The sequence below is a fragment of the Bos mutus genome, chromosome 6 (genome assembly GCF_027580195.1).
Source record: "Bos mutus isolate GX-2022 chromosome 6, NWIPB_WYAK_1.1, whole genome shotgun sequence".
Lineage (NCBI taxonomy): Eukaryota > Metazoa > Chordata > Mammalia > Artiodactyla > Bovidae > Bos > Bos mutus.
In genome coordinates this window covers 104,268,157-104,507,073 of record NC_091622.1, presented here as the reverse complement: position 1 = coordinate 104,507,073, position 238,917 = coordinate 104,268,157, and the positions used below count along the sequence as shown (strand labels likewise).

At 47.1% G+C, this 238,917-nt stretch overlaps 2 protein-coding genes across 3 annotated transcripts; one reads left to right on the top strand and one right to left on the bottom strand.

The window, feature by feature from the left end:
• The first annotated feature begins 52,628 nt into the window (after positions 1–52,628).
• Positions 52,629–101,182, top strand: NSG1 (neuronal vesicle trafficking associated 1). 2 transcript variants are annotated; one of them, XM_070372686.1, is made up of 6 exons: positions 52,629–52,717; positions 53,674–53,829; positions 58,326–58,442; positions 76,547–76,657; positions 84,295–84,531; positions 100,739–101,182. In XM_070372686.1, exons 2-5 carry the CDS (start codon positions 53,701–53,703, stop codon positions 84,493–84,495), a joined length of 558 nt encoding a protein of 185 aa, XP_070228787.1. In that variant the 5' UTR covers positions 52,629–52,717; positions 53,674–53,700; the 3' UTR covers positions 84,496–84,531; positions 100,739–101,182. The 2 variants fall into 2 exon arrangements, with proteins under 2 accessions (XP_070228787.1, XP_070228786.1); XM_070372685.1 differs by lacking the exon at positions 52,629–52,717 and adding an exon at positions 53,011–53,273.
• On the bottom strand, positions 85,414–205,061 carry STX18 (syntaxin 18). Its single transcript, XM_005893201.3, has 11 exons — positions 204,795–205,061; positions 132,265–132,332; positions 124,343–124,458; positions 122,440–122,517; positions 122,214–122,280; positions 107,901–108,016; positions 98,657–98,745; positions 92,149–92,207; positions 90,349–90,418; positions 87,692–87,772; positions 85,414–87,019 (listed from the first exon to the last, which is right to left on the bottom strand). Exons 1-11 carry the CDS (start codon positions 204,960–204,962, stop codon positions 86,924–86,926), a joined length of 1,008 nt encoding a protein of 335 aa, XP_005893263.1. The 5' UTR covers positions 204,963–205,061; the 3' UTR covers positions 85,414–86,923.
• Positions 205,062–238,917: the final 33,856 nt, after the last annotated feature.

Below are 238,917 nucleotides of genomic sequence, written 5' to 3'. Positions count from 1 at the left end.
ATACTGGAGTGGGTTGCCAGTGCCTTCTCCCACTTTTCTGTAGTGCGAGGTGAGTAGCTTTTGGTAGTCTTACAGGGCTCAAATGATCTCATCCACTTGAAAACACCTGCCCAGGGCCTGGCTGTCGACAGCTTCTGAATGCATCCTTCTCAGCCGCCCGGCAGAGCCGAGCTGGCCCCCGCAGGGTGAGTTGCCTTGTAGTGCTGTCTAGGGAGCTTCCGAGTGAGAGCAAGTGCGTGAAACTGTAGTTACGCATGTGGACAAGTCACTGGCCTCTAGAGCTGCTCGCACAAAGGACTAGGGCTTGTAAGGACACCTCCAAATACTGTCGTCATCAGCGCTGGCTTGGAAATACAGCCATTGAGAGAGAAACATAGGTTAGGTGAGGATTTCCATGGAAACACTTCAAGGAAGTCAGCCTTGAAGTCAGATGCAGGTTCAGTTCCTGGCGCTCCCCAGCCTGAAGGGCACCGCCGTCCCGCAAGGCTGGAGCGGCACGCATCATCCCCGCCCTGCGGATGGGAGAGCCTGAGGTTTGGGAGGTTGGCGACCTGCCCAAGGACGTGTAGCTGGTAAGACTGAGGCCTCAGGTCTCCTTGCGGGGGGCGTGCCTGGCTGTGAACTTGAAACTTGACCTCTGGTGCAAACGAGCAAGCACACACAGTCATGTCCAACTCTGCAACCCCATGGACTGCAGCCCACCAGGCTCCTCTGTCCATGGGGATTCTCCAGGCAAGAATACTGGAGTGGGCTGCCATGCCCTCCTCCAGGGGATCTTCCCAACCCAGGGATCGAACCCCCATCTCCTGCATCTCCTGTATGGCAGGCGGATTCTTTACCACTGAGCCATGGGGGAAGCCCTAGTCGCATATGGGTGGTCATCTCCCTGGGCCTCCTCGCTTGTTCCCATTCTCATCCCCACCACCTCTTTCTAGCTCCTCCCTAGTATGCCAGCCCCAGCAGCCCTTCATGCCCACCAGAACCTCCAGCCCGTTGGTGAGCTCATCTTCTCACAGCGCCTCACCCCTCGTGTTCCTGTCCACCTCCTTCCCAGGCTGTACCCCGTGCGCTGACGTGTTCTGGTCCGCCCTCCAGCTTCTCTGTCCAGCTTCCCTGCTGAGCCCTGCCCTCTGCTCCTGCACACAGGGCGCGGAGCCTGGCTGGCGGGGAGCAGCCGCCCTCTGGTTTCTAACACAGCTCGCTCCTGGTGAGGTCAGGGTCCGTCTGGCCACCTTCCTCGGTGATCAAGGCCCTGTGCTCTCCTGGATGACTTTTCCTCTGTCTTCATGGTGCTCTCCAGCCTCTGCCCCTCCCTGCCCCATCCTCAAGGCCCAAAGAATAAGATTTGCCTAGGCCAAAGTAGGGCTTCCCTGGGGGCTCAGCAGGTAAAGAATCCACCTGCAGTGCAGGAGACCCGGGTTCAGTCCCTGGGTCAGGAAGATCCCCTGCCGAAGGGAATGGCAACCCACTCCAGTATTCTTGCCTGGAGAATCCCATGGACTGAGGAACCTGGTGAGCTACAGTTCATGGGGTCTCAGAGTTGGAGGCGACTGAGGCCAAGGTAACCATCCTTGAATAAATCTGCATGACTGGGACAATAGTTTGACCTAAATAAAAGTTTAGGGAAAAAATGAAAACCAAATCTTTAAAATTCATATTTCCTGCCTCTTTCTTTCTCCCCTTACTACTCTGCCCCAAAGTCTTAACCTAAATAAGGAAGAACTCAGGAGTGGTGAAATGTGCGGAAGCCTGCTAGTGTGTCCTCAAGTGGGGGATTATGTTGCGGTGCGCCAGGCCTTGACTTTGTGATACACACATAACATGGCCATCCACGGCGCGAATGAGTGCCTGTGTGTGTGTGTGTGTGTGTGTATGTGTGTACATGTGCACGTGCACATCACTGGCCCCAGAGTCAGGAGGCCTGGACTGTGTTCTCAGCTCCATCACCGGCGTGTGACAAATGCCCTCCCTTCTCTCGATTTCAGTATCCTGACGACAGGATGAGGTCTCCACGGTTCTGTTGCTCTGTGAGCACTCTAGATGGCTCATGACTAGGCTCCTGTAGATCCTTCCAGGGCCAAGAACAGCCTTTCATTACAAAGTTGGAGTGCAGAGGCCAAGAGATTGGGCAGGTCTTCAGAAGTACCCCAGCATCTTAGAGCTGGATGGGACCTTAGGAATCATATCCTGTTTCCATATGGGTCTCCGCGTTCTGTGAGGTCAACAGGAAGTCTTGTTAACAATGCAGATCTTTATCATTTTGCTGCTATCAAAATCAAATTGACCACATCTGATTCTTGGTCAGGGCCAAGGCCTAGGAACTGCATTTTATCAAGTTTCCCAGGTGATTCTCAGGCAGGTGTTGTCAGGACAGTAGTTGAAGACGCTCTGCTATAGTCTGCATCCCTCATCGGATAGATGCCCTGAGCTGGGAGAGGATGTGCCCAGGAATAACAGCAGCTTCGTGTTCGTCCTGTGCCAGGGACAATGGAAACGCTTTACCAGCATCAACTCTTTTAAACTCCATGACACCCTCAAGGAGATCCTGCGATCCTCCCCATCTACAGATGAGGAAAGGGACCCCCTTGGGAGGTCAAGGAACTTGCCCAGTTCCACCCAGCCAGGAGGTTGGGTCCCAAGGTTCCGGGTGAGTTACTGACCCCAAAACTAGGATCAGACCCAGCCCAGAATGCAGGGCTCATCTGCCAGGAGGTTGATGGGTTTCCAGAGACCAACCTGCTCCTGAAACAAAACTCACCTCTGCAGGGGCCCATCCCACCCTCTTCTCTTTAATTTCTTCTTTTTTCTAAGTGAATGAAACAGAAACATCAGAAAATACAAGAAGTGAAAAGGAAAAATATTTCCATCACCCAGAGGTGACAATGATGTTGATAATGATGACAAATGTGACTCTAGTCCTGACCACAACTGATACCTGCTGGACACCCCAGCCTTTGCTCTGCACTTCACATGCATTTTCTCATTAAGCCCCTTCAACACCCGAGGAAGCTGAGCACTGTTTACACCTGGATTTGTTTCCTCTGCAGTCAGATACAACAGAACTTAGACACATTGACATTTTAAAGATCTGTTTGTACCATACACTCTTCTTTTTGCCTTGTCACAAAACAAATTGTCATAAGCATCAGTTCAGTTCAGTCATTCAGTTGTGTCCGACTCTTCACAACCCCGTGGACTGCAGCACGCCTGGCTTCCCTGTCCCATCACCAACTCCCGGAGCTTGCTCAAACTCATGTCCATCAAGTTGGTGATGCCATCCAACCATCTCATCCTCCGTCGTCCCCTTCTCCTGCCTTCAGTCTTTCCCAGCACCACGATCTTTTCCAATGAGTCATAAGCATCATTCCTTGTCAAAAAATGTGTTGACCCCAGCACTCTGAGTCCCCATCTCATATCACACCCACTGCGGTTTGAGGCTGTTTGTGACCTGGGCAGAAGGCAGGTGCTCCACATAAAAAGCTCACTCTTCCATGCAGTTACAAGGAAATCTACAGGCCACCCAGGCTGTTTCATGTCAGGTTTGCTTCTGACCACCAGGTGGCGGTATAGCCCCTCAGAATAAGCTGAGACTGCAGCTGGGGGAACCTCAAACGCTAAGGCTGCCCCCAGAGACTGCCAGGGCCACTTGCACCCACCTGAGTCCCTCCGCCTGCCTCCCAACCCACACCACGTGGGAGCCTGTTGGTGACCTAACATTCTCCTTCCCCAGTTTGGAGGGATGTGTCCTAGAAAGGGGAGTCATTTGCTCATTTATTTTTCAACCTTGCAGAGTGCTAACAATGTCCCCTGACTCCAGGGTTCAAGCTTTAAGAGGAGACGTTACGGTTCACTGGGTTCTCAGTCTCCTCTGTACAAATGGGCTCTAAAAATAGCTGAGACTCACAGGTGACCTGTGAAAACCCGATCCTGTGTAAAGGAAGCCAGACACAGAAGATCATATGTCTTGCATGGTTCCATTTATATGAAATCCCCAGAATAGGCGAATTCATAGAGAAAGAAAGCAGGTGAGCAGTTGCCAGGGCCTGGGGGAGGGTGGGATGGGAAGTGACTGCCAATGAGTCTGGGGTTCCCACCGGGGATGATGAAAAGATTCTAGAACTAGATAGTGGTCGTTAAGGGCTGAATTGTGTCTCCCTCCCCCCAAAATAAGACCGTAAGTCTGGGACCTGATCCCACAGAACCATGTCCTTAGAAGAAGGGACCCCAGAGGTCATCAGGAGGTGGGGACCAGGCTCCCCTGGCTCCTAAGGGGTGGCCTCAGTGAGCTCACCTGCAGGATCCCTGGACACGTGAATCGGACGCTGACACTGCCTGCCCTCCTCCTTCTGCCTTCAGGACAAAAGAATCCTGTGTCCTGAGCCCCAGAGCCGGCCTCACCATCTCCTGAGAACCCTCTAAGCCGCCTGGGCCTGGCCCATGATGTGCTGACAGAGAAAGGAATTGTGAAAATCCCGTCTCTCTCACAAAACCCTGGCTTTTGAATCTATTGTCTGGCTGCAGAATTCATTCTGCATGCCAGAGTCAAAACACGACCTGGAGCTTTTTCTCTTCACTTCCTCTGTGACATTCCTAACCCCACCCCCATCCCCATCCCCACTCAAGGCAGATGTATGTTTTTGATCATCAGGGAGGAAGTTCTCAAAGGCAAAAGAGAAACAAAATGAATAATTTTCCGAATAATATCTTTTAAACATACATGATGCAAAAGTATAAACATGATTCAGTCTGGGGCCAACAGCAATGCAAAATAATTGTTGTCTATAGACAGACCCTCTCCTGTCCGGCAGAGGTCCAGCTGGCTTCTCCCCTGATGTAAAAAGCCAGTCTTGCCTCCATTTCATTTCAATATTCCTGACCTGAAAATATGTCTGTTCTTTGGATTCTCTGTTGAACCAGCTAGGACATCTGCCCAGCTCCCTCCCTGATTAACGTGTTAAATAAAATCTTCAACACGTATTCATTCTCACCTCTCTGTGAGAGGCGTGATTTTTTTCCTTTTTTTTTTGAAAATTATTTCTGACAGACTTCAGAAAGAAAAGGTTGGTCCAGACATAGACAAAATTTTCTCTTGTTTATTTTGTGCCTGAATTTGGTATATTTCCAAGCCTAGAGTGTATTAGTTTGCCAGAGCTGCCAAAACACGGTACTGCAGACTGGGCACTCAAACAACAGAAATTGATTTTCTCCCAGTTCTAGAGGCTGGGAGGCTGAGATCAAGGGCTTGGTGGGGTTGGTCCCTTCTGAGGCCTCTCCCCTTGGCTTGTAGATGGCCATCTTCTCCCTGGGTCCTCACAAGGTCACTCTTCTGTGCTTATCTTTTCCTGATCGCCTCTTCCCATAAGGACACCAGTCCTGTTGGATCAAGGCCCACCCATATGACCTCATTTTACCTTAATCTCCTGTTTAAAAGCCCTGCCTCCAAATACAGTCACATTCTGAAGTCCTAGAGGTTAGAACTTCAACATGGATTTGGAGGAGAGGGGATCGTAATTCAGCCCATAACATAGAGCAAGAAACAGGACAGGTTGGAGTTCATGGCATGGAGGGGTGGCCGGGAATCGTGCTGGGTGACGCAGCAGAGGGAGCTGTGCCCTTGCTCCCAGGGGCTGCAGACAGAAGAGTGCTGAGGTACCCACTCCATTCGTCTGCCTGTGATTCCCAGAGACCACAGCAGCAAGGCCAGTGCCAGACCGGTGCTACTTCCAAAGGAGGTGGGTCGTTTCACTTTTGGTCCCTGAGATTCTCCAGTTCCTGGGTGATTTTATCAGGGTCCTTGGCTGTAGACTGCCTGACCCTTCAACTGTAGGAAAAAGAGAAATGGGACTATGGGCTTTGAGGACTGACGCTGCTTCCTGCCCGCTGACCTGCTGGAGCTGGTTTGGCTTCAGGGTTTCAAGCAGTCTTGGCCACGAGATCTTTAATCCATCACATGGCAGGTGGATGCCCAACCCACAGAGTGGAAGAAACCGAAACACTTTGATTCATGCAGGGTGGAGCCAGAACCCTGTATGCTCAGCGCCTCATCCTTCTATGCCCCACCAGCCTTGACCCTGAGGGGGCTCCCTGAGATCCCCAGGGACTCCAAGAAGCACACTGTGCAAACTCCTGCCCTTGGGGACACTGCTGGGCGTGTCACCACATTTCCTGCCACCTGAGCTCTGCAAATCAACACAGTGTAGTTCCATTATCTCATTAGTTATTAAGACTTGCCTTGCTTCAAGAAGACTATAGAAATACAAATAAATTTCTAAAATATCCAAGGAGACTGAGACAAAGGGAAAATAGAGGCAGGGGATATGTGTATATATGTTACATACATAGAAGTGTATACCATATAGCATAGAATGTATAACATGTAGTGAATAATGTATATATGTAATATAACAGATAATGTATAATGTTAATAGGTGCTATGAACTGAATGTTCATGAAAGTGAAAAGTGAAAGTCACTCAGTTGTGTCCAAGTCTTAACAACCCCAAGGACTATACAGTCCATGGAATTCTCCAGGCCAGGATACTAGAGTGGGTAGCCTTTCCTTTCTCCAGGGGATCTTCCCAACCCAGGGATCAAACCCAGGTCTCCTGCCTTGCAGGCAGATTCTTTACCAGCTGAGCCACAAAGTCCCCCTTCCCAGTTCATATAATGAAGCCCTGACGCCTAATGTGGTTGTATCTGGGGATAGGGCCTCTAATGAGTTGATTAAGGCTGAATAAGGTCACAGGGGAGGGGCCCTCATCCAATGGGATTAGCGGCCTCATGAGAGAAGAGACACCAGAGAGCTCTCATCCATGAAAGGCCATGTGAGGACACATCAAGAAGACAGCCACATCCACCAAAATTCTTACGCTGAAGTCCTGACCCCAGGACGTCATATGTGACCCTCTTTGGAAATACGGTCATTCAGACATAATCAGTCGATTTAAATCAGATCATACTGGTGTCAGGTGGGCCCTAATCCAATGTGACTTGTATCCTTATAAAAGGAGAAATTTGGAAACAGACACACAGGAAGAGTGCTATGTGAAGATTACAGTTCTTTTCTTTTTTTTTTTTAGTATTTATTTATCCATTTGGCTGTGCCACATCTTACTTGCAGCATGTGGGATCTTTAGTTGCAACACTCATAATCTTCACTGTGGCGGGTGGGATCTAGTCCCTGGACTAGGGAGCGAACCCAGGCCCTCTGCATTGGGAGTACAGAGTCTTAGCCACTGGACCACCGAGGAAATCCTGAAGATTACAGTTCTGCTGCCACGGCTGAGAAGCTAGGAGAGAGGTCTGGATTCTTCCTTAGCACCTTCAGAGGGGCCAGAGTCCTGCCAATACCTTGCTTTTGACTGTGGTCTCCAGAACTGGGGGGCAATAATGTCTGTTGTTTAAGCCCCTTGGTGGTAGTTCTTAGTTATGGCGACCCTTGCAAACTCTCAATACACACACAGCGCTGCGCTGCCAGTTTATACACATGAGCTTCACCTTCAGCCATGAGATTCCTGGCGGCCAAATGAAAGAGGGAATCCGCTACTGGAATCTCAGCATTTCTTATGGGCTAAGAACTGCTGGGGCCAGGACACTCAGCACAGTGCCTGGAAGCCAGGCAGTGCTCAAAAATATATGTTACCTGGCATTTTTATTTTTTCTTATTTTTAATTTATTAGCCACCAATTTCCTTGAAATCATCACGTTGGGAAGCAATAGACTAGAATCTAAGTTTCTCTCCAGCTCTGTGGTTTTAAGGTTTTATAGTCCTCTTGCAGTGGTTGGTGTTGGTTTTCACGGCAGACGAAGAGCTGGTGTAGGAATCCACAGGCTGTGGGCTCAGGCCAAACCACAGGGCCAGGCCAGCCAGGTAGCAGCAGGAAGGAGCCCCGTCCCCAGGCATGTGCCCAGGCCAGGCCAGAGCGTGCCTCTGCTTGCTCGCTCCCCCCGCTCCTCGCACTTGCATTGGTCTGCACGTCCCAGCATTGTCTCACTAAGCTCATGCCGATTTCAGGGTCTTCTCAACACCATGCTCCAGGCAAACCGGGCCAGCCAGACCAAAGAGGGAGGCTGAAACAATCCCAAGCCCTGGAGGAGTGAATGTTCCAGAATTCCATCATCTGTGTCATGGGCATCCAGACCCTGCTTCTTTAGCCTTCATGCTTTCATTCACGGTCTGGTGGGTCTTAGAGCTGGTCTCCGAGTGTCCATCTTGCACTAGTTCATGCCCTCCTCAGAGTGGACATGTGAAGGCACCTCACAGTCCCTGACACCGTCCCCCACTCGCTGTGTACCCACGGGCCCCAGGCCTCTGCAGGGTGAGGCCTTTCACAGTGAAACCCAGTGTGGTGTTCCCTTCTCTCCTCCAGCCACCCTGCATGATCCCAAGGTGCTTGGAGCATAGTAAGTGCTCAAAAACATTAATACTTAATGATTTCGTCAATAGAAAACAAATCTGACCTTACACCCATTAGAATCGCTACTACCGAAAAAAAAAAAAAGACAAACGTTGGTAAAGAAGTGAAGAAATTGAAACCTTTATTCGACGCAGGTAGGACAACTATTAGGGAAAAGAGCATGGAGACCCCTCTAAACTTTTTCAATTCATTAAAAAAATTCTAATTAAAAAAAAATTTTAAATCGACCTCGTCAACCCACTTGTGGGTATATATCCAAGAGAATTCAAAGTAGAAAAGATATTTGCACATTCATGCTCACAGCAATGTTACTCACAAGAGCTAAGAAGTATAAAATGACCCAAGAGTCCAACAACAGAAGAACGAATCAATAAAGTGCGGTCTAGATCTACCTAGGCCGTGGAATACTATTCAGCCCTAAAAAGGAAGAGGGTCCTGGTATGTTACAACACGGATGGACACTGAGGACCTTATGCTAAATGAAATAAGCCAGAACAAAAGGACAAACACATCAGGTTTCCACTAGTACGGGAACTTGGAGGAGGCAAGTTCCTAGAGACAGAAAGTAGAATGGTGTTATCAGGGGCTGGGGGAGGGGACGAGGGGGAGTCGTTTAGTGGGGACAGAGTTGCAGTTTTGCAAGATGAAAACGTTCCAGCGATCATGGTGGTTGAGGTTGCACAGCGACATGAATGTACTTCACACAACCGAAGCGTATACGTCAAAGTGGTTAAGATGGTGAATTTTACGTTATGTGTTTTTACTACAATTTTTAAAAAGAGAAGCACATATTAAAAAAAAAATCTGGTCTTAGGTAAAAGGAGACTTTTTCAGATAGGATCTTGGCAACAGCAGGAGGGACAATCACACAAGCCAGGCAAGTCGCCCAAGTCGCCAAAGGCCAGGCTGGGTCCTCTCCAGAGAGGTGCCAACACGCCTGGGAAGAGCCGGGTGGGTGGGCTGGGGTGGAGTGATGGGCAGTAGATCAGAGGATGTCTTTCCTGCCACCAGCCAAGGGTCCTTCGGAGGACATTGGCAGGCGTCATTGTACACTGGCCACAGGCCAAGGGCAGCCAGACTTCAGGAGCCCAGGGGGGAAGGGAGAAGCTTCACAGAGGTTTGGTCAAGTCAGATGAATGGACATGTCCGGGGGGTCAGTGGGAACAAACTGTTCAGCTATTTTTTTTTTTTTGCCTCACTATCTGGCATGGAGATGATCAGGGATGGAACCCATGCTCCCTGCACTGGAATCATGGGGTCCTAACCACTAGACCACCAGGGAATTCCTCAGGTAATCTCTCATGAGCAAAGGATGAGAATTTGGAAGGTCTGGCCTTGTCACTGGTGAAATGGGGGTGTGGAGAGGACCTGTGAGTCGTACCTGAGTCGCCTGGGACGACGCCAGGCGCTTTGCAGTGAGCTGCTTCTGCAGAACACAAAAGAGGGAAAGTTTCTGGGTGTTCTCTGTTTTCCGGGAGCAGGTACAATTCAACATCAATTTGCATGGGATGGAACTGGTCAGCGCTGGGGAGGACCTGCTTTTCTGGCATAGAGCAAACCCTCAGTAGACACTAAAGTGAACGAATGAGTGAGTGAGTGAATGAATGAGTTGGTAGAAGGGAGCAAGTACCGTGGGCTGCTGGGGTCTGAGGAGGCTCCCCAGAGAAGGGGAGATCTGAAGCGAGTGTGATAGATGCACAGGGAATTGGTCACCTTGAAAGTGCTAGTTGCTCAGGCATGTCTGACTCTTTGTGACCCCGTGGACTATAGCCCACCAGGCTCCTCTGTCCATGGGATTCTCCAGGCAAGGATACTGGAGTGGGTTGCCATGCCCTCCTCCAGCAGATCTGCCCAACTCACGGATCGAACCCGGGTCCCCTGCACTGCAGGCGGATTCTTTACCCTCTGAGCCACAAGGGCAGCCCTGGTCACCTTGAGAGTCACAGCAACAAAGCAGTTTCAAGGGACAGGAAGGCAAGACCATGGTTCATTATATATTATACGTGAGGCCCTAGGCAGTTTGGTCAGGAAAACAGAAACCTCCCTGGTTATTTCAAGCAGAACAGACAAGGAATTGACTGCTTACAGAGCCAGAGGACCAAGCTTCTAGGTCAGAAACCAAGAGCCCTTCCAGAAACAGACACATTTGCCTGAGGTCCAGCTGTCTGCCCAGAGTGTTTATTGCCATTGGTACAGGTAGACCCTCCTTGAGTACAAGACTCATATGATACAGATTAAGAGGACCAGTCCCCTCGCTGCTGTTGTTCACTAGACCGGATTTCCTGGGCTCAGCTTGCTTATAATAGAAGCCCAGGCCGGAAAGGAAGATTCCTCTGGATTCCTCACTCTGGTAAGGGGGTGCTGACCTACAGAGCCCTTCCAGGAGAGAGGAAGACAGTGAAACCAGTTTATTGAACAAGAGGCCCCATGAAGGGCAACAGAAGCGAGAATTTGCTCTCTCGTGTCTGCCTCTTTCAGCCTGGTCCCCGGAAGTGATCCAGGCAGATCCCACGCTCCCCCCTCCCCCACCCCATCACTCTCTGAGGATGCTCCGTGTACCATTACCCGGCCGTTAAAGAGCCAGTCCCACCGGCTCTCAAGGCTACAATCTGACATCTAATTTATAAATTCCATTGCCTCAGTTCTCAGGTGTGGAGCCGTGCCCCCAACTTGCCCACTGTTCCTCTCCCCTGTTGCAGGTCTCTGCACCCCAGAAGGTATGTGTGGCTCCCCCAGAACGTGTGTTGGGCGTGCTGGAGAGAAGACAGGACAGTGTCCCTTAGCTGGTAGAGCTGGAGTTCACTCTCAGCTGTGAAAAACCCTGGGCTGTGGCAGATACCAGGCCTGCAGTGGTTCTGTGCCCACATGTGCGGCTTCTTAAAAACATGCCTATTCCCGCTGCCTGTAACTGGAACCCATAGCTGCTGGCAACACCCGATGCCTTCTGTGTGCGAGGCCCGGGGGTCAGCTCAGCCATGCCCTGGAGGCCTCCAGGTTCTCACCCCTGGACCCTGGAAACGCCACCTTACACCGCAGAAGGGACTTTGCAGGTGTGATTAAGGAACTTGAGATGGGAGCTTAGCCTAGATTTTCTGGATGGGCCCTAAATGTCATCAGGAGGGTCTTTATAAGAAGGAGACAGGGAGGTTTGACACAAAAGAAGGAGGCGATGTGATGACAGAAACAGAGATTTGAAGCTGCCAGACACCCCAGACCCAGCGTGGTGACCGGGACTCAGGTCTCTGGGAGATTACCTTTTAGTGGGAGGAGACAAGCAGGCAAACAATTGTCGAGATATTTTTCAGAGAAGGGTCAGTGCTTCGAGGGTCATAGACCAGGGTGACACGTTACCCACGCTGGAGGGGCCGATGTGGGGAGGGAGCCACTTGAATGAGATGTCAACGTTCCCAGGTCCTGAGCCCCTGCAGGTGGTAGGTCCTCAAGTTCACCTTAGCTACATTCAAATGTGAAACGCAGGCAGGGGACAAAGTGCAGGCTCGCCCCAGGGGCCTGGAGCACTCGTGCAAGGATCCTGAGTGGCTTCCCGCCTTTCCCAGTGTGCTGCCGTTCCCTGTCCATCCATTCTTCACTCAGTCACTCAGTAAACAATGTGCTTCCCTTGTGGCTCAGCTGGGAAAGAATCTGCCTGCAGTGCGGGAGACTTGGGTTCGATCCCTGGGTTGGTAAGATCCCCTGGGGAAGGGAAAGGCTACCCACTCCAGTATTCTGGCCTGGAGAATTCCATGGACTGTATAGTCCATGGGGTCCCAAAGAGTCAGACATGACTGAGCAACTTTCACTCACTAAACAGTTATCTCTTGAACACTCCTCACCCGCTCTGACTGTATCCTAGGCATTTGGTTCTCTGTCCCCTCATTCCAGCTCTGTAGCCTCACCCTAGGCCACCTCTCCCACCAGCCACGGGACTGACAGTGTCAGCAAAATGCCCAGCTGTACACCTCCGCCCCCACACACACCCACCCCCCACAGGAGAGCCCCACACTCTCAGGGAAGCTTAGTCCCCAGGTGCTTTCCAGGTCCCGCCCCCCCGGCCTGTCTCCCCAGGTCCCGCCCCCGGCCTCTGTCTCTCCAGGTCCAGGTTGAGAATCTAGGAACCTGCAGTCATAACCCACTGCACGCGCGTGTACTCAGTCGCTTCAGTCACGTCCAACTCTCTGTGACCCTATGGACTGTAGCCCGCCAGGCTCCTCTGTCCATGGGATCCTCCAGGCAAGAATACTAGAGTGGGTTGCCATGCCCTCCTCCAGGGGATAAAACCCCAAACCTGCATCTATTACATCTGCCTTGGCAGGTGGTTCTTTACCACCAGCGCCACCTGGGAAGCCTGTTGCCAGAGTGCAAATAGGGGAAACGCTGTGTTTCAATCGAGCCTCTCACAATTTGCCTTGCAGCGGGGCTGGGAGGTGGTGGTTAAATGAGATTCTGGTTCAGCAGCAGCTGGGGGAGGGTGGGAGCCTGCCTTTCTAACTGGCCCCCTGCTGATGCCCACACGGCTGGATCTCAGACCAGTGTTGAGGAGCTAAGGGTTACCAGACTATAGCACTTCACCCTAGAGCCCTTCCAACGTGTGAATAACAGCTGCTTTTCTATAGACCCTTCCTGGGAATCTGGGAATGTGCAAAGGGCTTTGCATCAACCCTTCCTTTGATCTAGTAAAAGCCCCCTTTTACAAACATAGGAAACAGGCATAGGAGGTTAGAGACTTGCCAAGTCATGAAGCTGAGTAACGCAAAGCTGGAGCCTGAACCCAGGAGATCTGATGCCAATACTGAGGTGGCCAAGGAGAGATAACATTTCTGGGCAACTGTGTGCATCAGGCCTATGCTGTTTGCTTTATCCCCACCTCTAATCCTTACAGAGTCATGTGTAGTAGACTTGAGAATGTCTTCAACTTACCAAAGAGGAAACCGAGGCCCGGGGCAGCTCGTAACCAGCCCAGCGTCAGTCAGTGCCAAGTGGCAGGGCTGGGACTGAGCCCAGCCCCTGATGTCCATGCTGGGACCACTCAGGCCGCCCACCCCGGGTAACCTCTGAGCCGAGCACAGAGCTGGTGCTGCTCAGTGACCTGGCCCACGGCCTGCCTGTCACCCCGCCAGCTGTCCCTGCCCAGCCATAAACCCTTTGCTCCTTTCCTGTGGCTGCTGGGACAAATTCCCACCACTGGCTGGCTTGAAACCACAGCACTGTATTCTCTTACGGTCCTGGAGGCCAGAAGTCTGAGGTCAAGGTGTCCCAGGGGCCCTTCCAGCCTCTGGTGGCTCCTTGGCTGAGGTGCCATCACTCTAGTCCCTGCCTCTATCGTCACATGACTTCTGTGTCCGAATCTATGTCCCTTCTCCTCTTAGAAGGGATTGGGTCAGGGCCCACCCCACTCAGCATCATCTCCTCCTAACTAATGACGTTGTGCAGATCCCATTACCAAATAATAGGTTCTGAGGATCCGGGTGACACCGACCAGGGTTCCTGGCCTTCCCCAATCAATAAAAATTGACTAGAGGTCAGACAAGAAGTTCAGGCAAGGCTTTCCTGGGGCCCCTGCTGCCGTAGAGAGCAGCGAGCACAAGTAACACATTCCCTGGCTTGCTGGTTCCAACGCGCGGTGGGTGGAGCTGGTTCCTTATTTGGCGTGAAGGTAGGGGTGGGTCCAGGGGTTGGCCCGAAGGGGTGGCTTAGGTGGTTTGCCTTTGTGGTGCTGTGTGCAGAGAAGGGGATGCACAATACTGTAACCCTGAGTTGGGGGTGGGGGGAGCCTAATCCAATACCTTGCTCACTACTTAGCTTTTTCTCCTGACCCCTTGCTTTTGCTCCTGGCTCTTCAGAAGTGACAGTGGGGTTTTTTTGGCTTTTTGGTATCTTTCGTCCAGAATCTGCCCAACTTCTCACGCACACAGATATTTTTAGTCCCATACAGTTTCTTTGTATTTTGTTGCTCGAGGAGAGGTGTGGCCAGGTGCAGCATTGCAGCGCTGCGGCAAAGGTCCCCACCTGTCTCACGGGTAGATGGGAATCCAGGGGAATGTTACTCAACCCAGCACAAGCCCACCATCTGCCCTCAGCCCCAGGCTGCAGCACAGAACACGGAGACCAGAGAGGCTGGGGGAGCCACTGGCGGTCCCTGCAGCGCCCAGAGCGCCGTCACGTGCGGGGCCAGCTGTGCCTTTCCCATCCTGACAAAACAGGGGCTTTTGCTCTGGTTTGGTTTGTTGTCCTTTCTAGAATGTTGCCTCCAGGTCTTTTTCCCCTGCCTGTGGTTGGGAGCTGCCAGGCTGTTGCTGTGTAAGAGGTCAGAAGCAAAGGATGTGGACAAGCGACTCGGGGCGGGGGTTGGTGGGGGGCATGGGAGGTGGGGGCAGGGCAGGAATGTCACCCACAGGAGGAAGTGTCACTAGTTAACAAGCCTGGAAATGCATTCATCCCCTCTGGTGGTCAAACAAATGCAAACAGACACGGGATACCATTTCTTGTCCTTGAAGTTGGGGAAAGTTTCTTGGGTTTGTTTTTCAATGATAATTGTCAGTGCTGGCAATGATGTGTTCGAAGCGGTCACTTTCAAGCAAGGCTTTTAGCCCCTTTTGGAAAGTCACGTGATCATGCTCCCCAGAACTGCCAAAAGAGTCATGCCATTCTGTGCAGTGATTCCACCTCTAATCATCTCTCCTAAGGAAATAATCAGAGATGTGGTCAAGTTTTTTGTACCAAGATGTTATTACAATGTTTTTAAAAAATCATGGTTGAAAAAAATAAATTGGAAATAGCTTAAATGTCTAACCATAGGGGACTGACTGAGTAAACAACAGCGTATCAGCTTGATAGAACAGTGTTTACAGAGTTTGTACTAACTTGGAAGAATGCGATGCTAAGTGAAACAGGATACACAATTGTATATCCACAGGACCACAAATGTGTACAAAATTGTGCAGAAAGAAAGGGTTTGATGTGCTTGTGATAATGAACGTCTTCAGGGAGTATACGAAGAGTGGGGGAAGAAAAGCGAGTTAGCAAGGGGACTGTCTCTGGTACAGAGATGGGCCCTGGGGGAGAGGAGGGAGGTCACAGCCCAGAAATTATCCCCCACGACAAGCAGCATATGAATGGACATGAGATTTTGAAGCATTCTGGGCAGGTGCCAGCCTACCCCAGCCCCACCTCCCCACTAGTCTCCTGCTCGCCCCACATCCCTCCATCCTGCACCCCAAAGGCAGAGTGAGTTTCCAAAACACAAATCCAGTCAGCTCATTCCCATGCCATAAACCCTTCAACAGCTCCCCACTGACCAAAGAATAAATCCAGGCCCAAGTTGGAAGGCCAGGTGCTTACCAGTCAGCTCACCTGTCTTCCCAGCCTCACCTTTCTCCCCACCAGCCATAAGCCATGCTCTTTCATCCCTCTGTGAGTTTGCTCGTAGTCTTCCCTCTGCTCCCAATCCACTTTTCTTTCATTTCCTCCTAGTAAACTCCTACACATCCTTCAAAACCCTAATCAGTTGCCACCTCCTCTCTGACCCTTTCTCTGGCTGTCCCCAAGTGAGCTGGAATTTCCCTCCTCTGCTCCCACAATCTCTGAAGCTCCCACCCCCATCCCAGTTCTCACTTGCTTTTACACTCTAAAGATTCATTTGGCATCCAGTCTCCTCCTCCAGGCTGTGAATTCCTTAAGGGAAAGGGCGACACTTCTTCATCTAGAATCTCCAGAGCCCAACCGTGGAGCCAGACCACAATAAAGACCCATTGATTGTTTGTTGAGAAGTGATTACATGTCATGGCTGACCAAGAAAAAAAAGTTCCAGATGAATTTACTCACTGAAACGACTGTCCGAAATAGGAATTAGGATCCTCATTTAATACCCAGGGAAACTAAGCCTTACAGTGCTTAGGGAATTCAGCCAAGACAGCAAGAGGCAGAGCTATCTGAATCCAAGTATCTTGTGTTCTTTCTACGACACCTGTATCAGTTTTCCTGGGGCTGCTGTAACAAAGCACCACAAACCAGCTGACTGAAAACAATGGAAATTTGTTCTCCCATAGTTTCAGAGATCGGAGGTCCAAAGTCAAAGTGTCAGCACGGCCAAGCTCCCTCCGAAGGCTTGGGTGTTCCTGGGTTTGTGGCTACATCACTCTAGTCTCTGCCTCCATCAGCATGGCCTTGTCTCTGTCTCTCCTCTGGGTGTCTCTTAAAATGACACCATCATTGGATTTAGGGCCAACCCAGGTAATTCCATCTGCAAAGGCCCTTTTCCCAAAGAAGGCCACATTCCCAGGTTCTAAGGATTAGTGGGGACATGGAAATCTTGGGGAAGAGTCAGCTTTCACTAATTCAATTCAGTTCAATTCAGTTGCTCAGTCGTGTCCGACTCTTTGCGACCCCATGAACTGCAGTGCGCCAGGCCTCCCTGTCCATTACCAACTCCCGGAGTCCACCCAAACCCATGTCTATTGAGTTGGTGATGCCATCCAGCCATTTCATCCTCTGTCGTCCCCTTCTCCTCCGGCCCTCAATCTTTCCCAGCATCAGGGTCTTTTCCAATGAGTCAGCTTTTTGTATCAGGTGGCCAAAGTATTGGAGTTTCAGCTTCAACATCAGTCCTTCCAATAAACACCCAAGACTGATATCCTTTAGGATGGACTGGTTGGATTTCCTTTCAGTCCAAGGGACTCTCGAGAATCATCTGCAACTCCACAGTACAAAAGCATCCATTCTTCGACGTTCAGCTTTCTTCACAGTCCAACTTCCACATCCATACATGACCACTGGAAAAACCATAGCCTTGACTAGACGGACCTTTGTTGACAAAGTGATATCTCTGCTTTTTAATGTGCTCTTTAGGTTGATCATAACTTTCCTTCCAAGGAGTAAGTGTCTTTTAATTTCATTGCTGTGATCACCATCTGTAGTGATTTTGGAGCCCAGAAAAATAAAGTCAGCCACTGTTTCCACTGTTTCCCCATCTATTTCCCATGAAGTGATGGGACCAGATGTCATGATATGAGTTTTCTGAATGTTGAACTTTAAGCCACTTTTTCACTCTCCTCTTTCACTTTCATCAAGAGGCTCTTTAGTTCTTGTTCACTTTCTGCCATAAGGGTGGTGTCATCTGCATACCTGAGGTTATTGATATTTCTCCCGGCAATCTTGATTCCAGCTTGTGCTACCCCCAGCGTTTCTCATCATGTTTTCTGCATATAAGTTAAATAAGCAGGGTGACAATATACAGCCTTGACGTACTCCTTTTCCTGTTTGGAACCAGTCTGTTGTTCCATGTCCAGTTCTAACTGTTACTTCCTGACCTGCATACAGGTTTCTCAAGAGGCAGGTCAGGTGGTCTGGTATTCCCATCTCTTTCAGAATTTTCCACAGTTTATTGTGATTACATACACCTATAATGAGTATATTTATGACCGGTTTTAATTAGTTTCATTTCTACACAGAGGGTTTCATCGTAATCCAGTCGGTGCTGGCTGGCAGCTACCATGGACCAGGGTTGGTGAAATCCCACAGATGAAGGATGTGGCCCTCATAAAGGGTCCCCACTTAACAAGGGAGCTGTAATGGGGGAGGGTACAGCTAACTCTCTCTGTAGGCCTGGGGTTGGAGTGGGGGTGCCAGAAAAAGAAACTCTTAGGCCCAGTTGAGTGATTATTTAGGAACAGCCAAGGGACCAGCTTGTCAAGAGCAAAGCATCGTAAGGAACCTGGGATGATCAGCCACGGGGTGGGAGTTGGGGTTGGGGTGTCCGGTCAGCCTGCAGTGGAGGAGGCTGGGAGAGGTGCCAAGCAACCCGGCTGGAGATCTGGGCCAGCCTTGGTCATGGAGGGCCCTGGGGGCTGGAGGAGCTGGACTCTGTGAACTGGATGCAGCCTCCCCAAGGCCTCAGAGGTCGTGGTCAGCTCCTTCCATCCCTGCCCTCCAAGGGCTGCCTGGGCCCGGTTCTCTGTGGGGCTCAGCTTTTTCTCTTGACCTAACTGATGCCCTCAGCTGTGCTGTCCGGTGATATCCTTGGGGCCTCCCCAGAAAAATGACACTGAGTGCCCCGGGCTCACTCTTTACAATGAAGAGAAATGAGTGCTCAGCCCTCAGCATCTTATTACCAGGATTAAAGGAGGGGATGTCGCTAAAGCCTGTCCTCAGTGGCCTTGGTTCACACTTGAGCTATTGTGAAGGTCTTCTCTGTTCTTCCCCCTCCAGCCCTCCCTCCCCAGCTTTGTGAATCAGAAAAAACAGTCTGTAGAGACCAAGGGCAAACACATAAATATCCCTCCTTCCCTGCCTTTGGGCGAATCCCAAAATGTTCCCTGCGTCTAAATTGAGTCCTTTCCACAAGAGCCACGTTTGGTCAGGGTCTCCCTCCCACCCCACCCCCCCAGAACTCCTGGGGTCTGTTTGTTGCTGGAAGCCCAGCTCCCACACTCTATACCTTTGGACCTTGTCCCTCCCCCCATCCCCTCCCATCCCAGACCTGCAGGGATCTTTCTAACCTGGACAGGTGTGCTCTGCAGGGCCTCGAGCTCTGACCCTGCCCCTTCCCTTCTGTGGGGCCCCTTGCTCATCTGTGAAATAGGGATAAGAGTCACTTTTACTCCACTGTTTTTTTTTCATTGAGGTAGGGCTTCCCAGGTGGCTCAGTGATAAAGAACCTTCCGGCCAATGCAGGAGATGGGAGTTCGATCCCTGGATGGGGAAGATCCCTTTACTTCACTGTTTTTTTTTAAACTAAGGTGGGGCTTCCCTGGTGGCTCAGTGGTAAAGAACCTGCCTGCCAATGTGGGTTCGCTCCCTGAAGAGGGAAGATCCCCTGGAGAAGGAAATGGTCAACCCACTCCAGTATTCTTGCCAGGAAAATCCTACGGACAGAGGAGCCTGGCAGACTACAGTCCATGGGATCACAAAAGAGTTGGACACGACTCAGCACCTGAGCAGTAACAACAACAAAGTACATTTAATGTGGAATTGACCATTTTAACCACTTTAAAGGTGTGAGGGACATTCACACTGTTGTATAACCATCACCACCATCCATCCCTAGAACTTTGTCATCTTCCTAAACTGAAAGTCCCCATTAAACACTTAATCCTCCCGCCCCTCCCCGAGCCTCTGGGCCCACCTCTCTGCTTTCTGTCTCTATGAACCTGTCTCTGCTGGATGCCTCATATAAGTGGAATCAGGCAGGATTTGTCCCTTGTGATGGGCTTGTTTTATTTCACATACATCTTTGAGGGTCATCCGTGTTGTAGCCTGTGTCCAATTTTCTTTTTTAAGGCTGAACACCAATCCATTGGTTTGTTTGTCCATTCATTTGTCAATGTGAGCACGAATGTTTGAGTCAGTATCTGTTGAGACTCATATCTGTTTGAGTCTTCACTTTCAATTCTTTGGAATATACATTGAGAAGTAGAGTTGAAAATATATCCAGAGGTGGGATCGCTGGGTTATGTGCTGACTCCATGTAAATTGTCGCGGGACCACCAGAGAATGTTCCCAGCCATTTTTACCTTCACTGCACAGGGCTTTGTGTGCAAATTGAAAGGGAGAGCAACCCTTGGCAAGAACCAGAGGTTGAGAAACATTGACTGTGATCCCTGCAACCTGCCCTGCCTGTTACCTTCCAGATGGTAACAGACAGGGTGGAGCCTTTGGCTCAGGGTGGAGCTGAACTCCTTTACCTGCATCTAAGACCCCCATGGACTGGCCTTCAGCTTCCCCAGCACCACTTTCTCTCAGTTCAGTTCAGTTCAGTTCAGTCGCTCAGTCGTGTCCGACTCTTTGCGACCCCATGAATCGCAGCACGCCAGGCCTCCTGTCCATCACCAACTCCCGGAGTTCACTGAGACTCACGTCCATCGAGTCAGTGATGCCATCCAGCCATCTCATCCTCTGTCATCCCCTTCTCCTCCTGCCCCCAATCCCTCCCAGCATCAGAGTGTTTTCCAATGAGTCAACTCTTCGCATGAGGTGGCCAAAGTACTGGAGTTTCAGCTTTAGCATCAATCCTTCCAAAGAACACCCAGGACTGATCTCACCACTTTCTCTGGCCCTTCCCAAAGCCTGGCTCTAGCAAGTGGGACTGGCTGACCAGTTGGGGTGACCCTGACTGGGGCTCCTTCAAGGAGCCCTGGGTCTTAGTTTGTATCAGTTCCTCTGCCTGACCCTCCTGCTTTGCCAGTAGCCAATATTCAATTTGTCAATATTCAAGTATGAATGTTCATGTTCAATATGAATTTGAATGAAATTCATTTGAAATTGAAAATGAATTTGAAATTCGTTGAAAATGATTTTGAAATGGCATATTCAAGTCAATTCATAATCAATATTCAACTATGGATATTCAATAATATATCAGTTATTCAATTGAAATATTCAATTTGATTTGTCAATACTCGATTATGTGTCACCTCCTACAGGGAGACTTCCTGGTTGTTCAGACACTGTTATGTTCTTCCTGTGGTCTTCTGGTGAATTCCTGAAGGTCCAAGAGAGGCAGGAAGGATGAAGAAGGTCTCAGCCCCTGGCACTGGAGACCCTGGGTATCGTGCTCATCTCTTGACGCTGCCAAAAGCTGTGTGGGCACAGGGCTGCATCTGGTCCTTCTGTCTTGAAGCCCTTGGTGGGGCTGACTCATGGTGAGTCCAGTGAATGAATGAACGGATGAATGACTGAATGAACATGTGCAGCCGGGCACTCGCTCCAGGCAGAGGTCCCATTCCCATGTATGGAAGTTGGTCAGGAAGGCAGCCTGTTGGGGAGGCTTGGCGTGAGGAGTCAGCATTCTGACCTCAGGAAGGTGACCCACCCTCTCTGAAGCACACCACACCTACCGAGATCTTGTGGGTATCAGAGGTCATGCATGTGATCTCCTGCCCGGGTGGTGCCCTGAGGATAGGCCTGGGATCTTGTGCCCTGGAGATCTCATAGGGGCAGCCCATCCTAGGGGCCACTGCCGGTCTCCTTCCAGCACAGACACCTCCACACAGAGCATGCCTCCCTTACCTAGAGAACATCACCCACAGGGGACAAACTACAAACCCAGAGATCACAAAAAAAGGAATAAAAAATGATGTGGATCTGAGCCCCCAAACGAATGCCACAGTCTGTGGGCACTGCTGGGGGAATACAGCTCCCTAGTTCCTCATAAGAACCTTTATTCTGTAGACCCGGGTATCATGATCTGGTCCAGCCTTCAACAGATGGGGAGTAGTGAGAGCTACCATTTTCTGGAATTTTCATTTTCCCCAAAGCAGGATTCCAAGTTCTTTCACGTTCATTGCCCATTTAAGCCTTCTCACAACCTCAGGAAGTACACAATTTTATTAGCATCTCTATTTGACACACAGAGAGGTCGATGAACTTGCTCAAGGTCACAGAGCTGAGAAGAGCAGAGCTAGGATTTGAACCCAGGCAGGCTGGCTTTAGAACTTACACTTTGACAACCGTGTTCTGGTGAAATAGATGCTAAGGAAGCAGATTTGAGAGCAGCAGGATGTGACAGCTGCGGCTGGGGGACAGAAAAGGTATAAAAAGAAAACGCAAGAACTCAGAAGGTTGGCAGTATGGGGGGTCTTTGGTGGAAGGGCCTAGAAACATGAAATCAGGCAGGGCTACAGCTTCTTCCTCCCCCATCCCCACCCCCGTCCCCCTCTCCTTGCTGCTCAGAAGGCTCCCCTCGCACTGACAAGGTGGCTTCCAGTCCTGCTCCCCCAGGCCCTTTCCAGCAGCCCCAGACACTGTCTCTTGCTGTCCCCACAGCCTGAGATGAATGCTGCCCAGGGAGCCGGGCTCCCTGCAGCTGTAGGTCAAGGGGTGGGTGCAAGTGGGAGGCAGCTACTGGCATCTTGGTATCATCATCAAGCGGGGCTCAGTGGGCCTCAGTGACCTGTGTTAGAGAGGCCAGGGGAGCTGCAGCTAGTAAGACGGTGGGTCTGGGTGCTTGTTTCTGGGTCCATTCCGGCTACCTGGACTCCTCGGCATGAATATCTCAATAAGGAGGATTGCCACCTGCCCCAGGGATGCAACCTGGAGGCTTTGCCAAGCAGAGTCCGTCCTGCTGGGATGCTCTGACACGGACCAAGGGTTCTTCGGCCACATTGGGTCGCTGTGAAATTTCAGTCTTCTAAGCACGTGCCAAGAGACTTACCAGCCTTACCAGGGCAACAAGGGTAGTAAACCAGGTTCTTCCTGTGTGTCCCGCAGCCGCCCTGAAGTAGACACATGCAGGGAAACTGGGGTTCAGTCTGTGTTTGCCTGTGGGGTTTGGTCGCTCCCTGGGCATTGGGCCCAGAGATTCTATGGGACACCCTGTTCCCCTGTACTCCTCGGGGTCTGGCAGAAGCCTCCCCATCCCACAGGGGGGTTCCCAGCTCCAGACCGTAGATGTGGAAGCTCCCTGGGACCTGCCCTGTGCCCCTTCTGGTCTCAGTGCCCCCAAGACCCTAAGGTGCTGGGGTCAGCACCACCCCACTGGGAGGGGGCACCGGGAAAGGCCGTCATTCCACCTCCCTTGGCTCCTGCCATGCTGTGCCCCGCCCCAGAAGCCCTCCGGCCCCCCACTCAGGGGCCTGGTTAACCCGTGCATCTGCAGGACCCACAGTGCACATCCTCCTCTCTGAAGCATCCCCTGACTCAGCAGTTCACGTGCCCTCAGATAACACACCAGTGAAACAGACACTTGGGTCCTAGAACACAGCGGGCATCTCTGCACCCCACCAGCCAGAAACACTGCCTGGAATACACAGGCACTCAGTGAGTGCCAGACGAGTGGGGGGTGAAGACACAGGGTGGGCAAATAGTGGGCTTAGGATCCCCCCTTATCTAGAGTTTGAACCCCAGCTCCGCCACTTGCCAGCCAAGTGGATGTAGATTCGCGGCTTTACCTCTGTGAGCCTCTGTTTTCCCATCTGGAAAATGGGTGCAGTGACCCTTCCTTTAGGGTTGGTGGAAGGAGGAATAGAGTAACAGGCATAAAGTGTGCAGCACAGAGCAGAGCTGAGTAAGCGCTGGCCCCCATTCCGTGCAAAGAATTGGGGCATTTTGTAATGTCACCTTTCTATACCTCTAAGAAAAAAGTGTCACAAAATGAGGAGGCTGCTTAGCGAAAGTTCAGAGCAGGGACTCTGACGCCAGGCTGCCTGGGTCCCTGGGTGGCCACTTATAATCTTAGGCAGATAACTTCTGTGTGCCTACCTCAGTTTGTTTGCAGTAAAAATGGGTCGATAATGGTCCCTCCTCACAGGAGGGTCAGAGGGTCAAATGAACTCATCTTAAATTAGGGGTGGCATGAGCTAAGTTTTGTAGAGCACACGGGACAGCAGATGGTTGAAGGAAGTGCCTCGGAGTGTCAGAGAACCAAGCTTCCTTCCTGGGCATTTGTTGTCTGGGGTTTGGACCTCGCTCTGTGTTTCCCTCTGCAAAGGGAGAAAGACCTCAGTTACTCTTAACGGAGGACCATTGTTTCACAGATAAGAGTTTGGACGCTGATTTTCCGTGAAGGCGTCCTTTATGGTCTGTGAGGCCGTCACACCGTGGGTACCACACAACGGGGAGGACGGATCTGCAGCACTTGAAGCTAGGTCAGCCAGGCCTGCCCATCACGCAGGATTCATGCGATCCTTCTCCAGGAGTGTGGATGTTGAGCAGCTTCGACATAAACTCCTAAACACGGGCTGTAGCCCAGCCCACATGCCCTGAGCAATCTGAATCTTCTAGCTCTGTACAGCTCTCACCTTCTCCATGACAGTTTTCTCAGACTTCTGTCCACTTACCTTCCATCCCCCCAACAAAGAAAAGAATCCAAAAGATACAGGTTCGAAAACCACTTTCCCTGCTCACTGCTGTGTGACCTTGACCAAGTTACTTACCCTCTCTGAGCAACTCTCATCTTCCTTAAAGTGGGGATAATGCATCATGCTTTCCATGGAGGAGAACCGAGGGGATTCAGTGAGGTCAGGAAGGAAATGGAACTCAGGTCCTTTCTCTGCTTCATCACCAGGAACCGCTGTTTTCTGAGCTGGCCGCCTCTGCCTCAGATTGTGGTTAATTTCATGGGAGCTGAGCACCTCCACTCACAAGTGAGGTCCCCGAGCCAGGATTCAGTGCCATCCTCCTTGCATCCCCCACACCCAGCCATGCCCGGGAAATACTTGCCTTAAGGATGTGCCACCAAGTGACCCATAAACACCTATCAACATGGATCCTCCCACGAGTGGTGTTTAGACATCTTTGTTAAGAAGCAGTGACTCTTTCTCTCTCAGCTTGTTTTATACTGAAAATATGAGAGGAGTCAGAAAATCCTCCTGGGACCCCGTGGCGGAGCTGGGGGAGAAACACGGAGAAGAGCAGGGCCAAGCTAACGGTGATGTGGCTCTGGGTCTAGGACCACAGCTGTGCAGTATGTGGGGCTGGGTGGGTGTTCCATGAGCACAGTTGGAGCCCGGCAGGGAGGTGGTGACAAAGCGGGTTCTAAGCCAGCACCAGTGTGATGGCTGGGAGCATGGACACGGCATTCCACACCCGAGGACACTGCTTGTGAGCAGGTTGTGGGCTGAATGTTGCTGCTGCTGCTACTGCTGCTGCTAAGTCACTTCAGTCGTGTCGAACTCTGTGCGACCCCATAGACGGCAGCCCACCAGGCTCCCCGGTCCCTGGGATTCTCCAGGCAAGAACACTGGAGTGGGTTGCCATTTCCTTCTCCAATGCATGAAAGTGAAAAGTGAAAGTGAAGTCGCTCAGTCGTATCCGACCCTCAGCGACCCCATGGACTGCAGCCTACCAGGCTCCTCCGTCCATGGGATTTTCCAAGCAAGAGTACTGGAGTGGGGTGCCATTGGGCTGAATGTTAGTCTCCATCAAATGTGTCCACATCCAAGTCCCTGGACCCTCTGTTGTTGTTGCTGTTTATTTGCTCAGTCGTGTCTGACTCTTTGCAGCCCCATAGACTGTAGCCTACCAGGCTCCTCTGTCCCTGGGGTTTTCCTGGCCAGAATACTGGAGTCGGTTGCCATGCCCTCCTCCAGGGGATCTTCCCGACCCAGGGATCGAACCCCTGTCTCCTGCACTGGCAGGTGGATTCTGTACCTCTGAGCCACCTGGGAAGCCCTCCAAATGCTCCCTTATCTGGCAAAGGTCTTTACAGATGTGATTAATCAAGGACCTCCAGAGGGGATAATCCCGTATTAATGAGGTGGGCCCTGAATCTGACAAGTGTCCTTATAGGAGGGAGATTTGAGACAGGAGAAAAAGCGGTGTGAGGGTGAGCCAGAGACTGGAGCAATGGGGCCACGAGCCAAAGAAGCAAGGGCTGCCTTTGCCCCCAGAAACTGGGAGAGAGAGAACATGCCACACCCCCTACCCTGAATTCAGACTTCTGGCCTCTGGAACTGTGAAAGAATAATAAATTCTGCGGAGTACAACTGCTGTATGTGTTCCCGCAGCTTCCAGAAACTAACACGTGAGCTTTGTGACTTTGCGGGAATTCCTTAATCTTTTAAATTTCAGCATCTTCGCTTGTAGATAGCACCTAAGTTATACAATTTGTAAAGGATGAACTGAAGTATTGGGCTTCCCTGGTGGCTCAGATGATAAAGAATCTGCTTGCCCTGTGGGAAACCCAGGTTCCATCTCTGGGTTGGGAGGATCCCCTGGAGAAGGAAATTGCAACCCATTCCAGTATTCGTGCCTAGAGAATTCCATGGACAGAGGAGCCTAGTGGGTTAGGGGGCTACAGTCCATGGGGTCGCAAAGAGTTAGACATGACATTCGGTCCCATCACTTCATGGGAAATAGATAGGGAAACAGTGGAAACAGTGTCAGACTTTATTTTTTTGGGCTCCAAAATCACTGCAGATGGTGACTGCAGCCATGAAATTCAAAGATGCTTACTTCTTGGAAGGAAAGTTATGCCCAACCTAGATAGCATATTGAAAAGCAGAGACATTACTTTGCCAACAAAGGTCCATCTAGTCGAGGCTCTGGTTTTTCCTGTGGTCGTGTATGGATGTGAGAGTTGGACTGTGAAGAAGGCTGAGTGCTGAAGAATTGATGCTTTTGAACTGTGGTGTTGGAGAAGACTCTTGAGAGTCCCTTGGACTGCAAGGAGATCCAACCAGTCCATTCTGAAGGAGATCAGCCCTGGGATTTCTTTGGAGGGAATGATGCTAAAGCTGAAACTCCAGTACTTTGGCCACCTCATGTGAAGAGTTGACTCATTGGAAAAGACTATGATGCTGGGAGGGACTGGGGGCAGGAGGAGAAGGGGACGACAGAGGATGAGATGGCTGGATGGCATCACTGACTCGATGGACGTGAGTCTGAGTGAACTCCTGGAGTTGGTGATGGACAGGGAGGCCTGGCGTGCTGCGATTCATGGGATCGCAAAGAGTCAGACACGACTGAGCGACTGAACTGAACTGAACTGAGCCACTAACAGTGATACTGACTGAACTGAAGTATTCAGGTTGAACCACGTTAAATTGCCATTTTTGCAAGTCAGAAATAATTGGATGTTGGCAGTTTTATTTGAGTCAACCCAGTAATCTATGCAAAGCACTTAGAATAGCATGTGGCCCACAGAGAGTGTGCACAACTACGGAAACACACTCCCAGGGCCAGGAGAGATGACTCCTCAACTGGGGCTGATAGCTTTCGGTGAAGGGGCATTCACACTGGGCTCTGAGGGATGCATAGGAGCTGATGTGGCAGAAAATGGGGATGCTGAGGGTGGGGGAACACTTCAAAAGGTGGCCCAAGAGGGAAAGGGGGCTTTGGTAGGTACTGGTAGGAGACAGAGGAGCTCCCCTAGGGGGAGGGGTACAGGGATGATGTAAGCACCTACTGAATACAGAACCCTCTGTGCCTGCCCAGCCACCAAAGTGGACTCTCCTCCATCCTATCACAGCATAACTTTCTTAAAATACCTGAGTGAGCCACACCCCTACTCACAGTCTTCACCGAGGTATGTGATCCTGGGGAAGAAAACTTAAATCTCTTTGGCCTGCATAGGAGTTTCCTGTGGTTGCTGTAATAGATAACCCCAGACTGGGAGGCTTAAAATAACAGATATTAATTTTCCTACAGTTCTGGCGCTCAGAAGTCCAAAATCACTTTCATCAGGCCGAAATCAAGGTCAATAGGGCCATATCCCATCTAGAAGTTTCCTCGTCTTTTCCAGCTTCCGTGGCTGGTTTTCATCGAATGTCTTGGCTGGCAGCCCCTTCCTCCATCTTCAAGGCCAGCAGCTTAACATCTTACTTCTTTGTCACATGGCCTTCTTTCATGTCAAACCTCCTTCAGTGGCTCAGTCAGTAAAGAATCTGCCTGCAACGCGGAAGACCTGGATTTGATCCCTGGGTGTGGAAGATCCCCTGGAGAAGGGAATGGCAACCCACTCCAGTATTCCATGGACAGAGGAGCCTGGTGAGCTATACAGTCCATGGGGTCCCGAAGAGTCCGATATTAGAGTTGTTCGGTTAGTCTGAACTCCGAACGCTAACATTCCCTCTTCAAGGACACTTGTGATTCCATGTAGAGTCTGCCTGTATAACTGAGGATAATCTCCCCATCCCAAGATCGTTGATGTGATCAAATTTGCAAAGTTCCTTTGCCACACAAAGTTACAAGCAGAGGTTCTGGGAACTAAGACCCACATGCCCATGGGGACTGTTATTCAGCCAGCCTGACTGGCATTAAAAGTCCCTCCTTTTGTTTGGTCTCTGCTCCTCGTCTTACCGCCTGCTCCACCAAGCCCTGCTCAGACACACCAGGACCTGCTTCCGCTGGAGCACTCTCCCTGCCCCTCCACAGGGTTCCTCCGTCTGGAGTTCTCCATAGTAACACCCTGTGGTGCTTCCCTCACTGCCCACCTCCCGGTGCCCCCGGAGGAGTGCCTCTGCATCCCTCTCTGGCAGCATCTGTATCCCAGGCCAGTTCTGGACCAACTCAATGGACATGAGTTGGAACAAACTCTGGGGGATAGTGAAGGATGGGGAAGCCATCACTTCACAGACCTGGAGTGCGGCAGTTCATGGGGCTGCAAAGAGTCAGACCTGACTGAGCAACAGCATGGGAGGGAACAGCAAAACAAGCACATGTCCTGGGAGGACCTGCATGTGATCTCACAGAAAGGAAGGGACAGGTCAGGTGAGAACAGTTGAGGGGGCTGAGAATGCCCGGAACACAGACACGTCAGGGATTCTTTGCGAGCCTGTGAACTGTAGCCTCGAGGCTCCTCTGTCCTTGGAATTCTCCAGGCAAGGATACTGGAGTGGGTTGCCATTTCCTTCTCCAGGGGACCTTCCCTACCCAGGGAATCGAACCCAGGTCTCCTACATTGTGGGCAGATTCTTTACTGTCTGAGCCACAAGGGAAGCCCTGATTGGGCTTTTACTATTAATACAGCTCAGCCATGCGACAGCCCTCACAGCGTCTCCATGAAGGAGAAACTCTCATCAGATCTATTCCGTAGATGAGGAAGGTGAGGCACAGAGAGCTTCAGTAACTTCCACAAGGTCACACAGCTGGATCCTTGATCTTGGACTCCAGCTCCCAGAACTGTGAGAAAACACATTTCTGTTGTTTCAGCCTCCCAGTCTGCAGTGTTCTGGCTATGGCAGCCCAAGCTGACAAAGACGCTCTGTGATTCCATTCATATGACCTTCTGGAAAAAGCAAAGCTGTAAGGACAGAGAACAAACTGGAAGTCACCAGGGGCAGAGGTGGGAGGATTTCACTACAAAGGGATCAACACAGGGAATTTTGGGGGGTGGGGATGATGGAACTATTCTCTGTGCTGTGAGAGTGATGATGATCACATAGCTCTTAGAACTCTACTCCCTTATGAAACAAACTTTTCTGTGTATAAATTTTAATTTTTAAAAAATTTATGGCATGCTGGATCTTAATTCCCTGACCAGGGGTTGAACCTGTGCTCCCTGCAGCGGATGCATGGAGTCTTAACCAACGGACCACAAGTGAAATTCTTGTGTATAAGTTTTAAAAGAAACAAAAGGTATGCTTTGCTTCACAGACAGAAGGCTGAGCACCGAAGAACTGATGCTTTTGAACTGTGGTGCTGGAGAAGACTCTTGAGAGTCCCTTGGACTGCAAGGAGACCAAACCAGTCAATCTGAACGGAAATCAACCCTGGATATTCACTGGAAGGACTGATGCTGAAGCTGAAGCTCTAATACTTTGTCTACCTGATTCGAAGAGCTGACTCATTGGAAAAGACCCTGATGCTGGGAAAGATTGAGGGCATGGAGGAGAAGGGAGTGACAGAGGATGAGACGGTTGGATGGCATCATCGACTCAATAGACATGAATTTGAGCAAACTCCAGGACATAGTGAAGGACAGGGAAGCCTGGTGTGCTGTAGTCCTTGGGGTCTCGAAGAGTCGGACATGGCTACTGAACAACAACAACAATACCACAGAAAAAAAGAACCCTTTGGCTGCTGTTTGGAGAATGGACTAGAGGGGCACGAATTGGAGGAGGTTGGACATCAGACAGAAGTAGTGATGGTGAGGCTGGGGGGTAGCCAGGGAGGAGGGGAGATGCGGTCAGACTGGGGCTGTGTTTGGAGGTAGAAGTGACAAGAACTGCTGATGGACTGGATGGGGACTGGTCAGGAATGGAGCAGAATCAGTGATGATTTCTAGGTATTGGCTGTGAGTCTGCCTTGGTGGAGAGGATTGGGGATCGGGCTCCAATGGCAGCCCCAGGGTCATTAGATTGGGTTGGTTCTGGTAGACGCTTCTTTAGTAGCAAACTCTGGATTCCAGCTGGAAGCTATGGCCTATGGCTCAGAGTTAGCCATGAGTGAAATGATGCTTCATAAGCAATAAATATCCCTGAGCATGTTAAGCATTTCCAAGAGGCTGGCAGGTGTCTCCCTCTGAATCGATCTGGATAGGCCTCATGGCATCCCTTGCTTTCCCTACCTCCCAATGAGTTATTGTGCCTGTCTTCTTGATCATTTGGAAACACACAGATTGGTCGTTCATGCTTCCCCACTGACTCAGGGTGCATCTGGGTAAGTCCTCTTTTTTAAACCTCATAGCTTGAAAGGAGACTAGACTCCAAACCCTCCTTCCCAGCCCCAAAGTTGTGGTTGAAGTTCAGGGTTTGTCCCCTCACTGGTCCGGCCAGCCCCCCAACCCTGGATCCAGCCATCATCAACCAGGAACCCCTTGGTTTGAAAAAATTGTTCCTACAGTCACTGGGGGCTGGCAGAGGCCTGCAGAGCACCCCTGAGGGCCTCGGTATCCTCTTCTGCAAAGTGGAGACACTCACAGTCATCCCCACATGTGTGTGTTAGTTGCTCAGTCGTGTCCAACTCTTGCGGCCCCATGGACTATAGCCTGCCAGGCTCCTCTGTCCATGAGATTCTCCAGGCAAGAACACGGGTGTGGGTTGCTAGTCCCTTCTCCAGAGGATCTTCCTGATCCAGGGATCGAACCTGGGTCTCCTGCACTGCAGGCAGATTCTTTACTGTCTGAGCCACCAGGGAAGCCCTTCATCACCTCATGGGAGGTAGTAAAAATCAGGAGAATCCAAATGAGACACCAAGGACAGGGCCTGACCCATGATCTGGGTTCAAAATAGGCTAAGACATTCTACTGCTGTGCTCAGACGCTCAGTTGTGTCCGATTCTTTGCGACCCCGTGGACTGTAGCCCACCAGGCTCCTCTGTCCCTGGGATTTCCCAGGCAAGAATACAGGAGTGGGTTGCCATTTTCTCCTCCAGGGGATCTTCCCAACCTAGGGGATTGAAGCCGCATCATCTGCATTCGCAGGTGGATTGGAGAATCCCGTGGACAGAGGAGCCTGGTGGGCTATGGTCCATAGGGTCGCAAAGGGTCAGACACAACTGAAGCGACTTAGCACGCATGAACAAGCACCATCTGGGAAGCCCAAGACATGCAATTACCGTCCAGAAAAAATCATGCTCCTTCCAGTGGACACTGCTTTTGAGTTTGCAAAGAGCTGAGTAGATAGCATTTCATTCCCTCTGGGTGGTAAGCCTGTGAAGGCAGATCAGATTGCAGTGAGGCCTCTGATTCGGGGAGCAGGGAGTAGAGCTCTCAGCCCCATGGTGGGGTGCAGGCGGATGACCAGGGCTCCCACTTGGAGGCCTGAGATCTTTCCACACTTCTCTGTGGGAGAGACTGGCCAGCCCCTTGGAGACGGAAAGCGGGTCTCTGTGACAGCACTCGGAAAGCAGCGCCTGCACGGACTCACCTCTTTGTTCTTTTTTTTTTTTTTTCATTTTATTTGTATTATTTATTTATCTTTGGCTGCGCTGGGTCTTCTTGGCTGCTTGAACTTTTCTCTAGTTGCAGCGAGCGGGGGCTGCTCTCTAGCTGTGGTGTGCGGGCTTCTCATTGCGGTCACTTCTCCTGTTGTGGAGTGCAGGCTCTAGGGCGTGTGGGCTTCAGTAGTTGTGCACATGGGCTCAGCACTTGTGGTTTCTGGGCTCCAAAGCACAAGCGCAGTCACTGTGGCGCACGGGCTCAGTTGCTCCGTGGCATGTGGAAGCTTCCCAGATCAGGGATTGAACCTGTGTCCTGCATTGGCAGATGGAGTCTTTACTACTGAGCCACGAGGGAAGCGCTCATCTCTGTGTTCTGATACCACGTGCTGCGCTGGGCTCCTAAGCGGTGAGGTTGTTGTTGTTCTTAATTTTTTTTTATTCTTTTAAAAAAATTAATTTATTTTAATTGGAGGCTAATTACAATATTGTAGTTGTTTTTGCCATACATTGACAATCCGCCACGGGTGTACATGTGTTCCCCATCCTGAACCCCCTTCCCGTCTCCCTCCCCATCCCATCCCTCAGGGTCATCCCAATGCACCAGCCCTGAGCACCCTGTCTCATGCATCGAACCTGGACTGGCGATCTATTTCACGTATGATAATATGCATGATTCAATGTTAGTATCTGTTCTTAATTTTTATTGAAATAAAGTTGATTTACCATGTTGTGTTAGTTTCAGGGTACAACAAAGTGATTCACTTACACACACACACACACACACACACACACATGTATATTCTTTTCCATTATAGGTTATTACAAGATACTGAGTATATTGTTCCCTGTGCTATACAGTAGATTCTTGTTATCTATTTTATATATAGTATTTGTCTATGTTAATCCCAAACTCTTCATTTACCTCTTCCTGCCTCTTTCCCTTTTGGTAACCATAAGTTTGTTTTCAATGTCTGTGAGTCTGTTCTGTTTTAGAAATAATGTCATTTATATCTTTTTTTTACATTCCACATATAAGTAATATCATATGATATTTGCCTTTGTCTGACTTAACTTATTATGATAATCTCTAGGTTCACCCATGCTGCTGCAAATGGCATTATTTCATTCTTTATATGGCTGAGTAATATTCCATTGTGTGTATACACACACACACACACACACACACACCCATGTGTGTATATATATATGGGCTTCCCTGGTAGCTCAAACAGTAAAGAATCCACCTATAATGCAGGAGACCTGGGTTTGATCCCTGGGTTGGGAAGATCCCCTGGAGAAGGGCATGGCAACCCACTCCAGTATTCTTGCCTGGAGAATCTCATGGACAGAGGAGCCTGGCGGGCTACAGTCCATGGGGTCACAAAGAGTCAGACACGGCTGAGTGACTAAGCACACACATGTATATACATACCACATCTCTTTCTCCCTTCATCTGTCAATGGAGATTTAAATTGCTTCCATGTCTTGGCTACTATAAATACTGCTGCTACGAACACTGGGGTGCAGGTATCTTTTTGAATTAGAGTTTTCTCTGGATATATGCCCAGGAGTGGAATCACCATGGCGGATTTGTTAAGTGAATGAACAAATGAATGAGGGCTCTGTATGGCGATTGAGGCAGGGGTGTGGACCATGAATACTGAGGGGCCAGCTTCATAACACTTGCTCTAAGCCTGGTGAATGCTGAGCCAGCCTTCACAGCAATTCATCACCATTAGTCTCATCTTACAGATGAGAAAGCTAACACTCAGAGAGCTTAAGCAACCTGCCAACCATCACTAGGCCAGTGAGTGGTCCAGCCAGAATTGAATTTAGGCTTGACCGATGCCTGTTACCCTTCCCAAACACCTTCACCCAGGAGTAGGTGATGGGAGAGCATAGACTTTCAAATCAAGGTCCTATTTTTTATGTGAATGCAGTTATCCAACTCTTAGAAACTAAAAGCTTATACTATTTCTACCAAAATTGCAACCACCTCTACTTTTGCAAAGCCTAGGATACTGGTTTCCCAGGGTTGCCCTCAGGAAGGACCATGGACAGAAGAGTGTCTTCTCGTGGTCTAGACGGGCTCCAGGTCTGCATTATAGGACTGGCTTTGCCGATGAAATGTGACTAGAGTGATGTGTGTCCCTCCCGAGGAGGCACTTTAAGGGTCGCCATGTGGTCTGGGCAGCTCTCTTTTCCCTCTGCTCCAAGATCAGCAAGTCCCTGAGAGGGGTTGCTGCTGTTTTGTGGTCTGGGATAAAGAAGATGAAGGACAGGACCACAGAGGCCCACAGTGGACACGGACAGGAGTGTCCCTGCTGATGCTGCTAGGATCTCAGGGTCCCTTGTTACAGCAGCATGACTTGACCTCAGCTGACTCCATACACTACAGACATCATTTTATGAATTTTAGGGTGTTCAGTGTAGTTCTTCACAGAGATGGAGGGAACCCCTCGGTCCTCAGATCCCTGAGATTAAATTCTACTCACTGCAGTGTCCGGGTTTCCCTGGTGGCTCTACCTGTCAATGCAGGAGACCCAGCTTCGATCCCTGGGTAGGGAAGATCCCCTGGAGAAGGGCATGGCAACCCACTCCAGTATTCTTTCCTGGAGAATCACTTGGACAGAGAACCCTGGTGGGCTATAGTTCGTAGGGTTGCAAACAATCGGACACGACTAAGCAACTAACACTTTCACTTTTCACTTCACTGCAGTGTTCATCTATTTGTCTTCGACAACATAGCATGGCAACTGAATCTCTGAAACACCAAGTGGTGCCCAGGCCTCAGCATTCATCAGGATGCCACTTGCCCCGTGGCCCGACGGCAATCAGAGGCTGGCCACTGCAGGCTGCGCTTTGGAAAGAGACCCAAATTCCCACCTTTGTCCTTCCTACCAACCTGATGACCATGAGGCAGTTGCCAAATGGATTGGTGGGTGAATGTGTTAGTCTGCTTGGGCTGCTATCATAAATTTTCATAAACTGGGTGGCTTAAATAATAAAAGTTTATTTCTCACAGTTCTGGAGGCCAGATGTTCCAGATCAAGTTCCAGCAAGATCAGTTTCTGGTGAGGGCTCTTGTCCTGCCTTGCAGGTGGCCACCTCCTCACTCTGTCCTCATGCGGTAGAGAGAAAGAGAGCTCTCTAGGGTCCTTTACTCTTCTGACAAGGTTACCAGCCCTATAGGATAAGCCCTACCCTTATGACCTCAGTTAAGATTTATCACTTCCTCAAAGGGTCACATTGGGGGTCAGAGCTTCAACATTTGGGAGAGAGAGACATAGCATTCAGTCCATAATAGTGTGGTAGGCTGAGTAAAATCCTCCCATGACCTAGTTTCTGGAATCTGTGAATGTCACCTTAAATGGAAAAAGAGATTTTGCAGGTGTGATAAAGTTAAGAGTCTTGAGGTGGGCAGTAGCCCTGAATTATCAAGACGGTCTCATGTAATCATGCTGGTCCAAGCTGGAGGAGATGGGAAGAAGAGAGGACAAAGTGATGATGGAAGCAGAAACTTCAAGAGATGCTCTGAAGGAGGAGGGAGGGGCCATGAACACAGGAGGCCATGAGAAGGTGAAAGAGGCAAGGAAACATTCTCCTCCAGAGCCTCCCGAAAGAACCAACTCCGCCAACCCAGTGAGGCTGATTTCAGACTTCCGATTTCCAAAACCCTAAGAGAGGAAGTTTGTATTGTTTTAAGCCAATAAGTCCTTCATTGGAAGGACTGATGTTGAAGCTGAAACTCCAATACTTTGGCCACCTGATGCAAAGAGCTGACTCATTTGAAATGACCCTGATGCTGGGAAAGACTGAGGGCAGGAGGAGAAGGGGACAACAGAGGATGAGATGGCTGGATGGCATCACCGACTCAATGGACATGGGTTTGGGTGGACTCTGGGAGTTGGTGATGGACAGGGAGGCCTGGCATGTTGCAGTCCATGGAGTCGCAAAGAGTCGGATACAACTGAGCGACTGAACTGAACTGAAGCCAATGAGTGTATGATACCTTGTTACAGCAACCACAGAAAACGAATACAGCTGCTTTGGGTTTGACTGTGACAGAAAATGCCTCCTAAGAGTGGCTCAAAGAGGAGAGCTGGGTACAAAGCCTGGGGACAAGTAGGTCAGGGCTGGGGGCAGGGCTCCGCCTTGAGGCCCTTCGAGCGGGTCCCAGCTCCTTCTAGCTCCCTGCTACACCAACCTGGCCAGGGCCCTTATCTTCATGGTCCATGGCGACATCCACAAAGCAGGCAGCGGGAGGGAGGAAGGGGCAAAGGCGACAGAGGCAAGGAGTGCGCACCAGCTGCCCCGAGGGAAGGTTACTAGGAGCTTCCACAGAGCACTTCCTCCCGTTTTCCTTCCTGCCAGGACTTACCTATGGGCCACACCTCACCACAAGGGAGGTGAGACAATTGTTTTTGCTCTGAGCAGACACGTGCCTGGAGGGAACAGAAGAAGGGGAGAATGGGTGTGGGAAAGGTCCGCATCTGGCACGCTGAACCTGCCTGTGAGTCAGGAAGGCGTTCACCTGAAGGAACAGAAGCCCTGCCCTAATAAGGCTTCAGCAAATTAAGCTTTCCCTTTCCTGAACAACAAGGAGCATTTGGTTGCTCATGCAGTGTAACCACTGCAAAGATGACCATACTGTGAGGGTTGGTTTCCATACTGAGACTTGGAGCCTCATGGACAGAAAATGGCTGCTGTGGCCCCAAACATCATTTTCATATTTAAGGCAGGAAGAAGGATGAAGAGTACTGCAGTCTGTGTCCCTCTTCAGCAGGAAAACAAAAGCTTTCTTATAGACACTCCCAGAAGACTTTGTATAACAATCATTGGGCAGCACTGGGTTTCATGGCCTCTCTAGCTCCAAAGGGGTGTGGAAAACCAGGCAGTTAGCTTTCCAGCATATTAGACAATAGATCTGGCATGCTGAACTTGCATGCCAGTTGTTATTCCATGCAATTGTTATACCAATTGTTATTATCATTATTGTGCACAGACCTGTATATGCCCAGAGATGTTCACTACAGTGTCACTTATCACTGAAAAATCGTAAACCTCTCACATGCTCAACTGTATTGTTTGGGTCCCAATCGATGAGTTGATCATTCAGTGTCTGGCCCCAGCACCTGTGTTACTTCATCTGGAAAACAGAAGAAAATATAACTTACCTGTTAGGATTATGGAGAAGACCAAGGATAGGCACGGAGCTTGTCTGGCGCTTAGCTGGTGCTCTGTTGGTCAGTTGCTAAGTCACGTCCGACTCTTTCCTACCCCATGACCTGCTGTATGCTAGGCTTCCCTGTCCTCCACTATCTCCTTGAGTTTGCTCAAACTCATGTCCATTGACTCAGTGATGCTATCTAATCATCTCATCTTCTGCTACCTTCTTCTCCTCCTCCTCTCAATCTTTCCTAGCATCAGGGTCTTTTCCAAAGAGCTGTTGCTTAGTCAATGGTAGTGTATCCTAACCTCTAGCCCTTCCACCATCTGCCCCAATGGTGAGTGCAGCCATGAAATTAAAGATGCTTGCTCCTTGGAGGAAAAGCTATGACAAACCTAGACAGCTTATTAAAAACCAGAGATATCACTTTGCTGACAAAGGTCCATCCAGTCAAAGCTATAGTTTTTCCAGGAGTCATGTACGGATGTGAGAGTTGGATCATAAATAAGACTGAGCGCTGAAGAATTAATGCTTTTGAATTGTGCTGCTGGAGATGACTCTTAAGAGTCCTTTGGACCGCAAGGAGAACAAACCAGTCAATTCTAAAGGAAACTAACCCTGAATATACATTAGACAGTCTGATGCTGAAGTTATAGCCCAATACTTTGGCCACCTGATGCAAAGAGCCGACTCATTGGAAAAGACCCTGATGCTGGGAAAGACTGAGGGCAGAAGGCGAAGGGGACGACAGAGGATGAGATGGGTTGGATGGCATCACTGACTCAATGGACGTGAGTTTGAGCAAACTCCGGGAGGTAGTGAAGGACAGGGAAGCCTGGCATGCTGCAGTCCACGGGGTCACAAAGAATCGGACACGGCTGAGTGACTGAACAAAACAACTCCCCAAATGGAGAAATAATCAGTTACAATGTTTTAAGGCATCTTGTTAGAAACGTTTCTGGTGGGTTTAGCTTGTTGATCTCAGGAGAGTGAAACACCGCCCTCCGACTCTCTGAACTCGGGAGGGAGAGGTGCCAGTGTGGCATGGGGCTGCGGGGGTGGATGGCACCCGCTTGGGAGTAAGCTGTGCCTTCCTGTGAGGATGACTTTCACTCTCCTCTCTATCAAGAGGAATAGGGCTGACCTCCCAGGCTGTTGTGAGGTTTCACAGGACAAACTACCCCTGGCTTCGGTGTCTACAATCTAGCAAACCCCAAACAAGTGCTAGTCCCCTGCTCCTGACGTGAAGCATTGGAGGAAGCCTGTCGTCCCCAGGCCCCGGGGTGTCCTGACATTAGCAGTGGGAATGCTGCGCACGCTAGGGGCTTCTAATCGAGTTTAAGTCTCCCTGGCCTGGCCCATCCAGGGCTCCTGGCTAAAAGGCAACCTAATTATTAACGAAAGCCCCAGAGATGAAAGCTCAGACATAATCCACCCCTGAATGGATTCAGAAGGAGCAGATAATGTGACAATAAAATTAATCTAGTAGAAAAACACAATTAGCTGTATCGTTTATAAATCTCCTCTCCTTCCTCATGGGGTGAAGTGGGGAACAGCGTAGCCTGAGTGTCCCAGTGTCCCGTTTCACTTGGATGGAGGCATCTTTGGCTGGGAAAATATTTTCAATTCACATTCACAGCGCCTTGTTAGAGGTTTGAAAACAGTCTTCAGAAGCCAGGATGACCCAGAGGACAAAGTCAACATGATGGTCTGTCATCACCCGCATCCCTTCTCTTGCCTGTTTCAAGTCATTTCAACACAACTGAAGCTCCGTTTATGGAGAATATACCCACAAGGGGCCCATGCCAGGCATGAGGGCGTTAAATGGATGAGCCCCAGCTTCTGTCTCCTCAGGGTTCACGGGAGACACAGACCCACCCCCAGCTCCCCACCCCCAGCTCCCCACCCCCACCACCCAGCGAGTGACGTTGGGCAGGTACTTCATGTTAGCAAGACTCCGTTTCCGTACAGGTAACATGCAGCAAATGAGGGTGCCTCCTTCCTCCCGCGGCCTGCCGAGGATCAGGTGGACATCTGCAGAGCCCTTGCCCAGGACTGGCCCACGGCAGCCTCAGCGACCGGAAGCCGGGATGACTCCCACGGTGGGGAGTGTCATTTATTGAGCACGTGCTGTGTGCCAGGCACTGGTAGCTGCAGAGACCTAAGGACACGGTCCTGGACATTCACGAGGCCCCCTCATGGTTCAGAGAAGGGAACTGGGGCTCGGAAAGGGAAAATGACCTTAGATCTACAAAGTGAGCAAATCCAGGTTTGAGTCTGGCCCATCAGGCTTGGAAGCCTAAGCTATTTTCTGAAATATTGCTCTTTGTGGGGGCAGGTTGTGAGCTGAAGTCTGTCCCCCACATTTCATATGTTGGAGCCCAAACCCCCAGCACCTCAAAATGTGGCTGGACTGGGAGACAATGCCTTGAAGGAGGTGATTAAGGTAGAATGAGGTCACTAAGGTGGGCCCTGATCCAATGTGACTGGTGTCCTTTTAAGAAGGGGAGATTTCTTTTTTTGTCTCCCCTCCTGATTTTTCCAGATCTGTGGGGTAGAGGTAGAGGTAATGAGGTAAGTTAATGTTGGTCCAGTTAAAGGCTTTAGGATGCTCAAGTGCTTATGTCATAGCCTTATGCGCTAACCCCTGCCGGCCTCCTTTTAATTAGTCACTAAGTTAGTCACCAGTGGGGCTTAATCAATGTCCTAAGTTTCTGAGATGGGAAACCAACAAGTGAAGGTCAAGTTCAAGGTAGTCCTCATTCATTAAATCAATATTGAGTCACTGTTGACAGGACTTCACTTCAATAAGTAGTTTACTTTAATAAGATGTTTGTATTTATAGAAAATATCTGGGATGATAAAAAGCATATGAGACAATACGCTTTTAAAAAGAAAGGGGGGGGAGATTAGGACACAGACACACACAGAGGGAAGACCATGTGAGGACGGAGGGAGGACTACTGAGGGTGGAGGGAGGACCACTGAGGATGGAGGGAAGACCATGTGAGGACGGAGGGAGGACCACTGAGAGTGGAGGGAGGATCACTGAGGGTGGAGGGAGGACCACTGAGGGCGGAGGGAGGATCACTGAGGACGGAGGGAGAACCACTAAGGGCGGAGGGAGGATCACTGAGGGCGGAGGGAGAACTACTGAGGGCAGAGGGAGGACCACTGAGGGTGGAGGGAGGGTCACTGAGGGTGGAGGGAGGACCACTAAGGGCAGAGGGAGGATCACTGAGGATGGAGGGAAGACCATGTAAGGACAGAGGGAAGACCATTGAGGACAGAGGGAGGATCGCAGAGGGAGGACTACTGAGGGTGGAGGATCACTGAGGATGGAGGGAGGATCATTGAGGGCGGAGGGAGGACCACTAAGGGCGGAGGGAGGACCCTGTGAGGACACGGGGAGAAGGTGGGCACCCACAGCCAAGGAGAGTGGCCTCAGGAGAGACCATCCATGCCCACAACTCATCCCTGGCTGCAACCTCCAGGACCGAGAACACAGCATCTGTTGTTTAAGCCCAGGCTGTGGTGCGTTGTCAGGTGGCTGAGACGAAGGAGGGAGTGAGCGTCAACCTGGGGAGTGGGGTCAGGTGGTAGCGGAGCTGCCCTGGCTGGGTGGCCTCGGAGCTCACCAGGAGGAGCCGGCAAAGGCAGTGCTGCTTCTGGCCCCCAGGCCCAGCCTCTGGCAGTCCGTCTGTCTGGCCCTAGGCACAGGCTGACTTCCTCAGGAGATTTTCTTCTCTCAAACCAGTTCCATCTCGCCCTGGGAAAGGACCCAACCAGGAGACAGAAGGGCTCCCTCACAGGCCCTCAAGTTCCTTTCATGGGTGTGCAAGATACACAAAACACACTCACATGCACACAGGCATGCATGTGTGTGCATATCCAGGTATACGTACAAACACACATACGCATACGCACACATGAACACATGCACACACATACATACGCATAGATGGACTCGTGCGCAAATAATACACACCTGCTCACACAGCCACAGTGTCACAAACCAGCTGACAGTGTGGTAGAGCGGGTGACTCCTTGGGTTTGAGTCTTGGCCCTGCCTCAGTCTGACATCTGCAAAGGGGCTCTAACCACAGTAGCTGCAGTACTTCACTGCGAGTGCGGTACTTAACGAAGTCGGTGTACAGGTCAAGGTAATTAAGTCTTAATACAGTGCCTGTTGTGTAAAAGCTTTAAAAGTGTTAGCAATTAATAGCATTGTACTCGGAATCATTCTTTTCCCAACCCAACTGCTGATTCACCAACCATTTTGTGACCTGAGCATTCCCTCCGTATTTTGAAATGTAATTCACACACCATAAAGTTTGCCATTTTTCTCCTTTTCTTTTCTTCCTTTTTTTTTTTTTTTGCTGCATGTTATGCAGGATCCTAGTTCCGCAGCCAGGGATCAAACCTGCATCCCCTGCAGTAGAAGCATGGAATTCCAGCCACTGGACTGCCAGGGAAGTCCCAAGTTAGGCAGTTAAAGTGTACAAGTCACAGGTTTTCAGAATGTCCACAAAGTAGTGCAGCTACTCAGCTGGTAAAGAATCCGCCTGCAGTGAAGGAGACCCCGGTTCAATTCCTGGGTCAGGAAGATCCCCCGGAGAAGGGATAGGCTACTCACTCCAGTATTCTTGGGCTTCCCTGGTGGCTCAGTCTGTAAAGAATCTGCCCGCAGTGCGGGAGACCTGGGTTCGATCCCTGGGTTGGGAAGATCCCCTGGAGGAGGGCATGGCAACCCACTCCAGTATTCTTGCCTGGAGAATCCCCAGGGACAGAGAGCCTGGTGGGCTGCATCCATGGGGTCACAAAGAGTTGGACATGGCTGAGCGACTAAGCACGGTACACAGCACAGAACAGTGCAGCTCTCACCACTGTCTAATTTCAGAATATTCTCATCACTGTAGAAAGAAATTCCATTCTGTTAATGGTCACCTTCTATGCTCTCTCCCCATTCCCCATCCCCAGGCAACCACTAATCTTTCTATGTGAACACTGTCTACCAATGGGATGATACTAATGGGATGATACCAATTGGTAAGATACCAATGGGATCATACAATATGTGGGGTTTTGTGGCCAATTTCCTTCATTCCACATCATAAGATTTTCATCCATGCTGTAGCCTGCATCAGTACATCATTCCTTTTTGAGGTTGAGTAATATTCCAATCTATGGAGAGACTATATTTTGTTCGTCAGTTGATGGATGTCTGGGTGGCTTCCACTTTTGAGCTTTATGATTTGTGTTAGAATGAACTTGGGTGTACTCATTTTTGTGTGAGCATGTGTTGGGAGCATTCCTAGGCATGGAATTGCCAGACCGTCTGTTCATTCTACGTTTAAATTCTGTATCGTGCTGTTTCCATGGTGGCTGCACCATTCTACATTCCCATTGGCAGTGTAGGAGGGTTTCAATTTCTTCTCAACCTTGTCAACACTTGTTACTGTCTTTTGTAGTAGTAGTAGCTGTTATAGCCAGCCCCCCCACCATCTCTGCGTCTCTCTCCATGACCTCGCCCCTATCTCACCTTCACCTTCGCCGCGTGGCCCAATGTGCTACCGAGGGCTTCTAATAGTAGGGCTGACTGCCAGGACTGTAGTTTTTCGCAGGTGCCCCTGATGAACCTCTGTGTTTGCCTAAGTACCTGCAAAGTCTTCCAAGCTGCCCAGGTCACCTAGCAAATATGTTGGAAAGTGCTCTTTCCCTTTTCTGTTCTTCAGTGTCCCCACGTGTAAAATGAGGTCTTAGCATCTCAAACTCTAGCACCTCCAAGAGCCAAGTAGGCAATGTAGCAGAGGTGTAAGGAGGATGGGGGCATGGTATGGGGGATGGACGTTATTCGTACCCAGCTGATTTCTGTCACCTAGGAATGCCTCTGTTCTTAGATCCCTCAATTTTCCAAAAGAAGGCAGGAAACCTGGATGTTTTGCAAAATTTCCTGGTTTTCCAATATTTCCAATGAAAGCATTTTTTTAAAAGGGCACACAAGCAAAACACATCTGTGTATCTAGCCTAGCCCAGCCTGCAGAATTCCAGTTTACAAAGCTGGAAGCAATGATTCTGGAACCTGTGTGTACCTGGGAGTCACCTGGAGGGCTTGTTAAGCCAGAGTTTCTGAGCCAGCACGTCTGGGGGGTGGGGGAACCCGAATATTTGCATGTGTAACCAGTTCCCAGGTGAGACCCATGCTGTTGGGCCCAGGACCCCACCTTGAGAATCACAGCTCTGGACTAACGCTAAGTTCCATCCCAGGTCTGAAAGGCAGGTTCAGGATTCTACACCCCACAGTGCAGGGTCTCCCCTCGAGGGGAGGAAGCGCCACGTCGTGGATCGGACTATGGACAGGAGTTAGCAAGCTCCTGCGATGACCACCCAGCAAAGACAGCAGCACAGAGCAGGCACCTCCATTCTGTCAAGCTTTTGTTGTTCAGTCGATCAGTCGTGTCCGACTCTTTGCGACCCCATGAACTGCAGCACGCCAGGCTTCCCTGTCCACCACCAACTCCCACTGTGGAAATTCGTCCCCATGAAATGCTTTCAAAACTCTAAATCAGGGGTCCCCAACTTCCAGGCCAAGGACCAGTACCTCCTGTCAGATCAGCAGTGGTGTTATATTAGAAATGAAATGTATAATAAATAGAAAACTCTTGAATCATCTCAAAACCATCCCCCTGCCCTGGTCCATGGAGAAAGTGTCTTCCACAAAACCAATTCCTGGTGCCAAAAAGGTTGGGGACTATTGTTCTAAAGGGCTTTTTAAAAAATGCATATGGTACTAGTGGTAAAGAAAGTGAAAAGTGAAAATGAAGTTGCTCAGTCATGTCCAACTCTTTGCGACCCCACGGACTATAGCCCTCCATGCTCCTCCGTCTATGGGATTCTCCAGGCAAGAATACTGGAGTGGGTTGCCATTTCCTTCTCCAGGGGATTTTCCTGACCCAGGGATCGAACCCAGTCTCCTGCATTGCAGGCAGACACTTTAACCTCTGAGCCACCAACCTGCTCGCAAATGCAGGAGACGTAAGAGACTAGGGTTCGATCCCTAGATCGGGAAGATTCCCTGGAGAAGGAAATGGCAACCCACTCCAGTATTCTTGCCTGGAGAATCCCATGAACAGAGGAGCCTGGCAAGATATAGTCTATAGAATCCACAGAGTCGGACACCACTGAGCACACACTCCCACAGTCCTGTTTCTCTCTTTTTAAAAATTTATTCTAATAAATTTGGCATTTTAGATATTTTGCTCACAGCAAGTTGGATAGAGGTAATGGGGTGAGTGGTAAGGAGGGTTACCAGCAGCCCCCCCGACGGGACAGAGGCCACAGAGATGTCAATAATTAGCCCTACACAAGCCCAGGAACTTGGAGACACCCAGTGTGGGAAGGTTCCTGACTCTGTACTCCCGGTCCAGTTCGTGCAGAAAGCTGACCCCATTCTTCTAGAAGCAGTACGCTTCTTTTCAGCATCCTCTGTTTTGGAAGACAGGGTAACATACTTTGCACATTAGAGTCACGGTGGTCCAAAATGAGCAAATTTTTAATCTTTGGGAAAACCCGCCCCCATTCCCCAGCTGGACCAGAGAAACAGGGAGCCTGTCCGACATAGAAAGGGTTATAAATTATGGATGTAAAAAAATAAAATCATACCACAGCCAGAAGTCCTAGGTCAGCTCAGAGCCTGTGGATCGGCTCTGTGCTAATTTCACTGGGCTGCAACTACTCAAAGCACAGCCCAGCCTCAGGAAGGGACAGATTCTGGACAGAACAGCTCCGTCAGGTCATAGCTGAGCTGCCTGCAATGCAGCTGAGCCTGGCACTGCGTAATCTCCAGCACACTCCGAGGATGCTGTGAATTTTAGACACTCTCCCAGGGACCCTGGCTCCACGGAGCGTGGAATGCGTTGCACTCAGCCATCTGTGGGCTTTTTAAAAGTTCAATAATTAATTCCAGCATACGGTGGTCTTACTGCTATTAGGATTTGGTCTTTTTGTGGTTCTTTGGTAAAGGGCTTTTCTAATCATTTACCAGCTAAATAATTTAATATGAGTTATTGCTACAGGCTGCAAACCTGGCACTTAGCTAGTGCTGGGTGATATGAAAATGCCTCTGAACGGAGCAGGGGAAGAGCTGAATGGAATTACGAGGCCCTGGTAATTTATTCCCCAGGTCGAGTGCAGTACCTTGCTTGACCTCACCATGCCCTCAGTAATTTTGCTTCTGATTTATCCCCGGGGCATTCTTGTCATGGGGAGAGTGAACCCAGTTGGGGCAGCGGTGTCTCTGAAGCAGGAGGGGAATTACGTTCTAGTCCATTTTATGGAAGGGGAAACTGAGGCCCAGGCAGGTTGGTGGTTTGCCGAAGGCCATGTTGCTAGGATGACTGCTGGCCGATGAGGAAAGGGAGTGATGGCGCGTAACCTCTGGGCCACAGTTCAGGGTTTCAGATTTAGGGGATTTGTTCTCCCCCATTTCAGGTCCTAAGTGGAAACTGAAGGCAGTTAGGGGAGAGCAGAGACAAGAACATCTGGGCAGGGGCTGGGCTTGGAGCAGAGGGCGGGCTGCAGTTCTGTGGTGCTCGGTCGCTCCAGTCCTGTACCATTCTTTGTGACCCCAGGGACTGTAGCCCACCAGGCTCCTGTGTCCATGGGGTTCTCCAGGCAAGAATACTGGAGTGGGTTGCCATTTCCTTCCTCCTGGATGAGGAAATGGTAGTTTTGGTGGAGAGTCTACATCTTCACTAGGTTCTTCTGAGCTTTGTCTTTTTTTTTTTTTTTAAGCTTAGTTTCTCCTTATTTTATTAAATTATTATTATTTTTAAACATTTTACAGCTATACCGCCAGGTATGTGGGATCTTAGTTCCCAGACCAGGGGTGGAACCCACACCCCCTGCAGTGCAAGGGCAGAGCTTTAACCACTGGACCACCAGGGACGTTCCCTGAGCTTGTCTTAGTGACCATATCTCGTCTCAGACCCAGTGGTTTTGTCTGAGAGGTGGAATAATAGAACTGCACACAGTGGTTTGCAGGGATTGATAGCATTCACTGCCCTGTTGGCTCTGGTTGATACAGTCTTTCTGCCTATTGTTACAGTTCCTTTATCTGTAAAACGGGTATACTTCGAGACTCAATAACAATGACTGCCCCCACCACTTTGGTATTGATGCTTTCAAATGGTAGTGCTGGAGAAGACTCTTGTGAGTCTCTTAGACAGCAAGGAGATCTAACTAGTCAATTCAAAAGGAAGTCAACCCTGAATACTCAATGGAAGGACTGATGCTAAAGCTGAAGCTCCAATACTTTGGCCTCATGATGCAAAGAGCTGACTTATTGGAAAAGACCCCGATGACTGGGAAAGACTGAAGGCAGGAGGAGAAGGGGCGACAGAGGATGAGATGGTTGGATGGCATCACTGACTCAATGGACATGAGTTTGAGCAAACTTCTGGAGATGGTGAAGGACAGGGAAGCTTGGAGTGCTGCAGTCCATGGGGTCGCAAAGAATCAGACATGATTGGGCGACTGAACACACAACAACTTTGGAATTTTTGAGTAGTGAGAAAGAAAAGGATAATGGCATACAGTTCTTCACCCAAGAGGAGGTCAGGGCAGGACATGGGGGTCTTTCTGGAGGCTCCAGGAAGGGTCTAGGCAGGAGCAAACACTTTCTCCACTGCCAATTGTATCATGAGTCAAGACAACCAGAGGTAGCAGGTGGCCTGCTAAATGGGATTGTTTGAAGAGGGCTTGTCTGCAAAGGTGTGACCGAGGTCTGGGGCCCAGAAGGTGTGGTCCAGCAGCCTGAGCCGAGGTTGGGGAGCAGGAAGGCAGGGCAGGGGGTGGGGCTCCTCCTGAGTGGCCTTCTTTTAGGGACAGGGACACAGGATCCCATTGGTCAGAGGGCATGAGGATGTCTGCAGGATTAGAGAGAGGATGGGACAGTGGGAACGGGTCTGGAGGAAAAGGGCAGGGGGAGGGGTGCCCAGCACATCCCTGGGGGTGCCCCCCGCGCAGTGGGGGTGCCTGGAAGGTGAAGGAAAGGGATGGGGGAGGGAGTCCGCCTGGTCTGTGAGTTCACTGCCAGGGCTCCCAGGGAGGATGAGCTGCCAAAAGCCCCAGGGACAGGTTCTACTTCTCTGAGAGGCTGGTGACAGTGCATGCAACTCCCCCTGGGCCTCAGCTTCCCTGGATGAAAAATGTAAAGCCAGGGTGTGGAGCTAGAGGACGATTCAACCTCTGAGAAGCCCTTGATCCTAAGTTACATCGTCACTTGATCTGCAGTTCCTCCCCAGTCAGGACTGTGTTCTGAACTTGCTCCCCTCAAAATACCACATTGGATGTTCTTAGAATGCGCTGCTCCCCACCCCTAGCCCCTTATGTGTGGGGGGTAAGCATGGGCGGGGTGGTGGGGACAGGGGTTGCAGAAAGGGGAGGATGGAGCATAGGGTGATGTGGAGGTGCTGCTGCTCCTCCTTCCCCCTCCTTCCCTGCAAAAAAGGAAAATCTTGGGGTGGAGGATGGAGGGCTCAGTGCATATTGTTTTAAGTCCCCTCTGCTAGACAGTGACAGGCCTTGTCCTCAGTATCTTTCTACTCTACTGTCCTTGATTTCAGGGTTGGACAGGTTTGAACATTTGAAAGCAGCCTGGGTTGTGCAAACCATAGGAATTTGGAGCTACAAGCATTTCTTGGAGACAATTCAGTGAGTGAAAGTTGCTCAGTCGTGTATGACTCTTTGCGACCCCGTAGACTATACAGTCCATGGAATTGTCCAGGCCAGAATACTGGAGTGGGTAGCCTTTCCCGTCTCCACGGGATCTTGATCTCAGGGATCAAACCCAGGTCTCCCACATTGCAGGTGGATTCTTTACCAGCCTAGCCACCAGGGAAGCTCAACTGGAGGCTCAACCAGGGAAGGCTACTGGAGTGGGTAGCCTATCCCTTCTCCAGAGGATTTTCCCAACCCAAGAATCAAACTGGGGTCTCCTGCATTGTAAGCGGATTCTTTACCAACTGAGCTATCAGGGAAGCCCCCCCCCCAAAAAAATCAACTTCTGCTGACTTTATGCCCATCAGTCACCCAAAATTGCAATTCTCTGATGGAAAATGCAAACATTTGCAGGACTCAAGTAGGAAGCATTTTAAAAATCGTATTTTCGGGACTTCCTTGGTGGTCCAGTGGTTAACACTCCATGCTTCCACTGCAGGGGGCATGGGTTCCATCCTTGGTTGGGGAATTAAGTTCCCTCATGCCACAAGATGTGGCCAAAAAATTAAAAAAAATTTTTAATTAAAAAAATGCAGAATTAAAACAAAAAACAGAAAACTTCTTTTCTTATATCCCAAATCAGGATGAAAAAAAGAAACCTCTGTGATCACTCCCATCATGTTAGATGAGGACACTGAGGATGGAGAGAATCACTCCCTGGAGCGCTGTGTCTTTCTTGTTCACAGCCCCCCATCCCTGCAGCCCTGCCAAGGTCAAGGACCTCAGAGCCAAAGTGAAGTGGATCTAAGAAACATTTGGGGAAGATCAGGAATTGTTGAATGATTCACTAAGGCTATACAGGCAACAACAACCAAACAACCCCCCAACTTTCCCTGGAGACCTCTAAAACCCCAAATACCATCAGTTCAGTTCAGTTCAGTTGCTCAGTTGTGTCTGACTCTTTTCGACCCCATGAATTGCAGCACGCCAGACCTCCCTGTCCATCACCAACTCCCGGAGTTCATTCAAACTCACGTCCATCGAGTCGGTGATGCCATCCAGCCATCTCAACTTCTGTTGTCCCCTTCTCCTCCTGCCCTCAATCCCTGCCAGCATCAGAGTCTTTTCCAATGAGTCAACTCTTCGCATGAGGAATACCATAGTTCTGTTTAAAATGTAACAGGTAACCTAATGACTTGGAGCCCCTTTAATCCTGTTTATTTAGTTCCTCCAAGTACAGAGAAAGGAACAAAAGTATCGCTCATTCATTTTTTAACCATTCATAGAGTCCCTAGTGTGTGCCAAGGGCTGGGGACTACAAAGGTGAGTGAAACAGTAAAATCATAAAAATGACCGTATTTATGATTTTGTCTATACGTCATATATTTTAAAACAAGGTCTGGCATTTTCCAGAAATGAGCATTGGCAGCAGGGTTAACCCTAGGAAGCGGAATGTCTCAGTGATGCTACAGGCCAGCTTGCTTTCAGCTTGAATTAGACCGTGAATTTTCTCAAGACACACTTGAGCTTGGCTTTACAAACCTGACATTAGGATGTCTGGATCTACTGTGAATGTAAGATGAGTGGGTGCCTATTTCATTTAACATCTGACTCCTGTGCAGTTGCTGTGCGCCAGGCCTTGTTCTAGGCACGGGGGATGGAGAAATGAGAAATTGAGTCCTTTTGCAGGATATGCTCCTATGCTGGGGACCATGCTGGTATGGGAAGCCAGCCCAGTGAGCCCAGGGCTTGCCCCACATTTGCCCAGAGCTCTGTGGCCTGGGACTAGGCATTTATTTCCCTGAGCCGCAAAGAGGCTCATCAGGACCCTGAAAGAGTCTTCTTAGTTATTCTGAGCCCTCATCCTACACCCATGACAAGCCTCGACCACCTCTGCCTGGCTCCAGCACACGCTACCGACAACAGAGACCACCTAATGAGAGGTCAACGCTGTAATAAGAGTCGAAGCAGGCACTGTGGGCTTTACAAATAATGGCTCATTTGACCCTCACGAGACAGTGATGGAGGGACTATTATTATCCTCCCCGTGTATACAGGGGAAACTGAAGCACAGAGAAGTTAAGCACCTTGTTCAAAGTCACACAGCTAGAAATGGAAGAGACAGGACTGGAAATCAGGTTGGGTCAGCCTGCCTCCTGCTGTGGCAGTCTGGGCTCCAACAAAGTGGGACAAAAGAAGTTGCTGAGAGGCTAGAACCTGGGAACAGGGTCTCGAGTGTTGGGGAGCAGCAGCTGGCTGCCCTGCCCCGTGGAAGGTGGGTGGGGTGGCAGTTACTTCAGCCACCTGCAGTGATGGGTCAGTCCCCAGAAGGGAACATAAACCTAGAAACGTCCCTGAAAGAGTCATCTGCAAAAACCAAATCTTTGTCAAATATCCTGTGAGGCACCAGGAATTACAGACTGCTGGTGTGAGGATGAAACTGGGGTCCCAGGGAAGAACACGGTGTATTCCACACAGATTTCATTCTGTGTGGACTGTAAAAATACCTTAAATCCGTTTGCCCTAAAACCACCAACACAGCGTCACTGATCCCCAGTTCTGTGACTGTGGCCGCTTCAACTGACTCTCTAGTCCAGACCCTGCCCCTCCCAGAAAGCATCTGCGACCCTGAGTTCCCCAGTTCCCTGCACCCCTAAAGGCTTGAAGCTTATGGTGGGCTCCAGGGTGCTCTCCCCAAACACGTCCAAATCTAACTCTCGGAACCTGTGGATGTTACCGTATAGGGCAAATGATGTGATTGAGGATTTTGCAAGAACATTAATTTGGATCATCCCAGTGGCCCTGAAATCCAATGACAAGTGCCCTAGCAGGGGACACACACAGGAGAGGAAGGGGCGGGGCGACCATCGAGGCAGAGACTGGAGGGATGTGGCCACAGGTCAAGAAACGGGGGCCACCAGGAGCTGGCAGGGGCAGAAGAGACTCCCCCCACAACTTCTGCAGGGAAAGTGGCTGGCTGACACCTTGATGTCTGACCCTGGCGTCCAGAGCTGTGAGACCAAACATTTCTGCTGTTTTGAGCCCCCCAGTTTGGGGTAATTTGTTACAGCAGCCCTGGGAACGGATGCCTGCACCTCCACCCCTACTTGTGAGGCCTTCCGCCTGCTCTGCCTTCCCTCCCACCCCCCTCCAGGATTTCAAATGTTGCCCACAGTCTCTTGCACCCTCCCCCTGGCATAGGACATGGTCGCTTACTCCCGTGGGCGCTCTGCTTTGTCCAAAGGCTGTTCATTTCATTCCCCTCAGCTGCTGATGGGCGGGCTGTGTGTCTTGTGCGCTGCCCTGCCCATGTGTGTGCCCTTCAGGGGTCTGGTATGGCCTGCTAGTGCTAAGTCGCTTCAGTTGTGTCTGACTCTTTGCAACCCCATGGACTGTAGCCTGCCAGGTTTCTCCATCCATGGAATTTTTTCAGGCAAGCACACTGGAGTGGGTTGCCATGCCCTCCTCCAGGGGGTCCTCCTCACCCAGGGATGGAACCTGCGTCTATTACATCTGCAGCGTTGGCAGGTTCTTTACGACTAGGACCACCTGGGAAGCCCTGGGCACCCAACAAAAAACCCACAGAACCAAACTGCAGAGACCCAATGACCCGCGCAGGGCCAAAATCCTTGACAAAACGAGAAAGCAAGCAAACGCACGGCAACTGTTCCCTGCTGTCTCTGGGACAACCATGAGTTCTTGTCTCTGTCCTTCACAGGTGACAGAGCCTTGAAGGGGCTTTTGTCACACGGGGTGCAGGAGGCCCACCCTGAAGCTCCCTGTGTGGGATTCTGACTGGTGTGTGTGTGTGTATGTGTGTGTGTTGGGGTCTGTAAAATGCTGGTACCTAAGATGGGGCAAAGCTTCCGTTGCTTAAGCCCACAAAGTTTCTCATGATCTGTAAGCTTAATCTGCACCTACACCAGGACCTGAGCAGACTCTGGCCACTCTTGCTCACCCGCTGCAGGAGGTAACAAAGTGTCAGGAAGGAGGCTGCCCCGGTTCCATGGAAGAACCTGGACCACACACAGACGCCTTATCGAAGTACCAGGCCTGCGTTCAAAGGCTCTTTGCCCAAAGGATGCTAAGGTCAGGCCCCCAAGGCCAGTGGCAGGGGCCAGCACCTGGGACCTGCCCCCTCCCCCGCCCCGCCCCAGGGTCTGCCCAGGGGTAGTGTGCGCCAGGAGCCTGGACCCTTTCACTGTGGTCAAAGGCCCACTTGGACCCTGGTGACGACTTGGAGCCATGTAAGAGGTACCTCACTTGCTGGTACCCTCCTGGTGATTCTGGAACCAAGGTGCCCATGGCCAGGTTCCTAGATTGAGCCGGTGGCTCAAGGCTTGGCAGGCAGTGGCTGCTCCTATTCTAGAGGTAGACTGGGGGCCAGGAGGTCTTGCGGGGCTGGTTTGCAGGCAGCTGATGGAAAACGCTGGGCTTCAGGGCACCGGTCAAGCAAAGCAGAAGCAGGCAAAGTGTGTTAAAGTAAGACTTTAGGGAACACCTACTCTGGGTCCTAGCAGGGCCCCAGCAGGACACAGGGGCCTGGGAAGAGCCCTTTTTTCCTTGAGCCCCCTTCCTCGGCTCCGGGTCCTGCTCCCACACCCCGGCAATTTCTCTCTGGGGAAGTCCTAAAGCCAGAGTTGGTTGGACGTCTGTAAAATGGGGGCCCTAATCTGGGCAGCTGCGACAGTGGCCCCGCTGCGGAGAGGGTGGGCCAACGGATCGTGTTAGAAACCCCCTCTTTCTTTCCAGGACGATCCCTTTCTGCGCCCTGGAGGCCTGAGGCTGAGCTGCCTGAAGCGTCCCGAGCTTTCTCTTCGGATCGGGACCAGAGAAACCCTCCGACGCAGCACGCAGCGCGCTCTCTTTGCCCTGAATTTCCTTTCCTCCAGCTAACCTGGGCGTCCCCCCAAATCCGGGCCCCCCTCCCCGGCTCTGGAGAACGCCCCCCAAGCCTGCACCCCAAAAAAAAACTCCCCCCACCCCGCACTCCAGCCTCGATTCCCATCCGTGCCTCCTTCCACCAGGGACACGCCCTCTCCCGCACCCAGCCACGCACGCTAACTGGACGCTCCCGTCTCTGCCGCCCTCTACCGCCTCCTGGAACCCTCCCCGTCGGACCCTTCCCCATTCTTCAGGACTCCCAGATCGACTGCAAGGTGGGGGTGGTGGGGGGAGCACCTTTTCCCCTACTTTTGGGGACTGCTCCATCCTTAGCATCGCCCCCCGCCCCTCTCTGGCTTTCAATTGCCTTGAGCCCGGGCCGCCGCCCCGGGATTGCGCAGCCCGCACCTCTCTTGGCCGCCCGCCCCGCTCCCCATTCCCTGCTTCAGCCCTGTGGGCGCCCTCCCGCCGCTCGGAGCCTCCCATCCGGGGCGCGATCCCACCCCTCCCCTGTTCCCCCGCCCCCAGGTCCTGGCGATCGCGGGGTCCCCCGGGGAGCGCTCCCCGCTGCGCCCGGCCCGCGCTCCTTTGTGCGGCCGGTGCGCGCGCTGCGTCAAGGCTGCCGCCGCCACACGCACGCACTCACCGCGCTCAATTAACCCCCGGGAGCGGCAGGAAGGGAGGCGGCGAGCGGGAGGAGGGAGCCCAATCGCGCGGTGCCCCCGCCCCGGCCCCGCGCGGCGCCGCCTCCGCCATTGCTGCGAGCAGGAGCGGGCGACGCGGAGGCTCGGAGCGCGGCCGGAGCCCAGACCTGCCGGAGCCGGGCGTGGGGTGAGTGCCGGCCGGAGGGACCGCGGGGCGCCCGGGCTGGACACTCCCGCCCGGGAGCCGGGTCCAGGGCCGCGCATCACCCCTCGGTGGGAGGGCCGGGACTGGGGGTCCCTGGGCAGGTCTCCGGCGCAGCCGCGCCAGGACCGGGGACGCGTCTAGACCTCACGGGCAGGGGCGGCGCCCCCTCTCCGGCGGCTGTGCGCCCCTGTACTCGGCGCTTTTGTCCAGCGGGTGGGAGTCCGTAAATACACCGCGCCCGCCCCTCACCCCTAGAGCCGCGACCTCTGCATCCTCACGACCCCTCCCCGGAGACCAGGCGGGGGGCCGGAGAGCTCGCCGACGCCCGGGACAGCGGGTGGGTCCGGCTCGCGGTGACTCCCGCCCGGCCCTCGCTCCGCAGGCTGGCAGCCTCGGGTCTCCCGGAACCATGGTGAAGTTGGGGAACAATTTCGCGGAGAAGGGCACCAAGCAGCCGCTGCTGGAGGATGGCTTCGACACCATCCCCCTGATGACGCCCCTCGATGTCAATCAGCTGCAGTTCCCGCCCCCGGATAAGGTGAGAGGCCCCCCCCACCCCGGCACCCCCAAATCTCGGGTGGCGGCCGAAACAAAAGGATCGCGCCGCGTGTGTGCTGGGGACGGGCTTGGGCGGGGTGGAGGACGCGCCTCGAGGGACCACGTACCCGCGAGGGATTCTGGAGCGGGCGGTCTGCGCCCCCCATCACCCCACCCTCCGCGCCCCGCCTTGGATGACAGCTTCGTGCTGACCCAGGAACTGCGCTGTCCGGGAAAGATCCTTTCTTAATTTTCGTGGGACCCTGATCCGAGAAAGGTCCCTGACCCCTCCTCCGCCAGCCCCGCTCTGCGCCTGCCTGCCACGGGGTACCCGGGGCTCTGCTTTGGGGGTGAGCCCAGGAGCGGCTCGGCTGCCCCTCGCGCCTTCTGGGGTGGTGCAGTTTCCGATTTGCCCCTTTGCGGTGGGGAGACCCCTCTCCCTGGCCAGATGGACCCTCCCTTGGGGGCCTCCTCCTCTCCCCCCGCACAAACACACCGGTGGTAGCTGCGGCAGAATGCGCGCTCCTTCGCCGCCACCTTCCTCTCTTTGTTCCTTTTGTGAAAATCTCCAAATAAGCTGAACACTCGCGCTCCTCAGTGTTCGTGTAACTGGGGAGAGCCGTTCACCATCCTCTCCTGGAAGTGGGATTTTTGCGTGTGTGCTGAATTTAAAGAATCCCCTCTTTTCTTAAATACAGCTTGCAATCGAGTGCTTTCTGTCCCTTAAGATTAGTCTTTTCAAGAGTTAACGCTTAGAAAACGTTTAAAAGCCTAGACAACTGTATCGTGAAACGGAGACCTAAAATTGGGCACTCGCATCCTTTCTGCCCGCCTTGCTGCTCTTTAGAAGTCACCCCAGCCACCAGGAAGCGCTCTCTCTTCCCCGAAGTGTGCAGGCACTTCTTGTTTCATTGAACGCCTGGCAGGGCGGTTCTGACTCAGGACTTGGCCTTTTTTCCAGCCTGTTGGCGATGACGGGTGACGGGGCAGGGGTGGGGATGCGGGGAATATCCCTGCCATGGATCCATCCTCTCTGGAGGATTCCTTTATTCACATGGTGGGCCCTTTGATAGGCTTACTCAGCTCCTCCAGGTGATTCTCATCCTCCCAACTCTGTGTTTGGGTAGGTAGGCAGGGGGGCAGAGGCTGGAGGGAGGCTGAAACAAGTGTTTCATTTCAAGGAAAAGGATCAGCTGATCTCGCCTGTGCGCCTGGGGCATGTGGGACCACTCTGGGGCATTGATGGTCCAAAAGAGGCTTTGAGGGACGGGCAGGGCTGTCTGAGGCCTTGGCTCCCACCTCCCTTTTGCCATGTATGTTTCAGGCTTGCCGGGTTAGCACAGCCTGGCACCACCATCCCCACCTTCCCCTCCTGCCTCAGCCCAGGAGCCATGGCAGCCTGTGCCAGGAACGCTGCATGCCCAGGCAGCACTGCCGTCAGGTCCTTCCCTCCACTCAGCCTCCTCTTGCGTCCTAAGTCTGTTCCATTTTGGAAACGTCTGGCACACGGTTGGCTTATAGCAGGGAGGAGGTTTCAGGGAGGTATGAAGTCTTGACCAACCAATTGGGCCGTCCAGGAGCAGCCTTGTTGTTGAGTCACTCAGTTCTGTCCGACTCTTTGTGACCCCTTGGACCGCAGCATGCCAGGCTTCCCTGTCCTTCACTATCTCCCGGAGTTTGCTCAAACTCATGTCCATCAAGTCAGGGATGGCATCCAACCATCTCATCCTCTGCCACCCTTTTCTCCTCGTGCCCTCAATCTTTCCTAACGTCAGGGTCTTTTCCAATGAGTCGGCTCTTTGCATCAGGTGGCCAAAGTATTGGAGTAACCTAGGCTGCTCTGAAAGGTGATGAATCTCCCATCCCTGTGATGCTCCCAGCTGGGGATTCTAGCAGGAAGTGATGGTTGGGCCAGAAGATTTCTAAGGTCACAGATGAAGAAACCGAGTCTCCGGGAGTTTACAGGACATGCCCAAGGTCACTCAACTGATGGCCACCACCCTCCAGGATGTGAAGCTCCATCAAGACCTCTTGCTCTGCCCTCTTGGAGCCAGACTGTGCTCACATAGGATGTCTCTTAACCCAAGCAGTGGTACCGTGTTGCTCCCAGCCCAGGTTCAGGGAGGTGATGTCACCTGTCCCAGAGGACACGTGTCTGGGGGCAGATAGTGCAGATAGGGTTGTCAATGGGCTGTGTGCTGCGTTCCGAGGTTCTGGAGGTGCGACAGTGCGGGTAGTCACAGAGCTGGCAGCCGCTCTGTGACTACCCGCTACACAGTCTCCGCTGACGTGTGTTGAATGCTTATTACGCGCCAAGCCCTTGTCTGCGTGGTTTACAGCTTTCACTTCCTTTCGTGTTGCTGACGTTAGACAGTAACCACCACTGTTGCCCCATTTTACAGATGTGGAAATGGAGGCACAGAGAGTAAGGAACTTGCCTGAGGTCAGCCTTGTAGTGGCAGAGGCAGACTGAATCTGGGCCGATGGGCTACTGAGTGGGTTCCCACCGGGCTGAGGGTCCCAGGGATTCCCTGCTCCTCGCAGTAACCCAACCAGATGGGCCTTGTTCCCATTTCACAGGCCAGGACACTGAGGTTCCAAGTGGCCAAGGGTGTGCTTAGAGTCACGCAGCTAGTCAGGTACAGTTGGGGTTCGAGGATGGCAGGGTTAAGCCCTAGTGCTGCCCTAGAGACGGTGCCCCTGGACTGGGCACACAGGCTGTCAGGCTGGGCAGAGGAGAGCTGCATGCAACCGGAGGGAGGGAGGAGGGGGCCAAGGGTGTGCTTACAAGTGATGCGGCCCTTGGATCAGTTTTTCAGTGTCACGAGGTATGAGCCAATTTCTCCCTGAGGCTGGGTGCACTGTCACAGCTCAGTGTGGGATCCCTGCAATCTCCTGAGTCCTTGTTCTGCCCTGGGTCCCAGCATCATGCAAGGCGGTATGTCCCACCCAGTGAAGGGCGCTGCCACCTGGGTGAGGAAGCAGGTTGGCAGCGGGGGGCTGGTCCTCTCCAGTCCAACAGCCACTTCCTGGCTCCTGCTTTGGGGTGGGGGTGGGCGTTTGGGGATTAGAGACATGTAGCCCCTGGGTACCTCGCCGCCTCGTCAAGTCGGGACAGAGAAGGAAACAATCTCAGAAACAGGGTATGAGGAGGGCAGTAAATGATGCAGAGAGGCTGAGGGTGGAGGCTGCAAGATTGGGTTAGGGTTCATCTGAAGCTGGTGGTGATGATGGGAACAGATTTACCCTGGAACAAAGGCAGAATAGGTTTCCTGGTTGGAAAAACATCTGCTTCACAGTAGAGAGTGGAAGGGTAACAAGCAAGGAGACCATTTAAGTGGTAAAGAACCTGCTGGCCAATGCAGGAGGGGTAAGAGACATGGGTTCGATCCCTGGATTGGGAAGATCCCCTGGAGTAGGAAGTGGTCAACCCACTCCAGTATTCTTGCCTGGAGAATCCCATGGACAGAGGAGCCTGGCGGGCTACAGTCCATGGGGTCACAAAGAGTCAAACACAGCTGAAGCGACTGAGCACGCAGAGACAGGGAAGAGAGGAGGATGGTGGGGGTGAGACAGACTCCCCAAAAGTGATTTGCTTGAAGGCTGGTTTCCTGTTCCTTCCTAATCCTGGAGGGAAATAGTGCACTTGAATCTTCTTATTTTACCCCTGGCAGCATATAAAAAATAAATGTATCCTTCCTTCCCACTACCCAGACCATGAAGCTCTGGGCAGTGATCAATTCAGTCTCTCAGTCGTGTCTGACTCTTTGCGACCCCGTGGACTGCAGCACGCCAGGCTTCCCTGTCCATCACCAACTCCCGGAGCTTGCTCAAACCCATGCCCATCGAGTCGGTGATACCATCCAACCATCTCATCTTCTGTCGTCCCCTTCCTCTCCTGCCTTCAGTTTTTCCCAGCACCAGGGTCTTTCTCAATGAGTCAGTTCTTCTCATCAGGTGGCCAAAGTATTGGAGTTTCAGCTTCAGCATCAGTCCTTCCAATGAATATTCAGGACTGATTTCCTTTAGGATGGACTGGTTGGATCTCCTTGCAGTCCAAGAGATTCTCAAGAGTCTTCTCCAACACCACAGTGAAGGGAGTTCACTGTGAAGGGAGCACCAGATAAGGCGGCAGGAGCCCCAGGTGCTGGGGGAGCACTGCATCAGGAGTCTGGGGCCCTGCTGACCCCTAATAGGCCTGCTGCCTATTAGCTCCGTGGCCTTGGCTTCGGAGCTTAACTTCTCTGCCTCTCTGTTGTCATACTTCCCTCCTGGTGCTGCTTTCAGGATTACCAATGGGTAATTTCTCTGCTAGTCTTGGCACAGAGGAGAGTTGTAATAAGTGGTGACTGTACTCATTCTTTTTGTGAAATACTTCCTGGCAAAATGGTGACTTTGAACACTAGAGTCCCCCCCTACAACCTGTCCTCTTTGGACAGGTGTGTTGGAATGCATGTGGCCATACTCCTAACTGTTTTCTTCTGTTTGCTGAACAAGGTGGTTGTGAAAACTAAGACTGAATATGAACCTGACCGCAAGAAAGGCAAAGTGCGTCCTCCCAAGATAGCGGAGTTCACAGTCAGCATCACTGAGGGCGTCACCGAGAGGTTCAAGGTGAGTGGCCCTGGAGACAGGTGAGATGCTGCTTTTGCCCCAGGACAGGTCCACTGGGCTCCAGAGATGACCTGTGGAATGATGGGAACAGAATGAGACGCTAATATGGGCTGACCCCAGATATGCAAAATTGACCTTGTGGTTTTTAAAATTTCTTCTTTCTTTTTTTATTTTCAGAAAATGATCAGTATTACCAAGTTTTAATAATAGGGACAACCCACTCCTCTACTTTCTTTTAGACAGAGGTATATATGGCTTCCTGGGTAGCTCAAACAGTAAAGAATCTGCCTGCTATGCGAGAGGCCTGGTTTTGACCTGTGAGTCTGTAAGATCCCCTGGAGAAGGGAGTGGCAACCCACTCCAGTATTCTTGCCTGGAGAATTCCATGGAAAGAGAAGCCTGGCGGTCTACAGTCCATGGGGTCACAAAGAATTGGACATGACTGAGCAGCTAACACTTTATAAACAGTAAAATCTTTACCTTAAGTGCAGAAGAGGGGCAAACAATAACAAAAAGGCAACCATTGCCCTTAGTTGGTGCAAGACCCAGTCTGAGCCATATGAGCATCCCTCTCCAGGGGGTCAGTACTCTCCATGTAACCTGTTTTGCAGATGGGGAAGTTGAGGCACAGGGCGGTCACAGCTGTCCCTTGCAGGGCCAGGAGTCAGAGGTGGTCCACTCTGGAGCCCTTGTGTTCACACTTCACCTATCACCACCCTTGACGGGATGCGGAGGTGTGGGGCCTGGCCGGCTCTGTACACAGGTTGCCGGACGTGCTCACTTTGGGGAAAGAAGCTGCTCCAGACCATTCTTTAGGGAGAGACAGCTACTGAAAGGGTCAGGGTTCCAGCCAAGCCTGGGGACAAAGCCTTCTCCACTGAGTCTGTGTGGCCTCTGAGGGTGGAAGCAGCTGTGATGGTTGAGGAACAAGTTAGGATGTTGATACTCTGGAAACTTTGTTTCTTTGGCAAACATGAAAGATAGTAAAATGGAGGCCCTCACCTAGATTCAAAGGAATGATTTAGGAGACATAAGTCACCCAGGCCCTGAAGGGTGGCCTTGACTGGCCACCCTGGTTGTCACCCACATGGATGCTGGGTGCATAGACACCTGCCCACCCCATGCGCTGCAGTTTCCAAAGCCCCTTTGCATATTGCATCCTGTTCTCTCTCTGTGTCAACCCTGCAAACTGGTTAAGAGATGAAAGTCAACCCCAAAGGAGTGAGTGGCTTTGTGGGTGATTGGGTATGCTAGGACATAATCTGGCTTTAAGTCCTTCTTCCCCTCCCTTGGTGCTGCCTTCCTGGGCTGGAGGAAGACCATCCAGGGGCTTGCCTGAAAACCAAACAGCAGGTCCCATCAGAGTCGCTGTGTCTTTTGTGTCTGTAGGGGTGTTTACTGGTGTCAGCTCATCTAATCCTCCTATCAACCTTCCTGGAGAAGCAAGTGCTATTGTGCAACTCATTTTACAGATGGAGAAGTTGAGGCACAGACAGGCCTGCATCTGTGGTTTCTGCTGGTGTCCAGGAGGGTGTACAGGTGGAGATGCTCTTCTGGCAGTTCCTGGCTTGGTGGCTCATCTGTGTTGCGAGGTTCATGGGGGACCAGGTCAGACTGACCTAAGGTCACCATCTGTCTCCTGCTCTGGCCAGCCGCTTGGCATGTGCCTCTTCTGGGCCCACTTGCTCATCCCGTCCTGTCCACACCTGGGGCTCAGCCCCTGGCTGAGGCAGAGGTGACCTCATTTTCAAGGTCATGATAACCATCACCATCTGGATCTCTGAGCATGGCTGGGTTTGTTATCCCTGCTTTGAACCCTGCCTCTTCTGGCCCTGGCATTTTGTGTCCCTACAAGGCAGTACACTTTGTGGCCCTTGAATGGCCATCCCTTCATCTGTGAGTTGCCTGTAGGCTCTGACCCCACCTCTGGGGTCCTTTGCTTGTGCTTTTTGCTCACCTGATGCAGGTCCCCAGGTCCCTTATTTAAGACGTGGATGACGCACCAGAGCCTCCAGGGCTCTCAGCCACAGCTGGGCCTTTGTGTGGTTACCAGGCTCCGGTTGTCAAGAACCTGGGCCCAGAAGATCAGTGCTATCCCAGGGGGTGGGCTGTGGCAGCAGAGGTCCTGCCTTCTCTGCTCCCACCTGCCAGGGATATCTAAGAGGTGTTGTCCACAGTTGGCACTCAGCGGATTTTTTTGCACTGCAGTGGCCTGTTTGCCAGGTCTATGTGTAAACCAGGCATGTCTGTACACTTTTTTTGTGTGGCCTCCCTGTGATTTGTGGCCTCCCTGTGATTCAGGGCCATCCTGAAGGGAGTATCATAGCCCCTTTTGCAGCTGAGGCCGTTGAGTCCCAGAAGGTCACCGGGGGGGCTGGGGTCCTCCCCACGACTCTCTGCCTCTGAGTCCAATGCCCTTCCATCACCCCTCCTGCCACGCACAGCGCTCCGTGGGCCCTGCTTCCAATTTCTAGGCCCGGTTCCCCTTCTGTCACCTTCCAGTACCAGCTCAGATATCACCTCTGCCGAGAAGCCTCCCAGGATTAACCTCACCCTCCTGGTGGTTCCACTGCCCTTTTTAACAAGGCAATGACAGCCTCTCACAGTAATGGAGTGCTCCCAGGAGCCAGACTCTGGGTCAGGCTCGTTATGTTTATGATCTCATTTTATACTCAGAAACCTCAGGGGACAGGCACTGTTATTATCTGCGTTTTGCAGTTGAGGGGGAATTGAGGTGGAAATCTTGAACTTGAGCAGCCTGCCCTTGGCTACAACACCTGAGGTCCAGGCGGCTTCTCCTGCAGGACACATTGCACAGGATGCTCTGAGCCCAGGGGACCCATTGCTGCTGGACTGACTTGCTTCTAAGAAGCCTTTTCCTTTGTTGATTCAAAACCCTTCCCAGTGCCTGCCGCCCTGTGGCCTCTGTCTGAACACCAGTCACCCTCCTTTCCAGCAGCCTTCGGACATGCGGGTGCCCATGTACCTCGAGTCCTCCCCATGTGAGCCTTGAATTTCAGCTTTTTATGTTGCGGTGCCCTTTCCCTGGCCCATGCTTCTCTTCGGGTGTGAGGCCTATGATCTCGTGCCCCAGTGAGTGGGGTGAGTCTGTCTAGTGGGATGACCCTGCTAATAAATAAGCAAAGGCCCCTTGACCTGAGTTGGTGACCTGGGGGAGGCAGCCGGAGTTTAGTGCCCCTGAGCCACCGTCAGGCAGAGTGAAGGTGCGGGGCTCTGGGTGCAGACAGAGCTTCCCAGCCCCTCTGTGTCAGGCAGGAGAGGAGCTCCCCGATGCCTTCCGTCTGGTGCTGGACACACAGGGTGACAGCTCTGTAAGTCGGGGTGACAGACCAGGCTGCCGGCCCCGAGTGATGGAGACTTGGCGAAATTTCCAGGGACCCTGGCTTGTTGGGTACGTTTGATGGTAGCTCCCGAGGAAGCTCCTCTCTGGGCCAGGTGGGGGTGTGAGTCTTTATAGGTGGTCATGCAGTCAGCAGGTGACACGCCCAGGGTCCCACAGTCAGTGTGAAGCCACCTGGCCAGCTTGACCCGGAGGCCTGTGGTCCCAACTCGCTCAGCTGAATGACCTGTATCCTGCACACTTCCTGCTTTTGTTCCCAAACAGGTTCCCTGCCTGCCTGCCCTGGGGCTCTGGGTGTGGAGTGTAGCCTCCAGGTGTGGCCTGGGGCCACCTCTGTTGGAATCACCTGAGGTTTGATTGTAGCAGTGGGACCTCGGACCCTAGGGTATTGTAACACCCTCTCCAGATGATTCTTTTGGGTTTGTGACCTTTTGTGGGTGGGGCTGCGTTCTAGCAGGCTCAGAAAAGCCGGTGCCTTTTGAAGATGCTGAGGGTTTTAGCCCTTCTAGAATGTTCTCTTGGCTTTTTCCTGCCCACTTATGTTTCTCGCATCTCTGAATGCACGCAGACAGTGAGGCGTGCTTCTCTGGTGGGTGGTGTCAGCTGGCTGAGGGCGGGGGTCTCTCTTTTGGAAAACTGGGGTGCATGTGGGCAGCAGAGAGGAGGACCTGCACGCACCCCCCCCAACCTTGAGGGTCAGTCACAGCTCTCCTGGGACAGAACATCTTCCTCGTCCTGCCGGTGACCGGGCAGCTTCCATGTGGCTCCCCAGCCCAGCCGTCTCTTCATTCTTTCCGGCCCCGTGTGTGAAGGGCCAGAATGAAACCATGCCTTTCAGCTGTTGGAGCAACAAGTAAATAACATGGCCCCCTTTTGTCTGTAACTTGTGTAGTTCAGGAGCGGGAGGCCGCTGCTCTGAGCCTCATCTTTATATACCTTTGGATGGCATCCTCGAGACGAGATGTCTTTTTGGATGTTGCTTTATGATTATCACCCGGGGATTAATCTCTTGGCTACGAGGTTGCTAGGCTGGTTGCTAGGTAACCGCTGGCTGGGGAGAGGGTTTTCTGAGGCTCCTTCATATGGGATTGCTGGATGAGCCACCCAGCGGTGGCCCAAAGTCTAGGCTTCCAAAGAGGTTGGTGTCAACAAGGAAAGCGGTCGCTTAGTTAATTGGAGGTGTGTTTGTGCCGAGAATAAACATGGGCCTAAGATGTTTCTCAAATGAACTAAACCTAAACACTGTTTTAATTGCGTGGTCCTGCTCACCCATGCAGAGCAGCATGTCATGGTGTTGTGTGGGATTCTGGAGAGCGGAGGGGCCATAATGAGGCAGATTAAAGGAAGACTTCTGCTTGCGACTGCTGTGATGGAGGGCTGTTGACACCTCTGACGTCCACGCGTGTTCTCCTCGTGAGTTCAGGGTTCGGGTGAACAGGCTGCAGTCCCAGCCCCTGCTGCCACGTTGCCTTTGGGCCTTGAAGAGATTCCAAGGTCAGCCTCGCCCAGATGGCGCAGGGCTGGGAGAACGTCCTGGGAGGAGAGACTGGGTTTGTTTGCATGGGCCCTGTGTGCTGCACTGGGGGGTCCCTTTGCCTTCTGTCCACAAGTGAATCTGTTGGTAGGGACTTCCCTGGTGGTCCAGCAGTTAAGACTGTGCACTCCCAAATGCAGGGGGCAATGGCGGGGTGTTGTGTGTGAGCAGTTAGATCCCTGGTTTGGGAAATAAGATCCTGCATGCCACACAGTGTGGCCAAAACAAGAGAACCAACCAAATGAATCTGTGGGTGGTTTGTATCTTTTCTCACATCCTTAATGACCTTGAGCTTCCTGTGCCGTCAGTCAGTCTGTTTTTCCACCCTCTCCAATAATCCCCTGGTGTGTTTCAGGATGCATTTGTTAAATATTTATGAACGGTGACACCGTTTCCTTGGCACTCACCAGTGGGGGCGGTCTTCACGAGTTGGCACTAGGGATCCTAGAAATACTTGAACAGCTTCAGCGCCCTGTCACCTTCAGCAGAGCATCAGATGGGATTCCCCTGCCCTGTTTTGCGGTTTCCTGGCCCAGCTGTACAGTGGGGACTTCACCCAGAATCGAATAATTAAGTGGATTGAATCATCTGGGGGGGTGTGTCTGTGTGTTCACTTCATGTGGGTTACCTAAAATATTTAAGTGCTGTAAATGCTTGGAGATGTCAGGATTCATCTTATGTTTCCAAGATCTTTTTTTTTTTTTTTTAAACTGCATTACTCAGCAGAAAAGCACATTTCTCTACCCCCTCTCCCAGCCCCAAGGGTGGGAGGGCAGAGACAGCAGAGCAAGAATGACCCAGCTACCATCGACCCAGTGCTGCCTGCCTGCACTCTTACTGTTTTGAAGGTTGGTCTTCTGTCCTGGTTTTAAAGGTGGGGAATTAAGGTCAGAGAGGAACCCAGCCCAAGGTCAGCCAGCTAACTGGGGGGTAGCAGTAGGATTCAGACCCACGTCCACCTGACACAGAGCCTGCCAAGCTCTGTTTTCCATACTGGCAGCTACGTGGGGTTCATGGGATGACTCTGCCTTGCTACAGACGCCCTACTTCCCACCCCAGTTGAGCAGTGACCCCTGGGAGGGCCCCCAGCAAGAGAGGAGACCCCAACCAGAAAGAGCAGGTGGGAACACAGCATATTCAAATGCCCTTCAAGCCCCTCGTCTGTGAAATAGGGTGAACTGCCAGTTCCCAGCTCATGGTGAACATTTAGAGAACTGGTACAGCGGCCAGGGCCTTGTAAGTTGCATGGCTGTGTAATTAATGGCCCAGAGTGGGATACTTTTGGGAGTGGCAGTGGGCCCTGTGCATTTGGGATGCTGGGGCAGGAACCGTTGCCAGGACTGTCCCGAGCAGGTCTGGCATATGATCCTCCTTATAAATTCCTAATAAAGTTCACCCTGAGGCCCATAGCCTATTTGCTTCCATTCCTGGCTGTTCTTTCCAGAACACACCCCTGGGACCTCTCTGTTCTCTGGGGGTAAGGCTGCTCTAGCTTGGGGTTCCCATCTGTCTCTCTAAGACCCCTGCCATAGTCTGGCCTCCTATCTCTGCCTCACCTTCCTCCCCTTTTATTTGGAGCAAACTGTGTTGGTAGGACTGATGCTGAAGCTGAAACTCCAATACTTTGGCCACCTGATGCAAAGAACTGACTCATTGGAAAAGACCCTGATGCTGGGAAAGATGGAAGGCTGGAGGAGACGGGGACGACAGAGGATGAGATGGTTGGATGGCATCACTGACTTGATGGACATGAGTTTGAGCAAGCTCCAGGAGTTGGTGATGGATAGGGAAGCCTGGCGTGCTGCAGTCCTTGGGGTCGCAAAGGACAGAACTGAGCGACTGAACTGATACATAATATACAATTTACAACTTTAAAGTGTTCAATTTAGTGATATTTATTACATTTCCAGTGTTGTCCAACCATCACCATTGTCTCCTTTCAGAACATTTTCAGTCACCTCCAGAGGAGACCTCATACCCATTGGCAGTTACTCCCCGATTCCCTCTGCCCTTTGCTCTAAGCAATCACTCATCTCTTTTCTGTCTCTGTGGATTTTCCTATTCTGGACACTTCATAGAAATGGAATCATAGAATATGCGGTCCACATTGCATTTATCTCTTCATCTTATCAGTGGGCATTTGTGGTGTTCCCTCCTTTTGGTTAAGTGTGAATAGTGCTGGAATGAACATCCGTGTACAAGTTTCTGTTTGAGCACCTGTTTTGCCTTCTCTTGGGTTTGTACCCGGGAGTGGAATTGCTGGTTCACGTGTTGATTTTTTGTTTAACATACTGAGGAACTGCTGGTTTCCACAGTAGCGGCATCATTTTACATTTCCACTCACGGTGCGCAAGGTTTTCGTTTTATATCCTCACCAACAATCATTATTTACTTTTATTGTAGCCATTCTCATAGGTGTGAGGGGGCATCTCACTGTGGCTTTGGTTTACATTTCCTCATAATGGATAATGATGTTGAATATCTCCTCCTGTGCCTGTTCTCTATTTGTTTATCTTCTTCGGAGCGATGTCTGTTCAAGTCCTTTTCCATTTTTAATTGGGTTGTTTGTCTTTCTATTGTTGAGTTGTAGGAGTTTTTTATATATACTCTGGATACTAGGTCCTTACCAGGCGTATCAATTGCAGATATTTTCGACCATTTTGTGGGTCGTCTCATCGTTTTCTTGCTTGTGTTCTTTAATGCACAAAATTTTAAAATTTCGGTCAAGTACGGATTATTTTTGTTGATTGTACTTTTGGCGTTCTATCTAAGACATCATTGCCAAATCCGGGGTCATAAGATTTGCCTCTTATGTTTTCTTTTAAGAATTTTAAGGCTTTAGCTTTTATATTTGGGTTTTTATTCCATTTTGAATTAGTTTTTGTAAATGGTGTGTGGTCAGGGTCCATCTTGATTCTTTCATGGGCAGATAGCTAGTTGTCCTGACGCCACTTATTGAAGAGACTCTTCTTGCCCCGTTAAATGGTCTTGGCACCCTGAGTGAAGAGGCAGTTGGCCATGAACACAAGCTTATAGTTCTGGACTCCTCCACTCTATATCATTGATCTATACAGCTACTCTTACACCAGCCCCACACTGGTTTTGATTACTGCAGCTTTTAGTACGTTTTGAAATTGGGAAGCCTGAGTCCTCCAACTTATTCTTCATTTTAAAGATTGTTTTGGCTATTCACAAACCCTTGCAATTTCCATTTCTGTGGAAAAACTCGGTTGGGATTTTGATAGGGATTGTATTGCGTGTAGATCAGTCTGGGAAGGATTCCCATCTTAGCACCGTTGTCTTCCCGTCCATGGTGTCATTCCATTTACTTGGGTCTTACTTTAATTTCTTTCAGCAGCGTGTTATATAGTCTGCAGTGGACACATTCTTTCACTTGGTACAATCAGCTGCAGAAGTAGAAGTCACACTTTTGACTCACCAACACGAATCACAGGTGTTCTATGGATCACACTGCAAGTGACATTGAGATTTCGGCAAGTGTTTAGTCTCATCATTCCTTTGAAATCATAGTATTGTAAGAGCTTGTTGTTTGATGTATTAATAAGGAAGCATGTATATATTATATCACAAATCTACATTTTGGCAATATTTTCATATTAGTATTTCAATATCCTTGGTTTTCTTTCCTGTGTATCATGTCTTACGCATTTTTAAGCGTGAGTCTGAGGATTGATAGGCTTCATGTGACTGCCAGGGGCACAAACGTGATGGAAACCCTGCACCAGGCTGTTCCCTGACCCTTGCTGTTCCCACATGCTGTCCCTTAAAGCCACAGCCCACATCAGGGGGTGAGGGCCACCATGGGGGGCATCTGGCAGAGAACCAGGGCGATGAGTGCAACCACGTACAGTAGCTGTAATTTTATCCCATTATCTCCTGCTTTTGAGCTTTTACTGACAGCTGCACAAAAGTGATGTCAATTTAGGGAACATGTAGAATCTGTTCTCACACACATACACACAACACGCACACGTGTAAACTGATGGCAAACATCTGTCCTTCAGGCAGCTGGTGACACCTCCCGGAGCTGTGAGAAATGCTAATTCAGGGTATAATAGAGGGGCAGCCACCTCCCGGAATCCTGCAGTACCCAGGATCCATCTGGGCTCCCTCCTCTTGGTATGACAGGCTGCCCAGGTGATAAGGAACCTACCTGCCAACGCAGGAGACGTAAGAGATGCGAATTTCGATCCCTGGGTTGGGAAGATCCTCTGGAGGAGGGCACAGCCACCCACTCCAGTATTCTTGCCTGGAGAATCCCATGGACAGAGGAGCCTGGTGGGGCTCCAGTCCATAGGGTTGCACAGAGTCGGATGCAGCTGAGCGGCTTAGCATGCATGCACTCTTGGTATGATGCATGGGGTCCTTTATCACGCAGCCTGTGGCTCCTCTCCCGCAGGACACGTGATGCTGTAGCCACACCAGCTGAACTTGCTGTATTTGGGGTCTCCAGGCTTTGGCACAGCCTCGCTTTCCCTATGACAATAACCCTCTTTGCTGAATTCTCCTTGGTCAGCTCCTTGTCCTTCAAGCCTAGACCCCTCTCCTGGACATCTCCCCCCAGGAGTGTGTCTGCTCCTACCTTTCCCCTCCTGGTTCTCACCCTGTGTTGTAACGAGTTAACACCACTCTGCAGAGACCAGGGCTGACCCTGCTGGCCAAGCTCACTCCAAGGTGGCCGCTGTCAGGTCTCCTGGGAACATCTGCCAGCCACTGGGGAAGCTGATGACCAAGGAAGGCAGGGTCATGGGGCACAAGGTGCTTTTCTACCTTAAAAAAAAAAAAGTCTCATGATTGCCTTGGACCAAAGATGAATATAATCCAGGCTGGATTCATTATTGTTTATTCATTATTTTTTATTTTCTGTTTCTTTTAAAAAGCAAAAGTTAAAACCATTTTCTGGGGTCACTAAAAGCATTGTGGGCCCCAGCACTGTGCACCCAATAAAGTCATCGGCCCTGAAAGAAAGGCCCTGTCTCTGAGGAAACGCCCTTCCACGAGCCAAGGGACTCCCTGGCCTCCATCCCTGGCCTTCAGGCCTGCAGCCCACCTCAGAGAGGACACCGTGGGTGCTGCCCATCCTCCTGGGTCCCAGAACCACCTGGGACCTTCCCATGCACCATCATTTCTGTAGTAAAACCCAGGCAGACAGTCCTCCACAGGCTGCATGTATGTTCTGTTTGAGGTGTAGACATCTGGCTTGCTCTGGGTCCCCAAGGGTTGCCCTGTGACTCCTCACTGCGGGGACGGGCCACCTGCACCCACTCACTGATTGTTCATTGAGTTCGGGAGGCTCCTCTGTCTGCCTGGTGCTTAGGTTTCAGCCTTCCCTGCAGGGGCTTGGTCTTTGTAAGTGGATGGGCTTGAAGGGAGGTGAATTTGTTTCCTGGGGCGGCCATGACAAGGACCGGCAGCTGAGAGGCTGGTAGCCACGCATATCTGGAGGCCAGAAGTCCTGAGTCAGCCCTACTGGCTGCGCTTCCTCTGGGGCACAGTCTCCGTGCCTCTGCAGCCCCTGGAGCTGCACTGCTCATTTTCCTTGCCCTTCAGCCCCTTGTCCATCTCCATAGCCTGCAGCACAGCCTCTCCAGTGTCCCATTGCCTTCTCCTCTGTAGCCGAGTCTCTCTCAGTCTCCCTCTCAGAAGTTCACTTGCCTGTGACTCCACTCCTGGACGATCCAGGAGAATCTTCCATCTCGAGATCCTTGACTTGATGCCACCTTCAGAGTCCCTTTGTGCATGTAAAGTGGAAGTGTGAAAATGTTAGTCACCCCCTCGGATGTGCCCCCAGATGAGGGGCCTTCCTTGCCTCTTCTGGGCCTGGGGGGCGGGGACGGGGGGACCGGGGCGACCGGGGCTTGCCAGCAGTCCTTGGCTTGTGGCTGCACCACCTCCATCCTCCGTCTTCACGTGGCCTCCTCCCTGAGCGTGTGCCTCTGTGTCCCAACGGTCCCCTTTTCGTGACCCAGTCATCCTGGATTAGGGCTCGCTCAAATGACCTCAATTAATGTAATCACACCTGCAAGGACCCCTATTCTAAATAAGGTCACATTCACAAGTACCTGGCTTAGGGGGGCACCATTCAGCCTTGACAGGGGCCCAGCACGAGGGGCTGGCAATGTGCTCTCAAGCCTGAGCACTTACCATCCTCTTGGTAAACCTGTCAAAGCGTGGGGCCTTGTTCCCTGCTTCAGAGGGGAGATGCACCAGGGACCTGCTGTCACGCAGGTGGTGGGTGGCAGAGCCGGGCCCAGTTCTGAGCCAGGTGGGGATCTTTCTGGAGAGGCCCATGGTTCTCTTCTCGGTCAGTGGTGACCATGGGGTGGGCACCGTGCCCGAGTAGTGAAATGTGAACTCGAGTTGTGAAATGTGAATCGGAGTAGTGAAATGTGAACCTGTATTGCTGCCTCCACCCTCCCCATAGGGTGCTTCCCAGGTCTGAGCAGGTTCTGGGGCCCAGGAGAGGTTCAGGGTTCACAGAGGTGTTGAGGGGGGTGGAGCGAGATAGCCTATGGGTGTGGGAGGCTTTGCCATGCCCCACGCCTCCTGCTTCCCTTGTAGCTCAGTCAGTAAAGAATCTGCCTGCAATGCAGGAGACACAGGTTCAATCCCTGGGTCGGGAAGATCCCCTGGAGACAGGAATGGCAACCCACTCCAGTATTCTTGCCTGGAGAATCCCATGGACAGAGGAGCCTGGTGGGCTATAGTCCATGGGGTCACAAGAGTTGGACACGACTTAGCGACTGAACCACCACCACAGCTCCTGCTGATTCTCTGGGGATTTATTCCTTTGCCTTCTTCATTGGCTGCTCCGGGGACTGTTGTGTTCTCATTTCTCAGTGCTGTGAGCACCTTGGCCATCGAGCCCAGGTATCCTGGGTGAAAGGTCCAGGCGTCCTCTTTCCTGGGAGGAGAGCCCTTAGGAGGTGCTTCCCCACCGCCCCTCGGAGAAGGGGTTATTTTTACACCTAAACAGATGGGGCGCTGTGAACCAGACTCCATGTGGCTTCCAATCCAAGGGAAAGATTCAGATTGTGTGTCTTTCCAGGACTTAGGATCATCTTATTTTTTTAAAAAAATTGAGATGTAATTGACATGGAGAGAGCATATTTGTTTCAAGTGTGCAACAGACTGATTCAATATTTGTGTGTATTGAGAAATGATCACACTCTAAGTCTAGTTAACATCTGCCACCACACATAGTGACACATTTTTTTTCCTTGTGATGAGAACTTTTAAGAACTCCTGTCTCAGCAACTTTCAGATATGCAACATAGTGTTTTTAACTACAGTCACTGTGCTGTATACCACATCCTCTTGACTTCATTTTGGTTCAGTTCAGTTGCTCAGTCGTGTCCAACTCTTTGTGACCCCATGGACTGCAGCACGCCAGGCTTCCCTGTCCATCACCAACTCCTGTAGCTTTCTCAAACTCATGTCCATCAAGTCGGTGATGCCATCCAACCATCTCATCCTCTGTCATCCCCTTCTCCTCCCATCTTCAATCTTTCCCAGCATCAGGGTCTTTTCCACTGAGTCAGTTCTTCACATCAGGTGGCCAAAGTATTGGAGTTTCAGTTTCAGCATCAGTCCTTCCAATGAATATACAGGACTGATTTCCTTTAGGATTGACTGGTTTAATCTCCTTGCTGTCCAGGGGACTCTCAAGAGTCTTCTCTAACACCAGGGTTCAAAAGCATCAATTCTTTGGTTCTCAGCTTTCTTTATGGTCCAACTCCCACGTTTATACATGACTATTGGAAAAACCATAGCTTTGATTAGACAGACCTTTGTCAGCAAAGTAATGTCTCTTCTTTTTAATATGCTGTCTAGGTTGACTTATTTATCTTTAATTGGCAGTTTGTATCTTTTGACCTCCTTCACCCAGTTCTCCCACCCCAACCCCCTGCCTCTGGCACCACCAGTCTGTTCTCTGTTCTCTGTATCTTTGAGGTCAGTTTTTTTCCTGTTTGTTTTTTAAGATTCCGCACTTAAGTGAGTTCAAAGCACTGTTTGTCTTTCTTGGTTTGACTTATTTCACTTAGCGTAAGGCCCTCAAGGTTTACCCGTGTTGTTGCAGATGGCAAGATTTCCTTCTTTGCATGGCTGAATTATACTCCATTGAATATATACACCACATCTTTATCCATTCACCCATCAATGGACACTTCGGTTGCTTCTGTATCTTGGCCGCTATAAACAATGCAGTAAACGCAGAGGTGCAGATGTCTTTTCAAGCTAGTATCTCCATTTCCCTCAGATAAATACCCAGAAGCAGGATTGCTGGACCATATGGTAGTTCTATTTTTAATTTTTTTGAGGAACCTCCATACTTTTTCCATAATGGCTGCACCAGTTGACATTCCCACTAATAGTGTAGAAGAATTCCCTTTTTCCCATGTCCTTGCCAACCATTATTTCCTGTCTTTTTGAAAATTGCCATTTTAATTGGTATGCGGTGATATCTCATTGTGGTTTTGATTTGCATTTTCCTGACTAGTGATGTTGAGCACTTTTTCATTTACCTGTTGGCTATTTGTATGTCTTCCTTGGAAAAATGCCTATTCAGTTCCTCTACCCATTTTTTTTGGATTGTTTGGCTTTTTGCTCTAGACTCATATGAGTTTTTATATATTTTGTACATTAGCCCCTTATCAGATACATGATTTACAAATATTTTCTCCCTTTCAGTAGGTTGCTTTTGATTTTGTTGATGGTTTCCTTTGCTGCACAGAAGCTTTTTAGTTTGATGTTGTCCCACTTGTTTATTTTTGCCTTTGTTGCTTTTGCTTAGTTGCCAAGACCAATGTCAAGGGACTTATCACCTATGTTTTTTTCCTAAGAAAACTCATGTTCAAGTTTTTAATCCATCTTGGGTTAATGTTTGCATATGGTGTTAGGTAGTGGTTGAATTTTATTCTTTTGCTCAAGGCTGTCCAGTTTCCCAAGCACCATTTATTGAAGAGACTGTCCTTCCCCATTTTATATTCTTGGCTCCATTGTCATAAATTAATTGATCATATTTGTGTGGGTTTATTTCTGGGCTCTCTCTGCTGTTCCATTGGTCTGTTTCTGTGCCAATGCCATACTGTTTTGATTACCACAACTTTGTAATATTGTTTGAAACCAGGGAGCATGATACCTCCAGCTTTGTTGTTCTTTCTCAAGATTGCTTTATTTATTTGGAGGCTTTTGTGGTTCCATACAAATTTGAGGATTGTTTGTTCCATTTCTGTGAAAAATGGAATTAGAATTGTGATAGGGATTGTATTGAATCTGTAGATTTCTTTGGGTAGTGATAGTATGGACATATTAACAATATTAATTCTTCTAATGCATGAGAACAGAATCTTTCCATTTATTTGTATCTTCAGTTTCTTTTATCAATGTCATTTTTAGTGTATAGACCTTTCACCTCCTTTGTTAAATTTATTCTCGGATATTTTATTCTTGGGGATGCAATTATAAGTGGGATTGTTTTCCTAACTCTTCTGATAGTTCATTTACTAGTGTATAGAAATGCAAAAGATTTTTGTATGTTGATTTTTCATTCTGCAACTTTAATTTGTTGATAACTTCTAACAATTATTTGGTGGAGTCTTTAGGGTTTTCCATAGAAAATTTGTCATCTGCAAATAGCAACAGTTTTACTTCTTCCTTTTTTAATTTGATGCCTGTTTTTTTCTTGCCTAATTGCTCTGGCTAGGATTTGTAATACTGCGTTGAATAAAATTAGCAAGAGTGGGCATCCTTTTCTTGTTACTGATCTTGGAGTTTAAGTTATCAGTGTTTCACTATTTGAGTATGCTATTAGCTTGGGCTTATCATATTTGGCCTTTATTATGTATGTTCCCTCTATACCCACTTTATTGAGAATTTTTATCATGAATACATGTTAAATTTTGTCAAATGCTTTTTATGCACCTATTGGGATGGTCATATAATTTTTATCCTTCACTTGGTTAATGTGATATATCACGTCTGCGGATGTTGAACCATCCTTGCAACCATGGGATGAATCCCACTTGATTGTGCTGTATGTAGTTAATATGTAGTTGAATTCAACGGGGGTGATATTTTATGGAGAACATAGTCTAACAACGCTTGTTAACCTGTTGTGTGACATAGACCTCCTTTCGGAATAATTTCAAGTGCCCCAAAAGAGAATATAAAGGGTCACGGAGGACAGTTACTTTAGATACAGCTCTCCCTACGGACAGCCCTGCTGTTCTAGACTGTGGGAAGAGCTGCCCTCACTGCTCTCAGGGGCCGCCAGCAGGTAGCCGGGTCCCAGGCAGGGCAGATTTGGGTGAGCAGTAGCCAGGTGAATGTGAGGAGGGGGGCTCGGGGAAGATCAAGCATCAGGCCTGGGTAGGGGGACTGCGTGTCTGGACTGAGAGCCCAGCTCCGCATCTGCTGGCCGTGGTGACAGCTGCAGCAGCAGTAGCAAATGCATCCTTCCAGAGCACCCACTGTGTCCGGTTCTGTCCTCTCATCACTGCATTGAGTCAGTCCTCCATGGTCCCACCAGCCCTGGGTGTGCGTCCTCTCGCTGCTATTGGCTGGCAGGAGCCTGGGCCCGGAGGAGCTGGGTGACTTACTCAGGGTCTGGCTGCCTCTCCTGGGCACGGTAGGCAGGCAGGGTTGCCGCTCCTGCTGGAAAGCCGTGCACGTGCTCCATTGCTGCCTCTGCTGACACATGTCCCAGGGCCACTGCGCTACCTCTTCCCACTTCCTTCATCACCCAGCTCCATGCTCGTCCGCCTCCGCTGTCCCGCTAGGCTGCCCTCCTGAGCCAGGTGGTCTTGTCCTTGCCTGTGTGTAGCCGCCACCGGGATCCCCGATGGCACCTTTCCTGTGGCTCTTTGGGTCCCGAGGCAGCCGTGGCTCCACCCTGTGTTGGAGATGGGGACTCGTGGCTGGGGCCCGCATGGCCAGTGGCCAGGGTGGCTGTGTGGGGTGAAGGGAGGGAGCAGTGGATCTGGGCCAGGGACCTGGGCACGGCTCCTGGTCACACCTCCTGACCTGACACACAGTGCCTTTGCACGCCGTTTCTGCCCAGGATGCACGCTCGCCCTGCCCAGCGGCTCCCGGGCCTCCAGGGCACGCCTTCGAGGCCCAGAGGCAGCATCATTTTGTCTCCCGATCCCTGGACCCTGCAGCAGGGGACGTCTCATCACCCAACCCAGTCTCCTCAGGGACTGTCATGTGTCCACCTGCAAGACGTTCCTGGGCCCATCCCGCGGTCCGGTGCTGGTTGCTTTGCAGATGGTGGGGCAAAAAGTCAAGTCCTGTGCTTATGGGGACCACCCTCTGGGGAGGGGCAGGCTCTCCCTGAACACTCTTGTCCAGGGTGGAGGTGATGGGGGCCCTGGAGGGTCTGCCGTGCTCAGCTGGTCTCAGCTCAGGGGTGGGGTTGGCGTCTGGGACTCAAGGGCATCTGTGAGACAGCTGATTAGCCAGTGACTGATGCGTCACCAGGGTGACTGGCAGTGTCAGAAGGGCAGCCGCATCCACAGCTCCATGGCGTGTCTGGTGTCCCTGAGGCCCAGTCATAGGTGTACCCCAGGCTGTCTACACTGGGCCCAGAATACAAGTGGCCAGTTTACAAAGAAGGTGATACGTGGATGTGATAAAAAATGAAGATGGTACAGAAATTGTCCAGTGTGGGGAGACTGTGCGACCTTCATCCCCAGAGGCCTCCTAGGTCTGTGTTCTGCACCTCCTTCCAGACACAGTGCCTGTGTGCCCTGGCGTGGGCTCGTGTGTGTGCATCTGTGTGTACGTGTCTGTGTGTGTCTGTGTCTGTCCATGTCTGTGTGCATGTTACTGTGTGTGTGCTGATGTCTGTGTATATGTTACTCTGTGTGTATGTCCGTGTCTATGTGTATGTTACTGTGTATGTCCGTGTCTGTGTGTATGTTGCTGTATGTGTACGTGTCTGTATGTTACTGTGTGTGTGTGTCTATGTGTATGTTACTGTGTATGTCCACGTCTGTGTGTATGTTGCTGTATGTGTACGTGTCTGTGTGTATGTTACTGTGTGTGTGTCTGTGTGTTACTGTGTGTGTTTATGTGTCTGTGTGTTTGTTACTGTGTGTATGTCTGTGTCTGTGTGTATTTGTCTATGTGTATGTTACTGTGTGTGTGTCTGTGTTACTGTGTGTGTGTATGTGTCTGTGTGTACATGTCTATGTGTATGTTACTGTGTGTGTGTCTGTGTGTTACTGTGTGTATGTGTGTGTGTTTGTTACTGTGTGTGTATGTGTTTGTGGGCTTCCCTAGTAAAGAGTCCACGTGCAACGCAGGAGATCCTGGTTTGATTCCTGGGTCAGGAAGATCCCCTGGAGAAGGGATGGGCTACCCACTCCAATTTTCTTGGGCTTCCCTGGTGGCTTAGACAGTAAAGAATCCACCTGCAATGCGGGAGACCTGGGTCTGATCCCTGGGTCAGGAAGATCCCTTGGAGGAGGGCATGGCAACCCACTCCAGTATTCTTGCCTGGAGGATCCCATGGACAGAGGAGCCTGGTGGGCTACAGTCATGGGGTCGCAAAGAGTTGGACACCACTGAGAGACTAAGCACAGCACATGTGTGTGTTTATTACTGTGTGTGTGTATATCTGTGTGTATGTATATCTGTGTGTATGTGTCTGTATGTATGTTTCTGTGTGTTTGTATCTGTGTGTATCTGTTTGTATGTTTCTCTGTGTATCTGTGTATGTGTCTGTATGTATGTTTCTCTGTGTGTATGTATCTGTGTATGTGTCTGTATGTTTCTCTATGTATGTGTGTTACTGTGTATGTGTCTGTATGTTTGTGTGTATCTCTGTGTATGTGTATGCATGTGTCTGTGTGTGTCTGTATGTTTCTCTGTGTATCTCCGTGTGTCTGTATGTTTCTCTGTGTGTATGTATCTGTGTATGTGTCTGTATGTTTCTCTGTGTATGTATGTATGTTGCTGTGTATGTGTCTGTATGTTTCTCTGTGTATCTCTGTGTACGTGTATGTATGTTTCTGTATGTTTCTATGTGTGTATGTATGTTTCTCTGTGTATCTGTGTGTATATGTATGTTTCTATGTGTGTCTCTGTGCATGCATGTTTCCACGTGCATCTGTGTGTGTGTTACGGTGTGCACACACACCACCTCATCAGTTGCCCTAATCCCCCGCCCTCTGCCACCCACAGGTGTCCGTGCTGGTCCTCTTTGCCCTGGCCTTCCTCACCTGTGTCGTCTTCCTGGTCGTCTACAAGGTGTACAAGTATGACCGCGCCTGCCCTGACGGCTTCGTCCTCAAGGTAAGCCCCCAGCCCCTGGGGCCCCCAGTGCTTTTGTACCTTACCCCCCTGCTTGACTCACGGCTCCCAAGGGATGGGCCTAGAGTGGTGGGAGCTCCCGGTGGGGGCCCTGCGGGCAGGGCAGGGGGTGCAGTGGGGATGTGGGGTGAGTCCCCTGCCTGGCAGGCCCAGTGCAGCCCCTGGGGGTGTGGTGAGGAAGTGGAGGTCCCAGGAGAGGGAGACCTGCACTGCCACGCAGGGATCGGGAGCCCAGCCCCGAGAACGCGCGTCCCTGGTCTGCCCGCCGCAAAACACGGCTGGACTCTCTCTGGACGGATGATGCTCGCTTTGCTGAGCCGTGTGACTCCTCTTTCCGCAGAGGCTGCACGGAGAAGCAGATGCGGGGGACTGCAGGACTAAAGGGAGAAGAACAAGGGCGGGGCTGGGGTGAGGGGACACGCAGGAGGTGGTGACGCACACGGGCCAAGGGCTTGCTCCTGAGTCCCCCACAGTCATATCTGGGCCCCGTTTGGTTCTGAACTTCCTGGAGCCAGTATGAGGAGGAAGACCCTGTGGGTTCCAGGACTTGGTGCTGCTGGAATGAGGCAGGACCCGGTACTGAGCAGGAGCTGACCCAGCCTGGTCGCCGCTGTCACTGGGCGCCCGTGCTTTGGCCGATGCTAATGTGAGGGCCGTGGGGCCCTCGTATGGGCTCCTCCTCTCGCAGCTCCAGAGCTCCTAACATTCTGTGCCCATCACGTGGGAGGTCTGTGAGGGCGCCTTGCAGGCCCCTGGGGAAGGACTCCGGGCTGGCGGAAGCCCGCCTGCCCCTTCCACCAGCCCCTGTGCACACTCTGGTGGGGCCCAGGCTGGAGGAGTTGATGGTCTGTTTGGAGGCTCAGAAGATGCTGGGGTTTAAAGGAGGTGGATCCAGAGGGCTGGGAGCCAGCAGGGCAGAGCCAGGTGGGTCGGTGGGGTGATAGGCAGCTCCCAGGTACCTGCTGGCTGGTCCATACATGGCCCACCTGGTGGGGGAGCCAGCCGTGGCTAGACTGGAGTGTCGGCCAGAGACCCCCGGGGGACGGGGGAAGTGATGGGACAGTCATTTGGGTGGCTGTGGAGGCTGTGGGTTGGAAGGGAGTGACAGGGGGCCAGTGAGATGACCCAGGAGGCTAGTAGAGGGGAGCAGGGGAGAGATGGGGGTCTGGACAGGTCGGGGTTCTGAGGATGGAGCAGGAGTGACTCTGGGAGGCAGGGGTGGCAGGGCAGGAGGGGAGGACCCAGGGGTCACGGAGGAGCCAGGGTGACACGGGAACTGTGCCCTGATGGAACCTGGGTGTGCGGAGCATGACTTCCTGGGGACCAGAGCCCTCATCCAGGTGGACTGCTCACGCATACCTGAGGCCACAGCCTGCCTCGGGGCTTCCTTCTGGCTCATTCTCTGTGACCCCGAGTGCAGAGGAGGGCGGGTCCGAGCTGTCTTCTCCATCTTGCATGGCCAGGTTTTGCTAGATTCGCTGGTCCAGGTGGGGTCAGGGAGATGAGGGCCAGTCCTTGGGCTCACCGCACCACTGGATGGGGCAAGCGTGTGCCTGTTTAATAGACTCTGTAGGTTGATGCTGGGCTCAGCCAGCCTTGGGGATTTAGAGCCCCAGGGAGGTTGTTCTGGATCTTCGTCCGCTGGGACTTGGCAGTCTCCCCTGGCATCTGAGGGGCGGTGTCTTTCCTGGAGAAGGGGAGCCTGGAGGGCCGGGGAGCTGCTGACCTGTTTCCGCTGCCCTCAGGCTACGGCCGGAGCAAGGAAGGTGTGAGTGTGTCTCCTTCCTCCCTTTCTGCGTGTTCGCGCATGTGATCAAATGTCGCTACCCGGCAGTTTACAGGGGCTTTTACCTCAGATCTTTGATGCTCCCAGAAACCCTGTGGGGTAGATGTCATTAGACCCCATGATACCAACAGGAAATTGAGCTCAGACACGTCTGTGGTGCCCAAGGTTAGGCCCTGCCCTTCATTCATTACTCAGTGCGTATGAAGGGCCCCCTCCTGTGTGCGTGGTGGGGTGCTGGGCGTGCTGCGGGGCAGACAGGCAGTGCTGGGTGCCTGCCCTTGAGCTCCCGTTCTAGCAGCAAGCCAGCAGACAGATGCCCAGACGATGTGCGTGCTGCCAAGAGTTAGGAAACAAGGAATACAGGGTGACTGAGTGTCTGTGGCCACCTCTTCCAGGAAGACCACAGGGCTTGTCCGGCAGGGATCTAAATGAGAAGGGGGCATTGGTGTGGACCAGCTGTGGGCAGTGCTTGTGCTGGGGGGACAGAGTGGCCTGGGCCCCCGAGGGAAGGGCTGATGGGCACAGGTGCCCAACTTCTGGGATGCGTGGAGGGGCGGGGACCAGCCCCTTGCTGAGGCTGGCCCCAAACTGAGGAGTGTCACAGGAGATCTCAAAGGGCAGACGTGCGCTGGAGAGGACACTAGGTCTCTAGCTTTTTTTTTAAATCATGAAGTCACTGTGCGAGCACTATAGAAAGGTCTTAAACATAATGGGAACCGCCCCAGACCCCCTTGAGGTCTTTACGCTTGGGCGTTCCTTGTACACTTCCTCTTGGGGAGCCTCCATGTGAGCTTTAATAGCTGACCAGGGCTGTTGGGACACTTTTCCTGGACTCCCTCACCCATCTGGTTGTCGTTTGATGTTTAGAGGCTCCGTGACCTCCCTGCGCTCACCCCTGACATGTGGCTCTGCTAGGGTCTTTCTGGCCCAAGAGGGCAAGGTCACAGCTTCCTGAGAGCCCTGGCCCCATCCCACTCCCACGTGGCTCCCACACGCCCCCCGGGGTCTTGCCCGCCACCGGCTCGCCCCTCCCCACCCCTGCAGTGCCTCCAGAGCATCCCTGTCTTGCCACCTTGCTGTGTCGGCAGCAGCAGGACCGTCTTGTTTTCTTTGGCCTGGGCACCTGGAGAAGCGGGAATACCCTGTCCTGTCTGGAGGCCCGTCTCAGCCTGGAACAAAGTCACTCGCTGCCCAGCAGGTGCTGGTGGCTTCAGAAGGTCGTGCCAGACCCTGTGCTGGTGGCGTGGACAGAGTGGAGGTGAGGTGGCAGTGCAGAGGGGCGGAGGGTGGCTGCTGGCTCTCTGGATGGGGGCCAGTTCACCTGCAGGGCTGGCCTGGGAGTGAACAAAAGGTTCAACCCTGCAAAGCGTCCCTGCTCCCCTATGCCCAGGTGTAGCTAGAGGTCAGGACACTGGTGAGAGGTCAGGACATCAGAATCTGCCTGCAATGTAGGAGACCCAGGTTCGATCCTTGGGTTGGGAAGGTCCCCTGGAGGAGGGCATGGCAACCCACTCCAGTATGCTCATCTGGAGAACCCCATGGACAGAGGAGCCTGTACAGTCCATGGAGTTGCAGAGAGTCAGACACGACTGAGCAACTAATACACACAATGAGCACAGCTGTTCTGGTAAACTTTTGTGGCTTCCCTGAAATATCAATAACCTCAGATATGCAGATGACACCACCCTTATGGCAGAAAGTGAAGAGGAACTAAAAAGCCTCTTGTGAAAGTGAAAGAGGAGAGTGAAAAAGTTGGCTTAAAGCTCAACATTCAGAAAACGAAGATCATGGCATCTGGTCCCATCACTTCATGGGAAATAGATGGGGAAACAGTGGAAACAGTGTCAGACTTTATTTTTTTGGGCTCCAAAATCACTGCAGATGGTGACTGCAGCCATGAAATTAAAAGACATTTACTCCTTGGAAGGAAAGTTATGACCAACCTAGATAGCATATTGAAAAGCAGAGATATTACTTTGCCAACAAAGGTCTGTCTAGTCAAGGCTATGGTTTTTCCAGTGGTCATGTACGGATGTGAGAGTTGGACTGTGAAGAAAGCTGAGCGCTGAAGAATTGATGCTTTTGAACTGTGGTGTTGCAGAAGACTCTTGAGAGTCCCTTGGACTGCAAGGAGATCCAACCAGTCCATCCTAAAGGAGATCAGTCCTGGGTGTTCATTGAAAGGACTGATGCTGAAATCGAAACTCCAGTACTTTGGCCACCTCATGCGAAGAGTTGACTCATTGGAAAAGATCCTGATGCTGGGAGGGATTGGGGGCAGGAGGAGAAGGGGATGACAGAGGATGAGATGGCTGGATGGCATCACCGACTCGATGAACATGAGTTTGAGTGAACTCCAGGAGTTGGTGATGGACAGGGAGGCCTGGTGTGCTGTGATTCATGGGGTCGCAAAGAGTCAGACACGACTGAGCAACTGAACTGAACTGATAACTCAGTTGGTCTAGAATCTGCCTGCAATGTAGGAGACCCCAGTTCGATCCCTGGGTTGGGAAGATCCCCTAGAGAAGAGATAGGCTACCCACTCCAGTATTCCTGGGCTTCCCTTGTGGCTCGGCTGGCAAAGAATCTGCCTGCAATGTGGGAGATTTGGGTTCAATCCCTGGGTTGCGAAGATCCCCTGGAGAAGGGAAAGGCTACCCACTCCACTATTCTGGCCTGGAGAATTCCATGGACCATATAGTCTGTGGGGTCGGAGTCAGACACGACTGAGCGATGTTCATTTCACTTTACTCCATCTTCACTAAACCAGCAACAGTGAGTCTCGCATCTCTGAGGCGAGGCAGTAGCTACGGCAGCCGCAGCAGGGAAAACACCCATGGATCCTGCCTCGGCTTCAGAGGGGCCTGGTTGGGGAAGAGGTGGCTGGATCTGCTGTCAGAGTCAACTTACTTACACAGCTCCACCAGACCCCAGAGCTCTCTAGACCTCCTGCTCCTGACTATGTCCCATCCTTCACCCCCGGCCCTCTTCCCAGACCCAGAGTGATGAAGCCACAGCTTGGTGGTCCGGGCTGGACGAGGCGCAGTGCCTTCCCCCTGCCGATTGCCCATGTCCGCCCCTTCTTAGTGTGGGTGGCGGAGCGGAGGCTGTGTGGCAGGCGTGGGGCTGCAGGCCTGGGCTCGGCAGGTCTGTGGATCCCCAGTGCCTGGCCCTGAACTGGCGTGGTGGCTCTGAACCCCATGGGCAGCCCCCACCGTGGGAGAGCCCCCGACCCTCGGGCTGACAACGCCTCTTCACAGATGCAAGGCTGGTGTCCTCAGTAAGAACCGTTCAACGTGGAGAGGGAGCCCTGGGTCACGCTTGTTCAGGCTTCTAAATGGGCTCAAACAGGAGCCTTTGTAAGACCCCCATGTGGTCCCTTTTCCCCCACAAATCACCTGTTGAGCCCTCTGTGACTGCTCCTGACACCGGGCAGTGGTCCTGAACAGTGGGAAGGCCTCTGGGTCCTGAGGGTGGCATGACCGCCTGGTGCCCAAAGAGGGCCTCGTGAAGGCTGTGGCATTCGCTGGGTTCCCGTGGTTCCGGCCGTAGGAGCAGCTCCTCCTGCCAAGCCTGCCCTCCCCACCAAGCCCTGCAGAGCACCGCCATCCCCACCTCTGAGGAAGCCGAGGGCCCAGCGGGGACCAGGCCAGTGGGCTGCAGGGCTTGATGAACGCTGGTGGAACTTGGGGCTGCTGGGGGTGCAGCCCTGCCCTGGTGCCCTGGGGAACTTGCTGCCTTGTTTCTCACTGTTCTGCCTTTGGGCAGAGTGTTGACCGTCGGCAGCTTTGTGGGTGGAGTCCAGAGTTCCCTGAGCAGAGGCCCTGAGCTGGAGCTGGGTTCTCACCCAGGTGGGTCTCGCTGGCCACATCTATGAAATGGAACTAACGGATCCCAGCTCACAGGGAGATACTGTGCCCACAAGGCGCTCGGTGGCTTACTCAGAAGGAACCAGTATGGTGGCTGGGCCGCGGTCTGGTGATGGGCCTTGGGTCTGCAGGATAGACCCCACAAGGAACAGCCCCTTAACAGGGAGGAGCTAACCTGCCTTTAGCTTCTGGAGGCTGAGGAAGCCTGCACTGGGCAGGGACGAGGCTCTCAGAGGAGGTTCCCCTTGTGTGTCCCAGGCTGACGCTCACGTCCACTGGGCAGCAGCTGCCATCGGCCATGCAGGTGACCATCGGAGACCCGTTGTGGTCTCCATGCTGGGCCCACGCAGGGAGGCACAGGAGCGCTTTGAACAGCCGGGGTCTTGCTGGGCCCTAGGGGGTTGGCGGGATCCCGCCAGTGTGCTTGCCCGTGAGGTGGTTGAGGCTGAGACGCTGCTCCAGGGTTATCTGAGCGCTGGATCCTGCGGGCGGGGCTGGGAACCCGGTTTAAAACTCTCCCTGGTGACCGTGATGTGGCCGAGTCTGGAACCCCTGTCACTTCACGCTCCCTTCACCGTGTGACAAGGAGACGGTGGCGGTGCTGTGATGCTTCTGTCGTTTGGAGACACAGATGGTGTGTCCCGCCAGATGGAAGGCTCTTCTCTTGTTAAAGCCGCGGCTGGCAGGCAGTGGGGCTCCGGGAGGTCTTCCTGGAGCCCCTGTTCTGTCTTGGGCAGCGCTGCCAGCCCCTGGGGGTGTTGTCCCTTTCCTGGCAGGGACCAGTCTAGGAGGTCAAAGCCGCTGAGAAGGGGCCGCGGGAGCAGTGGAGGGCAGGCAGCTTCTCTGTTGGCTCCCCTTCCAACCTGCCTGTGCCACACCCCTCACATCCCACTGGCCAGAAGTTAGTCCCGCGGAGGGGCACACCTCTCGCATCCCATTGGCCAGAAAGTCCCGTGGAGGGACTCATCCCATTGTGGACGGACACACCCCTCACGCCCCATTGGCCAGAAATTGGTGCTGGGAGGGCTGGGAAATGTCCTGAGCTGGGCGCTCTGTACCTGCTGAGCTCTGGGAGAGGGGGCTGGTGCCAACCGTGGGCAGCCCGCCACCCTTCCTCGAGGGCGTGTGTGTGTGTGTGTGTGTGTGTGTGTGTGTTGGTGACAGTGGGTGGTGGCTTAGCCCGGCTTCTGGATGGAAGAAAGGCAGCTTTTGGCGGTGGGGGTCGGGGGCGGGCTAGACTCTGGGTGAGCGGACGAGACAGGGATTCATGTCTCCACACCCAGCCTGCCCCGGATTCTGTGGTCGGTAGGGAAGCGCCTCTTCCCTAGTGGACAGCTTCCTCGGGACAGCCTCCCTCTCAAGTGCCCTGGTGGGGTTCGCGTGTCTTCCTGCTGCTCTCTGGTTCTCAGGGTCACACCAGTCCCTCCCAACCCCCTGACCCTTGCCTTCTCCAGGTGTTTGTGTCCTGAGGCTCCTCGCCCTCTGCTGTGCCACGGGCCTCTCTCCAGCCTGTGTCCCGGGTCCTCCTGCCCCCAGGCCCAGCTCACGTGCCCTCAAGTGTGCCTCCCCTAACCCCCCTGCCCCCAACTGGCTCACAGAAGCCTTTCTTCACTGTTGCGTCTGGTGGACATGTCAGAAGTTCCACTGTATTCTAGTAGATTTAAAATGGTCTTCCCTGATAACTCAGGTGGTAAAGACTCCAGCGGCAATGCAGAAGACCCTGGTTCGATTTAAAATAAATCGCGAGTGTAAGGTCTTTAGAGCAACAGGAAGGACCGCTAAGTCCCTTCACTGGCCTTACAGACGCCCCTCCTCTTACGATGCCATCAACGCCAGGCGGTCAGCTCAGCATTGAGTCTCTCCCAAACCCAGGGAGGTACTTGGTGACCACAGGTGTTACCTGGAGACTCACGGGCCCGCCTCCTGCGTCAGTGTGTGTGTCTCAGGGGCCGCTTGTCTTGCAGAACACCCAGTGCATCCCAGAAGGCTTGGAGAGCTACTATGCCGAGCAAGACTCCAATGCCCGGGAGAAATTTTACACCGTCATTAACCACTACAACCTGGCCAAGCAGAGCATCACCCGCTCCGTGTCGCCATGGATGTCTGTTCTGTCGGAAGAGAAGCTCTCGGAGCAGGAGACCGAGGCCGCAGAGAAATCCGCTTAGCGAGATGGGCAAGTTCCTTAATGGTGTCGCTTGAAGGTAACAAGGGGACTTTGAGGGACATTTCATCAAATATAATTACTGATAATTTATAGAGGTTACTCATGTATGGTGCAACCGCTTCTGTTTGCTAATTGCTGCTTTGCAAATACGACTTGCTGCGGGCCATTCACGGGCGTAAAGTCAAGTGCGTATCAGCACTGCTTAGGGAGCTCTGCCACCACTTTCCATGTTAGGGAATCTTAATTTAGTGACTTTCCTGGGATTTATTGGATGCTGTCAAAAAAAAAATTTACACTGGATATGCAAGGGGTTTGAACTTCAGATAAATAATGCATTTTGTGGATTTTTTTTTTCCTTTTAAACCACCTTGCTGTTTCGCAAACCTTACTCCACAGCCACATCTTGAGTGATCCCTGCTGTGCTAAGGGCAAGCTGTACTTCACGTTTCTTCCCACCTCCCAGAAGGGTACTCCGATAGGCCAAGAAGCCCATGCCCCATAGTGAATGGTGGAGGACGGTGGGAAGGAAGCAGAGAGGCCGGGAGGCGGGGGCGGCCATGCCCTCCTCCCCCGCGCTGACTGCCGAGTGCGCAAGCGCTGCAGCGAGGACGTGGCGGCCTCTCTGTACAGAGGGCGCTGGCCGGGCAGAGGAGTCAGTGTGGCCCCTCAGTACCTGTGAACTGGGTCAGAGCACGGGAGGTGGAGACTCTGGGAGGAGGGGACCCTGGGCCACAGGCTACAGATCCCCGTCTCCCTGTAGGTAGTCTTGTCTGTTCTGTGATGGGCGGAGTAGGAATGAAATCCAACCAGCCCTTTTGTCCACGTCTATTACGAACAAGTTTGCACCGACATGCCCGTGTTAGCAGGTTAGTTTTGGAACACTTAGTTGGGTGGGAAAAGTGAACAGTGTAATTGCTGGTATAAGTCAAGACTATGTTGATTTTTATTTTGTGGGACAGATGTAACTCCTTTGATGTAAGAAACAGGCTGGAAAGGCTGGGAGGGGGGGCTGCAAGTCCAATTATGACATTTCCATTCACAATCTTTGTAAGACAATTACGTTTCAGCCTGAATCTTGACATTAAAAGTATATGTTTACAGAATTACCAGTTAGATAAACCAAGTGTGTAAGAGGATTATATAGAAAAAAAGACATTCACAGACATTTTCTTCCGTGTTATTTGAATGTGTTGTTTCTGGTGGACATGTCAGAAGTTTCACTGTTTTTTTTTTTTTTAATCAAAAATAAATGACACATAGTGCAAGCTGTGTTGTAAACAAGCATGGTGGTCATGGCCATCTCCATTACTGTTCCCTGAAATGTGCTTCCAAAACATAAACAGTGTATTTTATTATTAAGGGTGTCTGGAAACAATGACTGTGGCCTTGGAGTGGTGGGTGGGCATGTGGAGTTGTGGACGTTGTGAGGCTGCGGGGACGCAAAAGAGCAATAACTGTGCCAGAAGTCCTCCTGTGTAGAGAGGACCCATCAGCCAATTCCAGCCCACGTCAACGCAGTGCCAAGGCAACCCTGTTTGTGTTTTCTAGTAGGCGTGTATTTTATAGACTGTAAACTCGTTCACGTGTAACTTCCAACATTCTCAGTCTGTGCAAATAAAGAACACAAGGATCCCTGTGGAGGCCCTGGCCTGTCTCGTGGAGAGCCCTTGACCATAGCCTGGGGCCCACGAGTACCAGGGACTTTGCACAGATGTGGTTGCAGATGCCTCACCAATCTGTACCAGTGGGCGTTCCCAACTCCTGGGGCCTGGGTGGGAGGAGAGGCCCAGGCCCTTCTCTGGACGCAGCTTCCGGGGGGGCCCCAGGGGCAGGAAGTTAGGCCTCCCCTGCCCGCCCCCCTCTGCCGCAGTAAAGTGCTGGGAGGAGCCAGGCCCCTGCCCACATTTCTTCCCCGACAGGAGGCAGGTGGCCCGCAGTGACATCCTAACCTTGGACCCACCAATAAGACAGTAAGTGGCCGCGGTTCTATACTAGTTTCACAGGGTGAATGAAGGCGAGCTGGCTTTTCCTCTGCTCAGGAGTCTGTGCATCAGTTGCTCAGGCACACAGGAAACCACAGGGAGCGCAGGTCATCTGCCCTGAGGAGCGGCTGACCGCGTTCTTCCTGCTGGGGTGGGGAATGGCCTTTGCCTCCTCTGAATTGGAGACGTTTGTGGAGCAGGAAGCCCACCAGGCCCCCTCCCTGGGGCAGCCCCCGCCCCCCAGCAGCCCCGTCAGGTGCAGGAATAACCATCCCCCCGCTCCTTCCCTCTGGCCTCAGGATTGCAGCGCAGACCAGTTTCAGTTGTGTGGTTTTCTTTTTCATTACTGAATGCTTAAGCCACAGGTCTGGTGTCCCTTCTGTGAGCACACGTCTCAGCCCCGCTCCCATCAGTGGCTCCGGTGCGGGGCGCCGTCCCCCGGGCCGCCTAGCTGTCGTACCAATCGAGGAAGAGCAGGGAGAAGGAGCACATCACCAGGAAGAAGAGCACCCACACCCGGAAGCCTGCGTTGTTCTTGATGGCCTGGGGGAGGAGGGGAGGGGGTTGGTCCGAAAGGCCCGTTCGTGTCCACCGGCGCTCCCCCTGCAGGGCTGGGACTGTGGGGGCAGCTCCAGCCTGTCCCTACCTTGCACGGATGGCTTAGTTTTTAAGCAAAACCGAAAGGTGGGTTTAAGATCTATTAGAAGACAGACAGGGTGCCTTGCCCTCGCTGGCTAGCCACCATGTGGTGCCTCTGCACGAGTCCCCCAGGAGAAACGGCTCACGTCCGCCCAGGGTTAGACCCACACAGGCAGGCTCAGCATGCGTGTCTGCTACCCTGGCCTGTGTTTCCTGGCAGTGCGATGGAGGTGGTGGCCCAAGAGTGGTCCCACATCAACCCAAACCTGAGGACTGCACCCAGAAAATAAAGTCCACTCGACAGAGGCGACTCTGGTGGTCCCATCGAAGACCAGGGCTCTGGTCCAACAAGCTTCTCCAGTGGCACCCAGCCTGGACTTAGGGAGTGGCCCCTGCACCCCAGAACGCTCCTCTGCAGGGCAATGAGTGGGCCCTGGGCTGGGCAGGATGGAACTGTGGAACCGGTCCATCCAGTGCATGGTCCTGCGACCTGCCCTGTGTGTGCGGCCCTTGACGAGGCGACCACCACCCTGGACTCAGTGCCTCCAAGTCATTCTCGGGGCCTAGAGTACCCACCTCTCTGATGTCTTCATTGCCCTCCTTGATATTCTCAGTTGCTCCAACTACTAACTGGTGAATATTGTCAATCTCGGCTTCCTGTGGAGGACAACAGCAGATAAATATAACTGTCCTCCTTCCCCAAGTGTCTGTCACAGTAGAAACAGCAGCTGCTGCATGCAAAGGGCAGGGGCTTTACACACGTGAACCCACATGTTCTCACAGCACCCAGGAGGTAGGCAACACTCCCATTTTACCAAAGGGAAACTTCAGGCTCAGAGAAGCTTAGTAACTTTCCTGGAGAAACACAGCACCCAAGTGGCAGGACTGGGACTGGACGGGGGCCTTGTGCTCCCTCCACCCCAGCTTGCCACCTTCCCATCCACTCACCGGACAGGAAGGGACAAACGTACGAGCCTGATCACAGAGCGGCTGCCACACACCAGGGCTTTCAAGGTGCACGTGGCTTTAAAACACACACAGTAGCTTCAAAATGGTGCTTTGGTTGCAAAATTTTAGTCAGAATACTTGGAAACCTTACATGTGGGCTCCTGGGCTTACACAGAAGCGTCTGGCTAATAACCCATCCTGCACCCCAACACTGCCCTCTAAGGGGCAGGGCTGGCTGTCCTTCCCCCTTCCTCTAGGGGTGGGTGGGAGGGAATGTAAACAAGCTCGGGTTTTAGGGAAACCAGACTGACATGGAATCGGTACCGCAGAGAGGAAAGTGACCTTCAGCCACCCGCTTCCCAGCAGTGAGAGCCACACAGTGGAAGACCCGAGGGCCAGGGACCGCCTTGTTCTCTAACTGCGTCTTGGAGACGCTCCCAGTGGGGGCAGGTGCTCCCATGAGTGTGTTGTGAGAGCCACCTTGCAACACAGATGAGAAATCCCAGACACACTCAGCTCTTTTCAGGTCTTAGAAATCCTGGGAAGCCAGGTGCAGCTCAGTCTGTGCTCTGCAAGCCCCTCCCAGGTCAAGCCCCGGAGCCCTGGGTGTGACGCAGGCTGGGCCTTGCTCCCACCCCGCGGGGTGCCTGTCCAGAACTCCAGGACAGCTGCTTCCTGTCTGAGAAGCAGCCCCCTAACCAGAAGCAACTGTGAATGGCAGTCAGTGCCCCTCGGTGGCTGGGCTGAGGAGCAGACACAATGGCTGTGGAAGTAAGTGCTGCCAGTGCACTCAGCCACTCAAAACCTGAGTGCTTCTCGCTGCACATAGGCTCTGCCCGCTGGTGAAGCTCTGGCTGTGCCATGAAACAGGGCATCACCCAGGTCGGCTGCAGCCACACCCACAAATAACAACGGTTCCTAGTTCAGTTCCGGATGGAGAGCCCAGGGTGAGCCAGGCACTTCCTATTCTCCACCCAAGAGGGACACGCGTGACCTGGGCCCCAGTCTGAAGAGGGGGAGGGGGCTGGGGAGTACCGCAGGTCATACAGCGAGCAATGGGGAACCAGGTTGGAGCTGGCTGTCTGGCTCTGCTGGGGCTCGGAGAGGGAGACATCTGATTGAGCTGTTTTCTGTGTTAGGTGGCTGAACTGATGCCCATTAGGCTTCTAAATGGAGGCTTAATATATATGGACTAGAATAGTTCCTGCAATGTGCTCATGAAAAGAGCAACTCTTGCAAACCTGAACAGCCTCGTGTGCCCAGTGTGCAATGATCTGACTGGCTGTGTGGTTTAGGGGACATTTTGTGAGTGGAGTCTCTTAAGTCAAGTGGCCCAGTTTAACACAGTGGAGAAAAATGATTTTGTCCTTCAAACCTTCCAGTCTGTGGATGCTGAATACAAAAGGGAAATTTTATCAGGTGTTTTCTAAAAATTTTGTCGGTTAGTGGCTAGAAGAACTTCCAACAGCAGGCAGGTAGAAATGAAATGAAAATCCACTTATGAGAACAGTCACACTTCCTGTGAGGACGGGACACCCGAGGTGGCAGGGACCTGGCATCTGGGAGGGCCGAGCCTGAACCTGCAGCACTGCTGATTGTAAAGCTACTACCCATCAGGCACTGTGCTGGGCACTTTCCGTGGGTTATGTCTGTGCCTTACGACAACCATACAAAGGCTGCTCCATTTTATAGATGGAAAAATACTGTGGCTCAAAGAGGCTCCCCAGCTTTCCCGAGGGCACCCAGAACCGCAACCTAGCTGTCTCCCTTGCCCAGGGGCTCTGCCGCATGGGGCTGGGGCGCGTGGAAAGTTGTCCCACAGTCCATGGAATTCTCTAGGCCAGAATACTGGAGTGGTAGCTATTCCCTTCTCCAGGGGATCTTCCCAACCCAGGGATCCAACCCAGGTCTCCTGCATTGAAGGCGGATTCTTTGCCAGCTGAGCCATCAGAGAAGCCCAAGAATACTGGAGTGGGTAGCCTATCCCTTCTCCAGGGGATCTTCCTGACCCAGGAATCGAACCGTGGTCTCCTATTGCAGGTGGATTCTTTACCACCAGAGCCAGCAGGGAAGCCCAAGAATACCAGAGTGGGTAGCCTACCCCTTCTCCAGCAAATCTTCCCAAGCCAGGAATTGAACCCAGGTCTCCCGCACTGAAGGCCTATTCTTTACCAGCTGAGCCACAAGCAAACAGTTGCAGAGGCCTGATGACCTCAGAAGAAATGTCCCAAGTTCTGAGTAGATGCCCCTGTAAGATAAAACTGAAAACAATTATTTTTTCTTACCTGCTGTAAAACCTTCTCTGTGAAGATCTCTTGGAGTCTGGTGATTTCAACCACTTTCCCTTCTATTTGCCTTCATTAAAAAAAAAAAAAAGAAAAACAGATACACATTAACTGTTAGTACCTGGTGATCTTAACAGCAATGTCACACATTTCTAAAGAAGTCGTCTCTTCTAAGTGAAGGCATGGGAGGGAGGGAACACCATGGTGACTCACAGTGGCCTGCTCAGGACACAGGCTCAGGAGGGCAGAAGCTCATGCTCCTCACTGGTTCCCCTTTAACGCCCTTCAGCTTTCTGGGTGTACTGGATGGTTTGGAAGCCTACCCCTACCACTTCATAAGCTGACCCCTGGGACCCCTGACTCCTGAGTCAGTGCGGGGCCAGGAGCACATGGCTGTACCCAGTAGTTACAAAAGGCAGAGTCTCCTTTAATGCCGAGCCCTGTCCTAGCAACACAGTCATACGTGGTGGGGATTCAGAAGAAAACGCCAGAATATGCTGTCACCCAAAACCCTGTTACCACTCAGCAGGTTAGAGGAAAGGGTACATTCGCCATTCAAACCAACTCTCTGTGGAAAGGAAACCTCCTTTGATTCCGGCTGAAAATATCCCATCTGGGTTCAGCACCAGAGCATGTGGGCCTCTCCTGGTTGCCTGGACAGCACAGGCGACCCTGGGGTGGTCTAGCGGGTGTGCGTCTAGAGGCTGAGCTCCCAGCCCAGGAGGAAGCAATGTTCGGTGGGGAGATGACTCCTCCAGACCAGGTGAGGGAAGCAGAAGAGAGGAGAGTGAGGAGGGGCCAGGGCAGGAAGAGCACCATCTTGAAGAAGGACTGGGAGGCCCGCCTGTGAGGGCAGAGGCTGCAGAAGAACCCAGGGCAGTGGTCAGGGGAAACCCTGCACTCAGCCTCCAGGGCTGCAAGGCTGACATGTCAGGACAAGTCTTCTTTTGGGAAGTGGCCACGATGCAACAAGAGTTTCAGCACGTCCTTTCAGAACACTCCCGGCATTCCCAGGGCAGCAGGCCCGAGCGCTTTCACTGGAGGGCTGGGCGGTGACCCTACTCACGTGGGCCACAGCCATGGGCCTTCTGTGTGGCTGATAGCCTGGTCAGGGAGCAGCCAGACCCCAGTGGAGCCCTCTGCAGGGCTTCCCTCTGCCAGCCGTCCCTGCTGCTGCTACTGCTGCCGCTAAGTCGCTTCAGTCGTGTCCGACTCTATGCGACCCCATAGATGGCAGCCCACCAGGCTCCCCCATCCCTGGGATTCTCCAGGCAAGAACACTGGAGTGGGTTGCCATTTCCTTCTCCAGTGCACAAAAGTGAAAAGTGAAAGTGAAGTCGCTCAGTCGTGTCTGACTCCTAGCGACCCCAAGGACTACAGCCTACCAGGCTCCTCCGTCCATGGGATTTTCCAGGCAAGAGTACTGGAATGGGGTGCCATTGCCTTCTCCGGCCAGCCGTCCCTATTTATACTTAATTAACCCCTTTCATCTTAGGGTAGCTAGGTACAGACAATCCCCTCCTGGCAGCTGTCATGACATGTGCCATCATGACCTTTCAGATGGGGCTGCAGCACCTGGGAGCCTGGGAGCGGCCCACAGAGGGTACCTCGCAGGCCCACAAGTTGAGGGGCAGTGAATTCTCGCAGCTTCCTTACGGGGGGCTGGAGGCAGGGGTAGCTACATTTGGCCCAAGGGCCACATGTGGATGCCTGAGCACCAAACTAAATGAGTAAAGTTTCTACTTTCTGGGAAAGTTGTAAACTAGGCCATTTGCTCACCCGGGAACCCCACAAACATACCTCACTTCGTCAAACAGGCTGTTCATTTCACCAATCAGGCGCTGATTTTCTTGTTCAAACTGTAAGGAAACACACACATTAACTCGAGTCTCAAAGCAACCCACCCAAAGGCAAGTGTCTAGCACAGTGAGTCTGTGCAGAACTCTTTGATCCACCCTCCGAGAATCACGCCGGAGCCCCTCTTTCCAGCACGGAGTGAGTCAGCGTTACTGGAAGACCTTGAGCATTCACGTGAGGATAGCCAGGCTGCAGGAAGAAAATGAAACCCCGCAGTGCAGTGGGGCTGCCTGAGGCTAGACTTCTCAACTCGCTCGTTTGAACCGCAAGCGTACAAGCTGACTTTTATGACTGATGGCGAGCGTGGAGAAGTGTGGGTCATCCCCGTGATGCGTGTACCACGTTGTGTGTGTCTCCAGCCTTCTGTGTGACTGTGAGCTGCCTGGACCCACACACCTGTTCCAGCTGCAGTCACACATGCAAATGTCCTGTGAGGCACCTCTGTGCCGGGCACCGCACAGGGAAGAGAAGGGAGCTCTTGGCCTGCAGAGGCTGGAAATCCAGCTGAGGACCAGGCCACCCTGCCTTAGTACAGCAGCAGGGATGAGGAAGATGAGGGGCAGGGGCTCGGCTCACCTGGGTGCGCTGTGCTCTGCCTCTGCCCCTGCAGGGGAGCAGCCTTGCTATCCTGGCTGGTGCCTTCCCGTGCTGCTCTGCCAGGTTTCCTCAGCACCCTTGCTGGCTTCATGCCTTCCCTGCTGTCTAAGGTCTGCCCTCCCTCCCTTTTGGTCTAGGTGATCTGGTCCATTCCATCCCTGCACCATGAGCATGGGGCCACTCCACACTGAGGCCTCCATTCCACCCCAGACCCACCGGGTCAGAAGACAGAGAGGGGGAGCGGCAGGGGGTTGGAGGAGTGCTGGGGAAGCCCCCCCGAAGGGCCACCCCAACCACAGCAGGCTGCCTTGCCGGCTGCTGAGACGGTACTGAGATGGCCCTCCTAACTGTGCATCAAAAAGGCGATTCAAGGGAATATTTCACTCCTGAGTTTGAAAGAATCAGCTCCGTTAATTGTCAGCAGTCCAGTATTTAAGAAAAAAATATTACTTCAGCATGTGGGTGCTAATTTGACTAATTCTCTCAGGTACTTTACTCAGGTTTTGGATTTTTCCTTTGGGCAAGGGGCATTTTCTTTGAATTCTTCTAATGACAAAATATGGCCCCAACCTTTTAAATCTACAGTCGTTTCATGCTTTTGAACTATTCCTAAACAAAATTAACTAGTGGTTTGAGGTGGTTTATTACTGGAATGTTCCTTGAGAACAAAGCTTGCTTTTTTCCCTCTCCAGCTGAAGGGCATGTGGCTTCCATTCAGGCCTTTGTGTTACTGTTCCTTCTGCAGGGCTCCCAGTTAGCTATGTCGGGAGTGGATCACATTCTGGCTCTGACTTCCTGCCAGATGGGTTCTTGCAGTTACCTGAGAAATTCCCCATCCCTGGAGGAAGTGAGAGAAACAAAGGCCTGAAGGGATCAAGCAGTAAGGTGGGATGAGGGGAGAGGTGTGTCTATGGCCAGCCTTAAGGAGTGCAGGCTCCATGCACGGGGCGGGAGTTACAATGAAACTGCATTAACAAAAAAACAACACAGCAGAACCTGTTTCCCACAGCCCAGTGCCCAGGAGCCTTCTATCTCGATGGCCGGTCGATGGCCGGTCGATGAGGCAGAGGCCAGGCTGCTGCCCGCAGTCCCCTGCACAGGCAGGGTGGTTTCCGAGGTTGTCTGGGCAGCAAACCCGTACACCTCCTCTCTCATCTGCCGAGTGAGGCAGGGAGCCACCAACACCAGGGGAGGTGGGGGATACGGCAGGGGCTCCAATGACCCATGTCCTGTGTCCTCAGGGGGACTCCCTGGCTGACCCTGGGCCAGCCACTGGCCTTCTGTGTGGCTGTCAGTTTCTCTGTGTGAACAGACATGGTGGATGATTCCTATCCTTTCCTGCCTGATCCTGAGGGTAGGGAGGGAAGCCTCCTCCATCTTCTAAGCTGTTTGCCCTTGGGCGGGTAACACCCTCTCAGTGCCTCTGTCTTCATCACTAAACTAGGGGAAACTAGAGTACTAATAGAGTTGGTAACAACTTTACCTCTATGAATGTTAATTCTTGTTATGTCATTCTCCAGGACTCAGATTCTGGATATGCAAAATGAGTCATTAAATGCTTTGGAGGCCCCTCCCTGGGATTCCCTGGTTGCTCAGTCAGTAAAGAATCTGCCTGCAATGTGGAAGACGTGGGTTCAATCCCTGGGTTGGGAAGATTCCTTGGAGGAGGGCACGGCAACCCAGTCCAGTCTTTTTCCCTGAAGAATCCCCATGGACAGAGGAGCCTGGCGGGCTACGATCTACAATCCATGGGGTTGCACAGAGTTGGATATGACTGAGTGACTAAGCACGCAGCACAGCACCCCGGTTTCAAGTTCAAGAGGACCACACGGCTCTGGGTCCCTTCAGTCTCTCGGGCGTGAGGAGTCCATGCACAGCACTCTCAGCGGGGCTCCCTGGCACTACACAGGCACCGTGCAGCTGCAGCCCCACAATCAGCACCAAGGACAGGGGGGCCTCCAGGCCCTGGGAAGACACACCTGCCGGCGTCTTCCTCCATCTCTGTCCCCCTGAAAAAGGGGCTGAGAGGCCTAGATGACGGGGAGGGTGGGCAGGCCCGTCCTGGGGAGAAATGACAACAGCCAGCCGGCCTTTCTGGGCTGTTCCACGCTATACTGCTTAGGTCTCACCCCAGAATACGGTGCTTTCCCTCAGTGCAGACCCCAAGCAACTGCCAACAACAGTGGGAGGTGTCGCGGTTACAAGTCCTACCACATGGGGCGTCTAAACTAATAAAGCTCAAGTGCTCAGACGCCGCTGGACAGAGCAGGTGACATGATTTAACTGCTTTATTCCATTTAGAAGTCGGCCAGACTTTCGAACAGGACCTCCCAAAAGGGTTTATAAATCTGGTTTAAAGGCTGCAGATCCACATTGTGCATACGCTGTTATAGAAATCCTTTTCTAATCCAGAAAAAGAAAATCACTCCTCCCAAGGCCTCTGAGTGTCAAATGAGGAGAAATATCTGTGCTGCAAAGACCTAAGAAGAGTTCACTAGAGCAACACGGTGGACCCACGGGGGGCTTGGCCCAGAGGGCAGCCTGCCTCTCAGCTTGGAGCCCACTCCCCAGACCTGCTCGGGGCTCTTCCAGTTATGTTTTATTTGTGCCAAACACCTTCACACCTGTGGCTCCGTGCCCCTCACCCTGACCTCCACCTGTGCCCCAGTGAACCTTCCCAGGGTCTAGACCCCAGCTTTCACCCGTGTGGCGCTCAAATTCTATCAACAATGCTCATGTTCCCAATGTGTAAGCCAAGCGTGGCCACAGACCACAGGCCCTGCCAGCCACGCACCTGGTGCTTCCAGGGGCCTGCCTCACGGCACAGGGGCCGTGGGACACTTTTCAGGCAAACTGAAGAACTGAAGAACAGGAGTCAGTTTCATGTCTTTAAAACTTACCCCAAAGAAATAGATTACTAAGTGCAGTGGTTTCACTGGAGGCAAGTAAAGTGAAGGTGGGCTCAGAAAGGAGGTGTTTTTCTCTGTGTAACATCAGAAAACAATTTGGTTCCACTCAGCCTGACCACAAACATCTGCTTATATTAACCCAGGGGTATTAATATACCTGTATCACGAGTGATGAATGGAAATGTGCGAAGAATTACATAATGCTCCGCAGCCATTCTGGAACAAGTATCAACAGCTCATGTGGGTGAAATAATGGATTAAATTGCTATTATAGAGCTTAATTCATTATTTTACCCTGAGGAAAAATTCCAAAACAGTGACTATGAATTATGACCACAATTTGCTATTAACGCTTTCCAATTTAAAACCAATAGTGTGGCATTTCTTTTTCTTCATTTTCAGGGTTGAGCCTTTTAAATAAGATTCGGGTCAGTCGGACTGTAAGGTATGGTACTTGGCTATGAGCCCCCGTTAAGAAAGGAGTGAAGTGAACATCAAACAGCCTGTCATAACGGTGCTGAATGGAACAGCCTCCTGCCCCATCCTCTTGCAATAACGCAATAAAAATTAGGGAGGGATGCCCTGCTGGCTCTGATCGCTAGGGTCACCAGTCTCGTGACACCGAGGTAGCTAGCATTATTGGGACTGGTCGCCGGCACGTTTTTGGACGATGCTTCCGTCAAGACAGCACAAGGAAAGGCACGCATGGTGCTCCAGCCATCATTATGGAAAGACAAGCCTCACGATGTGAACGTGTGTTTCTCATACGCATCGATTACATCGCCCTCTGAACATGCAGGGAACGCAGGACCCCATGGGCCCAGCAATAATCTCTCATTGTTGGCGGGGAAACAGCCGCTGAGCAGCTGCTATGTGCCCTGCACTCCGCTGGGCGCTCATATATCCATGACCCCATTCCTGACAACCCTGTCAACCTCCCAAGCTCAGGTTCAGTGAGGCTCAGCTTCTTGCCCCCAAATTACAGAGGCAGTAAGTGACACAGAGGATTCAAAACTTGCTCTGTCTCACAGCTCACGTTGCTGCATCATCTCTCACTGGGGCCGAGCATCTGCTGATCACAGATATCCTTGCTGCCAGCCCTCCTCTGGTCCAGCCCCCGTGCAGCCGACAACTTCTGAGCCCACGTCTGTGGACGTTCACATGCTGCTGCTGCTCACCGCTGCCCGGTGGGGGGGAGAGGCAACAACTGGCAAACAACGGCCTGCCATTCCTCTACCTATTTCCTTTATGAAGTGGGGCAGCGTACTTTAAAAAAATCCTTAAATAGAAGCTACGTTCTGCCTAAACACAAATGTATTCTTTCTTAATGAAGGGACAGTGCTGTACATATTTTTATCTCTAGCAAAGATAGGGTGGTCACGTTACATGATCTGGGGGAACACATGACATCATTTACAGTTATAAACTTATTTTGTATAAACTGAAGAAGAACTATGAGGATTCAGGAAATTTGGCCATCATCTAGCTATAGGGGAGCATGATCAAACTGCCCTTCAGTCTGCTGGCTTCTCCGCCTTGACCTGCTCTGGCCCTGTGTCCCAGGTGGCGTGTGTCTCTCTCCACCCTGGATGTGCTTTCAAACACCTGCTGTCAGGGGTCTCCCACGGTCACGTCTCCAGCTGGAGCCCCAGGCCTGGGATCCCAGCACCCACCAGACACCTCCCAGGACCCACACCTGCCCCTGATGGAGGGCATCACCCCGACTGCCGGCATCCTGCGTCCCCAGGTTAGAAAGCTCCCGGCTCTTTCTCCTCCCTCTCTCTCTCACACCCAGCTGCCCTCCCCGATCACCAAGTCCTGCCCACTTCCCGTTTCTCATCTCTGCCCTCACTGCCCACCCTGGCCATCACCCTCAACCTCTCCCAACTGGACTGGCTAGCAAGGACTGCTGCTTGGAGTCGTGTGCAGGCCTCTGGGTGGCATGCTTGCTGGACTGGGGAGCACTGAGCAAGTATCCCAAATTGGAGGTATATCTGGACCATGACAGAAGCAGGGTATCCTATACTGCTTTAAGGTATCTGAGTTACTTCCTGGGCTCAGAATTATTTTTGTCTATCAAGGACACAGGGAGCTCTGCCTCTTGTTCCACAGCCTCCGAGGGAGTGCCCCAGAGCAAGTCCCAGGAAAATCGAGGCTAATGGTATCATCACTGGAATCAGTGTCACGCTTCTGAGATGATTTAAAGGGGAAACTGCTCATCCGAGAGAATGAATGTTTGTGAAACAGCCCTGAGTACAAAGCATGTATGAGGCTCCAGTGAGCAGCAGCTACCACCCAACGTGGCCCTCCAATCCTGCCGTGAGTGCAGCACACACATCACAGCCCTTCCTCTGCATTCATACGTGCGCGCATGCACACACACACACACACACACACACACACGAGGGCATGCCCGGCTCCCCTCCCCTGCCCCCGGCCCTGCTAGAAATGGACCAGACTGGGGCTTGGACCAGGTCTATCGCTTTTCTTCTGAAATTCAACCAGAGATGATAAGCTGCAGCTGGCAACTAGGGCATGGATGACTAAAAGGTGACACTGGCAGTTAAAGTGGCGCTCGTCATTTGCAGTCATTACTTACGCTTTCTTCACAGTATCATGTACCAGCAATTCAAACAATTAAAAAGCACCATAGCAATGAATATAAAAGAGTCATTTAGAAGACTGTTTTACTGCTGCCAAAAAGACATCTAATATTAGTAATGTTATTCTAAGGCAATTTCTTCCTTAATTATGCTATTGCAAATTTAAAGCATATGAAAAGTATACTAAGAATTAGGAAATCAAGTGGAAAATTGTATCTAAACTATAATTTTTAAAGCTCAGCATAAAAATAAGGGTAACAGCATTTAGGATGACCTTCTATTCAATGAAATATTCTTACTAAAAGTAGTTAAAAACACATGATTAGGAAGAGACTAGCTTACCATTTGTATTTCTTCTGGGGATAATTCATCTTCACCTTTGCCATCTCCCCAGCTTCCCAATTCAGGTTGTGCTTCGACTGGAACCTTTTCTGTTTAAAAAATAAATAGAAAGCAAAATAGTCACTTTAGAACAGGTTGGTTTAGGAGGTAAGCATATTAAAAAAACCCGAGACGAAGCAAAATTGTAGGGCTTTGTCCATCCATATTTGATTATCTCTCGGTTAATATTCAAGTACTGTGGTGTGATCCTTTACAATGTTTGGACCTGTGCTATGTATGTGTGTGTGTGTGTGTGTGTGTGTGTGTGTGTGTCAAAGGGGACCCTCCATACAGTTTTGGTACTGCTGTGATCTCAGCAATGGTCACAAACCAAATGGATGTTTTTCAGGACCACTTTTCAAGTGGACTTTACTTCAAAACACATACTCACACGCTTACATCCTTCCCTCTGCTTTTTAGACTGTCAAATGTACGGGCAATTTCATTAAAATGTTTCCTGTATTTCATTACAATACAGGAAATGACACACCACCCCTCATGCCCTTCCCTCCCAGAAGTAGCCACTCATTGGTGCTGTGATGTGGCCTCGCAGGCTCTCTCTGGCATGTTCACCTACAAACAGATAAGCAATTCCCTGCCTCCCCTGCCCCCACGCCAGCCCAGAAACAATTTATAGTTTTGCGAGTGTGGTATTATTTATTTGCTTTTCACAGGTATATCAACGGTAACATGTTGTTCTAAAACTTGCTTTTTATAACTTCACAGTGCATCCTGGTGATTTTCCTATGTCACTCCACATAGATCTCCCTTGTTCTTCACTTTTTAAGTATTTATTTATTTAGCTGCAGCCTGCGGGATCTTTAGTTGCAGCATGCAAAGTCTTGGTTCTGACACTTGGGGGGTCTAGTTCCCTGACCAGGGATGGAACCTGAGCGCCCTGCACCAGGAACATGGAGTCTTAGCCACTGAACCACCAGGGAAGTTCCTACTTCGTTCTGTTAAATTGCTGCATAATATCCCACTGTAAGGAATTCTCTGTGTAACCAACTCCACTGATAAACCTTGTACTTCTGCTAGTACGTGTGCCAGGACACACTTTGGTGCAGTCTGATGTATTCCAGGATAGCAACCTGGGAACAGACTGCTGACGGGTGGTGTAGGAACATTAACCTAGAGAATGTTTTCGTCATGATCATAAACATGGACCAGACCTCTGAGACAGCAGACCAACAGCACAGCTCCCAGAAGGGGCTGTGCCACCTGGGGCCCTGAGGGCGAGGCCTGTGTGTCTCCTCGGGGGTGGGTGGATGCTGGAGCTTCGCCCTTAGGTGGAGGCTGTAATGGGTCTTCTTCCTACAGGTGACTCTGTCTGCTGTCTCAGCAGTGCTTCTGGGCTTATCAGCGGGTTGCCAAGTACTTAAAAGGCAAATACCGCTTCTTTTCCTCCCCGATGTCAGTTAAATTCCCATGGCTGCTCTCAGTCCCATGAGGGAGGCAGAAGTCCAGAGTTTTTGTCTGGAGACTGATAAGGGAAAAGTACATAATGATGGTGTCAGTTTACAGACAGCAGATTAGGCAGACCTGTGTACAAAGTACAGTTATTATTCTGCATATGTCATCACAAAAAAATAAAATTAAATGTGCATTAATTTTTTTAAACACCATCCTTGTAGAGAAGGGGGACAAAAAGAAGCAAATATAGAAAAATATGGGAAACCTATTGAAAATATGTCCATGACTTTGTGCAAGTTTTTAGAAAATGGCTGTTTTTTTTTTTTTTTGCCAGAACCATCATTGTATTTATAAATGACACATGTACATCCCACCCCCGCCAGAGCCCAGGCTTCTCTGTCCATGGACTTCTCCAGGCAAGAACACTGGAGCGGACTGCCATTCTCTTCTCCAGCCTCTACCTTGTACTTGACCTCATTATGGTATCCATCTTGAGCTTTCACTTCTATGTGTTTAAGGATAAGAACACCAAAATTAGAAACAGAAACATCACTCACATCAGAATCAAGTATAAACCACTCTGAGCTAGAATGGGAAGTCTGTTAACAGAACTCACGCTCTCCTTTGCAGCCACCTGGAGCCATCCTGACCTGCAGCAGTTAAGAATCAACTTGAAGCATGGTGCCCCGAACACCGGTGCTTTGCCCAGACCTCCCTCCTGCCCCGATGCCGAGAGACTCAAGTCCCGATTCCGTGGTCCAGCACTCAAGGCCCTCTGCATTCCAGCCCCCCTGACCTCAAGACCCACTCCTCCTCCCCTTTCTGTGAGTTTTACTGACCCAGAAGTGCTTTCCTCCACTGACTGCATTCCACATCTCCCCTGTGCTCTGTGGCCTCTGAGTGTTTACTCATGCTATTCCCTCTGCCTGGAACATTCTAAGCTTCCCCCCTTTTCAGGTCCAGACTCATTTCTCAGGACCACCACCACCTCCTGAAGTCCACTTTGCCCATTTAAAAATTGGGTTATCGTTTTCTTACTGACTTGTAAAAGTCCTTTCCACGTTCTAGATACAGATCCCTTATTAGGTGTGTGATTTTCAAATATTTTCTCCCATTCCATGGGCTTTTTTCACTTTCCTTCCTTGTTAATTCTTTGCCAAATCTGAGATCAGGAAGATTTAGCCCTGGTTTTTGTTGTTGTTGTTGTTTTTTTAACAAGTTTTAGGGTTTTAGCTCTGTAAAGGCCTTTGGTCTTATTCTGAGTTAGCGTTAATAAATGGTGTGACTCAAGTGTCAATCTTTGTTCTTCTGCATGTAGATATACAATTTTCCCAGCACCAATTGTTAAAGAGACTGTTCTTGCCCACTTGAAGGAAATCAACTGGCCAGAGCCACATGCTGTTATTTCTGGATTCTCAGTTCTGTTCCATTCATCCATGCCCATCCCTGTGCAGGCATCCCTGTCCTGATTACTGCTGCCCTGCTGTCTGTTTTGAAACTGGGAAGTGTGAGTCCTCCTACTTTGTTCCTTTTCATGACAGTTTGGTTTTCTTGAGTTCCTTGCTTTTCCTCATGATTTTAGAATCAACTTGTCAATTTTCACAAAGAAATCAGCTGGGATTCTGATAAGGAATGCACTGAAATTGTGGATCATTTTGGGGTGTACTACCATCTTAACAACATTAATTCTTCTGATTAACTTGAGATGCTTTTCTATTTGCGTGTGAGTCGCTCAGTCATCTTCGACTCTTTGCGACCCCATGGACTGCAATCCTCCAGGCTTCTCTGTCCATGGGACATTCCAAGCAAGAACACTGGAGTAGGTTGCCATTTCCTTCTCCAGGGGATCTTCCCAACCCAGGGATTGAACCCGTGTCTCCTGCGTTGAAGGCAGATTCGTTACCGTCTGAGCCACCAGGGAAGCCCCCTTCTATTTGTTTTGGTTTAGTTCAGTCGCTCATTCTTGTCTGGACTCTTGGCGACCCCATGGACGCCAGATTTCCCTGTCTATCACCCACTCTCAGAGTTTACTCAAACTCATTTCCACTGAGTCGGTGATGCTATCTAACCATCTGATCCTCTGTCGTCCCCTTCTCCTCCCACCTTCAATCTTTCCCAGCATCAGGGTCTTTTCAAATGAGTCAGTTCTTCGCATCAGGTGGCCAAAGTATTGGAGTTTCAGCTTCAGCACCAGTCCCTTCCAATGAACACTCAGGACTGATTTCCTTTAGGGTTGATTGGTTGGATCTCCTTGCAGTCCAAGGGACTCTCAAGAGTCTTTTTGAACACCACACATTTCAAAAGCATCAATTCTTTAGCACTCAGCTTTCTTATAGTCCAACTCTCACATCCATACGTGATTACTGGAAAACCCATAGCTTTGACTAGACAGACCTTTGTTAGCAAAATAATGTCTCTGCTTTTTAATATGCTCTCTAGGTTGGTCGTAGCTTTTCTTCCAAGGAGCAAAAGTCTTTTAATTTTTATGGCTGCAGTCACCATCTGCAGTGATTTTGGAGCCCAAGAAAATAAAGTCTCTCACTGTTTCCACTGTTTCCCCATCTATTTGCCATGAAGTGATGGGATTTGATGCTGCGATCTTAGTTTTCTGAATGTTGAGTTTTAAGCCAACTTTTTCACTCTCTTTCACTTTCATCAAGAGGCTCTTTAGTTCTTCTTCGCTTTCTACTATAAGGGTGGTGTCATCTGCATATCTGAAGTTATTGATATTTCTTCCGGCAATCTTGATTCCAGCTTGTGCTTCACCCAGTCCAGCATTTCACATGATGTACTCTGCATATAAGTTAAATAAGCAGGGTGACAATATACAGCCTTGATGTACTCCTTTTCCTATTTGGAACCAGTCTGTTGTTCCATGTCCAGTTCTAACTGTTGCTTCTTGACCTGCATACAGATTTCTCAGGAGGCAGGTCAGGTGGTCTGGTATGTCCATCTCTTGAAGAATTTTCCACAGTTTGTTGTGATCCACACAGTCAAAGGATTTGGCATAGTCAATAAAGCTGAAGTAGATGTTTTGCTGGAACTCTCTTGCTTTTCTTGATGATCCAATGGATACTGGCCATTTGGTCTCTGGTTCCTCTGCCTTTTCTAAATCCAGCTTGAACATCTGGAAGTTCACAGTTCATGTACTGATGAAGCCTGGCTTGGAGAATTTTGAGCATTACTTTGCTAGCGTGTGAGATGACTGCAATTGTGTGGCAGTTTGAGCATTCTTTGGCATTGCCTTTCTTTGGGAAGTTATTTCTCCACTGATCCCCAGTAGCATATTGGGCACCTACTGACCTGGGGAGTTTCTCTTTCAGTATCCTATCATTTTGCCTTTTCATACTGTTCATGGGGTTCTCAAGGCAAGAATACTGAAGTGGTTTGCCATTCTCTTCTCCAGTGGACCACATTCTGTCAAATCTCTCCACCATGACCCACCCATCTTGGGTTGCCCCACGGGCATGGCTTAGTTTCATTGAGTTAGACAAGGCTGTGGTCCTAGTGTGATTAGATTGACTAATTTTCTGTGAGTATGGTTTCAGTGTGTTTGCCCTCTGATGCCCTCTTGCAACACCTACCGTTTTACTTGGGTTTCCCTTACCTTGGGTGTGGGGCATCCAGTCCCACCACTTCATGGGAAATAGACGGGGAAACAGTGGAAACAGTGTCAGACTTTATTTTTCTGGGCTCCAAAATCACTACAGATGGTGACTGCAGCCATGAAATTAAAAGATGCTTACTCCTTGGAAGGAAAGTTATGACCAACCTAGATAGCATATTCAAAAGCAGAGACATTACTTTGCCAAGAAAGGTTCGTCTAGTCAAGGCTATGGTTTTTCCTGTGGTCATGTATGGATGTGAGAGTTGAACTGTGAAGAAGGCTGAGCGCCGAAGAATTGATGCTTTTGAACTGTGGTATTGGAGAAGACTCTTGAGAGAGTCCCTTGGACTGCAAGGAGATCCAACCAGTCCATTCTGAAGGAGATCAGCCCTGGGATTTCTTGGGAAGGAATGATGCTAAAGCTGAAACTCCAGTACTTTGGCCACCTCATGCGAAGAGTTGACTCATTGGAAAAGACTCTGATGCTGGGAGGGATTGGGGGCAGGAGGAGAAGGGGACGACAGAGGATGAGATGGCTGGATGGCATCACTGACTCGATGGACGTGAGTCTCAGTGAACTCCGGGTGTTGGTGATGGACAGGGAGGCCTGGCGTGCTGTGATTTATGGGGTTGCAAAGAGTCATACACGACTGAGCCACTGATCTTCTTTGGGAATGGAACGAAAACTGACCTTTTCCAGTCCTGTGGCCACTGCTGAGGTTTCCAAATTTGCTGGCATATTGAGTGCAGCACTTTCACAGCATCATCTTTTAGGATTTGAAATAGCTCAACTGGAATTTCATCACCTCCAATAGCTTTGTTTATAGTGATGCTTCCTAAGGCCCACTTGACTTTGCATTCCAGGATGTCTGGCTCTAGGCTGGTGATCACACCATCGTGGTTATCTGGGTCATGAAGATCTTTTTTGTACTGTTCTTCTGTGTACTCTTGCCACCTGTTCTTAATATCTTCTGCTTCTGTTAGATGCATTTGGATCATGTTAAATTTCTTTCAACAATGATTTGTAGCTTTCAAAGTATAAGCCTTACACTTCTGTTTAGTTTATCCTTTTTGATATTATCATAAAGGAATTCCTGCTTTTTACATTTCATTTCTGGATTGTTCATTAAGTATATAGAAATGAAATTTTTGTTTAATGGTTTTGTATCCCAGAACCTTGCTGAAACTCATTTACTACTTGTCTTTATTGGTGGAGCTCTTAAAATTTTCTGTATACAATACCAGGCTGTTTATGAATAGAAAAAATTTCCTTCATAATTGCCTCTGCTATCTTGGCCAGTCTATTAATCGACTTCCAATGTTCAACTGATAAAGAATCCTGCCAAACCTCAGTGTCAAGCAATGGACTGCTTCATAGTTGGCTCCACAAACCAATGTGCCAGACACTGCTTACCCCTTTATCCTAGGCTCCTGAAGTGCTCACAACAAACCACAGCTACGTGATACTGTAAAAAAGTGGTGGCTCAGAGTTCAAGTAACTTGTCCAAGTGGAGGACAGCGGCCAGACTGAAACCAAGGTTCACAGTCCTTCCATGACATCATGCTGCAACCAAATGCTTCCCCTTCCCTTACCTCAGAAGGAGGGATGGCACACCTCCACACACAGGAAATAGATAAAGGTGGGGTGCAGCAATGGTAAAGCTTTCTTTCAGGAAAAACAGACAAAATGAAGCAGAGAAAGCTTGTTATACATGCAGCAACTTGTACATAAAGTGTGCACATTTTTAATGAGCACCAACTCAGATTTTATGACCCTTTGGGACTCTATGTAACCAGGAAAGAGATGACTGTGAAATAAGCATCAGCTAACGACCATGGAGGAAAGGGTGGCTGGGTGGAGCTGTGGGGACAGTGAGGCCAGTGGCAGCAGGGGCCGGGATGCCTGGGGGAAGAGAGAGGCCTTACCCAGTGGTGGTGGGGGGTGGAGGGGGGAGAGTCCCGAGACGCAGGGGTCTGCATTTAGAAAATGGGGGAACTGGTGTTTGGCAGTGCCACTAACTGCTGCAGCTGGGATGCTGACGGCCTCCAGAGAGACACTCTTCACACCACTCGGCTCCTGTATGTGCTGGTGAGAAGCTAAATGGGAGCACGCTCTCTGAATATTTTGTGGGGATGGCTTAGTCAGGAGATAATGGCATGATTATAAAGTATCCAAATAGTGACTTTAAGATAAAAACATAAACTGTGAGGAATGACGCTCTTTCACTCTGACCATTTGTTTTCTACCACCCAGAGACATTAAGTTCCTTTTGCTTCAGGCAATAGTTCCACAGCAACTAAAAGCAGTCAGTGTTCCATATAGAGGCTTCATTCATTCCTTCATTTACTCATTCGTTCATTCATTCTTTTCAACAAAGATTTAATGAGCACCTCCTATGTGCCAGGTGTTGTTCTGGGTACCAGTGTTACAGCAGTGAACAAAGCACATACAGAAATTTCTGTCCTCGTGGGACTTAGGTTTAGCTTGGAAGACAGAGCATAAAGAGTATAAATGAGAAAAACATATAGAAAGGTAGAGACCAGTGCCAGGGAGAAACAGCAGGGAGGACCGCAAGTGGCAGGAGGCACAGCCCTTCATCCTCCTTCTACCAACCCTCATTCCTTGGGGAATCCCAGCCTGTCTCAAGTGATCTACAGACCTGTCCCCTGGCCTCCAGATGCGCAGACCCAACTCCCTGTTCAACCTCTGTGCCGGGCAGCCCCTAGCCTGTCCCTCCTCAGCCTCCCGCATCTCAGTGAAGGGCAGCCACCTTCTTCCCGCTGCAACAACCACTGCAGCCTTCCCTGACCCGTCTCCTCCTCATGCCCCACATCCAGGAAGCAGATTCTGTGCTCAACTTTCAAAATATATCCAGAACTCTCCGCATTCTCTCCCATGCCCTGGCTACCCATGCTTGGTATAATCTGCCATCATCTTGTTTCTGGGAGACTTTAGCAGCCTCTTAACTATCCCTATTTTGCTTCCTAAGCCCCTGAACAATCTGTTTCAACAGAGCACCCGGAGGGACCCTGCCCAAACGTAGTCCTCTCTGCAACAGTCTTCTCAGAGTCCTTCAGAAGGCTCATCTTAAGAAAAAACAAGTTCATGAAATCCATCTGAGAGGGCTGCTGTAACGATGGTGGTGACATCTATGAAGGTTCAGGACAGCACCTAGGTAGCACCCCGGAGGCGTACAGTAACCGAGTGCCATTGTGAGAGTACAGGAGAGGAGGTGAGGAGGGGAGGCGGGGAGGGGAGGCGGAGAGGGGAGGCAAGAGAGGACGTGAGGAGGGGAGGCGGAGAGGGGAAGCGAGAGAGGACGTGAGGAGGGGAGGTGAGGAGGGGAGGCGAGGAGGGGAGGCAAGGAGAGGAGGTGAGAGAGGACGTGAGGAGGGGAGGCAGCGAGGAGGGGAGGCGAGAGAGGAAGTGAGGAGGGGAGGCGAGGAGGGGAGGTGAGGAGGGGAGGCGAGGAGGGGAGGTGAGGAGGGGAGGCGAGGAGACTCGCGGGCCTCAGCATCCTGGGATCCACGCACAGCAAGCGCTCACCCCATTGCCCAGCTCTGAGGTATGCGGCACACTAAGCACGCATCCCCTACACACGCAGCCGCCCCGGCCAGACACAGGGACTTAAGATGTCCCCAACGGCGCTCTGTACATTTGCCTGTGTTGCAGGCTGTACAGAGACACTGTGTTTATCCAGCATCCTCCGTGTGTCAGGAGGTGCTCTAAGTTACAGGCCGGCCAGCAAACATGAAGACAGGAAGCATATAAACCCAGACATGCATTACACTGGCTCAGTTGGCTGATGGAGCCTGCTGACATCACACACCCTACCCAAGGCAGGATGGTCAGGTCCACATAAGGTCAGCGCTGACACGGGCACAGGGTAGGCAGCGCCCTACCGCTCCTGAGACTGACAAGCAGAGATCTCTGATGTTTCCTCTGGGTTCTAAGGCTCCAGTCCCCACCTCACTGGTGTGTGGAGACTCAGGCCCTTTCTTTAGACCCTGCCGGCCCCCAGGTGTCTGGAGGACCCTCCCGCCCCACCCTTGAAGTGGTCATTAAGATCCAGCTGTGACCAAAAAAAAGGCTGCCGCTTCCATGTTTCCTTCCCTTCGTGCAAACGCAAGCACCACAGGTCATAAAGAAGAGACGCAAGGCACGATTTTGATTTTAATTCATACCTGGATATTCTTCAGGGACAGGTTTTTCTTCAGGGTCTTTTGATGGACTCTGTGAAACTTTCTCAGAAGACATGGATTCTCTTGTCTTTGTGTTTGGTTCTGGTTCCAGCTTAGACCTAAGGATGAAAAATCAGCAGTTACATCATTTACTTACACAGCAGGATTCTGCCTGAAAACAGAGGAGTCAAAGATGAGCCCTACACCCTTGCCTTGCGCCCTCAGCTGGAGAGTAGAACCATGGCCTTGGGCCCAGCGACCATCCTGACACAGTTCAAGGGGGTGGCGCTTATTACAGGGCAGTCGGCACACCCCCGCCAGAGCCCGCAGCTGAAAGAGTGCTGTCAGCAGGCGTCAAAGGAAAGGACGCAGGAACCCACCCTACCTCCTGACCCCACACTCGAGACGTGGCAGCAAGGGCCAGCCCACTGCTCCAAGTTCAACAAACCCAAGAGCTGGTCGTGCACCAATGCAGAAGTGGGATTGAATAAATACACGCACATGTTACATAACACACGGTACACAAGTAACATCTTAAAACTGACCTGTAAAAGCACGAGTCTTCACACACCCACAGGGAGCAAGGCCTTGTCTCAGGTCTCTTAGCCTCATCACCCGCCCTGGCCTGGGGCTTGCTCCCACAGAGTATTCTCTTCCACCCCCAGGGCCAGGCGAGATCTCGCCCACCTCATCTCACTCTCCTGCCTGCAGAAGGCCTCCTCTTGCCACTCTGTGCCCCAGCGCCTGTCTTTTTCCCAGCAGTCACTGCGGGCTGAGGTGACCTTCCCCTCTCATTTGGTTACTGTCTGTCTCGTTCCACTGCAGTATGTGCTCTGGGAGCAGGGCCCCTGACTGCGTAAGTCATGGCTGCTGTGCAGCCCTGGGTTCGAGATGAGTGTGTGGCATTCAGGGTTTAATAAACATAGGGTGAATGAATGGATGCTTTATAATTCTCAGTGCATTGTTAATAAGAGGGAAAAAAATTGGTTATGAGATAAGGGGCCTTGTATTGTAACTCATAGAGCACTATGAAAATTCTAGGCAGATTGCTAAAAAAGACCTATGATAACATTATGAGGCAGACTCAAAAAGAACAATGCAAATGCATATCGGGATGATATTATCAATGCCAGCTAATATTTATTGAGGGCTTCTCAGGTACTGGGCACTCTTCTAAGCACCTTTATACACATAAGCTTAAATTAATGCCATACATCCCTATAGCAGTTACTAGTATTAATGGCCTTTTCACAGAGGAGGAAAGTGAGGTGCGGGGAAGTCAGGAAACTTGCCCGGGCCAAACAGTGAGTACATGGTGGGGCTGGGATGTGGCCTCAGGGAACCCATCTTGGAGGCCACACTCTGAACAACTAACTGCCCCGTGAAGAGGAGGTTCTATCCACCAGGTTCTATGAGAAGGGACTGCAGTGACCCAGAGAGGCTGAGAGAGTGGAGTCAAAGCCAGATGGGTACTTGACTCTGCAACTTTCCAGAGCCGTATATACCAAAATACACACTGAATTTCCAAAAAGGATGTCTCTTCCAAATAACCTGACCACAGAGGCCATTTTCATGTTTTGTTTTTTTTTTTTCCCCAAAAGATAGTGTTCTAAGAAAGGGTGTTTATAGGAACTGCTCCTCTACAACAGTAACAAAAGAATTGTCGAGTAATTATATGATCAATCACGCTAAGGGCTCCAGTTACTGAGGCTGAATAATAGCTACTCTAAAATGTATACACTTTGAAACAATAACAACCACTTAAGGTGGCTCAGTGGTAAAGAACCTGCCTGCAGTGCAGGAGACCTGGGTTCAATCCCTGGGTCAGGAAAACCCCCTGGAGAAGGAAACGGCCACACACTCCAGTATTCTTACCAGGATAATCCCATGGAGAGAGGAGCCTGGTGGGTTACAGTCCATGGGATTGCAAAGAGTCAGACATGACTGAGAGACTGACATTTTCACTTTCACCATCTATTGGTGTTTCTGGGGCCAGGAATTTGGGAGCAGCTCGGCTGGGCGGTTCTGCCTCACGAGGGCACTGCTATAGGGTAGAGGGCCCCACCACCTGAAGGCTCGCCTGGGGTTAGAGGAGTCCCTTCCAAGGAGTCTCATTCTCACGGCTGTGAGACAGTGCTGGCAAGAGCCTGGTCCCTTCCTCATGGGCATGTCAGTGTGTCCCTGGGCATGGTAGCTGGCTTCCCCCAGAGCAAGCAGTCTCAGAGACCACGGCAGAAGCTCCAGTGCCTTTTTATAACAGTCTCGGCCTCTGTTTACAACGGTCATTTCTGCCATACCCCACTGTCCAGGCAGTTGCGACGGCCCACTCAGGTTCAAGGAGCGGGAACACAGACCACATATCTCCCTCTCAGTGAAGCAAGAACAGTCACATTTTAAATAAGACCATGTGGGATGGGATGTTTGAGTTCAACCGTCTTAGAAAAATATATTTGACATTGTAAGTACCACACATATGCACAAAGATGAACAGAATTTCACAGAAGACATACAAATGGTCAATAAAGCAGAGGAAAAGTGTCCAATAACATGGAGTAAAAAAACCATAGTGAGATACTGTGACATTGCCACTAGAATGGCTTAAAAAAGTTACCATCTCCGAGCCCTGGTGAACACAGGGAGCAACACTGACTCTCACACATTGCTGGGAGGACGGTAAAATAATAAGGCCACTTTGGAAAACCTAAGACAGTTCCTTAGCTTAAGAAACATCTCCACGTTGACAGAGCAGCTCCACTTTTAGGTATTTAAACAAGAAAAATTTCAGCTTCTTCAGCGTTACTGGTTGGGGCATAGACTTGGATTATTGTGATATTGAATGGTTTGCCTTGGAAACGAACAGAGATCATTCTGTCGTTTTTGAGATTGCATCCAAGTACTGCATTTTGGACTCTTTTGTTGACCATGATGGCTACTCCATTTCTTCTAAGGGATTCCTGCCCGCAGTAGTAGATAAAACGGTCATCTGAGTTAAATTCACCCATTCCAGTCCATTTTAGTTTGCTGATTCCTAGAATGTCGACATTCACTCTTGCCATCTCTTGTTTGACCACTTCCAATTTGCCTTGATTCATGGACCTGACATTCCAGGTTCCTATGCAATATTGCTCTTTACAGCATTGGACCTTGCTTCTATCACCAGTCACATCCGCAGCTGGGTATTCTTTTTGCTTTGGCTCCCATCCCTTCATTCTTTTTGGAGTTATTTCTCCACTGATCTCCAGTAGCATATTGGGCACCTACTGACCTGGGGAGTTCCTCTTTCAGTATCCTATCATTTTGCCTTTTCATACTGTTCATGAGGTTCTCAAGGCAAGAACACAGAGTTCCAAAGAATAGCAAGAAGACATAAGAAAGCCTTCCTCAGTGATCAATGCAAAGAAATAGAGAAAAACAACAGAATGGGAAAGACTAGAGATCTCTTCAAGAAAATTAGAGATACCAAGGGAACATTTCATGCAAAGATGGGCTCGATAAAGGACAGAAATGGTAGGGACCTAACAGAAGCAGAAGATATTAAGAAGAGGTGGCAAGAATACACAGAAGAATTACACGAAAAAGATCTTCATGACCCAGATAATCACGATGGTGTGATCACTGACCTAGAGCCAGATATCCTGGAATGTGAAGTCAAGTGGGCCTTAGAAAGCATCACTACGAACAAAGCTAGTGGAGGTGATGGAATTCCAGTTGAGGTATTTCAAATCCTGAAAGATGATGCTGTGAAAGTGCTGCACTCAATATGCCAGCACATTTGGAAAACTCAGCAGTGGCCACAGGACTGGAAAAGGTCAGTTTTCATTCCAATCCCAAAGAAAGGCAATGCCAAAGAATGCTCAAACTACCACACAATTGCACTCATCTCACATGCTAGTAAAGTAATGCTCAAAATTCTCCAAGCCAGGCTTCAGCAATACATGAACTGCGAACTTCCTGATGTTCAAGCTGGTTTTAAAAAAGGCAGAGGAACCAGAGATCAAATTGCCAACATCCGGTGGATCATGGAAAAAGCAAAAGAGTTCCAGAAAAACATCTATTTCTGCTTTCTTGACTATGCCAAAGCCTCTGACTGTGTGGATCACAATAAACTGTGGAAAATTCTGAAAGAGATGGGAATACCAGACCACCTGACCTGCCTCTTGAGAAATGTGTATGCAGGTCAGGAAGCAACAGTTAGAACTGGACATGGAACAACAGACTGGTTCCAAATAGGAAAAGGAGTACGTCAAGGCTGTATATTGTCATCCTGCTTATTTAACTTATATGCAGAGAACATCATAAGAAACGCTGGACTGGAAGAAGCACAAGCTGGAATCAAGATTGCCGGGAGAAATAGCAATAACCTCAGATATGCAGATGACACCACCCTTATGACAGAAAGTGAAGAGGAACTAAAAAGCTTCTTGATGAAAGTGAAAGTGGAGAGTGAAAAAGTTGGCTTAAAGCTCAACATTCAAAAAACGAAGATCATGGCATCTGGTCCCATCACTTCATGGGAAATAGATGGGGAAACAGTGGAAACAGTGTCAGACTTTATTTTCTTGGGCTCCAAAATCACTGCAGATGGTGACTGCAGCCATGAAATTAAAAGATGCTTACTCCTTGGAAGGAAAGTTATGACCAACCTAGATAGCATATTCAAAAGCAGAGACATTACTTTGCCAACAAAGGTCCGTCTAGTCAAGGCTATGGTTTTTCCTGTGGTCATGTATGGATGTGAGAGTTGGACTGTGAAGAAGGCTGAGCACCGAAGAATTGATGCTTTTGAACTGTGGTGTTGGAGAAGACTCTTGAGAGTCCCTTGGACTGCAAGGAGATCCAACCAGTCCATTCTGAAGGAGATCAGTCCTGGGATTTCTTTGGAGGGAATGATGCTGAAGCTGAAACTCCAGTACTTTGGCCACCTCATGCGAAGAGCTGACTCATTGGAAAAGACTCTGATGCTGGGAGGGACTGGGGGCAGGAGGAGAAGGGGACGACAGAGGATGAGATGGTTGGATGGCATCACTGACTCGACAGACATGAGTTTGAGTGAACTCCGGGTGTTGGTGACGGACAGGGAGGCCTGGCGTGCTGCAATTCATGGGGTTGCAAAGAGTCTGAGACGAGCGACTGAGCGACTGAACTGACTGACTGACAAGAAAAATGAAAAGATATATCCACACACAGATCTATCCAAGAATGTTCATGGCACCCGTATCCATAACAGCCAAAATAGTAGAAACAACTCAAATGTCCACCAATAGGAGAACAGATGGTCCAACTGTGTGGATAGAATGGATAGACCAACAATTCATGCAGTATAATGCCATTCATTAATAAAGAAGAAAAAACTGGATAAACACAACATGGATAAAAAATTGGTTAAGCAATAAAGCCAGTTGAAACCATAACTGAAAAGAAAAACACAAAACAAGGGTCTATCTTGTTTAACATTAAATGTATAAATATGATTATTTATTACTTACTTCCTAACATTTTACCTCAAAGATCAGTTTTGGGATTCAGTATGTGGCAACCTGACACCTTGGGCTGCCCAGGTGATGCGACTGGAAAAGAACATGCCTGCAAATGCAGGAGACATAAGAGATGTGGGTTCGATCCTTGGGTCAGGAAGATCTCCTGGAACAGGAAACAGCAACGCTCTCCAGTATTCTTGCCTGGGAAGTTCCAAGGACAGAGGAGCCTGGCGGGCTAGAGTCCACAGGGTTGCAAAGAGTGGGACACGACTGAGCTACTGGGCATGCATGCACCCAACCTGACATCTTAGCCATGTTCAAACTAGTATAGCATGAATAAGACATCCATTTGCAGAATTTTCAGATTTTTTTTTTCCAGTAACTAAATAACAAGTGACAGCATTTCTTAGCCTGTTTTCTCCTCTGTAAAATGGGACTGTAAAAGCATCTTTCTACTGGTTTATATGTAAATCTTGAGCACAGTCTGGGGCAAGGGATGAAAAAATTAGCTATTACTACCACTCTTGCATCACTGTGTAACAAGAAAAGGCAGAGGGGTTAGATAGTATTGAGAAACCCTAAAGAAATACACTTTTTTTTTTTTAATTCTGTCAAGATAAAAATCAATGGAGGAAAAGATGGAAACAGCTGGCACAATCCATCAATAATTCAAAAAACTCAGAGACGGGAGAACACTGCTGCTCTCAGTGTAAGGGACTCAGTAGCGTCTTCAGTCATGGGCCAACTAGTGCTCATCTTCCAGGCTGGTGCTGTGGAGAGGGAAGGATCTGAGGAGTCTTGGTAGATCAGCAGAGGAGAGGTCTCGGGGTGGTGGCCATGCCTCGGTGGCAAGGCAGCCTTGTCCTCGGCCACATTCCTTGGTAGGACTGGCCTGATGTCCTCCTGGATGGTCTCGGGTGACAGGCTACTCCAGTAATTCCACAAATCTACGGTGGATGGGGACACAATCCTTAAACTATTGGCTGACTGCCTGTCTGTCTGAGAAAGATATGCTCAGGAATCTGTTTGGAGACAAAAAGTGGGTTTGGAGTCTAGTCTGCCACTTGTCTGCAATGTGACAGTTTCCTGTTATGTTTTTTTCAATCCTCTGAATTTTCTTCATCTGCAAAGCACTTTTCTACAAAGAAGAATCTTGCAAACACTGCATGAGGTCACCCGTGACAACGTACTTAGCACAGAGGTTGGCGTGAAGCACGTACTGCTCTGGCTCACCTTCTAAGTACTGGGCCTCAGCTTCCACATCTGTAAAGTAGCTTCCCGTATCTTTTGTTCTGGCCAATAAAACAAGGTTCATTCTGCCTTTCTCCTTTCACTTCTTTGAGAATGAGAAACCCGGCTTTTGGTACCCTTCCAATATTAACACTCAAAATCATTGCAAAGACTAAATGACGCACTAGACAAAAAAAAAAAAAAAGTATTATGTAAAAGGTAACAGAAATATTGATCAATGGAATAAAATAGAAAGCAAGATAAATCTCTGAATTTAGACACCTTATCTTCTGCAAAGGAGGCAAGAATATACAATGGATTAAAGACAATCTCTTTAACAATGGTGCTGGGAAATCTGGTCAACCACTTGTAAAAGAATGTTTCAACACCATACACAAAAATAAACTCAAAATGGATTAAAGATCTAAACGTAAGACCAGAAACTATAAAACTCCTAGAGGAGAACATAGGCAAAACACTCTCCGACATACATCACAGCAGGATCCTCTATGACCCACCTCCCAGAATATTGGAAATAAAAGCAAAAATAAACAAATGGGACCTAATTAACCTTAAAGCTTCTGCACATCAAAGGAAACTATTAGCAAGGTGAAAAGACAGCCTTCAGAATGGGAGAAAATAATAGCAAATGAAGCAACTGACAAACAACTAATTCAAAATATACAAGTCCTCAGCTCAACTCCAGAAAAATAAACGACCCAATCAAAAAATGGGCCAAAGAACTAAATAGACATTTCTCCAAAAAAGACATACAGATGGCTAACAAACACATGAAAAGATGCTCAACATCACTCATTATCAGAGAAATGCAAATCAAAACCACTTGAGGTACCATTTCACACCAGTCAGAATGGCTTCTTAATAAATGCTGAAGGGTGAGAAACCCTCTTACACTGTTGGTGGGAATGCAAACTAGTACAGCCACTAGGAGACAGTGTGGGAATTCCTTAAAAACTGGAAATAGAACTGCCTTATGATCCAGCAACCCCACTGCTAGGCATACACACTGAGAAACCAGAAAAAAAAACGTGTACCCCAATGTTCATCGTATAATAGGACATGGAAGTAACCTAGATGTCCAAAATGAATGGATAAGAAAGCTGTGGTACTATACACAATGGAGTATTAATTAAAAAGAATACAAATCAGTTCTAATGAGGTGGATGAAACTGAAATTATACAGAGTGAAGTAAGCCAGAAGGAAAACATAAATACAGTATACTAACGCATATATATGGAATTTAGAAAGATGGTAACAATAACCCGTGTAATGAGACAGCAAAAGAGACACTGATGTATAGAACAGTCTTATGGACTCTGTGGGAGAGGGAGAGGGTGGGAAGATTTGGGAGAATGGCAATGAAACATGTAAAATATCATGTAGGAAACGAGTTGCCAGTCCAGGTTCGATGCATGATGCTGGATGCTTGGGGCTGGTGCACTGGGACGAGAGGGATGGTATGGGGAGGGAGGAGGGAGGAGGGTTCGGGATGGGGAACACATGTATACCTGTGGAATTCATTTTGATATTTGGCAAAACTAATACAATTATGTAAAGTTTAAAAATAAAATAAAATTGGAAGAATAAAAAAAAAAAATAAAAGGTAAGTACTTTAAAAATCTAACTGCTATTAATTCAAAGAGTAGAAATACCCAGGGGCTTCTCAGGGGAGGTATCACTTAGGCAAACTTTTAAAAGAGGAGTAAAGTTTTGCCAGGCACAGAAGAGCAGAAAAAATATTCTACGCATAAAGAACAAAGGTGTGGAATTGCTGGGTCATCAGATGGTCATTTAACTTTGGAGAACTATTTGGCTGTTTCTAATACAAGGCTTTCCTGGTGGCTCAGATGGTCAAGGATCTGCTTTCAATGCAGGAGACCCAGGATCGATCCCTGATCAGGAAGATACCTTGGAGAAGGGAATGACTATCCACTCCAGTATTCTTGCCTGGAGAATCCCATGAACAGAGCGGCCTGGCAGGCTACAGTCCATGGGGTTGCAAAGAGTCAGACAAGATTGAGTGACTAAGCATGCACACAATATGGAGTTACTTTATATTCCCACCAGTCATAAACGAGAGTTCCAGCTGCTGCACACCCTCCCTGAAGTGTCACTTTTATTTTAGCCTTTCTAACATGTGTGAGATGGGATCTTTTAGCGTTTTATTTTCTTGGGAAATAAATATAGTCACAGGCATAGTAATCTGAAAGATAGTATCAAGAATGCTTTTTACTGAACCACTGGAGAGTAATATGCCAACCTGATGCCCCTTCACCTCTGAATATTTTAATATTTCCTAAAGATGAAAGTTGAATATTCATTGGAAGGACTGATGCTGAAGCTCCAAAACTTTGGCCACCTAATGCAAACAGTTGACTCACTGGAAAAGACCTGATGCTGGGGAAGACTGAAGGCAGGAGGAGAAGGGGTGGCGGAGGATGAGATGGTTGGATGGCATCACTAACCCAATGGACATGACTTTGAACAAACTCCAGGAGATGGTGAAGGACAGGGAAGCCTGGCCTTTAATTTGTCTTTAATTTGGTCACCGGCAGCTTTCAAACTGGTTTATGTCCTTTTTACAGGTCCCCATCACTCTCTGAGCCTTCCCTTGCTTTCTGGTACAACAATATGCTCCAAGTTCATTTTACACTTTCCCTGACCCAGCCCCAGACTCAGGCATTTCTGCAAGGAGCCCAGTTCCTGGAAGCTGAAATTGCTATTTAGAAGCCAAGATCTGAGTGCTAAACATGCTTATTGCCTCTGGGATGTCAGTGTGTCCAGGCTCTCTTGGCAGACAGAGCCAGAAAAATCTGTCTGCTTTTGCAGACCTAGACATGCACACACGTTTATGACCACATTTCATTTCTATGTCCACCTATGTAAACTGAGAACCATGAGTTCACACCCGTCCTTTTCATTCTAATCCAATTTCCCTTTCACTCACCTGAAAGTCTGAACCTGGCTTCCATTACCCTTCTATGTTTACTACTTGATCAATCCCCCTGCATACAACCAATCTGCCTCCTCCACTGCTGCTCCTCCCCTGTCCTGGCTCAGGCTCTTACTGCCCACGCTGAGCCAGACCTCCTCAGCTCGCTCAGGCTCTGAGCTGCCCCGGGAAATGCCCCCATAGCTGTGGACATCCCCCCTTACTCTGACTCACTCCATGCCTGCAGGACTTAATTGTTCAGGAAGGAGAGGGGCTTAACTGACTTTTAAATAAAGGGTTCCATTAATATCTGTCACCCTTTGTGTCCAGAGTATGCTAATATGCCAGTTTTTAATTTAAAATGAACAAAGGACTGCAATGCAGCAGACTTAGATGAAGTTGAATGCTTTTTTTTTTTTTTTTTAAGTGATAAAAACAGATCTAATTATACACAGAATGTCTATTGAAATCCTCAGGGAAATTACAAATTAACTAGTTGAAGGCAATTTGAAAAAAGCAATTTTTCAAAAGTCATCAGAAAGATCAGTTTATGCTCGATAATTTACTTTAATTGATTTCTCTAACTGAAAGCTGAGTATTTCATAACTGCAATCAAAACAGTTTCCACCTGGCCAACATCTGTTTCCAGGTCCCTTATTTGAAAAACTCTGGGATTTTATATAAAATTTGAGAAGAACAGAAGGATAGAGAGGAGAGGGAGAGAAACAGTTTTTCCAGGTCTGAAACAAGAAATTACATGGAAGAAGTTCTTTGAAAACCTTAGATAAAGCCCTATACAAATATGAGAGAAAAGTGATAACTATTTCAGAGTGCAAGGAGATCAAAAGAGTCAATCCTAAAGGAAACCAGTCCTAAATATTCATTGGAAGGACTGATGCTGAAGCTGAAGCTCCAATACTTTGGCCACCAGATGCAAAGAACTGACTCATTGGAAAGGACCCTGATGCTGGGAAAGATTGAAGGCAGGAAGAGAAGGGGACGACAGAGGATGAGATGGTTGGATGGCATCACCGATTCAATGGACATGAATTTGAGCAAGCTCCGGGAGTTGGTGATGGACAGGGAAGCCTGGCGTGCTGCAGTCCATGGGGTCGCAAAGAGCTGGCCATGACTGAGTGTTGTGGATAACAACAATCTCTCAACAAAGGCTCTAGGTAGAAAGGACACAACCCACACTGATCCCTAGTACTGTAGTACTCTCATTTCAAGGATGGCTGTCGGACTAAGGTGTCCAACAGGGCACAGGTCTCCTGGATTCCCCCAGAGCAGGAAATTCATCACATCATCTAAGCCATCTTCACACTTACAGATATTTACTGGGCATGTACTTCATACTGAGTGATTTTCAGGCCAGTGTTAATCAAGTGTGATCCAGAGACCAGTATGAGACTATGAACTGTTTGTTACTGGTCTGCTATGAGTAAGAACAAAAATGAAGAATAATCATTTAGAAACATTTATGGCAATTTGATAATGCTGTTTGATCAGGGGACTCCTGTCTCCAAACAGGGTCTAGACCACTTCAGGTGTTATCAAACTACAGTGGTGGGTCACCTGAGTCGGGGAAGAGGGACAGAGAATATAAGTGTGTACGTATGAAGGGCATTCTAGGCAAAGAAATCAGAAAGGATGAAGGCACAAGAATGTCAAAGGACACAAGCAGTCAGCTTTGGTCAGAGCATAAATCCATGGGGACCAACTGAAAAAACAAAGTATTATGGGCCTGGAATGTCACGCTGCAAAGGTTAGCTTTGTAAGACACTGGAGAAAGGGAGGGCTACAAGTATACATGTGTTTTAGGCAGGTGCCTTCTGGGGTAAGGAGAGGAAAGAACCAGAAGGGAGGGCTGGACTACACGAGGTGGCTCACAAAGTTATTTTCCTCAAGGTCCTCTGCTCAAAGTAATTGGCACAGGGCAGCTATCTGACAGGAGATGAGGCTGAACTTCACAGCCTAAATGAGAACAATTCCCATCTGACTGATCTTAATTTGTCCAAACCTCTGCTGAGAACCAGGAGCTGAGGAGGCAGCAGCAAGAGCCCCCTTCTTACCTTACTCAAGGGACCAGCTAGGTCTCAAGGGTCAGGGACCGCCTGGGATCAGGAAGCAGAAGTTATTAGCATCTCTTTCTGGCGGGCGTGAGACCCAGTGACCACACCCCATCTCGACAGCACATGGAACACCGTCAGAGCCTTGTTTCTTCTCCCAGGACCTGCTTTGGGCAAACACTCTGCCTGCCCTCCTGCCTGAGCCATTCTTCCTTTCTGATCCTTTACCCAGATTATTTTCATTCAACCTCCAACACAAAGTCCATCGTTTGAGATAACCCTGGTTAATCTGACGTTCAAATCTGAGTTCAGCTGTATGACACTGGGCAAGTAACCCAAATTTCCCGAGTCTCGATTTCCTCTATAAAATGAGATACTAATTAGCAAGCGGGGGCTGGGCAGGGAGGTGCGGCGCGGGCTGCATCGCAAGAATCTGGCCTGAATACCCCGAGCACTATCTGAGCGAAATAATTTGGGCTAGCAAAAATGAGATACTAGTAGTTACTAATAAAGTGGCTGTGAGGATTACATGAAATAAACATACTGCCTGACCCATGGCAAGTACTTAATAGCAGATAACAGTACAAGTTAACATGGGTTAACCACTCACTACTGCTTGGAAGAAAAGCCATGACAAACCTAGACAGCATCTTAAAAAAAGAGAGACATCACTTTGCTGACAAAGGTCCATATAGTCAAAGCAACTGTTTTTCTGGTAGTCGTGCACAGATTTGAGAGTTGGAGCATAAAGGCTGAGTGCCAAAGAACTGATGCTTTCCAATTGCAGTGTTGGAGAAGATTTTTGAGAGTCCCTTGGACTGCAAGAAGATCAAACTAGTCAATCCTAAAGGAAATCAACCCTGAATACACTGAAAGGACTGATGTTGAAGCTGAAGCTCCAATACTTTGGCCACATCAACTCATTGCAAAAAACCCTGACACTGGGCAAGATTGAGGGCAGGAGGACAAAGGGGTGACAGAGGATGAGGTGGTTGGATGGCATTACTGACTCAGTGGACATGAGTTTGAGCAAATTCTGGGAGATGGTGAAGGACAGGGAAGCCTGGCGTGCTGCAGTCCACGGGGTCGCAGAGTCGGACATGACTTAGGGACTGAACAACAACACAGGATATCCAGTGGTTCTAGCACTCATGTTAAAAAAGACCATCCTTGTTCCACTAAAATCGCTTTGTACCTTTGTGGAAAATCAACTGACCAATATATGTGTCTCTATATGGACTCAAATTCCAGTTCTGCCACCTCCTGGCTAAGGGACATAGGTGAGTCACCCCACTTCCCAAGCCTCAGCCTCCCCATGTGTAAGATAAGGGTCATTGCAGTACCTGCCTCCTGGGGCTCCTGTGAGCTACAAAAGTGTCCAGCACGGAACGTGCCCAGGGAATCCTGGTCACAGCAGTTCGTGAGGAAATTGAAGCTTCACAATCATCAAGCTCTACAAACTATGGGCTTCCCTTGTAGCTCAGTTGGTAAAGAATCTGCCTGCAGTACAGGAGACCCAGGTTCGATTCCTGGGTTGGGAAGATCCCCTCGAGAAGGAAATGGCAACCCACTCCAGTATTCTTGCCTGGAGAATTCCATGGACAGAGGAGCCTGGTGGGCTATAGTTCATGGAGTCACCAAGAGTCGGACACAACTTAGCAACTACATCATCATCATCATCATCATCATCATTTACAAACTTTAGCTGCTATTATTATGATTCAGTTCAGTTCAGTTCAGTCGCTCAATCATGTCCGACTCTTTTTGCAACCCCATGAATCGCAGCACGCCAGGCCTCCCTGTCCATCACCAACTCCCGGAGTTCACCCAGACTCACGTCCATTGAGTCAGTGATGCCATCCAGCCATCTCATCCTCTGTCGTCCCCTTCTCCTCCTGCCCCCAATCCCTCCCAGAATCACAGTCTTTTCCAATGAGTCAGCTCTTCGCATGAGGTGGCCAAAGTACTGGAGTTTCAGCTTTAGCATCATTCCTTCCAAAGAAATCCCAGGGCTGATCTCCTTCAGAATGGACTGGTTGGATCTCCTTGCAGTCCAAGGGACTCTCTCAAGAGTCTTCTCCAACACCACAGTTCAAAAGCATCAATTCTTCGGTGCTCAGCCTTCTTCACAGTCCAACTCTCACATCCATACATGACCACAGGAAAAACCACAGCCTTGAGTAGACGGACCTTTGTTGGCAAAGTAATGTCTCTGTTTTTCAATATGCTATCTAGGTTGGTCATTAACTTTCCTTCCAGGGAGTAAGCGTCTTTTAATTTCATGGCTGCAGTCACCATCTGTAGTGATTTTGGAGCCCAAAAAAATAAAGTCTGACACTGTTTACACATCTATTTCCCATGAAGTGATGGGACCAGATGCCATGATCTTCATTTTCTGAATGTTGAGCTTTAAGCCAACTTTTTCACTCTCCACTTTCACTATCATCAAGAGGCTTTTTAGTTGCTCTTCACTTTCTGTCATAAGGGTGGTGTCATCTGCATATCTGAGGTTATTGATATTTCTCCAGGCAATCTTATTATCATTACTATTGTTAACTAAAGAACACCAATGAAGACAATACTCACAATCTTTTCTTGTCCACCACTCGCTTGACTCGGATGGCTCTTTGTTCTGAGTAAAGTTTACACACTCCTGTCCAGGGGAAAATATCAGAGACCATTTAAAACTGCTTCTCAGGCAAAAGTATCATTATATACAGTGAGACATTACAGTCTTCAGCTAGCAAAGCTAAAGGCTGCATCCCACCTATTGTGAAATGCCACATGTGATCTTTAAGATAAAATGAAATACTTTTTAAGTAATCTTCAGTGAAATCCAAAACGGCAGTCCTGTGCTCCTTCACTTGCTGAGAGTGTATCCCCTTGTGGGCTGAAACAGAAAAGGACAATATTCAGGGCTCTGTATTCAATTACACTGAAGAACAATTCATCAGCTTCCTTACAACAGCTTCTTTATTAGATGTATTCTTAAAAACACAGCTATAAAACAAGTCCTGTGTCAAGTGACATTTCATTTTTAAAAGAGTGAGATTTATGAGGTTTTGCGAGAGTAAAAGATTAAACCTGCTGAAAACTACAGTCAAATAATTTATGGTTTATTACTAAGGGATCGTGTTTGACGTGGGCCATTTCTTGAGAGCTGACCCCGTGCGTGTTAACAGGATCCAATGCTCAAGCTGACCTTCAAGGACCGTTTTAAATCAAACTCAGAGCATACACTCCCCTCTGCCTGCCCGGCTGCCTGTCAGCTTGGGCTGCTCCGTCCTCTTCCCTCAGCCACTCACATTCACCTCCGACACTGAGTGAAACCTTCCTTCTCTGGGAAACCTTGACTCTCTGAGCCACAAGAACACCTTTCTCCTGTGAATCATCACTTCTTCTTGGAGTCTGTGCCAGTTGTATTTTGGTAGAGGCTGGGTACCTACAGTATGAGGCACCCTGCCAGTACTTTACACAAATTACTGCTAATGGCCCAAACAATGCAGAAGGCGATTATGATTATGCCTGTTTTACACATGAGGAATCCAGAAGGAGCCCAGGATCACATGGTTTGTACTTATTTATCATTGTATTAACGTGCATGTATTTTCAAGGTATCTCAATGAATGGACATTAAGGGTAGGGGACATGATCTGTTTTCACTACAGGGCTGCTGCTGAACCTGAGGTTCACATGGGGAATTCAACGGATCCATAAAATTATACACAAAATCTGATGCATCTGCATATTTTTTTTGTGGCAGGAAAGTCTACAGTTTTCATCACTCTCCAGGTGGTCCATCAGGGTTCAAATGGAAGCTACCCAAACAAAAGTCTGGGTCGAGCACAGCAGCATCTGACCACGTGAATTCCATGCTATGTAACGTAATCTGCATCTGCTTAAGCAAATTAAAAGAGAATCAAGGTAGACACCTAACTTGGGAAGCCGTCTCAGTGCCCCAGTAAAAATTTAACATCAATGAAAGTGAGATGATGGTAACTCTAAGGCTAGCTATTGTCCTGAGGGTGGCTAGGAGAATTTAATTCTCATGATGACCCCAAGAATGGGCTTCCCCGGTGGCTCAGATGGTAAAGAGTCTGCCTGAAATGCAGGAGGCTTGGGTTCAATCCTTGGGTTGACCCCAAGAAATATGCCATATAACTGTCTCCATTTTATAGATGAAGAAACTGAGACCCAGGGCGACTAAGTGACTTGCCCAAGGCCACATGGCCTGAACATGTGGAGCCGGTGTGCGTGCATACGCAGCCAAGGCTCCAGAGCCGTCCTCTTTACCAAGAGAGTCTGTCACTACAGTTTAATGCTCCAAGTAGAGAGCTCAGAGTACCTTCATGCGTCCTTGTTCACATGCCATCAACCGCTGCCCTACTCAATGCCGCCCAGAACACAGGCACACCCGCACACACCTCCACACTCGAGTCACCTTCTCTGACCCTGGGCCCAAGGTAAACTCTTGGTTCTGTCTGGAGAGGTCCTTTCCACCTCCCTCTTCCCATCTGTTTAACTTGAATCATGGCCTTTGCATGATTTTTAACGGCTTAGGTTAAAACACTAATGAGGAAAAAGAAGACTTTGAAAGTTCTGAGACTGAAACCTAAATAAGAGCACAAGAGAGAGCTTTAACTGGCTGTGCCACACGCATCCTGTAAGTACTTAATCGCGAAAAGGCTGCCAGCTGCCCCTTTCAAGGCACACACCTTGTGTTCTCAGCTGCTGGATCGCTTCTGAGCAGGTCCTCATGAACGTCTGAGCATCCTGGTCTATCTGGTCTCGTTCTGTGTCCGTCATTCTCCCGTATTCAGACATGACGTGACTGACGGAGAGAGAGAGGACAGCATGAAGGGGCAGCAGCAAATGCCACACCTGGAGTCTGGATGGGGTGTGAAGGGGAGAGCAAAGCTCCCTGCTGAAATGACCACTAAGCTGAGACTCGAAGGATGAGGAGGAGCTGGCCAGGCTAAGAGGTGGGAGATTGCTCTAGACAGTGGAACCAATGCATATGAAGCTTACAGACCCGAACTCCATTTTCCTGACCATTCTCTCTAGACCCCGTGCAAACAGCCTTTTGCCCTCACCCCCCCACTGTGGTCTTCACTCTCCAAGGTCACCACTGGGGTCATCCTTCCCCTCAAGGTACTTTCCACCTTTGGACAGTGCTGATGGCCCCCCCTCCCTGATCTGCTTTCTCCTGTCTCCTGACTGCATTCTCTCCTGGTTCCCTCCCACCTCCCTGGCTGCTGGTTTTCAGGTTTTTTGTTGACACCTTTTACCCATGGGTTTCCCTGGTGGCTCCGACAGTAAAGAATCCACCTGCAATGCAGAAGACCTGGTTTCCATCCTTGGGTTGGGAAGATCCCTGGAGGAGAGCATGGGAACCCATGAGAACCCCCATGGACAGAGGAGCCTGGTGGGCTACAATCCATGGGGTTGCAAAGAGTCGGACACGACTGAGTGGCTAAGCATAGCACACCCTTAGTCCCTGAATATTTCTGTTGTCCACACTGCTCCCTTGGTGAGTTCGGCTAGGCTAGTGGGTTTTTTTCTGTTGTTAGTTTTACACTGATAAGTCCCAAATTTATATCTTCAGCCCGAACCTCTCCTTGAACTTGAAATGCATATATCTAACTGCTGGCTCAGTATCTCTATTCAGATGTTTAATCTGTATTGCAAATATGCCCAACACTAAGCCCGCAGCCACTCCCAAGCCCGCTTCCCACTTGTGTTGTGGGCAATTCCATTCCTTCTAGCTGCTCAGGCCTCAAAAGGTCATCCTGGCACCTCTTTTTCTCTCTCAGTTCACAACTAATCCATTAACAAATCTCCTTGGCTCTACCTTCAAAACACTTCCAGAATCTGACCTCTTGTTATCCCACCCACTGCTAACCCCTCTGGGCCATGTCACTGGGATCCCAAGGCTGGACCGTTCACTGCAGCCGCCCAGCTGGCCTGTTATGTCTGGCAAGCTCCTCCTCCGATGATTCAAATGCACCAGCCTTACCGTTCCTGTTATACAGTCAGTCAGATCCTATCAATCCTCCATACAGATGTCCAGTGCTTCCCACCTAAAAGCAGAAGCCAAGGCCCTTACAAGAGCTGCACGAGCCTTAAGGTGCCTCACAAGCTCGGACTCCTGCCCTCTCTGGGCTTATCCTCAGTTGCCCACCTCCCGCTGCTCCAGCCGCCTTGGCCTCTGCACACTTCCTGGAACGCTACAGCCGTACCCCTGCACCAGGACGTATACTAGCTGGCTGCCTTCTCCTTTGGAGATCTCCTTTCCCTGGATGAGATCTCCATGAACTGACTGCTTACTTCTTGTATCTGTTTATTCAAAGTCCCTGCATCTTAATAAGTACTTCCCTAAGCTACCTTTATACACTTGTATCCACCCTGACAGTTTCTATTTTCCCTTCTCCACTCCCCCTAAAAACATTTACTAAGCTCCAACATTCTATGTTTTACTCATTTTGTTTCTTTTCTATCTTCCCCTCCAAAATACACATTCCATAAAGGTGGGGGCATTTGTCTGCCTGTTCACTGCTGTATCCCCGTCATCACCAGCAATCCTAGGGTTTAGTAGGCTGATAAATCAATGGATCAATAACCAACTACTTTCAGAATGACCTCACTTAGTGTGTGAGGCCGATGTGAGAAGCCTGACACACAGCTACAGCTGTGCTCCTTAACAGGCCCCTCCTGGTCTGATTGCACCCCTTGCCCTGAGACCTGCAGACATCCCACTTCCAGAGCCTCCCCTGGAAATACGGAGGTACAGAGGCCCCAGGAATGTGTCCCTCCTAGAACAGGCCCCCAAGAGAAGAGGGAGGAGTAAGCCTGGGGCTCTCCTTAGGGCCAAGCAGGAGGCCAGTCTCCTCTCCTCTCCCACCTCGGCACGGCACCCCCTCAACGCCCCCAAGCCCAGCGTCCACACTTTCCGGGCGAGCGCTGGAAGGAGAGAAGGCAGCCCGTAGATTTCAGGGTAAGGGATGGCCTCGCCTTGGTGAGTGAGAGACGGGTATTTCCCTAACCCCCAGCCCTCCGCAGGGTCTTGTTTCCTTAACTAATTTGGCTTAACACGGTAATCCTGACAGAAATGTTCTCTGAGGAGAAAGAGCCCAGGGAGGGGAAGTGGGGCAGGGGCTGGGCAAGCAGGCTCATCAACCCTCTCCGCAACTCCCCAGTCCGGCCAAGAGGATGGAGAGGGGAGGATGAAGAGCTGTGAGCACATGGGCACAGTCTGTACCGCCCCTCAAGAAACGGGCTCACCAGAAACCGGAAACGGAAATGGAGGCTAACGGGGTCAGGGGCAGATAAATGAGACCGGCGCTCACTTCCGAGTGACGAGGCACCCCATGGACAGAGTCGATCTATAAAAGGACCAATTTCAGGAACGTGAGATTAACGTCCTCCTTCTCTATTTTGACTTAATGGAAACTCAGCTCAGTGAAACTGAAAAGGTCTAAAGGTTAATTTGATAAAACTGATTATACTCAATTAAAAGGTGGTGTTCCTTTAGGATACATTATATATTAACCTTTTAAATTGGAAATTGCCAGTATGGTCATTCTAGTAGTAATAACGACAGAAACCAAGAAAGTTTCTCCCCCAGGTGGTACTGTTTTGTCGCCAGGATATTGAGGAAAAGGTCTATCTACCAGAAGTGGAGAAATTATTTTTAATTAAAATCATTCAAGAGATCTAGCCAGAGGCTACTTAGGTTTCTTGCTGTTCTGCTTTAGTAAAATGTCATTATTATTTTTTTTAATTAAATGGGTCGATAAAGTCTGAGTTCTACATTATGGGAAAAATGATAGCTTCCTAATTATGTCAAACTAACATAGCCTTGTGGGTCTGAAGGCAGCATTTCTCTCAATTCCACGATCGCACTCTATCCACAATGTTCCCAGTGAGGCAGGAGATAGATGGGCCCACCAGGGTGAATAGCTGGAGTCCTTTCCTGACACTTCAAGATGAAAATAGCAGGAAAATAGGGAGAGGAGGCTGGGCCCTGCCCAGATGACCACAGATTTCTCATTCTCAAAGTCAAGGAGACCTTCCCAACTAGAAAGTTCCTTGGCGGTCAAAAGGGGAGGCCTATGGGTCAAGGTTAACCACGGGCTTCTTCGCTGGAATCCATCTTGGCTGTGAGATGCATGTGCATACATGGGAGGATGTGGAGATGCACCAAAGGTAGACTCAGAACCAAAGGAAATCTGGAAGAAATGTCCCATATAAGTGATTTAAACCACCACGAGGGTGGGACGTTCTCTGAGTCCACCCATGTGTCTATCCACAGGTACTGTATTCTTCTCCCTCCTGATAAACACTTTCCTTGTTTCTACTTCCACCTTTGTGGGAATTCTTTCCTGCAAAGCAAAAGGGCCAGGGCTTTGTCATTGGCCACTGGTCTAGTGGCTAGGATTTGGCATTCTCAGTGCTTCGGCCTGACCTCAGTCTCTGGCTGTAAACCCAAACTTTGCTTCTCGCCACTGAAGAGCAGGAGGAGAAGGGGATGACAGAGGATGAGATGGTTGGATGGCATCACCGACTCAATGGACATGGGTTTGAGTAAACTCCGGGAGTTGGTGATGGACAGGGAGGCCTGGTGTGCTGTAGTTCATGGGGTCGCAAAAAGTTGGACACGACTGAGCGACTGGATGGAACTGAACTGAAGAGCAAGGCCGCCAGAGATCACTAGAACAGGCCACAGCCAGCACCCTGCACTGGGAAGCACAGCAGTAAAACAAAGAAAAGACTTTAAATAGTCTACCACCTTTGGGAGGGAGAACGTGATGGGAGAAGATAAGGGTGGCCCTTCTCCCTCTGGAGAGAATGTAGGGTATGTGTGTGTGGGAAATGCTTATTCCCTGGTCCTCCTGTTTCTACCAGAGAATCCACACCTCTCATGACACCCTCCCTCCCTCCTCAGTCTCCACCCTCCTGCCCTTCCCTTGGAGCAGGGACTTCTCTGACTGGCAGCCTGGCAGAAGGACCTGAGCAGGGAGTGAACAGGCCTCCAGCCACAGCTCTGCTCTCTCCTCTCCTCTGGGATCTCCCTGTTTAGTGGCAGCGGAGGTTCTGCTCTGCTTCTTCTCTCATACGCTCTCAAGGGCCTCTGTGCTCTGTGCTCCCGGGCTGTGACCGTTGCATGGCACTAACGACTGAGTGCACCCGTCTAATTCAGGAGCCTTCAGCAAGGCCACCCGCCCGCAGATCTCACCTGTGCTGCTACCCCAGATTTCACGGGTGAGCGAGCTTTGACCATGTCCATCTGTGTCACGTTGACTTGACTCCGGCATCCTCTCTTTCCCTCCCTCCTCTCTGGCAGGAAACAGAGGTGCTTTCTTTCTTTTTAAAAAATTATTTTACTTCTTTTAGGCTATGCTGGGTTCACTGTTGCTCAAGCTTTTCTCCAGGTGAGGTGCTCAGGCCTCTCATCGTAGTGGCTTCAGTTGTTGCAGAGCACAGGCTGCAGGGTTTGCGGGCTTCAGTAGCTGCAGCACATGGGCTCAGTAGATATGGCTCCCAGGCGCTACAGCACAGGCTTAGTAGTTGTGGCACATGGGCTTAGTTGCTCTGCATAACGTGGAATCTTTTCAGATCAGGGATCAAATCCATGTCTCCTGCATTGGCAGGCGGATTCCTTACCACTGAGCCACCAGGGAAGCCCTTGAGAGGTGCTTTCTTTATCAAATGGCCACTGACTCACCTGCACCACAGGTTAAATGGGGTTCCAATTCAATAACCATTCACCAAGGGACTTCCATGTGACAGGAACTCTCACACACATCTCATTCAGTCCTCATAAGAACACTGCGTGTGAGTGTGCTCAGTCATGTCTGACTCTTTTCGATCTATTGACTGTAGCCCGCCAGGCTCCTCTGTCCATGGGATTCTCCAGGCAAGAATACTGGACTGGGTTGCCATTTCCTCCTCCAGGAGATCTTCCCGACCCAAGGATCAAACCTGTGTCTCCTGTGCCTCCTGCATTGGCAGGAGGATTCTTTACCCACTGAGCCACCTGGGAAGCCCCTTATCCACATTATCCATACTTTATTTAAAAACAAATGAAAACTAAAGCACAAATATCTGAAGTGAGTTGTGTTTACTTACATGACTAATACTTGGTGGAGCTGGGACTAGAACTCGGGTGTGACTGACCCCCAAAGCCCTGCTCTTTCAGAGGAGCTAAAACAGGGGCAGGAGGGAAACTCGGAGTCCTCCGGCTACTGATGAAGTACAACTGGGAGGAGGACTCAGTGGGGTAATGACCTGTCAAGACTCAGGAAGCCTCAGGAAGCCTCAGGAGCACTAGTTGTGCTGATGCTGTAGCCACACAACCACTGCGTAGACAAGAGTGGAATGGGCCCTGGGGACCCCGGGCTTCCTCCCAGCGTGTGCTGCCACAGTAGCTGGGAAACGGGGAAGCCGAGGCCAGCTACCTGCTGTCCTGAGAAACATGAGGACTTGGAGTAAGTCCACGCCATGCTGCTCTGGGAACACTGACAGGCAGTGTTGTGGAGCTGATCTGTGCTGTTCAAGGAGAAATGTCTTAATCCCATCCCTATAGTCAAAAGTTTAAAACTACTGCAAAGTTACAGAATAGCTGCCTTATACAATAATCTTTTTATAAATCCACTGCTTTTTTTCTTTTCTGCACAGCATTTCAGCTGTACCGTCTTGTCTGAATCTAACTAATAGGCAAGTGAGCATCACTCTCATTATTTAGAGCAGGACTCCTCAAAGGTTTTCTGAAAAGGGCCAGAGTATAAATATTAGACTCTGAGGGCCATACAGCCTGGGCACAGCCACTCAGCTCTGCTGCTGAGGTGTAAAAGCAGCCATCCATACATAACATGTGAATGAATGGGCATGCTGCTGTTCCAATAAACTTTATTTATGACACCAAATATTTAACTTCATTTAATTTTCTTATGAGGTAAAATATTATGATTATTGGCTCAGATGGTAAAGCGTCTGCCTGCAATGCGGGAGACCTGGGTTCGATTCCTGGGTCAGGAAGATCCCCTGGAGAAGGAAATGGCAATCCACTCCAGCACTCTTGCCTGGAAAATCCCATGGATGGAGGAGCCTGATAGGCTACAGTCCATGAGGACGCAAAGAGTCAGACACCATTGAGCGACTTCACTTCATTATGATTATTATTACTCTTCCCATAGCCATTAAAAAATGTAAGAACTATTCTCAGCTCACAGGCTGTACAAAAATAGGCAGTGAGCTGGACTTGGCTTATAGGCTATGGTTTGCTGACCCCTGGTTTAGAGGAAGACATTGCCTTCTGCAATTTAAGTGAATTTCTCAGGTTCGCATGGCTAATAAGGAGGCAGAGTAGCTTGAACTAAACCAACATTTAAAGCATTCACTTTAGCGGATGCCTTTTGAAGGCAGAGGGAAGTTAATAATGGATTCCATGAGAGATCTCCACGACCACTTACGTAACCTAAGATGGCAAGTACTAAACAAAGGAGCTGGAAAATGGTAGGCTTACACCAGTTTTGTTAAGCTTTCCAAAACAACCGTCACTTCCATCTGTACAGACTATAGAATTAGCATCTGATGTACATACAGACCTTTAGAAAGAAAATTCATACTGCCATCTAGTGTTGACCAACTATTCCAACTGAGAACTTTATTATTTTTTTTTTTTAACTAAGAACTTTAAAATAAGGCTTACTTGGTATGAAGCACTAGAATAATAATTTTACTATATTCCAAAATTATGTAAATGAAATACACTTAAAAGCATAAAGTAGACAAAGTGGTATAGATTATTTAAAACTCACCTGGGGCATAATTATTTTCTCTGTTAAAAAACAGATATGAAATATTTCCATTTTTGCATATATATTGATTAAAGTCCTTTTATAAATTCAGAAGATTTATTCCATATTTTCTAACTGTGTGATAGGAAGGCTTCCAAAGGGCAAAACCCCTTATTCTATAATGATGAAATCCTAAACAGATGCTTCTAATGATGTCATTTCCTATGTCTAGTCCAACTTTTCCACTGCTTAGGCACTACAGTTGAAGCTGAATCCTATGGGAGCTATGCCACACTAAAGCCGGGTGCGAACAGAGGTCAAGGAAGAGCAGGAGGCACTGCAGTATAGTCCTGAGTCTACTGAGAGCTGGAGTCCATTCTAGAAGTCCTTTTGGAGGTTGCAATCAAAATGCTTTTTCTTTTTAAAAATCAACCTAACAAAAACCCTCAGGGAGGCAAGAGTTCTCATCTCTCCAAATGGCATTTTTGTGTGACTGGCGTGATCTCTTCATTTGCTCAGTAGTATGCATTCAGTGAGACACTGTCCCATCCTCTCTGCATGCTTCACGCCATGTATGGCACATACAGAGCTGCAAACACGTGTGCACCTCAGGGAACACTGCTGTGGGGCTGTGGTGACTTTAAGGACATGGGATATGGCTGCACTTACCCTGGCTGGGAGCCCCTTTCTGCTCTGCAGATTTTCTTTCACTGTCAAACTGATCTTCCCCATTACAACCCAGAGTTAGTATAAAGTGAGGACGAAAACCTCACAAGGAATATAGGTATGGTAAATAACAGTCACCAAAATCACGATTAAAAAAAAAAAAAGACACTTACCTATAAGCATTAATATAATTTTTTCTGTGTTCCAGAAGAAAATCTCTTAGCTTGCCAATGTGCGAAATCTGTCATGAAAAGAAAGCAAATGGTTTATATGGATAAACATGTTACACCCATATGCAACAAATTTTAAATTAGTAGAGAGAGAGTGGAATGCTCTCTCTCCAAATCTTCAAAAGATTCTGAAGCTACAAACTGGACACTTCTGATTTTAGACTCTTGTATAATCACTAACTTGTCAAAGTCACCCACATTCCTAGGCCTTGGTCTCCTGCTTAAGTCACAGATCACAACAACTACAGGAAGAAAGAAAGAACCAACAGCAATGAAGAGATGACTCGAAGGAACTTCGAGATTCTATGAGATAATGCATGTCTAGTAACTGCACAGCATATGCTTAATAAAAGCCAATTCCCTTCCTTAAGCATTTTCTACCTAAAATTTTATAGACAAACATTCCTTCTTCCAAGTGTTCTAGGGGATGGATTCTAAGGCTGGAGCTATTAAGTTTATAAACAGGGTCCATGCAGAGCAGCAGAATTAAACAGATTCGGGAGCAGTGATAAATTCCTACACAGCACATCTCCATCTTCTCCACTTCTGAGGATGAACAAGAGAGGACACAAAAGTACAGGGGACTGAACTCCTGGTGGCTCATTTTTCGGGCGAAAGCCCCTACCATGTGTCAGGTGCTGTGTGTGGAAGGAGGGATTAAGAAACAAAACAACAAGAGGTAGGAAGAAGCCTGGGAACATGGTCGACACGGACAACAGTGCTTCCAGAAGGAGAGAACGATTAGCTAAGCCGGGGGCCCACGCGGTCCTTTGACCACGGCTCACGCTCGCTTCCTTCTAATGCCCTTTGTATTTATTTCAAACACACGCAGCCCCGGTCTCAAAGGATCTGCTGAACTTTCATCTTTTGCATGAAAGTTTTTCTGTCAAGGCCAACTCAGGCCAATTTTCACTCCGCTCTGAACTTAAAAGCATATCTGCATCCCACCCACCGGGCACTCAGCTACACACGGCCACGTCCACTGGCTTCACTTTTGCGCACACGCCTCTCAGGGGTTAGGAACCATGTGAGGAGGAGGCTGCCCAGCTTCTCCCATGGCCCTACACACAACATGGAGCCCGGCGTGGGGTCAGTCAGTACTTGCAGACCGAGTAAACGTCTAAATACAAAAACAGTATTTACCACTGAAGAAACGTTCAGCAACTGTCTGGGGATAGGTTAGTCGGGGTTCAGTTACATTTCCCAGGGTCTAGACTAAGAACAAATACAGTTCAGAAAAGCACCCTCAGGCATCTTAAGAGCATGAATTAAAGAAAAAAATGAACTGTGACCACATATTCATTTATTTACCAGATTACAAAGATTACTGAGACTGTTCGGCAACCCTGGCTCCATAAGGAACCTCCACACACACACACGACCTCCTTCTTCCCCAGCGGCCCGTCGTGGGCACTGACGTCACTGTGCTCACAACCAGGCTGGGAATGTGAACCTCGCAGAGGCTACGTGACTTGCCCACAGTTACACGGTTAGTGTCTGGTGGGGGTTGGAGGCAAGCTCAGGACTCTCTTGAGTTCATTTGGCCTGTCTTCCACTAAACCACAGCTGCCTGCTTCATCCTCTTATTCCAATTTTCCACTTACGCTGCATTTTAAAATCTGACTTTTAAGACTGTTGGGAAAAAAAAAATTTAGATCTGCAAACTAGGTGCTTATTATACCACATATGAGATATAATCAAATTAACTCTCCTGTTTAATATGCTTCAGTGGTTCCCAGTATCAGGGTCAGGGTCCTCGATGCTAGGAGAGATTTAAGGGCAGGAGGAGAAGGGGGCGACAGAGGATGAAATGATTGGATGGCATCACTGACTCAACGGACAGGAGTTTGAGCAAACTCCGGGAGATAGTGAAGGACAGGGAAGCCTGGCATGCTGCAGTCCACGGGGTCACAAAGAATTGGACACGACTTAGCAACTGAATGACAGCAACGAACAGCAATGGTTCCCATTCCCTTCCCAAGCCCCTGCCTGCAAGGGGCCAGGTAGCAGTGAGTAAGTAAGGCAACGTGAGGGGAGGGGACAGGGCACTGCGGAGGCGTGAATTCAGTCAAAGGAAGCATCTCTCCCAGTCGACTTGCCAGAGGGCAGCTAACTGTCATCTCTGCGCCTAATCAGTGGGGTCAAGTCCAAGCCCCAAATGCAGCACTTGCGGCCCTACACAGTGCAGCTCCAGAAGTCCCAAGGGGCCTCAGTCCTGCCACGCTCCCCACCGACCACAAAGACCACAATGATTCCTTTCCGACTAGCTTCCCTTCACCAGAGCGCCACAAGCTCCTAGAGGGTAAATGGTCCTCCCCTTTCCCCAGAGCCTGTCAGGCACAAAAACTTCCACTGCCTGTTGGATAGATAGTGGGCACTGAATAATGCGGGCTTCCCATGTGGCTCAGTGGTAATGAACCCGCCTGCCAATGCAGGAGATGCAAGAGATGAAGATTGAATCCCTGGGTCTGGAAGATCCCCTGGAGGAAGAAATGGCAACCCACTGCAGTATTCTTGCCTGAAAAATCCTATGGACAGAGGACGGGCCACAGTCTCATGGGATCACAAAGAGTTGGGCACGGCTACCACTGGAAAAGACTCTGATGCTGGGAGGGATTGGGGGCAGGAGGAGAAGGGGACGACAGAGGATGAGATGGCTGGATGGCATCACCGACTCGATGGACGTGAGTCTGAGTGAACTCCGGGAGTTGGTGATGGACAGGGAGGCCTGGCGTGCTGTGATTCATGGGGTCGCAAAGAGTCGGACGCGACTGAGGGACTGAACTGAACTGAACTGAAGCACACATGCAATGAATAATACCCTAAGGATTATACCTACTGTGGTAGGCAAGGGAATGCTATATACCCTCCTTCCAAAGATGTCCAAGTCTTATCCCCGGAGCCTGTGAATTTATTATGTTACATGGCAAAGGGGAATCATTGTGGCAGAAAGTAATAAGATGCTCATCAGCTGAGCTTAAAATAGGGAGATTACTCTGGATTTATGTTGGCGTATCCGGGGAGGTAGGCCCTATATAACCACAGGGTCCTTAAAAGGAGGCAGAAGAGAGTCAGAACGATGCAACGGGAGGACTCGATCCAATATTGTTGGCTTTCAAGACAGAAGAAGGGAGCCAAGGGATGAACACCACGTCTGCATGCTGGAAAAGGCAACTTAGTGGATTCTCCCCTAGCGTCTCCAGAAGAGAAAGCATCCTACCCACACCCTGATCTCAACCTAGGGAGTCCCACTTTGGACTTCAGACTCACAGAACAAGAACACAATACATTTTTGTCATTTTAAGCCACTAAATTGATGGTAACTTGTTACAGCAGCAGTAAGAAACTAACATACTATGTCTCAATTTGGGCTGCTGTAACAAAAGACCACAGGTTGGGTAGCTTACATACCCAACGCTTGTTTCTCTCAGTTCTGGAGGCGGGGAAGTCCTGGCCAAGGTGGCAGTATATCTGGGGCCTGGGGAGGGCTCTCATCCTAAGTTGTAGACAGCTGCCTTCTTGATGAGTCCTCACATGGTGGTCCTGCATCTCTTCCTCTAAGGACACCGATCCGAAGGCCTCACCTCCAAATACCATCCCATTGGCTATCAGGGCTTCAATTCTGTGATGACACAAACATTCAGTCATAGTGTATCTGACATAGCATAAAGCCTTATCTGAAACAGCCTTTTTCTTTTTAAAGGAGTCATAATGTTTTCAATAAAGGTTTAAGTGTCCAAAGGAGTCTACTGCACAGTCTAGACACAGAAGCTCCCCTCTTTAAGTTCCCCCCCCTGCATCGTTAGCTAGTTTTAGTCTATCAGGGTTGGGATCATGTGTGGGGGGTGAGTGCCAGGAACAAGAAGCCCCTCAGAAAACATGATTACAAGAAGTTTCACTTAAAGTGTAACAAATGTGATCCCTATTTCTTATGCTATGATACCTGGGCTTTGCTTCAATATAACATGGGATGGAGAGTAACACCTGAAAGAGGATCAGTCATGAGTTGACAGCTGAGTGTGGGACTCCTTATAAATACTGTCTACTTCAATACATGCTTGATAGCTTTCTTAACAAAACATTATTTTTCAAAATCTCCCATTTTTCACTCTCTTTTAACATGTTTGGTGATTCTGAAGTACAGATTTTCTGCTGCCAAACTAGTAATAACCCATACTTGAACAAACAACTCAACCCCACCTCAAATCTCTAGCTACTTTATTTCTAAATAGACTTTAGCAAGTTTTTGCTTAAAATTCCACTTAAGATGATCAATACCACTTAAAAAAAAACAACCCTACCAACCCCAAAACCTTCACTGAGAGTTTACTATGTGCCAGGCTCTATTCCAAGATCTCTGCATGCGTTAGCTCATGGAACTCTCCCAGCAACCCCGAGATGAGTAATATCATCATGCCTGTTTTAACAGATAAGGAAACTGAGTCAGAGAGCCGATAAGTAATCTGCTCAGGGACACATGGGGTGAAGCCTGGATGGAACCCAGTATTCTAAGTTATCAGACTGTAGTTCTTAACCCCCAAATTTATGCACAGATTCTTGGCAGGTGGCAAGTTCAGTTTTTCAGTATAGTAGTCATGAAGAGGGATGCCTGGGAATTGAGAAAAACACCCAGTGAGCAACGTCAGGCTGTTTTCGTGCGTCTGTATTCAACAGTGTGCTACACATCTGACGTCACCCCACAGTGACGGGCACTTACAGAGCACCGCTGTGTGTGCCAGGTAGTGTGTGAAGTGCTTGCTTCGTGCTGGCGTCAGCTCCCTTATAACCAATCGGATGAATTAGACATCGCCCCCATTTCTATTTTATACACATGGAAACTGAGGCCCACGTGAGCTCACAGGCTAATAAGGGGCAGGACTGGCATGGATCACAAGTCTATATGACTCAAAGGCTAAGTTATTTATATCATCAAAAGGTCAATAAACCATTACTACTTAGCTTATTTAAGTTTGAGGCTTTTTTTCCACAGAAATATAAACTGGGTTTCATGTGAGAGTTATTTATAGACACTGATTTTTAAAATGTTTTCAACTACAGTGGATACAGAAAGCTCTACAAGAGAGATTTTTTTGAATGTTTCCACACAGAGCACTCATTTTAAAAGTCACTCAAAGTAGAAACATGCATATATCCAAAGCAACTGTTTTCCCCACTAAAGTCTCCTCCTCCAAGCCCGGCTGTTATTCCCAGTCTTGTCAACACAGGAGGCTTGGAATTGGTGAGTACTGTCAGGATGCTGCGAGGAAGGCCCACAGATGTGTGCCAGGAACCAGGACGGTCACAGAGACTGGTGGTGCCACGATGACTGTTCACCCTGAGTACCAACCATCAAACTGCCATCAAAACACGGTTTAAACAAGGAATGAAGGCAACTTCCAGGGCTGGGTCTCTTCCCCGTGTCTGAGTTCATCTACCTCCACCCATAGTGTGGGGCAGGGTATCAGCAGAGGAGCAGACTCCCGGCAAAAGACTGTGGAGTTTGGGTGGAGCAGGGAAGACAGGAGAGAAATGGGTAAGAAATCCAGGGAGTTGGCTGAGCTTCTTGGTTCTCATCTCTGCTCAGTCTCTGCTACTTCCTCGGAAAGGGACAGTGATGCCCGCCTCGTTAGGCTTCGAGGGACCCCAGCTGGATGAATATCCTCTTCTGTCTCCCGACCCCTCCGTCACATGTCTGAGGGAAGAGGACTGGCTGGGGTAGGGTCTGGAGAGGGCAGGGAGCAGGCTCCGCTCGCTCGTGGCCAGGCAGCAGAGAGGGTCTGCTCCAGCTCCACCCGCATCTGGCCACAGAGCTATAGTCCGGTTCTCCGTTTGGCTTTTTCATGTTCTGACTGCTTATTTCTTTCAGGTAGCTCCAAAACTTGCTGGGGGAAAATGGGTGTTTTTAATAAACTCCCTAAACTCTTAACCTTTGCCAACTGAAATTTTGAGCAAGTTGCTTAATCTCCCTGAGCTTTACTACAAAGGGAGGGCAATAAACATGATTCTTTAAAAGCAGAGTAGCAGCACAAGTTAACAGCAAACTCTTATTACGCACATGCTGTGTGGCAGGCACCAGTCTAAACGCTGTCCGTCCACCAGCTCATTTGTTCGCTCCTCCTGATAACCTCGTGGGACAGGTTTCGCTATAATCCCACTTAACAGATGAGAAGACACTGAAGTGACGCATTTCATATAAATGGTTCAAAATAAACGGGGGACTGTGACGCCCAACCCAAGGACCTGTGTGCTTTCAGCCTCTACAAGTCCACCTGTGAAGACAGCCCTACCGTCCCGTCCGAGCGCAGGGCGTCTCTGGGGGCCGCCTTCATCACAGGGCACACAGAATGTTTTGAGATCAAAAGTACTCAACGCTGAGATGCCCTGTTCAGGTCAAACGTGATGTCAACAGCTATGGGTCAGTGTGGAGCCAACTGCCACCCTCCAAGGCCTGCTGGGATCTGGCTTCTCCACAAAGCTGATACTCAACCAAGCAATTATTTAAACTCCATTCTAAAACGACAGGCATTCATCTGGCCCATCCTTTTCTTTCTCTGAAGATAAACCAAGTTCATTTTTAAGTGACTGCATTTTAATAAGGCTCATTTCAAAAGTCATCAAGACACTGGACTTCCCCACACAGCACATCTACCACATAGACAGACTGATTATAAAACAGTAGCAGTGGTCCCAATGCATCTGACAGGGAAAAACACTCTCACATTACCTGATGTCACACGTAAAGCTTTTACTAGGAGAGACCAAACAAAAACACCCCAATACGTGCAGCCGTGAGACCTGCTCCCGCGGGTAAATGCGTGCTGTTGACATGGACTCGGCCCCGGGGACTCAACCCCATGGATGGTTGCCCACAAGTATGCTGGTGAATGGGGTTGGAAAACCAAGGTTGCCCTCAGCATGTACTTATGTAAAATATGTAAAATGCAGACCTAAAGCTGTATCCATACAGAGAGGGGCATCTTAAAGACTGCTCATCAAAATAGTGATGGTTGGGTGGTAAGATTTAGAGACTGTGCTTTTTCCTATTTATAAGACCTTTTCATACCTTAACACTTTTGTACAATTTGTATGTATAATCCTTGTATCAGACATAAAAGTATTTTTAAACAAAAATGTAAATCTTCCTACATCCTTCCCTAAGAGTGTATACGGACCCCTGAGACCCCCACAGGACCAAGGCCAATTCTGTGAGCCCAGGGTATCACCGACTCAACGGACATGAGTTTGAGCAAGCTCCGGGAGTTGGTGATGGACAGGGAAGCCTGGTGTGCTGCAGTCCATGGGGTTGCAAAGAGTCAGATACAACCGAGCAACTGAACTGAACTGAAGGAGGGCCCACCAGTGTCCCTGTCCCTCCTGACTTCTAGGAGCTCAGAGCCCTCTCCGATCTCCCAATCCCAGTTTCCTGACTCACTCCTACTCTGCTCATGGGGTACACCTCCCAAAAGTCTTCTCTGCCATTTCAGGCCAGGCTAACAACCCCTTGCAAGCACTCCTCTTTCAGTGATGTCAGCCTCTTGTTTTGAAATGTTTTCATGTCCATCTGACGCAAGCTGCTCAGGCATAAGCTTACCCAAAGCAGCTCTTCAAAACACGATTTAGTGCTCCTAACACAAGTAAGCAGGCTACATATTTTGCATTATCCACTAGATGGCAACACAACTCTTGCAGGAATAGAAATACTAGGAACTCTCAAAAATATCAGTTTGGTCTTTTTTTCCCCAAGGGCTTTACAATTTTCTCTGGTTCTGTACTTCTGATCTGGAATTAAAGGATTACTAAAGGCTATAACTGTGTTGCTCAGGCCGAAGCTGAAATGACACTATTTTGAAATAGACATGTGCACTTGGACAAGACCAAGGTTTTAAAACACTGCGTTCCCGGCAGGTTGGACACAAAGGCAGCTCCCGGGCATGGCTGCCATCTGCCATCCCCAGTGGCGGGGGGCCCAGCTTTGTTCACCCACAGCACAGACCTGCTAGCTGCTCCTTCCTGGGTTCTTTGTGAATTACCCAGAGCAAAATAAGACTGTATAACAAAAAACTCTGGTATAAAATGGAGGACGACTGCATTTTCACAGTAGGGGGAGTTTGGAGCAGTCACCGGTGTCTTTAGCAGATCACAGCAGCGGTTGGACTTGCACACCCCTCCCCGCCCGCCACAACCCCCATGATAGGAATTCTCTTCTGGCACTCACAACACTTCCAACAAAGACCTGATTGAGTATGAAACACCGAGTACCCATTTGCATAATGTGCCTCTGCAAGAAACAGCCATTGTTCAAGATTAAAGAGACTCCAGTACGGCCTCTGGCATATTGTAAAAAGGTCCCTGTAACACAAAATCATTATTTTTTTTAGTTCAATCAGTGGACACAGCTTACTGTTCAGTTTAAGTAGGCAGCCAAAGGCACAGTCAGAACAACCGCTGTTGTATAAATGTTTGCCAACCACTGATAAGCTGACATGACTTTTCACAGGGGTCATGTTCCCAAGTCTGATTTGGAGGCCCGCTAAACTAAATTCTGAATCCACTCCCTTCAGTCATGATTGCAAAGGGCCTCAATACCAATTACGGCCGAAGGTTCAGAACGGGCTGCAGCTCTGGAGCGCGATGACCCTGCTGAAGTCACAGTGGGGGCTGTCTGAGTCCTTGTGCTAGGGAAGCTCCCTGTGACCAGTCACCCACAAAAGAGCCTGGCACAGCCACAGGCATTCCTTTGGTTTTGGGGTCACAGCAGGGAGGGTGTTAAGGGATTACACGTATGAACTGTGCCTTCTCGCTTTGTCTCCTTTCAGCAATTGTTTAGTCGTAAGCTGAGCCTCCTCCCATCCCTCCCTCCCTAATTCCTACTGCTGGAGGCCACCCTTCCAGCAGGCACAGGGCCTGCCGTGGGCAGCCGCTCTCCAGTCCTCGCACAAGCCCCTCCTGAAAGCACGGTCCTGCCAGGATCTCTTCCTAAACTTCTGACAACTCTGCGTCACCTTCTTTCCTTGCCTCCTCCCACCTCTGCAAACCTCTGAAACTTCAGGAAGCTCAGCCCTGACGCACACTTGCTAAACCCACTCCTTCTACCCATAGCTTTAATGTACCATCTACAGAAAATTTGTCCACTGGCCCCCGCTTCACTCCTGTGTCCTGAGGGTGAATTCAACTGTCCACTGCGTGTCCCACAGGTGTCTCAAAACCCATGTGTCCCAAAGCCTGAGTCATCCAACCACACCTGCTCAACCCCTCTCTCCCTGCCATGCTGACTTACTGGGTGTGACTTACAGGGAGAACCATGGCCTCCCTGTCCCTGCAAAGAGAAAGAGCCTCTCTCTTCTGATTCCAAGTTAGAAAACCCCAGAGCATTTTGACTCTCTTTTTCACTCCACAAATTAAACTGGTCAGCCAGGCCTGTCCACTCCACTGGTTGAACAGCTGCCAGAGGAATGGGCACCCATGGACCAGCTTCTCCTCCTGTTTACCCATGTCCACCTGGGAGTCCAGACCCTCGAAGCTTTTCCCAATCTGGCTTCCTCTTTCCACTTCTGCCTTGGGCACTACTATTCTCTCTGCTTGGAACATCTTTATCATCCACCAACCTTCCACTCAAATGTGCTGGGCCCAGTTCAGTTCAGTCGCTCAGTCATGTCCGACTCTTTGCGACCCCATGGACTGCAGGACACCAGGCCTCCCTGTCCATCATCAACTCCCAGAGTTTGCTCAAACTCATATCCATCGAGTCGGTGATGCCATCCAACCAACTCATCCTCTGTCATCCCCTTCTCCTCCCACCTTCAATCCTTCCCAGCATCAGGGTCTTTTCCAATGAGTCAGTTCTTTGCATCAGGTGGCCAAAGTATTGGGAGTTTCAGCTTTAGCTGAAGCCCAAGGAGGTTTTAAAATACAACATTCTGACTTCACTTTCCACTTTCTCTGTATGATGCCTTCTGGGAGGCTTGCTATAAGTGTCTGTTAGCTGAGTGTTATAGATGTTAGCTGCACGTATATATGTTATATACATTATACTCACACACACATATGTGTATATAGTATAAATGTTAGTTTGAATATATAAAGTACTCTACCCCATTAGTCTGGGAACTTAATTAGAAAAAAAAAAGGCAAAGCCGTTCTTGATCTAAGGAAACTGTCCAGTGTGGGTGTGTGCGCAGTTGCTCAGTCATGTCTACCTCTTTAGGACCCCACAGACGGCAGCCCACCAGGCTCCTCTGTCCATGGGACTGTATCGGCAAGAATACTGGAGTGGGTTGCCATTTCCTACTCCAGGGGATCTTCCCGACCCAGGGATCGAACCCGAGTATTTTGCATCACCGGCAGATTCTTTACCGCTGAGCCACCCACTGGTTAAGCCCTAAGGAAACTCACTGGTAGTTAAATAACCCATTCTGGAATTTTTCTGAGAACCAGGACCAACCTTATTGGTTTGCAGTTTCCAGAATTCAGAGTATGTTTTTTAAGAGAGAAAGAGAAATCTTGTGTACGAAAGAGGAGAGAGGCCTGAGGAGCAGACGACAGGGATGGTCACACAGAGGGGCAGGGATAATTAACACTAGCTGAGGTGAATCCACTCCACTGTTCTTGCCTGGAGAATCCCAGGGACAGGAGAGCCTGGTGGGCTGCCGTCTACGGAGTCGGACACAACTGAAGCAACTTAGCAGCAGCAGCAGCAGAGGTGAATTCAGCGGTTTAATTTCTGATATTAGCAACTAATCTCCAAACAACCTGACGGGTATTGTTTTCTAATATTAAGCCCCTGTCTCCTTTTAGGAAATTCAGAAATTAAAAACCTAAAACCTTAATTCTTAGCGTTAATGACATAATGAAAGAACTTAAAACAATTTCAAAAGCGGAGCAGCACCATGGGGCTTAATAACCCATGAAGCTCACTCTATGCAATTCCATTTTAAAACAGGTCTAGGACCCTTAAGCTCAAGAAAGAGCAAAAACCTATCCTGTTCTCAACCTTTTCCTCTTCAATCCCTCTGCCACAGCTTTCTCTTGCAATTCCATTTTAAAACAGGTCTAGGACCCTTAACCTCAAGAAACAGCAAAAACCTATCCTGTTCTCAACCTTTTCCTCTTCAATCCCTCTGCCACAGCTTTCTCTTTCCATCTCATGGTCTCCATGCTCACACTTTAACCTCAGGGCTTCCCTTGTAGCTCAGTTGGTAAAGAATCTGCCTACAATGCAGGAGACCTGGGTTCAATTCCTGGGTTGGGAAGATTTCCTTCCTGGGGAAGGAAATGGCAACTCACGCCAGTATTCTTGCCTGGAGAATCCCATGGACTGTAGCCTGCCAGGCTCCTCTGTCCATGGGATCACAAGAGTTGGACACGACTTAGTGACTAAACCACCAACCACCACCACCACCACCACCAAACACATTCTTCTGGCTCCCCCAAACTGCACTGAGGTAGCTTTGCTGGAGCACACCCTCCAATCCCAAAGCTCGGTCCACTCCCGGCCTATTTGACCCTCTTGTTTGCTCGCTGACACTCAGAGTATAACCCTGCTCCACGTGCATGGAGGGAGCCCCTGCGTCTTCCAAGCCTTGGACTCTACTTCATAGGACACAGTTCTTCTTCACTCTGCTCGAGTGCAGCTATTGTGTGGCCCTGTGAGGAGAGTCTTCTCACTTCTGTAAGCTACATGTCTTCAATCCCTTCCAGAATTCTTTACATGAAATGCACTTGGGGCTGCTGGTCATACTTATTACTTTCTGAATGCAGGAATTTATTGGCCTCAAAAATCAAATGTGGTTCCGAGAATGGACTCAACGCTCTGTGTCAACAGGAGGTGGAGAGCAGGCAGAACCTTCACCTACACTCTTTCAGCCTCTGGGCTTTTAGTAATGCCACCTAAGAGGGTGTTCGGGCTTCCCAGGGGGGCTCAGTGGTAAAGAACCCGCCTGCCAATGCAGGAGACATAAGAGACATGGGTTCGATCCCTGGATCGGGACAATCCCCTGGAGGAGGGTATGACAACCCACTCCAGTATTCTTGCCTAGAGAACCCCACGGACAGAGGAGCCTGGCAGGCTACAGTCCATGGCGTCACAAAGAGTCGGACATGACTGAGAGACTGAGCAAAGCACAGCAGCAAGAGGGTGTTCACTTTCAAGTCACCGAGTCAAACTGACTTACCATCAACTACAATTATTTTTTTCATGAAGACCTATGTCTTCACTATATTCATATTTCCCCCCTAGCCTCTTGCCATTTGCCATTCTGATCATTCTGCCACTAAAGACATCTGTTAACTAAAAATTATCAGTTTAAAAAATAGAATGAATATTGGGCTGAAAAAGAAGCACAGAGTTACAGACCCCTCCCAGTGGACAGCCAGCTCAATGAGCCACAGACATCCTTGCAATCCAAATATTCAGTCCATTTAAAAAAATGTTTCCTTCAGACTTCCCTGGTGGCCCAGAGGTTAAGACTCCGAGCTTCCATTGCAGGTGACACAGGTCTCATCCCTGCTCAGGGAACTAAGATCCCACATGCTGTGTGGCACAGCCAAAAATAAATAAATCAATAACAACACAACATTGTAAATCAACTATCCTCCAATAAAATTTTAAAAAATTTAAAAAACTGTTTCATCCACAAAAGCAACACAGTGAGATCTGCTAACTACCCTGTGAAATCAGATCTCCTCACCTGCGACTGATTCAAAAGTGCACAACAAGACCGGGGGGCTGGGTGGGGGTAGGGGTGGTGCTCCGGGAATGTACTGGTTCATTATCACTACTTTCTTTTCTGTGGGCTTGGAAACCTCCCTTTTATTTGTTTTCAGTGAACAGGTTAAGAGCAGGTACGGGGCAAGCACATCAAGGAGGGAGGTAATGAGGCAGAAGGGAGGAGGGGAGGTGGGCGGACAGAGGGGGAGTCCCGACGCGGGGCTGACGCGGCTTCGCACTGCTTTTCAGGCCCCAACCCAAGCCCGGCTGGTCTGGAGGCTGCGTGCAGAGTGTGTGTGTGGAGATGGCATGTATCTTGCTCTCTCTCCACACTCTCTCCGCGGGGTAATGCAAAGCATGAACTCCAGAGTCACACAGACCTGTGTTCAGATCCCGGCGCCATCCCTGACGACCGGAACTCACTTAACTTCTCTGAGCTTTAACCTCTGATTTGTAAACTTGAGACAGTAACTCTGAAGGTGACACAAGCCTTCAATGAAACGTCGACAGTCTGACACTGTATCTGGCACAGAGCAGGTGCTCAGGTGTATTAGGTCCCGCACCTTCCCCCGCCCCGACTCCCCTTCATCACTGTCTGGGTTCTTACCCATGAGGCCAGGTCTGCCTGGACGGGGGGCTGTGCTGGGTCAGCAGATGGAAAGGCAGACAGAGGAACCTGGGCCGTGCTAAAGGGCTGTGACCTTTAAGGTCATTCACAAGATTGTATTGCTGAGGAGAGCAGAGAGCTATGGAGTCAGACAAAGAAAAGAAACTGGATTTGGCACCAATCCAGCACACATGGAGGACAGGTGGTGGCAACACCAGTAGCTAGTATTTATTGACTGCTTACTACATGTCAGGCACTGTTCTAGGAGCTTTATGTATATCTAACAATGAAGGCGGGAGGAGAAGGGGACAACAGAGGATGAGGTGGTTGGATGGCATCACCGACTCAATGGACATGAGTTTGAGTGAACTCTGGGAGTTGGTGATGGACAGGGAAGCCTGGTGTGCTGCAGCCCACGGGGTCACAAAGAGTCAGACACAACTGAGCAACTGAACTGAACTGAAGTGAACTTATTTACGACTGAGCGACTGAACTGAACTGAAGTGAACTTATTTAACTCTGCTGATGACCACATGAGCTAGGTACTGTTACTACCCTCTATGAAAAGAAGCTGAGGCCCAGAGGGATTATTTCACTGCCAAAGGCCCCACAGTGAGTCTGTGACTTATCACGATTTGGACCCAGAGGGTCTGGCTGCAGAGCCCAACTTAAACTGCCACGGTGGCAACGGGAGGCCCCCATGGGTACTGAGGTTAGGAGCAGAGAATGGAGAGAGGAGTGGCAAGGACCCCCTGACACAGATTCAACCCCAGGGTGGCGGGGCACCTGGAAGGCCTTCTCAAAAGCAGCTTGGAAACAAGTCCCGCCCTCCCTCAGGCACAACCAGCTCCTATAAAGGGCTGGCTGTGGACAAGCGCTCTGCTGCCCACTGTACTTGGGTGCCTCCAAAGTGGAGTGCACCTCGCAGCGGCCTAACTTCTGAGCAGGGAGTGAACCTCATACACACCCACCCACACCCACACCCACACTCTACATGGCATTTACAAAGCCCACCCTGGATCCCAACGTAGGCTCCTACACTAAGTTCAAGACTGTTCATTCCACCAGAGCTGGAACGGGTGCTGTCTCTTCAGCTGTGCATCAGAGGATGTGGCTGGTTTGAGTTTTTAAGAGCCACAATGAGAGCAAAAATGCTTCTTAGATGCTAGACTCACAGTCAGTGAGGCAGAACTCTTCTTGTTGCAAGAGGCCCCAGGAAACCACCGAGGAGAGAGCAGCAATGCCCTCCCACCCTCACTGGGGCCTGCACGTGCAGACTGGACAACAGGCACTGATGAAATCAGCGTCTCTTCCCTGCCAAGCACACGGAGCTAACTCCTGCCAGGTCGGTATCTATGAGATGCGCCTTGAGGTTGTAGGCAGCTCCGTCATCCCACCCGCTCTCCTTTGCATCTTCTCTCCACTCTGTGGTCAAAGAAATTAACTGCGGCCCCAGTGCCCACCTCCATGGCTGATGAGGGGGCCTCCAACTGCACATCTCTGGACCAGGTCTTGACACACTGGCCTTGAGTGTGAGGGAGGGTCCCCCTCCTCCCTTCCATCCACCTATCAAACACTAACTGGGAAGTCATTCCTCTACTTAAAATTTACCTACAACCTCTCTGACCTTGACAAGTAATAAACAATGTGTGCGTGCTCAGTTGCTAAGTAGTCTCCAACTCTTTGCGACCCCATGGGCTGTAGCCCACCAGGGTCCTCTGTCCATGGGGTGGGTTGCCATGCCCTCCTCCAGGGGATCTTCCCAACCAAGGGATCGAACCCAGTCTCCCACATTGAAGGTGGATTCTTTACTGTCTGAGCTGCCAGGGAAGCCCAGGAATACTGGAGTGGGTTCAGTTCAGTTCAGTCACTCAGTCAAGTCCGACTCTTTGAGACCCCATGGACTGCAGCACGCCAGGTTTCCCTGTCCATCACCAACTCCCGGAGCTTGCTCAAACTCATGTCCATCGAGTCAGTGATGCCATTCAACCATCTCATCTTCTGTTATCACCTTCTCCTCCTCCCTTCAATGTTTCCCAGAATCAGGGTCTTTTCCAATGAGTTAGTTCTTTGCATCAGGTGGCCAAAGTATTGGAGCTTTAGCATCAGTCCTTCCAATGAGTATTCAGGGTTGATTTCCTTTAAGATTGGCTGGTTTGATCTCCTTGTTGTCCAAAGGACTCTCAAGAGTCTTCTCCAACACCACAGTTCAAAAGCATCAGTTCTTCGGCACTCAGCTTTCTTTATGGTCCAACTCTCACATCCATACAGGACTACTGGAAAAACCATAGCTTTGATCAGACAGACCTTTGTCGGCAAAGTAATGTCTCTGATTTTTAACATGCTGTCTAGGTTGGTCATAGCTTTTCTTCCAAGGAGCAAGCGTCTTTTAATTTCATGGCTGCAGTCACCACCTGCAGTGATTTTGGAGCCCAAGAAAATAAAGTCTGTCATTGTTTCCATAGTTTATCCATCTATTTGCCATGAATTAATGAGACTGGATGCTATGATCTTAGTTTTCTGAATGTTGAGCTTCAAGCCAGCTTTTTCACTCTCCTCTTTCACTTTCATCAAGAGGCTCTTTAGTTCCTCTTTGTTTTTTTGCAATGTGGTGCAATCTCTGTTTCCAACTGGAGTGGGTAGCCTAATCCCTTCTCCAGGGGAATCTTCCCGACCCAGGAATCGAACTGGTGTCTCCTGCATTGCAGGTGGATTCTTTACCCGCTAAGCTACCAGGGAAGCCCGGGAAGCCCTTACATAGTACTTAGTCCATGCCAAGAAGAGTCCCAAGGGCTTTGTCCAGATGACTCCATTCGTCCCCGGTACAGCCCTCCAGGGGAGGCACCTTCATTAGCTCCCTTTATTGGGGGGGGGGGAGCTCACCGACTGGCTCAAGGTTTCGTTAGCAGACGACAGCGCAGGATCTGAAGCCAGGGCGTCTACTCCACAGCCTGAACTCCTAATGTTTCCTTGCTCGTATTGTTCTTCAGAACCTTGACAAGATGGGTGAAGGGGAAAATGGTCCATCTATATTTGAGTTCCTCAAAATAAAATCTCAGCTCTATCTTTAACATTCCAATTTGAGTTACGTTTTATAGGAGGGAGTTATAGTATCTTTCATTTCATAAGTGGGCTTCCAGAAAGAATCGTGAATTTCAAAGGTACAGGTCTCGCTTTCAGGGGGCACGGATGCCTTTGAGACACTAACCAAAGCTACGTGTCTGATCTGTTCCCTTAAGAAAATGAATTTTCCCACAGACGCAAAAGAAACTTCCTGCCCACCGTTCTGAGCTTTAGAGGCTCTTGGCTCACTGGAGCTCAGGTTAAAACGTAATTCAACAAACAAACAGACAAACACAGGAGGGCACAACTTTTCTGTAAACCTCCTGTGCGTAAGAAAGCACTTTCAGCTGGACACCTGGGGGCAGCTGCCGGCCGTCCATCAGCAGAGTCTGTCTGCATGGTGGTAACTGGAACCCGGGAGGGTGGGGGGGGGGGCAGGGGCATGAGGCCTCCAGGCATCAGGGAGAGACCGAGTGCACTGTCATAACCACTCACACGCTGTATGCCTCACAGCATGGAGCAAAGGCCAGATGAAGAGAAGCACTGACTGAGCACGGCCACCGTCAGATGATCACTGTCATCATCAGTGCTTACCGTTGGCTACGCTGCTGCACAGATGATCTCATTTAATTCTCCTAACACATGAGAAAACGGAAACTGAGGCACAGAGCTGTTAAGTAACTTGCCCAAGGTCACACAGCAAGCACGCTGAAAAGCCAAGGTCCGTTACTTCAAAACAGGTTCCACGGCCTGTGATCTATGTCTCCAAGCTTAGGCTTTTCGAGCTAAAAAATGTGAGCTGAACATCCAAACCAAGGAATAGTTACCAGCGTCTTTCGAAACCTCCCACACACCGAGCTCATTAAAAGAAAAGCCATCGGTTTTATTTATCAGCTCCTCCAAAAGTCCTTTCTACATGTCTTTTAAATTCTTCCAGTCACAGCAGAAAATACCAAGCAAATAAACACATTTATACCCCATCGTAGTACATGCCACATCTCAGGAATATGTTCCCTCTCTTCTGTTGTAAAGAATTAAAAGAATTATGTCGTGTTTGTTTCAGATTCCCAAAGTCTGGCAAGGATCCTAACTCAACAAGTGTCTGTAGAACAAGTGAGGCATCTTATTAAGAATTTGTCCTTCTGAAATAAACATTAAGGAAGGAACAGCTGCATCTATAACAGGTGGTTATGATGCATTAAAAAGTGGGTTTTTTTTTTAACATAGATTTTTCTCACACTGATTTTGCAGATGTGTTAGTACACTCTGAAGGCACACACACTCTGTAACAGACAGGCCATGATTTAGGAGCCAATTGATAATCAGCAGCAACTCCTTTCCTCCTAAGGGGAACCAATTCTATCCAACCAGTTCCAGCCAAAGGGAGACTCCTATCACTAAGGTTAAACACATACACTCCAAAATACAAACTCTCCAAAGACTGACTGCTGCCCTAGTGACATTTTAAAAAAATGATCTTTATTTTGTAAAAATATCAACTATGAGGAGAGACTATGTTTGTGAAGATGGCAAAGATTAGCACGTACACCTACACGTGTGGGGAAACCACAAATAAAACCGACATGTCACAGCTTCTCCCAATCTCATTCTCCTGGGATCCTTGCCCTGGGTAGAAATTATGAGCTGGGAACAGCATAAAACCTCACTTATTTGCAAACCAAGGTCAAGAGTCAACACAGACTCGCTCTCTAAACTCTGTACCCAGAGCAGCAAGCGCACGTCCCGTCCACTAGGTGGTGCTCTCTACCACACTGTGCCTCACGAACAGTACAGTATATCAAAATGACAACAGCCTGGTTTTAAGATGATTTGTCTCTTGAGGATATACATTTGGTTTAAGTTTCCACTGCAACGTTAAAGTTCTTAAGATAGGTCATGCAGATCAATTGCTCCTGTAATCTGAAACTCAAAAGAGCAAGTAATATCTAAACAAGGGGAGGGGGCGGCCCTGAGCTTATAAGGTTCTCTAAAAGCCAGGAGACAGTCAGCCTGGCTACCTCTAATCTCATCATCAAAACTGTTACCTTGTCCAGTTTCTGCTTCACATCAGCAGGGAGAACAGCGAAATCAACTGTGGGCGGTACAAAGGGAAAACATACATTCAACTTCCATACTGCTTGATAGATGCCAATAATTTACACTCAACAGAAAACACTGCTTGATGACATTTGAACCCGCAAAGTGTAAGTGCTTTGCTCTATTAAAACACATCCCCCCCCACCTTTATTAGTGAAAACAAAAGTAAAGGAATCAATGTGCGTTTTATCACGAAGCTCTGCGAAAGACGGCTTGGTAACAAGATACACAATGTCGCCTCCAATGTCATCTTTCAACTGAGCGAGTGGGAGTGAAATGCAGAGCATGCCGGCCTCGAGCAAGAACACAAATGTCCAAATTCCAAGCAAAACCCAGGGCCTGGTTTCATCACTCCCAATCCTCCTAAAAATACAGATTCTTTTCCCTCATCATGGTCTTCTTTGGAGTAAATAAGACATAAAACTTAAAGTGAAAAAAAGGCAAAAATATTTTTTCAAGGAATAAGATACAAAACATTCTAACAATCTCTTTGCTTGAAAAAAAAGAAAATAAAATTGAGTTGTTTTCAGGATTTGAAAAAACTGTAGCAGATTAGCTAACTGTTAAGTTTTATAAAACGGGGACAAGCCTGATAAAAATTGATTATTAAACTTAAATGTTCAAAATAGCAGACAATATGTAAGTTTCTAACATTGGGCTGGCCAAAAAATTCATTAAGGTTTTTCCATAACATGTTATGGAAAAATCTGAATGAATTTTTTGGCCAACTCAATACAACATTTGCTAGAGAAAAATCTGTGTGTAATAATAACTAGAAAAATAATGGTTAGATCCTGAGCTGTATATATAGATTTTGATTTTGAGAATCAAATTATACCTTTTCAGTCTACTTTTAAGATTTATTTACTGTTTTATACTCAGACACCTAAATATTTAAAAGCTATACTTGAGTTTTATATTGAGAACTCAGTTGAAAGTTTTAAAAGTAAAACAAGTATATATAATTTAAATTCCTTTTAAACAGTTTTTCAGATCATTAGGTAAAGCATTTGAAACACTATGCAGAAAGAATTTTCCATTCTTATCCTAGCAACAAGTTTCAGTTAAAATCACATATCAATTTGTAAGCAATAAAATTGTCATCAAAATGTAATACTAACCATTCCCCACCCAAACACATACACTTTTAAGGGATATATATAGTAGTGCATCAAAGAAAGGAAAGCAAAAATGTCTATATGTAATAGGTGCTAAAGTGATATCTTTTTACACTTATTGTACCATTACATTAAAAAATGGACAAATTTCCCCAAGAATTTGTATGAACAACTAAAAAATATTATAAAATGCCAATATGCAATTGTGAAGTTAATGTAATCAAATCTTAGACTAAGGTTTTTATATTTTATTTGTATTTATACTGCATATTGTGATATATCTCAATAATTAAAAGAACTAAAATATTTTCCCGCCTTTCAAAATCAGGAATCTCCATATACACTAAAATTTAATGCTTCTTTTGTAAAAATTAGTTTAAAGTTTCCTGGCAAGTATGTACGCACTTTGTGTTTTAAACAAAAATACATATGTAGTGTTGGTGCCCATAATTGGAGGGGGACATTTTGGGGACTCCCAAACAATCAGTATGGTTCTTAAACAAGAAAAAAACCCAAAATTTCATACATATTGAAGAATTCATATTCAGGCCTTATTTTCAATTATAGCCAGTCTTTATTCTAGAGCCACATAATAACCATTCTTCTCCCTGAAAATGAGTTTTCAGAGACAACATTATTAAATGTTACATCTGACTTTAATAGAGTTTCCCAATTTGCTTTTGCATGTTTATTATCAAACTCCAATCATGACTTTCCCAAACTTATTTATACTTTCACACAAGCTTCCAAAGTTTTCCCAACTTAAATAAAAGCCCACAAAAACTGTGGGAAATGTTTTGCTTGAAAGATAAAAGGCAATTGGTTCAAATGTACATTTGCAGTAATCAGTGTTTACTTTCATTGCTCAAACATTCAGCTTAGGGCACTTTCAATATCTTCATTCAACTTAACTTTTTTGTCTCGTAAAAAAAAGTGGGGGAGGGAAAGTAGTTTCCTTTCCTCTTATTTTGCTCTCAAAATATAAACTCATTTAATGCAAAGCATTCCTGAATCAGGCATGTTTTATACTAAAAGCATATCTAGTCCCAACAGCATTTATATTACATACGAAACACTATTTCTCTCAAAACTTGTCTGAATATTTTATAAGTCTAATTTCACCTTTCTTAATAAAGTGAAGACATTTTACTATGTAAGACCTTCTTAAAAATTTTTAGTAAATGAAAATACCAAAAGAATGGATACTACAATACTAAAGTCGAAGGAAGATAAGTATTAATTCATTTACTTGGAAAGGTGAAGGGTTTTTCTTTAAGTGTCCCTACTATAGATTTTGCACTATATTTATTAAAATATGACAAATCTTTAACCTGGGAACAATTTACCAGTTAACATTATCTATTGAAAGAGGAAGTCTACTTTGGATAAGTAAAACACTGGAAACTATTTGTGCTGCCCTTGTTTAAAGTTGCCTAGAAAACTGGGCTATGTACTTTTAAAAATAATCATTAAAAAGAGCCTAAAGAGTAACTGTGATACAGTTAATCCACAAGCCATTGAGGCCACTTAATTCTAGAGACAGAAGTCTGTCTCTCAAGGGGGGATCTAAGACATCCATACAGTAATACACATTAAAGGTAATGAAACTATAAAGACATACTTCCCAATAGAATGAACATATTTTAAAGTCTGTATGACCGGCAATAGAAAAGTTTTGATTTTTTTTTTTAACCGTTAAAAATAAATATCCAGACAAGAGAATCTGGTTTTGAAGTATGTCACACCTCAGTTCCCCAACCACGAATCCCAGTTCATTTTTTAAAATGAGGTCTATTTCCTGTAATTTTAGATATTTTAGAGTACAATTATTTTATATTTTTATGATGCCTTTGGGGTATCATTACAAATATTTTTATATGTTTAAACTTAGGAAAGTAAAATTAAGTAATAGCTTCTCTTAAAGGGAGCTGTCAACTCTCTCCTGAACAAAAATCTTTGTTTTAAAGCAATCTAGAGATTTATATCCCCAGTAACCATAGAAATTAATCTTAAGCTTTAGGGAAAAAAAAACTGCATAAAATGCTCTTTAATTAAAATCAGAGCTCTGCTCTTAGAAATAAGGACCCTCTTTTAAAAGGAAAGAACTTTCCACAGAGTAGAATTGTTTTTACTCAAGGTGGCACTCTTTGTGATAAATTAATCAAACATGTTTAACTGACTCATGAATCTGTGTGCACAGAAAATTAAACACTTTGTTGGAAAGGAAAGGATTTGCCGAAAACTTTCAGCTAAGAAGAGAAAGTGAAACACATAGGATCCAAACAGTATTTGTAGATTATCTAAGTGTGAGCAGGAAAAGAGACAGCAGAGCAAAAGAATTTAACAATAACAATTAGGAGAATCACTCAGAGCGGAACTCAACTTTGTTTTCATAAGGAAACTGAAAGTATCATTTATGGTGCCTTAATATGAAGATCTGTCAACACGTCATAACTCAAATTTCACTCTTGTGAGCACGATCACTTTCTATTTCACACGTGCTAAAATAGAGACGCGTTCTGAATTCTGCTTATCACACACAACCAAGAAGTTTCTTTCAGTTTTAGAAACCAGTCAGGGGTGCCTCGGGGAGTCGGCAATGCTCTTCCAAGCACTTTCTTCCTGAGTGGTCTGAAAGAATGCGTGCGTTTGAGGATGGGAAAGGCAAACTCCTCAAACATTTTTAAAGCGTCAGAGTTTTCAAGGCTTATGAAATTCAGGTTTTGATGAAGGCTGTGCACAACCAAATCTGATTAACTTTCATGAGATTTACATTTTATAGTTTCGGGTTTTTCTCTGTATAATGAATCATTTTAAAAGCTAAGCCACATTGTTTCCATTACATTTTTAAAAATCCACCCATTTGGACTTTTCTAAAAAAGAAGACAAAGACAAAAAAGGATCAGAGCTTCATATAGAATCAGGAAACAAAGATACTGATTATCATGTCAAAAAATAAACATTAAATACTTGTAAAGTGCTCATACAGTATATTGTAAATCCTAAGTAAAGTCCAAACTACAAATGTTTCTGCTTTTAGACAACCGAAGTCTTTGAAGAGGCCTGAAATAGGTGTTTTTCTGCATGAGTTTCGGCACTGCTAAGAATGCTAAACATTTATCACCATCTTCTCTAAGCAAACCCACTTTTTGGAAAAGACACAGGCATTTCCTCTCTGCACTGTCCACGGCTAATTTCAGGGTCCTACAAAGAAAAACTTTCCCAAGCATTTAAGGGAATCAAGACCTCTTGGCGTATGTAGTAAGCTGCAAAACAGGACAGAAAAAGATGAGGGAATGGAAATGATTTGACACCACAGTGTGCTCACCTTGGTTGTTCCAAAAACTATCCCAACAACAACAACAACAACAAATGTGTTTTTGCAGGAGGTGGAGGGGGAGATGACAGGAGTCAAGAATTTGAGTTCAGATACTAGAAAATGACACATCTTATTATCTTCGTATCTTCACTACAGGCTGGATACTTCCCTAGCAATTACGCCCCAACTTAACAAGACATATTATATGTCAGTGAGCTGAAGCACTTTTACTTCAATCTGTAATAATCAACATTAATAGAAAGAGTCTGAGTGAACTCCGGGAGTTGGTGATGGACAGGGAGGCCTGGCATGCTGCGATTTATGGGGTCGCAAAGAGTCGGACACAACTGAGCGACTGAACTGAACTGAAAACATCTATTCTAAGGCATCAATAGGAGATGATATTTATAATGGTTTAAACATTATATCAAAGCATGATGCCGTTTTGAAGCTTTTACAACTTGATGTTGAGTAAAAACAAAATACCAACATTCTATTAGAAGCATACTTGGAATAACTTCATTCCCCTCCAATATCAACCTTATACCTGCAAGAACTGATGAAAGATAAAAGAGCCCCATTTTCCTGGAAAACAGAGGAACTGGAAAGAGGTTCATGGGCTTTCAGCCATTCGCTATTTGCATATTTTTAACTCTTCTCCTTCTTGTTCACAAACATCAAGGTAAATACATACTCTTTCCTTGTACCCCCTTAACCCCATAACCCATGGTGGCTTGTTTAGGACTTTACCCAACAGGCAAAGCCTTCCCCTGGGGTCAGGTGCTGGAGGCCGGGGAGTTGCTCTGAGAGCTCCGTAACATACACGAGAGTGCACTGAGGCGACAGTGCAAACACTAGGAAGCAGAGGTGATGCCAGTCACAGTGGTAAGACAGCGTTTGGACGGCATCTGGGCTCACAGTGTGCCCCTGGTCCAGTCCTTTCTTTACGCTTCCATTTCCTCACTTGTATTTCACATGAAGGGGCTGCATTCCCTGATCCCGAAGGTCTATTTGAGCTCCAAAAACTTCATGACTTCTTGCATTTGACTGAAAGCTGAACAGCACATTTTCAAGTGATTTTTCCTATTCAAACTGTGCTTACTTTACAAAGAAATAATTCAGCATTTATTTCTGATTTCCTACTACAGGGCTTCCCTAGTAGCTCAGATGGTAAAGAATCTGCCCGCAATGCGGGAGACCTGGGTTCGATCCCTGGGTTGGGAAGATACCCTGGAGGAGGGAATGGCAACCCACTCCAGTCTTCTTGCCTGGAGAATCCCATGGACCCAGGAGTCTGGCGGGCTACAGTCCATGGGGTCGCCAAGAGTCAGACACAGCTGAGCGACTAAGCGCAGCACAGCACTACAGGACAGAGCATAGTCCGTATTTTCACATATCTCATTTCATCTTTACAGAAGTCTTCTAATAGTACCACCTTTACAATTTTAGAGGTAACAAAACTGAGGCTCTGATATACTAGAGCTGGCCAAATTAGATCCGCCCAGTTAACTATCCACACTCTTGCCATACATCCTGGGATCTCCCCCAATGTGGTAAAAGTGATAAATAAAGTGATGTGATGAAGTGGTAACAGTACGTGGAAGCATCCACTGAGGGTTAACACTCAAGTCCTGTGTATATCTGTAACACTGTGCTGGGCACCAGACAAGATATACACAGGGAGAAAGGATGTCCCTGTCCCCGTGGGCCTTACCTTACAGAGTCAAACCATAGAGCTCTATGCCCATCATTGTAAAAGGCCATTAAAAACCCTACTAAGTGTTAGTCAGTCGTGTCCGACTCTTTCTGACCCCATGGATTGTGGCCCTGCCAGGCTCCTCCGTCCATGGGATTCTCCCGGCAAAAATACTGGAGTGGGTAGCCATTCTCTTCTCCAGGGGATCTTCCTGACCCAGGGATCGAACCCAGGTCTCCCGCATTGCAGGCAGATTCTTTACCATCTATACGTCATGAAAAGGGGAAAAGGAAAGAGCCTAGTAGATTAGAAAAACAGGGAGAGTGATCTTTTTTTCTATAAAAGGGAGAAGATGGAAGATTTGATTGGGTCTCCGGAAGGGCCAGGTAAAATGTCTCTCTCTGCCCCCGGCCCTCTTGGCAAGCTCTGCAGATAAGTCTAACGGACAAGCAGGCTAAGAACCAGCAACGAAGAGGGGGCACTGGTGAGCAGAGTCTGCACGCAGACAGCCTGGATCCAACACTGGCTCTGACAGTCACCATGGGGAGGCTCTGCCCAGATTACTTAACCTATCTTTGCCTCAGTTTCTCCTTTTGTAAAAATAGGAAAAATAATAGTATTAGTACACACCACACATATATGAGAGTGAAATGCGTTATTTTTTGCTCAGAAAAGAACCTGGCATATGAGAAGGACTATGCAAAGACTTGGAGAAGGAAATGGCACCCTACTCCAGTGTTCTTGCCTGGAGAATCCCAGGGATGGGGGAGCCTGGTGGGCTGCCGTCTATGGGGTGGCAGAGAGTCGGACACGACTGAAGCAACTTAGTAGTAGTAATAGTATGCAAAAAAGGCCTTTAATGCCCAGTGAAGGAACTTCTGGAACCCAACAGGGTTAAGATTCTCTCATACTGCCAAGGCAAATTAGCTTGTATCTGAGAGGACCTAATAACGCCTGGAAGAACCAAGACACAGAAATGAATTCCATAAAACCAGCAATTGAGTCAGCACAGGGCTGTGGCGGTTTCTGAGGACTGAGGTAGGGTCTGCCATCCCAGATACAGGACCGAGAAGGCTGGCAAGGGGAGTGGATGATCACAGATGTGCAAGTGGACCACTCACTGCCCTGGCGCCCCCTCAGGCTCCCCAGAGCCAGGGGAGCCACAAGGTCGACAAGACCCCTCCAACCCCCGCCCCCAGTACCTGCCCCAGAAGGACAGCTCAGAGAGGCTTTCGGAGGGCGTGACCTCTGATTTAGCTCCCAGGGGCTCAGGCCGAATTCCCGGGATTACTGCACAATATGCCAATAAAGAGCACAGACTTCCAGTTTCTAAGATGTTTATAATGAACCATCAGTGCAGAAAAACTGGGGCACCGCAGGGGATGAGTAGGACTAAGGAAAACCAGAAAAAGCTACATCGCCGTTCAACTCACGCAGTGTTGGCCAACCAGCCCCCGGACCTATGAAGGGCATCTTATGATTCAGAAACATCAACCGGTGTCAAGACACCCATCACACACTCACTAGTGTCCATACAGCGCTCCACACCAGGCATGGTTTGATTCTACAGATGTTAGCTCACTTAACTCTCCTTAATCTATGAGGTGAAGAGTAGTATTATCCCTATTTTACACATGAGGAAAAGGAGGGGGGCAGCAAGGTTGAACACTGTGCCCATGGTCACTTGGCTAATAGCATAACAAGATTAAAACCTGGGTAATGTGGCTCCAGAACCTTTGCTCTTAACTAACATCTATACTCCCTATTTGTTAGAATTTGTAAGATCTGTCAATCAGAAATGAACACCAGCCCTCAGAATCACCCTGTCATAGATAGCTTCCTGAGATACATCTATTATACCTAGAACAAAATGTGTATTGTGCCTGCTGAGTTAAACGAAGACTAACTTTATCTTCTAAGACACAAGAGCATAAGGAGACAACATGGTGTGGTCTGAACTGAACTAATGCTATGGTCAGGAAAAACTACTCCTAGGTGTTCACATCTGAGGGTCTATGCTGCTGCCAAGTCACTTCAGTCGTGTCCGACTCTGTGCGACCCCATAGATGGCAGCCCACCAGGCTCTGCCGTCCCTGGGATTCTCCAGGCAAGAGTGCTAGAGTGGGGTGCCATTTCCTTCTCCAATGCATGAAAGTGAAAAGTGAAAGTGAAGTCGCTCAGTCATGTCCGACTCTGTGCGACCCCACAGATGGCAGCCCACCAGGCTCCTCCATCCATGGGATTCTCCAGGCAAGAGTACTGGAGTGGGGTGCCATCGCCTTCTCCCTGAGGGTCTATGGTATGTGTCAAAGAGAGGTGTGATCACTAGTTGCTGTAAATGAACAGATGTCTTCTACTAATTAAAATAAGTCACATAAAACTTCAGTAACAATATGAACTGGGAAAATCCAACTCAATCACTCTTTTCTATAAAAGGAAAAATCTTGTTCCATAGAACCTCATATTGTTTTCACCACATAAATTTACAACTCATTTATATATGTCTTCCCTAAATTTGCAAGCTTTTTTAGAATGATTTTTCTCTGGAGGGAAGCACTTCTGGGTTTGGGGGGTGGGGCAAAAAGCAAATAGATCTGAAGCCACTTTTCAACTTCTCTGCAAAATAATACTGGAAAATAAACCCATTAACAGCAATAAACCCCAAATAATGAATGATACTATTACTGCCAATATATCGGAAAGGTCTCCCTACTAGACTTGCTCTATTCTGAAGCACTTAATCTCATCCTTTTTTTGGGGTGTGGGGGGTGGGGAGTGGGCAGTATCTTCGGTCCCCAGTACAGGGACTGACACAGTCCCGGTATCACACAGACATCTAGTAAATTGCTAAATAAATGTAAGCTTATGTGTCTGGACTATTTAAATCACTGGCCCAATCCATTATCAAAGACTTCCTAGCCTTTCCAAGAAAAATAGTTCTGTGATAGCAGCTCACTGGTACATGATGCTGTTGTTAGGACGAAACAATCAGGTAATACACAGTCAGTCAGAACATTTAGGAAGGATACTAAGAACAACTTGTTCATATCCATACAGGTATAGATTAGTACTCCAAAATATGCGGCAAATAGCAAAACAGCTTAAGTTTAAAGAAAAAGATCTATGTTTCACACCAGATGGAAAAAAAAGGAGAGAGAAAAAGATAATGGTCAATCAGAAACACAAAGCGCTGGAAAGACTGCGAGACGTCCTTCTCTGAAGGCCTTTAAGAAAAGACACTCATCAAAGGGCTTCAGGTTATTTTTGCAAAAGACAGAAAGCTCACCAAGGCACCTTATTCCAGCTCTAGAATTCCTTGGCTATTGCAAATGTGGCAAAGTAGACAACTAGGCCGAACAGGCAAATGAGGGGAACAAAAGGTGCCACTTCTTGGCAGGAGAATAACAATTTGAGGCTATCATGAACTTACATACAACAAACATCTAAAAAATTAATCCCAGAGCCTAACAAACTTTCCTTAAGAGATCTGTTCTTTTAAATTAAAAACAGTAGCTTTATTAATGCTCAACCCATTGCGAATTTGAAACACAACTCTAAGCCATACCTTGTGGACTGGAAAGCCATAATTGTAATGTGGAATGAGACCAACTGAAATCAGTATAAGAAATTTGAAGTAAGTAAATACTTTTCTTCCCCCCCTAGGGGGGTTAGTACGAAACGTATGAAATTACAGTAGTAAGAAATTATTAATTTTAAATTATAAAGTGGAATCGAAGACTTTAAAATATTCATAGATTTTTTTCAAAGAAGTTTGGAAGCAAAGAAAGCCATACCATGCCTTAGGAAAGCTCACCTTTCAGAAAAACAGCATTTAATTTGCCCTGCTGCTTGACTATGTTACACACAAAGCCACAGCAACATGGATCCCACCAAGACATGCACTGATTATAAAGTGGTGTTTTCAAGTTCACAGGTATTAAACTGACTGGCTTCTCCACAAACATGCATTATTTAATAGCTAATCCCATTTAATTATTAAACCTGAACCAGGTAAGAACAGGAACTGTGTCAAGTTACCTGTATACCACAAGACTCTGGCAGAGAGAGTTAGGAACATTTCAACAATCACTGGGCAAAGAATCACTAGCAGTAGAATGTTACCTTCAAGTCAGAAGAACTAACTAGTGGGCACTCAAAAATGTTTGCTAATGAAAGAATAAAGGAATGTTCGTTCGATAGGGGAAATTGCTTTTCAAATTTTTTTCCAAATAAAATGACTGCTGATTAAAACAGCAGTTACTTGTGGATTCCACCCCATTGCCCACATTCCAGATGGGTCACTCCCCCCGCCATTAGGATTCCAGCCACGGGGATGAGGGTGGGGCAGCTGTATGTGACTTAACACAGCACAAGCCCCAGAGACTGTCAATGAGCCTGACCTTGGTGGGATTTTAAAGTGGGGTTTTCCAACCCTTGGCATTTGAAAAAAAAATTTGCCTCTTCAACTACATTTTAAACTCCTTTTTTTTATAATCTTATTCTCTGCTAATCATGGAGTGGGTGAAATAAGTAAAATAAAAAGAAAATAAAATCAACTCATCATCACCTAGAAATACAAACTCTTTTGCCACTTTGACATATGATCCATTTTATACACAAATTTCCTTTACGTAAGGAATCATATTATATATGCAATCTTATATTCTACTGATTTCCAATGACACTACAAATAAGCACTTTATGACTATATAACATTTCATTGCTTAAATTTACCATAATCTATTTCTCTACCACTGGATAACTGAACTGCTCCTTCTGATTTTCCACAGGATAAATTATGCTGTAAAGAACATCTTTCTGCTAAACCATACCAGGCTATTTTTGTACAGTGAATCTTTATCTGATTTTGTAATTCCTTAAGACAAAGTCTTAAAAGAGGAACCGTGAGCTTGACAGTTACAAAATCTTTTAAAATCTTGAGGGATCTTGCCAAATGGCTTCCCAGACAGGGAAAGGAGTTACTGGCCTCACGTGGCACCCCAGCCTAGGCTAGGCGCACAGCAGTCCTCCAGCAGGCCTGCCGGGACTCCCCTCCCTCGGTCCCCTTGTTCAGAACGACTGACTTCAGAACAGTAAACAACACGTTTATCTTAATATCATTAAACCCGATTTCTTCTGCCTCAAGTCAGTGATCATTTTCTATATACAGGGCAAAATAAGACCTTGGTTTCCTCATCTAGAAACTACAGAGTCAAGACTAACCCATCTGTAAGGTGCTTGCTGAGCACCAACAATTCTTATTTTGCAGTTCTTATCTGTCCCTAGGCAGACACCATGTGTGTAGGTTCACGGGACACAAGAGAAGAATAAAACGTAACCTACTCACTTAAAGCTGTTCAGCTGTTGTTCAACCTTGTTTCTCTTGGAGCAAATCATGAACAATAACGCTGCAAATTGGAAATACTTATATACAATTGCCATACTGTTTTAGAAAAAGAAAGATAACATTCACTTCTGTTATTTAAATACATAACCTAGTTTTTGATTTTCAATTCAGGCTCCATAAAACAAGATGCCAACAGCTGGAAATTCTGATTCAAAATTATGACTTCACAGAAAACCAGATGCTATAGCAAAGATAAGGTTTCCTGGAGAAGTGTAGCATTTTAAGAGGCAATCGAAAATCTGTATTAGATTTTCTGCAGAAAAGCAGAAACCTCCAGGATACTAAGCATTAAGAATCTGCACATTAACAGAAAGGTGAAGCTGCCAATCTGCGGTTCTTATTTCTCAGCAGCAATATAGCCTATTTGCATGTTGCAGGCACACAGACCTCTATTGCCCTATAGGTGTAATATGCCTAAAAGCATCTCCCAGATACCTCAAAACCACTGCAGGTAAAAAGAAAACAAATGACAATTACTTTTTTTCTAAGCTTTGAAAATTACATTAGGATAAAAAGTACCCAAAAAAATTATTTCCATGGAGAATTCAAGCAGAACCATATTACTTGAAGAACAGTAAAAGTTTCTTTTAACAACAGTGTAATTGGGAAAACGGAGAAAAAGGATTTAAGGTAAGTGGTATAATCATTGTTAGCAAGACAGCTACTGAGTCAAAAACTTTACTTGTAAAAGAACATTTTATTCTTGAAAATTAATAATGAGTTCCAAAGCATACAATACTATTCAGGAATAAAAACATTTTCCCTTTGTGTCTTTTCAAAGAAAATATAAAAGATGAGCAAGTTCAGATTTTACACAAAAATTTTACATGAAAAAAAATTTTTTTTTTTCTGGATCAGTGAGAAAATATATATTAAGTTCTTCTTGATAGGAGTTCTGAGTTGAGAAGATGGGGGCTGGTTCTTTGCCTCACGAATCCTGAAGCAATAGTCCACGTGGCAGACGGATGGATACTAGGAAACACAGGATGGACTTCTAACGGGTATCAGGCACACATAATTTTAAGGAAGTCGATTTCTAGAGTTCGACATCTATGTATACTCTTTTCTGAAGCGACTCTTCCTGCGAACCTGTTGCTGATCCACATCCTGCTGGTCTACTTTCCCACAAGCCCTTCACAAGGACCTTTTCCGCTTCTTAAAGTCAGAGCTCCACCACACCTGAAGCTTATTATGGTGCATAGGCCTAGACATAAAAACTTCTAACAAAGGGACACTTAGAAATCCTGGGAATGACGTTTATGACTGAACAACAAACCCTTCCACAAGCTTGGGGGTTGGCGGGAGGGGACGGTTTCCAACATTCCCCACTCAACAAAATTAACAGAGGATCTAACTCAGTTTTCATCTGGCAGATCATATTTAAAAGTTTTGATGACAGTTTGGGCTTGTAACGCAGAGGAAGTTCAAACAACAGAGAGGAGTGGCAGTGCGAACACAAAACTCCTTCCATTCGTGTCTGTTATGTGTGCAAACAAGGTTTCCAAGGTTTCTCAGCTCTTATGTCATAAGAAATGAAAACTAAGAATGCAGTTGATATAGAATACTGTTATGATCTAGAAAAAAGTAACATTCATCTACTTGCACATAATCCAGTTTTAAAAAAAATCTGTTTCCTTAAGAGTCTTTTCATGTCAAATAACATATTTTTTTTTGTTTTAATATATGCACATTGATAATAACTGCCAAAGTAACTAAACACAGAATAATTCAATACAATAATTCAACAGAGAACAATTACAGCCTTTTGGTTATCACTGGAAATACTTTAAAAATTAAATTTCTACTTGCATACCTATTTCTGTTGCAAAGAAGTAGAAGAGAATGAACAATAAAAGATTTCAGCAATAACCAAGGATAGGATATTATGTGGGGGAAATGAAATGGAGTTTATGAAGAAAAAGAAAGATTGTAAAATTTATGACTATAAAAAGGAATTTTTAGGGATTTCTTTTTCCAACAAATGATGGTGAGCATCATATACAGTATTTAGATTTCATGGGATACATTTAAAAGAGTGACCAAAAGTTTAACTTTAAAATGTCAAGTTTTATAGCATGCTGGAAATTATATCCTTTGCAACTATTTAAAGTTATAAAGAAAAAAAGTGTAGATGTCAGCTTGAAATATATATACAAGGTTGCTTGGCTTTGTCCAAAATTCTTTTAAGGGACAAATAAACAAAAATATTTAAAGGTCATTGGTTTACGGTCGGTATGGTGAACATACTTAATTATAAATAATTAAAGTTTTGTTAAGTAAAAACAGGGACACTATGAGACAGAGACGCCCAGCCTAGACTGGGGCAAGGGGGAGAGGGTTTCTGCCATGAAAGGTAAGCCTCAAGAGGATAAGGGACTGTGTTTGTCTTATTTATTCTTATATTCCCAGAGTCTAGATTGAATGAGCAAAGGCGATGCTTGAACTAGGAAATAAATAAATTAGCCTGGCAAAGAGAGTGGGAGGAAAAGTGCTCGAGACAGAAGGAACAACACCTGTAAAGGTTATAAGGCCGAGGAGAACAGGAAATGTTCAAGGAATCAAGCTGTATCATGACAGGCTTTACAGTCTATATTAGAGATTTTTTTTTTTTTAAAGAGTATGTATAGAAAGGAAATATTTTAATCAGGTTTACTTTTAATATATTATCTCTCCGAAAAAAAAAAACCTGTTGCTAATCAGTAAGAAGGGGGAACTCATTCATTCATCCATCAAATATTAACTGCATATCTGTTTTATGCCAGATATTTCATGCCAGATATTAAGCACTGAGGGTACAGGAGTAATCAGACAATGAAACCCTGAGAACTTGGAATTCATCAAGAAGTACTGAAGAGAGAAAAAAGACGAGCTAATCAGGAGAGGAAGAGAAAATACTTGCAAACCACATATCTGACAAAGGACTTGCATTCAGAACATATCAAGACCTCTCAATCTTCACACTAAGAAAACAAACAACTCAGTCATAAAATGAGCTCAAGACATGCACAGATTCCTCACTAAAGAAAGCAGATAGGCATATGAAAACTATTCCATATCATTAACTAGGGAAATGCAAATGAGTAGTGAAATATCACTACACACCTATTAAAAGTAGCTAAAATAAAAAATACTGACAATACTAAGTGCTGGTGAGGTTTACATGAACACCTAGACCTCCCACGCTTTGCCGGTGAGAATACAAAAATGTACAGCCACTGTGGGAAAGAAGTTAGCAGTTTATTATTTTTTTAAACAGCTTGTGTGCTCAGTTGCTAAGTCGTGTCTGATTCTTTGTGACCCCACAGACTACAGCCCACCAGGCTCAGACTCTGTCCATGAGATTTCCTACGCAAGAATACTGGAGTGGGTTGCCATTAAACAGCCTTACCAAGATATAATTCATATAGTATACAATTCACTCATTTAAACTGTGCTATTCAATGGTTTCTAGTATATCCACAAGTTGTGCAGCCATCACTTCAATCAATTTTAGAATGTTTTCATCACTCCAAAGATGCGATATCCATCAGCAGTCACTTCCCATATCTACCCAACCTCCCAGCCCCAGACAACCATACTACCTCCTGTCTCTACAGATACCTCTCTTCTGGACATTTCACAGAAATGGAATCATACAACAAGTGGTCCTTTGTGACTGGTTTCTTCCATTAAGCATATTCTCAAGGTTTATCCCTGTTGCAATAAGTATCAGTACATTTCTTTTTACTGCCAAATAATACTGACTGTATAGATATATCAGATTTTATTTACCCATTCCTCAAGTTGATGGACATTTGGGCTATTTTCACTTTTTCCTCATTATGAATAACACTGCTAAGAACATTTGTACACAGGCAGTTTTTTATAACATATAGTTATCATATGACCTAGCAGTCCCACTTCTGGCCATCTGCCCTAGAGAAACAAAAATTTATTCTCACACAAAAACCTATACACAAATATGCAGCAGCTCTATCATAATTGCCAAAAACAGGAAACAACCTCAATGTCCTCAAGAAGTGATGATCATGGTGCCTCCAGATACTGCTGCGCAGCAGTAAAGAAGGAGCTCTGAATAAACACACAGCTTAAAGGAATCTCAAAGGCTTTATATTAAGATTGAAGGCTTTGTACTTGAGAAAAGAAGTCAGTATCAAAGGATTACATACTACATGATTCCATTTACATAAAATTCTCAAAAAACCAAAACTACAGCAAGAAAGGACCGGTTATGGCTGGACGGGGTTGGCTACAAAGGGATAACATGAGGGAGATTTTAGAGGTAATTGTTCTGTATTCTGACTAAAATGGTTATACCAAAAGAGAATACATATGTATGTATATATACATTTATGTTGGTAAAACATATATGCATATGTGTATTAAAATTCACAGAGCTGAACAGTTTAAAAGTCAAATTTATTGTATGTTAATATTAAACTAAAATTAAAAAAAGAAGCCAACTAGAAAGATACACAGACTCTCCTAGCACGTTATGCTCCAGTCCCCAAGGTAAGCACTGGTGGCTCAGACGCTAAAGCATCTGCCTGTAGTGCGGGAGACCCGGGTTCCATCCCTGAGTTGGGAAGATCCCCTGGAGAAGGAAAAGGCAGCCCACTCCAGTACTCTTGCCTGGAAAATTCCGTGGACTGAGGAGCCTGGTAGGCTACAGTCCACGGGGTTGCAAAGAGTCAGACACGACTGAGCGACTTCACTTCACTTCACTTCCTGTCTATCAGCCACCATGCCAGAGAGCCGACCACAGAACAAACAACTTTGGCCATCCAAACACAGATACAGAAGTCCAAATGGGGGGGGTGTTTTTAATTTAAATACTAGCTGGCCTCCCATGACTGCTTGGGAGAATTATGAGTTATCATCAAGTAAATGTGTCACAGCTGCCATGCCTTCTAGACTATAACATGTAGAAATGCTCAAGTGAAAAGCACCTGCTTCTAGGACTTTCAACTTGGGGGTCAAATCCCAAACCACTGTTGTCTTTGTTTTTGTTTTCTGTATGTTCATGGTGTCTTAAGAGTCTGTCATTTGGGTCTCTCCATTCCCCACTGATGTGACTCTGGAAGAAAACTGCCTCTTCTGACTACACATTCTCATCTCTTTTATGCTACGTAGCCTGTATTTCCCTTTAGATCATCCCAAACATAGCCTCCAAATTCGGTAAAAATCCTAGAGGTTTTGGTCTTGCAGTCAGAAACAAACGTCACTTTAATTATGTAGGTTATATAGGCTTCTCTGGTGGCTCAAATGGTAAAGAATCTGCCAGCAATGCGGGAGACCTGGGTTTGATCCCTGGGTTGGGAAGATTCCCTGGAGGAGGGCATGGTAACCCACTCCATTATTCTTGTCTGGAGAATCTCCATGAACAGAGGAGCCTGGTGGGCTACAGTCTGTGGAGTCACAAAGAGTCAGACACAACTGAGCGACTAAGTACAGCACAGCACATAAAGAAAATTAATTATTTTGAAACAAAGACTAAGCCAAACACTTCAGGAGACCAGAAATATCAGGCCATTCTGAAGTCAAAACAAAGAAGCTGGTTTGTAACAAAAACTGAATTAAATTTGGGAGTCAAAAGATCCCAGTTTGAACGATCTTGGCTCTGCTTACAATTGCTGCTGCTGCTGCTAAGTCGCTTCAGTCGTGTCCGACTCTGTGCGACCCCACAGACAGCAGCCCACCAGGCTTCGCCGTCCCTGGGATTCTCCAGGCAAGAACACTGGAGTGGGTTGCCATTTCCTTCTCCAATGCATGAAAGTCAAAAGTGAAAGTAAAGTCGTTCAGTTATATCCAACTCTTAGCGATCCCATGGACTGCAAGCCTACCAGGCTCAGAGTCTAAACAGATAATAAACAATAAATATAATAAATATATTAAAAATAACATATAAAAATAAGTTTGTCAATAAAGTATATTACTTGTTCAGTCACTGAGTAGTGCCCAACTCATTTGCGACCCCATGGACTGCAGCATGCCAGGCTCCTCTGTCCATGGGATTTTCCAGGCAAGAATACTGGAGTGGGTTGCCATTTCCTTCTCCAGGGGATCTTCCCGATCCAGGGATCAAACCCTTGTCTCCTGCACTGGCAGGCAAATTCTTTACCCCTGAGCCACCTGGGAAGCCCCAGTAAAGTATATCAGATGGTGATGAGTGTTATGGGGAAAAACAAGAAAAAGTAGAGTAAAGGAAGGGAAATCTAGGTAGAGTGTGAGGGAACAGGTGAATTATAATTTTTAAATAGAGGGGTTAAGATGGCCTCACTGACAAGATGACATATAGGACATGCTTAAGGGAGGGGAGCTAAGAGTTCTCCTGACAGATACTCTGGGGGAAAGCATTACAAGTAGAGCGAACAAGTACAAAGCCCCTAAGACAGGAGTAGGACAGGAGCAGACCTAGCATTTGCCATGAAAAGCAAGGACACCGAGGGTCTACCGGACCTCTGAGCAAGCACGTCAAGTAGGCAGTAGAATGTAGTGTTTGAGGAGAAGTTTGAGCTGGAAATCAAAATTTAGAAGTTAGTAGAATTCAAAAACAGATATGCATTGTTCTTCGAGCAAACATTTAATGAGTCAACTATGTGCCAGGAGGAGTGGGAGAGGGAGAGAGGCAGAGAAACTCACCTCACAAAATGCTCTGCAATTCAACCCCAGCTTAACCAGAGCGATGAGGGAGGCCAAGGAGAAAGAAACTTAGGGCGAATTCCCAGTCACGGTTTTTAGAAGACATTAGTCAAAGAAAGATTTAGTGAAAAATGTAAGAAATATTAAATCTGATTCCTAATCTACAAGATGAACTGGAGGGCTGTGCTTAACACCTCAAATTCTCGCTGTGAAGTCATTACTAACATTCTTTTCATTGAGTTGTCATTGAGAAACTCCTGTATATGAGTCTGAAAATGAATCAGAGGTACCTTACTTTGCAATAGTTTCAAAGAGGGAACTTCATTTGCCCAGCCCATGTTAATACAGATGCTGTAGCTCCCTGTACTTACCAAGCATGATCAAGGCCCTTATAAGACAGTGTTTTGTTCCGCACAGTTACTCCTAAAAATGGATATTTCATCCCTAACATGGGCTGAATATAAATCTCAAAAGAAATCTTAGGGAGGACAGCATAATTTTGATGCAATCCTAGCAGCAATTTATATGAATAGGTTATGCATCAAAAGTTTGCAAGTTTAGATACGTCGCTTGGGTACACAAGACAGGCTATAAGTGTCCATCTGAACCCCTGTGGTAGGTGAATCAACAGTCCCCCTAAATCTGAGTGATGGGGTTCATCGGGTCACTTGTGTACTGAAATATCTTAAATATGGGACTAAAATGTGTACCAATAACAAACAACATTCACAATTAGTTCATATATACCCCTAAATTAGCTAAGGGTCTCTTGAATAGAAACTAGTTCTAGCTAGTGTTCCAAAAATGGGGAGTGGGGACTGAATGGATGCCAATGTTATCCAACATGTTTGAAAGAAGGATTAAACTTCAGGGTTTATCACCCTAAGCTCTACTGACATTTTGAGCCAGATAACTCTTTGTTGTAGGGAAATTATGTGGGGAGTAGGAGCTGTCCTGTACATTGTAGGGTAGTTTAGCAGCATCCCCCAAGCAATGTCTCTAGACATTGCCAAATATACCCAGGAGGCTGAACTGCCACCAGTTAAGGACAACCGTTTAATGTTAAGACATGGGAAGGGCAAAGACACAGCTGGCCCTCTGAGACAACTGGAAGTAGGTATTTAAAAACTTCTCTGTGAGTCTGCCTGAAGGTTTATCGATTCTGCTTATCTTTAAAAAAAAAAAAAAAAAAAGACCACCACCAAAACAAAAGAAAAAAAACCAGCTCATAGTTTAACCAATCTTTTCTATTGTTTGTTTTGGTGTCTATTTCATTTATTTCTGCTCTGATCTTTATTATTTCTTTCCTTCTACTGACTCGGGGTTTACTTTGTTCTTTTTCTAGTCCTTCTAGGTGTAAAGTTAGGTTGTTCATTTGAGACTCTTCTTGTTTCTTAAAATAAGGCCTGTATTGCTATAAACTTCCCTCTTAGAACGGCTTTTGCTGCATCCCACAGATTCTGGAAAGCTGTGTTTCTACTTTCATTTGCCTCAAGCTACTCTTTGACCTCCTCTCTGATTTCTTTGTTGACTCACTGGTGCTTTTGGTAGCACGCTGTTTAGTCTCCATGGATTTGTGTTTATTCCAATTGTCTTCCTATAACTGATTTCTAGTCTCATGCCGTTGTGGTCAGAAAAATGCTTGAAACGGATTCTTTCTTCTTAAATGTATTGAGACTTCTGTGGCCTAACGTGATCTATCCTGGGGAAGGTTCTGTGTGCACTTGAAAGGAACGTGCATTCTTCTGTTTGGGGATGGAATGATGCTCATTATCAGGGAAATGACAAGCAAACCCCAGTAAGATGTCACCTCACACCAGGCAAAATGACTGTCATCAAAAAGACAAGAAATAACAAGTGTCCATAAGGATGTGGAGAAAAGGGAACCCTCAGGCACTTCTGATGGGGATGTAAATTGGTTGCAGTCACTGTGAAAAATAGTATGGAGGTTCCTCAAAAAATTAAAAACAAAACTACCATACACTCCAGCAATTCACTTCTGGGTATTTATCCAAAGAAAACAAAAACAATAATTCAAAAAGATATATGCGCCCCGATGTTCGCTGTAGCATTAATAGCCAAGTCATGGAAGCAACCTAAGTGTACCCATCAACAGATGAATAAATAGAGATGTGATACATACGTACACACAATGGAATAATACTCAGTTACAAAAAAGAATGAAATCTTGCCATCTGTGACAACACAGATGGACCTAAAGGGTATCTCACGCTAAGTGAAGTAAGTCTGACAGAGAAAAACAAATACTATATGTTTCACTTATAGGTGGAATCTAAAAAACAAAACAAACAAACATAATAAAAAAGAAACAGACTCACAGGTACAGAGAAAAAGCTAGTGGCGGCCAGAGGGAAGGAGGCAGGTAGGGGTGAAATAGGTGAGGGAGACGGAGGGGTGCAAACTACCCACCAATTGTAAAATAAAGGAGTCGGGGATGCAATGTACAGGACAGGGAATACAGGCAATAATACCATAAGAACTTTGTACGATGTGAAGTCTATAAAGATATCAAATCACTATGTTGTATATCTGAAATTAATATGAGTAAACTATACTTCAATTAAAAATAAATTAGTTTTTTAATTAAAAAAAATCCCTCGAGAGCTCCCTTGATTTCTAACCCGGTTTTCCTTCTGTATTTCAGCTTTAATTCTCTTACTGCAATTCAGCAATGGGAACATTGTCAACAGCTCCTTTTATTTGTTAAATCAGGCCTCTGGACAAAGAATGACTCTTTTCTCAAAACCCAATTTTTAAAAAATGTTTGTTGTTATTTTAATCGCTCAGTCATCTCTGAGTCTTTGGGACCCCAGGGACTATAGCTCGCCAGACTCCTCTGTCCGTGGGATTTCCCAGCCAAGAATACTGGAGTGGGTTGCCATTTCCTTCTCCAGGGGATCTTTCCGACCCAAGGACTCAACCTGCATCTCCTGCACTGCAGGTGGATTCTTTACCACTGAGCCACCAGGGAAGCCCAGGAAATCTTAGGGAATGAGTCTTACTGTCCTGACTGGAGCCTGATCCCTGCCTATGGTGTGTGACCTGAAGGGTGGAGGATGTTACATGGAAGAACAGCAGCTTCTGCTGAAACTATGTTCGAAGTCAGAGGCAGTATCAGCTTCCAAAAGGAGGAAGGTGCTATTGTTGATAGAAGAGTGGTTTGGGAACAAAAAAACAAACCAGGCATCCACCACAACCATTTAATAATGAATAATAAACGTATCACAGGGCAAACAGTCAGCAAATTAATATTTCCTCATCATATTGGACTGGGTTTCCTTTACTACATTTGAGGCACGTTTGTGAGCTGAGTATTCTGGGAAGCATCTGAATCCACTGGGAGATGAGTAGAATTTTTAGGTAGGTGGGCAGGCATAACATCTATGCCTGGCTATTTTGTCACTAATGTATTTTACAGTGAGTTTCTAGATGACACATTTAAGTAATCCACAGATGAAATCCTGGAATAGTACTACTACTGTGAGATTCCTGCCCACAGGCAGACATGACAAAGGACTGACAGTTGGTATGCTTTGTGGGTTACTAGCAAAATATACTTCTAACATGTGACTCTGCCTAAGTCAACGGCAGACCATAATTGAACAACCATTGCCCAATTTGTGGGCTAACAGAAAACCAAATGTTTGCCTTGAAACTTTCCAACTCGGTTCAAGAATAAAATCCAGGAATATGATAATATACACATCAAATGGACATGAATGCATTCAACTCAAAAATTTAAGGAAGGAGGCAGTGTAAGTTCAAAATTTTTAGAAGTTTCCCAAAGACTAAGAGGAGACAGGAGACAGGAAACCTTTCCTTAGTTCTCCCATTAGCAAATCCCAGAAATTACATTCCATGTTAGTTCAGAAGCACTTGCACCTTGAGAGTAAGATCAGGAAGAACCTAGACGCCAAATCCCAGCTGTAGGCACGCCAGACCTCTCAGGGCCTCCCATTCAGCTATGATCTCACAGAAAGTAGGCTCAAAGACCTGACCGCAACATTACCCTAGAAAAAGCAACCCTGCATAGAGCCACAGGCCAATCCTAATCAAAGGAAGGACAGAGAAAAAGGTTGAAGTGACGGAGGAGTGTGGGGGACTTCAACCTGCAGAGTCATCTCAGTCAGCTTTCTCTCCTCAGTTCCTGAATCTTACTGTGTTAGAGCTGACTTTAGGGGCTACATTTGCCAGCAGAACATGGGAATGCTGATATTAGTATTTTCAAAGTCCATCAGTAGATTACTTAAACATGGCACCTTGAATATCTCTAAATATTCCAAGGTCAATAAAAAATCACATTTCTACGTTTTATAACAGGCACCCAACAGAAAGGAATAACTGATGAGATTCTTAATCCTCTGATGAATAAAAAGTACCCCAGCACTCACGACAAAGCCAGAGGTCTGCAGTGTCTCCTTGCTAGCACAGTAATAACATGCTGGTTGGCTACGATGAAGACAACCATAAACTTCTAACTTTTCTTAGAAAAGACGGATGTTCAATCATTGCTTCTATAAATGACATAAATTTTTTTCTTTTTAATGTCAATCTGAGGGCAGGGCTATGATGAAAACATGGAGGACCTGGAAGAAAACCATCCAAATACGTAAGAGTTGACTACTGGAGGGAGAACTCTGAGATTCCAGCTTCCACTGAGGGAGAGAAGGGGCCCGAAGGAGACATGATGATCAAAGGAGCCATGATTATCAGCCCTCAGCCTTCACGATCCATGAGGCCAGGAGTTGTCCATTATGACGTCTCTGCTTCGAGCAGCACCTTGAAAGTGCTCAGGAACTCTTTACTGAGTGGTCAAGTAAAGGCTTCAAGGCTTCTCTACAAATCAGGAGGACTCGTAGATACACAAACCAAAGAAATGTTTCTCAGTCTTTTCACTGCAGATGAGGAAAGCAGTTGCATAAACATTATCATAAATTAAGCAATCAATTTGTCGAACACAGCAACAGACAGTGCAGTTGGAATGGAAAGCAAACTCTGTGAATGAAATTCATCCTATCATTGTTCTCATTTTAAAAAAACTAGAGTAAAAACAAAGTTCTTTCAGCTATTTGGTTATGGCAGAAAGAGAATTTCAGAGTTAGATATGATTTCTACCTTTTAAAGCTCTTTCACTCCTGTCTTTCAATACTAAGAACCCTGAATGGATGGTTCACTTTGCCCTGATTTTTCAAGACACTGATTTATCTATTCTTAAGCTCTCTGACCTGGCTTCTCTCAACTAAGTCTTCAACGAAACTACTCTCTACATGATAACCAATTAATACAGACAACCCTCCTGGTCTTCCCTCTGTTGCATGATGCTTAACCGATTATTTAATCAAAATTCTCTCCTCCTCACGAACCAGGATATTCTGATCCATATCCTTTACTCTCTGAGGGCATGGCCCAGGCATTGTCCTTAGCTCCCGTCTAAAGGAGCACCTCATAGCACCCTTCTCCTCTGAACTTGACATGCGGAATATGCAGACATCATACACATCCACGTGGCAGAGTGCACAGACAACGCTGGGCATGTTTTGCTGCGTGAACGTTCTCCTGCACACCAATGCTCGGCTCCTCCACTCAGCATTCTTAAGCTGCCTTCATGCAATGTGAGCTGCTCAAATTACGCAGCAACTCCTTAAGAGTTTTCCACTATTTTTACTGATATGAGAAGGAAATGGCAACCCACTCCAATATTCTTGCCTGGAGAATCCCATAGACAGAGGAGCCTAGTTGGGGGGACTACAGTCCATGGGGTCGCAAAAAGAGTCAGACAGGACTGAGTGACTAACACACACACAACAATCTCAATTATATTTATATTCATTTTTGAATGCCTATCGTCATGGCCCAGTGGTCCTATGTGGTCTGTTTAAACTAAAGCTAATATATATTGAGCATTACTATGAGTCTGATACTATTCTGAATGTGTGTGTGTGTGTATAAACATCCCTACAAGGCAGGTAGGATTATAAGCCCCACTTCAGATGAGAAAATTGATGCGCACAGAGGCAAAGTAAATTGCCTGGGTCACATAGCAAGAAAGTGCCACAGCCAGGGCTTGAAATCTGGGCAGACTGGATTCTAGCCTCTCTGGTGTTCACCACCACGCCATACTGCCTTTGTAGCAGAATGTTTTAGATATTATCTATGTCAGTTAAGGATTTATTTTTTACTGCATTTCTCTCACTTGATACACTATGCATGCTGCATCACTTCAGTAGTGTCCAACTCTTTGCGACCCTATGGACTGCAGCCCGCCAGGCTCCTCTGTCCATGGGATTCTCTAGGCAAGAATACTGGAATGGGTTGCCATGCCCTCCTCCAGGGGTTCTTCCTGACCCAGGGATCCAACCTGCATTTCCTGCAACTCCTGCACTGCACGTGGATCCTTTACCTCTGAGCTACCAGGGAAGCCCTGATACTGTATATTCACTCAACAAATGTTCTTTGCATTTCTATTATGACTACACATTGTGGACTGAAAATAGAATAAGATGTGGCCAGTGCCCTTAAAAAGCAAAAGTCAGGGAGACAAACAGTCACCCAGCTGCAGTGAGCTCAGTAAGTGATACAACAGCCATAACTACGGGCTGCATCAATTCAGTCAGTGAACAAACCAACAGTTTTCTATGTGTAAAGAATGTCTGTAAAGACAGAACATATTTTCAAATAATCTTGATGTTCCACAAAGAGTTTATAGAGTGACAAAACCCTGATCTGAATCTTTGTCCTGCAGCTTTGGGGTTTATGAGTCAACCTGGGTTCTCTGAAGTGTATGTCTCTGACTCGTATCTCTGAAACAGGAAGGACTTCGTAAAAGGATTGTGAGAATTGAGTGAAAACAACCAGCAAACTGGAACGCTGTAAAGAAATACTAGGTATTATTCACACTTAGACCTCATGTGGGCCCCATAACAACACAGCCCAACACAGACTAACTGCTCTGTATCAACAGATCATAAAGAAATGTCCTCAACCATAAAAATAACTTTTCCAAGGCTATGTTCAATCAAGTGTAAATACCGGACAAGTACAAGTATATAAGAGGAGGTATAACTCGGAGCAATAGTGTTTCTGAGGAATGGATCACCTTGTAAAAAGAAGAGTAATTGGTTGGCTGAAAGGGAAATGGTGAGAAGTTTTTAAGGGCAGGGCACCAGCGTGGCCAGAGTTATTTGGTAAGAGAAATAAGATCTATAGGAGGAAATGACACAAAAAGAAAAGGAGAGAAGACTAACGCTGGGTTGAGAGAGGCTTGGGTGATCTGAGAAAGAGTGTGGATATGGTGACTAAGTCAGGGAGAATGGGATGGAAGTCGGCAGCCGGTGCATTCACCCATCATTCAGCCAACAAGAAGCAAACGTCTGCCACAAGCAGCACTGTGCTTGGTGCTGGGAGAAGACAGAACATACCACACCTCCAGCCTGTGATCTGAAAGAGCTTACAGTCCAGTGGGAGTGCCATTAAACAGGTTAGTAAACAAACACAAAAATCCAAGTCAGGCTAAATGCCATGAAGGAGGGCACCTCAGTGGCCCAAACATCACATAATGAAGCAGGAACTAGGAGGGAGTGCTGGTCTAGGAAAATCTGGGTGGAGACAGGAACATTTTAAGTAGGATCAGATCAGGGAAGGAATGAGACAGGATCTAAACAGTGTCTCTGTTAAGCTCCTACTTAGAAAGACTAATCTTTAACCTTCTCTGTGAGGACCCTAAGAAGTATGGGGACCAGAAGAAGGTAAAGATATCACACTGTTCTAGAGTAACTGAGCAAATGTCTTACGGAATTATTAAGCATACGGTATTTGTAATTCTCTTCAAGTTTCATTTTCCCATATAATTCTCAGAAAGTTCATTCACGCAACCAAATAAAACTACTTCCCTCCCCTACGACAGAATCTTTAAAAACATCCCAAGAATGGTAAGACCTAAATGAACTTTTAAAAAAAAACAAAACCCACACTAAGAACGGTCATAAAGTTTCTAGAAAAATTCACAATACAATATGCAATGATGACTCCAATAAATACCTCAGAACATTGGTTTCCAATGCTAACTGGAATGTGAATGACTGGAATACTAAATAATGGTGGGGGGTAGGCGGGGGGCGGGGAAGAGCTTTGACTATTGCATAAGCATTCTAAAACCTGTGGTGATCTTTCGTCTTGTGTTTTACGAAAAACTTTAAGTGCCAAGATTCCTGGATAATATTTGAATATTTTGAACTAGCTGTGGCTGCTCATGGTTAATTCTCACACAAAGATTCATCAAATCATAAACTGACTTGAAATGGTCTGAAGTGGATTTTGAAATCTATACAATGTCTTAATAACAGATACCTGCCTGATGGGCAAATGCAATAAAAATGTATAAAGAGAAAAACAACTGTAAAATACCTTTGATAAAGGAAAGACAGATTTTAGCAGTTTACATGTATTTTTCAAAACATCTTACTAACTGTATAAAGCAATTTAAAATTATCTCAACTATAGTTTTCTAAGTTTAAGAGGAAAATAAATTATCTTTTCCTAGCACATAAAAAAAGTTAGAGTCAGCAGCAACATTTTAACAGCTACTTTTAAAAAATACTACTCACGAGTATAACTCTCTCCCCCCAGCCCATGCAGTCTTTTCTCCAGTGCAAATTATTGATTTCCAGACAAAAGTATTCCGAAAACACACATCTGACTATAGCATAAGCTATCTATGATACACAAGCTTTTGTGATGAGAAAAGGCAGTACCTCAAATCTAAGAAGGTAGAACACAAGTAGCAAAAATGAATCCTTTAAGAACCATCAAACCAAACAAAAAATAAAATTAGATATAAATTCAAGTTTTAGACTGTGGTCAATTGAGGTCTAGACAAACCCCTATGTTTGTTCACTGCCTAGTCTCCAGTCTGCTCCAAGTTTGAAAAGGTAATTGAACACAGTCTATAATTACTGGATTAGACACAGATGGGCTCTGTACATTTCAGGGGGAAAAAAGCACTGTTTTGATTCATTTTATGATTGCCTGTAAGGTCAGACTTTTCAAAATGTACTTTCATCTGTTAAATGGTTTCTCAAATTCCCTAGGGTAGATCTTCAATAACTGTGATGTTTTAAGCAATTTGGGCCTATCAGATCCTGTCTTTGAATGTAACTAGCTGCCCATTTTCTAGTATTATAAATGTGCATGTAGGTTAATTGCTACATCTCTTACATATTTTCTGAAGTTGCAGTTTTGGGGAAAAAAATGAAAAAATTGTGCCCCTTCTCTGACAGGAATTGGTCATATTGATGAGGATTTTCACGTAAGAAAGAAGAAAAATTAGCTATTTAATTAAGAAAGAGTTTACTGTCATCTAAAGTCCATGAAAAATATTTTTCTGACTCAAGTGAAAAACAGAAACAAGGACTTCTACATTTTGGACAAAAGTTGTAAGCAAAGTAAGTTTAGATTCCTTCCAACTGAGTAATTTGTAAAACAAGATAACACACACTTGACTCTTCTTAAGCATTTTTATTTTAATAACTGCAAATGACTAGGAAGTATGTTGTCTGTGCAAACACACACACAAGGAAAAATGATTTCCTAATCTAAAAAAAGAAAACCCCTAAAGATAGCAAATCTATATCACTTACGATAATAATGATGCCATGATACAGCAACGTATCATCAATTCTCAGAGGAAAATAATATCTAACTTTGAGAAGCTGGTATTCGGTCCTTTCAGCGTCCTGCCTATCCTATTCCCAACCATCTCATGTTAGAACAATTCAGTCAGTAGAGCTAGACACAAAGTTTTCAATTATAAAATTTGTGGCATAACCAATAGCTTCAGTTAAAATGCCACAAAAAGTCCTCCTTGCTTAGTGCACTGAACCACAGAAGATAGATTCTCAGGCTAAAGACTTGGTCACAGGGGCTCCCCAGTCCCCCACAGGAGCCGCAGTTCCGACAAGAGCTGGAAGGCCGAGGGCAGTCCTGTGGCAGCGGCAGCGAGGCTCCAGGCCTGTCAGGGCAGCCTTCACCTAGTTCCCACCTTGCACGGCATCACATTAGACTCTCCTGTTTCTTATTAAAATCTCCTTCATCTTCTATTTCCCAAACTCATTTAGTTGGCTACTCTGCAGCCTAGATAGTATAGAAACACCTCAATAATAGAAAAATTAAAAAAAAAAAAAAGAGGGTACAGTAAGAAATAATTCCAAATAGTTTTGACATGTTTTAGGAAGTTGGTTTTGTGTATGTTTTAACACACATGGACAAGAAGAATTTACAATCACCTAATAAAACCTAAGTTGATATTCTTCATGAAATTATACATGCAAATAGGAAGTATTTATACTTACAGAAAGATAAACAGCCATGTTCAAGAGAATTTAGCAATTTTCTGATGCTCTCTTCAAGATGCATAAATATAATCCACTTATAACCTCCTCTTGTCACAAAACCAAGGAGTTGCTAAACCACCCAGATAATCTTAGGCTTTTAAAACACACTAATATAAACAGAAAATTTTGCAGAAGCAAATGTTTATGTGACTATCTATATGAACACGGTAATCATCATTTCATTTATAAGTGTTCCCATAAATGCTGTTGCAACTGTAACAACCTCACATGTACTGAGGAAGTGGTTTTTTAAATTAAATCTATTCTATATTTGTTCTATCTTCATGCAAAATGAACAGCTGCCTCTATTTTATATTTCACATATGTATGGATTTTCTTACCAAAATTTCCTAAACATAAGATATATCTGTATTAAGTGACTAGAAGCTCAGAGTACCATGTAAATGCTGTAGAAAATTATTAACAATTTCCGTCCTTGCTCTCCATCGAGCTCGTACACAAAATCAAGATAATATCGGCATAAGGCATTTGTACAGAAAACCATGACAGAACTCTGGCCCTGTTACTGTGCTGCTCTATGCTTCCTTCGTAAGGGCGTATATAAACTGAGTGCAACAAGCCAACCGAAATGGTGAAGCTGCCAAGGAGGGAAGTTTCTCTAGGTAAATCTGTTTGTGAAATTAAATATGCGTTTCACGAGGCTGGTTACCAAAAACTGTGCCTTAATGTCGACCACAGACACACAGCTACTTAAGAGAACACAAGGGTTTTTTAAAACAAGATGTACATGCGGTGAGTTAATTCCCTCCTTCCTTCCCTTCCTCCTTCCTTCCTCCCTCTCTCTTTTCCTTTCTTCCTTAATTTCATTTCCAAAGTCACATGAAACACATTTTAAAATATTACAATGTATTTGGTACATATTATTCTGCATCAACACCCAGTTTTAGCCCAGCCCTAGCTCACAACCATCTTTAGTCACATACTCGTGCATTTTATTTTTTAACATTAATGCTTTAAATAAACTGAGCTTAAAATCATGAAGCTAACTGTAAGAAACAAAGCCTGGAAAGACTTCTTCTTAGCCTTTCTCAAAAAAGGCCCTTCCCTTTTTAAACAATTTACATGATGTTTTATGGTCCTTTTAGAAGAGATTATAGTGAATGGCACTCCAAGTGGGTTGTGTGAACCCACAAACCACTCCTCATAAAAACTGCTATAATTTTCCAGGACAGGGACAATAAAATATCATACATAAGCCAAAGCTACATCACGGTGTGACCACAGTAACAAACACATTATTTTCATGAAAATTAAGCATGATAAAGCTAACAAAGAAATGACAAAGAGAAAGTTTCTGACAGATTCTTCTCAATCTGCACTTACACAAGCGTTTACAGATTTTTCCCCCTTTTCCTAAGTGGCTTGAAATGCAGGTGCTAATTCAGTTCCCAAGTTATTGTATGTAGTTCATCTATTTTCAAAGAGATTAAGAAAATAAGTAACTACAACTATAGCTCAAAGAACACTATAAATAAGCCAATCAACCTACCTAAAATTATTAACGTTTTTGTTTCTGATGAAATGTTAAGCTTTGCAGAAAGTTCAAATGAAATTTTCCAGAGATGCATTTCTCATTTCAGACCACTAGGGACCAATGAGGGTCTTCCATTTCCCAATCAGTAACTTCACAGTTAAGAGAATGAAGGCTGCAAACACTAGCAATGTACTCTGTCTCCCGAACAGAACCAAATTCATTATCTGTGAAACGGCTGAGAAGATCCAATCACTATACAGAGAAAAAGGGGTGATCGAATGAAATGTTTAAAAGATGGAAGGAATTCATACGGTATAATTCTTTCATCATCACCTATCTTGAAAAGCTTCCCACTTTCCTTTTCCCTAAGACAATTATTAAACATTAAAACTGAAAAACAATATGAAGACCATGCTATTCTACCTCAGAGGTGGGAGAAACTGCAATACCACACTGCCACAGAAAATAAAGCCTGCCTAATACAATTCACTGTAGCTGATCATAGCAGCTTATTGCTAAATCAGGCATAATACTGAAATTAGGATCGGTGAGCCAGGCCAAAATATCTATAAAAGAATATCATTTACAGAGAGTTAGCTTATGATGCAGTAAGAATGGTAAAATTAAACAGCATTTTCTACTTACATCTGGTGGTATTAATTCTGGTTAGACAGAACTATTTAAAATATTTACAACTCTCTTTCACAAAAAATATTGAAAGAGAATTGGAATGAAATAATACAAAGCTCTGAAACAAGCTAAGTGACAGAAACCTTAACAGATACGTTTTACTGCTTTTCAGAGTCTTACGATAAAAAGGATGGCTGTAGAATAACAAATTATGCTAAATTTATATAGTACTTGTGCACATAGCTTAAAGTTCCCAACTCTTTCTAAAAGGGTACTGTTAATTAGCATCACAAATTTCTAGGAGAATATGGCAATGATTCAATTAAATCTGCTAGGACATCAAACACAGAAATTTGCTCTTTCTCCCACACACAAAATAGAAAATAATACTTCCAAAACAGCGATCCAAAAAACAAAAGGCGAACACCTGAAACACATACTTGTCAAATCCTTTCATATAAAAATGCACTTTTTATAAGAAGAAAATTATTGCTATTAAATCCAACTTTAACAAACAGAACATTTAAAAATGATTTACACTGTTAGATATTGAGAACAACAGTCATGTTTAGATAGTTTGCTATTAAAGCTAAATTCATTATTTTTGAGCTTAAAGTTTTGTATGCTAAAATATGTCATTATATTTGTTCAGTCTAGTGAGCCTTTGTGTTTATTGGAAATGCCTTCCAAATACTAGGCCCCAAAGCAGAGCTTCCCAAATGGAATCTGCAAAAAAAAAAACACTGATTCCAAAAAGAAGACTGTGCAAACAATACATAGTTCCAAGATAAATAATTCTACCCAAACCAACTAGACTGTTCTCCAGGTTAATCAGAGACTCCTGCCCTGCGACATGTATCTTTCAGAAAACTTAAGCTGTCCGCATGTCAGACTTAACAATTAAAATGATCTTCAGAACTAAAAAATTTCATCGGCCCAAACAAAATGAACAATTTATCTAGTCTTGCAAATAGATATGAAGAAGCTTTGAAGATACAAAACATCTTCACCTCATCCTGCAAAATCTGACCTGACTCCTCCTCCATTTACCGAAGTCCACCCACCTGCCCAATCCACCCTTTCACCTCACCCCACCCCGCCCACTGCCCCTACTACATTCTAGGTCATATGGCGAAATTCTTGTAAGCAAAAAGAGAAGTGTACTGAATCTCATTTCGCTACATGGCCTTGTTTCCTTTAGGTCCCCTCACTGACATTTCTTTGGCCCCACAGCACGGGGGTACGGCCGGATCTGCACGGCTGGCTCTACAGACGTATCATGCGTGAAGCCTTCACGACTGACCACACAAACACAATACCACAAGGTAGGTCGCACGCAAATGCCAACGTGAAACTTATACAGGAGTAAACTGCAGACATAAATCTAAAAGGGTAGAATTCCACTCAGTGATCCTAAAATTATTTCAAGGAATCAATCTACAAGAATGCATGATCAAATCAGAAGAGCCCAGTTAAGCTTTAAGACGAGGAGCTGGGGATGATGAAGAAAGAAAGAAAAGGAAAGACTTCAGAAGAGGCAGCGAAGGTTTCACCAATCATTGTATCACTGAGAGGGCTCAAACTACAGATGAAGTTAGAATACAGAAGATTGTAGAAAGGGCATTTAAAATTATTAACTGATCAAAAATTTGTAGTTGTCATTTTAAAAAAATACAACTTAGCAATTCAGTTCAGAAAGAAGAATATCCCCAGAAACATACACATCTGTTTAATATTACAAGCCAACTGTCAACATCCTAAGTGAAGTTTTAATTTAATATTTTTTCTTTCTTGATGTTTTACCTTTAATCAATGCCTCATGAGAGTATCAGTTTTCTATAAGAAACTGTTAAATATAAAGAAATGTTATTGTAGCATGTTTATAAAATCATAGTTCGAGAACTTTTTATTTTTCCAAAGCCTGACCACAACTTAATTATCTGCAGGACATTCCAGGCTCACAATTGCAAGCTCCAGTTCCCAAGCAATTTTAAACAATATCTACTGTACAGGACAGAGGGTACACAACAGACCACAACATGGTTATATTTCCAAAAGTCAGCATTAGGCCCTTTAGACATGGTTTTTATTTTCATTAAACAATATTTGTTTCCTCACTAATCATTAAATGGTTTTCATCACTATCGCCTGTTTTCCTTTCACATGTCAGCTGTTAGCATCAGTGTTTGTGTTCATAATAAATAAAAAAGTGATCTACCCAGTTATTTAAAAATGAACACACAAGATGTCTGGTTCAACAAGTGTTAGAGATTGCATGACAAACTCACGCTCTTCATACTGTTCTATTTTAATCTAGACTCTGAAGGACTTTAATGGAGTAATAGTCTGTACAATACTGCTTTAAATCAGATTTAAGCTTCATGCCTGCTTATGTTATTGTGGGCACATAGATCTAATCAGTGGTTCAAGACATTTACTTGGGAAAATGCAAAAGGAAGAAGAAAAAGACAGCGAGGTCGTATTCCTGACCATAATGGAGAGGAGTTGAAATTATTGCCAATTTCTACAGATGGATGAAAAAAGTAGCCTGATTAAAAGTAACATGCCAGAAACTGACCAAAATGCGGGGGTGCAACTAAAAGAGCATTCCAGAACTTTATAAGAATGATTCTGGGGAAGAAAATCTGAAGAAAACAAGAGAGAGAGAAAGAAGAGAAAGTTATATGCAGTGAGGTTATTAGGAACAATTTTAAAACACATCAAGTGTGGAAGAAACAAAGTACATCAAAGTTAGAGGTACATCAAATTAATAGCCAGTATTATAATAAAAATAATAATCCAATAAATAATCTGGAAAAACTTCAAGAAGTCAGATATTTGCACTGTTTACATTGGAACCACCAGAGTTTTCAGAAGAATAAATTATTTAGGTCCAAAACAAAGTTTGGATTTCAGATTAACTGGCCGGTAGGTAAGTAAATTTAGAGGCAGACAGATCACAAATGCAGGGCACATGCACTGATAGATTTCTATGTTTATTTATCAAACACTTATTAACATTTTCTATGTGCCAAGCACTTTCAAAGTGATTAAGTGATTTACTCATTTAATCCTCTAAAATTTTTTCTTCAGGGGCTTCCTTGGTGAATCAGATGGTAACAAACGTGCCTGCACTTCAGGAGACCCGGGTTCGATCCCTGGGTCGGTAAGATCCCACGGAGAAGGGAATGGCAACCAACTCCAGTATTCTTGCCTGGAGAACTCCATGGACAGAGGATACAGTCCAAGGGGTTCTCAAAGAGTCGGACACGACTGAGCGACCAACACTTTCACTTTCACTTATTCCCACCTTATAGATCAGGAAACGAACTAATCTGCCCACAAGTCACACACCAGTAGGTGGTAGAGCCCAGGGTCCATGTGCCTAACCAACCACCTTGGCATCAATCTCCCAGGAGACACTGCCTTTATCAAGGCAAGAGGAAGTCTATTATTTGGAGAGACCCAGATGCCTAACTTCTCCACGGCCTCCTTCTCTGATCCCTTATCCTCTCCTAGACTCTCAAATGTTGCTCTTCCCCATTACACAGCCCTCTTTTCTTCTCATTTGAAATTCCCCTTGGGTAACCTCACTCCTTCTTCAAGGAAGAAGTGATATCTATACTCCACCTGTACTCGGATATCTCCCATCTATGTCTCTGGCTCAGAGACTTTTCCCTGAGGTCCCCTTCTGTATTTACCATTGCCCGATAGACATGCGCCCCTTGGGTGGGTTTTCAGCAGGCACCTCAAAGAACCACAAAGCTGAACTCATGTTGAACTGAACTAAACTCATCTAGCAGTCACCCACAGCTGAAACCTTGAATTCATCTAGACCGACTGGTTTTCATCTCCTACACTTAACAAGTCCCAAACCCTGTCAATATATCTTAAACCTGTCCTCTGTCCCTATAGTCCCTGACTCAGTTCAGGCCTCCACTGGGTCGGGCTCAGACTTGATTATTCCAACAGTCAATGGATCTTTCTCCTCCCTGCCAGTACTTCTCGCCTCCACTGAATCGACCAACGTCCAGCAGAACCATCTTTCTAAAATCCATACCTGATCCTGCCAGTTCCCTGCTGGAAACTTTTTAATAAGGTTCACCATGGCCTTGAGGATAATGCCCTTCTTTCTCCATTCTAAGGAAGTCCTTTCTACCCTTCAAGGCTTAGCTCAAAACTGACCTCTCCTGTGAAGCTCTCTCCCCCTTCAAGCCCCTCCCACTGAGTCCCTCATTTCTATTAACACCCCTGTATCCACATACATTCTGATAACAACACTTATTATAACAGGTTTTAACTATTTGCCTATTCATCTGTCTTTTCCATAGACTAAAAGTTTCTCCTGGTCAGGGATTGCCTCACTCGTGGTTATACACCCAATACCTAGTTGCACGCCTGGCATACTCTATCCAGAGTGTTCAATAAAGACTGAGTGAAGAGTTCATGCCAGAAACATTTCCAGTTCAAAGCAGTATTAATAATCTGTCTAAGGCAGAGTGAAGAAGCACAATTTCAGAGCGATACACATCGATGGTTGGTCACTCACACCCACTGCCCTCCTCCTGGGAACAGCTCCCCACATTTCCTTGGAACATTCTTCCCCTGTTCACAGCCGTATGTGACACTGCTCTGGCTGCAGAGCTGGGTCCTAAGCAGGCTTCTGGGGATGGGTTTAAGGAGCAGCATCCGCCTCAGCCCTAGGATTCCAGCCGGTCTCCCAGGAAAAGTGTTTCTCTCTTCCTCTGGGTGGGGTAGTCTGGCAAGTAAGCTCTGCATGTGCAGCAGATCCACAGCTACCACGGAGCTGGAGCCTGGAGGGGCCTGAAGGGAGGTGCTAATACCACTAACAGAGAGAGTGAGAAAACAGTGCTCCTGGTGACACTTGTTTTGTCCCCGGGGCACAGCCACGCTGCAGGTTAAGTCATATTACCAGACTTTTCAATGATATAACCCAATAAATTCCCTTCCATCATTTAAGCTAATTTGTACTGGGTTCTCTGTAACTGGTAAGACTACTGATACAGCAAGTTAGCGTTCTGGGGAAGAAAATCAAGCTACACATTTGAAGAAATGCACTGAAAAAGGAAACAAAACAAGGAGAGGCTGAGAGTAGACACCAAGTTAAATCTCACAGGCAATGGGGAGAAAGGTTAACAGGATATTCCAAAGCGCAAATGAGAGGAGATCCAAGATGGCTTCCTTTCCAGACAGCATTAATCAGTTACTTGCAGGGGTATTCTATATGGTATATTTATGAAAAGAATAAAGTTTTATAAAGAGTTAGAAAAAGAAATAAAAAATAACAAATGCTTCTTTCTGAAAATGCCTTTATGAGAAAAAGAAAAGGCTTTGGGATAATTTAATCTAGAGAAAGCAAGTCCTAGAGGCAATTTAACTTGTTGAAGGGTTATTTATAAAGAGGTGACTAAACAGCTGTTCTCCAATTTCACAGGGGAAAGAATGAGAGGAAATTGATTTGCATTTCAGTATGAAGCAAAAGGCAGGCAAAAGGAAGAAGTGCTGGAGGGAGAACTGTTAATGGTGAAAAAAGCTAAATGAGAAACTGGATTTTTATGGCTTTTCGAAGATGGAAAATCACCCATGTTGATTCATTTAGCTCTGGGTCAAACTAGTAAACAAATATTTGAGAATGTTTTCGATTCATTTAGTCACATACCATGGACTGACTCCCCACCATGGGCCAGGCGCTGGGCTGGGCGCTGGGAAGGCAAGCATGAGTAAGTTGGGTGACTATCCTGCCTGATAGCTGCAGCCCTAGCTACATCAAAGCCACTGAAGGAAATATTTAAAAGACATCCAGTCACTCGTACCCTTTCCTCTTCCATCTCCCGTGCTCAAAAGTAAATAACGTAGTTTGGAAGACAATACAACGGCACTTGGAAGGCTAAGCATCGATGCAATTATTAAATAACAATATGTGAGTGCCTGTCTCTCAGCTGGACAGGATACTGCCCGATTCATCTTCAAAAAGTAATGACAACAACAAACAATAATGCAAAGGCTGTCACAAGCCTCCCAGACTTGCTGGGTTAACAAGTAATACAAGCAGCAAATGCTCTGAATTCAGAAGAGATTCCTCTTCTACCCTTTTAAGATGGGTAGCATATGAGTTAAGTAAAGAGGAGTGAGCCGTCGAGGCAAGAGAAAGAGCAGGAGTTTCAGACAAGGAGACAAGAGAGCAGAACAGCGTGTTAAGAGAGCCCCTTGATTAAAGCTGGTGGACGGTACAGGGAGGTATGGGATGTTAAACTGGAGAAGTGGGTGGGGCTAGCTTTATGAAGCCCTTTGAACACCAGCCAAATAACAGGATCCACCTTGTGAAGAAGGAGCAGTGCTGAACACTTCCGAGCGCGGGAACATAATGAGCGTGGCACTTTCTGCACAGTGGCATGGCTCTGAGAGAGGGTGGAGGTGCGGGAGCCCTCAGACCTGCTGTTGCCTCAGCTCAGGCTCAAGAAGGTGAGGGTGGGAACCCACGTGGTGCTAGTGGGATAGATGAGAAAGAGAGGAAAGGCAAGGCGCTAGTCAACGTCACAAACAGTGCTGACCTCCGCACCGTGTTTGCAGGGGCGGGGAGCAGGACCCAGTCTGTCCTCTTGGGCCTGAGATTTCACCAGGCAGGGGAGGCCAGCAAAAGAGAAACTGAGATGACTGCAGAAATGGCAGTCAGCGTGGCTGAGAGCCCGGGAGGCTCTGATTCCTACAATTTTAGTCACATGAGCCGAATAATAACACAAAGTCAAAATATAAACAGAAAAACCAATCCTCCCAAAATATCACCTCCTCTGTGTATCTGGGAGATGCTGATTTTTTTTTTACTGCCAGTTGAGTCATGGAAAAGTATAGAAGCAATGTGCGTGTACTGACTGAACTATACCAAGTAATGAATACCAAAAAGACTTCAGAAAAGAGAGAGAGTTCTTTTTTAGGACTGAAATGTTTCCAGATTTCATCCTTTGACACAACTGAGATACAGTCACAGATCTCCTACTTACCCACAGATAAGTATTTAGAAGCCTTCAGAAAATTCACCACCTCTCCTGATATCTCTTTTTTTTTTTCTTCCTTCCCTTAATTTAATTTTGATTTAACTTCCTCTTGTCACTGCTTGCTTACAAATCACGGCCTCTATGTCTGGAGTCAATTAGGGCTATAAAGGACCCCACCACGCCTTCATCTGGGGACCCATTTATATATATTTTCTTATTTCAAGAGGTAGAGCTAAAAGCCTGTAACTCCCAAAGTTTCCAATCGACCATCACATTCTATTCTTGGGAAAAGTATGTTTCTCTCCACAGTTAAGAAGACGACTATCAAACTATACTTTGTAAGAATATTTCCTTTCCACCTGTATAAAGATGAATTGTGCTTTGGGAATTCATTTGCAAAAAATGGGTTGAGTGTGTATACTACATGCTTAACAGCAATAACATTAAAAAATCTATCATTTAAAATTAAATGTAATTTCCTTATTACTTTAATGGAATCCTTTGGAGTTGAAGTATTTAACTAGTCCCTCTCACATCAAGTATTCATTATATAATTCCCTCTTAATATTAGGTATATTAGGTACGTAAACTGTCCACTGACAGAGTAAAAACACACATTTCACTGAAACAAAAACAGGAGAAAGACAAGGCAGATTGATTCAGAATCTGATAATGGGTTACAGATTCCATTCCAGTTCAGATTTATAGTCAAATTGCCATGAGAGCCATTTACCACCTCTAGCCTTTCAGGTCATTTCTGGAAGAAAAGTATGAACAGCCACATCACTAAGAGAAAATCTGTTTGAGCCTAAAGTTTGTGACATTTCCCTATTGTAATGCTGAGCGAGAGAGAGAAAGAGAAATATATCACCTTTAAAAGCTACCTTAAATAAAAAGGCAAAGATGAACCGTCCAACATTCTATACAAGGGGATGAATTCCCTTTGTCACAATCATTCAGGGTCACCCCTCAGTGGAGCTGCAGTGCAATCCTGTCTGTTGCTGGCTGGTACCAGACTATTTGCTAAACCCATTCTAACCCATGGGATGCTTGGCATACATGGGTAAAAAGTGCTGGGGCTGGTGGCAGACACCTATGAGTAGACACCTGGCCCTTGTGGACACAAAGCCCCGCTACCCAGTTCCCCAACCAACTCCTGCCACTTCCAGCCCTCCAGCCTCCTGCTGGAGCCTCGCACCGACTGCACCCAGTCAGAAGCCAGAGAACAAGGACACCGGCCACGCACTCCATACAGATGGGCCTCCTGAAGCACGCCGAGAGGAAAGGACAGACAGGGGCCGATGGGGTAATATAGGGCACACCCCACTGCCTACTTCTCACACTCTTTCCAGAGAAATGAGCTTTCCTCAGACTTTACCAATCTAGTGCTTCCCCCCTCCTGGAGCTTTCATCACGCGTTCCATTCTGCATCTCCTCTCTGTTTCTACATGTGGAAAATCTGGGAGGCCCACCTGAATGTCATCTCTTCCATGACACCTTCCCTCCAACCTTACCCAAAAGTAACCTCTCTGCTCTCTGAATTATCAAAGTTTTTCTTCTGAAGATTTCTATAATTACCTATGAGCATGTCTGATGAGTTTCTTTATCACTACCTGACATCAGTATTTTTTTCATGTTTACTTGTTTACTCTAAGTTTTCCATTAGAATATAAGCTCCACAAAAGTAGGGATTTTTGTCTGTCTTATCTTTGCTCGGGTGGCTCAGTGGTAAAGAATCCACCTGCAGTGCAGGAGATGCAAGAGACACAGGTTCGATCCCTGGGTTGGGAAGATCCCCTGGAGTAGGAAATGGCAACCCAGTCCAGTATTCTTGCCTGGAGTATCCCATGGACAGAGGAGCCTGGCAGGCTACAATCCATGGGGTTGCAGAGAGTCAGACATGACTAAGCACACACACATCCCCAGGATCAAAGACAGTGCACAGCCTTACACCAGATGCTCGATAAATATTTGTTGATTGAATGAATGCCTTCTTCTAGATTGTTAGCTTATTAATGAGCAAAACAAAAGTCTCATTCATCTTCAGAGTCCAAAGAGCAATCTAAGCACCTTCCTTGTTTATGGGCAGGTACTCAATAGATACAAGCTGATAATAAAGCAGTTGCCATTTAATGAGTATCTCTAATGTATCACATACAATGATGGCAGTTTTACATGAAATATCTCATTCAGTCCTCAAAACAACTCTAAAATAGGTAGTGTGGCAGAGCTGTGCCTTCAGGATGAAGGCCCTCATTGCCCCAGCCTCCAGAAAAACTGCTTGTCGATGCCTCACAGCTGAGTCTCTCTCAAGGCACTGTTCTCAGCAGAATGAAGCTGTCCCATCCAATTGGAAGGCCTCTCCCTGGGGAAGCCCTCTCCCTGGGGGAAGCCTTCATCCAATGACTGACCAGTGGTTCCAAAGGCCCGGGCCCTTGCCTCACCTCAACGTTTCTGGAAAGTCATCTCAGCTTGAGTCCTCCATGGGACTCACTGTTGAATAAACAAATAAATAACAAAAGACTGTCCCAACAACAGAAAGGGGAATTATACTTTCTCAGATGTATATAATGTATAAATTGGGTCTCCTTCCTTCTCAACGATTTCACTAACTAAAACCACAACACTTTTCCCCTTTGCCCCAAAACAGACCTCAACACTGGCTCTAAGAAATACACAGTTACTAGCAACTGTTGACTAAAAAGAGAGTTTGCTTTGGAGGCAGCTGTATTCCCCAAAAGCTAGTCAGGCACTTTCAAATACCTGAGATTTATACAGCAAAACATGCTCCCTAAGACAGCAGATGATATGACAAAATGCTAGGAGAAAACCACCAGAGATCTGGCCTGTGCAATGCCAAGTGGAGCCCAGCTCCAAAGCCCCGGGACAGCACTCACATGCACACACAATCCTGTACTGAGAGGTGTGTGCATGGAGAGGTGGCAGGAGATGCCAGGAACGGGGCGCAAGCCCATCAAGGTGACACCACCCTGGGCAGGGACTTATGCTCCTGAACCTTGGTTTCTTTATGAGTAAAGGAACCTAACTTGCAAGGATAGCCAACCAAATGATAACGCTCTTAGCAGAGTGCCAGCTAGAATAGGTGCTCAACAAGTGGTAGCTATTATTATAGGTTTATTATTTTTTAGAATGACAACCAGAAAGCTAAGACATCAATGAAACATTTGTGGATGATTTTCTTGTACAGGTTAAGAAAGTCTCAACTGAAAATCCAGCTGAGTTACAGGAAAATTACTCCCTTTACAAAAGATTTACCACAGACTTCCTTTAAACAGGGGCCCTCTCCATTGTGCATTTAATATATAATTAGATACTGCTTATTCATGACATTTTTCCGATCAAAAGATATTAATTCTTTTCCATTTCCTTTCACAGCAAATAAAAACTCATCGGCCTGGAGGTTTACTTGTTCTGTTTTGTTTCTCATTTCAGGAGTAATATGTGCTCATTAAAGAAATTCAGGAAGATAGAAACAGAAAAATAAACCACTCATCATCTCATTAGCCAGAAACAGCCATTGTTAACATTTTAGTGTATTCTCGTCTAATCAATATTTCCATGCCTGGAGTTTTTTGATTTGGTATATAAAGTTTTAATTGTATGTGGTTTTGGTAGTAACTTTTTAATATGAGCATTTCTTCTCATGCCATGACAAACTCTTCAGTATGCCATATTTACCTAATAATTTCTTATACTTGGGAATAATGCTATGGTGTCTCAGTGTAAAGGTCTTGTGAGAGCTGCCATCATCAAAATCAATGCCATTATCAAGTCCAGTGCTATGAATTTTTAAACTCAGAAAGACCTCGCGCTTTTAGAAGATAGGTTAATTTTTGTTTTCTTCAGTTTGGCTTTTACAAGTAAATCTTTAGTCCATCTATAAATTTAATGTGTCCACAGTAAAAGATAAGGACCTAAAAAAACAAAAAGCCTTTTTTTGCAAAGTGCTAACCAATTATCCCCAAATCACTGAATGAATCTTTTTATCGTAAATCTTACTGATTTACAATACAAGATAAAAGTTACACACACACACACAAATAAATCATACATGATCCATACATGTATACACTCGGTTTTGGCTTTAAAATGTTTTAATATTTGGTAAGGCTAGTACACCCACCCCAACATGTATGCTGCTGCTGCTGCTGCGTCACTTCAGTATACTCTTCGTCAAAAATTAATTAGCTATTTACACACATCTTCTTTTCTAGATGAATTTCAAAACAACTTTCTAGACAAATTTCAGAACGACTTTCTGTTGGAATTGAGGTTAAAGCCGCACTAAACCTGCAAATTAATTTAGGAATAACTGCTATCTTTACAGCACTTCCTCCCTTCCACATATACAATATGTGTTTCTATTTATTCAAGTTTTCTCTCTCTACAAAACTATGAAGTTTTCTTCAAATGGGGCATTTACATTGCTTATTAAGGTTATTTCTAGACGTGCTTTTTGTTACTACCATAAGTGATTTCACTAGATTTTAAGTGGTCATTAGATTTGGATGGCCACTGATTCTTGTACATTTATTCTGTATAAAAAGCTCAGGGGGCCTTCTATAGTCTGTAGGCCATAAAGCACCTCCCCAAGTTTGTTTCACACCACCGACCAAGAAGAAGCTACCTGGCCCCGTTATCCGTGTCCTTACTGTCGCTGAAACGCACCACACTCATGCTCACCACCTACCAGTTTTACTTGCCCTTCAAGGCTCTGGTCCCATGTCAAAGTTTTCCTGATTAGCCTGCTCCTCATTATCACCTACCTACCCCTACCCCTTTTCTATTCCCCCCACGCCCAGCACCGAAATAAGTTCTAAAACACTTAGCATTTCTCCCCAAATTAGGGATACTTTTCTTTTTATCATATTGGGGCATCCAAATCTTTATATCTGAGAAAAGATTAAACAGAAAACAAGTGAAATGATATACATTTTGCCTTTCATCTTGAGAGTTTATAAATTCGAAACAAATTTGGTAAAAATGTACTGTTTAAAATAGTGATAAACTAAAAGCAGCCTAAATATCAAATAAATTATGGAATAGAATTATTTTTTTAGGTAAGATATTTTTATTCTGTAGTGTTATTTTTAATGGTTATGCAGCCAAATAAATTGGCAGCAAGAACAATATGTATTGACATAGAAAAAATTTCACAGTATGTTATTAGGTAAAGGTGGCAAAAAAGTACAAAAAAGATCTTCACGACCCAGATAATCACGATGGTGTGATCACTGACCTAGAGCCAGACATCCTGGAATGTGAAGTCAAGTGGGCCTTAGAAAGCATCACTACGAACAAAGCTAGTGGAGGTGATGGAATTCCAGTTGAGCTATTTCAGATCCTGAAAGATGATGCTGTGAAAGTGCTACACTCAATATGCCAGCACATTTGGAAAACTCAGCAGTGGCCACAGGACTGGAAAAGGTCAGTTTTCATTCCAATCCCAAAGAAAGGCAATGCGAAAGAATGCTCAAACTACTGCACAATTGCACTCATCTCACACGCTAGTAAAGTAATGCTCAAAATTCTCCAAGCCAGGCTTCAGCAATATGTGAACTGTGAAACTTCAGATGTTCAAGCTGGTTTTGGAAAAGGCAGAGGAACCAGAGATCAAATTGCTGACATCCACTGGATCATCGAAAAAGCAAGAGAGTTCCAGAAAAACATCTATTTCTGCTTTATTGACTATGCCAAACCCTTTGACTGTGTGGATCACAATCAACTGTGGAAAATTCTGAAAGAGATGGGAATACCAGACCACCTGACCTGCCTCTTGAGAAACCTGTATGCAGGTCAGGAAGCAACAGTAAGAACTGGACATGGAACAACAGACTGGTTCCAAATAGGAAAAGGAGTTCATCAAGGCTGTATATTGTCACCCTGCTTATTTAACTTCTATGCAGAGTACACCATGAGAAATGCTGGGCTGGAAGAAGCACAAGCTGGAATCAAGATTGCCGGGAGAAATATCAATAACCTCAGATATGCAGATGACACCACCCTTATGGCAGAAAGTGAAGAAGAACTAAAAAGCCTCTTGATGAAAGTGAAAGAGGAGAGTGGAAAAGTTGGCTTAAAGCTCAACATTCAGAAAACGAAGATCATGGCATCTGGTCCCATCACTTCATGGGAAATAGATGGGGAAACAGTGGAAACCATGTCAGACTTTTGTTTTGGGGGGCTCCAAAATCACTGCAGATGGTGATTGCAGCCATGAAATTAAAAGACACTTACTCCTTGGAAGGAAAGTTATGACCAACCCAGATAGCATATTCAAAAGCAGAGACATTACTTTGCCACAAAGGTCCGTCTAGTCAAGGTTATGGTTTTTCCATATGTCATGTATGGATGTGAGAGTTGGACTGTGAAGAAAGCTGAGCGCTGAAGAATTGATGCTTTTGAACTGTGGTGTTAGAGAAGACTCTTGAGAGTCCCTTGGACTGCAAGGAGATCCAAGCAGTCCATCCTAAAGGAAATCAGTCCTGGGTGTTCACTGGAAGGACTGATGCTAAAGCTGAAACTCGCCATCTCATGCGAAGAGTTAACTCATTGGAAAAGACTCTGATCTGGGAGGGATTGGGGGCAGGAGGAGAAGGGGACAACAGAGGATGAGATGGCTGGATGGCATCACCGACTCAATCAGTTTGAGTGAACTCCCGGAGTTGGTGATGGACCGGGAGGCCTGGCGCACTGCGATTCATGGGGTCACCAAGAGTCGGACACGACTCAGCGACTGAACTGAACTGAACTGAAAGAAGGCAAGATAAGACCAAAAAAAAAAAAAAGAGGAGGGGGGGGCTAGAAAACAATATTGTAGAAAAATTGTTTTGTTTTTTTTTAATAAGAAAAATGTCTGAAAAAAAATATACTAAAATTAAAACAGTGGTGATTTCTGGCCATAAGTAGTATATGTGAACTTCACTTTCTTTTCTATCCTGTTCAATGAGCATTTACTATTTTTATAGTCAGATTTCAAAATCAGTCAACTTGAAAAACATACCCCACTGATAAAACCCATTACAAGAGTACATAATCACTACTAAATCAAATACGTTTGTGGAAACATACCAAATGAGAACTCTGAAAAACAAATTTTTTTTCTTTTAATCTAGGTGAAAAATTCTAAGTACACAGAAAGTCAGGGAGGAATATCACCAGGTGCTATAAAAAGCATTTAAAAATATATTCTGGGACTTTCAGAAAGAAGAGTACTGATCATGGAAAAATTCTTAACGATAATCTAGTGAAAGTTCCTCATTAAATAAACAAGTAAAGTGGGGGGAAAAAAAAAAGCAAACAAAAAACCAGAAATAGAGTTTAGGTGAGTTCTCCAAGATCAGATAATTAATTATTGGCAAAGTCCCAAAGTATTTATAACTCAAAACTTATGCTTTTTAATTCCTTTCTCAATTTCTCCCAGCCAAGATATGCAGCAACCTGTCATTTCTACTTAGGCTATAAAAAACAAACGTTGATTTTAACCAGGATTTTCTTATCATGTGTCCAAAAAAGTGAACAGGAATGTGTACAATATTATGAAATGAAAAGACTCACTTCTCTTGGTTAAACATAGCTTACGAGCTCCGTAAGAAAGTTCTGACAAATAGGCGTATGTTAGACTGTGGCAAGTAGAGGGCAGATTCTAGTATTTATAGACTCTGAGAACCTGAAAGTCAGGAAGAAAAACGTACTGCTGAGTTTAAAATTACAAGTGTGCGGCAAGCTTTTCATAGCCGAGTTATATGAGTTCATTCAACACATTATACTTTCACTTCTCTGGTTTATTCACTTTCTTTTAGAGGGTTCAGACGGGGCCTCTTCTTACATCAACTTTAAAGTTAATATGTTTAAAACACAGTAAGTTTTTCATAACACAAGCCATAATTAACCACTGTAAACGTCACTGATACTTTGCCACCAGAGGGAGCCCATAAAAATTTCCATGTAACAAGAAACCTCAAACATCAAGTTCGTATGAATTCTAGAATTATATTATTCATGATACAATCAACATTGTAAAATCACTTAATAATATTATACTTCTGTCCCTCTAAACAGAGAAAAATTAATTGAGATCAGGTATGTAAAGCCCTCAACAGAGTTCCGGACCTACAGAAGTTCAAAAATAATTGACTTTCCAAAATTTGGATCCTTCTGAGTATTAGTTATAGCACTCAAAGTAAATGAACAATCTAGTATTCTGCTTGTACACAAGCTGGTGTGAGCTCCGTTGATACCTGCCCTGAAAATGGTTCTTTCCTTGGTATGTGGACAAATCTCCTTCTCAAGTCTGCAAGACAGAATCAGACCCTGGACAGAAGAACTCATTCCAAAGGTCACCCTGAGAGGACCTGTTTGGGCAGCCCTATCCTAGTAGGTCATACACTGAACTGTTTACCTGCCAACGACAAACTGAGAAGAGAGGGAACTCTTTGACCCTTTCCAGATTTTTCTTGGAATAAAGAAGAAAGTTAACTGACGACTATCCCTGAGAATCAAACTTCTACAATATGTATGTAGAATACATAAGTGACACAATCATTACCACAAAGATGAATTTCTTTCAAGAAGAAAGAGCGCACTATTGAAAACAAGTCTGTATAAGATCCTGGAGTCTAAATGTGAAAGTCGCTCAGTCGTGTCCGACTCTTTGCGACCCCATGGACTATACAGTTCATGGAATTCTCCAGGCCAGAATACTGGAGTGGGTAGCCTTTCCCTTCTCCAGGGGATCTTCCCAACCCAGGGATGGGACCCAGGTCTCCCACATTGCAGGCGGATTCTTTACCAGCTGAGCCACCAGGGAAGCCCCTACTGGGCCCTGCTGAATAGCCCCATCTGCAGTCTGGTGCCGTGGACTCGCCTTGTGTCTGCCGCCATAATGAGGCACAGCCCAGTGTTTGCTGGATTTGTGAGGTAATGGCTGGGCACACGTACTAGGTGTCTATTTTAAAGATTCAACCATCTCCACGTTCTAAGTATGACAAAACTAGAGGACCCCACTTGGTTCCAGCTATGCTCTCCAATCCAGCTTTTCCAAGAAGCAATGCCACTGGGGAGTCACCCACCACCTGTTGTCTCAATGGGCTTCCCTGGTGGCTCAGCAGTAAAGAATCCACCTGTAATGCGGGGGACCTGGGTCCCTAGGTCAGGAAGATCCCCTGGAGAAGGGAACAGCAGCCCACTCCAGTATTCTTGCCTGGAGAATTCCATGGACAGAGAAGCCTGGTGGGCTACAGTCCATGGGGTCACAAAGAGTCAGACATGAGTGAGCGACTAACGCTTTCACTGCTGTCTCAATAAAACTTCCGTCCTCTGGGCTCGGTGGATCTATTCTCCACTGTTTAGAACTGAGAAAGCAAAGCCACGAGTAACTGGCATCCGACTCTAACCTTGAAGAAAACGTTGTGGTATCTATCACCATGAAACTTTCCAACTAGAAAGCTGGGAATTGTTCTACCTCTTCTTTCTAACCCCACCAACGGCTACATTTTTAAAAGAGCCACTTTCTAGATATCTCCTTCATCCAGTCATTACTCCATCCACTAGCTCATCAGCTCTCACCTGAATCACGGCAACAGCCTCCTAATGAGTTTTTCACTCCAAACCCATCTGCAATATTGCTGATCATCTTAAAATACAAATATGAACTCTCCTGCCTCTGCTCACACCGCTTAGAGCATAAAGTCCAAATTCCTCAGCATTGCTGACGATGCTGTTGCCCAAGGTCTAGCCAACGTTCTATCTGTCACTATAGCACAAAAGCATCCATAGCCTAAAATGAATATGATTGCATTCCACTGAAACCTCAGTTATAAAAACTGGCTGCGGCTGGATGTGGCCTGTGGCCCAAAGCTGGTCGACCTCTGCTCTAACCTCATCCAGCACAGCCTCTTCTCCTGCCTCCCCGCCCCTCTCCCAGGCGCCCCAGGAACGGGCTCCAGCCGCACCAGCACTGCCCTTGCTCCCCCTAGTCACCCTGCTCTTGAACACCAGCGCCCTCACTCACAGCCCCTCCTCTGCCAGGAAGGTGATTTAATCCCCTTCCTTTGTCTGGTAGAATGGTTCTTGTCCTTCAAAGTCTGGTTTGTTTTTCCATTGATTCTCCCTCAAGGAGCTTTAGTTACCCTTCATCTGTATTTCCTCAGAGAAGACAATGGCACCCCACTCCAGTACTCTTGCCTGGAAAATCCCATGGATGGAGGAACCTGGTAGGCTGCAGTCCATGAGGTCACTAAGAGTAGGACATGACTGAGCAACTTCACTTTCCCTTTTCACTTTCATGCATTGGAGAAGGAAATGGCAACCTACTCCAGTGTTCTTGCCTGGAGAATCCCAGGGACAGGGGAGCCTAGTGGCTATGGGGTCGCACAGAGTCAGACGTGACTGAAGTGACTTAGCAGCAGCAGCAGCATCTGTATTTCCTAAAAGCCAGGACATAGATGTCATAACTTTTTAATGTCCTCACAATGACTGACACGTATCAGGAGTCCAATGATTACAGGAGATGGACTAAACCAATTAGTATTGAATAAATGTAATTTCAAAAGCTACAGTCTTCATAAGTGCTGGAAAAATTCATAAGTGCAGTCCCCACAAAGGATTCACTATTTATATCATAGAAAGTCTCTGGCACTGAGTCCCGCTTACAGTTTACACTTGGTTATTAAGATCCATAAAAACACCGCATCATGAAGTTAAAAGAGGCCCTGAAGAACACTAACACAGTGAGACTGTGTCTCTCTGAGCCCTACAGGTGATTCCAAAGAGGATCCTCAAGGAGAAGGGGGGGACGGTGGAGAGGCAGCTGACTAATTAACTTCTCTTTTCCCAGCCCTCTCATCCCAGCCTTAGACAAAACAGCTCTTTATATCAGTTGCAAAAGGAATTCTGCATTAATTTTTAAAAAGTCTATATGATTTAACAGACTACATTGTGTTTGGAGCCTGCCTCCTAAATCTACAGTTTCCTGATCTTTTTCTGTCCTGTGAGGCCCTCTCTCAAGCTTCTCACTGACTGTAGCACCTGTTGCCTGATACTGCTTCTTTGAACCATGCTCTCCTCAACTGACACTCTATTTACGTAGAACTATATTCAATCCTTGAATAAAGTCTATTTCCAGCTACTCTGGATAATAAAAAGAATACTCTGGATAATACTCCTATTCCCAGATTCACTTATGGCTCCAAAGACTGGCACACAAGGTCAACACTACATCTCAGAAGAAAACTGAGAAGGCCCTGGGGTATCAATGTTTGGTGTTACAGTTCCACTTCCACTTGAGTTGTTGTGGTATTTATGTGTCCGCTTCTCCATTTGACTATAAACTCCCTGAGGTAGGAACAAAATCTTAATAATAAAAGCCACTATTTATTCAATGTTTACTCCAGACACTGGATTAAGTATATGTGTGTGCACGTCAGTCACTCAGTAATATCCGACTCTTTGAAACCCCATGGACTGTGGCCCAACAGGCTTCTCTGTCCACAGTATTTCCCAGGTAAGAATATTGAAGTGGGTTGCCGTTTCCTCCTTCAGGGGATCTTCCCAACCCAGACAGGGAACCGGAGTCTCCTGCATTGCAGGCAGATTCTTTACCATCTGAGCCACAAGGGAAGCCCTAAGTGTGTATATACATGCTATATAATATTAAGGAATCATGTTAGGCTCACACATTTTCTGGAATTGGAAGGAGCCTTAGACAGAGATCAACCAGCTCCAAAATTCAAAGCAAAGTGACACAGTAAATAACATTCATTCATTAATTCAAGAAACATTTACTGAGAATCTATCTTGCACTGCTCTAAAACTTAAGGAGTCTTTGTTTTCATGAAGTATATGTTCCAGTGGATAAACAGGTCGATGGATACACGGTATGTTAAATAATAGGAATAAAGCAGAGTAAAGGAGAGAAAAAGGATGCTATTTCACACAGGGCAGTGGAGGGAGGGATCACTGAGGCAACACATGAGCAGAGGCATAACAACCAATCGCGTGGCATCTGGGAGAGAAGCGCTCCAGGTCCAGGGCACGCACAAAGGTCCTGAGGTGGGGATGTGCCTGGAGGCTGTGAGGAAAGCAAGGTGGTCAGGGCAGCTGGTGCAGGGTAAAAGGAGAGGCGCTCGGGACGGTAGCGGGGAGCAGACCATTTGCCTTTGGGCTGCTGTAAGAAGTCTGATTTGAAGTCAGGAACTCAAGATAATGCACTCCTACAAAAATAAAAAATAAGTGACACTTGGCTTTCACAAAAGCAATGTATAATGAACAAAGAAAAACTCACGGGCATGCTTAATCTGAAAACAGAATTCCCAAAAAATACTCAGAGCCGATGTTTATCTTAGGTTATCTCTGCTTTATAAGAAATTGCTACAATCATGGGCTAAGCTGTCAGTTTTACCAAGGTGAACATTGAGGCGCAGAAAGACTAGGCTGTCTGCCCCTTGTGGCTGAATGTGGGCCAGGACACAGGTCTCCTGACGTCCTGTAGGCTGGCTCCTGCTGTTCATGCACACTCGGTTTGGCTGCTTAGAGGTGTCTTGTTTTACTGCATGTTGCTTCCCCTGGCCTCTGTAATTTTTATAAATTAATAAGAGAATTAAAGAGCTGCCCCCTAGGAGGCACCTCAGGACACATTCCCGCATGAAGCCTGTCATTACAAACTCCTACAATTCTAGTGTTTTTCTTCCCCACGGAGCTGAAGACCAGACATGTAACGTGAAAGCAGGTCAGGCACTGTGCTAGGGACCAGAAAGAACATCTGCGTTGGTTTTGCCTGCCCAGTATCCCTTATTCCCTGATTTTTAGACACAGTACTCCCTTTTCCAAGGTTCTGGTGGGGCAGCCATCACAGCATTCAACCCATCTATTGGCCAAGCCATAAGGAGGGCTTCCCTGATGGCTCGGACGCTAAAGAATCTGCCTGCGATGCAGGAGACCTGGGTTCATTCCCTGGGTCGGCAAGATCCCCTGGAGAAGGGAATGGCAACCCATTCCAGTATTCTTGCTTGAAGAATCCCATGGACAGAGGAGCCTGGTGGCCTACAGTCCATAGGGGTCACAAAGAGTCAGACACGACTGAATGACTTCCTAACGAGGGCTCAGAACCCATGCAGAACCAACTAGAGCCCTTTTCTGGAGTTTTATGGATAAGAGCTAAAGAAAGAAGCTCCTTCCTATGTTTCCCAGGTAGATAAGCCAAAACTTTTCTATTTTCCTCGGGTTGGTTTACACAGTGCTGGGTGCTCAGTTGCTCAGTCATGTCTGACTCTTAGTGCAATCCCATGGACTGTAGCCCACCAGGCTCCTCTGTCCCTGGGATTTTCCAGGCAAGAATGCTGGAGTGGGTTGCCATTTCCTCCTCCAGGTAGTTTACACAAGGCCACCCTTACGTGCAACCAGAACAAGTCACACTCATGCAAGCACTTGCACACCTTTTCTCATTTCATCTGCATAACCACCTTATCAAGTTGCTATGATTCGCTCTATTTTAGAAGTGAGGAAACTGAGGTCAAATAACTTTCCCAAGGCCTTGCGGTAAATAAGAGGCATTCAAATTCAGGACTTTCTGCTCCAAATCTTATTCAGTATCCAGTTATGAATTCTGTATTAATTCAGGAAGAAGAAACTCAGCTAAGGAATTTTTGGTTTAAAATTAGAGTGGAAATGCATGTATGGGATGGGAAATAAACAACATTCAACTGGGGTTAAAGGACCTGGCTTCTTCCTCTGGCCCTGCCCTTTGACCTCATTAATTATTACTCTGGGCAAGGCATTTTACTTACCTGAGTATTAGTTTGCCCATCTACAAAATGAGAAGCCTGAACAACACAAACTTCAGGTCCTTTTAAGTACTAAAGAGAAAAAAAGCCCATGGTTCTGCTTTAGGCATACAGATTCTATTTTTACTATTAATATATATTAGATAGGATGTCAGTAAATTTCAACTTGAATGTCAGATCCAACAACTGGTAACAGCTGCCTGGGGCAGTGTTGCACGGGATTCTGAGCAAAAGGGATCTGCTGGGAAATTAACACCAGCTTCCACGGTCCCAGGGATGGGGAGAGAGAGGAAGAGCTGTCCACTTGCCACACATTTGCTATGGTGGAGAGACAGGAAAGCTGCTGTCTCCTCTAGTGATGCTATCAGCACCCGCACAGGATTTTCAGACTCCTTTATGAACTGACTTGGTTTCCCTTTACAAGAAAGAATGAAAGTACATGACAGGTAAGTGGTGTAAGGAATAAAGTTTCACAACACTGATGAAAATACGTCTAAACAGCCTACCTGGCAACAGGGTAGGGGGTGAAGAGGAACAATAATAATCATTATAGCTCTTTACAATATGTACAAGGTCTCATAAGATCCTAATAATTAGCTTTCCGGTTAAGTAAGGTATTATCATGCCCACTTTATACAAAGGGGATGTGAGACACAGATAACAGGACTTGCCCGGGTCACCCACTTCTAAGTAGCAGACTGGAATCCAGTTCTTCTAAATTCAAGACCCAGTTTCTACTCCCAATATCCCCATTAATCCCACAGTCCAAATGAGTCAAGCTCCCGTTGCCAAGAGCCATAATTATCACTGTTTGGAGTTGTTCAGCTATGAAAAATTCCTCCTCCGAGAATCTGAAATGCCATTACTAATCTGTCATTCAACCAGTAGACACACACTGAGTATAAACAAGTTGAGCATAACGTTATCTAGCTTCACACCTTTGTGCACACGCTTCTCTTAGCCTCAGAGGCCCTTCTCCACCCTGTCTGCACTGGAACCAACTACTCGTCCTACAAGATTTTTTCAGGCATCATCTCCTCTGTAAAGCCTCTCTTGGCCCTGAGGTTTAACTGAATACACTCTGCTTTGTGTCCCACATGACATCTACAAGGCTTTGTGGCATTTCTTTTGGTAATATGTCTGCCCACCATTCCTTTTAAATCACATTATTCTAACACAATGGTGGTCAGAAAGTAGGCACTTAATAGATGCTTTCTGATGGACTGAATATATACATCTGGACCAACTTTCCTTCCAAGGCTTGAATATCCTTTGCCAACTGCCACTCCCTAATTCATGCATACATATATTCATTGAAAACTGTGTCTACAAAGTACCAGACACTGCATGCACTGTGTATCAAACAGAAGTGGATTTACCAAGAAGTTTAAGCCTCAGGGCCCCTCCCTTGCACCTCCTAAAGTTCTGAACCTTTTATTGTAATTTTGGATTTTTATTTCTTAAAGAGGACAGACAGAACTGTATAAGCTTCAAGGTCCACAAAAACGAGATCCATCCTTGGTGGCATGGAGACAAAAGTGAACCTGGCAAACTTTCTCTCTCCCCTTACAGAGTTTCCAGTGTAGCGGGGAAGACAGACAACCATTTGTTCATTCATTCCTTCAACAAACACTTACTAAGCAATGTTAGGAGTCAGGCTTTGGGGATTCTGCAGTGAAGTCAACACTGTTCCTGCCCTTAAGGAGCAGGTCACGGCTCTCCTGAACCTAAGTCGGCTGTGTTCAGGAAACAGAAAGGAGTTTAGATGACTGGAATAGAGCATGCTTGTGAAAGAACACCCTAAACTAGCCCGTTCCTAGCCTGAGTCCATGAGAAGCAAGGAGAAGTGAGAGATCAATTGAAAGCCACCTGCGATCTCAAGGCGGGGCAGGGAAGGGGAAGGCGATGAGACGGGTAAACCAAAGAAGTAATACACCGCGGTCAGTGCTGCGACAGGAAAAGCAGAAAACTATGGGGGAAGCCTCGCCGGCGTTCAGGTCTGAAGAGTGACAGCTAAATCACTAGCTCAGGAAGCAGCCCATGAACTTGACAGAATTCCGAGTTCCCAACATGCGTCCCCATTCTTCGACCCAAAATGAAGTGAAGTTCACTCTGCGAGCCCATGGACTGTAGCCTACCAGGCTCGCTCCTCCGTCCGTGGAATTTTCCAGGCAACAGTACTGGAGTGGGTTGCCATTTTCCTTTCTCCAGGGGATCTTCCCGACTCTGGGATCGAACCTGGGTCCTGCCGCATTGCGGGCAGACGCTTTACCGTCTGAGCACCAGGGAAAATCCAAGACTGTTCGTTTCCCGACAGCCGTCAGCTCTCCGGAACCAACTCTCCCGCCCCCCTCTTCATACCACCTTCCCCAGGCTCTTTGACACACTGCTCTACCAGACACAGACAGTCGGGTTTGGGATCCGCGCCCTCAACTCTCCAGCCCGCCGTTTCCATAGCAACCAGCTCACCACTTCGCGCGCTCGGCTGGAGAAGTCGTCTTTGGGCCTGGGGCTCCGGCGAAACAGCTCGTCGCGGCTGCCCTCCACCCCGCCGCCCACTGCCACTCCCAGTGCTTTGTTGCGCGTCTTCACGGTCTTGACGCTGGCCCTGAACAGCAGTGTGATGTCCACCGCCATGGCGACCCGCGCCCACCGTTGCCCCACCAAGCCGGCTCACGTCAGCAGCCGGCGACCGCGGCGCGACGACCCGGCGGCTGGAGGACCGTTCCGTTGTTCGCACCCTTCCGCCCGACAACAGCGACGCGAGAAAAACAGTTCCGAGCAGAGCGGGGCTGCCGCGGAGAGAGGAGAAAGGTTCCGGCCTTCGGCCGCGGGCGTGGACCGGTTTCCTCACCGACGCTCACACCAGCGCCAGTTTCCCGTCCCGGCAAACTTCGGCGGGCTTGGCTGCGCGAGGAAAGGTCCCGGAGTCCCGAGCTCCCCGAGCCCGCTTGCGGCGTTCAGGCCCCGGGAGCTAGGGGATCGAGAAGCTGGATCCCTTCTCGTGGCTCCGGGCATTGCCTGAGCCCGGCCGCGCGGGTTGCCGGGGTAGGAGGCGACTCAGCCTGACCCAGACCTCATTGACCCACCTTGTGCGGGACCGAAGCACATGGATGGTGACCACCTGGGTGCAGTAAGTGGTAGGGCAGATCAGGTGTGCAGGGCACAGAGCTAGAGGCCTTTCTTTTCCAGTCTTCACCCACCTGATCTGTAAAGAGAAGCCAGCACCTTCCTCAGTGTTAGTGTGAAAGTTAAGCGAGATAACACGTGCACTGTTTTGACATTGCTTGAAATAAAAAGGCGGTTACTCCTTGGAAGAAAAGTTATGATCAACCTAGACAGCATATTAAAAAGCAGAGACATTACTTTGCCAACAAATGTCCGTCTAGTCAAGGCTATGGTTTTTCCAGTAGTCATGTATGGCTGTGAGAGCTGGACAATAAAGAAAGCTGAGCGCTGATAAATTGATGCTTTTGAACTGTGGTGTTGGAGAAGATTCTTGAGAGTCCCTTGGACAGCAAGGAGATCCAACCAGTCCATCCTAAAGGAAATCAGTCCTGAATGTTCATTGGAAGGACCGATGCTGAAGCTGAAACTCCAATACTTTGGCCACCTGATGCGAAGAGTTGACTCATTTGAAAATACCCTGATGCTTGGAAGGATTGAAGGCGAGAGGAGAAGGGGAGGACAGAGGATGAGACGGTTGGATGGCATCACCAACTCAATGGACATGAGTTTGAGTAAACTCCGGGAGTTGGTGATAGACAGGGAGGCCTGGCGTACTGCAGTCCGTGGGATCGCAAACAGTTGGACACGACTGAGCGACTGAACAGAACTGAACTGACTCCTCAAGACCAATGACAGCTAGTTACCTTTATTAATAATAACGTTATTTCTATCATTCTTGTTATTAATTACAGTGGGGAAAGCTCTATAGAGAAGCCATCACTCTATAGAGAAGGCATCACTCCATAGAGAAAGCAGATTTGAAGAATGAGTAGGAATTTATGAGTTGGAGACAAAGATGGAAGAGTTTGGCTGGTTTCTGTCCATCCTCATGTATGCTTTTTAAATATACCGTCTTAAGTCTTAGTTACTTAAGTTGACTGCACGTTAGCCAATGAGTTCTTTCTACAGTTTGGTTCAAGGTTCAGATTTAATTCAAGGACTCTTTGGTTTCATCGTTTGTTTTCTTTTTGAGAGGATGTGCAACTAGAATATGTATTAAAATGTGGTTGCCATAGTGGTAGGCAAAATAAAAATTATTTTCATCAGTTCAGTTCAGTCGCTCAGTCGTGTCCGACTCTTCGCGACCCCATGAATAGCAGCACGCCAGGCCTCCCTGTCCATCACCAGCTCCCGGAGTTCACTCACACTCACGTCCATCGAGTCAGTGATGCCATCCAGCCATCTCATCCTCTGTCGTCCCCTTCTCCTCCTGCCCCCAATCCCTCCCAGCATCAGAGTCTTTTCCAATGAGTCAACTCTTTGCATGATGTGGCCAAAGTATTAGAGTTTCAGTTTTAGCATCAGTCCTTCCAAAGAACACCCAGAACTGATCTCCTTTAGAATGGACTGGTTGGATCTCCTTGCAGTCCAAGGGACTCTCAAGAGTCTTCTCCAACACACAGTTCAAAAACATCAATTCTTCGGCGCTCAGCTTTCTTCACAGTCCAACTCTCACATCCATACATTTGTCTTTTAGTTCTTTGTCTTGCATGAACTGTGCACAATTGGGTTTCCTGGAGGCTGGGTGGCTTGTGATGTTGCAAAACACTGTGCAAAACAGCTGTCTTCTATTAAGCCAAACTTTAAAAGAGATTTGCAAAAATATAAAACAATTCTCACTAAGTTGTTTTGGTAATATATTTGTTTCACCAAAAAAAAAAAAAAAAAACCAAATGCCACTTGTATTAAGATGTATGCATCCTTTGTTTTTAACTGAATGAATATTTGAAAGTTTTGTTTTCATTTCTAATATGGTAGGTATCTATAGCTAAAACCCACATTGACACAAATAGTTTTAGAGCCCTTAGGAATTTTTTAAGAGTGTGAAACATTGCTGAGACCAAAAATTTAAGGCCCTCTGTATTAAATAAGTTTATCGCAAATAGATGTCAAGAAAGTACATAAGTACCTAAAATGAAGAGGGAAAATAGTATTTGAAACCCAAACTGTAGCCACTTCAGCCCTCCTGTATGATGAAAATAAATTTTCATATGGCTTTCTTCTACCAACAGAGTAAGGGAGAGAAATTGAGAAAGAAATTACAAAATCTCTACCAATGATTCCGTCTCACAGAAATCGCCCCTTGTTGTATTAAGACACTGAGTCTCTGGCTTCTGTGAAGGTAAGCCTGGGGCAGAGTAGAAGGAAAGAAGAGTTAAAGCACGCTGCGTAATAAAATGAACGGGATTGAATTAAGAGTGGGAGGGAGGAACCAGAACCCAGGGAAGGGGCCAGGAGAGGGGAGAGTAGCCCATTGTGTAGGGTTTTCGAGTGGGAGGGGCCAAACTACAGCAAACCTTCAGTGAGTAGTGTGTTGGGGTTGGGTTTTTTGGTTAAAAGTTCTGGAGAAAAGTCTAAGTTTTTTTGTCTGCATTGCAAAGAGCAAAGGGGATTATGGAGATGAGACCCAAATGAGCTCAAGACATCAGGCTCTAAAGCCACAAGTGACCACAAGCACATCAAATTCCTAGAAAAGTTACAAAGATCTTTTGTATCCCACAGACCATAGGATGAAAGATGTTGCATTTTTATTATTTTACTCCTCTAACCTCAAAGAGCATGGTCACTTCAGTTGACCACGGACTTAATAACTATTCGAAACCTCGTAAAGCCGAGAGATGTGAATAAAAAGGAAGAACAGAAGCATAGTGGAAGTGTATTACAAACTGCTGAGTGTGAAATGGTACCTAAATTATGTTTCATTTGTAACAATGCTTCATTCATTAGACTAGGCTCTCTTCTCTTGAAAAACAGTGAGGCATATTGAAATTCTTGAAGATAATCAATAGTTCCCTGTAACAGCACCCTCCATACAATTAGGATAGATGAAGGCAACTTAGAGTCATTTGGGGACTCTCATAAAAGTCATCAAATTCAGCCTCTGCCAAAAGGAGGATAATCTGGCCCATCCACATACCCAAGTCATGACAGAACTGTGCTTTGAGTGAGAAATAGACTTGCTGTCAGCCACTGAGGCTTTGTCATTGTTGCATCCTTTATAGAGATGTTGGTTTTATTGCCCTACCACCCTAGTAAGCAGGCATTACTGCTGTATGGAGGGTGCTCAATGCTTGGAAGTATAAATCCCTACAAGGCAGTACAGAGAGACCAGTTTTATGTGTATATGAAATCATAGACTTGCCACAGTTGCTATTAATATATAAACAGTAACTGGAAACTGTCTGTTTTATTGTTCAGTCATATTCTTGGTCCCTCCAAGGGGAGGATTATAGCTCCTTGGCCTATTGATGACTACCATGATCAGGTAATTCCTTTTAGCTTTGAAAAGTGACATGTGTTGGTTCTGGGCAGCAAATTTAAGAGTTAATGTGTGATACACTGTTCTCTCTTCTCCCTCTGCCATGGCAATCTGTGACTTACCGCTGGGTCATGAGCCTGGGTCCGTGAGTATAGAGGATGCAGAGCACAGCCAACCAAGGACGTGTGCTGGCAGTGAGAAGTAAACCTTTGCTCTTGTTGTCCACGGAGATGTGTGATTGTTTGTTACTGTAGCATAATTATCTTATGCTAACTAATACAGCCTATATCAAGATATCTTGTAAAAGAGTCTATAGGGTGCATTCGTCACTTACCATCATTACAGTGTTATCTTTCAGTAGGTAAAGGACAGAGAGGAAGGACCTGTTAGGTTATCAGATCAGATCAGATCAGATCAGTCACTCAGTCGTGTCCAACTCTTTGCGACCCCATGAATCACAGCACGCCAGGCCTCCCTGTCCATCACCAACTCCCGGAGTTCACTGACACTCACGTCCATCGAGTCAGTGATGCCATCCAGCTATCTCATCCTCTGTCGTCCCCTTCTCCTCTTGCCCCCAGTCCCTCCCAGCATCAGAGTCTTTTCCAATGAGTCAACTCTCCGCATGAGGTGGCCAAAGTACTGGAGTTTCAGCTTTAGCATCATTCCTTCCCAAGAAATCCCAGGGCTGATCTCCTTCAGAATGGACTGGTTGAATCTCCTTGCAGTCCAAGGGACTCTCAAGAGTCTTCTCCAACACCACAGTTCAAAAGCATCAATTCTTCAGCACTCAGCTTTCTTCACAGTCCAACTCTCACATCCATACATGACCACAGGAAAAACCATAGCCTTGACTAGACAAACTTTTGTTGGCAAAGTAATGTCTCTGCTTTTCAATATGCTGTCTAGGTTGGTCATAACTTTCCTTCCAAGGAGTAAGCGTCTTTTAATTTCATGGCTGCAGTCACCATCTGCAGTGATTTTGGAGCCCAGAAAAATAAATTCTGACACTGTTTCCACTGTTTCCCCATCTATTTCCCATGAAGTGATGGGACCGGATGCCATGATCTTCATTTTCTGAATGTTGAGCTTTAAGCCAACTTTTTCACTTTCCACTTTCACTTTCATCAAGAGGCTTTTTAGTTCCTCTTCACTTTCTGCCATAAGGGTGGTGTCATCTGCATGTCTGAGGTTATTGATATTTCTCCTGGCAATCTTGATTCCAGCTTGTGCTTCTTCCAGTCCAGCGTTTCTCATGATGTACTCTGTATATAAGTTAAATAAGCAGGGTGACAATATACAGCCTTGATGAACTCCTTTTCCTATTTGGAACTAGTCTGTTGTTCCATGTCCCGTTCTTACTGTTGCTTCCTGACCTGCATACAAATTTCTCAAGAGGCAGATTAGGTGGTCTGGTATTCCTATCTCTTTCAGAATTTTCCACAGTTGATTGTGATCCACACAGTCAAAGGCTTTGGCATAGTCAATAAAGCAGAAGTAGATGTTTTTCTGGAACTCTCTTGCTTTTTCCATGATCCACCGGATGTTGGCAACTTGATCTCTGGTTCCTCTTCCTTTTCTAAAACCAGCTTGAACATCAGGAAGTTCAAGGTTCACATATTGCTGAAGCCTGGCTTGGAGAATTTTGAGCATTACTTTACTAGCATGTGAGATGAGTGCAATTGTGCGGTAGTTTGAGCATTCTTTGGCATTGCCTTTCTTTGGGATTGGAATGAAAACTGACCTTTTCCAGTCCTGTGGCCACTGCTGAGTTTTCCAAATGTGCTGGCATATTGAGTGCAGCACTTTCACAGCATCGTCTTTCAGGATTTGAAATAGCTCAACTGGAATTCCATCACCTCCACTAGCTTTGTTCGTAGTGATGCTTCCTAAGGCCCACTTGACTTCACATTCCAGGATGTCTGGCTCTAGGTCAGTGATCACACCATCGTGATCTGGGTCATGAAGATCTTTTTTGTACAGTTAGGTTATACCTACGTCTAACCAATAGGACATGAGTTTGAGTAGGCTTCTGGAGTTGGCCACGGACAGGGAAGCCTGGCGTACTGTAGTCCACGGGGTCGCAAAGTGTCGGACACGACTGAGCACTGAACTGAACCAATAGGAAAGACCTGATTAGGAGGATTGGAGTGACAGACCCTGGAAGGCTGGCCATGCCGAGGTGGAACTCACTGTACTGAGAGCAGAGAACTTGGAGTGTGTGTTTTCACTTTAGGATGTGGACCTAAAGAAATTCATCAAAAAATATTTTTTCTCAGGGGCTCTAAAAAGGACCATGACTCTAGGTATGGGAAACTCAAAGAATAAACTTTTGTTCCTAAGAAGGAACCTAGCTAAAGAAGTCAGGATGATGGAGAAATTGGAACCCTTGTACACTGTTGGTTGGTGTGCAGAATGGTGTAGTCACTATGGAAAACAATACGGAGTTTCCTCACAACATTAGAAACAGAACTACCATATAATCCAACAATTCTAATTTTGGATATTTAGCTAAAAGAATTGAAATTGGGATATCAAAGAGATAGTTATACTTCCATGTTCATAGCACTATTTGCAAGCACTCAGACATGGAAGCTATCTAAATATCCATTAATAGATGAGTGGGTTCAAAAAAGGAGTATGATATATACATACAGTGGAATATTATTCAGTCTTAAAAAAGAAGGAAATCCTGCAATATACAACAACACAGATTAAACTTGAAGACATTATGCGAAGTGAAAGAGGCCATTCACAGAAGAATAAATACTTCATGATTGCACTTATATGAAGTATCTAAAATAATCATGGGCTTCCCTGGTGGCTCAGATGGTAAAGAATCTGCCTGCCAATTCAGGGGATGTGGGCTCAATCTCTTGGTCATAAAGATCCCCTGGAAGATGAAACGGCTACCCACTCCACTATTCTTGCCTGGAAAATCCCGTGGACAGAGGGGCCTGGTGTGCTTGCAGTCAATGGGGTCACAAAGAGTGGGACATGACTTAGTGACTAAGCAAGAATAACAACAACATGGTCAAACCCATAGAAGGAAGAAAAGAATAGTGGTTGCCAGGAGCTGGGGGAGGGGGTTTGCTAATTAACAGGTATAAAATTTTAGTTACACAAGATAAATAGGTTTCTGACAACTGCATCACTTTTCTTACAAGCTATCATGTGACGCCAGCTCTGCTCCTCTCTCTTCTATGTTTAAGAACACATGTAATTATATTGGGCTCACCTGGTAGTCTGAGATAATCTCTGTATCTGGAGGCCAGGTGATTAACAACCTCAATTCCATCTGCAATCTCGGTTCCCCCTTGCCAAGTACTCTCACATTCCAGGGATTGAGACTTGGATATCCTTGGTGGGCTATAATTCTGCCTACCACAGGGCTTCCTGGTAGCTCAGTTGGTAAAGAATCTGCCTGCAATGCAAGAGACCTGGCTTCAATCCCTGGGTAGGAAAGATCCCCTGGAGAAGGAAATGGCAGCCCACTTCAGTATTCTTGCCATGGGAAATCCCATGAACAGGGGAGCCTCACGGGCTACAGTCCATGGGGTCACAAAGAGTCGGACACGACTGAGTGACTAAGCCCAGCACAGAGCAGGGGGTTCACTCCAACAGAAAAGAGAGCTGATTATGAGCTGAGTAGACACCTCTTTCTGTCTTCCTGGATGAACACAGAGATCCACCTCTTTTTCCATTTCTGGAGCAATGTTTCTAGCCCTGTTCCTAACACTCCAAGGGACTACAGAAATAAGGAAAACAGAATCTCTACCCTTAAAAGCTCTAATCTAACAGGAGGCTTTCAGGTATCTCAAGTACCAAGATTTCCTCTGAAATCTTCTAGCCTCTTTTACCTCTTTTAAGGAGTGTCCCACTTTGCTTAACCCATTTCAGAGGATGCAGCTTGCAGCAATGTAATGAACAGCTACCAAAGTTCAAGCCCTCTCTCTCCCCTCTCCCCCACAGGGTTGTATGGTGGTGCCACTGCCTCCCAGTTCTCCCTCCCTCCACCCCAGGAGTTTCATAAATCACTTCATAAAAACTCATTTACTGGTTTTCCCCACGTAATGGCAGAAATAAACTGCTCAATACACACTTGGAAGCTCCTTCCAGAAAACTCGCGCATCGTATTGCTGGCGTGGTATCTTGGTTTCCAACCTGAATTTCCACTGCCTTTGCTTTTCTGACAGTATCTTCTGTAATTAACATGGCTGAATCCTCCCCTTTTTATTGAGTTGGACGGCAAATCACAGAGTAAATGCTTTCCCTTGCACTTTAAAAGGATTTAATAGGAAAATATTTTTCTTACATCCTGTTTCAAGGGGAAAATGTGATTTTAGGGGACATTTTATAGTTCACAACAGGATATTGAAGGGCATTTGGTTTTGCTTAGTCTATTATGACTGTGTTTCTTCAGCATGAAGTGGTGTTTTTTGTGATTATTTAGATAAGTCTGATTAAGGTAGGTAGATAGCCATAGAATTATGGGAATTTAGGACAGAAAAGGGGCTCAAATACCATCCAGGCCATTCCCCTCATAATTCAGATGAGAAAACAAGTGACTTGTGCAAGGTCACACATTGAGTTACAGGGGGAAATGAGATTCAGTTCTTTATCTCTCAACTGTTCGATGCTCCCAAACCAGCTTTGTGGAGAGGTTGGAAGTGGAGGTAGAAATAGAAGAGAGGCATTTATACAAAGGGGCCCATGTGTTTCTAGACTTATATGTATCATATAAGTACTTTTGAGAATTGGGGTGATTAGTAAGTATGGATTTGTGTGTGTTATATCCACCCATCCATCCATTCAGGCAGATTCTGAACACATTTTTAGTGTCTACTCAATAAATGGCACCATGCTAGATACTGAAAAGATAAAAGCAAAGCTGAAGTCTCCACCTTCTGTTGTTGTTTAGTCACTAAGTCGTGTCCGACTCTTTGCAACCCCATGGATTGCAGCACGCCAGGCTTCCCTGTCCTTCACCATCTCTCAGAGTTTGTCCAAACTCATGTCTATTGAGTTGGTGATGTCATCCAACCATCTCACCCTTTGTTGCCCTGTCTCCTCCTGCCCTCAATCTTTCCCAGCATTAGGGTCTTTTCCAAAGAATTGACTCAGCATCAGGTGGCCAAAGTATTGGAGCTTCAGCATCAGTCCTTCCAATGAATATTCAGGGTTAATTTCATTTAGGATCAATCAGTTGGATTTCCTTGCCATTCAAGGGACTCTCAAGAGTCTTCTCCAGCACCACAATTCAAAAGCATCAATTCTTTGGCGCTCAGCCAAAGTCCAAGCCTCCCATATGTATATGACTACTGGAAAAACTGTGGCTTTGACTATACAGATCTTTATAATTAAATGTAGCAAGTGCAATAACAGAGTTCATTGTTTTAAACGAGATGTCTGAAGAATGAAATTCTCCAGGGCTAGGAGAAGATCAGCATGAGTGAGAAAGGGGACTCAGTTCCAGGAATAGGGCAGTAGAGAAGATATTCTTATGGTCCTCCTTTCTGGCCATTTCAGTCATCCCAGTCTTGATGAGACTCTTTGGAGCAGAAAACAGATCTTAGCCTGGCACTGTGGCAAGAGTCCAGGCTCTGAGTCTTACACTCTCATGTTCAAATCCCAGCCACTTATTAGTAGTGAGATCTTTAGAAGTTATTTCTTCATCTGGGAAATAAAGATAAAAATATCCAACAGAATTGTTGCATGAGAGTCATGTCCAACTCTTTGTGACCCCAGGGACTATAGCCTGCTAGGCTCCTCTGTCCATGGGATTCTCCAGGCAGGAATACTGGAGTGGGTTGCCATGCCCTTCTCCAGGGGATCTTCCTGATCCAGGGATCAAACCCAGGTCTCCTGCATTGCAGGCAGATTCTTTACCATCTGAGCCACCAGGGAAGCCCAACTGATCTATATGAAATGTATAAGGCAACATCTGGCACAAAGCTGGAATAAAAGTACAGCCATTATGGCAATAAGATTGTTGAGGATTAGATTTCATGGCTCATGGGGTTGGGGCAACTGGAAGTCGTGGCGAGTCTTCTTCTAGAATTGGAAGGAGCCTTGGTTTACTTTCCAGTCTCTGCATCACCCAGCTAATGGGCACTATTCAAGGTTGAATAAAGGCTGAGACGGTACCTTGGATCAGTGTTGGAATTAAAGGAAGCACTCAGAAAGTAATTGGACACTGTGGTTTGGGTCAGTCTCAGAGAATGTTTCTGGGAGTTCGACTATTTATTCTGGAGAAGAGAAGACTTAGGGAATGGATGAAGTAAAGGTCCTCAGGAGCATGAACCAATGGATGGAGAGCAGCTGTTCCCTATTTCTGTTTTGGACAGAGTGAGAGGAAATGAGCTTACACTGAAGCATGAGGGACTTAGGCTAAACATCAAGAAGTATTTCCTGGCTGTGGGTGTTGTTGGACTTGGGAACGAGTTACCAAGGTGTTTAATATCAGGACAGTGTCTCTTCCGGCCACAGATTTTTACATGTGGGAAGATCAGCTCCATGTAGGAATGGCTATACTCTCAAGCTCTTTCCAAACTGAGGAGTCCATGTCCCTCACAGAATCCTTTAAGACAAGAACAGGAGTCTCAGCCAACCTGAAACCACTGTCCTCGACCTCAGCCTATCCTAAGAAACAGTTGTGATACAGGCTGAGTGATCACCTCCAGCAATCTGCCGTTTTGACATTCCAGAAATACCACAATTGCTTATGTAGGCTACTCCAGCGACCAAACACCTCCCCTCTCTGAAATTTATTAAGAAATTCTCTGTAGGGCTTCTTTTACCAAAAGTGCATTTAATAAAGCTTGGAATTTCCTCACAACACATTTATTCCTGATGATGTATTTTAGGTCTCCATTATTACTTGTCTTCACCTTTCCTTGCTTTGTAGGCGTGAGGCAGGCCAACCCAGCAGGATTCCAAAAGTTATCAATAACCAGGAGTGGGCCACACTGCTGGAACTCTCCCCAAACCCAACTAGGAAAGCCAAGTTTCTCAGTGTTAATTTAGGAAGCCTTTAAGTCAGCCACTGGTTTTAATAATAGCTCATTAAAAGGGCAGGCAAATTACAATTTCAAGTTAAAATTTGAACATGAAAGTCTCACTGTGAGCATCAATGTTGAAGTAGTTTTGAGTTATTTCCCAAAAAAACCTGTGATGGGTTAAGTTTGTGTTTTAAGGGATTTAAAGTCAAGTGGCTATAATCAGGAAGAGGTTTTTAAGAAAGAACCTGTATCAGTCAATTACTGAACAGTTATCACATACATCCCTATACACTCCAGAGTGTTATGTCAGAAATGTCAAATTCATTATAATAATCCACTAATTCAACTTATGAAGTCCTTAATTACAACCAAAGGACTTTCACATGTTAGATGCGTCCTGACAGACCCCCAGGACTCAGCAGTTTATGAAGAAGCCAGGGCTGGCCTTCCATCCCCCCACTGTAGAAAGAAGAGTCATGGTTTCCATCACTGAACAGATGATGCTCACATCATCTTCCACACCAGGTTCTCACCCCTACGGGCTGGCTGAAGGAGGAGAGGCAGTGGCAGCTGTTTTTCCCAGTGTGAATCCAGCCCACCATAGCCAGCAGGACCTCCGCTTTGATGGCTGCCCTCTCAGGTCTGCAGAGAGACCTCCTCCCCTCAGAACTTTCTGTTCTTCCCTCTCTGACTTCTTGGTCTATTGAGGCCCTGGAGGTCCCCCGGGGTCCTTCCTCTTCTAAGGCTGTCATTCATCTTTGCTTCTGGGGCCCATGCAAGGACTTAAGGGATGTCTCCTCTGCCCCACTGGGGGCGGGGAACCGTGTAAATGACAGGCAAACGTTTCATTTGCGCCTCTGGCATGAGCTCTGCCACTTCCTTCTCTACCTCAGGTCTCCCTCCTCTTCCACCTTGAGTGGTAGTGCCTTCATTTGTCTTGGCCTTGGAGAGTGTAGGTTCCAGGAAATTCCGGATGAGAGTGGAATGGGACATCTATTCCCCACAACTAGATAAACTGACCTTCCTCATTGCCATGAACAGAGATTTGTTGTTCTTTCACTTGCTAAGTTATGCCTGACTCTTTTGTGACCCCTTGGACTATAGCCCACCAGGCTCCTCTGTCCATGGATTTCCCAGGCAGGAATATTGGAATAGGTTTCCTTCTTCAGAGGATCTTCCAGATCCAGGGAATTAACAGAGACAGAGGATGATCACGATGCTGGTGATGAGAGCAAATCCTTAACGTACCACTTACTAGCTTACTTATTCTTATCATTCCCATTTTATAGATAGGAAAAATCAAGGTACAGAATGGTTAAGACACTTGCTAAAAGTCACACAGCCAGTAAGTAAAGAGCAGAAGTGAAACCCAAAGAGCCCAGATCCACAGTCTGAAATGCCACCCACGGAGAGAGCAGTTATGCCGGAAATGCCTGCAGGGGCCAGACAGGCGGAAGTACAGAGCAGCTGCAGGAACTCTGGCTTTGAGACTAGAAGTGGATTCAAAACAGTTTAGGAGCTATCTCTCCCCCTGGGCTCCTGGCGTGGCCAGACTTGCCCACGAGGCCACCCTTCTAACTCTGCCTTGTTGGCTGGACCAACATCCTCACTTTTCTCCCCTTCACTCACTCTCACCCACGCATCCTCCTTAAGTCACTCAATCTCATCCCAGGCATCTCCAGGCTTACTTTATACAATACTTTCTGTCCTTGGAGTTATTCCAGGTGCCTCACCACCATTCTGTTGCCTGCCCATCAAATTTCTGGCTCCCCCTTCACATGGGCATCCCCAAAGTTCACCTTTACATACAGCTTCCCTAAGAGAAATTTGATGTAGAGTTGAAAAGCAGATGCAGTGACAATAACCATCTCCTTGGGCAGCAGTATTTTTCCCAGGCAGTTGTTTTCCTCCATCCAGCTCTGCCCCATCTCTGCTCTAGCTCGTGGAGCTGGAAAATGTGAGGGCTCCACTCAAAGAATATAATTTCCATAAAATACTTTCCAAATTTATTAAGGGAGCAGACAGCAAAAGGAAACCCACAATTAAGGAGTTTTTGCATGCACTCAGTATCTTTCCACTGGCTGGAGTATCATCTTCCTGAAATAATGAGGTCTGGCAAAAACTGTAGTGAAGTATGCTCCACTTTCAAGACTTCAGGGGGTTTGCAACCCTGGGTGGGGCATAGAACTGGCAGGGAAGAGTTAGAGGCCAATCTATTTGGTTAGGATGTGTTGCCAGACTAAAATTGCCAGGCTGATACTATAGGTACAGACAGAGAAGGAGCCTTTGTGTGCAGTTGACTATTCACCCATCAATTTCACTGTCCATCTTCCATCTGTCATTTAGCTCACTCTTTATCCACCCACCCACTTAATACTTATATCCTACCTTGTCTTCAAAAGCATTGAAAAAGGTAGCCAGAGATCTGGATCCAAGAATAACTAGGGGAAGATCGGATTGGGCAGGTGGCAGGTAACACCCATGCATGGCTTGTTCTGAATCCAATATTCAGTTACCACCACTGACTAGTTCCTTCATCTTATTTCTCTGTGTTTAACATCAGAATCACACTTAACCATTCTGGTGTTGGTGTATGAACTAGTACTATTAATAATGTGCTCCTTGTGTGATATTTATCACTGAAGCAGACAGTAACGATTCTATCCATTCTCTATTTACTGAGCCTTTACTGTGGGTCAGGCACTGCTTTAGCGGCAGGAACTGTGATAGGGAATAGAGAGCTCCCCGCCCTCCACCACCACTGAAATTTCTTCAAGCACTTTTCCCCCTCTTGCTCATTAAAAACTCTTACACAAGGACTTCCCTGGTGGTTCAGTGGTTAAGACTTCACCTTCCAATGCAGGGGGTGTGGGCTCCATCCCTGGTCAGGGAGCTAAGATTCCACATGCTTCAAGGATGAAAAACCAAATCATAAACTAGAAGCAATATTGTAACAAGTTCAATAAAGACTTAAAAAACAAAACAAAAACCCTTACACAGGGAATTCCAGTGGTTAGTGAGCGAAAGGGAAGTTGTTTAGTCATGTCTGACTCTTTGTGACTCCATGGACTGTAGCCTACCATGCTCCTCCATCTGTGGGATTTTCCAGGCAAGAATACTGAAGTGGGCTGCCATTTCCTTCTCCAGAGAATCTTCCCCACCCAGGGATCGAACCCAGTCTCCCGCATTGTAGGCAGACACTTTACCGTCTGAGCCACCAGGGAAGACACCAGTAGTTAGGACTCTGCCCTTTTCTTTTTCAAGGGTTCAATCCCTGATGGGGGAACTAGGATCTTGCAGGCTGCAGGGTGGGACCACCACCACAACAACAGCAACAACAATGAAAGCCCTTATACACAGCACAAGATCAATATACAAGTTTTCGAAACCCTGGAGACCAAAGCAAGTAAAATAAAGGCTATCAAGACCCAGAATCTCAGAGGTACGTGCTCACATGATTTCTTTACAAAGAAGTAACAAGAGGTTTTGCTGTTTGTTTTTTGTTTTTTAGGAAATGTATAGTTGTTTACAGAACAGCCAGAGTAAATGCAACCTGATGTTTCAGCTTCAGGCATCATATCCCAGACATTTCTGAAACCCACAGAGGGTCGTTTTTACTTCTTCAGAATGTCTCCCCACCTCCCACCCCATCTGCCTTCCTTTTTCCTCCAGTGGGAGAGTATACACAAACTACCTAAGAATATTGTATAAATGATATGCCGGTGTAGAAAACACATTCCTAACAAAGTCTAAAGAGTGCAGCATTCATACATCCATTCATTCAATGAATGTTTACTAACAGGTACTGTTCAAGCAGCACTGTGTGAGTGTTGATGGCAAAATGGTACAAAGCAAATGCAGCCAGACCTCCGGGAAGAGAGGCTGTTACACGTGAACCAGGCAGAGGCAGGAAAAATGCAGCATAATGAACGCTCTTAGTGAAGGGGTGCACTGGGGGTGGGGCCAGGGAGGGGTGCCTTCCTCTTGAGAGTGGGGAGAGAGGGGAGTAGTTTCAGGGAGCTGACAGCCCTCACACTGGCCACTCCTCTGTTCTTCATCCCTTCCTTCTCTTTGGGAATCACTGATGAAAGAGAAATATAGCCTGAGAGGCAGACCTGGTGAGGACTTTAATATCTGTTGTTGTTTAGTCACTCAGTTGCATCTGACTCTTTGTGATGCTGTGGACTATAGCCCTCCAGGCTCCTCCATCCATGGGATCTCCCAGGCAAGAATACTGGAGTTGGTTGCCATTTCCTTCTCCAGGGGATCTTCCCAACCCAAGGATTGAACCCAGGTCTCCTGCATTGGCAGGTGGGTTCTTTATCACCGAGCCACCTGGGAAGCTCTTTAATATCTAGACTTATGGAGTAAGATGCTCAGGACATAGATCTTTAGCATCTATTCCAAGCCCTTATTGGATGCTTGGATCTCTCCTAGGAAAACTCCAGCAAGGGACCATCTATTTCGTACAGATAAACCCTCACGGATGGGGAACTCTCCTTCATGGGAAAGCTCTTTCGTTTTGGGATGCTCCAGTTTGTTCATTCAGGAACTGTTAACAGAGCCATGAACGTATCTCTGGCTCTGCATCAGGCACTGGGAATACCGAGCTGAATCAGACATAGTCCTTGCTCTCCAGCTGCCCCCCGCAGCCTTCCTGCTTCTCTGAGGCTACATCTTCTGCCCTGCTTGCCACCCCAGTTCCCTTTCCTGTCACGTGGCTTTTCCTTTGGTCACCTTTTGCCTGTGTTTCTTCGCAGAACTGAGCCCTAGACTTCAGGTGTGGTCTGACTCTCATGCCTCTGGGGTCTCCCGTTCTGAAAACTGTGCTTGTGTTACAGCGGCTCAGAAACTCATTAATATTTTGGCAGCCAGGCCCTACTCTGGATTCACAGGAGCTGGAGACCACCAGCCTCCCCTCTCCCTTTCCTTCCCCCACGCCACCCTCATCCCCATCTTTGTCATCCTTGCTGCCATTAAGCCTTACCTTTCCCATCTCCCCCGTGTGAGGCAATTGTGGACGAATGCTTAGCATCCGACATCTGCCTTTGGTAAACGTAGTCTTATTACATTAGCACCCTCGTTTTCACCTCTCGAACTTTTGAAGTTTGTTTCTGCTACCTAAGACCTCAAAAGCTTTGCATCTCCTGTTAGAGAGTTTGTGTGTGTATGTGTGTGTACACACCTGGGTTAAGCTCCTCAGCCCACCAGTAAGTTTCTGAGCACTGCTTTATGAATGCAGCTCATTCATACACAAGCATATTCGTGCTACAACATTTATTCAACATCCCCTAATAACACTTCTTTTCTTTGAGAACTTTTTGCCTACATCTTACAAAATGGAAGCAAATAATCCATACTGAGGAGTGCAGCGTTGATAGTATTCACCTTCTTCTTCACCTCCCAGGATGTTTGCTTGTTAACCCAAATGACAACCTTAATGGTGAACTAGCAGACCATAATATCAGAAGCAAGTGGAGGTTTGTATCATTTGACTGACTCTAATGGGGAGCTTTGAAAGCACCACCCACCCTGTCTTCCATTGGAGCTTCTAGAGAAGGAGACTGGCTCCCCCGGGGTCCCAGAAATGTTCAGAGAATCCTCAGCATGCCTTCTGCTTATCCCCAGTATCCACCAGTAAACTGCATCAAGTTCAGAATGGCTGTGGCAACCCCAGAACCCTAAGATCCCCAGATCTTTTTCCAGCTCAGCTCACCAATTCCTCCCTTGTTATTGGATGGAGGTGGTGGATTCTGGCTCACATCTGTTTCTCAAAGCAATTTCTTGCTTAGACCACATCTGGGTAGACTAAAACTCCAACTTACTGTGTTGGAGTGAGTGCAAATGGACTACGGTCTGCTTTTCAAGAGTCTGGGTAGAACTGCAAAAGCAGAGCCTTAGCAGATCGAGCTTGTGAAAAAATTCTTACATGGCAATAAAACCACTTTCTCATAGGATTAATACAAAGATTAGATGGCATGATGGCTATAAAAGGCTTGCCCAACACAAAACCCTCCTAATAGTGGCTTAAACAGTGAGTGAAGTCGTTCAGTCGTGTCGGACTCTTTGCGACCCCATGGACTGTAGCCTACAAAACTCCTCTGTCCATGAAATTTTCCAGGCAAGAATACTGGAGTGGGTTGCCATTTCCTTCTCCAGGGGATCTTCCCGACCCAGGGATCAAACCTAGGTCTCCCGCATTGCAGGCAGACGCTTTAACCTCTGAGCCACCAGGGAAGCTTAAACAGAGAGCAGGGGTATTTTCCTCAGGTAGTAAAATGTCTAGAGATAGGTCATAACAGGCATTGGTTCAGCAGCTCATGATGATGGGGTCACTGTCTGTGAAATTTGGGGCTATTCCCTCATAAATGCAAGGGAGCTGCCGTAACTCCAGCAGTCACATCCTTGCTCAAGCCAGGAGAAACAGGAAAGACTGGATTAACCACATCTGATCTCTGTTTTCAGCAAAGGAAAAGCTTTCTCAGACATTCGTGAGAAGATTTCCGTTTAGAGTCTGAAATGGACAAGAAGCGTTCCATTATTGGCCGGCTTGAGGGGAAGGCGTCCCCCCACCTCTCACCAAAGGAGCTGACGTTCACCCGAGCCCCGACTCCCGCGCCCCCTCGGTGTCCCGGGCGCGGCAGGGCAGGAACGGCCTCCGCGCCCTCTGGGACCGCGGGGCTCGCCTTCGGAGCTGGACGGTCGCTCACACTTTGAAGTGCGGCCAGGCCTAATGAAGGGCTTGCTGGGCGGCTGGATCAAGTGTCAGGGCCGCCCCCAGACTCCGCTGGGCGGACAAAGGGCTCTCGGCCGCCTCGGGGCGCTGGGAGGAGCGCGCGTCCGGCCGCGCGGAGCGGGACAAAGGCGGAGACGCGAGCGCGGCGAGGACCAGCGGGTGGCCGCGCCGGCCCCGCGCGCCCCCGCCCGGCTCCCCGGCGCCTGGTCCGGTAACCCCGAGCCCCTCAAGTGCCTCCTGGGGCCGGGAGTTGCGGCGCGGGCCGCTGTCAACTGCAGCAAGGTCGCGCCTCTGCCCAGCCCTGGCGCAAACCAAATTTTGGGGACAGTGTGACCTTGGCTTTCTCCTACGACGTGTGAAGTTCCCACCGAACGCAACGCTTTCTTTTCACCGTAACAGTGAAGACTTAAAGCGCCTACCTGCCACGCACTGTTCTAAGTCCTTTAGTAGGAATATTAGTCGCTCAGTCGTACCCGACTCTTTGAAACCCCATGGACTGTAGCCAGCCAGGCTCCCCTGCCCATGGGATTCTCCAGGCAAGAAAAACTGGACTGGGTTGCCATGCTCTCCTCCAGGGATCTTCCCCGACCCAGGAATGGAACCGGGGTCTACCGCATTGTGGGGAGATTCTTTAGCATCTGAGCCACCCAGATTCTTTAGCATCTGCTCCTCCAAAATTCCTCCAGTTGGGAAGATGATTAGCCTTGTCCCTCAGATAAAGAAACCGAAGCACGGAGGAACTGTGCCACCAGTTAGCAAAACTAAAATGGTCCCTCAAGAATGGCCAGCCCTAGTATCCCCGAAAGATCGTACTTTCATATTTAGTATTTTGCTTATCTGCCTTCTTTGGTGTGTGCATTAATTTTGCTTTGAAAAAGTCAGTTCAGTTCAGTCGCTCAGTCGTGTCTGACTCTGTGACCCCATGGGCTGCAGCACGCCAGACCTCCTTGTCCATCACCAACTCCCAAAGTTTACTCAAACTCATGTCCATTGAATCGGTGATGCCATCCAACCATTTCATCCTCTGTCGTCCCCTTCTCCTGCTTTCAATCTTTCCCAGCATCAGGGTCTTTTCCAATGAGTCAGTTCTTCACATCAGGTGGCCAAAGTTTCAGCTTAGAGTTTCAGCTTCAGCATCAGTCCTTCTAGTGAATATTCAGGACTGATTTCCTTTAGGATGGACTGATTGGACCTCCTTGCTGTCCAAGGGACTCTCAAGAGTCTTCTCCAACACCACAGTTAAAAAGTATATTGCACTAAAATATTATCTTGGATACTAAGCTATTTTGCCACCCGTTTAAATTTTGCTTCGCAGCTAGTATCCATATCTCTCTATTGCCTGACATGAATTCTCACAACAGGCTCCCAATGTTGGGGTTTCTGACTCCCCTGAATGTTTCAGAAGCTCAGAGTTGCCAAGTGACTTGCCCAGGGATTTGTGGCAGCCTATTCTGCCACCAGCCCTGAGCCGGTTAACATTCCAAAGTACGAAGGCCCTTAAATACCCCTGTTTTGGATGTCTCAACCCTCATCATAGCAAACTCTTAAAAAAAGCAACATCCCACACATTATGCAGAGCTTTATTGTGATAAAAACTTTGAAAGAATTTTTTAATAATTTTAATTTTGCTTTACTTGGTTACAAGGCCCTAATTTATAATGGCTGCCACTTCTTAGGACTGATTGGGTGAACTGGGACATTCTTGCAAAGTGAGAAAATTGAAATCGTTTTCACATGTAGTGAAATTTTTAGGGATAATTAATTTAGCAACTTAATGATGTTGACACCGCGCTACCTTCTACAGACCTTTAATTAAATATTTATTAGTTTTGACTTTGCTTTTCTCAAGGTGGAGCCAAAAATTACTTTTCCAGGTCTCCAACATTTTTGTTGGAAAGTTGTCCTCCAACCCTGAGAGCTGACTGCTCTTCCCTAGGGTACCCACCCCCTAGAAATGTCCCACCCGCTGGACGCCCTGCTCATTCCAGTCCCACCCCACACGTTGCAGGGGGTGGGGGTGGGGGGAACCGCCTCCCATCCTTGCACTGTTGCAACTTTTTTTTCTTTTTAATTTACTTTTTAATTGAAAGATAATTGCTTTACAGAATTTTGTTGTTTTCTGCCAAACATCAACATGAATCAGCCATAGGTAGACATAAGTCCCCTCCCCCCGAACCTCCCTCCCATCTTCTGCCCCATCCCACCCCTCTAGGTTGATGCAGAGCCCCTGTTTGAGTTTCCTGAGCCATACAGCAAATTCCCGTTGACTATCTATTTTACATATGGTAAGTTTCCATGTTACTCTTTGCATACGTCTCACACTCTCCCCTCTCCCCATGTCCATAAATCTGTTCTCTATGTCTGTTTCTCTACTGCTGCCCTGTAAATAAATTCTTCAGTGCCATTTTCTAGACTCCATATATATGTGTTAGAATACAATATTTATCTTTCTCTTTTCTACTCACTTCACTCTGTATAATAGGTTCTAGGTTCATCCACCTCATCAGAACTGACTCAAAAGTGTTCCTTTTTATGGCAGAGTAATGTTCCATTGTGTATAGGTACCACGACTTCTTTATCCATTCAACTGTTGATGGGCCTCTAGGTTGCTTCCATGTTCTAGCTATTGTAAATAGTGCTGCAATGAGCAATGGGATACATGTGTCTTTCTCAACTTTGGTTTCTTCAGGGTATATGCCTAAGAGTGGGATTGCTGGATCATATGGTGGTTTTGTTCCTAGTTTTTTAAGGAATCTCCATACCGTCTTCCATAGTGGCTGTATCAATTTACATTCCCACCAACAGTGCAAGAGCATTCCCTTCTCTCCACACCCTCTCCAGCATTTATTGTTTGTAGACTTTTTGATGATGGCCATTCTGACTGGTGTGAGGTGATATCTCATTGTAGTTTTGATTTGCATTTCTCTAATAATGAGCGATGTTGAGCATCTTTTCATGTGTTTGTTAGCCATCTGTATGTCTTCTTTGGAGAAACGTCTGTTTAGGTCTTTTTCCCACTTTTGATTGGGTTCTTTGTTTTTCTGGCATTGAGTTGTATGAGTTGCTTGTATATTTTGGAAATTAATCCTTTGTCAGTTGTTTCATTTGCTATTCTTTCCTCCCATTCTGAGGGTTGTCTTTTCACCTTCCTTATAGTTTCCTTTGCTGTGCAAAAGCTTTTAAGTTTAATCAGGTCCTACTTGTTTACTTTTGTTTTTATTTCCGTTACTCTAGGAGGTGGGTCATAGAGGATCTTGCTTTGATTTATGTCACTGAGTGTTCTGCCTATGTTTTCCTGTAAGAGTTTTATAGTTTCTGGTCTTACATTTAGGTCTTTAACCCATTTTATCTTTATGTATGGTGTTAGGAAGTGTTCTAATTTCATTCTTTTACATTTAACTGGCCAGTTTTCCCAGCACCATTTATTGAAGAGGCTGTCTTTGCCCCATTATATATATTCTTGCCTCCTTTGTCAAAAATAAGGTACCCATAGGTGCATGGGTTTATTTCTCAGCTTTCTATCTTATTCCATTGGTCTATATTTCTGCTTTTTGTGCCAGTACCATACTTTCTTGATGACTGTAGCTTAGTAGTATAATCTGAAGTCAGGAAGGTTGATTCCTCCAGCTCCATTCTTCTTTATCAAGAATACTTTGGCTATTTGGGGTCTTTTGTGCTTCCGTATGAATTGTGAAATTTTTTGTTCTAGTTCTGTGAAAAATTCCATTGGTAATTTGATAGGGATTGCATTGAATCTATAAACTGCATTTGGTAGTATAGTCATTTTTCACAATATCAATTCTTCCTACACAGGAACATGGAGTATCTCTCCATCTGTTTATGTCATCTTTGATTTCTTTCATTAGTTTCTTATAATTTTCTGTGTATGGTTCTTTTGTCTTCTTAGGTAAGTTTATTCCTAGATATTTAATTCTTTCTGTTGCAATGGTGAATGGGATTGAGTCCTTAATTTCTCTTTCTGATTTTTCATTGTTAGTATATAGAAATGCAAGTGATTTCTGTGTATTGATTTTGTATCCTGAAACTTTGCTAAATCTTCCAACATCTTTGTTGGAAAGCTGTCCTTCAACCCTGAGAGCTGACTGCTCTTCCCTAGGGTACCCACCCCCTAGAATGGTCCCACCCGCTTCATACCCTGCCCACTCCAGTCCCACCCCACACATCACGGGGATGGGGGTGGGGGGAACCACCTCCCATCCTTCCACTGTTGTGACTTTTAAAAAAAATATATTTCTTTCTTTAATTTTGCCTGTGTTGGCTCATGATCGCTGTGCAGGTTTTTCTCTAGTTGTGGCAAGCAGGGGCTACTTTGGTCGGGGTGCTCGGTGTTCTCATTCTTGTGGCTTCTCTTGTTGTGGAACCCGGGATCTAGAGGACCCAGGCTTTAGCAGTTGTAGCACGTGGGCTCAGCAGTGGCCGCTCTGGGCTCTAGAGTGCAGCTCAATAGTTGTGGTGGCAGAGACTTGGTTGCTTTGGGGCATGTGAGATCTTCCTGAATCAGGGATGGAATCCATATCTCCTGCATCGGCAGGTGGATGCTTTACCATTGAGCCACCAGGAAAGCCCATGATTGTGACGTTGAAGTAAGCAGAGTCTCCTCTGACTAAGCCCCTGCTACGCAGTGAGCTTCCGCACATCAGGAACTAACCATAATCAAGTCTCAACCACCTTCCTACCTCCGATAGAGGGAGGACACGTTGTCAGTCAATATTGAATTGTGACTTTAGTCTTAGAAGAGGAGTGGGGAGGATATGAGATAGGAAGGGTTGCAGACAAAGGGGTGGAGAGTCGGGATGTTACTGCTAATGCTGTGTGTCCCCTGGGAGGCCTCTGCCCCTCTCTGGGTCTCAGGTTCCTCTTCTGGGAAGTGAAGATGGAATGGTAGGTTTCTAACTTGATGCCTTTTTCAGTGTTGTCATTCTTCAACTGATACGGTTCATGGGAGAAGCAGTTGGTGTCACCCAAATGAACACCAGGGGAAGGGAAATCTCCAAAGGTTGGCTTTGGCAAGTGGGGCCCAAGAAATGTTTCCAACAGTGGCGGCTTGTGATTCTCTGTGTTTTTTCTGGGTGCAGCCTTCCCACTGCCTCCCACTTTTCCTTGTATCCTTAGCAGACACGGAATGACCTTCCTGTGTCTCGTGAGCCCCAGGCTTGGAGGCACGTGTGACTCTTTACAGAGGACCCAGTACCAGGCCGTTCAGGCACATCATCACTGTTGTCAGAGGATAGCTCTGATTCCAAATGGGGAGACCGAGGCCCAAAGAGAGGAAGTGGGCCATCCCGGGAACAGCCCAGCTCCTGTGATGTTTCTGTACCAGCTTCTTGGGAAGAGGAGGATTTTTTTTATGTCTGCAAGCTGGGTAGACTTTGCAATCTGTACCCAAGGCCCAAGCTCAGTGAGGTCACCGAGGGGCCTTGTTTTCCTACCAGGACAGCTTTCAGGAGAGAAGACAGAGAACCTTTCTCTACTTGGGAGGCTCAGCCCCATTCCACTTCCATCCATCTTAACCAGAGGCTTCTAGCTAAAAGCAGTTGTCTGGGAGCCCTCAAACCTGGGTTCTGGCGCTGACTCTGGTGCAAACATGTTGGGATTTGGGGCAGTCCCTCACCCTCTCTGTGCCTTTGTTTCCGGCAATAAATCAGCAGTCTGGAGTAGAGAAGTGGTGCTCAGGCACGTCATCTGAGGTTGCTGTTAAAACCCAGGCTGCTGCTGTTCAAAGCAATCTCGGGCGGGTGTTTCTAACAAACTCCCAGGTGATGCCATTGCTTCTGCCAATCTTTGGATCAACTTTGAGTGGCAAGGACCTAGAGGGCTTTGGTGGTCACTTCTGGTTTTGAAAGACCAGACCTTGAGCCCCGCCAGCATTAGGCACCTGGAGACTGACAACAAGTTTGCCTAGATTTGGGCCAGCGAGGGCAGTGAAAAATGCAAAATGATGCCAAGAGTTCTTTCAATCAACAGTTACAAAAATCGTCATGTCATCATTATCATCATCAACAGCAACAAGAACAAATATTTGTGCAGTGCGTTTCATGTCCAGAGCAGCTGTCACATCCTTGAACCCAGTTGACCTCTGCTTACACCCTGATGGGAGAGGAGGACACGGCTGGGGAACTCCATTCAGATCTAGCCAGAGGATCTGGGCCAGAACACAATAGCCCCCAAACTATTGTTGCCCAGCAGCCCTTTGATTTTCTCAGCATTTTTTTTTTTTTTTTGGTGTCTGCTCTCTGACCCCTTCCTCTTTTGTCTCCAAATGCACCTCTTCAAGGTTCCTAATTCTTCCCTCTCCCAACACACTCAAGCACAATGTCACGCGGAGAAAACCAGTGTGTCCACCCCCAAATTTCCCACTTTTGATCCTCTCTCCCCTCTGACCGGACAGAACCCAGCTTCAGGGACTGGAATCTTGGCTCCTTTCAGGCCAACCTAGGACAAATCAGTTTATCTCCTTAACACCCCCTCTTCTTATTTGTAACAATTGTAACTTTCCATAAAGTGACATTTGTTGAAAATTTATGTATCTGGAGACACTAGGCTCAGTGACTCCATCCTTACTATATAACCCTAGGAACTATCTCCACTTGGTGTATGGGGAAGCTGAGGATTGAGGGAGTTTACCAGCTGGCTTAAAGCTCAACATTCAAAGAACTAAGATTATCCAGTCTCATCACTTCATGGCAAATAGAAGGGGAAAAAGTGGAAACAGTGACAGAATTTCTTTTCTTGGTCTCCAAAATCACTGTGGACAGTGACTGCAGCCATGAAATTAACAGACATTTGTTCTTTGGAAAAAAGCAGTGAGAAACCTAGACAGCATATTAAAAACCAGAAACACCACTTGGCTGACAAAGGTCCATATAGCCAAAGCTATGGTTTTTCCAGTAGTCATGTATGGATGTGAGAGTTGGACCATAAAGAAGGTTGAGCCTTGAAGAACTGATGCTTCTGAATTGTGGTGCTGGAGAAAACTCTTGAGAATCCCTTGGACAGCAAGGAGATCAAACTAGTCAATTCTAAATGAAATCAATTCTGATTATTCATTGGAAGAATTGATGCCGAAGCTGAAGCTCCAATACTTTGGCCATCTGATGTGAAGAACTGACTCATTAGAAATGACCCTGATGCTGGGATTGAAGGCAAAAGGAGAAAGAGGTGGCAGAAGATGAGATGGTTAGATAGCATCACTGACTCAGTGGACATGAATTTGAGCAAAATCTGGGAGATAGTGAAGGACAGGGAAGCTTGGTGTCTTATAGTCCATGGGGTTGCAAAGAGTCAGATACAACTTAGCGACTGAACAACAACAATCTGCCAAAAGTTACCAGAGCATCAAACCTTGGCTGATTAACATCAAAGATCTTTGTAGATTCACGTGCAGTTCCAAGAAATCCTACTGAGAGAGCTAGTGCAACCTCTTTCCAGTCTTCCCCAGTGATTTTGTTGTTCAGTTGCTTAGTCATGTCAGCTCTCTGCAACCCTGTGGACTGCAGCATGCTAGGTTTTCCTGTCCTTCAAACTCATGTCCATTGGGTCAGTGATGCCATCCAACTATCTCATCCTCTGTCATCAGCTTCTCTTCCTGCCTTCAGTCTTTCCCAGCATCAGGGTCTTTTCCAATGAGTTGGCTCTTCACATCATGTGGCCAAAGTATTGGAGCATCAGCTTCAGCATCAGTCCTTCCAATGAATATTCAGGACTGATTTCCTTCAGGATGGACTGGTTGGATCTCCTTGCAGTCCAAGGGACTCTCAAGAGTCTTCTCCAACACCACAGTTCAAAAGCATCATTCTTCAGCACTTAGCCTTCTTTGTGGTTCAACTCTTATATCCATACATGATTACTGGGAACTATGACTATCATTTGGAGATAATGTCTTGCACAACTATCCTACAATATCAATAAAAATACTGACATTGATGCAATCTACCAAGCTTATTTAGATTTCACCTCAGTTTTACATGTACTCAAGTGTGTATACAGATACACACACACATATATATTTAATTCTGTGCAATTTTAGTGTATTTGTAGGTTCATGCATTTAGCATTGCAGTCAAGATACACAACAGCTCCATCATCACAAGGCCCCTTCACCATATACAGCCATACTTACTTCTCTTCCCTTACCCCGAATACCCCACCCCTCCAACCACAAATTTGTTCTTCAGCTCTGTAATTTTGTGATTTCAAGAATGTTTTATAAATGGAAGCATACATTTGTATGATTTTAGGATTGGCTTTTTTCACCCAGCATTACTCCCTTGAGACTCACCCAAGCTGTTTCATGGAGCAATGGTTCGTTCCTTGTCCTTGCTGAGTGGTGTTCCAAGGTGTGGAAACATTCACCTGCTGAAGGATGTTTGTGTACAGATGTTGGTGTGAACACAAGTTTTCATTTTCCCAGGACAAATGCCTGAGGGTGTAAGGTCTTTGCTTTTTGGCCCCAGCTTTGTGTGGCCCTCAGATTGGATGCAAAGATAATAACACCAATGGAAAAAAAAAAGCAGTAAAATCTTATTAAGATTTTACTATATATTTGGCTGCTGCTGCTGCTGCTAAGTCGCTTAAGTCGTGTCCGACTCTGTGCGACCCCAGAGACGGCAGCCCACCAGGCTCCCCGTCCCTGGGATTCTCCAGGCAAGAACACTGGAGTGGGTTGCCATTTCCTTCTCCAATGCATGAAAGTGGAAAGTGAAAGTGAAGTCGCTCAGTTGTGTCTGACTCTTAGTGACCCCATGGACTGCAGCCCACCAGGCTCCTCCATCCATGGGATTTTCCAGGCAAGAGTACTGGCGTGGGGTGCCATTGTTGTAAAAACTTTGCCTGGATCAACTCATGAGTCTTCAAAACAACCTTAAACTTGGGTACTGTTAATAGTATTATCCCTTTTGGGGGGCTTCCCAGGTGGTGCAGCGGTAAAGAATCTGTCTGCCAATGCAGGGGATGCAAGAGACGTGGGTTCAATCCCTGGTTGGGAAGATCCCCTGGAGAAGGAAAGGGCAACCCTCTCCAGTATTCTTGCCTGGGAAATACCATGGACAGAGGAGCCTGACAGGCTGCAGTCCATGGGGTGGCAAAGAGTCAAATGCGACTGAGCATGCACACACACACACACACACACACATACACACATTATCCCTATTTTACAGAGGAGGAAATTGAGGTACAGAGAGGCTAGTCTCAGAAAACACAGGTTATAAGTGGTTGAGCCAAGATATGGACTTGGGGCTGTCAGACTCCAGATCTGTCTCTTTAACCTCTACCCTGTGCTGTGCTGTGCTTAGTCACTCAGTCGTGTCCGACTCTTCGTGACCTCATGGGTTGTAGCCTGCCAAGCTCCTCTGTCCATGGGGATTCTCCAGGCAAGAGTACTGGCATGGGATGCCATGCCCTCCTCCAATTAACCACTATCCTACCGGCCCAGAAATTAAAGTTTCTACTTTTTGGGAGTGGGGGGCAAACTTTTTATAGGGTTAAAACATATATCCAGCCAGTTTTGCAAACCTTAAGTGTGAACTTTAAGCTCTAAAGTTTTTTACAAAATGTTGGATGCTCCCTGAAAACCACCACTCAGATCAAGATACAGAGCACAACTGATTCCTGGAAGTGTCCCTCATGCCTGCTTCCAGTCTTTATCCCCCACTAAGTGGAGCTGCTGTTTAGACAGCTGCTTCTGTCACCATAGATTATTTTTACTCGCTTTGGCATTTTACGAAAATGAAAACACAAGTGTGTTGTCTATGGTATCTGGCTTCCTTCACTCATCCTTGTGTCTGTGAGACATCCATGTATAGCTTTGTTCTTTTTTTCTTGCTGTGTTGAATTCTATCGCACAGATATAATGCAGTTGGCCACCTGATGTGAAGAGCCGACTCGTTGGAAAAGACCCTGATGCTGGGAAAGACTGAGAGCAAGAGAAGGGGGCAACAGAGGATGAGATGGTTGGATGGCATCACAGACTCAATGGAAATGAGTTGGAGCCAGCTCCGGGAGATAGTGAAGGACAGGGAAGCCTTGTGTGCTGCAGTTCATGGGGATGCAAAGTCAGACATGACTTAGCGACTGAACAACAACAACACAGTTGGTGTCTTTTCCATTTGAAGGCTGTGTGGTTTGTTTCCAGTCTTTGGCTTATTGTGATTAATGTTGCTAGAAGTATTCCTGGCAGTCTCTATTGGTGTGCTTATGTAATACATTCTTGTTGGATTGATGCCTGGGGGTGGGGTTGCTGCATCTTAGGGTACGTTTTTGTAGATTCTGCCAGTTTCGCAAAGTTTTGGTACCACTTTATACCGTCACTGGCTGTATGAGAGAATTTCAGTTGTTTCACTTTCTCATCAACACTTGTATTACCACTTTTTACATTTTAGCGAATCTGGTGGATGTAATTGTGGTTAACTCAGGGTTTTAATTGCATTTCTTGGTGGTTTATAACATTTAGTAGGTATTCATACATACACTAGCCATTTGAGTTTTTTTATTATATGCATGATTTTTATTTCCGGTTTTAAAATAGTTTTCTGTAGGTTTTAAATATTTTCACTAAATATGTACAGCCATTTTAAGCAGAAAAACAAAGTAAAATGATTTTCTATTTACTTCTTTGAGAATTTTTATTTTAATTTTCAGCTCTGTGTATGATTTAAATTTTTTTAAATTTTACATTGGAGTTTCTTTAAATTGTGTATTCTATCCTCACAATGTATCTCATATCTTAAAAAAATTTTTATGAAGTATAGTTAATTTACAGTGTGCTGATCTTCTGGCAATAAGCTTTCTAAATTTTTATTTGTATAAGTGAAAGTCACTCAGTTGTGTCCAACCCTTTGTGACCCCAAGGACTGTAGCCCACCAGGCTCCTCTGTCCGTGGGATTCTCCAGGCAAGAATACTGGAGTGGGTTGCCATTTCCTTCTCCATATTTGTATAAATGTCTTTATTTTCCCTTTCTTTAAAAAGTGATATTTTCCCTGGATATGGAATTCTAGTTAGGTGCCCAAAAGATGCCATGATATTGTCTGTCTTCCATCATTTCTATTGAGAAGTCTTATCATTGCTCTTTGAAGATAAAGCATCTTTTAAAGGTTATACTCTTTGCTGTTACTTTTCAGTAGTTTGACCACAATTTGCTGACATAGAGTCTCTTTATTTTGATGTTTGATGGGCCTCCAAGCCACCTCTCCCTCTTCTTACTTTGCCTCACATCTGGGCAAGCTCAGAAAACCTGGGTGCATCTTCCGTCTGTGCCAGTGGGAAATCTGAACCACACAAATCTGAACCATACAAATCTGAACCTGCATGGGAAGCCTCATCCCAGCTCCATCCTCTTATAACCATAACAACTGGAGCCAGTGTTTCCCCCCACCCCCCCTGACTTTCTTGGTCTTTTTTCTTTGTATTTATCCTGCTTGGCATTTGTAAAGTTTTTTGAATCTGTGTGTTGATATCCCTGTAAAACTTAGGAAAATGCTGAGTCATTTTCTCTTCAATGATTGATCTTGTCTGTATTAGAGTTCTGCAGAGAACTCTAATATATATACATAACATATATATTCCCTATCTATATATCTATATATGTTTATAGATACAGATTTATTGAGAGGGATTTTTTAAGGAATTAAATCACATGATTGTCAGCACCTGTAGTCTATTGAGGGAAAACTGGCAGGCTTTGACTCTTTTTTTTAATAGGTGCCAGTTTCTGGTGATTTTCTCCATCATTTCTTCTATTTTCTTGGGCATATTAATCGTACCTCTTTTAAAGTTTATGTCTGCAAACTCCAACATCTGGTTCCTCTGTAATCTGTTTTCACTCTTTGTTTTTCTATTTTTGGCATTCAATGCTGTTTCTATCCTGCCTGGTAATTTTTTATTGCATGCTGAAAATTGTGTATGAAAAATTGTAGAGCTTCTGGATGAAGTCTTATTCTTCCAGAAAGGGTTTAATTTTCTCCTTATTGATGGATAAAGTATGGGTACATCATCTTCATTGAGTCATGTCTTGCCTTACCATATTCTTGGAGGGTAGCCCTTTAGGATTTCAACTGAAAGGCTGAGGTGTTTATTAGGAATCTTTCTTTTGATTTACCGTGAATTCCAAATTTTGTTTCCCCAAACCCATGAGAGTGCCAGAGTCTGTGTTCAGCCTCTGAGCAGGTGCTTTCCGGTTGGGTTCTCTGTCTCTCTCCCTGTGATCTCATAGTTTTAAAATTTGGTACATTTCTTGCAGAGAAATTCAGTGTGGACTACAGCACTCACTTCCTTGCGGTTCTCCGTTCTCCGGTACCTTGCCTCTCCATCATAGGTGCTTGTTACTCAGATCTCTGTTTCTTTTTCCTTATCCTTCTGATCTAAGTAAGTAGCTGCCTGATGTTCTAGACCCCTGCTTTTGATTCGGCTTCTATGACTCACATTGGGAAAATACCCCAGGAGTTAAAATCAGCAGAGGAGATAACACTTACTTCAGTGTGTTCCTCTGGGGTTTGGACTGACTGGGATATTTTTGAAGGCCTTTCAAACAGCTCTTTTTAAAAAAGAGATTCAGCCTTCATAGTTGTTCTCAGTGAGTTTAGTCTGAATACTTTCGTATAGCTACTTGCTTATAGCCAGGAGCAGAGGAAGTCTGAGTTAAGTTTTGGATAGGATTTGCATAAGAAAGTTTCTAACTCCGTGTGGGTCCTCTTCTCTAGTGAAAAACGGTTAATGGTTTGTCTGAAGGTGACTGAGAGACCCCAGTGTTCTTTGCTTGCTCGAGATAGCAGTTAATTGTTGAGAGGGAAGAGGGGAGAGTTTCTATGTTAGTGCGTAAGACCAGGTGGGGAGACTTGAGGCTGGCAGGCACTACTGAGACCAGCTGGGCTTCAAGGGCCTCTCATGACTGTTTCTTAGTGGGCAGGAGAGGCCTCTGACATGGTGTTTTCCACCATCTGTGGTTTTATCAGATTTCTAAAGGGGTTAGGGATAAAAAAGGCAAAGATTCAGTGACCTAGTTGGAGGACTGAAGCAGCCCGAGAAGAGGTGTATTAGTTCACCCAAGTCACCACAACAAAGTATCATGGACTGACTTAAAGGACAGTTATTTTCTCATGGTTCTGGAGGCTGGAAACCCAAGATCAAGGTTGCCATTAATGTTGGTTGCTGGTGAGGCCTCTCTTCCTGGCTTGTAGACAGCCCCCTTCTCACTGTGTCCTCACACGGCGTCTCTGGGCTTGGAGACAGACAGCCAACTGTTTGGTATCACTTCTTCCCAGATGGTGCTGGTGGTAAAGAACCCACCTGTCAATGCAGGAGACATGAGACATGGGTTCAATCCCTGGGTCGGGAAGATTCCCTGGAGGAGGACATGGCAACCCACTCCAGTATTCTTGCATGAAGTATCCTGGTGGCCTAGAGAGCCTGGCGGTCTATAGTCCATGGGGTCGCAAATGGTCAGACATTCTTAGGGGATGCATACTAATGGAAACCGCCCACCCTGGCCAGGCACCATAGTAACCATTTGCATAAGTTGTTTTATGACAGGAGGTCCTGGTAAAGAACACAGAACTAATAAGCCACCACCAACCAGAAGAATTTGGGAAAGGTCTAAAGGAGTCACCACATGTCCGACCACCTCCCTGAATCCTTCTCTCCCGCATCCATGTTGGCCGAACAAAGCGTGCACCACCAGGAGGGACTCTGAGTCAGAATGATTGGCTAAAGACAACCCGGAAACTAATCCCATCACCGTAAACCCCAAGACTGTGAGCCACGTGGCAGAGCTGTTCTCCTGGGTTCCCTTGCCCTACTGCTCTCCACTCGGGTGCCCTTTCCCAATAAAATCTCTTGCTTTGTCAGCACATATGTCTCTTCAGACAATTCATTTCTGAGTGTTAGGCAAGAGCCCAGTTTCAGGCTCTGGAAGGGGCCCCTCTTCCTGCAACAACATGACTGAAGTGACTTAGCACACATGCACGCTTCTTCTGATAAGGACACCAGAACTACCAGATTAGGGCCTCAGCCTTATAACTTGGGGCTTCCTAGTGGTGCTAATGGTGTAGAACCTGCCTGCCAATGCAGAGATGCAAGAGATGCAGGTTTGATCCCTAGGTCAGGAAGATCCCCTGGAGAAGGAAATGGCAACCTGCTCCAATACTCTTGTCTGGAAAATTCCATGGACAGAGAAGCCTGGCAGGTTACAGTCCATGGGGTTACAAAAGAGTTGGACATGACTGAGCATTCACACTTATAAATTCGTGCGTGCACGCTAAGTCACTTTCAGTCGTGTCCGACTCTTCTCGACCCCATTAACTGTAAGTGGCCAGGTTCCTCTGTTCATGGAATTCTCCAGGTAAGAATACTGGAGTGGATTGCCAGGCCTTACCTCCAAGGGATCTTCCCAACCCAGGGATCGAACCCATGTCTCTTACATCTCCTGCATTTGCAGGTGGGTTTTTTACCACTCACACCACATTTAACCTTAAGTATCCTCTTAAAGACCCTATCTCCAAACACATTTACATCCTGAAGTTCTGGGTGTTAGGACTTCAATATATGAACTTGGGAGGGATACTTCAGGCTGTAATATCAAGGCTATCCAAATCATGGCTCATGATAGACCTGAGGATAAAGATGGAGCATACTCTGGTACCTCCCTGATGCCCAGTGATGAACTTCTCATCCCAAGACTGCGTCTGCTCATATCCATGGCTTCTGTGCATCTCAGAGCAGTTGCTCAACAAATATCTTATAGAACTGAGTGAACCCTAGGGGTTCTAGCTGGGATCTCTTCTCAGTACAAGATGTCACTCTTCCCTTCCCTAGTGTACAAACTAGCCCAGTGAGGGTGGAGGGTTCACCTGTGATCACAGAGTGAGTGAGCAGCAGAGAATGGCCCGGGGCCCAGGTGCCCTGCCTCCAGACTCATGTCTACCCCAGGTGGGCCTCTTCCACTCCTGGAGTCCTTGCTAAAGTCAGAGAAAGTGGAGCGAATCTGCGAGTCGAGGAGTCGACACCAACTCATTTCCTCTCACAGGATATTTGTGTTTAAATCTCCATGCCAGGCCGAGGAAGAGAAATCTAAGCCACGTGTGTGTGCGTGCATGGGCTCCAAAGGGCTGGGTAGGTGGCGTGCTGAGGTCTGCAGACAGGTCACCCAGGGGAGACCTGATTTGCTTGGCCTCTCAATTTTCCTGCCTCCAACCCCGACTTCGTTTTGCGATACTGGTGAGTGTATCCATGTGCATGCAGAAATCTTGAAATAACTGGACTGAATCTGTCTCTCTAACCCTATAGTGTTCCAGACCCAAATCCCAATTGAAAAGCAGGCCAAATTAGCTCATGTCTTCATATCCAAGTTATAATTTGCAATAATAAATGAAAGTGAAATGTTCCTTAAAATGTTAAGAAAAAAAAAAAAAAAACTATCTTAGTTTCCAGGAGAGAGTTTAAAACAAAACAGCCACAGAGAGCACAACTTTCCGTGAAAAGGAATAGATTTTTTACTGATGGCTAAAGTTGCTGAGAAAGCTTCTGGAAACTTCCGGGTCTGGCTCAGAATGCTATTTCTGACCTTGGCAGCCACTGGCTGTCTGGTATTTGGCATATCCCTTGTCCTCTCTGGGCTGTAGTTTTCTCATCTGCACAAGTTCATTGAGATGTCTCTCTTTGCATTGTGGCACTTTATCTATGCCTACCTGTCACATGGGTATCATGACCTCCCTTTAATAGGAGAGGGAGGACGTACAGAAAGGTGCTGAGCTATGAGCGACATAGCTGAAAAACAACACCAGAGCTTCAGATTGCATGGTGGTCTTTGCACCCTTTGAGTAAGGAGGGCTGTGTGGCCTTGGACAGGCCTACCAACCTCTCTGTTCTTCTGTTTCCTGCCTGTAAAGGGAAACACAGTAGTGTCCACTCTAGACGATTGTCATGAGAATCAAATAAATAAGGCTCTGATGGTGCTTGCTGTGTTCTCAGCCCGGTCGAGAAGTCTCAAGAAACTTTCTTGGCAACTAGAACCACCAGATCTGCTTCCTTCCATGGAAAGTTCTTAGCTTTGTGGCAGTATTGTTTTAAAATGTATCCTACAAATGGAAATAAGTTTCTCTTACCATCCAACAGATTTTCTCTGCTTGGGCTCCAAAATCACTGCAGATGGTAACAGCAGCCATGAAATTAGAGGACGCTTGCTTCTTGGAAGGAAACCTAAACAGCATATTAACAAGCAAAGACATCACTTTGCCAACAAATGTCCATATAGCCTCTTCCAACAACACAAGAGAAAATTCTACACATGGACATCACCAGATGGTCAACACCGAAATCAGATTGATTATATTCTTTGCAGCCAAAGATGGAGAAGCTC

Bases quoted from the DNA above. Each gene is read 5' to 3' on its own strand.
- STX18 (XM_005893201.3), bottom strand. From the start codon at position 204,962: ATGGCGGTGGACATCACACTGCTGTTCAGGGCCAGCGTCAAGACCGTG. The intron at 122,518-124,342 runs GTGTGTGCCTTG...TTTCTGTTTCAG, and splicing joins CCAGCAGCTGAGAACACAAG to CCCACAAGGGGATACACTCT. The intron at 87,773-90,348 runs GTAAGAAAAAAT...TGTCCTCCACAG, and splicing joins CAGAGAAGGTTTTACAGCAG to GAAGCCGAGATTGACAATAT.
- NSG1 (XM_070372686.1), top strand. From the start codon at position 53,701: ATGGTGAAGTTGGGGAACAATTTCGCGGAGAAGGGCACCAAGCAGCCG. The intron at 53,830-58,325 runs GTGAGAGGCCCC...TTGCTGAACAAG, and splicing joins AGTTCCCGCCCCCGGATAAG to GTGGTTGTGAAAACTAAGAC. The intron at 76,658-84,294 runs GTAAGCCCCCAG...CTTGTCTTGCAG, and splicing joins CTGACGGCTTCGTCCTCAAG to AACACCCAGTGCATCCCAGA.